Raw genomic sequence first — 255,801 nt, forward strand, 5'->3', positions numbered from 1 at the left:
GCTTTTGAGAATTTCCTGGTAAAGAGTAAGAGGCAAACAGAGCCGGATCAGGCCAAAAATGCTCAAGTACAGCTACAGGCTGTCCATTTACACTGTGTCTGTTTTGCCAGTGTATTGACCCAACAGGAACACCACCGGGGGTAGAACCGGTGTGTGTTTCAGCTCCCCATTCCCTTGGCCATCTCAGATGCTGTGGCTATAACTAATATAATCATACAATAAATGCTCATTGATAAGGAATCAACGAGTACTTAAATGCCTATTATGTACCAGGCCAGGCACTGTAGACACAAAGACAAAAAGGAAGCCATCCCCAACCTCGAGAAGATTGGACTGACTAATGATATGAACGTAACTAAGTATTTATTCAAAATAAATACAAGGTAAACGTTAGGGGAAAAGACACTAGTGGAGGAGGCGGAGAGGAGAATCAGGTGGAGCAGCAAGGAATACTAAGAGGTGGAGGTGAAGGAGTGTATTCCAGGCACAGGGAATAATGAGTGCAAAGACATGAAGACAGGGTGATAGAGTGTTTGTTGTACGTGAGGAACAAGGCTATACTGGCTGGACCATAGAATGCAGGAAGAATAATATCTAATTAGGTTGGAAAGATTTTTTCTTTTTTTTTTTAGGCAATTGGGGTTAAGTGACTTGCCCAGGGTCACACACCTAGTACGTGTCAAGTGTTTGGTCTGAGGCCAGATCTGAACTCAGGTCCTCCTGATTTCAGGGCCGGTGCTCTATCCACTGTGTCACCTAGCTGCCCCGGAAAGATATTTTGAAGAAGAGGAGTTTATCTTTGATCCTTGAGGCCAAAGGTAGCTGTTGGAGTATGGTGAAGAAAGAAGTAATACAATCAGAGCTGCATTTGAAGAAAATCACGTTAGCAGCCGTGAAGTGGATGGATTGGATTGGGGAGAGATGAGGCAGGAGGACCAGTGAAGAGGGTTTTCAATAGTCCAGGCAAGAGGCGATGAGGGCTTGAAGTTGGGTGGTTGTCTTTATTAGATGTGAGAGATAGGAATATTGAAATGGAAGATTTGACAACTGATTGGATATGCAGGGTGAGGGATGGTGAGGAGTCTAACATAAAGACAAGATTGCAAACTTAGGGGACTGGAAGGATGGTGCTGCTCTTGACAGAAATAGGGAAGTTATGAAGAGGAGTAGATTTTGAGGGAGAGGAGATTTATTTTAGAGATGTTGAGTTTGAGATGCCAATGGAACAAACAGTTGAAATATATAATAGGCAGTTATGGACATATGATGAGACATCAGGAGAATCCCGTAACACAGCAATATAGTTACACAAAATATTATAGTTGGGATAGTCAACATCTCAGGGCAAGTCTATGATGAGACTGTAATTTATAATGAAAAGCAAGGCATGGGGCATATCTAAATAACAGTTAGAATTCTTCCTCTCTCTTCTTTCAAAGTATATCTAAGAGGGCAGAACTAAATGTATTATATATATATATATATATATATATATATATATATATATATATATATATATATATATATACACACACACACACACACATACCACAACTAATAACAACTGGTTTCAAGAAAATGCAATCTTGCTGAAAATAACAAATGGGCAGTTCACTAAATAATGTTTTAGCAGAATCTCAGAACTGCAAGGGACCTTACAATCCAACCTACACACACCTACACAACAATGTCCTCTACAACATACCTAAGTGGTTATTCAGTGAACACGAAAAAATATGTTTGAATGAATAGGGATTAGAAGAAGTTACAATGGTAGTTCTTGATAAAGCTGCCACTGATATCAGTTTGCATGCTTATTACAAAGTTTTACAAAACTTTGTAATAAAATTACTATTACAAAAAATTACAAAAAAAATTTAAAGATAATTACATTTTAAGAAACACAAGACTGAAACCTGTTATTTTCCCTCTTCAGATAAATAACCAAGCCAATAATTTTAAATAGTATGAGTTTATGAATTTGATTCAATTTAGCAAGTATTTAAGTATTCCTCTGGAGGTATATGCACAAAGAGAAGCACAGTACAAAGTAAAATAAGGAAAGAGAGGATGCTAGCTACTGAAGGAATAGGGGAAGGCTTTGCAGAAGAAATGGCACCTGAGTGGACCCCAGAAGACAAGGATTCTGAGAGGCAAAGATGAGGACAGCACGCATTCCAGACGTGAAGGATAGTAGACAGACAGGGGAGGGAGGTAGAATGTCAGTTTCAAGGAACAACTGACTTAGTTTGGCTAGAACAGAGCTTATTGAATAGGATGAACATATATTTTAGTTTGTGATATTATTCAAGATAACAATGCTGATGGGGATGTCGGCTACAAGCACATCAAATAGTAAGATTTAAGGTATTTTTAAGAAAGGCTTTTGGCTTAAAATTTTAATATGTAATTCATGCTGAATGATCAAAAACTATGGGTCAGTAGTGGAGTGTGGTTGTCTTTAGGGTATGATGTTAATTCATCATATCAGACACTATTATAAAGCCATATACAATTTTTGGAAACTTTTCCTCTAGAAAATAACTATGTGACAAGAGGTCTTGCAAGAAATCACCATTTCAAAATAAGGAAAAATAATGATTGATGACTCAGCCCAAATAATATAATAGTCAATAAGGAGGGGAAGAAGCCCTATCTTACTTTCTTATTTTTAAATTTTTTTTGCATTTTTTTTTAGTGAGGCAATTAAGGTTAAGTGACTTGCCCAGGGTCACAGAGCTAGTTTTAAGTGTCAACAGTCCAGATTTGAACTCAGGTCCTCCTGATTCCAAGGCCAGATCTCTATTCACTGCACCATCTAGCTGCCCCCTTATTTTACTTTTTTGCGAGTAAGTAGAACATATGTGGCCTCAAGGCCACAACTAGCCCTCTAGGTCCTCAAGTGCAGCCCTTTTACTGAATCCAAACTTCACAGAACAAATCTCCTTAATAAAAGTATTTGTTCTGTAAAACCTGGACTCAGTCAAAGGCCGCACCCAATGAAGGCCACATGTGGCCCATTCCTGGGACTCTAGAACATCTTAATGCTGGAGGCAGCTAGGTGGCGCAGTGGATATAGCACTGGCCCTGGAGTCAGGAGGACCTGAGTTCAAGTCCGACCTCAGACACATAACACTTACTAGCTGTGTGACCCTGGGCAAGTCACTTAACCCCATTGCCTAGCCAAAAAAAAGGAAACCAGAATAAATAAATAAATAAATGAATGAATGAATAAATAAATAAATAAATAAATGGATAGATAAATAAATAAAATAGAACATCTTAATGCTGAAATTATCCAAATTATTTTGGAAAGGCAGCATAGCATTGTGGAAAGATACTGGACTGACCTGAATTCAAAGCATGCCTCCACCCCTAATTGGCCATGTGATTTTGGATAAGCCTCTCAGCTTTTCTGAAGCTGTTTCTTCATCTATTTCATTTATATACCCAGCACTTAGCAAAGTGCCTTATATATAACAGGTACTTAATAAATGTTGAATCTGTGAAATTGAGATAATACCTATCCTACCTCAAAAGTTGGTGTCAAGAATGAATTTGGTTAGGGCCGCTAGGTGGTGCAGTGCATACAGCACCAGCCCTGGAGTCAGAAGACCTGAGTTGAAATCTGGCCTCAGACACATAACACTCACTAGTAGTGTGACTATGGGCAAGTCACTTAGCCCCAGTTGCCTCACCAAAAAAAAAAACAATAATTTTGTCAATTATAAAGCACAACATAAATGTCAGAATTTTTTTTTCAATATTAACCCACGTATATGGTCGTATTGCTAGAAGAAAAGGTCTACCATGTCATCAGACTAAGAAATTGCTGAGGAACACAAGACAATGGGTCTAGAACTGTTAACAAAAATAGAAAAGCACAAGGCAGAGTTGACAAACACATTTTGGGTATGTGTATGGGGAAAGGGGAAGAGCTTCTTGGCCTGAAACCCATGAAAATACCAACTGTCCAAAACAGAATGTTAATTTCCAGAATGGATGCCAGACAAATAGCCAATAACTATTAGCTACTTGACCTCAATATTAGATTTAGGTCAAATTTGGCCAGTTTAGGGGCAGCTAGATAGAGCAGTAGATAGAGCACCGGCCCTGAAGTCAGCAGGACCTAAGTTCAAATCCAGCCTCAGACACATAACATTTACTAGCTGTGTGACCCTGGGCAAGTCACTTAACCCCAATTGTCTTTAAAAAACAATTTGGCCAGTTTACCTTATGTACTAACTTCATTTTTCATTACCATATTTCATTTAATCAAGGTATTATCTTTTTCATTTAGTTTTATTTCTTTTTTGCTTTTCAAGTACATTTTAATACAACAGATAAACATTATGCCAATGTATAACCCAAAGTCAAATTTTATTATTTTTTTTTACAATGCTATCATTCAAAATATACCCCCATAAGTAATTCATGCACACACTAGGTGCTCAATAAGTATCTTTTTTACCACATATTATTTTTAGAATGAATGAAAATCCTGATGTTAAATCCCAAATGGGATGTGCATAATCTTATAGTAGACAAAATATATAATTTTACAATAAATATTTTATAAGAATTCACCCAAAAGAGGGAGCACTTACAGTTTGGTAATTCCATTAAAAAAAAAAAAGGAAGAAACACATCATACCTAAAACCTCTATTTTATGATCCCTGGATCAATAATGCTTATGGACCTAGGGCTACCTGCACCCTATGGCCATAAGACTAGCTAGCATTCAAGTGAGAAGATTATGCTTAACTTCCACTTAACGGAAATCCTACCTTTCAATTCTATGGCAGGAGTACAACAGATTTTCAAAAAAATTTAATTACATTCCCTACAAAGCACGAAATAATCAAATATATTATACTCTTCAGCAAAAAACCCCTGAAAAACACTTTTCCATTGTAAGCAGGAAGAATCATATACAAATAAACACAACATACTTATAGAAGCTATGTTAAACTGTGTAAAATATTTTGATACTTAACACAATAAATCAAAGATAGTTTAAATGTAAAATAAACTTCTGCAATAAATATTGTTGGAAAACAAGATTCTCTTCAATGTTCACAGAAACAAAAGTTATACTGTAACCACAAAGAAAACCATTCTAAATTCTTATTTTTTGTTTTTGTTTTTAAAGTTCTAGGAGCTTTCCCCAGGTTAAAAGAAAAAGACCGTAATAACCCAAATAAAGTTGTATTCCTAAAAAATGAACACTAAACTCAGCTATATCATGCCAATTTTTTACATTCTTAAAACCAATTGTTCTACATTCCATATGTACCTCACACAGTAAAATCAATCCACATTTACTTTTAAGTATTTGATATAGCTTTTGAACAATAGATGTGGTCACAAATATTCCCCCCCAAAAAGATGAGAAAGTAAATAAAGCAAAAGGCTATAAAATTCTGTCTGCTAAACTGCTCCTACTAAAATCCATGTTCAGTGGATTTTTTAAACTATATACATATTTTATATAATGTACATAATTAACCCATAAGTCTTTAAAGAATGGCTTTGATGTTATTTCTACATTCCAACCCACACCTTAATAAATTTAGTTGCAAATGATGTAAATGTCCATGGCCTAGAAATAAGTTAATTTCTTGGATAAAACATAGCATATTTAGAAGTCCGAAAGCCAAGTAAGTCCCTTATTTCATTTCGGAATTTTGATAGATCTTGGCGTAGTTCATTGAGATTTTCTACCGTTGCCTGATCTGTGCTTTGCATCTTCTGTCTCATGGAAGTTAAATAACGGTGGACTAAGCAACACATCACTTTTTGGTAGTTTTCATCTCTCTTTTGTTTCAGGTTTCTCCATTCCTTCAAAATAAAGAATAATATATCTCTACTAGTGATGGTTATTTATATTGTGTAAACAAGACATATTTTAAAATTTTTTTGACAATACTCAAATATACAAATATATGATCCTATAAGTTTAAATACTTCTTTCTTGACCCATAATATTCCTGTAACTACACACAGTCACTTCATAGTTTTTCATATTTGTTTATTTCAAACTAATTTGTGGAAGTATGAAGCTATGGTAATTAATGTGACATCACTGCAACATGTACTAAATTATTTATTCAAAGAAAACAAATCCTTTCTTTTATGATATAATTTACTTGCAATGTTTATAATTTTTTTTTGCTTTAAAAGAAAAAAATTACGTACTCAGGAAACAGAAAAACTTTTAATCCCAATCTGAAATTTAAAATAGGTTTTAAGAAATTGAGATTGGCAATTATTTTGCCTTCATGGCATTTTATTAGCTGAGTCTAATTTTAAAATTTAAATGAAACTTTATAGGCTAATCCTAAATTTGCACCATTTCTTACCTTTAAGCTGTTCTGTCGTTTGACTTTGCCCTTTGATGTATGAGAGCAAATCCACTTACTGAGGCTACTTAGTAGATAGCAAATGGTCTTGGGAGAAGGAATGATATTGAAAGGTGGAGGTAGTGTACACTTGTCATCAAAGTAGCTAAGCCACAACTTAGCACGGGCAAATTTCCACTCTTTGTCCTCATGGTTCTGTAATGTAAGACATGTAAAAAATGAGGTTGAAAAACATATGTTAAAAATCTCCATGTGTAGCCTTAAACTATCAAGGTCTCCATATACATTAAAGAAAATGATTTATCTCATTACTACATACTAATGGTATAGAAATTCATAATAGACATTATTTATATTGTAAAAAATCTATATTAAATGCTAAAATGTACACTTTTCCAAAATTAATGAGTACAATCAAGGCTACAATGATACTATCCTTCATGTTTTCTAACTTTTTTTGTTTCCTGCCATATTTTCTAGATTTAATATTAACTGAGAAGTACAAAGACACTTTTTTAGAAAAATGGAACACTTACTGCTATCAGCTGAAAGCTTTTATGAAGCATGGCCACTAACAATTTGGTAAGAACAATAACAACCACGACATTGTATGTACCAACAATAACTGCTCCAACAAAAGACTGCAACTCTTCACCATAGCTAAATCTTGTGACAAAGATTGCCACATGTGCTAAAGAAAAAATATACCAGAACAAAGCAAAGCAAGTGCCAATGAACCTGAAAAGACAGTGAAAATTTTTTGTTAAACAAAACAGCAAAATAAGTAAATCACTTCTATCAAAATTATTTAAAGAAAATGTTGATATTCTAACAATAAGTACTTAATAAATGAAGTTTATACAAATTTTCTTATTCTGGTACTCAAACAGAGACATACTTTGTTTTAAAACCAAAACAAATACATGGAAATTTGCACTTATAATAAAAAAAATTATACCAATAAGTTGATTGTAGAATTTATAATACATTTTCAATAACAAAGTGCCTTGGATGGTTTAAAATTATTTTATTGGTAAAATTCAATTTTCAAAAATGTATCTATAATTTGAAATCTGGTATGTTACATAATAAGTTCACAAAAGCAGATCATAATTACCTTAAAAATTCTATACAATTCTGACTACAAGCCTAAATTGTCTCAAAACTTTATGAAACTTTGCATGATTCTGCCAAACTAAGTGATAAGCTCTTATTTAGATATTAATATTTAGAACTTAATTAAAAATAAGATTTTCTAATGGCTCTGGTCTAACACTTCAGTCCAGGAATTTTCTAAGACATCTATAACTATCATTCGCTCCACCTTTCCCCACCCTGCAAACCCCAAGTATATTAACTAATAAAAACTATATAGACCTGAATTAATTTCCCTTGTCCTTTCATTTAAAAAAAATTAAATATTAAGGGTTGATTTTAATCCATCTGAGAACTGAAAATGTTGAATTCCTTATTACATACACATAATTTTTATGACACTTAAGCAAAAAAGATGAAAAATGTAGTGCCTTGAATCCAGTGGTATTTGAATTCATATAATCTATGTTTAAAACATATTAATTTTTCTTAAAAAAATTTCAGTTCTGTTTCGTTCAAACCAAGCCCTAGGAGACCAGGAATAGACTGGTTTGCAAAGGATGATGGGAAAATACCCACAACCAATCTTCCAACCCCTAGTAAGGTCCTTGAGAGTAGGAGCTATTAATTTTAAATTAATATTATATTTTTCTAAGGCAGCTAAGTGGCACAGTGGATAGAGTGCTGGACCTGGAGTCAGGAAGACTCATTTTCCTAATTTCAAATCCAACCTCAGACATAGTGTAACCCTGGGCAAGCCACTTAACCCTGTTTGCCTCAGAGCTAGAGAAGGAAATGGCAAGCCACTTCAGTATCTTTGCCACGAAAATCCCAAATGGAGTCACAGAAAGTTGGATACAACCGAAAACAATGGAACAATAATTTTTCTGAAGTTATCAGTCATACAATAAGGATTCATCAAACTCCCACTTAAAGACTGAATTGTTTCCCAAGGACATTTTTAAGTTTCTCAAGGATATTTCTGTGATGGATTGACAAACAAATGTTACGTATAAATTCTTTTTCTTTCTGAGACTTTTCGATTTAATGGAAAAGGTATATAATTTTTAAAAATGTTCTAAGAATAATAAGTCATATGTTGGGTCTTTGAGGGACTTTATTATAGGAGATAAGTGAAGAAAACAATCCACCTTAACTCAGCTTTTTTGAGGGAAACGGGAAATGAGAAGATTCATATCATCAGTTTGAAAATAGAAGAATACCATTTACAGGATATATGGTCATCATTAAAGGTTATTTTGAGTTTTTTTTTCCAAAAGCCAATGGGGAAGGAGCCAGAATGACGGAGATAAGGCAGGGATTCACTTGAGCTCTCCCAAATTCCCCTCCAAACAACTTTAAATAATGCCTTAAAACACATTCTGGAGCAGCAAAATCCCCAAAAGGATAAGGTAAAACAATTTTCCATCCCAAGACAATTTAGGAGTTCATAAGAAAAGGTCTATCGCACTGGGGTGAGATAGGCGTATAGTCCAGAACAGGACACTCCACAGGAAACCAACAGGAGGCCTTGGGGGATGACTGAATATGTAGCAGCTGTTTCTGGACCTCTCAGCCCATAGACATTAAGGGGTGGGGGGAGAATCAGACAAGTAGTCAGAAGGAGTTTACAAGGGTCCTTTTGCTGGCAGTGAGCGCAGGACTCGGTTACATTACCCATTCTCAGATCTGGGTCACAGTCCTGGGTCTCAATCCTAGGCAAGAAGGAGCACCAGAGCTTGTGGTCACAGAGGAGTAGGGAGCTGGTCACAGACTCAGGGCAGAAAAGAGTACTTGTGGTTGCTCACAGACCAGAGCACAGACTAGGAGAGTAGTAAATATATCTCTGCTTAGATCATACTACCTTGGAAGAACTGAAAGCTTACAAACCCTTAGAATTAGCTCTGAAAACAGCAGCACAAAAACCCTGAAGCTTGGGATAGTACCCCCTCCATCCCAGGAGCAAAGCCCAACTTTAATATAAAGCTAAGAGTCAAGAAATAGGCTAGGAAAATGAGCAAGCAAACAAACAAACAAAAAGATTCTGACTATAGAAAGTTACTATGGTGACAGGGAAGCTCAAAACACAAACTCAGAAGAAGACAATAAAGTCAAAACTGCCATATCCAAAGCGCTTCAAAGAAAAATGTGAATTTGGTCTCAGGCCCAAAAAGAATTCCTAGAAGAGCTCAAAAAGGATTTTAAAACTCAAATAAGAGAGGCAGAGGAAAAATTGGGAATGGAAATGACAGTGATGCAAGAAAATCATGAAAAAAGAGTCAATAGCTTGGTAAAGGAGGCATAAAAAATAATGAAGAAAATAACACCTTAAAAAACAGAATAGGCCAAATGGTAAAGAGGCACAAAAATCTAATGAAGAGAAGAATGCCTTAAAAAGTAAAATTGGCCAAATGGAAAAGGAAGCTGTAAAGCTCAATAAAGAAAATAATTTCTTAAAAATTAGAATTGAACAAGTGGAAGCTAATGACTCCATGAGACATCAAAAAACAATAAAACAAAATCAAAAAACAAAAAAAGAAGAAAATGTGAAATATCTCATTTCTGATATGGTAAATAGATCAAGGAGAGATAATTTAAGAATCACTGGACTGCCCAAAAGCCATGATCAAAATAAGAATCTAAATATCTTTTAATAAATTATCAAGGAAAACTGCCCTGATATTCTAGAATCAGAGGGTAAAACAGAAATTCAAAAAATCCACCAATCACCTCCTGAAAGACATCCCAAGATGAAAACTCCCAGGAATATTATAGCTAATTCCAGAGCTCCCAGGTCAAGGACAAAATATTACAAGCATCCAGAAAGAAACAATTCAAATATCATAGAGCCACAGTGAGGATAACACAAGATTTAGCAGCTTCTATATTAAAAGAACTAGGAATATGATATTCCAGAGAGCAAAGGAGCTAGGATTATAACCAAGAGTCACCTACCCAGAAAAACTGAGTATAATGCTTCAAGGGAAAAAGCAGACATTTAATGAAACAGTGGACTTTCAAGCAGACCCAATGAAAAGACCAGAGCTGAATAGGAAATTTGACTTTCAAATTAAAGACTCAAGAAAAGCATAAAAAAGTAAGTAGGAAAGAGAAATGATAAGGAAGTCAATAAGGTTGAACTCTTCACATTCCTACATGAGAAGATGATATTTGTAATTCCTAAGAACTTTATCATTATTCGGGCAATTAGAAAGAGTACAGAACGGGGTACAGGTATGAGATTGAATATGATGGGATGATCTTTAAAAAAATTAAATTAAATTAAATGCTAAGAAAGAGAAATACACTAGGAGAAGGGGAAAGGGAAAGGGAGAATGGATAAATTATCTCACATAAAAGAGGCACAACAGAGCTTTACAGTAGAGAGAAAGGTGGGGGAGGTGGGAGGGAGTGCTTGAACCTTACTCTCATCAGAATTGGCTCAAAGAGAGAATAACATACACACTCAGTTGGGTATAGAAATGTATCTTATACTACAGGAAAGTAAGAAAGGAAGGGGATAAGAAAAGGGGAAGGGAAAATGATAGCAGGGAAGGCAGATTGGGGCAGGTGGTTGACAAAAGCAAAATAGGATGAAGGGAAATATAATTAGTAATCATAACTGTAAAAAAAATTTACAGCAAGTTTCTCTGATAAAGGCCTCCTTTCTCAAATATATAGAGAGCTAAGTCAAATTTATAAAAATAAGAGCCATTCCCTAATTGATAAATGGTCAATGGATATGAATAGGCAGTTTTCAGATGAAGTAATCAGAGTTATCTATAATCATATGAAAACTGCTCTAAATCACTACTGATTAAAGAATGCAAATTCAAACAACTCTAAGGTACTACCCCTCACCTATCAAATTGGCTAATACAACAAAAAAAGGAAAAAGACAAATGTCGGAGGGGATATGGGGAAACTGAGACACTAATATACTGTTGACAGAGTAGTAAACTGATTCAATCATTCTGTAGAACAATGTGGAACTATGCCCAAAGGGCTATAAAGCCATACATACCCTTTGACCTAGCAATACCACTATTATGTCTGTATTCTAAAGAGATAAAAAACAAAAAGTAAAACGACTTATATGTAAAAAAAAATACTTATAGCAGTTCTTTTGGTGGTGATAAAGAATTGGAAATTGACAAGATACCCATCAATTGAGGAATGGCTGACCAAGTTGTGGTATATGATTGTGATAGAATATTATTGTGCTATTATATGAAAGATAAGCAGGATGCTCTCAGAAAAACCTGGAAATACTAATAAGAACTGATACAAAGTGAAGTGAGCAGAACCAGGAGTACAGTGTACACAGTAACAGCAATGTTGTATGATGATCAGCTGTGAACAACTTAGCAATACGATGATCCAAGACAATTCCAAAGGACTTATGATGAAAAATACTATCCATCACCAGAGAAAGAACTGATGGAGTCTGAATACAGATATAAGTGTACTTTTTAAAAATTCTTCTTGGTCTGTGTTTCTTTTAAAGTCTTACTAATATGGAAATATGTTTTGCATGACTGCACATGTATAACCTCCATCAAATTACCTGCCATCTTAGGGAGTGGGAAGGGGAGAGAGGAAGAGAATTGGGAACTCAGAATTTTTAAAAACGAATGTTAAAAATTGTTTTTAAATGTAATTGGGGAGAAATAAAATGTTAAGTAAATGATTTTTTTTTTGGTTTGGCAATGGGGTTAAGTGACTTGCCCAGGGTCACACAACGAATGAGTGTTATGTATCTGAGGCCAGATTTGAACTCAGATCCTCCTGAATCCAGGGCTGGTGCTCTATCCACTGCACTACCTAGCTGCCCCTAGTAAATGATTAAGGAAAAGAAAAAAAAGCCAACAACTCACGAATGAAATGTGTCATTGCTTTGCTGTTCACAGAAGATTCCTGCACAGTCCTTCTGTTCTTGAGGAGCTGTATAGCCTTTGTCATATAGTTGGGTCAGTCCAATTGTGAAGGAAAACAAGACGAGAAGGAACATTCCAAGAAATTTTCCAAAGTCTTGCAACATTTGTCCCATTGATATCTATGGAATGTATAAAACATGTTTTCAAAAGAAAAGCTATTATAAATTATAAAATATTAAATGCTTAGATGCAGCCCACAAATGATGAGAAGAAATGGCATGACATACAGACTGCTCATCTCTTTCCACATGAATTGTGTGACATCCATCAGCCAAAAATCCATTCCAGTAAATTCCACTTTCGTTATATCAAATAGATTAAGGGCCAAGCAAATATTTGGTTTTTGTGATTACCTGCCCTACTTTCCTTGAAATAGAGTCAGTTCTGTAAAGGATAATATTGTCATAGGATTCCAGTTTTGCTCAGATCAAACTGAGCCCTAGGAGATCAAGAATAGGACTGGTTTGCAAAGGATGAAGGGAAAATACCCACAACCAATCTTCCAACCCCTAATAAGTTCCTTGAGGTAGAGGCTATCTTTTAGATTTGTATCCCTAGGACTTACTACAAAGATTGGCACATAGTAAGTGCTTAATAAATGCTACTTTATTTATTATTCATTCAAAATTTGTACATTTCCTTAAATATCAGAAAATTAAGAAAAAATGAAATACCCTTAAGATGAACCCACCCTCACAAACTGACTATTGTAGGTTAGATCCAGTTTGTTATCCTACACAAGAAACTACCAGCATAATAACATTTATACTGCTGACCCTAGATCTGATCTGATCATAATCTAGTCTAAGTAAAACTTTTTGATAAGATTAAATTGGATACCTGTTATTTGAGATGCATTAATTCTTTCAGGCTAATAAAGAGCCATTTACTAACACATAAGCTCTAATATGTTACATATCCTGCTGGCTCCTCAATTCAATAAGCATTGATTAAGTACCTACTATGTGTCAGATCCTATGGTAGGAAGTAGGAGTAAAAAGACAAAAAAAAAAATCAAAATAGCTCCTGCCTTAAGGAGCTTACATTTTCCCGGCCCTGGAAAAAAACATAAGTAAACACTAAAAAATGAGGGAGCAGGGATAAGGAGATCCCAATGAGTCAACTATGTGAAGCAGTGCTGGGCCTGGAATCAGTAAGACTCAAATTCAAATCCAGCCTCAGATACTTACTACCTGTGAGACCCTCGGCAAGTTACTTAATCTTTGTTTGCCTCAGTTTGCTCAATTGTAAAATGGAGATAATAAAAGCCTACCTTGACAGTAGGCTGTGATGAGGACCAAATAAGATAATATTTGTAAAGTGCTTAGCACAGCACCTGGCACATAGCAGGTGCTATATAATGCTTATTTCCTCCTTCCTTCCTTCCCACTAGTAACTGGTAGGATCAAGAAGGACCTTCTACACAACTTGAGGCTCACTTGATTATAAAACTAAGATAATCTCAGATAGCTAACTTTATCACAAATGGGCAGTCCCCATTTTATGAGTGGGTTATGTTACAAGAGTTATTAAAAATAAACTTTCCTATGAAATTAATTGCTATAAATGAGTTTTGGGGAGCTTAAGGAGGGAAGGGAGAGATGGTTTCTCTCCACTCACCAGCACATTTAGTTATGACAGGAAAAAAAAATTAAAATCAGATTAAGGCGGTAATAAGGTGTTAATATGTAAAATCAAGTACAAATACACATTATTCTATTCCCCTTTTATCCTTTTATGACATGCAAAGTTTCCCTGATTGAAATAGGAGGTAAGCTTGGCATTGGCTGGCTGAAGACTGGCCACCCACCTGACGTCCTTTAAAAAGCTATGCTCTGTAGACAGTGAGGAAGGGAACAGTTATAGGGAGTGTAATCCCTTAGTCTCTCATCCCATGTTACCTCTCATTCAGCCATGATGTCCTTGCAGAAAAGCTAGTTGCCCAATAGGATGGAGAATGGGATGGAGGAAGGGAGGGATGGAAAGAGAGAGAAAAGAGAGCCAGACAGACATACGGAGACAGAGAGAAACAGAAAGGGAATGAGGTAGTTAGGAAGACAAGAGAAGGAAAGAACAAAAGAGAGGGAGAAAGGAAGGGGAAGAGAGAGAGAGAGATGAGAGAAGGAGGGAGAAGAGGAGGAAGTGAGGGGAGAAAGAAAGATAACAGTTGAGGCAGAGAGGCCAGGCGTTAGAAGTAGTTTTAAGGAGTGTTGCAACCCTTGGCAACAAAGAAGAGAACTGAGTACGGATTCATGAGAGAACCAGCCCTGGCTCCAGGGAGGGGCAGATCCAGCGAAGCCAGCTAAGCAACTTGCCCAGCAGAGACACTGGAGATAAGAGCATGAGGACCCCACAGGCTGCTGTAGTACCAGAGGTGTGTGCTGCCTCAGACATATCTGTGATTTACTGCCAGTAGACTCTAAGCTTGTACCTACTCTTTTCACAGATTCCGTGTATATTGGGAGAGCATGTCCCAGCTTTATAGAGTTGATATTTTGTAGTTACTGTTTTTTCTGTTTTCTAAGTAAATGCCTTTGCTTTAAGCTAACTGACTACTGGCTGATTAGTGGTGGTAAGCTCATAACAGTGAAGGCTTGTGAACTACAATTTTAGGAGTGCTAGCCTACCTTTGAATATAAGAGCAATCATCCCACTGGGTACCCAATCTACAAACCTCTAAGTGCCCAACTGGGGAGGCAGTTCAGAGGGGTGCTATAAATGGTTTATGTACTATTACAATACTGGCAATTAAAACGGAAAAACAGCAAAATAAAAAACAATTTTTAATCTTAAATGTTGAAGCTTGAGAATATGTGGTATTGCTCCCTTTAGTCCAAAGCAGTCCATTGATCTACATTTGCTTTCTACTTATATGGACACCAATCCTAATCCTTTCCTTCCCTCAGCACTTAATACATAGAGCCTTTGGCCCACCAATTTTCATTCACTTGTTCATTTATTGAATACCTACTAAATGCTAGACAACTATACTAGATGCCATGAGAACGTAAAGAACATTAAGACAGTCTCTCTTTTCATGTGATACAGTGTTGGGCTTTGGCAATAATCTGAGTTAGTAAGTAATGGAGAAACTGCCCCCCGAAGAGAAAAGCATATCAATAAAATCTTTTTAAAGTACAAGAAAAAAAACGGGCACATAGAAAGGGTGATTTTGTTACTATCTTGTTAAATTTGATATGCAGTTTTTAGAGGAAAAACTGTTCATAATTTCAAATACAATCCTCTTTTTTATTCTTTGTATACTGAAATATTTGTGTTTGTTGGTCATTGTTAAGTTTATATTTAAAAATTAAATGAAAAGGGGTAAAATTAGTGCAAAGTCAGCCTAAAGAACAAAAACAAGAAAAAGACATGGCATACAATTAAAATAACTCCATCCTGACCTGTTTAAACAAATCAAGAAATAATGAAATATGGGATGTGGATGGAAGAAATAATGGATACCCAGTACAGTAATTTTATGCAAAAGTTCAAACTATGTAAATCAATGGTCATAGAGAGGAAACAAAACAGCTAGAAAATGCCTTACGATAAACATTTGACTTATTTGCTAGGCACAGACATAGGGTATAAATGAGTATAAAGTGATTTCTTAAGTCTTACAGAAAATGGAACAGAGAAAGGAGGAAAAGTAAAACCAGTTTACTTCTTTTTTTTGAGGGGGGGCTAGGCAATGAGGTTAAAGTGACTTGCCCAGGGTCACACAGCTGGTAAGTGTTATGTGTCTGAGGCCAGATTTAAACTCAGATCCTTCTGAATCCAGGGCCAGTGCTCTATCCTCTGCGCCACCTAGCTGCCCCAAACCAGTTTACTTTTACTGGAGAGTAAAACTTACGTTTAAAGAGAAGTTGACAAGGGATTTAGGCAAAATAATGCAAAGAACATTTAAGGATGAAAATGACTAGCCAATAAAGGAAAAATGGGAAAGATTCCAAAGATTTTTATAATAAAATCTTTTCACCATAAAGAACACTTGGGACTCTTAACATCAGTGCCAGAAGTGCTTATAGAGGAAGTAGAAAAGGCACTAAAGAGAACAAAAATGAGAAAAGCAGGTGCATTAGACCAAGTGTACATAGAAGACATCTGCTCTTCAGACAACAGAAGTAAAAGGTTTTAAGGGATTCACCCTCACAAGGTATCAACTTGCTTCACAAAGTATCTAAAAGTACCAAAGGCGTAGAAAAAATCTCAAGACCTTATCAATATACACCCCTCCCCCCCAAAAAAAAGGTGACTGAGAGATAATCAACTGACCTGTATGTCTATTTTCCCATCTATATAAAACTTTATGAGAACAATCTACACATGCATCAAAGGCATTGTTGATGAGAGTATTAGCAGGGAAGAAGCAGACTTCTGCAAGACACATGCTACAATTTACCTCAGCTTTACCACTGCACAATTGACTGAAAGATTCACAGGAACACAAGATCTCAACTGTGCTTACTACTTGTTGACTATAAAAAAGATTTTGTTTTGGTAGATCAAAAAACTACCTTAAACACTTCTAACAAGGTTTCTCCCATGTATGCCTCAAAATAATGCAGGATTGTTGAAAGACGTGAAAATACAAATAACCTACAACACCCAGTCATTTTAATATCTGATAGGAAATTAAGCATATGTTTGCAGAAGATATTCACCGTCATCATGAACACACACTGAATATGTACAACCAGCTGGATTCAGAATTAAATATGCGTTGGCTGCATTGACCATGGGAAATTAAAGAGCTCTTTTTAATTTGTCCAAACTTATCCCTAAAATTAAGGTCCATCTTGGTAACACCAGTATTCTATCGGTGGCTACTACAGTTACTAATCATGAAAACACTATAGTCTCTGGTCATCATGTGGAGAAAGCAAGGGTTTTCTTTCAAAAAAAAAAGTGAGGGAGGCCTCTAATATATTAGGTTGACACCCGGTGATAAACATATGAGAGAATATGGATAAAAATCAAATAAGCAGATATGGATGGGTTTCTAATCTGTACTGTTGGTGGGAACATCCACATAAACGAAATAATAAATTCATTAGAGTTTTTAAATGTTCTGAATTGTACCTTGGACTCTAAGGTCTAATCTACCTCTCCTAATGTCCTTGATAAATTTAAAGCAGAATATCATGTTAAATTCAGGGTGGAGAGAGAACTGGGCCTGAAGTCAGGAAGATGAATCTGGCCTCAGACACTTACCAGCTATGTGACCCTGGACAACTCACTTAACCCTGTTTGCCTCAGTTTCCTCATCTATAAAATGGACTGGAGAAGGAAATGGCAAATCACTCCAGCATCTTTGCTAAGAAAACCCCAAATGGAGTCATGAAGAGTCAGACACAATTGGAAATAACTCAACACATCATAACAAATAGCAGAAAGTCAGTGATCCACCATTTCAATTTGTACTATTTTCTAGGTCCATAGAATGTTTCTTAAACTGACCAATCTCTCCTACTCATTTTATTTCCTACATTTAGTAGCAAATGCCTCTCTAAATGAGTGTTGGGTTTTGTTGTGTGTGTGATAAATTATAGCCCGTGACAGGAAATAGAAAAAAAAAAAGAGCCCACACACAAAACATGTATCCAATAGAATTATTGGAAGATAATATTTCTTGCTAACTCATATGTGAAATGTTGCCAACTTCTTAGGTCCACATTTCAAGGTGGCCCTCAACTAGCTGCCTGGACAACTGTCTTCAGTATAAAAATACTATGTGAGGTGCAGAAACCAAGATGACTTCTTAACTTTCACTTTAATACAAGATGGTACCCTTCTCTGATACATGTTAAGGTTCTTTCCTCAATTTCTCAGTTTCCAAGATTCTGAGGCTATAAGTAGTATGGAAGGAAAGGTATTCTTTGTTACTTCTACTTCCAGATGTACATTTTGGATTTTCAAGTGTAACTGGTTAAGAAGGTAAAGGAAGGGGAGAAAAAAGGCTTACTCTATGGGTTATGTAAATGTATTGGAATTATACTGGAATTATTTTCATAAGTACAGAGGCCTGTTTTTATGGCTGAGGTTAGATTCTACAAAACATTCTCAGATTCCAGAGCCTCACTCCTCCACATAAGTGGATCTCATCAAGGGTTTCATGGCAAAAAAAAGAATAAAGCTGATATTAAGTTTGTTTATGGTCTGGATTTCTGATTTGACTTTCCTGAGCAAAGTCACCAGATTCAAAATCATGCTATAGTGGAAGGAAATAGCTTAACATTTACTCAAAGATTTTGTTCAGAACTTTACATATTGGGGTATCTTACATCCATGAGACAAATCAGCAGTCCTTCTGAAAGACTAGAACAGGTCCAAACAAATCACTGCAGAACATAGTACCATTTTCTACAACAAAACTAAGTACACATAGCCCTGCAAGAAGTCACAAACTCATTTAAAAATACCTTTTAGGCAGTAAAATCTGTATGGAAAATACTCCCAATCAAAAGCAAATAGCAGACCGAAAGATTATTCATTTCAATGAATAACCAGATAGAAATATTCAATTACTCTATTACCTTGCTTATTTCTAAAAGGGGAATAAGGGGAATAATGATGACAAGCATTCATTCAGACCTCTGAAACAACAAAAAAATATTTGCCAGGGATTCTGTAAGAATACTTCTTTGTCACACATGGGTTTTACTGTATGTACTCTGAGGATTCTTCAAATTCTAAGATCTTATGGCCATACCTAGCTATTTATCTAGATGATTATCAATTCTATTATTAATACCTTTTAGTTTGATGATCATAACCAAGAGAGTCAATTTTAAGTATAAGTAGATTTTGTATTTGTTAAATATAAAATATAACTTTTTATTAAAAATTTTTACACACTTTGGAACAAAAAATTTCTCCTGAATACAGACAACAATGATTAATGATAGCTGTCTTTTAAAATCAATGATTCTTATGAAATAAAATTTAGAATTTCTCAATATTTGAAAGTATTGTTTTCTCATCTTGTGGCTGATTTCTGAGACTATATCCACACATTTCTTCTTTTCCAAGTGTTTCTAAATTGTGATTTTTAAAATTCAGAGAGGAAAAGGCTAAAAGGTCATTATTTATAGGTAAACATAAAGGGAATGAAAATGTTTTGGTTCATTTACAATGTATTTTAAGACATTATAGACCACTCTACAGGCTGCACGAATTCACAAATAATTAAAGCTGAATTTAAATTGAGCTCCCAAATCCAACATGGGAAATGTGCGCTCTTATAAGGTTCGCTGATAGTATCACTTGGTTTTGACGTTAGAACTACCAGGGAGGTTATTATATTAATAAGTCACATTTGCTAGATGAGGGCTCTAGTGAGAGTCCAGTATATTTAGAGCACTCAACTAAAGCTAAGCTAACTTAATAAATATCAGCAAACAGAGGATCAGTTGAGATTGAAGACAGAACAGAGTCTGTTCTAAAAAAAAAAATTCTTATGGAATGAGAACTAGTCTTTAATCTGTAATTAAGTTACTGTGAATTGTGGTTCTACTGAGAAAAACATGTCTGCTCAAAACAACCCTGACAGTAATTGAAAAGTTTGGGTCATTTGGAATAATTTATTAACTTCATGTTTCTATCCATTCACTGAACAAATCTAAATAAATCATCTAAATAAGTCTAAATAAAGCTATTGGGAGTTCAATTATTGTAAGTAAGAAAAATAAACAGAATAGGATCATCATAGGATTATACTTTCTAAATAGATATCCTTTCCAGTAAATAGTGATGATGAATATCATGGATACCTTTTTAGAGATTTTATTCTGGATCACTCTCTATTTCTTGGTTCTGCATGTATATGATAACCTACATAATGTTGCTGATGATTTAAAGGTCTCAGCACATTAAGCACCAAGGAAAAGCAAATATTTATATTTTAAAACACAGGAAATAAATTAGTTTTGACATTTAGGCATTACTTGAAGTGACATTCAGAAATAATTTCTAAATCATTGTCCAGGCTGTCTCTTTTTATCTTTTGCCAAGATGTTTTTTTCTCTTTCCACAGTTATCACCCTTCCTGTCCTTCCTTTTTCCCTTCCCCAGGCCTCTTCTTTAGTTGCCCATAATAAGGAATTCTCTAAATATTTGTTAAATAAAGCTTTGTTTCTGTTATAAACTAAAATATCATTAAGTTAAATCTTCTTATTCAAAACAAAAACTTAAAACAAAACCAGCTTTATTTTACTTTCACTACCTTCTTGGCCCAGCTCCTAACCCTCTGGACTTCAAAACTTCTCTTCAGTCATCTCATCCTGGAACCTCCCTCAGTGAGCCTCATGGCCCTCAAATACTTACTTTATCACTCCCCCAGCCTACTCACCATGGAATATCCCTCCACAAGGTCCACCTTACCTTCTCTTCTCCCATTAGTAAGTTCCTCCTGGAGCCTACATTTTGTTAAGAAGGTAGGCCAGTCTGCCTTTATTCCCCACCTGGTTCCGCATTCTGGACTTCAAAACAATGACCCCAAGTTACCACTCCCTCCTTTTCAGCTCCCTTTTGTGTACTGTCTTCCCCCATTAGAATGTAAGCTCCTTGAGAACAGGGACTCTTCCTTCCTCCCTCCCATTCCTGCTTTCTCTCATTTTTCTGAGTCAGAGATTCTCAATACAAAAAATAGTTCTTAAAACACAGGCAGCCATCTAGCAACAATTTTCCAATCATATGCAGCTATCTCTCAACTATAATTTATCGAATACCTCCACATTACTTCCCAACACAGTCCTTGTACAAAGCTGATCTCCTTTCCATTAAGCTTTGTTTGTTCCCACATCTGTGTACTTTTGAAGCCCCCTGTGACTAGAATGCAAGTTCTTCCCCTCTGCCATTCTAAATCTTATACTTGCTTCAAAGGCCATTTTAAAATTCACTTCATTCTGACTGACACGGCCATATCCATTGAACCAGAGACTCCATTACTGGGCTTGTTTCCCCAAGGAAGCCATTGATAAGAAAAAAGTCTCCACAGACACCAAAATATTTAGAGCAGCATATTTTGTGACAGCAAAGAACTGGAAACAAAGTAAATGCCCATAAATTGTGGAATGGCTAAACAAACTGTGGTACATGAATGTAATGATTATTACTGTGCCATAAGACGTTATGTGCATAATGAATCAGAAAAGCATGGAAATGATGTATATGAATTGATACAGAGTGAAGTGAATAGAGCCAAGAAAGCAATAAACACAGTTAAACTTTAATAATGGAAATGGAAAGAATAACTACACACCAAAAAATTAATAGTGAATGTAACAAAATTATAAAAATCAAGCAGGATTTATGAAGAAATAGGAAAGGACACTCCAACCTACCCCTTCATGGAGGTGGGAGATCCACGGGTGTTTCAAATTGCACATATTTTCAGACTTTTTCAATGTATTGATCAGTTGCGTTGATTTTTTTCCTCTCTAAAAAAATATCATTTGTTATATGGGATGGCTCTCTGGGAGGGGGAGAGCAAGGAATACTTGGGATAACTATGATGATGTCATAGAAGTCATCAATAAAATAGAAATAATCAATAAAAACTTATTTTAGAAAAAGATTCACTTCATCCAAGAAGCCTTTCATGATTAAAAATAGACCTTTAGCAGCTATGAGTACAATCCCCACTATTTACCCTTGTGTGTATTACTACCTTGAAATTCTCCATTTCACATAGGTGTGCATTTTTAAAATCTCCAACTGAATGCTAACTCCCACAATTCAAGGTTCATTACTCTATTTTTGTAAATGCCATAATCATAGTCATAGTAATATGAACATATTAGGTACTTAATAAATGTTTGTTGAATAGAGGACTAAATGACAAGTGAATTCCACAGCCAGAAGAGAAAGTATCCTAGAGATCCCTAATAAAAAAATGAGCTTCTGAAAATATTTACACATGGTATAGTTCCTCTCTCGGAAAATCTAGAATAAACAGAATATGATGACTTTAAAATGCACAATTTCACTAACAAAGAGATGCAAAATAAAATAGCTTTGAAGAATCTGCTCACACCTATCAAATTAGGAGAAATAATGAAAAACATTGAAATCTGATATTAGAGGGGCTGTGAAGAAACTAGTATACTCATTGAATGGCACTGTAAATTTGTAGAAACCTTTTGGAGAACAGTATGACAGTATAAAGTAAAAATTACAAAAATAATCACACCCTTTGACCTAACTGTTCTATTGCTGGGAATATATCCTGAAAGTGTTATCAAAAACAAAAACATAAAAAGGTAGGTAGATAGAGATGCATCTATTAATATACAGATCTACAATTAGCTCTATATCTAATTATATATTGATAGATAAATCTAATAGCTTTAAGCTTTTTGGATAGCCTGAATTTTCAAAGATGTTCATAGCAAAATTATATGTAACCGCAAAAAAAAAACCCTAACACAACAACACAAAAACAACTGAAGTAACCTAAATATTCAACAAGAAGAGACAGATTAAATAAACTGTGATATATTAATGTTACGAAATATTATAACGAAATTAAAACATGGGTAGGAGAGAAAGAAAGAAATCTGGAAAGACCTTTACAAAATAATGCAAAGAGGAAAAAAACTGAACCAGAAGAATATATACTATACATACATAAAGTTGATATTTTAAAAAGTGAATGAATGGATAAAGATTCTTGATTGGGACTTAGGGGGAGCAACTAAAAAGTTATATTTTATGAAATGGAATTAATTTTAGTAGTTACAAAGCAAAATTAACTGTATGACATTCAATACTATCTTTAATATGTTAATTCCTAAAATTATATATGTACATATATATTTTAAATAAGATAACATATACAAAGTACTTAGCACAGTCCCTGACACACAGTAAAATGCTCAATAAATGCTTAATCCCATTCTTTTCACCTTAAAAGATAGGGAAAAAAAACAGGAATATTTCTAAGGATAAAAATTTGGGAAACCAATAGTGGCAGGAGAAAAGATGCATATAAACTGCAAGACATATAAACTGTCATAAATTGAATGCCCAAGAATGACTTTCTAAAAAGGAATCTAAAATGTGATTGTTACATGTAGGAATTTTCATACTTATTGGTAAACTGAGCAAAATCAAAAGTATACTTTGTAGATATCATTTTAGAAGATTTATCTAATGCCTAAACAGAACTAATTGAGTGTAAAATGGCTGTTTTCATGTGACAAATTAAAAATAGCTAAATAGATTATATAACACATGAAGTAAAAAGATAATTTTAACTTGTCTTATATAATAATAATTTGAAATTAATGTATAAAACATCTCTTGGATTAGATAAAAAATAAAATGTCATGATATGAAAAACTGTAATCTATAAACACACACAGGGATTATTTGGTAATTTTCTAACTTTCCAAACAATATAAATTTCTGAATATAAGGGGAAAACAGCAGAAAAGAGAAGTTTTCCACAGACTGAATGATGAATATAGGCATATGAGTATACACAGAAATATCTTGCTTTTTTCTGGGAAAGGACACAGAGGTCAGGAGAGTTAGACCAAATAGTAGAGAAAAAATAAACAGCGTACATTCCTATGAAGACCTTGAGCAACTCTGTTCTATAAGTTTGGTGGAAAAGGGGCTACTTTGTGCTTCTTAAAAATAAACTTTAAAAAACCCTGAGTCTTTTTGGCTGGCATGGGATAAACATTTCTGCTATTACTAACTCCCTATAAATATATACTTTTATCCACATGAAATTATCGAGGTTCTCTATTTATCTGTGTTCATGTCACTGTCTTTCAATAAAATATAAGCTCCTTGAGGGTACAGATTATTTCAGTTTTGTCTTTGTGTCCCCAGCAACTAGGACAGTCCCTGGCACATAATAGGCACTCAGTAAAGGCTTGTTGAATTAATGTTTTCCTACTCCTTATTTTCTCTGCATCTACAAAATTCCTTACCAAAAATTCAAACTAGCATTTCTGACATGACATCCAAAGAATAGCAAATTATAGCATCTTTAAGCTTCAAACAGAAAATTCTTTTATATTTTTCAATAATTAACAAGTATACAAATATGTATTGATCATCTGTCAATACATGACTATAAGAAAAAACAACACCTCCAGACACAGAAAACTAAGAAACACTCTATGGTGAAGAAGACCTGGCACTGAGTGGAAAAGCAAATCTGATTAGAGCAATAAGCAAATTGCTTTGTGGGAGTGGGTCATTTTATGAGGTACAAGTGTAACTGTTCTTAATATTATGTTAATAGAAGCTGAAGTTATGGATCTAATCCAAAAATGGGCCAATTGCAAACTCTTTGTTTCACGGTCACAGAAATGGACTTCCAATTTAGCCTGCATTCTTATTGATTCTAAAGGGAACAAGGTGAAAAATTGGTTGAGTAAACTCAAAGCCTTCATTCCTATTTAAAAAGCACTTGTCCTAGTGTTTAGTGGTGTCATCTTCACATTTAAAATAATACCGCTCAATATTCTAGAGACCATTTCCTACGTCTTTTTAAACTTTGCGAGCACTAGACTGCATCTGAGTTGTCTGTACTCTGTTTTCTAATTTAACATTTCATGAAACACATCCTTTATGACTTTATGACACTTCAACAACTCAACTAAAACACTTATTGTCTACTCTATGCAAAGTACTATGCTAAGTGCTGAGGATGCAAAGAAAAACAAAACAATTTCTGCCCTCAAGAAACTTACATTCTACTTAGGGGATACATAGATAACATATAGTATATGCTAAAGAATACAGAGCCATTTCAAGAGGGAAAGACCACAAACAATTAGGGAGATCAGAAAACATTTCATGTTAGAAATGGCATCTAAGCTATGGATTTCAAGGAGTGATGGTGGGGAAGAGAGGGAGCACATTTCAAACACGAGGAACCATACATGCAAAAGCATCTGCATGGAAGATGGAATGTTAAAGGGAATAAATAGTTAGCAAGTCAGTTTGACTAGGGGAGAAATTTGAAATAAGACTGGCTGAGGATTTTGCATTTTATCCTAGAGGTGAAAGGGAAATACTGACAATTTTTGAGCAGGGGAATGGTAAAATAGTTACCTTCCTGGGTTAACCCTAACTACCCATAAAAGAAAAATCAATTAGATGAAGAATGCCTATTGTCTAGGCTCAGTTGGAAAACCTCAAGAACTCATCCATGAGTATCTGTATCTTGGACAGACATTGCAAAGAGGCAATAAGTTGGACCCAAAATTGAACAGGAAGAAGGCAAAGTTCTTTTAATGACCCCAAGCATCTCACTGAAACTAATTCCCACCTTTTAAATATCATTATTTTAATAGTCATAGAACACTGTAAAGAAGAAAATCAATTATCTGAGACCAATGTGAATATTAGAGTATTGAGAAACTAGGCATTATGGGTCAGTAGTTATTGATGTTCTCTTGAACACCTTTTTCTCAGTAACAATATTTTTTAAACTTTCCCTGTTTCCCTTTAATATTCCCTGTTATCTTTCTAGCAGATAAGTGGCACAGAGGATAAAGTGCTGAGCCTGGAATCAGGAAGACTTGAGTTCAAATCTGGCCTCAGATACTTACTAACTGATTGACCCTAGTAAGTCACTTAAACGTTGCCTGCCTCAGTTTTCCCAATAGTAAAATGGGGATAATAATAGCACCTAACCCCAGGATGGCTGTGAGGATTCAATGAGATAATATTTGTAGTGGTTAGTATGGGCACATAGTAGGCACTTAATAAATCACTTCTTCCTTTTTTCCTTCCTTCTTTCCTCCCTTCTCCCCTATTATTGAACTAACTTATGAAATACTTAATCAATGTTTTCAAAACTGTGACATCTTCAGTACATACTTCTATATATACTTGATTTGTACCAATGGCTTTTCCCAATTTCAATTTCTTAAATGTTTGAGGCCAAACCACCAGGTTTCATTGTCATCATTTCAAACAAAATGATAAAATTATTTTGGAGGAGCTCAAAATGTGTTCAAATTTCTCCGCTGGCCTCACACCTAGAATTCTACTCTAGGTTTCAAAAGAGATAGCATCATCTCTTAAGATGATGTAGCGCACTAGCCAAAACTGAGCTACTCTTTCCCTCAGATCAGAAACACACCCAACTTCTTCATCCTTAAAAATCCCTCACTTGATCTGACTGACCTCACTATTATCCTATATCTCTCTTTCCTTTCTCAGGTAAACTCTCTAAGCCATCAATACAAGGTGTATCTACTTTTCTCTTTCTCACTCTCTTCTAAATCCTCTGCAACCTGGCTTTGGACCTTATCATTTAACTGAAACTGCTCTCTCCAAAATCCCCAAGGATCTCTTAACTGCCAAATCTAAAGATCGTTTCTCAATACTCATTCTGCTTTACATCTCTGCCACATTTGACACAGCTGATCACCACTTCCTGGATACTTACTCCTTTCTAGGTTTTTGTGACACTATTCTCTCCTGGTTCTCTTCCTATCCCCTACTTCTTAACCTCTTTTGCTGCATGTTAATTCATGCATACCCAAGAACCGTAAGTGTCCCTCAGATCTCTGGCCTCTGCCCATTTCTCTATGCCAGGGGTTCTTATGCTTTTTTGTGTCATTTGACCCCCTTTGGCAATCTGAGGAAGGCTATAGACCTCTTCACAGAATAATGTTTTGGGGGGGTTTTTTGGCCAGGCAATTGGGGTTAAGGGACTTGCCCAGGTCACACAGCTAGTGAGTATCATGTGTCTGAGGCCGTATTTGAATTCAGGTCCTCCTGACTCCACAGCTGGTGCTCTATCTACTGTGCTACCTGGCTGCTCCAGAATAACATTTTAAAATGCAAATTATGTCAAGATACTGTTATCAAAATATTTTTCAAAAACAAGTTCACAAACCCCAGATAAAGACTCTCTAAGCTATATACTCTCACCTAGCAATCTCATCACTTCAATTACCATTGCTATACAAATGATTCCTGGATCTATATGCTCAGCCCTAGCTGCTCTCCTGAGCTCCAGTTCTACATCTCCAACCGATTCTTGGACAACTTGAACTGGATATCCAACAGGCATCTCAAACTCAACATGTCTCAAATGAAATTCATTGTCTTTTCCCCAAGAACCTTTTGAACTTCCATATGACTATTCAGGGAGCCACCATTCTCCTGGTTACCCAGACCTACAACCTAGGTATCATCTTTTGACTTCTCACATTCAACTACATATCTAATCCACTGTCATATCTTGCTGTTTCTACTTCCTAAATATCCCTTGTGTATGTCCCCTTCTCTCCACTCACACAACCTTCACCCTAGGTCAAGCCCTCACCTTCTCATGCCTAGACTATTACAAAAGCCTTCTAGGGGTCTTTGCTTCATGTCTCTCTCCATTCCTCATACAGTCTCTACTTGGCTGTCAAAGTGATTTTCCTAACGTATAGGTCTGACCATGTCATTCCCAATTAATTCCAGTGGCTCCCTATTAATTCCAGCATCAAATATAAACTCCTCTTTGGCACTTAAAGCTCTTAATAATCAGGACCCTTCCTACCTTTCTAATCTTCTTACATTTTACTCTTTTCCCATCCTCCATCTTTAATACACTCTATATTTCACCTACATACTGGCCTACTCATTTCCTCATATATGACACTCAATCTCCAATTTCTATGTCTTTGTACCGACTGTTCCCACTCCAAAAATTGTTCTGTCTTCTTACCTCTGCCTACCTTCTGCAAAAGGCCTTTCCCAGGCAAAGACTTTCCTCTCTGAAATTACTTTCCATCTAATTCTGTATATATCTTTTATATGTACCTAGAAATTTTTGAATTTGTATCCATTATAATATGAATTCTTTGAGGGCAAAAGGAATGGTTTTTGCCTTTCTGTATATCCTCTGTGATTAACACAGTGCCTGACACACAGTGCTTAATTAATGCTTCTTTTGATTGACACTGTATTTGTTTCACACTAGAATGAGAGATCAGAGATGTACAGCCTAAACTGTATATTGGTAAACCAAAGATATTAAAAGAACAATGCATTGGATAAATTCTCCATGGGAGCTTTATAAGAAAACTTAAATAATAATCCCACAAGATGAGAAGTCATGGAGGAGTTATAATTGTTATCAAAGCAGCGAGTCCCAAGACAGATGCAACTGAAGATCTAGTATACTACCTCCGGTTTGATCATTACATGAATTGGGTTTTAAAAATAAATATAATAAATGGAGCTCAGTCACTTAAGAAAATTAAGTTAGTTCTTCCTAGTAAGTTCAAATAGTTGTGAATAATTCCCCATGCTTTTTACTAAAAATGCAAGCATTATATATCCAATATTTAATAAGGAAAAAATAGAAACCAGAATACTTTGAAATAACATTTCCTTTTTTAAAATTATTATGAAACATCATTTAAAATTTTAATCAGTTCTTAGCCTATAGTATTTAACATGTAGTATTTATTAAGAATGATTGTCACCAATTAACCTTTCCTAGACCAGCTGCCAGCTCTACTTACCTTCTGATATTCATGAACTGATTATTCATCCTCAGTTTTCTTCTTTTCCTTCCTTTAGGGAAATACACTTTTTCCTGATCTTAATATTCTAATACTTCAAGCATACAGTAGTAATAGAAAAAGAATTTCATGATAACTGCCAAATTAAAATTCAGAGAAGAGCTACATATAAATTTATTTAGGGATATATGAAAGGATGTTCTTAATAAAATTTAAATGACTTAAAAGAAAATAATTCCAAATTAACCAGAAATAAGGACAACAGTCACAGATTGTTCAAGGCCTTCATTTGTTAAGCAGCTTTCCCTTCATATGAAAAGTATGTAGAACATTATATCAAGTTTATTTAAATGTTCACTGTGGATTATAAATTATAAAATAACATCTCTCAAATTCTCTTGCAGAAATTTTAATCTTTTACCTGTAATGGCCCCAAGATGGAGCTTGTCGTATACATAAAAAAGAGGCGGAGATAACTCAGAACATTAGCAAAAGCAAAAAGACCTTCTGCCACTAACGTAGGATGAAATGCGTCCCAATCCTTTCGATCAGCTGAGTCATGAAACTGGAGTTAAGAAGAAAAAAAGTCAAAAGCAAAGCCCACTATTTTGTTAAACAAAAGTGAACACGCTGACTATTCAAAGCCAATCCAGAAAGTATATAATGTGCATGGGTATATACACAAACATTTATATGTATGGATCATTGCTCAGTCTCTCAAAACAGTTCCATATATTCATCAAGCATATTCTTTAACACTAGATAGATGAAGAAATAGAATTTTTAGTAAACTAAAAGGTTTTCTGAAGTGTATTTTATTCACTAAAATCCTGGAACACATTACAGAATCACAGATTTAGTTCTGGAAGGGACAACAAAGGTCATCTAGTATAATATCTCATTTTACAGATGAAGAAACTGAGGTGTCAAGAAGTTAAATGCTTTGCCCAAGATCACACAGGTAGAGCCAAGATTCAAACTTTGACATTTTGACATCATACTCACAACACTCTTTAATTCCCTGGTAAGTATGTCAAAAATGCCTACTAAATTTCACTTTTTAAAAAGTCACTTCAGTTCCAGTTCCTAGAATAAATAGCCTAGTTTAAAATTCTACCTGGGATAGGGAATATAGTTATAAATAAAAGACAGATTGGTGTCACAGAAAGATTACTGGAACTGAAGAGTCTTTTGATCTGAATTCCAGCTCTGTTGCTAGATTACCTGGGTAACCTTGGACAAGTAACTATACCTTAGCTTAATTCCTCTGTGAAATGGAAATGAGGCTATTCATACCACCTACCTTATAGGGTTGGGTGGAAAGTCAAATAAAATACCATAATAAAACACTTCGTAATTATAAAGTACTATACAAATATGAGCTATTTTTTAAATCAAATTTTTATCAACTCTAATGATTTGCCCAAGGTCAAACAGGTATTAAGTATCAGAGAAGTTTGAGCCCAGGTCCTTTGAAGCAGGGCTCTTTCCGTTATACTACACTGACAGTTAATCTCTTTTATAAAGCAAATAATCACTTCCAATGTCTCTATCCTGAGTATAAAATGAGACTAATAAGGAATGAATTTACTAGTTTAAACTTTTTTTAGGTCAAATGGTAGAATGTATATATATTGAATATGAGAGGTAACAGGGTTGATGTCTGCATTCTCTACTTTTACCAATCCTTTAAAATCACAGTTACACCTCTATTCCTGCTCTAGTTCACAAATCTTTCCAAAAGGGTAAGGAATAGATTGAGTTACAGGAAGAACAGTGAGTCAGTGCTGTCTATAGATCTGGTCAGCTTCTATTGATTTCTTTCTAGGCAGGCAGTGTGGTGTAATGAAAAAGGTGTTGGCTTTGGAGTCAAAGGAACAAGGTTCAAATGCTGGCTCTTCCACTAATCACCTGTGTGATTAGTCAGTCTATATATAAGGTCCTTTCCAGTTCTAAATCTGCAATCCATAATACTATATGCTACTATTATTAGACATTACTTGTGGTAGTAGCAATTTTGATGATGATATTCTCCATTTCCTCACTTGTAAAGGGAGGGGGTCAGATCAAATGACATTTGAGGTTACTTCCAAATCTAATATTCTATGAGTCTATATTGAAAATGACTACTATCACCTGAAGGAGACTGGGAAACCACAGGATAGATAGATCTTAAAATTCTAATGTAAAAAACATTAGAGTAATGGTTATCCCTCTCTAACAAGTATATTCCTTAATAATGAGGCTAGAATTTTATTAAACTAGAATTAAATCTACTAAAAGGAACCTTTCCCCTTCTATTTAGAGCACCATTAAACTACAAAAGAAAATCAGCATTACATATGTGACATGTGCAAAACACATTATGTAACATTATATTCAGATAAACGATTCCTGAGCTACTAAGTTTCTGAGACAACACAAATATTTAACTCTAACAATTCAGTTTTGAGTTACTTTGTACTCTCCTCATAAGCATGTTCAGCCCTATATGGGGAATGTGAAACCATTAACCCACACAGTTTTAAGCTAGTGGTCTACTTAACTTCCATAGATAAACATGATTATAAACAAATAAAAGATTTAATCTCCTGTTATTCTGGGGTTACAAATCTGGAGATTTTTTAATGTTTCCCAATAAACTTTATTGCATTTTTAACTGATATAGTGAATAGTCACCTTGTTATGAGCAACAACTTTGAGGGCAAAGGTTGCCAAATAAAGGGAATTCATGACAAAACTGAGTTGATTACGAGATTCTTCTAAAAAGTCTTCCAATCCATCATACCAGAGTCTTTTAACATCTGACCACACCATTCCTAAAAGGGGATGGGGGTGGTGGGGTGGGAAGAAACATCAAACAATGCATACTTAATTCTACTATATAAGAAGAAAAAATACTTAAAAGTAGAATAAACAACTGAAATAGTACACTTGGGTCACTGCAAGTCTTATAAAAATAAAAGATTTTTTTAGTAAAAAGAAAAGGTTACCACTATTAGAAAAATATAATCATAATCTATATTGGAGAATGAGACAATGGTAGAAAACAGAGAAAACTTGAAAGGATGGATTTTCATGCTTAAAAAGTCCAAATATTAATAACTGGAAATACTTCCATTAATGAGTTATAAACAAATATTTATTAGTACCAAAAGTGTTAATATAATTAAAGGAATTTCATGGCATATTCCTCTATTTGGATGCTTTTTAGGAGAACACAAAGTAACAAAAACCTGAGTTTTTAAATAAACACGAGAGTAAATCTATTCAAGCCAAGTAGATCAAACTCTGGCTTTTCTATGACCAAAATAATTTCAATAGAAAAGTACTTTAGAAAATTCCTGCTCAGGTGCATTTTAACTGTAAAATACCTTTGACACAGAAAGAAAAGTTTCAAAACATTTGCACTGACTATTTGCATTTCCTGACTATCAAACCTTTTTTTAAAATTAAAGGTTTACAGAAGTTGAGGTGTGATAATACCACTGAAACTAGGATGACCATTTAACATTTCTGAAAATGTTAAACCTAACTGTCCAAAAGAAGACATTTATTTTTGCTGCAGTAACTAAACTACTTTCCTTTAGACTTGTTTCAAACTTTTCAAGATGTGGAAGATATCTGTTTTATCTATCATTACTATCCCATGTCAGGATCCACATACAGGCTTCAGAGAAAAAAAATAAATCCTCCTTCCTTTCCCCCCCAAGAAATAACCCAAAACATATCTCTTGAGACAACAGACACTCAAGAGAATCTTCTTGGATTCTCATATCTGTCATGGAATCCTGAGGTTCTTGAAAACCATTGACTTGAAGATTATCAAAATAGGTAAACATTTTTTTCTCTGCATGTAGTTTTTTTTAAAAAAGAATTAAGATTTCACAAAATATAATCTCTATTTTCTGAAATAAATGATTCAGTTAGGAAAAACTTATTAGGACAAAAATGAACCTTGAGGAAAACTTTTTTGAGTAAAAAACTTGGAATACTTAATTGGTATAGACCTATGTGTTGACAAGGAGGGCAAAAAGTTGAAATAATGCTAACAACTATCTGCTAGCAGAAATAACATTCAGTGAGAAAATTCCTTCTACAAAATGAAAGTGGGCACCAGGCTCCGCAATCTAGTGTTAGTGAGTTGCCTGGGTCTCAAAGAGCTTAAGTGACTTGCCCTGGACATATAGATAACAGATATATTTCAGAAGAAAGGCTTGAACCCAAGTCTTCCTGACTCCACGGCCAGGTCTCTCTACCACTCTAGCACACTGCCATTCAGGTACCTTTCAGAGAGACATAGGTTATGTAATCTAGCATAGGATATGTAATCACAACATACCAAATTGCTACCTATTCAAACCTATTTTTTAAAAATTTAAGGATAACAAACTAGGTAGTAATAATGAAGCAATAATGGCTAAAGCCTTTATCTTTGATTTCTAATTAAATCATTGGATTTAAATTTGAGGGGCCTAACGATCATTATTTTCATTTCAATTTTGTTAACCACTCCAACTTAGTTTCTGGGATCTTAGGATACTCTGAGTAAGGAAACTTTCTACCAACACAGATCAGTAACTTCTAGAACTAACAGACCATTATAGAGTTTTCTGGAGCAATTAATAATTTAAATCACTTGCCCAGGGTCACAAAGACAGTATGTGTCAGAATTAGGTTTTGAATCCAAGTCATCTTAATTCTAAGGTCAGCCTTCTATCCACTACTCCATGCTTGCTCTCTTGATACTCCACAGACACAATTTTTTTAATGTTCAATTTGCTATTAACATATATTAACAAAAGTACATTCATCTTAACTTCTGCATACCTAGAAATCGGCATAGATATGGTGGCATTTGCAAAATGACAATCCTCTATTCAATAAAATTTGACAAATTAGTAGGTTTTCACATAGTAAGTCCTTGTTATTTTGAATTACATAATTGTACTTTCCAGATATTCTACTCGTCAAATCAAAGCTTTCTAAAGTGACACTTCATCTAGCAATTATTAATTCCCCTCATACATCCAGATTAACAAATAGTTCTTTCTGCATAGTGTAGAAGGAAAAAACTAGCAGGAAAAATGGCATAAATCCTCAACTGAATGAATGGAAAAAATTTAGGCTTTTTAATGTCAGCTATGATTTTAAAACTTTTTTGAAAATTACATTTCAATATACAATAAAATATGTAGGCTAATACATCTGCCAAAGTCACTCTCATCTCTTTGGCTTCAAAACAATTTCATATTTTAAAATATGTAAGAATTAAAAGCAATATGAAAAGTATATAAATAAAAAACATTATAAATAGCAAAATGAAAACATCATATTTAAAATCCAAAATGCCACTTTCAGTGCTAACTTGTTAATGCCTACAGAAAATGTATACATTGGTTACATTATGGCATGAAGAAACTTACTCTACCTCTTTATTCTCATTGTTGACAAAATACTAAAATGAAACATTATGCCATATTCATCTAGCCTTTTTTTCCTTTATCAAATGTATCCAAAATTTAACTATCTTATATAGATTATGTAGTTAGTGATGAATAGGTATTTCCTTCTGAGGGAGAGAGGGAAGATTAGGGGAAAGGTAAAAAAAAATTGTATCAGTGTAATCTGTAAATAAAATCTCATGATGTGCAATGAAAATAACTATATGAACTGATGGTGCATGTCAGATTTACGTAATTAAATAAAGTGCAAGTGATGTAATTTGCACATATGCTATCTCAGAAAAGCCATAAAAACTCAGGCATAGCTTACTGAAACAAAAGACTGCTCTGAGAAGACTGAATTTATCTTCAAGAATTTCTACTGGCTCAGTCAGTATTACCAACATTGAGTATTTATAAACTTTTTTTTTTTACTGAGAAGTCTTTTCATTAAAGCAGTATTATTGAGAGCATTATTAATACAATCAGCAAATAAACTGTTTAAGAGTCTGAAGAGCCATAGGGCCCTTTCACACAATAAACAATATTAAATACTGGGAGAAATGGTATAAATGACCTTCAACACTTAAGTTCCAGTGAGTCAGTAAGACCTGACAATTAAATGAAAATTAACCATGTGACATAAAGATGTCATATTTTAAGTTCAATTCAATAAGCACGTATTAAAACATATCATATGCAAAGTATTGTGCTAGGGAGACAATTTTCTAAAAAGACATAGCTGCTCTCAAGCAGCTTACTGTTCTACTATGGCTTACGTGGCTTTTGAGTTCGATTTCTACTAATCTCAAGTATTTTATTGGAAAATTAGCTGAATATAGACAATGACAAAAATGATATGCCTTGAAGCCAATATTTTTGGGGGATGTAATCTGGCTTCCGACCTCATCATTCAATTAAAACTGTCCTCTCAAAGTCACCAATGATCTCTATTAACTGCCAAACTCAATCCTCATCCTTCTGATCTCTCTACAGTGATCCTGATTCTCCAGGATTTCTTGACATTATTCTCTCCTGGTTCTCTCATCTATCTGGCTACTTCTAAGTCTTCTTTGGTGGTTCTCCATGCATGTCATATCCACTAATTGAGATATCCCCCAAGACTCTGGCCTGGGCCTACTTCTGTTCTCTCTTTACAGTATGCCAGTTGGTGGTATTATCAGTTCAGTTATCATCTCTATGTAGATAATTCGCAAAGCTATATATCTAGCCCTAGTCACTCTCCTACATCTCCAACTACTTCTTGCATAACTTGAAGTGGAAGTCCAACAGGCAAACTCAGTAAGTCCAGAATGAGACTCATTATCTTTTCCCTAAAAATACTCTGAACCTCCATGTGACTATTCAGGGAGTCACCATCCTCCTACTATTCAGAGCAAATGCTCAAGAACTTTATTGATTATGTGTCTTACAATGACTTGGAAAAGCCAAATCCTACTTCAAAACAAAAACATTTAACAAAAAAAAAATTTAAGCTATAATTACAACAGGAGAGAATTATATAAACTATATAGGAAAAAACCTTCTTCTTGGAGTTGTTAAATTCTAGGGTTACAAAAGGTTGATATGAAGGATTCTTCTATTAACATGATCATTATTAATAACATAATATTTTTGAAGAATATCTTAAAGAGAAGTATGATAGACTCAATTAATTACTCAAAGGTTTTCAGTTTCACATTTCTATGTTCAACCACATTGTTCATAAATGTCTCTTCCATTAAAATGTGAACTCCTTGCGAGTAGAAGTAACCTCTATTTTTCTATTTGTATTCCCAGGACTTAGTACAGTGCTTTACACATATCAAATGTGCATAACAATTTTTTTTCATCCATTTATTCATAAATGATCACCACCATAATAGTATTATATATGGTGAATAAATATATTTTCCCTTTGTTTTCAAAATTAAAAAATTATGCAAAAATATAGAAATAGAGGAAAACATTATATAGGAATATTTTACCTTTTCAACCAGATTATAACATTTTAACTTTTAAATTTAAAATACTCATTTTGTGTACTGCAAACTTTCCAGCTAAAAACAACATTAGGCTTAAGTAGAAAGATGCTTGATTGTTTTAAATTAATTTTAAAATCAATTTAAAACATAAATTAAGACAATGTTAATATTAAAATGAACCAAGCTTGGGCCCTAAAAAGAGGTATGCTGATGATTCTCAGATCTACTTATCTAGCCCTACCCTCTCTGCTGACCTCTAGCCTGCCATCTCCAACTGCCTATTAGTTACCTCAAACTGGATGTTTCAAACTCAATGCATCTAAATTGAATTTATTTGTTCTCCCCAGAGTCTCTCCTCCTCTAAACTCCCACATTATGATGGCACCACCATAATCCCATTCTCCCAGGCTCACAACCCAGATGGTCATCCTCTACTCCGCACTATCTCTAGCCCCCCATATCCAATCTGTTGCCAATGCTTATCAATGTCATCTTTGCAACATCTCTCAAATATGGCCCCTTCTGTCCTCTAACACTGACAACACTCTGGTGTAGGCCTTCGTTACCTCACGCATGGATTTTTGTAATAGCCCACTGGTGAGTCTGTCTGCCCCAGTCTAATCCATCCTCCATTCAGCCACCAAAATGATTTGCCCAAAATGTACATCTGATCATGTCACTCCTTACTCAATAATCTCCCATGGTTCCCTATTACCTCCAGGATCAAATAGAAAATCCTATGTTTTCAAAGCCCTTTATTACCTACCCCTCCCCCACCCTCCCCATCCACCTACCACTTTTCCAGTCTTCTCATACTTTATACTGAACACTCTCTGATTCAATGACACTGGCCTCCTTGTAGTTTCTCACATAAGACACTCCATCGTTTGCTCCACATGCCTGGAATGTTCTCCCTCCTCATCCCTACCTATGCTTAATAAATGTTGACTGGCTGAGATAGTAGAATATATTTCCCTCTCTTCTTTCAGAGATGGAAGACTACAGGTGTGGAATACCACATATAATGTTAGATTTCTTTATGTGCTAGTTAGTTTGTTCAATGTTTTTCCCTTCTTTTTAATTCTTAGTTAACAAAAGCTATCAATACAAATTAAAAATTTTAAACTGATTAAAATATGCTTTCATAAATAATGATGAACAAAAGGTAAATATATTAAATTGTATTTTCTCCAACTGTACTATAACTCCAGAGTCAATAAAGGATCAAGTGAGGTATAAGTTTTCAAAGTAAACCAATGTTTTATATTGAGGAAAAATAAAAACTTTCAAGAGTTCCTTCCCAACACCAGAACAAATACATGATAAATTAATGTTGAGTACCAGAAAGATGGTACTGTTTTGCTGAAGACAAAATATACCCCCAAAATGCCCCAAAACAAACACAATGAAGCATCATTAACAGACTGAAAAAGAGAATGTGACCCTCTAGATAATGAAAAAATCAAATTGATTCCCCCCCACACTAATCTGTTATGTTTATTATACGTTGTTTTATAAGCATGTTTTTAAAAATGCAATTTTATTTAGTTTTATACTTTTAAAAATCTGAAAATATTAAAGAGACTATATCTACCATTAGTAAAAACCGTAACAAAAAAATGAGCCAATAAAGCAGGGATTCTTAACCTTTTTTTGTGCCACAGACCCCTTTGGCAGTCTCACGAAGCCTATAAACCGCTTCTAGAAATAATGTTTCAAATGCATAAAACAAAATACATAATATTAACAAAGGTAACCAATTATACTGAAATTCAGTTATCAAAATATTTTAAAATAACTTTATGGACCTCAGGACACCTACACTAAAAGTCTATGTAATTCTAAGTTTAAATGTTATTACTATAAATTAAATTACTATGACAGGAGAGACAGTAAAGGAAGACGTGGCTGAAGTGATTCATCAAAAATGTTCAGGTTCTTTAAAGCTTAAGTTTCATAGGAAACAAAATAATATTTCAAGGAACCTATTATGTTACCAATTAAGAAATTCCTTCCATTGGTGTAGACAGAAATCCTTTCACTGGATTTTATCATCCCATACCTCAAATAGTTAACTTTCAAATGGTATATGAGCATAAAACTCATAAAATTTTAACAATGATAAAGCTCTAACTAGGGTTATAATTTTTTCCTAGGAAAAAAAGTACAACATCTACTTTTAACATGAATATAAGTTCAAAGTTTTGGAGGAAGATCCTGTAATTCACATGTAATACTTTATTCAAGATAAAAGAAAAATTCTACCTCCTCATTTGTCAAATATGAAGACAGATTAGTTATTGGTCCTTTCTGAAGTCATCATCAATAGTTCCAGAAGAATCTACCTCATTCTGTCTTGGAGTTAGAACTCAGATAGTTTATGAACAGCACAGAGCAAAACAGGACTAATGAGTTTGAGCTAAATCAAGACAGAAATTTTAAAATCAACTGGATACTTACCAATCAGCCATATAATAAGAAGATAGTCTATCCTTTCAAGCGCTGGCCCCATGGTATTTTTCTTATCCTCATTGTAGACCAGGGAGTATAAGTTAAGCAATAACAAGAATGTAAAATATGAAGCTCCATGAATAATAAACTTCATAAAAGGTGTGTGGATTATTCGACCAACTTGAGATTTGGGAGCAATCAAATAACAGAGTGACAGAATTGGCCAAAAGATGCCAACTGTCAGAACCGTCAATATCTTCTTACAGGTGTGTTTACGCCGGTAACCCGCCATCTGTCCAAACCAAACCGTGTTGAGGAACTGCTGACAGTTAGATTGAGAGACAAACTGAAAAGAAGGCACAAAAAATTAAAATAAAGGATCTGAACACTGACTGATGAACCTATTATTCAAGTTGCTATTCAAGGTTTTAAGAAGATTAAAAATGAGTATTACAAAAATTCTTCAAAAAGAAAAGTAAGATTTTTTTTACCTGAGCAAAGAAAAAATTATAATACATGTCTTCTCAAATAATTTCATTGCACTTATTTGGTATGCAAAATGTAGTTGTCTTGAATTGTTTTATAAAATATAAAATGTGGTTTTCTGAGAAAAACAGTAAATATTTATTACCTTCCAAATACAGTAATAAGTATATTAGTTTCATGAATTAATACCACTTATAAGAAATTCAAATTCAAATCCTAAATCTTATATCTAAAAGGTACACAAGGCATTAACTTTTTTAAAATTTTAAGCTAATATATGCACATTTAAATAAAGTCAAACCCAGATGTAATGTAACATGAAAAAGAAAAGCACCAAAAAAACATTCTCCCTAACTGGATATAACAAATACAGACTAATTTTCTTTATGAATTGCTTCACAATTTAGAATAGACAAGCTTTTCCAATGTGTTAAGCCTTTAGAGTGTAACATAACTTAAGCAGCTTGATAACTCTAGGTTCATTAACATGAGACCAAGTCTAAATACACAAAGTAAAATGGAGTGCTTTGAAATTATTCAGACAACCAGAAAACTGGCAGCACAGTGAACAGCACACTGTCTCTGGAGTCAGGAGTAACAGTTCTGTGACCTGGGTAAGTCACTTAACCCCAACTGCTTCCAAAACAAAACAAAATTAAACAAATTATTCAGACAACTTTATATAGAAAGCAGATTGTTCTGACAAAAAAATAATTTAGAGATCATTCTCCATGTCCTATTTTTCTACTGAAGGATCTTACACTGTAGAAAAACAAATTTATTGTTTAAGAAAGAAGTAAACTAGTCAATGTGACTGCTATGCAGTTATGCAAAGGACACTGTATAAACAAAACATCTTATCATTCAACGCAAGTGCTAGTTAGGCATTTGGTTCTATCATTCTTAATGGCTAAAATGAATTATTTTCTTTCCTTAACAAAGAAGTACCTGAGAGACATGTTCTCTCTCTCTCTGTCTCCCAACAAATTTTTCAGTTTAAAGAATTAGAAGAATAGTTTCTCCTTCCCCCAGAAGGAACTGCAAGTTTGGATATTCTCCTATTCCCCTCTGCTACATCCAGTCCATAACTGCAAAAATTAAGCATTTTAAACAGAAAAACTAAAATTAAAAAAAAGACTGCTACAACATATTTTTCCTTTTTATTTGACTAGATTTTTTTCAAGTTTCAAAAGAACTAGATCACTTATTCTTATTCTGAATCATATCGTTGTTAACTACTAAGCATTTAACTTCATCTCAAGGCAGAATCCACAACCAAATCTTTCTAAGTGTATTAAAATCTATACTATTTTAAAGGAAGAAATTCCACAACTCTTTCTCTATAACCTTTTAAAACAATTCTTTCCTTTTAGGAAAATCTACTTTTTATCTAGTCTAAATCATTCCTGTTTCCTCTTGTTTTTCTTCAATGGAAACATCTCATTCAAAAACCAAGAAATTCAAAAGATAATGTATATTGCCTCCTAACCTCCTCTTCTTTAGGAAGAACTATTTCCTGAGTCCAATTTTCAAACTCAGCCTTTGAATGAATCTTTGCATTTCACATACACCGTGGGTTGTGGAACACATAGGGATCAAAGTTTGTAATGTAATGCAAAGAGTGTATAAACATTCCTACATTCTATATTTCTGTCAACATACTCCAATATTGTCTTTGCTTTTAAAACTACTTCTGAATATTGCTGTCATATTATTAGCTTACTGCACACTGAATCCTCACAGTATAATTGCTCATAACTAGTAATTCTCATCTTATATTCAGTTTTTTCACCACAGAGGTGATATCTTAAATTTAGACTGTCTGAAATTACTTTATTCTTTGTTTTTGACTTGGTGTTTCAGGTAATGAATGACACTGGTAACCATGCATGAAATGCAAACTGATGCATGAAATAGTAAAACCACAAAAAGACACACAATGGCGGCAAAAAAGGGTGCTGAAGAAGACACACAGTTAAACTTTTTACAATTTAACTTTCACTACTATCAATATTTTACCTTCATCCAACACCTAGAGAGCTAAACTTGTTTCCACTGCCAAAGGAAATGAACCACACCTAATTATAAATGATATTCTCACTATAAATGAAATTAGACCAAGTGAAGAAGTATTTACAGTCACATATCTGATAGCTGTAGAAAATATAAGATCTCATTTTATTCACTAAGTCAATTGGAACACATTTATTAACTCAGTAGAAAAAAAGGAGACTTTAATGCTCTTTAAAGACAAGGTGTCTCCCAAACTTACATCAAAACTATATAAGACTCTTTGACAGATGAGACTAGAGAGATAATATATGAAATCAGAGGGAGATATCAAACAGAGAAAGCTATGTTTTCAGGATTTTCACCAAAGGTACCCCCCAGGGCCATGGATGAGATGTTCAACAAATGCTTCTATATTGAGACACAAAACTAACTGAATCAAGCCCTGGAACACTACAAAACTCCCTTGCTGAAAAGCATGGTAACCTAAAAAAAATTGGTCTAACCACCGGAAAAATTTTTTGCCTGAGTTGATTAGATTACAAAATAGAGGGTGCTGAAAAGTTCAAAGGCATTTTCTACACCACTAAAAATCTATGCAGAGCCAGATTCAATTCAGCTATGCTGTAGTCTTATCTTCATTTTTGGAACAAATAGTAGATAAGATTTATAAACAAAGAAGGTGATACTTTTTTTTTCTTTTTTAAATAAAACATTTCAGTAAACAAGGCATAATGTTACCAGATCAAGACTGCATTACTGTAACAATCAACCTGGACATTAAAAGTTTAATACACAGATCTTTTCAATATGACATCATAGGATTTAACTCTAAAGTCAGTTAACAGGTAAATCCTATGCAGCACAGAATTATCACATACCTCCTTTTGGTTATATTTGATAGCAAGTTTCAAACGACTTAAATTCATTCTTTCTTCCAACAATCCCCTTTTATCCAAAGGCTCATCATTAGATGTGTGGTTTAGGATGACTTCCAGTTCCCGTGAATTCCGTGCCTGTGCAAGCAAATCTTTGGCAAACATTTTACATTGCTGAGCTAGTTCTTCATAATCATTCCTACAAAACACAATAGTATATAATAACCACTTTAAAATGATTATGTTACCTTCAATCATACCTCAAAAATTAAAATAGAAACTTGGTAACATTAATGTTCAAGTCAAATGTGCTTCACTATACTGAGCCAAAGAAGATATCAGGAAATACCTTCAACATATATTCTCATTCTGAACCTCTCCATAGGATCTAATGAAGTTGAAGGCTTAGCCAAACAACCATATTAGAACCCTGCTTCTATGAGGCATAGGAAAAACCATTTTTCACATTTATAGACCAATCTTCACATCTTCCCTCATTACAAACTGATTTTCCTAGTTAGCTTGCTTAATTCATGTGGCACAGGATTTATTCTAACGACAGTTCCCTAAATATTAATATTAATGAGTTCAAGCTCTCTGGTGCAGTGAACAATCCTCTGGCTCTGAAGTCAGCAGACTGGGCTCACATCCTTCCTCTAATGCTTATTACCTCTGTAACCTCACTTAACTCATCTGGGGCTCATTTTTGTCACCTGTAAACTCAGACAGCTGGACTGGATGGCCTCTGCAGTCCCTTTTACCTCTAGATCTATGATCCTATAACCTTAAATAATAAAACGTTCTACTTAATTTTTAGCTAGATATTTTCAGGTAATTTACTTATTATTTCTGTTGTTTCTAATATTTTCAAATAGTATTTTAAGTGATTATTTGGGGAGGGGAAAACCACTTGGCATTGACCAATAGATACCCGTCCTCAGATTCCCATTATTTTAGTCTTGGGATTCATCTAGGCAAAATGTATAGAACAAGTATAGCGCTATGTATATTGTAGACAATAAACGTGTCCATGAAAAATTAGCTACGAAAAAATATGTAGTTCTAGTGAATACACTGTAAAAATCTTTGGTTTAATTCAATTTACATTTATATCTAATTTAGGACAAATTTCATAAGCAACTTTATAAATATGACAAAATTAATCTGCATCTTTAAAATATTAAGAATTAGGTTTAAAAAGAAATAAATACCAATTCTAAAATTGAAGTCAAACTTCATAGTAGCATTTTTTTCTGCACTTCGTCTAATGTTTTTAGCCAGACACAAAAGTCACCTCCACTTAAGTCTCTTTTTGGAGGGTAAGGTGAAAGGAAAAGGAAGGAAGAACAGAAAGTCCTTCAAATTTATATTCTTGTGCCTTCTAGGAGCTAGCCTCAAAAACCAGAAGCTGGGAGAAACTTTCTTTTCCTTGAAAGCTATCAGTTTTTCCCATTACTACTCATTTGATCCCACACAAAAACAAGAGAGATACAACTTTTAGGCACAAGCTATATAGCAGACTAATGCTCAGAGACTTAACTTGTTCCTCTGGGGATAAACAGGATTAACAGTACCAGCAGAAAGCCAAGCCACTTGAAAAGGAGAAAAAAAAATGTAGCTTGGGGAAAGTAAGCGCATTGGGAAAAGGCACGTAGTCCCTGCATAATGCCAAGTCCAAGAATCAAAGAAGTGAGAGGACTCCAGCATAAGAGCATGAAGTCCAAAACTCAGGCAAAGAAAGGGAAATCCCTGAGGTAGGTGTAAAGAGGCAGGCACGTGAACTCTTCAAGCTCCTTCATATCTCAGGTCAGGCAAGACCTCAGCTCACAATATAAAATGTATTACTGAAATCACTGCAATGGCTTGTGCAGATTATGCTGCTACTAATTAGCTTTCTTTTAGGGCACATTTGAATTGAAGAGTTGAGTAACATGGGTAGTCATATGTTCCTGTTTGCCAAAAGTATGTTTGACCATAAAGCTGTCATGCATATACACATCTGGGCTGGTGTGTATCTTTATATTCATGATACATAACTGGGTAAAAATGTTACAAGTTAGAATATCAGGTTCAAAAGAATAAACTTTATTCTATCAATCATAGGTCATTTAATTATTTAATAATCACTTTTGGGGTTGCAGAGTATTACTGTGGAAACAGCATTGGAGGAGGAATCCAGAGACCTAACTTCCATCCCAACTGTACATTAACTAGCTGTCTGGGAAATCATTTGACCACTCTAGGCCCCCAGTGCCTCACTTCAGGCCTCAAGGATCTCTGCGGTCCCTTGCAGCTCTGTCTATGATGCAAATATTAAATAGTATCCACAGAACAAAAATAATCAAGTTGCTACAAAAGTTGTTTGTCTTTCTCCTCAAATGGTCTTTGTTCATTATTACTAATACTATTAAGATAACAGTTGATACAAAATGTAATTTCTGATTTTTTTATGTCAAACCACTTGACAGTATCAAGGACTTTGGTACTAAGAACTTCTTTTTTTGAGGCAATGGGGGTTAAGAGACTTGCCCACAGCCACACAGCTAGTAAATGTCAAGTGTCTGAGGCCACATTTGAAATCAGGTCCTCCTGACTCCAAGGCCAGAGATCTATCCACTGCGCAACCTAGCTGCCCCAAGATTTTTTTTTTAAACAGCAATTTATCCAAAGTGATACAACATGCAAGAATAAATATTCATTGTGGAGGTACTAACATTTAAACCATAAAAAGAATATATGCTGTCAGATAGGACAAGGCATTAAACAATTTAAAGGGGTTTTTTTTCAGTGTTACCTGAATTCCACCTCCACAAGACTGAGCTCTTTTAAGTCTGCACTAAGTTCAAATGCTCTTAGAATTGGATCTTCTTCTGTTAACATGATTAGAGCTGGACTGGCTAAGCAACGATAGATATCAAGTCGAAACCTGTGGTTAAAGATATTATTTGAAATTGTAAATTCTTATTATAAATATGTCTCACCTGATTAGTAATTTTAACATGATTTTTTTCTAAAATTATACTTAATGATAATAAAGCATTTACTTTTTTTAAGGCATGTGGAAAATTTGACCAGCTATCATAATACATTTGTTAAGAGTTTGATATACTTGAATCTGTCCCAAGGAGGTAAAGAAACAAAAAAAACAACTGATGTGCCTTTAATATTTAAGCCTTAGTTTTCCCTCCAGGTGCAAAACTGTTTTATGAAATCAAGTTTGATCCCAAAGATATTTACATCCCTTTCTTATTAAAAAATGAATCATGTCATCTAATTGATAGCTCAAGTTTAACACAGAATTATTGTGTCAAGTTATATAGCCTGTGTAAATTAAAAAGGTGAAATAAGATAATGTATTTACCACACTTATAATGACACAGGTATAGCATAACTAAAGAGTGGGCATTGGAGCCAGGAAGATCTCTTGCCTTTGAGACACAGTGGCTGTGCATCCCTGGGAAAGTTTCTTAAATCTTGGTGCTCTAGATAATGCTCTAAGATTATGGCCTAGAGAAGGTGCCAATCTGCCCTAGTAAAGGTAGTTTCCTCTCCCAGAAGTTTTCTGTGTCAATGAAAGCATTGGTCCATTTCCTATCCCTTATACCTAGTCTTTATAGGTTAAAAAAAAAGTTCCAATTTTGATAAGCTGAAAAACTAGCATACAGAATATTGACACTTAGAAAAAAATCACGTTTTGAATTTTGAAAAAAATCTGGAATAGAAAATAAAAGATCACAAAAGCCAAATATGATGAAGTTAGCTTGAACGCCCACCCAAATTAACAATGTCTTAAATTTGAATTAGTAAAGTATTAAGTCCTTTCAAACTTCAAATCTGATAAGATTCTAAGCTTCTCTACCAAGTGATTACTTAAAAAAACCTCCAAAGCATATGTATCATAACACATAAATTCTCTCGTGTATAAAATGTGAAGCATTAAACAGTAACTTTTAGTGTTACCAGCCATTTACCTAAAAGACAACAAGAACTAAAATTACAAGATACAGTGACAATACACATGGTGGAAAAGACACAAAATATTCACAAGGCAAGGATAAGTTGTTCTTTTTTTTCTGGAAAATTAATAGAAAAAAATCAAAATGTACTACACAAGTCTGAATAGAACGTTAATCATCTTCATACTGCAGGTAAACCTTGCTGGTCTCCACAAGCACAGGTGGCAGTAGCAAAAGTTTCCTCACCAACTACTTTACATTGAAATATCTTAAGTCCCATGACCCTGCTGTCCTGAAAGATATGGAAGCCAGAACTTTCTTGTTCTAATGCCTATATCCTGGAACTGTACCTTTAGGGGACCTCATTATTAAGCTCATCAACTCTCCCTTTCTCACATCACGAAAGGTAGAGATAACTTCATGAAACTGAGAAGAGGAGATCTGTTTGTACTTTGTTCAATTAATAGGGCTCCATTTACTATTCCATCAACCCATCAAAAAGAACATAAAGACTGTGCTAGAAGCTGGAGACAGACAAAAATCAAATAATCCCCGCCATAAAGAAGCTTACTTACTATTGAAGGAGAGAGGACAACATGAACATATGTCAGTGTATATTAACAAGTATATACAAAATGTATGTGAGGGAAATATAAAGCCACTTTTGGACATGTAGACAATGTCAGATCAGAGAAGCCTTCCTGTAGAAAGTGTGGTTTGAGCTGTGCTCTGGAGGCCAAGTATATACCATGTGTCAAGGACAGCTTGCACAGAGGCTGGTGATGGTAGATGAGGAATAGTATCAACGTCATTTTGGCTGGATTGGGTGTGAAGGGGAATATGTCCTGTCCTACTTGCCTCTGTTTTATAAAGGAGCTTGTTTGCCAAACTCATGCTACCTTTTGGCAAGTTTTTGACTGAGACACTTCCTCAGTTCTTTCAGTCTTCTTACTATGGCAACTCTTTTACATTAAATGTCTCTAAGTGTTAATCATAATTAATGTCTTTATTTTTTCTGTTTCCCAGTCTTTGGAAATGACATCTTGTCCAAGTAGGGTTGGATTGGAGCTAATATAATTATTCATACTGCACTGGTTGTACTTTTATTCATATCTCTTGACACATCATAGTGGAAAGTCAGAATATTCCTGGCTCTCTATTGCCATTTCCAGATTCTCCCTATTCCACCATCAGTCAGTAACCTCTCCTCCTTCGAGGTTCATTCAGTTATATTTATCATCCAATCAAGATTCTAGTAGCTTTTTCTATTGACCTTCAGAACAATCTCTTTCCTTCTTCAATGGGTTGAGGCCCTGGCTTATCATTTTCTTCCACAACTTCTGCCTTCATACTAACAGACTCCAACATACTTGCTGATGTGCCCTCAAACACTGTAACTTTTCAATTCCTCAATTTACTCATTTTCTATGATGTACTTCTCCATTCTACCTCAGCTGCTGTTCAGTCATATCCACCTCTTTGTGACCCCATGGACCATAGCAGGCTGGGCCCTTCTACTCTCCACTATTTCCCAAAGTCTGCACAAGGACATATTCACTGTTTCCATGACATTGTCTATCCATCTCATTCTCTGACATCCTCTTTTCCTATTGCTTTCAGTCCTTCCCAACATCAGGGTCTTTTCCAATGAGTCCCATCTTCTCATTATATGGCCAAAATATTTAAGCTTCAGCTTCATTATTTGACCTTCCAATGAATAGCCTGAATTAATTTCTTTAAGTATTCACTTATTTAATCTCCTTCCTGTCCAAGGGACTCTCAAAAGTCTTCTCCAGCACCACAATTTGAAAGCATTGATTCTTTGGTGCTTAGCTTTCCTTATAGTCTAACTCTCACAGCCATACATTGCTACTGGAAAAACCATATCTTTGACTATGCCTTTGTCAGGAAGGTGATATCTTTGCTTTTCAGTATGCTATCCAAATTTGTCATAGTTTTCTTTCCAAGGAGCAAGTGTCTTTTAATTTCATGGCTGCAGTGCCATCTGCAGCAATCTTAGAGACCAGAAATATAAAATCTGACACCATTTCTTCTCCTTCTATTTGCCAGAAAGTGATGGGACCAGTTGCCAAGATCTTAGTTTTTTTGATGTTAAGCTTCAAGCCAACTTTTACACTCTCCTCTTTCACCCTCATCAACAGACAGTTGTATTATCTACAGTGCTATCATCTACATATCTAAGATTGTTGATATTTCTCCTGGCAATCTTAATTCTGGCTTTTGATTCATCCAGCTTGGCATTTTACATGATGTGCTTTGCATATAAGTTAAATAAATAAAGTGACAATATACAGCCTTGTCATACGCCTTTTCCAATCTTAAACCAATCAGTTGTTTCATTTTTTGGTTCTAATTATTGCTTGTTGGCCTGCATACAGGTTCCTCAGGAGACAAGTTAAGATGATTTGGTACTCCCATCTCTTTGAGGACTTGCTACACTTTGTTGTATTTAGTGTAGTTAATTAATCAGAAGCAGATGTTTTTCTGGAACTCCTTTGTTTTCTCCATAATCCAGCAAATGTTGGCAATTTGGCCTCTAGTTCCTCTCCCTCTTCGAAAACAGTCTGATCTTCTGGCAATTCTCAGTTCCCAAATTGCGGAAGCCTAGCTTGCAGAATCTTAAGGATAACCTTGCTAACATGTGAAATGAGAGTAATTGTTCAGTAATTTGAACATTTCTTGGCATTGCCCTTCTTTAGGGTTGGGATATAAACTGATCTTTTTCCAATCCAGTGGCCTCTGTTGTATTTTCCAAATTTGTTGGCATACTGAGTGCAGAATTTTGATGGCATCATGTTTTGGAGTTTTTAGCAGCTCAGCTGGAATTCTTTCACCTCCACCTCCTTATTGTTAGCAATGCTTCCTAAGTCCTACTTGACTTTGTTTTGGACTGTAGGTCAGTAACCCCACAATTGTGATTATCCTTGATATTAAGATCCGACTTTTATAGTCCTTTTGTATATTCTTGCCAGCTCTTCTTAATTTCTTCTGCTTCTGTTAAATTCCTAGCATTTTTGTGATTTATCATGCCTATTTTCAAATGAAACCTTCCCCTGATATCTCTAATTTTCTTGAAGAAATCTCTTGTCTTTCTCATTTTATTGTTTTCCTCTATTTCTTTGCATTGCTCATTTAAGAAAACCTTCTTATCTCTTGCTATCCTCTGGAATTCTGCATTCAGTTGGGTATATATCTCTCTCTTTCTACTTTAGCTTTCATTTTCCTTCTTTCCTCAGTTATTTGTAAATCCTCATCAGACAGCCATTTTGTTCTTCTTTTTCTTTTGGAATTTTTTGTTGTTGTTGTTGCAGCCTCCTGTATAACATTGCAAACCATTGCCCACAATTCTTCAGGCACTCTATCTATCAGACCTAATAATCCCTTAAATCCATTTATTACTTCCACTTCATATTCAGCTACCTTAGCTACACAAAGAGTTGGTCATACTCTTGATCTTAACTACGATCCACAAATGTTTCACTTCCATATTCATAAAACTCCCTTATCTGATAATCATCTTTTATGATTCCATCTTTTCCTCTGCATTATTGCCCTTAACCCTATTCTTCATAGTCACTATGACCTCCAAACCCTCTATCCTTCAGTTTTTTCACGGGCAATAATCCCTATAATGGCTACACACTTCTTTTCCCATCCTGACCTCTTAGTGAACCACTTCAAATCTAAACTATCCTCTATTAAACTATCCTTGAACCCCTTGCCTCTTTATTCTATCACCAATATTGTCCTACCAAGGCCCAGTCTTGGATTACTCCAATCATCCACTGCCTTTGCTCCAATTCACATGCTGCTGAACAAAGGTAGAGACAATTGTGAAACTGTGCCAACTAGGCCCACACAAGTGGACTGGCACATAGTATGCACTTGAAAATGTTTATTGGTTGACTGATTGATGTTACATAATCTCAATTGGGCCCTCACTGCAGCAACATAATCCCTTCATACACTCCTAATCAATTCACTACCACACTTACCAGAGGGGCTTTTCCAAAGCTTTTCAGCCCTTTTCAAAGCTCGTATGGCTCTCCCTTCTTCCATTCTCTCAGCTGAGAACTTTGCCTCATATTTCACTGAAACAGTTGAGGTCATTCCCCAAAAGCTCCCTCTTCTCCCCTCCATCTCATATTGCAACATTCAAGTTTCTTCCCAAACTAACTCTTCCTTCACCTCTGCCTCAGATAAAGAAGTGGCCCTTTGGCTTGCCAAGAATAATCCCTCTCCACTCCATACACAAGTGATTCCCATTCCATCCTGTCTTCTCCAGCTGACTGTCCCTCTCTATCAACCGCCCTCTCTCACAAATCTTCAATTTCTCCTTATCTACTGGCTTCTTCCTCGTTACCTACAAATATGCCCATATCTCTCCCATATTCAAAAAAATCCCTCCTTTGATCCATTCATCTCTACTAATTATTTCCCATCTATCTCCATTCTTTTTTGGCTGAACTCCTTGAGAAGACCATCTTGCCTTGAAAGTCTCTATTTCCTTTCTTCTCACTTTCTTCTTCTTAACTCTTCAATCTGGCTTCCAACTTCATCATTCAACTGAAAATATTGTCTCCAAAGTTAACAGTGATCTTCTAATTGCCAAATCCAATAGCCTTTTCTCAGTCCTTATCCTTCTTGACCTCTCAGAAGTCTTTGATATTACTGTTTAACACTACTAGGGCAATTAGAGGGTGTCGTGGCACACAATAAGCACTGAATAAATGCTTGTGCATTGATACACAGTATACTCTCATCTTTATTTTCTCCTCTAGTTTGGTATTTACCCTGTCCTTTGCTCTGAACAACTGATGATCTGACTACACACAACTGATATGATTATATATGAAACTAGCAATATCTTGTTTATAAAAATACAATTTCATTTTAAATATCATCATTAGGTGCTTATCATGTTGAATGCCATATAATTTTTTTCTTAAAGTATTCATGATGTAAAAGTATGATGCTTATGAATAGTACACAAGCTTTAGCCACTTTCATATCTTGATCTCAACTGAACCATATTTTCCAACAGAGCTTCTATTGTTCTTCCTGTGCCTATTTTTGCACACCAGTCATTGAATATCAAAATAAAGGCTTTGGAGAAATATTTAGAGAATTTTGTCAAGTTCTTCACAGTATCACTCTATTTCTTCATCAAAGATCTTTTAATTGCCAAATCCTATGGAATTTTTCTCAATCTTCATTCTTCTCAACCCCTCTGTAGCATTTGACAATATTGACTATATTTGCCTCTGAAATACTCCTTTCTCTTTGGATTTTTTTGACAATGCCCTCTCTGGGTTCTCTTCATGCCTCCCTGTCTTTGCATCATTCATATCACACTCCAACTGTGGGTATTCCCTAAAGCTCTGATCTAGCCCCTTTTCTATTTTCTCTCTGTATTCTATCACCTAGTTCCCATAGATTTAATTATCATCTCTATGCCAATGACTCCCAAATTCATATATCTAGCACTAGTCTCTCTCCTGAGCTCCAGTAAAGCCTTTCTAAAAGCTTACTGGATATTTCAAACTGGATGTCCCATAGATATCTCAAACTCAACATATGCAAAAGTGAACTCATTTTTCCTCCAAAACCTACTCCTCTTCTGAACTTCCCTATTTCTATCAAGGGTATCATCATCCTTCTCATCACCAAAATTTCAATTCTGGTCTTATGCTTGACTCTTCACTTTCACACATCCCATTCCTTGACATATCCACATATCCATTGTCAACTCTTGCAATTTCTACCTCCATAACATCTCATATAACCATCCCCCCTCCTCTCTACTCATGAGGGCATTATACTAATTCAGGCACTTATCATCTCTTGCTTGGACTATTGAAATAGTTTAACTGATGTCCCTACCTCAAGTCTCTCCTCTCTAATTCATCCTACATACAGCTGCCAAAGTGATTTTCCTAAAGTACAAATATGACCATGTCACTCCCTTACTCAATCAATTTCAACTCCAATGGCTTTATATTCCTCAAGGATCAATTATAAACTCCTCTGTTTGCCTTTTAAAACTTCCTCAGCCTGACTGGCCTCAACCTGCCTTCCTCATATTATTATACATTTCTGCCTTTATCACACTGTATGGTCCAGCCAAACTGGTCTTTCACACATGACAACCCATCTCCCATCTCCACTCCTTTATACCATGTCCCACATCCTTGGAAAGGACTCCATCTTCACCTCCACCTCTTAACATGCTTGGTTTCCTTCAAAACTTTTCTCAAGCACCACTTTCTGCTTGAAGACTTTCCTGCCCCCTGCTAGCTGATAGTGCCCTACCCCACCAAAAACATTTACTCTGCATTTACCTTGAATATACTGTGCATATACTTAATGACATATATATTGTCTTTCCAGATAGAACATATATTCCTTGAGAGCAAAGATTGTTTCATTTTTGTCTTTGTATGCCCAGTATTTAGAAGTACCTGGCACATGGTAACTTTATGAATGTTTGCTGACTTATTCATTCATTTAATGTGACACTATCATTAGGGAGATATGGCACATTAAGAATACCGACAACTAAAATCACATTCAATGATAGACTAAGAACTCTGACACTGTTAGCAGTCCTTGCCTCCTGTTCTGCCACTAGTTCCCTGTGGAAGTAAAAGTTGCTGTGCAAGAGTAACTTTTCCAATAAAATAGGAAGAACCACAAAAAGAAACAATCAAGTAACTGATTTACTAATACACAATACTATATCACAGCTATCAGGTACCTCATTAGTTAATTAGCAGCTTAATTTTCTGACCTGGAATGTCTTAGACTGTCCTTCTTGTTTTTTGCAGAGCACAGTGTACATTCACAACCCACTGCATGAGGTTTGGGTAAAGACACATCCTGTTTTAAAAGCATTGTAAGAATTTCATAGTTGTTACGATGAGCAGCTAAAATGACTGGAGCAACATCCATAGTTGTTGAATACTCTGGGTTCTGAATTCGCTCCATTAGTTTCTGAAAGATATTTATATCCATATTCAGAGGTTATAACTTACATCTTACAGAAAAAGCTTTTCCAAGAGATTCAAGTCAGAAATATCTAGAGAAGAACAATATCTAGAAACCTAAAGGATATTATACAGAGAGTGAAAAATAACATCAGCATCTCCTGCAGCCATATAATTTTTGTGAAATTCATAGTTAGTTGCTCATTATCATATAACTGAAGCCAAAAGCTTAACTTCAACCTGAATGAAACATAATTATGCCAGCAAAAAATTTTCAAAATAGCAAAGCATTTCATAATTAGGTTTTTCAGGCAAAAGAAAAAGGATATTTCTCAAAAAATACTACAAAAAATAACTTTTAACACTTCCTATGATCTCATAGGAAAATACACTGCAGTACAGGGATCCTAATATAATAAAGCACATTCACAGAATCAAATAACATAAGAGCTGAAAGAACTCATGACAACCAAATTAATCATTTAGGATTCAATCTCTTCATCTATAAAATGAGAGGATTGGACTCGATGACCTTTAATATAACGTTAGGTTCTTAGGTGTTAAGATTTTTATTTTATTTTATTATTTATTAGCATATATACTAGTATTACAATATATTTTTTATATGTAATGTATATTAGATACGTTTAAATATTATATGTTAGCATATATACAAGTATTATGATAAATTTTTCATGAAATAATGAGAACTTCCCACATAATACTGCCCTAACATCATTTTTAACGACATTATCAATACATTATAACCAAACACCAAAATAATTTTATCCTATCACTCATTTATAACAACATTATTCTGAACCAACTATCATCCATAACATCTTTTTTGCTTGTTTTTTTTTTCTTTAAATAAATTAACAGCAGGCAAGATATATTCATATTAAAAATCCTCTCCCACAAATTCTTTTTTCCTAGGAAAACGCTCTTTACAATTTTAGTGATATCAAAGCAAACTTAGAAAAAAATAAATTGCATGAACAAATGAAATAACAAAAACGTATAACATAAATGAATGGGGAAAATGACATACTTCTCCAACTCTCTACTCCAATCCTAGACATGGTGAAAACCCGGATGGTGGGGTGGGAGAGGGGAGGGTTAGCACCACTTTTCACTTCACAGTTCTCTACACATATGCCCTGTAGTCATCATTTCACTATATTCCTGTCATGGTTACAAAAAAAGCATGAATGCTAGTAGTGCCCAGGTGTCTGGTGATAGGAAGAGGAAGTAAAGATTATAGGAGTGTAAGAGTTTAACAAAAGACGTACATATTCATGCAATAGTAGAATTCTGACAAAGCTCCCTTGGGAACTTTCCATTCTGTTATTTAAAGTAATCCAGTTAGTGTCCATTACGAAATTAAAAAGTTACATGACAGAAGGTTATCTCTCTGTTATCTATACTGGTTTGGTTTTCATATCTTTACTGATGACAACAGAAAGAGCAGCACACTGTAACACATCACAAAGCAACAGTTCTTATTTAGTTTTAGAAATATGCTGTAAAACTGTCCTGGAGAATACTTTCATATACACACCACACACACACACACACACACACACACACACACACACACAAAAGTCCATCTATCTAAAAGCTCAAGTTTCTTACTTCATATTTTAAAATATGAACTATGAGGGCAGTTAGGTAGCACAGCAGATAGAGCACCAGCCCTGGAATCAGGAGGACCTGAGTTCAAATCCGGCCTTAGACACATAATACTAACTAGCTGTGTGACCTTGGGCAAGTCATTTAACCCCAACTGCTTCACCAATTTATATATATAGTATATATATACATACATATGTATGTGTGTATATAGATATATAGTATATATATATACATATATCTATATATATACATACATATGTATGTGTGTATATAGATATATAGTATATATATACATATATATGTGTGTGTATATATATAGTATATATACATATATGTGTGTGTGTATATATATAGTATATATATACATATATATGTATGTGTGTATACATATATATGTGTATATATATATATACATATGTGAGAAATGATCTCTCAGAAGTGAAGCCTCCTCAAAGGGTCATTAGCTCTTGTTAATGGTTCTGGTATTGCTGCTTTTGAGTGGTACATGTGTACCAACACTAAGCGAAGACCTCTCAGAATACAAGACCCCCTCCCCTAGCCTTCTCCCTCCCCTACTCTTAGATAGTGTTAGCAGAAATTCCTGAGCCATAAGAGCATCCTGTCTATCTCATCCTCTAGCTAGTTATATGACCTTGGGTAAAAGGCTGCTGAAACTGTGAGGCCCTGAAAGGGGGAACATGCTAACATAATTTCTACACCTCTTTGTTCTCTCTGTTACTGGGGTAGTTTTTACACGAATAGATTGTATACCTGAGGCTCAGTCAATGAGCCAACGGGAAGGGGGTTAGGGTGGGCTGCTGCGTTAGGGTCTATATAATCTTGCCTTAAACAAAGAGCACGGGCACTCTCGGGGCAGCTTAGGCAGCACGGGGGTGCCCTCTCTGGAGAAAGTCAATGAAGAGATCTCTCCTTTTTGCAAACTTTTATCAAGACTCTGATTTTTAACTGAGAGAAACAATGTAAACAATGTGAGATCTCTCAGATGGGCTGAGTGTAACAATTTCTTAGACTGTTGCAAACTCGAGGTTGGTTACACTAACCTGAATAGGCCTAAGTTTCAGGTTCCTAGAAATCACATGATTTGTATTGTTACATCAGCATTAAGTAATGGTTAATTACTAAATAAGGATAAATAGCTGGGATTGGTAGTATTATAACACGGTTTCTTGTTTCTGGGGTAGATTTTCGCGTTTTAGAGTGTAAGGCTGAAATTCCTGTCCAATGGGAATTCAAAGCCAGTGGTGGGTGGGTATCTCTGTGTTGGGGCTATATAACCTTTGTCCTGGCCTTCATGCCTTGCCTCGCTTCGCTCAGACTGCCCGACAAAGCAGACGCCCGCTTCTCGCAAGAACATAATAAATCTTTCACTTTATACCTGAGTATTATTTTGGGGTAGCAGTACCACACACAGACACACACACGTGTGTGTGTGTGTTTGTGTGTGTTAACTACGTATAACTTGCATCTGTACTTGAAAGCCACTGCTCAAAAGCACCACTTTCACTAGAAAAATGGAAAATCAACAAGTTTCAAGAAACTTAAAAAAGAAAGTACATAAAAATAGTAGTTGTTTCCTATCTAGGAGAAACAGAGGCTAGCAGATAAACAAGCAAAAGGACAAAATATCTTTGTACTAATTCATACACAAGCAGACTGGAACACATTATGCTGAAACTGCAATATCTCATCAGTATTTTTGCCTTTTACTATAACTCAAAGTTGAAAAACAATTTTTAAATATAAGCTACATGGAAAGCTTTAATCATCAACTATAATAAGGAATAACAGAATGGGGTGCCTTGAAAGTAATGAGTTTTATATCATGAGAAGTTTTTGAAAAGATATCGGATGAGTAATTTTCACAAATGTTGCAGAAAGGATTCCTTCCAAATCTAAAATTCTATGATTCTGCTGGAAATAATGGTGACAGTAGAATAATACCTCCACTGTTTCACAGTCAATAAGCAGATCCCTGCAAGGAACAAGCATGGAGTGTAACTTGTGGAGAGAAGAGTAGGGTCTGGAACCCAGGACTAAGAATACAGAACAGACTACCAAATTAGACTAGGAGTTAGGATACAGATATCATAAAAAAGGAAAAATATTAGGAGGAAGTGAGTAGTATAGGTATTTCTGAGCCTATAGTAGGAGCTATCTTCCTACATCTTTCTAAGCCCCATCACTTATAATTGCCACTTAAGCTAGAGATAGAGCCTGTGGCAAGATTCAATATTCACTACTTTTTTGAACTATCCTAATTGTGAATAGAGATATTTCAGATATCAGGGATAAAGGATCAGAGTTCTCAGGTCATACATGAAAAACAATCTGTAGATAAGCTACATGTTTAAGGTTGTTGTTTTTTTTCCACTGCAGACTGATACCACGAAACCAATAATTTTGGTTTCCACAAATCTGAGGGCATCCATCTCGGTTGAAAGGTCATCTCAGTTACTAAAAGGCCTAACCCTAGATGCCTCAAAGCACTAATGAACACCCTTGAAAGTATTTAACTTACAAGAGTTAACTGGCATGGTAAAAGAATCCATTTAAATATGATTCTTCAAGTCAAAAAAAGTTTTGAGGAAGGATAATAAAGAGGTGCACATGGGCATGGGAGCTATTCTACTGATTCAGTTCTGATTTTAAAAATCTAAATTAAAAAATATTTAAGAGTACTAACTACTATACTTGGTCTTGATGATCGTTTTGGTCGATGATTAAGTAGTATATCAACAGCTCCCACTACTTCAGAGTCGATAGCCACCAAAAGTGCATCTGTGGACTTTAAAAAAAAAAGGTTAAAATGAAATTAGAAAATATAAAAAAGGTAAACTATTCCTTAGTTTCAGAACTACAACTAGTTTAACTCCACTAATTTTTAAAGACTATTACATACAGCAATAAGGAATATAAAAAATTTAAGCCCTTATCAATTTTACATTTGCTTGCCTTAGCTTCTTTCTATGGACCACAACTTGTTACTACGTCTGTCTGCTTCAGTTCATGAGCTGATTAAGTAATTGATACTTGACTAATGGAGGGTATTCATTGTGAAATTGTGCTGACCCACAAAGTACTGAAAGTTGAAATTTTTTCAAGATCTTTACTTTTGACCTGGGGACCAAAAGAATCTTAAAAGTCCAATTCTATTATAAAATAAATTGCCAGGAACTATTACTGAACATTAAATACTCTCTACTTAGTTTAATAAAAACAATCATTGATGCAGCCACGAGATGGAAAAAAAGGAAAATATATTCTCACCAAGGCAAAAACTCTCTATTCTTATTGATAAAATGTATATGCCTAAGCAAAGGGCTACTAGTCTTGCAACACAAAGCATAAATTACAAAGATTAGACTACTGGGACCATTAAAGATGGAAAGAGAAATAGGAGAACTTGAAAATTGTTGTTTTCCAGCTTACTCCCTAAAATGCCATTTAGTCTCACCTAGAACAAAAAGTGAGTAAGAAGCTAGTAAAGTCTAGGGCCTTCCAATCACCAGATGTCCATAGCCTATGGGCCACGCCAATACAATGGTAGGTAAATGAAAAGAACAGAAGTGATAGGTTCAAGAGGAAAAACTTAAGCACAATAGTAGATTAACCTAACAAAATATCCTACTAATATATAATATCTTTATATTTATTTTGAAAACGTAATTTTTAAAAAGTTGTTCACCAGAATGGACAATTTAAACCCAATTACAGTTCCTTCTCTTGAAACTAAGAAGGGAATACATCTTTTATATACTTATAATCACTCCACAAGCTTAGGAAACACCCACTAAATAAAATGAAGCTTTCCTCCATTTTGCGTTATGATTCAAAAGCAAATAACACCTGGGCTAATTGAGGCCTGGACTAACTGATCATTTCTTACCCTACAGAAAGAGTCAAAGCTGATCCCCAGAGTAAAATGAACTTGCTTAGATCCTTCCTATATCCTACACCACTATAAAAATCCCTGCTTGATACATCTGGCCTACTGCTGACAATTCTCAACGTTTCCCTCTCCCTCCCCTTGTCCAAAAACAAAACAAGACAAAAAACTTTATAAAGCAGAGATGCCATATTCAAGAAAGGAGCAAGAAGGCACTTTGTTGCTTTTATTTCTGAGCCTATGTTGCACAAGGCAAACTATTTTCACACTATCATTCTGATGCTTTGCAAACACTGCTTCCTTTTCAACTTCAGCAATTACTACTTTAACAACTACCCAATGTATTTGTATCCAAATACAAGTAAGGAAAATGAACAACTAAAATGACATCCTACTTAAATGGCAATCATACAACCATATATCTATTAACCTCAACCATTTGGAAGACAGTCATAAATAGAGGGGGGAAAAATCAGTTTGTTGTTTTTTTTAACAAAAAAGAAAATGGCAGTAAAAAAATAAAATCTATGCATTTTATTCTCCAAAAAATGTGGATTCATATTCATTATTGATTGGAAATTGCGTGGAAAATTAAGTTCTGATTAAAATCAAGTCCTGACTGCTGCAGACAGATGGATAATGGACCAGAAGCAAACATGGGAAGGAAGGCTGCTAGATGTTGACACACTGAGAAATGATACTTAAGAGTAAGAAAGGATACATCAGAATGACAGCAGACTGAGGCCACTAAATGAAGGGAATAACATCTCAGTAACCCCAAATGGATATCATTATATTAAAACACAATAGAGTAAGCCACACAATAGAAATTACTGCATTTAATACAGCACAATAAATTATTGTATTTCATAGTTCATAATTATGAACCTGATTCATCAAGGTTGTTTCAAATTAGCTTTAAAATAAGCTAAGTTCTATAAAAATGGAAATACAGGCCTAATCAACAAGATATATTTTGTTTAAGAGAGACAAGCACGTAATACATTTAAGAATAATTTCCATAAGATAGCTAAATGTAAAAAGTTTAGATACCTAAGGGAGTAAGCTTAATTTCTATAGAAAACACTCTAGTATCAAATGTCAGATAAATGAAGCATTACTTTCTTAATCACTTAGTAACAAGAGATATCTTCCTTCATATAGTTATATCCCAAAAGGCTATATAAAGATTTAAATATGTAGATATATGACATTTTCCCACTAACTTTGTCTCCCACATTTCCCCATGTAGCAATCTTCTCATATCTGCTTTTATATGTACATTCTATTGAAACAACCAAAGCCATTCTCTCCAACTCAAACTATCTCTATGCTCATTTTTGCATTCTTTCCCCCACAAATATTCTTACTTCAAAGTTCACCTCACTCTTCACCTCTGCTACTAATCCCATTTCTCTCTTCCTTCTCCCTAAAAGTTGCTCTTTTTTTTCCAGAATTGTCTTAATTCTCAAGTTTCTTCTTCATTGGTTCATTTCTTCTACCCACCAACATGCCCAGGTTTCCTCTGTCTTGAAAAAAGACTTTCCTTAAGCCTCCTACTTTCTCTATCTTACTTCCTAATTATTTCTCTTTTTTACTGTCAAATTTCTCAAAGGAGTGATCTACACCTGCTACCTCCTTGTCCTCACTGTCTATACATTCCTTAATAATAATTGGCATTTCTATAGCACTTTAAAGACTACAAAGTACTTTACATACTCCTTAATATAATATTAATTTCCCTCTTTTATACAGTAACTATACTCTTGAAGATCACCAATGACCTTACTATCAAATCCAGTAGCCATTTCTCAGTTCTCATTCTCCTTGTCTTCTCTACAACACTTGACAGTGTGAACCGTTTTTTATTTCATAAAACTCTCTCCTTGGCATGGATGCTTGAGTCTCTCCCTACCTCTTGGTAATGTCTTTTCTGCATTTTTTTTTGCTATTTTGTCTTCTTTGTTTGGCCTCCCAAACATGGATGTTCTCTCCCAAATGGAGTCCTTAGCCCTGAGCTCCCTACAATCTCTCCAATGAAGATCTCATTCACTTATTCCAGTTCCAAACATCACTTCTATGCATATGACCCTCACATTTCTTATCTCTGTCTCTGACCTTTTCCCCAGATCTAGCTCTGCAATCTCTGAATGCCTTGGATATCTCTACTTTGATATCTCTCTGTTGTCTGAAACTCAAAATACCTAAAACCAAAGTAACATTCCCCTTTAAAACTGGCCCCCTTCTCCTGACTTTTGATTTATATTAACAGTCTCATCACTGTCAAAGTCACCCAAGTTCAAAAGCTCCAAGCCATCTTTGACTTCTCCTATTCCCTCGTTATCTCTTCCCTTCCTCCCCCTGCCCCATATATTCACCAAATCCTAGTGATTCTTGCTTCATAAAATCTATCACATCTTTTCTTTCCTTTAAATTCATAATACCAACATTATAGTTCAAGCGCTTATTACCTCATACTTCAATTAGTAATCCATCCTACACAAATCCATCAGATTAATCTTCCTGACATATCATTATTTATCACATTCTCCTGCTCATAAAGCATCAATAGCTCTCAGTACCTGAAGGATAAAATTTCAAACTCCTTGGGTTGGTATTTAAGATCTTCTAGAATTTGGCCCCAAATCATCTTTAAAGTATTATTTCCCACTACTCTCTAGTTCTAAACAAGTGGGTCTGCATACTGTCTTAAAAGCATAATTCTCTTCACACATTTGTTCACCTCACACCTGTCAACTTATCTTCAAGGTGCAATTTGATTTCCATTTCCTTCATGAATCCCTTCTTAACTATCCCAAACCATAATAGTTTCTTCATTATTTGAATTCCTATTCATTTAACATTCACCAAATGTGCTCTTATATCTATATGCCTTCCATCCCAAATCATGTCCCTTATTGTAAGTTCCTTTAAGGCAGGAACTATGTCTTTTATTTCTTTTTAACATCCACTTATAATAGTGCCTTGAATATCTATCAACTGATTGGATGAGTATGTAAGTTTAGTATAAACACACACATATACAAATACATGTGTAATATATACACAGATAAATGCAGTAAAACATCATTTTTTCTTTCCAGGAAATGTCCCACATAACTAGACTTTCCATAAAACTGAATCTTATCCTTCAAAATTTTCTTTTATCTTAAATCATTTTTCATGTAAACCTTTTCTAAAATCTATTCTATATTTGTCATCTTAAATTTGTTATTGTTGCTCAGTGTGACTCTGAGGTGACATATAATTTGCCCACAATCATGCAGCTAATGTGTCAAAGGCAAGACTTGAACCCAAGTCCTCCTGAGTCTGAAGTTAGTCTTTCATGCACTATGCCAAGCTGCCTCTCATGTATGTATGTATGTATGTATGTATGTATGTATGTATGTATGTGCATATGCATGCACACATACCATGTTACATCGTGTGTATACATATGCAGACATACTTATGTGGGTGTATAGTAGCTAACTTACTCACATTTATATATGCTATATAGACAGATACACATAGGTTATATATGTATAATTCCTAGTCTTCAACTATTTTCTAATAAAATATTTTGTACCATTATACATAAAGCTAAGAGATGTAATTACAATAAAATACTAAGATTGTTTTCATAAATGATAGGTGTAAAACAATTACTTTATCATCATGCACACACTTGCAGACAAATAATTCATCTGTAGCGCTAAGTCTCATTTAAACCTAACTGAAACAGAGAAAACCAATAGATATTAATGTTATTCTGGACCACTAACTAAGTTCTTCCAGGACTTGGTAAATATACATTGTCATGTCTGTCCTCCTACCTGAGCTGATCTGAAGACAAACGGAAAAGATCAAATTTTCTAGGAAAAGATCATTCACCTTGATCTGTGACCAAACAGATAAGATTTCAGGCAAAAAAAAAAAGAAAAAAGAAAAGAAAAGAAAGTTTTATAAAAGTTAACATGAGAAAAATGGTCAAAATGAAAACAGTTTCATAAGACAGCGATAACATTTGCTATTACAACACTAAAATTGTTTTGGGATACAGAAAACTTTGTTCTCCTAATTCTTGAGAAATGTTTATACCATTCTTGGGAAGAAATATACTATACTACTAAGTACCCTGGTAAAAACACAAAAATAAGTTGCAGTCCTTTAGCATATCAATCACCACATCATATGTAATACAACTGAGAGAAATTAAAATGAAACTGGGAGAAGAGAAATCAAGCATAATATATACAGTTCTTATAAGGAAAGGCATTTTGTTTTAAGACTTATAAAAATGAATCAGAAACCAAAAGAAAGGAAAACTAGAAAACCTAGAATATCTGAGTTATCTCAGTTATTAAATAAAGTCATTTAGCCTTGTACCTGACAACCGTAGTCCAAAAGAAGCTGTAGAATATCCAAGTTTTCGTTTTCAATTGTTATGGTAACGGCATTCCTCCCAAGTACATCTACGCAATTTATGTTCATGTCACCTGCACTGTTTTCCTCCAAGAGCTTTTTAACCATATAATAGTCACCTAAACAACCAATATACAAGCAAGCTTTAATATCCATGGTACATTAAATAGTGAATGGCTATGAAAATAAATATAGTTAATTATTTTACTGATTTAATACACTAAAAAGGTAAATTCATTTTATTTTCATTATAGAAAACCTATTAGAAATGCACAAAGAAAAATCTGAGTATTTTCTTGCTCAGAATAAATTACCATCTTATTAAAAAAAAACCCTATTGATGCAAACTATATGAAGCATAAAAACCAAGAAACTGAAAAGGCCAATTTCGTAAGTACAATATATTCATGTACAGGTGGGAATTTAAAATTACTTTGGAAAATTGGACTGCATTATTAATGTTATTAATACAGTATGACCATAAGCACATATATACAAATATGAAAAGTAAGATGGGGGTCCATAAGAAGAGAAGTGAAGAAAGCAAGAAAATTAATATAAAATATTAAGAGGAAAATGTAGTTTTGAAAAACAAGGGGAAAGGGTTAAAAAGCCCAAGGTAAAGAGGTCATCTTTCAAAACTGTTATCATATGTAGAAAAAAGCTCAGAAAGCGTTCAATGGCATAAATCTAGTTAGTGGCTGTGCTAGAACCCAGTTTTTAAACTAACCAAATGCTACTAATGACTAAAGGAAATATATAGTGGCTAGGATATGGGATGATGAGTGTTAATATCTCAGAAGGTCACCTAAGCCAGCAAAGAGACAAATCTGACATAATCTGTCCAGAAAAATACAAACTCAGGATTCAAAAAAACCCTTTTAACTCTTGTTATTATATACTTAACATTAACAAAAACTATCAAATGAACATGTTAAACCAAGGGATGACAGTTTAACCAATCCACTATTAACCTTTAATGAGGCAGAATTAGATAAATTTAAAAATAAGCATTGAAAATAATTTTGCTGTGTATCTTCTTCCCAAGTTTGTCTTGGAATTCCATCATCTTTGGTCTTTTTATACTTATCTCTTTTACCATATATACATATATACACATATATATATATATATATATATCTAGATATATATATATCTAGATATATATATATATATATATCTAGATATATATATATATATATATATATATCTAGATATATATATATATATATATATATATAAGAGAGAGAGAGAGAGAAGAGAGAGAGAGAGAGAGAGAGAGAGAACAGTGTGTATATAATTCTGGTGTTGCTAATTTCACTCTAAAATACCTCAAAGTTTTTTTCATATTTCCTTGACATGTTTCATATTTATCTATAGCACAAAAATATTCCATTATATTAACATGACATAATTTATTCAACCAGTGGTGTGCTGGTAAATGTTTAACAACTAGGTCTCCAAAAAGGCACAAAACATTTTAAAGTTTAATCTGCATCGTTAACATTTTCTTTATCACTGTATTAAGCTTAGGCAATCAACAAACCAGTAAATCAAGCCTTGTTTTATAGCTTGCTGATTTCCAAAGTATAAATGCTCACACTTGAAAATTTAAAAACTGGCTCTTGAAAACTCATAAGAGCCAGCTCCATTAGCTATTCTCTATTTTGAATAGCTTCCAGTTTTTTTTATTATAAATAAAACAGGTATAAATATGCTTTTAGAGATAACATATGGAGATCAAATTTTTTCCTAATATTCTTGGGATAGAATCCTAGCAATACAGTTGATGGGCAGAAAGGCAAATCAGTTTTTTTGTTTATAACTACCTATTGCCATCTCTTAACATCCACCAAAAATACACGATAATGCCCATTTCTCACAACTCCACTAACACTGGATTTTATATTTTAAAATATATTTTTGTCATTCTATAGAATAAAGTAGTATCTTAAGATTATCAATTTGCATTTCTATGATTAGTGAATTTTGGGCATCCTTTCAATTTTTATTTCTTCTTTTATAAACTGCCAAGTCCTTTGAACACTGTTCCGTTGGGAAATATATTTTTATATGTAGTTTCATAGAGGTCAGCTCCTTTTAGATTTTGGGTGATGTGTGACATGTTTACTGCAAATATTTTTCTTCAATCTTTCTTTTCTTTTAAAGAAATTTCTTTTTTTTAAAAAAAAAGCATAACTGTCTTTATATCACTTACTGCTAGGGGGAAAATTCTTCTCTTCCTCCAGGTCAAATTCTTCCCAGTGACAAATAAAATTAATTATACAAAAACATCCAATAAAATGTAAATGTATAGCATATTTTGTCCAAGTAATGACCAAACTATCACTGCCTTAAAAATGGAGGTATGATTCATTATCTACATTATCTCTTCTCTCTCTATTCATTGGTTTTTTCAATTACACAGAGTTAACTACCTTTTAGTGACATTTTCATTTCCATTGTTGTAGCTATTGTGTATATTTACTTTATTTCGCTTTTCATCAAGTCATATAAATCTTCATGTTACTCTGAATTCCTCATTTTCATCATTTCATGGCCTACAATAATATTCTATTACATGTGGTTATGGAATAAACACCAACCTTCCACGGCAAATCAGATTGTACAGAGTTTTAAATTACATAACAAGCCTGTTAAGAGATAGTTTCTGCAAAACTGGTAGGCAAAAACATTAAACATATATTCCTTTGCTTCAAGTCTAATGGTGGGCAATTTTTTTAAATGGAAGCACTTAAGACAATTTGGCTTCTGTAATTCATTTACCATAGCTTTTTCAGTCATTCCCATTCCATTAAGAAATTGCTTTTCCTTTAGCAAAATCCTTTAATCTTTATATAATCAAACCCATTTATTATTATCTGCTGATTTCTTCTCTTTGAAGACTAAAAATATTCTATAATTAAGACAAATATATTACTTCTTTTTCTTCAGTATTTTATGAATTTTTTCATATTTAAATTGCTGATTTGGTTACAATTTTATTGTAGATGATGCAAAGTATGCCTCCAAATACCTTTTTCCCAAAGAGCTATCCAATTTTCCCATTTTTAATTGAACAATAATTCTAATCCCCAATGGAAAATTTTTTCCTTGGTGCTGTTTCTTTACCATTTCTCCTTGTTCTTAACAAATAACTTTCTCTCCTGTGTATAATACTTTCATGTGCTAGATACCTGGAGCCCTCAACCAAAATCTGCCATACCCAACAGTGTTCTATGCTGTATGCCTCTTTCTCCATGTCCCACTCTCCATCTCTAATCAACATGTTCTCCTATAACTAGGAAAGCTTGGAAAAATCAAGTTATACTTAGGTGCCAATAATAGCAGCTTAGTGTGTTAGCATCCAAGGAGTTATCTGAATTTTAACAAGGAACCAAGTTTTATTTCAATCCAAATTAATTAAACTCCAATGGAAATTCTTAAAGCATCAATGATAGGCTGAAATGAAAAGATTAGAGTCCTCAAACCCTGTAAATCACATTACAAAGGTGGCTTGCTTACTCTACTTATATCTAATATTGTTGCTGAGCCCAGTAATTTAATATATTCATTCCCCAGCAAACAGTTAAGAAAATTACAAAATAAAACAAATTTCTGACCTCCCTAAAACTCAGAGCTTACTTTCCAGGTATTTTCTCTTTAGAGAGAAAAAAAGTGTCTGGTCTTTTTTTTCCCCCCTCACATTTACTTACTAGCCAGCTTAATGCCTTTTAAACATAAATTAGGAGGCTTAGAAAGCCTTAAAGACAGAATCTGGTTTCCCAAGAGTACAGTGAGGTCTTTACTAATTATACTTGGCTGAAATGCCTCCTAAATAAAAATACTAACTTTACACAAGCTTATAACAGATTTGTAAGGCATTTATAAAGGCATTTGTAAGGCATTTAATAATTCATCAAACATTTATTAAGCACCTATAATGTGTAATCTCCACTACTCCAAAGTTTTTCCTGGTCTGGAAGTGACCCTAGGTTCTCTAGGTTATGAAGGTAGATCGAAAGGTCTAATGAGCCCTGCTATGCTAAAAAGGTTTCAAAAGTATAGGACTAGAAATTAATTTTGTGTCTGTTACCTGGAAAATAGACTTCTAAATTCTGAAAAGCTCATCTTCAGAAAGTTAATCATCAGATTTGGGAACAGAAAACTTGGGCCCGAATTCCAACTCAGCTATTTACTACTACCTGCATAATCTTGGCCACATCAACCTCTTCCTTAAAATCAAGGAATTTAAAGACTATCTTATCTCTAAAGTCCCTTCTAGCTCTAAAAACCTAGTACCCTAAATATTTGTGCATACCACAGTACTAGGCACCAAGCAAACTATTTCAATGAATAAATAATCTCATACTTTGGTTACTTAATTCCTACATACCTTCTCATCCTGCATGACCCTGATATTTATATAAATCCCCCAAAAGGGGCTATCCAATGTATGGAAGGCTTCTGGTTTTTGTTTGTTTTTAAATATTTAATGCATAGCAATGCAACATTTGGGCTGTCTCATTTATTAATGCTAACTTTTACTACATGACCAGCCCCTCCCTTTCCTGCCACACAAAGAATTTCAAAGCTATAAACTACCTCAGAGGTCATTTAGTCCAAAACGTAGGTAACACTTCATACAAGGATTCATTATACAACCTTCCCAAGGATTTTTGTAGCAGCAAGCCAACTGAGATTGTTAAAAGCACAATTTCCAAATTCGATCCATCCTGGTCTCCCCCTCCTATTCAGATATGGAGCCAGCCTGCCACCAATTAGATATCCTTTTATTTGATACTGACATGGCAAACCTGGGTTTTTATACTTCACCTAATGTTGGTACTCGGCAGATAATTCATCAAAGTAATTTCAATGAATAAAGATGGAAATATGTTCATAACATATAATCTTGCATACAGGATTTTTACCTTTTGTGAAAAAGACAGTTTGAGGCAAAGTCTTTATGGTTGCATTTTATTCTACCAAGTCAAATCCTTTTTTTTAAAAAAACTCAAACAACAGACTCAGCATGATCTTCTATTCACCACACTGCATCAGTTATATGATTGTGGAGATGACACATTTTAGGAAACTATATGCAAAAGCCAGTCTGTTCCTTTTTCATGTTTTCATCAAGAATACCCTTGATATGTACATACGGCATTTTATAAGTTTATAGAAATAGAAAGCAGTGACATGGGCTGTTAGTCGCTGTCATTTTGTTCATAGGATCATACATTTAAAAATGAAAGGGACCTTAGAGGAGGCCGGGTGAAGTTAAAATGATTTGCCAGAAATGATAGAATATCTGTGGGATGATTCAAAGCAGGTCCTTCTTGACTCTTAAGTTCAGTACTCTTATCCACTATATTGTTTCCTTGCCTCTCAACCCTATCTGTCCTTATTGATAAAGTACCATCTGTAATTTTTTCCATTATTTTATGTAATCTTTTAGTATCTATTTAGAAAAATCTATTATGTGCTCCATTTTGGTGGTTTTCATTATTTCCTTCCAATTTATTTTTAATATCTTTTAATTTTTGCTTTTGTTTCTCCAATGATTCCTTTTTCTAAAGTTTTTTTTTATTTGCTCTTATAACTTTCTTAACAATGTTATTTCTTCCTTAATGCCTTTTTGTTAGGCATCCCTTTCTAGGGTAACTCTTAAGATAGCCAGCAGTTGCTTTTTCCATCTGTTTTGCTGTTATATTAGCTGCTTCTCTACTGCATAATATTAAATTGTATTGGTTCTTTATTTTACTCATTTTCTATTTTACTTTTTTTTAAGGGTGGTGATTTTATGTAGAGGTTTAAGAGTTATTTTTAGTGTTTTCCATTGTTGTTTACTTAGGGGTGGTAACCTGGCACCTTGATCAAAAGCTGCTATCTTCAAAAATCTTCCCCTAATAGCGTCACCATTTAAAACAAATTTCTTACGGACTCGGGTCTGATCTTCCCAAATTCATCCTCTTAAATGCCACAGCCACTTTTTCATACTGGGTTCTGAGTCAGCAGAGTCCAAATGTGATGATTTTATTGTTGTTGCCAGTGGGAACAGATTATGATTTTAAATGTTGGTTAGATTCATTCCATGCCCTATTTCTTACACCCCTTTCTAGTTTCATCTACAAACCTGCCTGAGTTTCATGCCAAGCTCTCTGCAAGTCTGTTTCTCCTCATCACCTGCTTTTTAACATTTTGGTGATACTGTTTACAATCTTCCATACTGAACTTAATATTCTAAAGCAATGCTGCCTTGGTCTGTCTTGTCTGTCTCCATCTAATGAGATGAAGTATTTCACGGCTAAGACAATTTCTGCGCTCTCAATTTCATCATTATGGTGATTATTTTCCATCAGTTAAATTTCTCTGATAAAGAATTTGAATCAGTACCTTTAATTTTGTCTGTTTCTTATTTTTCAGCTGCCAGTTTTAAAAGGTTGAATTAGATCTATTGTAATAACAGCACATAGTACATGCTTCTCAAGTTTGTGCTTTTCTCCCAATGTAGCACTGATTTTAACTTTTTCTCTAACCAGTTGATGATCAGTATATATACTGACAGCTGATTCCAAAATAACTTGTGTTGGTAACTGTGCTGACAGTTAAAAGGCAGGATAGGGATAAGGACTTGTCCTTTCATTGATATAAAAATTTATATCTTTTCTGAAATCTAAGAGTCTTAGAGAATTGCCTAGAGCACTGAGAGGTTGGGAGGGAGCCCAAGGTTCCTGGCATGAAGGCCTGCTCTCTCTCTCTTCAACACTACTAAAAGACAGTCAAGTAAAAAGTTTTTACACAAAAACCAATTCTGCTAAAATTAGATCAGAAGCAGGATACTAAGTTAAAAAAAATCTTTACAGTAAGTTTCTCTGATATAGGTCTCATTTCTAAATTTCAAAGGAAACTGAGTAAAATGTATGTGTCATCCTCTAATTGATAAATGTCCAAAGGATATAAATAGGCAATTTTCAGAGGAAGAAATCCAAGCTCTTAATATAGACATATGAAAAAATGCTCAAATCACAAATAATTAGAGAACTGCAAACTAAAATAACTCTAAGGTACCACCTCACACCCATCAGATTCGCTAAGCTGACAAAAAAAAAGGAAAATGATAAATGCTAGAGGGGCTATGGGAAAACAAATACTTTAATGCACTATGGGTAGAGATGTAAACTGTTCCAGTTATTTTGGAAAGAAATTTGGAATTATGCCCCAAAAAACTTAAACTGTGCATATTCTTTGAACCAGCAATACCTCTACGAGGTCTATATCTCAAAAAGAATTTAAAAAGAAGAAAAGGATGCTAATGTATAAAAATATTTATGGTAGCAAAGAACTGGAAACTGAGGGGCTGCTCATCAAATGGAGAATGGCTGAACAAATTATGTTATATGAATGTGATGGAATATTAGTGGAGGCATAAAAAATGATGAAAGACAGTTTCAAAAAAACCTAAGAAGGCTTATACAAACTGATGCAAAGTGAAATGAGCAATACCAGAACAATTTATAGGATAACAACAACATTGTAAAGATAACCAACTCCAAGACTTAGTAACTCTGATCAACACAATAATCAACCACAATTCCAAAAGATGTATAATGAAACATGCTATCTACCTCCAGATAGAGAGCCAGGGGACTCACAGTACACACTGAAGCATGTTTTCTTTTCTCATTTTTTTAAAAGACATAGCTAATGTAAGAATTTGTTTTGTATGACTATATACATTTGTAATGGATTTTGTTTTTCTTGCCTTCTCAATGGATGGTGGAGGGAAAGAGAATTCAGAATTGAAAATTAAATTGAAATGAATTTTTTAAAAAGATAGTCAAGTAGATTTCATGAAAGTATTCGTTCATACTTTAGACTTGTAGGTAATCAAGCCTTTGGCCTCTTTCGTTTCTCGAATATGAATCATATTTTTGAAGTTTATTTCTGATGTGTTCCCCTTTGTTTGCCTTCACAGTGAACTCACAAAGTTGACACTTAGTTTGGATCTTGTCAAATTCTGCGTGAAAGCCAAGTGAGGTACTTGTCAGGCAAATAAGAGTCCAAATCTTGCCTCAGACCCTTATTTGCTCCATGACTCTGGGCAAGTCACTTAACCTCTCTCTGTCTTAGTTTCTCAATTTATAAAATGGAGATAACAATAGTACCTATATCACAGAGTTGTTGTGAAGATTAAATGAGATAACATATTTAAAATGTTTTGCAAACCTTAAATATGTATGTATACGTATGTACGTGTGTGTGTGTGTGTGTGTGTGTGTGTGTGTGTGTGTGTGTGTGTGTGTGTGTATGGTGTTACCAGTATGATTTTTACTTCTTCATCTGTAATAATCATTGAATTTGAAAGCTGGAAGGGACCTTAGGAACCATCTAATCTAATCCACATACAACAGTCCCTACTATAACATACTTGACGTGTTCATTGACCCTCTGCTTGAACATCTCCAAGGAGGGAGAAACTCACTCTCACATACACATCATTTGAGGTAGGCCATTTCACTCTGGGGCAGCTCTAATTGTTGGTGAAGTTTTTCTTAATGTCATCTAAATTGGCTTCTTTGAAATACCCAACTATTGTTCCGAGCCCAGTTCTCTGGGGCCAAACAGAATAAATCCAATCTCTCTTCCATCAGAAAGTCCTTCAAATACTTAAACACAGCTATCATAAATAACTCCCTTCCCTCCCCAATCTTCTCTTGTATGAGCTAAGTCTCCTCAGTTCAATCAATCATTATGTAATATGGATGGAAGGTCCTTCACCGTCATGGCTGCCTTCCTCTGGACATTCTCCAGCTAAGCACAGTACTATGGATGAGATTTAACAAGAGCAGAATACAATGGGACCATCACATCTCCCTCTTCCTGGAAGTTCTGTTCCTCTTAAAGTTCCAGATGACTTTGTGTGTTGCTACTTCACACTACTGACTCATATTGAGCTTGCAGGCCACTAAAACCCCCAGCCCTTTCATGAGAACAACTGTTAGTGATGTTCCATCATCTTGAACTTGAGTTAATTATTTTGCACCCAAAAGTAATTTATTAAATTTCATCTTACATTCAGGCCAATGCTCTAGCCCATCAAGATTCTTACTCTGTTATCCACTGTGTTAACTATACTTCTCTTGCTTTTTGTCATCAGCAAATTCCATGAGCTTGTCATCTGTGCTCTTATCCAAGTCAAACAAAGATCCCTAGAGTACTATACTGGAGACCTCTGGCCACAATGACACTGAATCTTTAATAAATTGCTCTTTGAAGAATGGGGGGAGTTGGGAAGATGGATATAGGGACAATCTACACAGTGTAAGAACAGAAGAAATCGATACAAATCTATTTTTTAAAAAGTCAATTACTCTGATCCAACCACCTAATCAGTTTTCAATCTGTCTCTTCACCTTATCTATAAGAATAGCATGAGATGCTACCAAAAGCTTGGTTAAAATATAGGTAAGTATATTCAACAGCATTTTCCTCATCTACTAGCTTAATAATCTTGTCAAAAAGAGAAAAGTTTGTCTAACATGACCTATTCTTGATGAAGCCAAGTTATTTCTTTGTAATCACTGCTTCCCTATCTAGATGTTCAACAACCATGTCTTTAGTGATTCATTGTGGAATTTTCCCAGGAATCAGTCAAGTTTACTGGTCTATATTTTTATAAACTAATCTTTTTTGAAAAGTGGGATATTTTCCAATTCTCCAAATTTGTGGCAACTCTCCCATTTTCTACAATCATTCAACTATCACTGACAGTAGGTCAGCAATGATATAGTTCCTTTAGGACCAATGGATGTAGTGTTTAGGCCAAATAAGTTTAATGCATGGGCAGCTAAGCACCCTCTTAATATCTCTTTACTTGTCTTGAGTATCAATTCCCAGGTAGTCATTTCTGTTCTGTCATTTCCGGGGTAAAATTCCTAGTGTTCAGTGTTTCTAGTACAAAGTAACAATTTCAGTTTATGCATCAATATGTCTTTATGGTCTGCTTATGATCATTTTGAGTACTGCAAGGTAAGATGAACAAATGTTTCATAAAATGTTGATTTTTTGCACTTGAAATGCCATGAAACCATTCTCTTTATGGGCCCCTGGGAGTACCTAGGAGCTATCTTTCCATTTATTTCTAATTTCTTTTTGCTTTTTGATTTCACTAAAAACAAGACTGTTGATATAGATGTGGCTCAGTTTCTCAAGCAGAGTTCATGGTTCAGTGGCTCCCTGCTCACTAAACAAAGATGATATGCCAGGATTACCAATGATTAAATTAATGTTTGCAGACATTTTGCATCATTTTGCAATTCTCAGCACCCTACAATTACTTTATTCTACTCTATGAAAGTATCAGGGGGGTAGTACAACACTGAGGATTGTTTTATATTTTAATCTGTTTCATTAGGTCAATGTCGGAAAATGTGTTACCTGATGTCTCACTTTCTTAGTAATGAGTCCTTACACATTTAGTTGGGCTGATCTTTGAAAAGCAGTTTGGTCACTAGGTCCAAAGCCTTTTTCAGCTTGGTAGAATTTATTAGAGCTTGTACTCTATTAGCATACCCTTTAAAGAATGGGAGGGGGAGGTCACCTCTTATGCCACAATAAGGCACTATACATTACTGATTGCACCAAATCAGAGAAATAATTATGCAGTAATGGCCACTGTTAGGGGCCACTCTCTAGAGGGACCCAGTCATATCTGTCAAACACTAGCCAAGGGTCATTAAATGAACAATCAACAAGAGTTTATTAAGTTCCAGGCACTGTGCTAGGCACTAAGAATACAAAGACAAAAATGAATCTGGTTCTGCCTGCAAGGAGCTTACATTCTATTTAGAAGGCAGGCACATTAATAAGCATATGTAAAATATGCACAAAATAAGTAAAGAGTGATTTTGAAAGCTAGAGAGATCAGGAATGGCTTTATGTAGAATTTATTTACATAAAACACACACTTGTCACCAACTATTTAGAAAACAGCATTCTTTTACAGAAGCAGAGGATTTTTAAGCTACAAGAGAGCGTAGAGATTATCTAGCCCAGTCCACTCATTTATCTTTTCTCCTGCTTGATGTTTTTTGAACTGCTGCAGATACAGTCATTAAATCAAGATTCACTGTGTTCAACCCTATATTACCATATTGCCCTCCTAAAATTCTGAAGTTGTTTATTTTTCTACCACATCTTACCCTTCCACTAAAATAAAATAATTCTGATCCTCAAACTCGTTCCATACTTTTACTCAAGAAGCTCTAAAATCAACTCTGTGGGCTCTCCATCTCTGTCTCAATTTGGAACAAAACTACTATTTAAAGCCGTGCTCCTTGGCAGATCATATTCAGGTGTCCCTATATAAGACATACCCACATTCTTATAGTATTCTACTGATCAAAGTTTAGATCCCTGACCTACATCTTCTGTGAGGTAGCAGCGTGGGTTTGAATCCTGATGCTGCCACTTATTGCATGCCCATTAGCTTCTATGGACCTCGATTCTCCAATCTATAAAATGAGAGGGTACCTTTCAATAATAAAGCTCTTCTCACTCTTCTCCCTTTTTAAAAAGTTTATGGTTGCATTCTTGTTCTTCATTAACTTAATCAAGTATATTCAAAGTTCTACTCCTCCACTGCCATCATATAACCATAACCACTATAGGAGGATAAACAGGAATAAAGAGGAATTTACCACCCACTGCAGTGAAGCAATTTTATTCCAAGAGTTCTCACCAACAGGGAAAATTTATACAAGGAGGATTTATTATAGAATGAAAAGATTTTTTTAAAAAGGAAAAAAAAAACTAGCTGTGTGACCCTGGGCAAGTCGCTTAACCTGGATTGCCTCATTAAAAAAAAAAAACAAGAAAAAAAACCACTGCCCTGGAATATATTTGCTTTGATACTATGGATATCTTGCTTGTTTCTTTATCTTTACTGTTTAAATTTAATACAAAGAAACCAAAGCTCATTTTTTTTTCAGAAAAATATAGAAAACAAGTTAAACTCCCCCTGAATGTGATGGTATTGGTTTTCCCTAAACAAATGTTTTATATATGCTCTTTTCCTGCAAAGAAGTTTGTGGTTCATGCTGATGAGAAAATTTAGTCTAGAAATGTTCACCTTTGCACAGGAAACAGTACTGTTTTATTTGGTGCAGCCATTCAAATTATAGATATTTTGAATAGATTTTCACAATTTTTATTTAGTGAGGGTCATAATGAAAAAGTTTAACAATACTGCTTTAGTACATACAAAGTTCAAAAGGAAAAATTGTACGGCTATTTTTCAGTCACATTTTAATGAAAATTTAGATATTAATAATTGTACAAGATATACCATTTCTCCAAACTAATCCCAAGGACAACTTCAGGGGTTTTTTTAAATGCCTGAAATATAGAAAATCATCTCTGTTATTTCACCTTTTCAAATTTTGATTTTTAAGTTAATATTTAAGAAGTCATATGTATTTGTATATTTTCTTCTAAAAGGTAAATAATCTTTACAATGAGTTCATCAAAATGAAAAATTTAGGAAAAATACTTAATCACCACTGTCTACATAAGTATGTAAACTACAAAATTGTAACTTCTACACATCACTACTTTTCTTCAGTAAAGTGAAGTGCCAGATCCTGAGGCAAATTATATATTTAAATCCAATTCAAAATGCATGTGTTAAAATTCATGGTATTTCACTCTACCAATGTTAAGGGAAAAAATTATTAAAAATAAATTTTCTGCTGCTAGAGGATATCCCTACATGAAAGGCCTTTTTTGTTCTTCTAGGACAAACAAAACAATATAATAAAAGCAGGCTGCTTACTATCACCCGAGATGAGTAAAAATATGGCCAATCCTTCCTCCATCTCTGTCCAACCTGCTTCTCATCTTCCTTGCTTTCCTTAGCTTGATAATACAAGAGCTAAATGCAGAAGATGCCTCGTTCTTTCCTGAACCAAAGTGCTTTAGGCCTCAAAGTAAAACCTAAAAAGAAAAGTCTAATAAAAAATATAACCCTCCTAGACCCTTCATCATAAAACACAGGTGTCCTTCAACTAAAGTTTTTATACTAAACAACAATGAAAGTGGTTGAAAGACGAAATGTTAGGAGATTAAAATTACAATAACTTTTGCCACTTAACTTAGATTACTGGATTGACTTTTTTTTTTTGGTAAACAGAAATAGAGGCATTTGAAAACTTTAAAAAAAAATAGGAGTGCCTGAGTCCTAGAACATGACTGAAACTGAAAAGCCCAAATAATTTTTCTCCACTCCAGAATGAAAAGTTAATTTGGGAAAAGTTATGGGGATAAATCTATTGTATGCATATATCCAACTGCATGTGTATGAAAAAACATTAACTGGAAAAGAAAAAAAGAAAAAAAAAGAAAAAACAACTGATGTGAATAAGTGTGGCTACAGGGGCAGCTTTCCACTCCCCTTGCCTATACTGAATAATCCAGTAGATGTCCTGAAAAAGCAAAGTCTTTTAAAGTTTTAGCAGCTGTTGTATCTTCTTAGTTTCAACTTTTTTTTTCTTTCTCTCTAGTGTGACTCTTTGAACCATCCTTATTACCTCAAAGTAGGGAAAGCCTTAACAAAAAACTCACTGACCTTCATCCTGTCAGTATCTCAAGGAGCAAATCCAACCACAGAGCTTAGCAAGTAAGGTGAAAATCAAGAGGACTCCAGGTAGTGGCATCTACATCCAAGAACACACACAGAGGAAGCCAAGGAAAGTGCCACCCAATAGCAGTTGCTAAATTTGCAGCTGCAACCTCTCAGAACTGTGATTCAGACAACTTTATTTCCATAGGAAGAAAAACACAATACCACTTACTACGATCAGATTTTCACAGGTATTGCAACCTCTATAACTAAAGTTTTGGTTGTAATACTTACCTAAGGCCTGTTTCAGAACTTAAAACCTAGGATAATTTTAAGGAACTGACTAGAGTGAGGGAAATACACGCTGTGAAAAACACAGTACTAGGGGCAGCTAGGTGGCGCAGTGGATAAAGCTCCATCCTTTAAGTCAGGAGGACCTGAGTTCAAATCCAGTCTCAGACAAATGAGGCATACTAGCTGTGTGACCCTGGGCAAGTCACTTAACCCTGATTGCCTCCATTCCCATATACCTCCAAAAAGAGATTCTCCTAAAAAAAATAATAAAAATACAGTACTCAAATTGAGAACAGAAAACCCTACACACCAGAGCTAATTCAACAATGTAAAGTAATATCTCATAGCTCAAATATCATAATCTTTGAGGGAAAAACGTATTTGTTTGTTCTTTGAGTTTTTTCAGCCTAATCAAAGGCTCTGCCCACAATAGATACTGAACAAAGGATATAAATAACAAAACGTATTTACCTTTCTGTTAGTGTATGCTCACAAAAAATATCCTACTAATGAAGATGCAATTATGCTTCAATATAGTTATGAATATATACCTATAGTTGTTTATATAGTTCTAATATCTCATGTAAATCAAATCATATTTTACACTAAGTGGGAATGACTGCTATTAAAGATCATTCAATCTTTGCAAAGCAAAGAATTCTTTCATAATGAAATAATACCTAATGATACATATTAAGATAGCTTACGTATCAGTGTTCAAAGTTTGGATGTTTCTTTGCCAGATTTCTTAAAGTGTATCATGAGTCTAGAAGAATTTAAGCTTCTATATATTTTCTCTAATACATAAACAAAAAAACCCACCCCACTTTGCAAATATTAAATAACTTCCCACTCTTTTGATGACTTCCATCATAGAAAATAATGTTATAACACTTAAATCAACTTTCCAGAAAAAAAATTACAAAGATGTAAACAATTATGAAATATACTTTCCCTCCAAAAAAATAAAAATCAATTCACTAAGTTTACAGAATGATTCTTTTTTAAGTAGGAGATTATCCAGGCCAACCTTCTCGTTATAGTTGAAAATCTAAGAGGCAGGGAAGTGGAGTCACTTGTCCAAGATCAACCAGACGGGACTCGAACCTGCCTTTCCACTGAATTAAATTCACATTCTTATATTTTTGTTCTATACTTATTTTAGACACTCTATCTTCCTGAACCCTTGAGTAAGAAGCCCTCCTTAGGAGAGCTGTCTCAAAAACTAGATTAAGAAATTAGTATGAAAGAAAGGCTCCATTCATGAACTTCAGTTAGTTGGGTACCCCGCTGAGAGAAATCACTGCCCCAATAACTCGTCCCTTCGTTACCCCTGACGCTAGTAAGTGCTCGGCTGCAGAAGCTGCTTTGGAAGGGGGAACAAGGAATCTAATTTAATAGTACCGGGCAGCGTAGCTCAGTGGAAAGAAATGAGGCTTTACAGAGGAGCTGGATGTGAATTCGAGTTCTGCCACTTAATTCCGCGACATCGGGCAAATCAGTAAGGTATCCCTGTTCAACGCTTTCTCCTCTGGAAAGCGAGTGTGGGCTTGCTCCCCAGTACACCCCCCCTTCCAGCAGCGGGCCCTCGCTAAGTGAATGGCGGGACGGAGGGCTCCACGTGGGTCCCACACTAGCGGAAGGGCTCCACTTTGGGGGACCGCGGCGTTCACCCGCCCGGAGCAGCACCCCCCTCCCCCGAGTCCGCGGGCCGGGCCGGACCGGGGGCGGGGTCCCCGGCAGGTGGGGAGCGCTCACAGCCCCGCCTGCCCCCCGGCCGGCCCGGGTTCGAGGCAGGGGCGGGGGCGGGGCCGGCTCTCACCTTTGTCGCAGGCCAGCAGGAAGAGCTTCTCGTCCAGCGTGGTGTCCTCCTTCACGTCCCGCACGTCCTTCAGCGCCAGGAGCTTGGTGGGGGACGAGGACGCGGAGGAGCCCGACAGGTCCGAGCTCTGGTAGAGAGCCGCCATGATGGCGGCCCATGAAGGGGGGGATCCAGGGGGTGGGGAAGGGGACGAGGAGCGGGACGGGGACAGGGACGGGGAGGGGGACGGGGACGGAGGGGGGGCTTCCTCCGGCCCCGGCCCCGGCCCCCACTCCGCCCCGTGGCTGGAGAGAAGCTGGGAAGCTTCCACGGTCCCCTCGTGGCGCGGCTGCTCCGGAGCCACCGGCGTCAGCGCGCGAGCCGCTAGAGCTCCACTGACAGGCGACCGTCCCCCACAGCCGCCAGCCGGGGATGGGAAGGCGCATGCGCGGGCGGGGGCCGGGCGCCCCTCCCTCCCCATCCCCATCTCCAGCCCCATCCCCACCCTCTGGGACGGGCCGGAGGGAGAGCAGCTCGAGGGACTCGGCGGGGGGCGGCACGCGACACGGCACTCCGGCGGGGGCTGGAGAGCGCGGTGCTAGGCTCTGGGAAAGAGGGCAGGGAGGCTGGGAGGCAGGGAAGAGAGCACCGGGATGGATGCGGAGAAGGGAGCACGAGCGCGCGGAGCCCGGGATGCAGGAAGGGAGCACGAGTGCGCAGAGCCCGGGATGCGGGGAAGGGAGCACGAGCGCGCGGAGTCTGGGATGCGGGGAGAAACGCACGCGGAGCCAGGAGAGCGGTCCGGGGGGGAGGAGGCGGGAGAGGGGCTCGCGGAGCGGGTTTGGGGGGCAGTAGGGAGAGCGAGGATCAGGGAAGCGGAGGGAAGAGAGCTAGCTCGAAGAGAGGGGCGCGGGGGTCAGCGGAGAGGGGCAGGCGGAGCAGTGGGGTGAGGAGCTCAGTAAGGAAGGAGGAGTAGGGAGAAGAGCGAGCCGACCACGGGGAGGGGGTGGGAAAGGAGCTTAATGGGAAAAGGGGGGACAAGGGCTGCAGGAAAGGGGGGCAGAGGGATGAGCGCGAGGAGCTGGGGGAGGGATGGGAAAGGAGGACAAGGGGAAAAGGGGGGCAAGGGGATCAGCGAGCAGGACAGAGAGGCGCTAGCGGGGGCAACGCGGATCGGGGAGCGGGCAGGGAGAGATGAGAGCTGGGAGGGCAGGGGGATCAGTGCGGAGCAGGGGGGAGGGGGACAAGGAGAGACAAGAGATGGGGGGCAGGGAGGATCAGTGCGGAGCTTGGGAAGAGAAGTAGGAGAACCGGGGAGGGGGCAGGGAGAGGCGCGGGGCGGGGAGGAAAGACAAAAACTGGGGCGGCAGAAGGATCAATGCAGAGCAAGGGGGGCAGGGAGAGCCGAGATCTGGGGGGAGGGGGGTCAGCGATTGGGAGGGATGCCTGGGGTAGTGGCGAGGCCAGCGGAGCTGGAGCAGGAGCTGGAGCCGATGCTGTAGGGCCTCGGGTGCTGCTCTCCGACTCGCTCTTCACGTCATCCTCGGTCTCTCGGGAGCGGCCGGACCCGACTTGCAGCTATGGTGGCCGAGGAGGGCACCTCTTATCTTCTCTATACACGTTTAGGATGAGAAGGCAGCCTCACGGAGGGGCTGGGGGGAGGTGGGAGTCAGGAAGCTTGAATCTGCCCCATTACATGGCTGGGTGACCCTTAACCTCCCTGGTGCTCTAGGCTCTAGTCTCAGATCTAAGCTGCTGACCTGCAGGTTGTCCTAGCTGAGAGTGTCCCAAATCTCTGAAATCCTCGATCCATACAGAAAAAAGAAAAGGACATTTAGACCCAAAAGGGACCTTAGGAGATCGTAGGCTAAAAGTTTAAGCACAGGAAAGGGCCTTGGAAGCCATTAGATCCACCTTCCACATTTGAGGCCCAGAGTGTTTAAGTGACTTGCCCAAGTATCCCACAGCTACTGTCTGAGACCCTATAGGAACTCGGATCTTTGAGATTCCATTGCTTTCCATAAACATTTTCAAGATGACCTTGCACAAGATTGTGGTAATAGTGATGGAACTGAGACCAAAATGAATTTAAAAGCATCTTTCAAATGCTTCCTATGTGCAGAGGACTCTTAGGAACTGGGGATCTAATTAGAAAAGTAAGGCAGACTCTGCTCTGAAGCTCACACTCTGATGAGGGAGATGAAACATACAGAGCCCAACCTGGTACTTACTCTTGGCCAGATTTTTCCCCCACTATCACTTCCCAACAACCCTCCTTCAATAACTACTAACAGAATTCTCCTAAGAAGAGTTAAACAAAAACAAAGAATAACCACATCTGGCCCCTATAATTCACTGTCTGCCTCTTTAGGGAAAGGAAGGAGGGCTTCCTGTTGGAGATAGAGTCTGAATGGATTCCATGAAGCATAAGTGAGGGAAAAATATATTCTACAAGCGGGATTTAGGGGTTGATGGGAAGGGGAGCCTTGCAAAGGCAGAGAGTTAAAAAGAGATGGGAATGTAGTACACAGAGAGGGTTTTGTTTAATAAGCTTGGAAAGGCGAGTTGGAACAGGATTATGGCAGTACTTTTTAAGGCAAATGGTTGATATTTTATCCTAGAGGCAAGGAGATGTCACTGAATATTTTTGAATATTTAGGGGAGTGATATGGTCAAATTTCTCCAAATTTGGAGAACTAGTGGAAAAAACAATAACAAAATTCTAATAGTCCAGGCAAGAGAGGGTGAGGACTTGAACCTAATTGATGGCAGGTCAAGGGGAGAAAAAGGAACAGATGGGAGATGTATTGTGGAGGTAAAATGAAGGAGATTTGGCAGCTGATTAATTACATGTGGGGTAAAAAAAGGGGAAGAGTGGAGGGTGACTCCAAGGCTTTGAATCTGGATGACTAAAAGAATCTTGGTGTTATTCAACAGAAGGAATAAAGACAGGAAGAAGGGACAGTTTGTTGGGAAAGATAATGAATTCTGTTTTGGGCATGTACAGTTTGGGATCTCTATGGGACATTTATTAGGAGCTATCTAGTAAATAGACAGTTGGTGACATGAGTCTGAAGCTTTTAGACATCTGTTGGAGCATGCTTTCTGCCAAAAGCAGAGCAGTTGGTAAGTTCTTGACTAGTCCTAATGTTTATTTTATTCTTTGTAAATTGGAGAAAGGGAGGTGGGGTGCTGTTATGCTGATTCTGATGAATATGGAGGAACTTACACTAAAGTAGAAATAGAAAAATAGAATTTGCACATGCTTGAAGGTTTGTAAAGCGCTTCACATTTGCTCCTCACCACCACTTTTTGAGGTAGATGCCAATAAATCTATTTTACATATGAGGAAAATGAGGCTTACAGAGGTAAATGATTTGCCCATGACAGCTTGTGTCAGGTAGAATTTGAACTCAGGTCTTCATGTCCAAGTCCAGTAATCTACTAAAGAAACAAGTGACCAATCTATATTATGTGGTGGAGGACATACACACACACTAACACATGTCTTCAATCTGGTGAAGCTAAATTTTAAAGAGTTCAAATAATAGTTCCACAGCAGTGCCCGAGGTGCCAGGATGATAGATTTAGAGCTAGTAGGACCTGTCTATTTCATCCATTTCATTTTACAGGTAAGAAATCTGAGGTCCACACATCCTTTTTTTTTCTCAGTGAGGCAATTGGGGTTAAGTGACTTGCCCAGAGTCACACAAAGCTAGTGAGTGTTATGTGTCTGATGCCAGATTTGAACTCAGGTCCTCCTGACTCCAAGGCCAGTGTGCTATCCACTGCACCACCTAGCTGCCCCCTTGAGGGCCATACATCTTAAGTGACTTCTCTGGGGTCACACAAATAATGACCAAGCTTGGATTTAAATCCACAATCTCTAGCACTAAGTCCATACACTTGCTATCATGCCTCTCAGGTACAAAGGAATGGTTAGGGGAAACTGCCTGGATAAAGTAGATTTAGGATTTAGTCTGATTAGGGCTGGGTAGATAGGATTGTGCTGGGGAACGGGTAGGATGTTATAGATAGAGGAGACAGTCCTGGTAAATGATCAGAGGCTAGAAGTGAGAGGATTGTTGTGAATCAGGGCTGGCAAAGGTGGGAGTAGAAGGGGAAGGCTAGGAAAGCAGGTTTGCTTGCCTGGACTAAGGTTGTAAAAACTCACAGGTTAAGTAGCAGAAATGAGGATGAAATGTTTGAAGGCCTAGGACTGAAGTCTTATGATGGCCTAATCCAGATCCTTTAGGAGTGGTGTCACTAGAGGTATTTTTGGGCAGGTAAAATGAAGCTTAATTAAGAGCGATTCTCTATAAACATGTAAACTAGATTAAAGGAGAGGAGAGCCTGGAAATGCTGAGATTTCAATGTAATAGGAAATTAACTGGTTGAAACTACAACTGTAGTGATAAAGTGGAAAAACTTTACTTGAGAGATGTTAGGACTAAAAATATGGCAAAGATGTGGATCTTTGAAGTACTAATGAAGTGTCAAACATTATCCCCAAATCAGTTGATCAATATAAATTTAAGTGCCTGCTATGTGGCAGACATTGTGCTGGGCAACAGGGATACAAACAGAGAATGATATAATCCCTACTTTCAGGTGTGTTACATTATAACTGGGGAGAAAAATAAGTGCAATTGTAAATATTTACACAATAAATACAAAGAAAATACAAAGCAGTTAACTAGGAGGTGAGGAAAGACTAGCAGTTAGGGATTAAGGAAGGTTTGATGTAGAAAATCCTGCTTGAATTAAGTGTTGAAGGGATTCTAGGAGGAAGAGTGAGGTGGGAGTGAACTCCAGGCATGAGGGACCATGCCAAGTCATAGGGGGACAGGCAGTAGACAGAGAGAAAGCCAGTTTGGCTGGAGAGAGAGGCTAGAAAGAGATGGAGGCTAATTGGGAGGGGCTTTAAAAGCTAAAGAAACAAATTTATATTTTATCTTCAAAGCAACAGGGAGCCACAGCAGTTTATTGAGTAGAGGAGTGACATGGTCAGATGTTCATCTAGGCAGCTATTTGAAAGTTAAGGGGGAAAAAAAGCAGTTACACCTCTCTCTCTCCCTCTCTCTCCCTGCTTTTAACTCAGGTCCTCCTAATTTCAGGGATGGTGCTGTATCCACTGAGCCGCACCTAGCTTCCCCCTCATGCAGTATTCTATTTAGTTTTGGGGCTTTTTTTGTTTGGTTGGGGGTTTTTTTTAGGCAATTGGGGTGACTTGCTCAGGATCACACAGCTACTAAGTGTCAAGTGTTTGGTCTGAGGCTCGATTTGAACTCCAGTCCTCCTGACTTCAGGGCTGGTGCTCTATCCACTGTACCACCTAGCTGCCCCCTGATGCAATATTCTAAGGGAGAGGTGATAAGGACTTTCAGCTAAGGTGCTAACTCTGCAACTAGAAGGAAGGGGTTGGATGAAAGTCATATTGTAGAAGGAGACAATTATAAGGGGCTTGGGGAGTGGAGCAAAATGGTAGTGGAGCATCCTAAATTGTAAATGGTATTTTCTTGCCTGGACAGGGAAAAATAAGACAGGAGAATAAAAGAGTTCATATTAACAAAAGCAGTTATTGAGTTCAATCCCTTAATATAATGCATTTTTCTTTGTATATAAATGATTATTTGGACTTTCAGGTTTTTCTCTACTTATGTTGATGGAATTCTGTTTATTTACTGTTGTTGTTCAATCATGTCACACTTTTCTTGACCCTATGAACTATACTGTTCATGGGGTTTCCTTGGCAAAGATACTGAAGTGGTTTGCCATTTCCTTCTTCAGTGCATTAAGGCAAACAGAGGTTAAGTGACTTGCCCAGGGTCACACAGCTAGTATGTATCTGAGGATAGATTTGAACTCAGGTTTGCTGACGCTAGGCCCACTGCTCTACCACTGAGCCACTTATCTGCCTTATCTACTACCCATACCCTATTGAACAGTCCCCAACGGGATCAGCAACATACCTTGGCTTAATAGGTCTATATTATGTAGCTAAAGAACAGAATTACACTGACTGGTTTATTTGAAAAGTAAATTCATGAACTTGGCCTCACAAGAGTCATGGTTGAATCAACTCAACCAGATATTTAAAATAAAAACGTGCATTTAGTAAAAATACCAAAGCACAATTATATGCCAGAATTCTGTGAAAGCAGTAAATGATTGAAAAGAATACAAATCATCATATCCCTCAACTGAGTGACACGCTGGTAAGAGCTACTACTTTTTAGGAAGTTTATAGTCAGATCATCAAAAAAAAAGTTTTTTAATCTGAGTATTCAGTACAAAAAAAAGTAATTCTACTTATTCTGCTAGATGTAGTAATCTGAAAAATATAAGAAAATCCAAAATATGTAGATCAAAGGATAGGGTTGGCAAATTATATAGAAAAGAAATCACATAAATTTCTAATTAAAATTATTCACAAATAGAAATACCAGTTGAACTTTATTTGGAGAATATTGCTTTTAAGATTTCATGAATATGGGAAGTTCTCATGAAACATCCTGAAGATAACAGGCAAATGATTCTAAGGAAGAAAAAAGAGGAACCGTCTAAAGAGATTTACATGCATGTATAGGGAACTAATCCACCAATTTAATTTAAAAAACAAAAAATATGTAAAAGAAGGTAGAAACAAGGGCATTTAACTGTGGATGACTACAAATGAGTGGCACAGTCCCGAAAAAATAGCTAAATCTCATAATAAGTTGAAGCGGTGAAGGGTGGCTTTAGCCCCTCCCCTGTGAAGGGGAGGGGCTTTAACTAGATTGAGAGAAAAAGAAAGATAAGTATGATTTAGAGTAGATTGCTTTCAGAGTAGGTGGTAGGATTTTAACAAATGGAGGAGAAAAGAGAAAGACTCAGTTTTTGTTTTGCATTCTCTCCTGTCAAGGAGAATGATCTTCAGACTAGGAAGGAATGAACAAAAGTAGTTAATGGGAAAGTGAAAGTGATGAATGAGGGGATGGCAAGAGGATCAAGGTACTGAAAGAAATAGTGGCTTTGATTGCTAGTTTGCAGTCAGTAATTTTTTTTTTAATGGTAGAGAAATGGGAAAGTGCCACAGGACAAAAAAAAAAAAGCAAACATATTCATATCATGAGGTGGTAGAGAGTAGAATCTTCAAATTAAGCCATAATTTCACTTTCTTCAGCATTCTAGGGCATATTACTAAAGGGGTGGTTTAAAATCATTTAGAAAGAGAAATGGCAATTACTGAGATCACATGGGTTCATCAACAATATGTCATGCCAGAATAAATTAATTTACTTTTTTTGGATGTAGACCCCATTCCCATTCCAGAGACAACCCTTTCTAGAATATAACACTCTGATGCTTTCTCTAATGCAGTGATTCTCAAAGTGTGGTCCTTGGACTCCTAGAGATCTTCAAGACCCTTCCAGAGGGTCCAAGAGATCAAAACTATTTTCATCATAATACTAAGACATTATTTGCTTATTAAAATAATCCTCCCTTTTCTAAATACATATCTGGGTAACGTTAGATTTTCTTCATATCCTTCAGTTAGAACAGTGTACCACAATAAATGCATGAACAGATAGAAAAATCCAGCTATCTTCTAAAAAACTTTAGTACAGATTCAATGATGAACTATGTGTCTGTTCTAGTATTAGCCTAGCTAAACTCAGGGAGGCTCATCACTGAGCTAGGGGATGATTCATTTTTCAGCTATAGTAATTTCTGGGTTTTTTTGAGGGTTTTTTTGTTTGTTTGGTTAGGCCATGGGGTTAAGGGACTTGCCCAGGGTCACACAGCTAGTAAGTGTTATGTATCTGAGGCCAGATTTGAACTCAGGTCCTCCTGAATCCACGGTCAGTGCTCTATCCACTGCGCCACCTAGCTGCTCCCTATAATAATTCTTCATGACTATCTAGTGGTAGGTACACCAGTGAAATTATGGTATGTGTATATGTAATGTACATGTGTACGTTAAAATATATGTAATAGATCACTGGATATGTTTTCAAAAGACCTGAGTTCAATCCTAACCCTGCTTCTTACTTGCTGTGAGACACTAGGCAAGTCATCTGACTTTCCTTAGCCTTATTTTTTTTTCATCTGTAAGCTGAGGGAGTTGGATGGAGCGAAATAGTGGATAAGATTGCTTCCAGCTCTAACTTTCCAAAATTCAGTGATCTCTCAGATGAAGCCATCATTTATGTATGATTAAAGTGCCCTAAGTGCAGATTCATGAATAATGTATTGTTCCCATCTAATTGTTATGTCTTTTTATTCAAAGTAACTACCAATTATGGTACAGTACAGTGCTATTATCTAGATGACTTTAAAGCTGCAAATAAACACTGCATCATGTGAATAGCTTTGCTGTGGCCCTGCCTGCTCCCGTCTGCTACAATGAGAACCATTTGTTTACTGTCTTTGCATATGCTCTTAGATCATCCCCGTTGTTTCTTATTGTCACCCACTTCTTGCTTCATCAGCCAACATGTATCTTTTCCCATCATTCAAAGGCCTTTCCAAGTCAACATTAGGTATGATCTTCTAGAATTGGAAGACTTCAGAAATCATTCTGTCCATTTTATAGATTAAAAAGGGTACACCAGGAGTTAGTGGCAAAACCAGGACAAGAACCCAGTTTTCATTTCCAGTCCAATTGCTCATTAGTGTATTAGATTTTTTTAACAGCTTTCCAACCACTTACATATGTTTTTTTCAATATTTTACATATTTTAAAATCATTTTCTTATCTATATTAAATTAAAACCACTCTGAAATCAAGAACCATGTAATCTATCTCCAGTTCTGTCATGTTATTGGGTATTTTGTAAAATGCCATGCCTATGGGCTTGGAAGTTTGATAAAGTTAATCTCTATAGGCATTAAAACCAACCCCACTCTTACCTGAAGCATTTATGACAACTGATAATAATGGTCTATTTCTCATACTTTATGTGAGCCCAACATGAATTTTCATTGTGTGATGGGGGCTCAAGCCTGGCATTTGCATAAAACTCCTAATTGGAAGAGAGAGTGATCCCTTAATGCTCTTGACCTCTGTGAAGGGTGGAGTTGAGAGCTTGGAAAAGGAGAGATTCTGGGCTTCTGACTTTTGGCTTTTAAAGAAGACATGAGGTTCCAGGCTTTCTCCAGGGAGAGATTCCTTGAGGGAGAGAAATACTGGGAAGAGGCCAACATGAAGAGGATTCTATTACCAGTTTGCCACACTAAAGACCTTAGGGAATTTCCCCTTGGCTGAGATTAAGGACTTTCTCTTGGCTGTTCTCACCGCCAGTTGGAGAGTCCATTTGTTCTGTGTGTTGTCCATTACATTCTAATCTGTACAGACTCTCTAATTTCTATTTGCTTTCAGCTTGGATAAATGGACTTATTTGCTATGCATTATGTGTGATGGTCTATGTGGAACTGGCATTTGGTGGGAAAGAATCAGTTAAACTTTCAGATAGAGCATCTCTGTTAAGGGATGGTGCCTAGAAGAGTGGCTTGACCTGAAAATTCATTTCCCTAGACTTTCAATAATTAGGGGGGATGGGACAGATAGATATAATTCCAACCTAGTATCCTGTGTCTGAGAAGAGGACAGTGACCAGCTGCAATCTCCTGAAGGCTTTCCCTGCAGAAATCAAAATCTTCCTTGGAGAGGGGTGGAGGAGTATCCAGAGGTTGCTATCTGTTCACTCGTCCCTATGAGCCACCTTAAGATAGACTCGTGTAGACCCATATAACCTACAACTGGAGTCAAGGATGGGCAGAGCAGCTGTAGCACAGAATGACCTCAGCCCCTGGGCAGCTCCGCATTCTCTAAGGAAAATAAGTGCAGGTGGATCCAAACCAAAGAACCTCATCTTCAAATCAGAGTTTGAGAGCTCTTTCTGCAGTGTAGGATGTCCCAAAAGTCTTAGTGAAGTTTTAAATGTATGCTTAAAACTGTACTAAGGTTTTTGGGACACTGTACTATGCTCTCTCATAGTTCAGTGACCTTCTAGTTCAGTCCATATCCCTCCCTCCAAATAGGCATGTGAGAGCTAGTCAATCCAACAACAGACTTTTATTTAATTAAAACAAGGCCAGCTAAAACAGTCAAGTCACTCAAGTATTCACTGGGATTATTCTATCTCAAATCAGATAATCTTAGATGTCAAATCTCCTATCTTTTAAGTGAATTGATTTCCTGGTACAAGAATACTTCCACAAAGCACTAATCTATAAAACACATATAATGAAACAATGTTACTTCAGACAGTTAGCTACATCAGAGCATTTAATGAACAAGCATTATTATGTCTTTACTATATGCCAACCACTGGAGATAACAAAACCAAAAGTGAGTTTACCTTGAATTTATGATCTAACCAAGGAACACAACAAGTATATATATTTGTTCAGTCATTTTGGTCATGTCTGACTCTTTGTGCCCCTATTTAAGGTTTTCTTGACAGAGATACCAGAGCGGTTTGCAATCTCCTTCTTCAGTTCATTTTATAAATGAGGAAACTGAAGGTTAAGTGACTTGCCCAGGGTAACACAGCAACTAAATGTAGAAAGTGGTACTTGGAATAAAGGTAGAGATTCTAATAGGGGAAATTGAAGAGGGACTATTATAAATGGGAAATACCATTAGGCTAGGACAGCCAAAATCCAGGCAATAAAAAGCTTAAAATCAGCCTGAGGTTCCTAAAATAATCATAGGAAAATATGGGGAGTGTGCTGCACTGGGCAGAATTGTACTGGACATACTGAGACCTGAGATGTGGAGCTTCAGGGAAACTCCTAAAATTTACAGGTGGTAATCTGCCAGCAAAGGAGAATTGATGGCTGCAATTGTTTGATGGAGCCGAGAAAGATAGAGTGGACACACTAAAAGAAAGGTTAGCACATGATCAGATCTGGGGCAGCTTCCTAAAGGAGGAGATCCAAATGTGAATACGGTTTCTCCAGGCACTAGGGATGGGTTTGATGAGACTGAGCATCAAGAAAGAATCCAGGACACCCTGGAAAGTACAGAAGAGGGAAATCATTTAAGATCAGCAATGGCTCTCAGACGAGTTAGGACATTATCTATCTATCTGTAGAAGTATATATACATACATATGTACCTATATCTATATGTATATTTGAGGCAGCATAGCCTAGTCAGTTAACAAGCATTTCTTAAGTGCTTTCTATGTGCCAGGCCCTATGCATAGGAGAGTTGGCCCAAGAGTCAGAAAGATGTGTGGTCCAAGTGCCACCTCTGACACATACTGATTGTGTGTCTCTGGGTAAATCACTTAATCTCTTTGTATCTCGGTCAACTCTTTAAGATAAGTTTTCTTAACTTGTTTTTAAAATATTTTGATAACTTTCTATTGGTTTTCTTTGTTATCCAAAAATCTTATTTTATGCATTTGAAAACCTTTTTCTCTTTATTTCACATATATAGATTACATATACATATCTTCATATGTAGAGTTTATATTCATATATACATGTACACTATCCACAGCTTGCAATGTACAATCTATCTCCTTGAGGAACAGAGATAGAAATGTTCAAATCACTACTATAGCCCAGAGGGGAGAGCAGTTGGGTTAGTGAAACCTGGAGCCTGAGCCTGGGGGTTTAAGAGTCAAATCTCCCTTTCCTCTCATACCCACCTTGAAGAAACTGGCAGAGTACAGCAATAAAAGTAACACAAGTCAATGAAAACCCCTCTTTGGATACTCTGATCCAGTTAATTGTGCACCTGCCTAGTAGTTGTAACTATAGGTCAGACATCACATTGATATAGTTTATGTTGATGCCAGTGAGTCAAAGTCAGGTCACTGAGAATGCTAGAACATATGTCAACTCTAGCAGCAACTTGGTGTCTAGAGTAGTTCCCTCTTCTCCATCCTAACCCAGAAACTACCAAAAAGTTACTGCAGGAACTCTAAATCCATGGCAACAAAAAGGGTTTAATAATTGTGACTTTAGGTATAAATCATCTCTTTCTGAAGATAGATTCATGAGACTGACTTTATGCTAAATTTAGATCACTTGTCTACTAGGTCTTTTTTCTCTTAAATAATGCCTATGAAAGTATCAAAGAACTTCAAAAAAAATAGCACCTCTTCTTCTGGAGCTGCACTTCCTCCTTGCTTCAAGGAGCAGTGGGGACTTTGGGCTGTGGATCAAGATAGAAGGGGTCACTGGAAGTGATAGAATCTGTGGTCGAAGGGTCAGCATTCAAGGGAAGAGAGGTTAAGATGCTGGAATGCACATTGTTTGGGGCGAATTTCTTGCTGCTGAGTTCCCCCATTGTTCTATGATGGCACAGTTGTGGCCATTGAAGGTTAGTGATCCCTGCCAGGACAAGATAGCTAGGGCCAAGAATATCATCTGCTAAGTATTCTGCCTTGCCCTGAGTCTGTCTCCTGTGGCATGAACCCGAGTGTCAGACCTAGGGAAGGTTCCAGCTCCTCATCAGAAGACCACTCTACTAGACGTGTATGAACAATAAATGGGTTGTGGAGTACTAAAACAATTCCAACTGTGCCTTTCCTGGGATTCATAGTTTTAAGGCAGCTCCTATGATGAGGAGAGGGGAAGGGAGCTCCTGAGGACTAGAAGGGCTTCAGATTCTTTGACGTTCTATTGCATTAAGCATGGTATATTAATTATTATGTGTCACTTGTTTGTTTTTGGTATCCAAAACATTTGTCATCCTCTATGGAGAACTAATTCCATTATGCCAAGGTCACATAACTAGGCTTCAAAGAAATAAAGCACATCCAAGAAGTCTGGCCAGTTGAGTTGGGAGCTCAGACACAAATTCTAATTGGGTTAGAATTCCCAATTCCACTGATTTCACATGCTCCTTGCCGAAAAGTTAGCTCTGCCCTGCAAGAGGTGAAGCGGAGAAATAGAAGGTCACTAACATGAAAATCATAGAGAGTACGGCATTTATGCCATGCATCGGCATAGGCAAATTCTCAGGATAACTATGAGACTCCCCAGGGCCCATATCCTTTTTGGGAAGCAAGATTGTGTTGAGCAGCTACCAACACCACCTGGTGGTGGCTAAAATAACAGTATGAAAAGCATTTTATTTAAAAACAAATTTGCTACTTTAAAATTATTTTCTTTCATTTTCTGGAATGTAGGTTTATCATTTTAAAGGTTACATATTTTCTTTAAATGGAAGAAAAATGGACACATTTCTACATATATAACATCTTTATTAAATACATTTTGTCAGGGGGAATGTCCTCAAGTCACAGTTTATATAAATTTATTAACAATATCAGAGAGGAAAATTTTAAATGTGATTTAAATGATCTCACTGAAGGATGAGAACACCTTTTAATCTACACATTGGAATGACCTAGCCACAATAGAAAATAAAGGCAAAATGTCTTTTTTGCAAAGGAAAGTTACATTAAGATTCCACTTGCAAATTATTTTATTGCAAAAATTCCTTTCCAAAGAAATGGATGTTCTTCTTTTTCCCTGACACCTATCCATACTTGAAGCAGTGGTAAATTCAGAAGAGGAAATCCAGTTTAGTTATTCCCTATGAAATATAAGGGATAGAGCTTTTGTTACATGGCACAGCATCAGAGGTTGGAGGAGGAAACGTTGGAATTTTAAGTGGTAGCAACCAACCATGAGAATGGATTGGCTTAAAACATATCTACTCCCTATTCATAGCATCTCAAGAGTTGTAGGGGACCTCAGAGGTAATCTAATCCAACTGGCACCTGAGAGAGATACCAGCACTATTCCCAATCTGAAGAAAACTTAGGATCATAGATCTAGAGAGCATGAGAAGGGGTCTCAGAGGTCACCTTGTTCAATGTCCTCATCTCATTCTCAAGATGAGAAAACTGAGGTCCATATTTGTCAAGCAATTTAGCCAAGGTCACAGAAGTGAGCAGCAGAGCTGGGATTTGAACCCAGGCTCTCAATCCAGCTCTTTTGTCCCTGCACCATGTTGCCTCTCCAACTATACAAGAACATGAAAAGGTAAATATCCTCCTTATTTAGAATATCATCTATTGGTTCCTAAGTGAGCTGTGACCAGTGCAAGATGAGGTCAATATGTCTAGCTGTATGCTAGCTGAAGTCTGAACACAAAGAGAGCTCAGGAAGAAAGGGGCAGGAGGTTACCAAGTGTGAGTTTAAATGAATAGAATTCCTTAAAACATTCATAGATCAGAGGTAAAAAAATTTGAACGTTGCCAGACACAAAGTAAATACTTGTTAATTGGACAAATTCTCACATATTTGTAGAACTCTAGATATTTCAAATGTTTTTGTACAATATACACTCTATTAATGATATTTTGCTAAGTTTAATATGCCATATATTTAATGCCACATTATCAAACTACTAAATGTGAAAGTAATAGCACTACAGTTTTGGTTAAGTTTTCAGTAAAAAGCTGTAGCTGTTTAAACAAGAGAGCAAAATATTGGGTTTATTCAAGAACTGGTTCTCATATAAAAAGTTTAATATTAATGAACAATATTTGTCACTTTCAATTTTAGATACTATAGAAATTTACAGGACAAGGCTAGTTTGCTGATCATATTGCATATTTGAAAGAAAAAATGAAAAGGCTGAATTCTAGAGCGTGACTTTAAATATATTTGTGATTAAAGTTAAATAACACAAAAATCAAAGCTTGTTTTCCCCAGCAGGACCTGAAATAATGTATTGAGTTGGTTGATCTTTTTTACACTATGAAAGAAAACAAACCAGTCATGATTTAATGGTATTTTAGAAAAAAGAAAATAATTCAATGACAAAAATCTGAGGTTGGTAATGAACACTTTCTACTATCAGAATTAATTACTAAATTAATCATATTATCTAAAAAGGCTGACAAATTCTAACTAGTATAAAGAAGATACTAAATATCATTAATGAATATATAACCATTGTGCATACAAATAATCTCTGGTTTTATACCCACTAAACTTCAGAATTCTGTAAACTGTGAGGCATTCAATATGTTTAACATGGCAGGATATTAATTACACATCTCATTATTTTATTTTGTTCAGTCCTTTCCCCATTAAACATGCAAACACTGTCATAACCATCTTTGGCTTCACTTCTACCAGGTCGTCCGGTAGGGCATATATCCGGGCACCAATCTTTCGAGCAACCGAAATGGCATATCTTGAAAAGACAAGAAAGACATCTCATTTCTGGTCCTTATTGTCTACTGCAATTCCACTGAATATATTTTAAGTAAGTAATGAAATATGTTGGTAAATAAAAATAATTTTCTGGAAGTCTCTGGATCACAAACTCTATTACAACAATTTCCCCCACACTCTGTTACAATAATATCAGTTTTATGAATAAAGTCTGTTTTTCTACTAGAATGCCCCAAAATTCAAAGGATACCTTATTTGCAAATAGACCATCAGCACTTACTTAGCATTATTCAGCTTGTCTTCATCGGACAGGTTTTCTCTCTTGACCATTTCTTTGCGAATTGCATTTGGTGCGATGGCATCTATTAAATCTAATACAGGTAAACTCGTGCTAATAGATTTATCCTAAAAAACAAGCAGTGAAGATTCATAAATTTATTACTACTAACCTCTTTAACCATCAGAAATGCCTCTTTTGACTACATAAATGAAGGCATTTACACACTTCTCTTAATCTAACTTTACATCTCTAGCCAACCCCCCAGTATACATCATTTTAGCAGATCATTCCAAAATCTCCCTTTGGTAGCACATTAATACCATAGTCTTTTATGCTAATTATAATGCCACTACCTGTACTAGGAAGTACTATTAGGGAGCTTTATAAAGCACTAGCTAAAATTATTATGTAGCATATGAACAATGTCTCAATAGGCCAGCTGATATTATATAATAACTGTTCATGTTTAGATGCCACTTCAAGGTTTACAGAAGGCTTTCCTCACAACAACTGGGAAGTGTAGGGAGTTCAAGTATTAATATGCCCACTTTACAGATAAGGAAACTAAAAGTCAGAGAGGAGTCCCTAGCCCAGGGTCCCACAGCTAAGTATCAAACCAAGACTCTGAATTCTGGCCTCAAGGCTGATGTTCTTTCCATTAGAGTATGCTGTGCAATGCATAGATTATAATCCTGATAGGGGCATCAAACTGTCTGAAACTCCAGAAGGTTCTATAAATCAATGCATTTCATCCTTCAGATTGTTGATTCCTAAGTCTATGCTTAACGTTTCTCTGGGAAAGATAAAACATAAGATCAGCCAAACAAGGGAGATGAAGGATGGACTACAGGCAGAAGCCAAATACGTGTCAGTCAGTCAACAAACACTTATTAAGCACCTACTATGTGCCGGCTACCATAGGAAGCCCTGGGGATACAAACAAAGGTATTCTCTATCTGGGGTGCAGAGGAGAGGGAGATAATATGCAAACAGCTATGTAAAAACAGGATATCTACAGGGTAAATTAGAGATGATCTCAGAGAAAAGGCACTAAGATTAGGGAGGCCAGGAAAAGGTTTTTGTAAGGGGTGGGATTTTAGGTGAGACTTGAAGTTAGGCAGCAAAGATGTGGAAGGAGAGCATTCCAGGCATGGAAGGCAGCCTGTAAAAATTCCTAGAGTTGGGAGATGGCATGCAGGGTGTGAGGAATAGTAAGGAGGCCAAGTGTCCAGAATCCATGGTGGTGAGTAAGGTGAAGGAGGTTGGAAAGGAAGGAAGGGACCACGTTGTAAAGTGCTTTGAAAGCTAAACAGAATTTTAGGTTGGATCATGGAGGCAGTAGAGAGCTACTGGAGTTGATTGAATGGGGGGTGGATTTGACATGGTAACACTTGCGCTTTAGGAACATCAACTTGATATTTGAAGGGAGGAGGATGGAGCAGAGTGAGGAGAGACTTAAGACAGAGACCAGTAGGTTACTGCAGTAGTCCAGGCAAGAAGTGTTAAGAACTTGCAGCGGGGTGGTGGCTGCTTCAGAGGGGCATGTATAGGAGGTGTTATGGAGGTAGAAATGACAGGGCTTGGAAACTGATGGGAAAAAGATGGAAGAGTTGAGGACGACAGGCTGCAAGCCTGGGTGACGGGGAGGAGGATGGTACCTGCACTAGTAATAGGGAAGTTAGGGAAAGGGAGATTTGGGGGTTGAAGGATAATGAGCTCAGTTTTGAACATGTTGAGTTGAGGATGTCTATCAGCCATCCAGTTTGAGATGTCTGAATATCAGCTGGCTATATGAAACTAGAGGTCAGGGAGAAGTTACAGCTAGACAGAGAGATCTGAGAGTCATCTGCATAGAAATGCTAGTTGAATCCATGGGAACTAATTAGGTTATCAAGTGAAATTATATAGAGGGAGAACAGGACCCAGGAAAGAGCCTTGGGGCACCTCCGTGGTTATTAGGTGTGATCTGGATGAAGATCCTACAAAGGAGGAGACTGAGAGGTGGTCAGACAGGTAGGAGAGAGAAGAGAGAAGAGAGCAGTGTCACAAAACCTAGAGAAAACAAGTGGCAAGGAGAAGGCACTAATCAACAGCATCAAATGCTGCCGAAAGGTCGAGAGAGATGAGAATTGTGAAAACGCCATTCGATTTGAGCAGGAAGAGATCACTGGCAACTTTGGAGAGAACAGTTTCAGTTGAATAAGGGTAGAAGTCAGACTGCAGGGAGTTAAGGAAGAGAGTGGGAGGAAAGGAAGTGGAAGCATCAATTACAGACAGCTTGCTTAAGGAGTTGAGCTACAAAAGGAAGAAGAAATAGAGGGAAACAGTGAGCAGGGACAGATGAATCAAGTGAAGGCTTTTTGAGGGTGGAGGAGATTTGGGTGTGTTTGTGGGCAGTAGATAAGGAGAGAGTAAAGATTAGAGAAAAATGGGGATGAAAGAGGGGATAATTTCCTTAGAAAACCTGCTAGAGATGTACCCCAAACCAAGTAGTTCAGCACCAGGCAATTAGGAGGAAAGGTAAAATTGCAGTCACAAAAACAGGGACCTGGGGGTTGAGGGTACATGCAAGGTACTAAAGTGAAAGGAGATGACTCCTAAGGTGTCAGAGAGAAGTGGCATATGGAGGCACCCAAGTAAGTGACTAGGTTCAGAAACAGATGGAACACTGTTTTTGCCACGTTCAAGGAACTAGTGGTCTAGTGCCTCTTTTCTCATGTGCACTGACCCTGTCACCACCTGGTTTCTAAAGGAACATAGGACAACTATTCCACATTCTCCATTCCAGGCCTGCTTCTTTCTTTGTGTCACTTTGTCTTGGAATTCCCCTCATCCCCTTGGCTTTAATTCTGAGCTTTATGCACGTAGCTTCTAAATCTAAATCTCCAGTCCTAATCTCTCTCTAGGTAGGCAGTCCTGTGTTTCCAGTGGCCTTCCAGACATTTCATCAAGATACCCCAATATCACCTCCAATGCGATGAGCTTAAAACTGACCGTAGTACTTTCCCTTCAAGCTAGCTTTACCTCCTGACGTTCCTATTAGAAGCAGGATATCAAATATGATGGTATCATCAATAAGTCTTCCATGCTAGAAACCCTGAGGCAAAGAATCATATTTTCCTTTTATACATATGACAGACATCTTACAGCCTTTAAAAATTCTTGTTACTGCTTTCTCGCCAATATGGCAAGAGGTCTCCAATGGAGTATGCCAAGGATCTGTACTTGGCCCTCTGCTGTACAACATTTTTATCAATGACTTGGATAAAGGCATCAATGGTATGAACATCATATTTGAAGAGGACACAAGGCTGGAGAGATGGCCAACAGAGCAGATGACAGAGTCAGAATCTTAAATCCAGGACCCAGGCTAGAGCACTGTGCTAAATCTAATAAAATAAATTCAATAGAGATAAATAAAAAGCCTTATGCTTAGGTAGAAAATGATCAACTTCAAAGGTCAAGGAAGCATGGTTACAGACAACAGTCTGAAAAAAAAATCTGGGGTTTTAGTGTACTGGAAGCTCAGTGAGTCAAGAGTGAATGTTGCAGCAGCATCTTGGGCTACTTTAAGAAAGGCATCGCTTTCAGGAATAAGGAGGTAATAATCCCACTGTTTTCTGCACTCATCAGACCCCACCTAGAGTATTGTGTTCACTTCTGAGCACCGAAGTTTAAGTGGCATATTTGACTAGCTGAAGTATAACCAGCATGACCTTCAGTTCATCTCATAAGAGGACTGGCTAAAGGCACTGGAGATGTTTAGACTACAGAACAGAAAACTTGCAGAAGAAGGGGGAGGGGATCATGAAAGCTGTTTTCAAGTATTTGCAGGGCTGTCAAGTGATTATGTTAGGCCCCAGAGGGCTAAGCCAAGAGCAGTGGGTAGAAGTTTCAAGGAGGCCACTTTAGGCTTGAAAAATTTAACAATTAGAGCCCTCTCCAAGTGGTATGGGCTGCCTCAAGAGGTGGTTCTGCCTCCTTGGATGACCACTTGTTGGGTATATCAGAGTGGGGATTCCTTTCATGTATGGCTTAGACTAGATGGTACCTAGGGTCTCTTCCAACCATTTGCCCAAAGCTCCCCAGTGACTACAGGATAAAATCCAAATTCCTTAGTCTGGCATTCAAGACCATCTGTCATGAATTAACCAGTTCAGCCAAGCTATTCTATTCAGTGTCCCCCAAAGAAAACTGGGCAGAATCCACAATTCTGCAATCATTGTTCCCACAACCTTGGAATGCTATGCATCTCTCATCTTTTCTACCTGCCAAAATCATGCCCAACCAACCTTCAAAGACAAGCTTAGATCTTACCTCTTCCTTTCTGACCACCCTAACTGGAAGAGATCTCTTGATCCTCTGAACTCCTAAAATCATGTGTGACTCATACAATTGATTTTTTACTTACCTTTTACAGACCAGTTCTGTCAAATTTACCTTTTCACGTGTCTATATCTTTTCTCTACCACTGAACTATAAGAAGCTGGAGAACAAGGGCCATGTCTTATATTTCTTTGTACCCCCTCATTCCGGGTTTAGAGAAAAGGGACTTCCACATAGTAGGCACTCCATAAATATTTACTGACATCAGGCCATTTCATTACTTCCTGTTTTTGTATCTGAAGTAATTATGTAAATCTAGCTATGCTATGATGCTGGGTGACCTCAGGCAAGTTACTAACTTCTATATGGCTTCAGTTTCTTCACATTAAAAAAAAAAGGTCAGAAAAGGTAATCTCAGGCATCTTCCTGCACTAAAATTTTATGATGTGTATTCATGTCTTTACAACTTTTAATGTCCTGAATTCATTATTACTTTTCAAAGATGAGGGCAATAAAAAAAAAGTTAGATACTCGGGGAAATCTAGGGGGTTTTGTTTACTTCTTTTTGCAAATTATTTCCCCCCCCTTATAACAACCCAGTCCCTGGCTCATTGTTCTGCTTCTGACCATCATATTTTTTAACCTTCCCTTGCCCAGACCAGAGAAGAGTGGGTTTCAGAAGATCCCTTCTCCTTTTCCCAACCTCTATATTTGAATTACTTTCGCTTCTGATGCCCTGATTTTAAGAAATAGCAAATCTTCCTCCCCCTCCTCTCTCCCTTAAAGTACTTTTTTTATTATGATGTTTTCCCCCAAAATACAATTTGACTGAAGGTTTTCCATATATTATAATGACAAACACAATGAAGATGAAATAACAAAGTAGGGTAGATGACTCACTGTATGTGTGCAAGCAAACATGCTTAGGTTTCTGACTTGAGCATGCATGCAAAAACAACAAAAAACTGGAAATGCACTAAAATTAGTGAGGATGTATATGAATGTATATATACAGTGTGAATGCTTTATGATTCACTGATTAAAAGTGAATATAAGTGAATGCTAAGGGCCATTATAAATTAGATGACAAGATTTTTTTCCTGCCCGTTTTCTCAATCCCACTTGTATCTGGCTGGTTCTGTTATGCCTTGGAACTGATGTCAGTATAGTTCTATAACTGCTGTCAGGGAGCACAAAGCATTATATGTCCTACATAGCAATAATTATTATTTTTTTATTTTCTGTTTTATTTCTTAAAGGACAAAGTTATGTTTGGCTTTTTACTTGTTTTCCTTTCTCATAAAATAGACTTGCCTATTCTGACACCCTTCAGCTGTCAATATAGATGCTGAGATAACCAGCAAAAAAGTTAAAAATTGAAATATTTGGATTTTTTTCTCTACACAACACCAAATAATAGCTTTGTTATTATCATTTTTGTTGTTGTTTCTGTTATTGTAACTAAACTTGTTTTGGTGCTGCCAATATACAGCCCTACACTAAATCTATAAGCTATATGACATATTGTCCATACTTCTCATTTGATGTTAAATTTAATTTCTTTGAAATGTTCTTATATTAGTCTTTTATTTACCTTGAAGCTGGAAATTGAAGTTTTTTTATTTGCCTCTTTAAGAGTTTGATTCACCCATTTAATAATAATTTCATCAGTTACTTTTTCACCTTCTCCAAGATCTGATAATACATTCAGTGTGTACCTGCAATGGAAAAAATGCTGAAATATAATATACACCTTCAGACCACTGATATAAACATTTAAGTGCATGTTATAGAATAATCCAGTTCTAAAGAAATCTATACCTATTCATCATCACTTTGCTAATTACATTTAATAAAGTTCACTAACAAGAATCCAGAGACTTGTGTATTTTTTTTCAAAAGGTTAACAATTTGCATTGTGAAATGTTTTGTAAAATTAATCATTGAATTTTGTTTCTATTTCATAAATAGAACAAGTCTATTTTTCAGATACATTGTGGTTTACCTTAAATGGTGCTTATCAAGAATAAATCAAATTTTAGAATGAACATTTTCTGTTTTGAATTTCCTTTATTCTCTATACAATATGAAAACAACTATAAAATTTAGTTTAAGTGACTGGATGAAAGAACAATTTGTGGTTATTATATTTAGCTCTTACTTATCCTTACCTTCTCATCAGCTGCCATAGCAATGCCAGGGTAAGAGTAGGATTTCCTTCATGTAAGTCCTGCCCACCAATCCCAACCAAGGAGAATTTGGCCTTATTCTTTCCAAGTTCCACTGCATAGTTACAATTTTCAAGCTACAAATATAAGTATAAGCCTTACCATAAAGATAAAAGACAAGTATCCATCAAAATTCTGCTAGACTAATATGGTTAATGATCTAAGCATCTTTTAGAATCTTATGTAATTAGTACTAGTTCTGCTTATACCCCAAATTGAGAACTTGAAAGCATCTGTGCTTTTAAGAATTAAACATCATTCTTATGAAAAAATGCTATAAATCACTACTGATCAGAGAAATGCAAATTAAAACAACTCTAAGGTACCATCTCACCCCTACCAGATGGACTATTGTGACAGAAAAGGAAAACAATGAATCTTGGAGGGGGTATGGAAAAATTGGGATGCTAATGCACTATTAGTGGAGTCATGAACTGATCCAACCATTCTGTAGGGCTATCAAACTGTACATACCCTTTGACCCTGCAATACCACTACTAGGTCTGTATCCCAAAGGGATCAAAATAAAAGGGAAAGAATCCATTTGCACAAAAATATTTATAGCAGCTCTTGTAGTGGTGGCAAAGAATTGGAAACTGAAGGGATGTCCATCAATTGGGGAATGGCTGAATGAGTTATGGTATACGATTGTGATGTAATACTATTGTGCTACAAGAAATCATGATGAGCAAGATGATTTCAGAAAAACCTGGAAAGACTACATGAACTGATGAAAAGTGAAGTGAGCGGAACCAGGAGAATAGTGTACACAGTAACAGCAATATTGTATGATGATCAGCTGTTAATGATTCTTAGCAATATAATGATCCAAGATAGTTCCAAAGGACTTATGATGAAAAATGCTATCCACCTCCAGAGAAAACTGATGGAGTTGAATGCAGATGAAGCAGACTCTTTTTCATTTGTGCGTGTGTGTGTGTGTGTGTAGTTTTTTTAGTTGTTGTTCTGTTTTCTTTCACAGCATGACTAATATGGAAATATATTGTGCATGACTACACATGTATAACCTATATCAAATTGGTTAGGGAGGAGGCAGGGGAGGCAGAGAATTTAGAACTCAATTTTTTTAAATGAATGTTAAAAATTATTTTTACATGCATTTGGGAAAAATAAAATATTTTTAAAAATTAAAAATCATTAAGTGATTGAAATTCTATAAATACAAGGCTATAATATTATTAATTCTCTCTTATTTCCAGTAGTCTTTATAGATAAATATACTCTGTTTAAAAGACATTTATACTCCAAATGTACAGAATTTTAAAAGTAAGGGAACAGATGCCCAATGTTTAGAGCTTCATAGTGTGCTGGCTGTAGTACTTCCTCTTTAGTGGGAGGATAGGCACTGGATACAGTTTAATTTTACAATTTAAAATGGGAGATGCTTTCGGAAAGCCTACAGAAATCTACTAATTTAAAATGGAAATTAATACATGGGAATATGCTACATAGCCAAATTAGCTGCAACATGTGTGGGGAGTAAAACAGAAGAGTTTGAGGGGGGGACCTACTGCAAGGTTGCAAGCTTGGGGCTTAGGAAGATGGTGGTATCACTGACAATTACAGCCAAATTGGGAAAGAATGTTAGTTTGAAGAAAAAGGTTAATTCCTTTTTTGAAATGTTTGGTTTTAATAAAAATAGCCAACTAAACACATCCTAAAGGTACCTAGAAATACCAACCAGAAAATGGATTAAGTTTGGAATTGTGCCATGTTTATAAGTAGTAACCAAGGTCAGGAAAGTGGATGAATTCCCTTCTAATACTGTTCCCTGCTGTCCTTAGAGAACAGCCACACTTACTGGACATAAATAAGAAAAACCTTCAGAGGACAAATAAAACAAGCAGTTAAAAAGGTAGCATAGCATCCTGGAATTAGGGAGGGAACAATAGCCAAGAGTTTCGAGAAAACCACTATCTCCAATGGTTTGAATAGAAGTAAAAATTATTATCTTTTGGAAGAGTGGGAAAAGTGACAGATTTTCAAAATCAGCAAATTTAAAAGTGGTGAAGAATGAATGGATAAGCATGTTAAAGTTTATAAAGTCTATAATTTTCACTTTCCTAATTTTCAATTTCCTTTTAATCCTCTTCCAATAGGAATAAAGTATCGTTGCAAATACAGCAGTTCTTTGTTTACAAGTTCCAGGAAAAAATTCCCGTAGTACCCATATATGCATAATACCATTTATTTTTATTGTTGCCCCATGAGTTGCCACTGTTGTTTTATATTTTATAACTTTTCATCTGTTTATTTATTTGTTAGTTTCATCTTCTTGTTCTATTCAAAGGGGTTTTCCTACCATTCCTCAAATTTGCCTTTGACTTTCCTTTTGCTCATACAATTCTCTCTGCCTACAATATCCTCCTCGTTGCCCTGTCATTCCTAGCTAATGGAAACACATATATTCTTCAAGGCCTAGCTCAAATCCCACTTCTTCCCATGACTATCTATGCTAGAAATTATCTTTTCTTCTTCTGATATCTTTTAGCCCATTATTCATAAGACATAGGATATACTGCTTTATATTATAGTTATTTGAGTGCCTGTCTTATTTTCACAAATAAATTATAAACTCCTTAAAGGCAAGGACTATAACTTAATATTATTTGGATTACCCATAACATCTGTCACAGTGTTTCACATATTGTACAAGCACTCAAAAATACTTATTGAATGAATGAACATCACCTAAAAAGGCTAGGTGAGTAGATACAGAATTTGAGGGACGGATTAGTAAGGGAAGAAATATATTAAAGTTTTAGATTTATGTGTTATAAAGTACCACAGGTTGGAGACAGCATAAAGTGGCTACTTTATTATGCTTGCTTCGAGATACTAATCCCAAACTACTAAAAACATATACGGAACAAAGCCAATCAATCACCTCAAGAAACGTTTGTTTGAATCAGACCCCCTTGTGAATCCCTGAATTCTTTGGGAGAGATCAGTACAGTAACAACTAGTCTATGGAATGACAGACACAAAAGTACTTCATTTACCTTTTTCATGTTACCCCCAAGTGCAGGATAAGGAGGTTTGTTGACACGGCCCCATTCTACTGGGACTCGGGTCATTTCATACAGCTGAAAGATCACTAAACCATCAGCAAGGTCACTAGGAACAATATGAATAAACAGGAAATGTTCATATTCAAGGTTAAAATTCATTCCAAGTAAGCTTCACCTATAACCAAAAATTACTATAACCCAGTTTCCTAATGCTCAGAATACTGTAGGAATATCACACTAACTCGACAGATGTTAGCTATTCACGATGAGTTATGAGGAGAACATGGAACACGTTTCACGAACCAAAAACTTTTAAGGTACAAATAGTACTTTAATGGTTCTGTGATCTTATTAGTATGAGTATGCCCTCCAAGGGTTCAGACGGTAATCCAGCCCCAACTCAAGCTGTACAATATTTTCTCATGTCCCCCATTAAATCCTCAAAGAAGACTGATTCAACGTCTTGGAGACCTCCTTCTTGTATTTAACATTTCATGGGTGATTTTAAAAGGACTTTACTGATGAGCTCAGAGAATGTTCTTCAATGTAGTCAATTCTCAATTTTCTATTCTAAGAGAATGAAGCAATAGCAATTGATCTAAAACAAATATTTGAGGATATATCATTTTCCCCAGTATTTACCTCTTTAATTATATTTGCTTAGACTAATATTAATTTAAAGGATATTAATATTAATTAAATAGTTAATTTAAGGGATTAATTTGTATCAACAAGAGGATGTTCTGGCATATTTGTGCATAGTCTCACATTCTGAATAGACCTCTCAGTGAATGCAGGTCTAAATTCCCTGCATGACATTACATGCACATGTCACAATAGTACATATATATCTATACAAGTAAATATGCATAAAAAGGAATTCAATAAATAACATCAATAAATTTACATAATAGCAGAACATCCATATATAGCAGCATATGTGCAGACAAACCAAAAAATTATGCATAGCTAACAGGCAAATATATTTGAGGCACATAAATAAGCAATAATCACCACATATATCAATGAACATAAGTAATCAGGCTGTGTCTGTAACCACTTCTGCAGTTTTTACTGTAATAACCTAAATAAGTCTGGTCACTGGCCAAATAAACCTATGTGTCTTGAGACCAGCTAACCCAGCTGTTCTATACCTAAGGTAGTTGACAGTATGGGCTGATCATAGGCCTTTTTAAAAACTGTAATCCTACCTCCTTAAGCCTGCATTTGTGGAGGGTCCAGGCTGGCTAGCAATGTTACAGTACTCTGTGGAGATTCTTGGTGCCCTAGGAGTTTCTACAGCTGAAGTTCTAGACAGGAAAAATATTGCCTCTGAGTTCAATCTCTACCTTCCCCCTCACTTAAACTGGCTGTCAGGTTTACAGTATACCAAATCTTCCCTTGAAATTTCTATTTCTGAACCATTGTCTGGTTCAGTCTCTAAAAAATTAGTAGATGGTCTCTGTTGCACTGAAGTAAATGCCCATGAATTTTTTTCCGTTTTATTATGGAGTCCAAGTAATTCTTTATTAGGCAATAAGTGGTAGTGATGAATTATTTTTAGAGAGGATCTGAGGCTATGTTATAAATGAAATAGTTTTCCAGTCTCTCTACAACTAGGTATGGAGTAGTTTTCTGCCAACTGATGTGTCACATGAAGCCCAAGATTTCTTAGTAAAACTGTCTCCTTGATTAAGGTCTTGACAATAAACTCAGGCATTACACCATGGATTGCTTCTGTCAGCACTCTTCTAAACTGAAGGTGCTAAGTGGTAAGCTCTTTTCACTTTTCCTCTAAGATTACATCTATAGTTTTTCCAGCTTGAGATGCTCCAAAACACAAGTCAATGTGTAGGCATGATTGTCACCCAAACCTTAGCAAGTATAGTATAAAATTGGCAGTATCATCCTGGTAGAATTGGCATTCCCGTACCAGAAAATGCCGGTGCTGTATGTTGTCTCTGCAGAGATTTCTGTTCTGATCTCGGTGTCCCCAACATGTTTAGGAATGTGCAATCATATCAGTTACACCATGGATCCCCTTGAGGGTGGAAAAGTATAGTTCTAGACTTTGATCTAGCCAAAGCTAGCATCTCTTTTGAGACAAAAGGCAAGAGGGGTACAGAAGCAGACAGTGTGGGAATGGGGGAGTATGATAGTGAAGGGAGATAGGCACCATGAGGAAGAGGATGGGGAAGATGAATCACTTACATATCCGTGGACTAGAGTTGTGAGCATTCGAGCAAGAGGAAACCTTAGGAATTGGAATAGTGTTGGTGGGGAGGGAAAGGGCAAGAGCTTGAAGATCTCTTTTTGATATGTCCCTTTTTGGAGGAACAGACCAACTCTTATCTGTGCCACCTTGGGATTAGTTCTCTAACATATCCAAATCAACTCAAAGTTATTGGTAAAACTTTAAAGTTAACATGTCCGTGTCATGTAAAAGTTATCAGCACCATTTTGATATTCTGCTGGTCTGGAACTATAGAGGTCTGGAATTTGTCTGGAATTTATGTATCATAGCACCAGAACCCTGACAGCAGTACCTACATGGCTTCTTCTGATTCAGCACATATTATTACCAGGATGTGAATTTTGGTTACTATATGATACAGTTTGTAAATTATTCTTCTTTGATCTTTGGGATGGTTTGTATGTCAGGTTCCCCTTTGTAATCTTATTTCCTGCTATTGCCCCTTTATACTGACTACTTATAAATTTACTTACTCTACTGACTAGCAAAGAGGGATGGAACAAGATACAATTTGAACACATGATGCATAGGGGCTGCTGTGCTGTGACAACACTGACCAGTAGGTATTTAAGATGATTTCTAAGATCAACCATCATAGATAAAGGTATCTTCCTAGATAACCCCTAGGTTGATTGGGAATTGGATTTTATCCTATGGGTTCATTCATGAGCACATCTCATTCATGTAGTGAGAACATACCTGTCCTTTGCCGAGATTTTTGACTCAATCCATTCTTCCAAGACTGGAGAATCAACAACTGCTTCAGGGGCTGCTTACAAGGTGCCTTCATGATGTTCATGGTTACCATTTGCCTCTAGTATCCTGTATTCCTCTGCACAGGTTGCATGGATAGTCAAAGTATGCAGTGATTGGGTTCAAGCTTGCTGTTTTCAGTACCTTGCTAGTATCTTGAACAGACTGGAATTGGTTCCAATCAGAGCTAACATACAGATGCTCTAAGGGTCCAGCCATGGTGTCTTCTTTCCCACTGACACCAATAACTTCATTAGCAAATTCCAATCTTACTCTGATTTAGCTCAGATATGGGTAGCATTTGTCACCCATTCCTCCAAGTTGTTCCAAAGCACGCAATGAAATTTGTGAAATACCTCTTATAAATGACTGAATAACAATGGCCACTTTTCCATGTTTGTCTACTTGCTATACAAGAGAACAGGGCTTTCTGCATCCTTAGTCTTCACTGTTCCAGCACATCCTCTACTTGCGTGGCTATCAAAATGGTCTTCCCAAAGAACATATCCCCCTCTCATTCAGTAAGCTCCACTAGTTCCCTATTGCTACCTCCAAGGTCAAATATAAAATCTGGTTTGGTTTTTAAAGCTTTTCATAACCTGACCCCTTCCTACTTTCCTAATACTCTTTCCTCCTCCCCATATATTCTACAATCCTGTGACTCATTACTGTTCCTCACACAAGACATTTCATCTCCTGACTTGGTTCATTTTTTATTGACTATGGAATGCTGTCCCTTCTCCCCTCTGTCTCTTGAATTCCCCAGCCTCCTTCAAATCTCACCTAAAATCCCATCTTATTCAGAACTCTTTCCCAATCTCCCTTAATGCCACTGCCTTCCCTCTGAGATGTCCTCCAATTTATCTTGTATATATCTTATTGGTACATAGTTGTTTGCAGGCTGTCTCCCCCACTGGAATGTGAGCTCCTTGAGGGCAGGGATAATTTTTGCCTTTCTTTGAATCCCCAGTACTTAGCATAGTGTCTGGCATGTAGCAAGTGCTTAATAATGCTTGTTGACATCACCATCACTGCTTTTGGAATCTTGTGAATCCAGGTGGAATAGACCCATGTGCAATTAATGAAGAAGTCAAATACACTTTTAGGGGGACCAGGGTGTGTTCTTTTCCTGGCACTGTCTTCCTTCCCCAGTGGTGGTCATATTGTACCAAAGCTGCATTCTCTTCCCATGTGGATCCAACTTGCATGTGTCCATCTTCTCAGCAGTTTATCTGCCTTGCCCATCCTTCTTTTGTGATTAGGTTCTGGGCTTTCAAGAACCACTCTCTTACAACTACTTCAATAACCCTAGATAATTTAGTGTAGCTAATCCTTTCAGGAAGCAATAATTGTGTCTGAGAATTAAGATTTCCATTAATACTTACAAAAGGTTTTGAACCAATTAGTTATTGATGAATTCAGGTAATTAAGTCCTGATTGTTTCAAAGATAATAGCTGACAAAGTTCAAATGAAATAGCTGTATTTTTAAAAAGACAAGTTGGTAGAATCTATAATAAAAGAAAGTAGAGGATTTTTTTTATCCACCCACCTCTGGGAGGAGATATTGGAGAAAGTCTTTTACAGACACAAGGGGAAGAATTTAGAACAATGTTTTTGAGTTCTGTCAATATTAATGCATCATTATAATTTTCAATACAAATTATAAAATAAATCACTCAAGTTATTTGGGGAAAAAACTGAAATCATGCCCAGAAGCATTATGAGTTGGCATTTCAGAAGATCCCCGATTTCACTGGTATGCTCTGTCCCTTCACTGGTGAAGATCATGACATAGTTAGCAATTTCATGATTTGTCATGTCCAAAATCTTCACCACCAGGCAGTCACTCTTGGCAATAAGCCTCTCTGAACCTTACCAGGTTGACCCTCAGATGAGAGACACAGAGCCTGTCTTTAGGCATGATATAAATATATATATTAATATATGTATGTACGAGTGTATATATTCTTGACTCTCCAAAGACCCAAGGGAGAAGTTACATGTTAGAAAAAAGTCAACAGGGATTACAGTATAAATACACTATACATAGAAGTGCAGGAATGATTTTGGGGGGAAATATCTCTTCTCCCCCTCCCAAAAAAACCCTTTTATAACACTATAACTTGGCAGATTTTGGAATATTGATAAGCATTTGTAAAATATAACTACATTCTTTTAATCAGTACAATTGAAAGTCAAAATCAATTGCTTATTTCTTGGTGAGCAATTCAAATAAGGCAGAAAGATTACTTTTACTAAAATGCTTGTTTATGTGAGCATTTGAAATCAAATTTTAACTAGCTAATTCTACAATTTCATTTTAATTTCCCTCTTAAATCTGTTGCATTGCTGGGCATCATTCATTCCTTAATTCCATGTGCTGGCAAAATTCCTGATTTTAAAAAAATATTTATTTAAAAATTCAGGATTAGTCTTTAAAGTGTTTATCCTTAACAATAAAGATGGAAAGCAATCAAATATTTACCTGTACAAGTGATTAATATATGGAGTGACACCCAAAGAATTCATCCAGTTCCGGAATGTTCTCTCTTCTTTGCTTTCTCCTATAGTAGACATGAGTTTGTATTAATGATTTGGGGGTTGGGGGAGAGGCAAGAAAGACATACTATTCTTACACTTAAGCCAACTATATGTGATTAGTTGTGGTTCCTGTGCTGTATTTCCTTTAGAAAACAATTCCCATTTTGCAAATGGCAATCATTGCTGCGGAAGTCTTTATTTGCTTTCAGCACTGCTGAGCAGAAAGTGGGGCTCCTTTGAGGCTACACTATGGGTGACAGTTGATATTTTTAGACCTGTAGTTGGAATTCAGTTTGAGGGAGGGATTCTAAATATTAATAAGAATTTTTTCCATATTAAGTAGAAATAGAAAAGCTGTCATTTGCCCCCAAAAAATCAGTTTTTCAAAAGTGGCTTCTAAATGTATGTTCTTTAGTTTTGCACAGAGAAACTACTGTAGTATGTAAACTTATACCTTGTCTATGGCAAAAGAGGGAAGGGGAAGGAGAGTGAGAGCTAAGAGAAAATGCAAAATACAGTAAAAATGCACTGTTAAGCCAGGTGTTAAGAGACATAGCTGACATTTTGATACTTAGAGGCCACCTGTGTTCTGCCGGTAGTTCCTACTATAAATGTATCAGAGCTACAGCCTTCTCAAATGCTGCTTAATCATCTCCTGTAGCTAAGATTTACTTTCTACCACATTAAGCCTACAGCGTTGGAAATCACTTTAGATAAACACCCCTAAGTACCACTATCTGGCCTGTGGCTACCATGGCCTCCTTCAGGATTCCCACCATGGCAGTATTTATATCAGTCTAAGGAAGGTAACTCATAAGATCATATAAGTATGAAGGAATAATTAAATCTCTTAAGAAATGTAGTGGGATGCATCATGGGATTTCACTGTAGTGTTCTTTCTTTCTGTGCTTTCTAGATTATAACTAGACCTATGTACTTTAATTTAACTCACAATTGACTCTCTAGATTTATTTCTTGGTGACAGTATTCTATCATCCTAGTTTGAGTCAGTGAGTACTGGAATATCCTCGAATATCATTAATCACTTGAGTCAAATTGGCAATTGACAAGGAGGGAATTTGTATCATTCAGTACTCATAACCCACAGGCTAGCCCAGCTACACACTCTGTAAGGCCTCAGACAATCATGATTCTTTCAAGACTCTCAGGGGAACAAGTCCATAATAACAGGGCCAGTTTTTCCATTCCTTTTCATCACATAACCCCAGGGTACTTTCAGACCAAGTTCCCTCATCTCAGAATCAAAAGGGCCAATCAATCTAACTCACACATGACTGAACACTTCCTCAATTATATCCCCACTCAGTGGTTGTCCTTAGTTTGAAGACCTTGATTAAAGGTGAGTATTCTACCAAACAAGGCAACCTATGCTATTTTCAAATAGATCTAATTATTAGGAAATTTCTTCTTGCATTAAGCCTAAATCTATCTCTTTTCAATTTCTAGCCATTGTTTCTTGTTCTGTCCTCTGAGGCCAACAGGGCAAATCTAATCTCTCTTCCACATGACAGCCCTTGAAATATTTGATGACAGCTAATATATGTCCTCTGAGTCTTCTTTTCTCCAGGCCAAGCATGACTAGCTCTTTCAACCAATCCTTACTGACATGTTTTCAAGGATCTAACCCTTTACCATACTGGTAACCCTCCTTTGGATGCTTTTGGATGTCCTTCCTAAAATGTGGTACCCAAACTGAACATAATACTCCACATTTTGGCTCTCCAAAGTAGAGTACAGTGGGATCATAACTTCCGTTATCCTTGACACTCTGCTTCTCTTAATGTAACCTAAAATAAAATTAGGGTTTTTGGTTGCTATATCACATTGTTGATGTATATTGAACTTGTTTTCTACTAAAATCCATAGATTTCCTCAAATGAACTGCTATCTAGTCATCTCTACTCTTTTGTGAAATTGATATGTTGAAGCTAAATTTAAACTTCACTTTAATCCCTATTAAATCATATTCAGCTCAAAGTTCTTGCCTAGTTTGGATTCTGACTGTATCACCCAATGTGCTAATTATCCTTTCCAGTTTTGTGTCATCTGCAAATCCTAACTGACTTTATTCAAATTTTTGATAAAAATACTAAATGGTACCTGGTTAAGTACTAATCCCTGTGACACTCCACTAAGGACCTTTCTCCAAATTGACATTGAGTCATTACTTGAGTATTCTGAATATAGGATGCTCTCTAGGCAGCTCTAAAATGAAATACCAAGAGTAATCTCTAGAGCCATGTTGGTTCTGAGAGTCAGGGTAGGAATGAGAAAGAGGAAGGGAGGATTTGGAGACTAGCAGGCTCGATGGCTATTTCTGCTAATGAGAGGGAAAAGGCAAATAATACAGTGGGTTTTCAATGTTTTCAACATTAATTATATCCTTTCTTAGATTATTTTGCTTTTATTTCTACTACACTACACATGGCATCTATTAGGAAGATTATTCTTTTTTTTAAATTACTTCTCTGCTTCTCAATAGACATTTATAAAACATCAATTTTTTAAAAACTGAAATGCCTAAAATCCATACTTTCCTTTTTCCTAGCAACCATTTAACAATTCTAATTATAGATATGAAATGTTTTCAAAATAATAGTCATCAACAAATATAAATACCGAAATTAAAGCTCAGTGTGTGTGACTTGGACTTGCCTTTTTTCCCCAAAAAAATAACAGAATTAGAATCAGCAAATATAGCTGGAAGGGGCCTTAGAGATCATCTAATCTAATGCCCTCATTTTATCAATGAGGAAACTGAGACATAGTGAGCCCAAGGTCACATTTATATTAAAGTTTGGAGCCAAGATTCAAACCCAGGTCTCAATTCCAAGTTCTGATCCAATCTCTTGGACTTAAAAACTATTTAGGGAATAACTCTGAAGGTCAAAATATGAATTACACATTTTCATAATGTCATGGTTCCATTTTGATTTAAAATAATAATTACCAATAAACACCAAGCAGTCATGATGTCATAAACAATGGAAAATGTCCTCAGGTTGCTCTGACACTTTTATCAGCTTCAGATTTATCAGCTTCAGATTTCTTACTGATTTTTAAATCTGAGTGTTAGCAAGAACAGCATCAATTTAAAAATAAGTGATAGCTAGAAAGTAGATAAGTTCCATAATGGAGCATTTATTTATCAAACTCTTAGTTTTACCTGTAAATAAATGCTCAAAACTTGAGACATCATACAACGTATAAGAGTGACTGGTAAGCAAAATAAAAACATGTATTCTAGACTGGGAAGAATTTTCTAGATTGGAAGTAGAAATAAAGGACACTGTAGAAACTTTAGTGGTAGAAGGCAAAATATTCTTTTAATTTATTGTCCATCCCCTTTGATAGAACTCCTAGAATGCTAAATAGGCTTGTTACATTCTTATAGAGCCACAAAATAATGCAATATTATGGACATCTATCCAGAGATAATGAATGATGTAACTCATGTGAAGAGTAGCAATTCTTCAATAATTTTGTTATTCCCAACAAAGTTTCTCTCTGAACTTGGCCAATAAACAATTTTGCTTTGTTTAATAAGAAGGATCTAGGGCTTAATTGTACTTTGAAAGATTTCTTTGGGTTTTATTAAGATACTTTCCACTAAGATTATTAGGTGGTGATTATGTCTGAATTTGTGGGGAAAATACTGTTACCTGAACTCTACTTATTATATGGCAATGATAATATGGCAAAATTTTCATTTTAATAAATAGTACATAAAAACATAAATATCCAGAAAAAAGTCATCTAAGGTTCCTCTCTGTTCTAGATTCATGGTCCTAAATATAATGATTATAGAGTCAAATGATTATTTTTAAAGGAGTATATCAGGAGATATGTTCTAAGGCAACTGATAAATACTTCCAGCAGTATCATCTTACAATTGTACATGGCAAATACTAAAGGAAATATTCAGCAATACCATTCACACTGAAAAAAATCTACCAAATGCATGCTGAATACTATAGCAAAGGAATCCAAACAAGACAAAAGGAGATAAGAGCCAGCAAGTTCAAGAATGCACCTCTAACTAGCAAGAATTCAGGGGCTAAAAATAGCAGACCATTTTTAATATGCCATTCTAAACAAATGTCTTTTATTGTAAAACACAGGAATTGTGAAATTTGCCAGAGTTGTGAAAACCTAGCCTTCCTTAAAATTTTTTTCCCAATACTTCAGTTTAAATTTCCATTTTTTATGGAAACATCTTATGGAAATATGACATTGCTGCCATTTACATATGTATAATAAGGAAACATATTCTTTAACTTTGAAGCTATTTAAATATAAAAGAAATTACTGTGGTTGTCAATTGGCACAGCAGGTATAGTGGTAGAAATGAAAATTATTTATGGTAGTGATGGAGTGATGGAGGTTATAAAAGATAATAGAAGAGGGTGTATATTCTTGACTCTTGTCCTCATTACCAAAGTCAAGGGAGGAGTATATGTGAAAGGGAGAAGTCTGGGAACTTCAGTTTTCACTTTTCAGGAATGGAAGAGGCTGCCATTCTCTGACATAAACAAAAAGAAGGGTCATCATTAACAATGGTGACTTTTTCCAGAAACCCCATTGTAGCTGTCATATTTTTTTCTTTTAGATTCTTAAACTAATATGAATAGATCTATAAAGCATGAGAAAATAGGAGGGTAGACAGGACAGGAAAAATAGAGAGAGAATTTTTGTCTTTGTTGATTTTTATATTGCATGTTGCAAAATAGGGTACTGGCCTTTTCCTATATTGTATACAGTAAGATCCTTCAATAAGTAAGGGATAATTATATATTAAAAAATACAGTTTTGTAGAAGGATCAAAGTCAACTCTTCCAAAAAATAAGAAGCAGGAGAGGTTTGTGGATCTGTAGCACAAGTAAGTCAAAAAAGACTTAAAAACAAACTGTGAGGTCAAATTGTCAAAATAAGTATGTTTTAAATTGTAATATCCTACTACCCTAAAAAGAAAATCAGATGGTTAGTTTATATTATCAAAGATTAGCTTCAGGGACATAATTTAAACTACACTTTTGCTTCTCCATCATAAGTCATTCTTTCGGCATATTAAGACAAGGATAACACAGCATAAACAATGCAAAGAAGAAACACCAACCCAGAAGAAAAGAATAAATGGTAATAATAGAAAAAATTCAGAATAAATAAGTTTATGGATAGAAAAGTACTAAATACAGTACCTACATTAGGAGGGGTCAAATCTGCATTTCATGAAGCAAAACAGGAAAGTTATAAATTATGAGATAGATAATGACAGCTTATATATGATAAGACAATAAAGTAATGTGTTTCATTCCCTCCCACACACACCTAATTAAGACCACTGTAAAGAGAACTAATCTGGAGAAAAATGAAATTGCTCCTTAGTTTTAAAATTAAAAAAAAAATTCCATTCATGTCTTCTAATTGAAAACATATTACCCATATTAGCATGATTATATGTTATTATTTAATGGATTTTTTTTTTAGCATATAGGGGTTTTCACCAAGCTAATAACAGCTGGGGAAATTCTAGGGTTTGGTTTTGTTTTTTTTTTTACCCCAGTGTTTTCCTTTATCCAACACTCGCTGAATTCTAATCCATTAACATATACATATGCATAAACACATGTGTACACATACACAAATACACACATACACAAAATGATTTCTTGGATTATCCTCTCACTCTTGCTATCCTTGATTGTTGCAGTGAGCCAGCACAGTGTTCTGAACAGAGCACGACAATTTAAGATTGAAAGAACTCACCTTCTAACAAATTTATATCAATGTCGTTATTCTCAGGCTTGTGCAGACATGGGTACGTATTAAACAGATTTGCTACGAAAGCTAAATTAAGTTTAGGATTTCCAGAAACCACATCTGCAGGAGAAACAAATTGCCTACAGCCCAGTTTGTCAGCTTCTTGAAGCATCAGGTCAGCTCTCTTCAGATCATTTTTCTCCTGTGAAGGAATGAATGAATGAATGTGAAAAAAAAACATTTATTGAGCATTTTCTATATACTTGTGAATGATGCTGAGTGTCAGCAACAACAGCATGATTTTTTTAAAAAATAATATCTGGGAAGTAAAACAGGTTTATCTAATAGTATTCTCTAAAGTATACATTGAAACCAAAAAACTCTCAAAAGCTAATTCCAAAATTTTTTTAGCTTATTCATACTGTACATAAACATTCTTCTGCAAATATATCTGATGACAGCTTGACTTAACAAAAGCATAGAGTCTCCAGGAATTTCTAACTCTGGCTGTAATTATTCTAAGTCTGTAAGAAGCAGGGATTAAATGTGACTTATTCAATGTACTATATTAGAACAAAAATAACACCTTACATTTGTGCAACACCTTACAAATGTTTTAATATTTATTACGTCTTTTGATTCTCACAACAAGCCAAAGTGTTTAGGCAAAGCAAGCATTTTTCTCATTTTGCAGATTAGGAAACAGGGTCTGAGAGGTTAAATGTGTAAGGTAGCTTCTTAAGTGAACACACACAATCAGACCTAGATCTCAGATCTGACTCCTGGTCCAATGTTCACTCCAATGAGCCATGTTGACAATAGACAAGAGAATTGTCAGATAATTACTGCCTATATAAGAGACATCTATAGATGGACTGGCTCATGAGCTAGCATTCAACCTAGTCTAGATTTAGTTCAAACTGTAGAAATTGTCCTAAAAGGATGAAATAGTCATTAAAATAGTATGTTGTCATAAGAAATTTATGAAAATGAGGCTAGTGTCAGAATTAAATTATTTATTATGTCTTAATATATGAAATAACTTCAGGAAATAAAGTCTTAAGTTTCCATATTTTATCTCCAACTAGATAGTGTGTATAAAAGAAACCTTAAAATATCGCATAAATATCAGATAGTTCTTATTAATTTTACTCATTCATCATTGTTCATCTTAGGCTCAGAAATTAATTCCTTCTTCTCTTATCTAAAAACTAACCTATTGCATTAAAAGTATCACCATCTTTTCATACAGAAAGGTGATACCACTCACTCCATGCATAGCTAACAATATACTTTGGCTTTTTCTCCAAATAATAGCCACTCAATAAATAACTATTTGTCTTAATCACACTTCTCAACCCCCTGACCCCTTCTAGGTTTCCTGTCTCAAGAAAAAACAATGTTTGGGATGAGAATAAAAAATAGGGACTACATGAAGGGACTGCATCAGGGCCAATTAAACATACTAGCAAAGAGCCAAGGCTTTCAACAACATAATTTCCAAATTATTTTACATAAATTTAATACTATGTTCTCAAACTGTTCATTACAACCATTCAAGATAAAATCAATAAAAGTAATAAAATGATTAGCACTGGCTTTCTTCAAGTCTCAATTAAAATTCTACCTTCTGCAAGAAGCCTGTCTTACCCCAACCCAACAACTTCAGCAAAGTTGTAGCATATAAAATAAACTCACATAAATCATCAGCATTTCTATATGTTACCAACAAAGTCCAGCAGGAAGAGATAGAGAAATTCTACTTAAAATAACTGCAGACAATATAAAATACTTGGGAGTCTACCTACCAAGACAAACCCAAAGCCTATATGAACACAATTACAAAACACTTTTCACACAAAGAAAGACAGATCTAAACAACTAGAGAAATACTAATTGCTCATGGGTAGGCTGAGACAAAATAATAAAAATGGCAATTCTACCTAAGTTAATTTGCTTACTCAGTGTCATGCCAATCAAATTACCAAAGAATTATTTTATAAAACTAGAAAAATAATAATATTCATCTGGGAGAACAATAGGGCAAGAATGTCAAAGGAATCCAAAAAAAAAACTGAAGGAAGGCAGCCCAACAGTACCAGATTTCAAATGAAATCAAAAATTGGTAAGCATCAAAACAATCTGGTACTAGCTAAGAAATATAATGGTAGATTAATGGAATAAATTAGGTACACAATACATAGCAGTAAATGACCCCAGTAATCTAGTATTTGATAAACCCAAAGATCCAGGCTGATGGGATATGAACTCAACATTTGACAATTGCCAGAAAAACTATAAAGCAGTTTGGCAAAACTAAGCATTGACAATATCTCATACCATATATACCAAATCAGGTCAAAACAGATAAAGGATTTTGACACAAAGGGTGATATCATCAGTAAATTAGGGAAGCATGGAAAAATGTACCTGTCAGATCTATGGACAAAGGAAGAGGTTATGACCAAACAAGAGGTAGAGAGGATCACAGGAAATAAAATGGATAATTTTGATTACATGAAATTAAAAAGGGTTTGCACAAACAGAACTAATGCAGCCAAAATTAGAAAGAGAGCAAGAAACTTGGAAAAAAATACATCAAGTTTTTCAGATAAAGGCCTCCTTGTTCAAATAGATAGGGAACTGAGCCAAACATTCTCCAGTTGATAAGTGGTCAAAGGGATATTAACAGGCAGTTTCAGAAGAAGAAATCAAAGCTATCAACAGTCAGGTGAAAAAATGCTCTAAATCACTGTTGATTAGAGAAATTAAAACACTCTGAGATAACTACCTCACACCTATCAGATTGGCTAACATGAGAGAAAAGGAAAATGACAAATGTTGTAGGGGGTATGGAAAAATTGGGATACTAATGCATTCTTGATGGAGTTGTGAATGATTCAACCATTCTGGAGAACAATATCGAACTATGCCCAAAATGGTATAAAACTGTCCATACCCTTTGCCCAGAAGTACCACTACTAGGTCTGTATCCCAAAGAGGTCAAGGAAAAGAGAAAAGGACCTATTTGTATAAAAAAAAATTATAGCATATCTTTTTTTGTGGTGTCAAAGAATCAGAAATTAAGGGGATGCCCATCAATTGGAGGATGGCTGAACAAACTGTGTTATATGACTATGATTGAATACTCTTCTGCTATAAGAAATGATGAGTGATGGTTCCAGAAATACCTGGAAATACTTAATGAATTGATGCAAAACGATGTGAGCAGAACCAGGAGAACGCTGTACACAGTAACAGCAACATTGTAATAGTGTTCAACTCTGAAACATTTAGCTACTCCCATCAAGACCACGACCCAAGACAATTCCAAAGGTCCAATGATGAAAAATGTCAGCCACCTTCAGAGAGAACTGATGAACTCTGAGTGCAGACTGAAGCATCCTTTTCTTTACTTTCTTTATTTTTCTTGTTTTATTTTTTATCTGTTTTCTTTTGCAGCATGGCTAACATGGAAATGTTCTGCATGACTTCACAAGAGATATCAAATTGCTTGCCTTTTCAAGGAAAGGGGGGTGGGATGGGAGGGAGAGAATTTGGAACTCAAAATTAAAAAAAAATAAAAACTTGAAAAAATTTTACATGTAATTGGAAAATATTTAATAAAAAAGTTTTAAAAAATCTTAATACCTTCTCTCTGAGATTATCTCCAATTTATCTTGTATATATCTTGCTTGTACATAGTTCTTTATATGTTTTCTCTCCCATTAAATCTTGAGTTCCTTGAAAACATGGATTGCTTTTGACTTTCTTTTCATCCCCAGCACTTAGCATAGTTCCTTGCACATAGTGTGTACTTAATAGCCTAGGAAATGTCTTGTTTGCAGCCCCAGCCCTAAAAGCTATTTAAAAGTTTATAAAATGCTTCATAAACATATCATTTTATCCTTACAACAACTCTGGGAGGTAGTTGCTATTATTATCCTCATTTTATAGATGAGGAAATGGAGACAGATAGAGGTTAAGTGGGTTGCCCAGGGTCACACAGCTTATATGTATCTAAAGCTGTACTTTAACTCAGTTCTTCCTGACTCCAGGTCTAGCACTCTGTCCACTAGACCACCTCATTTCCTACAGCTAATAAAGCTGCTTCTCAAGTGAGAGAGTGAAGAAGGATGTTGCTGGATTCTGCCTACCCTCACTTAAAGCCCAGAGTGATATGTATGATGATGCTTCATACAATATGCTATGTTGGAGGCTTGGAGCAAGGAGCATGTGTCTGTCCTCTGTCCTCCCTAAACAAGACAAAACACGAGATATTTGTTCCTGTTTCTTAAAATTTCAGTATATAAAACAGCATACAAATTCACAAAGTAATGTGCAAGGGCAGGACAGCTGGTGAACAACTAGATGCCTTTCCTCTAACACAGCATTAGAGAAGAAAGACCCCTCTTTAACTCCTAGTTTATTTTTTTAAATTATTATTTTTAGGCAGTTGGGGTTAAGTGACTTGCCCAGGGTCACACAGCTAGTAAGTGTCAAGTGTTTGGTCTGAGGCCAGATTTGAACTCAGGTCCTCCCGACTCCAGGGCCAGTGCTCTATCCACTGCCCCACCTAGCTGCCCCTCCTACTTACTTTTCATCAGAGAAATATTGATGGGTATAGATTCCAGATTCTATCATGGCCAAGATTCCTCTCTGACCCTTCCTCAATCACAACAGCCACAGGGTCTAGATATGGTAGATGACTTGATCTGAGCACATTCTAGGCTCCTAAAGACACAAGCACATCTTAATTCGATTTAATAAATATTTATTAAGCACCACACCTCCTGCATGCAAGGCACTCTTAAGTACACCGTAAGAGAATTTTTTTCTTAGCTCTCACTAAGTTATATAAGAGCTCAGTTGTTCTATCATAGCCGGAAAAAGGATCGAAAAGTACCCTGTTCTTGATGGAACACTGAGAAAAGAGTCTGTTGGGCACAAACAAGGACTTTTTGCTCATCATCCTTCAAGTCATTAATTTTAATCTATTTTTTTCAAATCTCTGGAAATTTCTACAGTTACTTAGCTGACCAGAAATAGGTCAACCACCAAGATGAATCTATAGATAAGAGTGAATCTATAAATGAGGAAGAATTCATGCCACTGTTTCCTCCTTGGTAAAATCTATTTCCTTTTGTGATTCTGATTTTCATTTCTGTGATGCAAATGGGCAGGAAATCTGGCTCAGCAGCAGCCTTACCAACAAGTGAATTTGTCCCTTATGTAGCGATAGCTACGACTGAACTTCTGAACCCCAATCTATATGTCAAGGCTCTGGGATTTTGTCAGACTGAGAACTTCTTTTGGCAAGGGAGATCATAACCAGCCTATAACTTATTAGGTTGGCTGAGTTTCAGAGAGTTTCTGAGGTTCAGAGAGGTTTGACAAAGGTTTCAGAGGCTTTCTAGAAAGTGTGAGAGGAAGGATTTGAACCCAGGTTAGGGCTTCCTGATGTTAAATTTGAAATCCTGTAATATTTCCAACATCCAGCAAAAGGTCCTTGAAGGCATCAGATTTACTAAAGGATTGAGGTTCACTCCTTCACTGCTCCCAGCCTCAGCTACCCATATATCACCATACTCATGCTACCTGGCCATAAATGGCTCTAGAATACTATACTTACATTAAATCCTGAAAGATCAATGGTAATAGAAAGTTTGTCATCTCTGTCTCCTTTGGGGGCAATCTGATTAAGCAGATGAAAGTAGGCCCTGGAATCCTATAAGGAAAAAAATCAAATCAATTTGTAAGATTCAGTTTTTTACAAAAGTGTTAAAATTGTAGACATAATTCCCTTCTAAAAGGACAACATAACTGATCAAACCTCATAGGGTTGTTGAGAGGTTCAAATGACATACATGTAAAGTGTTTAGCACAATGCCTGGCACATAGCAGGTGCCATACAAACGATATTGTTGTTCTTGTTGTTATTGCTGGAAGTGACCTACAAAAGCCCAATTCAAGTTTAGGACCTTTGGGAATAACTGAATTAAAGATTGGTTTAATGAAAAAAAAAAAGAAAATTCAATTCAATTCCACAAATATAATAATGGACATTTATAAGCATTTTAAATACAGTCCTTTACAGATAATCTCATTTAATACTCCCAGCAACTCTATAACGTAGGTTGTTCTAGTTGGATCTCTATTTTTGCAGACAAAGAAACTAAAGCTCAGAGAGAGGTTAGATGTCTTGCCTAAATTCCCATAGCTAGTAGGCAACAGAAGCAGAATTTGAACCCAGGTCTTCCCAACTCCAAGACAATTAAGCCATGTTATCTCTTTTGAAGCACCTACTTCATACAAGGTTTTGTGTTAGATGCTAGGGATACAGATTTACTTCCACTTGACCCACCAGGCACAGGTATGAAGGAGACAAAGACTTCCTGACCCCAAGGAGCTTCCTGAGGGAAAATACCAGGTTTGCAGAAAAACAGACACAAACCAGAGAGACTTAACTAAACATCAGGAAAGGCCCCTTGAAGGAGGCAATATGACCTCTACACAAACAGAGGCAGGGATCCTATGTGTTAGAGGTGAGAGAACATTCCAGGCCGGGGGAACAGTCTGTGAAGAGGTGAAGAAGGAACACTGTGTGTGAGAGACAGCAAGAGATCACTTCAGCTGTACTGAAGGGAACATGAAGGTGAGTGATGGATAATCTACCTAGAAAGGAAAGTTGGGCCAGATTGTCAAGGCTTCAAACAGAGAAGTTTGCATTTATCCTAGGGGAAACAGAATCACTGAGGCTTTTTGAGCAGAAGGAGGTGGTCAGATGTGTGCTTTAGGAATATCAATTTGGCAGCTAGTGGAGGGCAGAGACTGAGTGCAGAGAGACTGATTAGGAGGCTATTCCAATAATCCAGGTGAGAGGTACTAAGAGCCCAAACTGGGTTGCCATATAAGTGGAGAAAAAGAGTGACTTTAACAGATGCTTTGGAGATAATATCAACAGAATTTAGTAACAGGCTGAACATAGCGGGAGCGAGTAAAAATGAAGAGTCAGAAATAACTCTGAGGTTGAAAACTTTGGTGATTTCAAGGCTGGTGGCACCCTCAACCGAAACAGGGAAGTTTGGAGGAGCTTCATGGCACAGAGGGGTGGACAGGTAACGAATTCTGTTTTGGACATATTAAGATTAAGATGGCTATGGATCCAGGTAGAAGTGCCACCTGGATGTGCAGTTAGTGGTGTGGGATTAGAGCTTAGGAGTTGTCTGTGTGGAGATGATAACCGAACCTATAGGAGCTGAAAAGACTACAGAAAGACTGTGAAAAGAGAGAAAGAGCCTGAGACAGAGTCAGGGGCCCCAGAGATTAAAAATCAGCACAGATACTGTCCTCAAGGACCTTACAAACAAATACAAGAATAACAGGCAACCAAATAACAATGATTACAAGTGAAAGTGCTGTTGTCCAGTCATTTCAGTGGTGTTTGACTCTACATAACCCCATTTTGGGATTTTCCTGACAGAGATACTAGAGTGGTGGTTTGCTATCTACTTCTCCAACTCAATTCAGGGATGAGGAACGGAGGCAAACAGGATTAAGTGACTTGCCCAGCGTTACACAGCTAGGAAGTGTCTGAGGCCAGATTTGAACTCATTAAGACGAGTCTTCCCGTTTCTAAGCCAGGTGCTCTACCCACTGCGCCTCCTAGCTACCCATACAAGCAAAAGTGAGACACATGCAAATGAGAGGTCCAGGGAAAATGCTATTTAAAAAAAAAACAGAGGAGAAAGGTCACTTTAAATAGGGGGAGAAGGAAGGAGAGGGAAAAAAAAAAAGGAAACTTGTCATGAAAATCTTCATTGACTCTAGAGCACCTAATTTGGGCCTTAAAGGGGGTGAGAGTACTAAAAGGAGGCAGGGGGGTAAAATTCACCTGAGACACAGAAGAAAATAGTTTGATCAAAGGCAGTGAGAAATGAGAGAGATAGAATGAGAATTGTAGATGGAGAGAGGCCTGGGATGTTAAGGGAATGAGAAAAAGGTGGAAAGGGTAAATTGAGTCAAGGTTATGGAGGGTCTTCATTTTGAAGAGTAGGAGTTTATACTTCATTCAGAAGACATTGACTGGAAAGGTCCTGGAGGTTTTTTGAGTAAAGGAATGGAATAAACAGATGAGTGCATCAGGATGACTATTTAAGACAACCTGTGAAGGATGGAATCCTAGACTCAGACTCAAATCAGGGGAAAATCATATCTTTTATCTTCAAGCACATACAAACCTCAGCCAACGAATCTTAAAGTAACATTGGAGTCATTCTGAATTAGGTGAGATCCTTTATGTTAGATAAAACTTGCAATGTATTTTCTTATCTGAAAGCCAAAATAGTTTCCTGCAGGAAAATGGTTGCCATCTTTGTATAGAAAGATGAAACTACTGACCCCATGTGGGATTACACATGAACTTTAAATGACATGAGATGTACAAACGATAAATTGCTATAGTATTTCAAAGCACATCTCCAGCTGGGATGATCAAGGAAAGCTCTCCAGAGGAGATGGGATTTGAGCTGTGTGTAGAACAACAAAGACGATTTAGATAAGCAGAGAGAAGAAACATGGGGAGCTGACTTTATCCTGAGTCTTCTAAAAGAGGTTCCGAGTTAGGCCCAGCATAAATATAACACAAGGGCCCCTCGTTTTCTTTTTGCTGCCCTTTATAATGTCAATTTGTGAAATAAGATATTTGAAGAAAAAGGCAAACCTTAATATCCTGACTGAAGTTGCTGATTTTTTGCCATCCTGCATTAGTCAGATGAAAGTTCACCCATCGGAGCAAGAGTTCTTCTGGAGAAAGTTTCATGAGTTCTTCTAGTTCTTCTCGCTCATTTAGTAAGGCAATCAGGGCTAAAAAGGGAAAAAATGATAACTTATTGCTATTTTAGGGCCAAAAGTATGCTTTAAGGGAAAATAATATCTTTTTTTTACCTTCATTCCTGGAAATCTCAATATCAGCAAAAAGACCAACTTTAATGATCTGCCATAGAAGTCCCAAAACCAAGTGAGGTTTTCCTTCCTTCAGATCTTGGGCTCCAATATTGACTACAGTACAGCCGATGGCTGATGCTGAATTCAATGCAAGATTTAAGTTTTCCTAATTTTAAAAGAGAAATATTACCAGTCAGTTCCTTCAAAAGTCTTTCTACACATTTTTAAAAATTAATAAAAAGAATATGTTACAGAAGTATCAAATATCTTTTATATTTCACTTCAATGATCTATGTTTTCACTGGTGTGGATACTCTATCCGATAATACATGCTGCAAACCCATTTAGAACTTAGTAAATTGTTCAGCAGTCACCTTAGGAATGAGTCTCTCTAAACTTAGCTGGACAGAAAACATTCAGTCTATTAATGATACCAAATTCAAAACCTCTCCAGGTTGGTAAAACTTGCAGGAACATAGGCTCTACTGCCCCAGCCTTTGAAAATCAGGGTCACCGCCACACCATAGCAAAATTTTAGTGGAGGTATGTATTTCACAATTAACCAAAATTCAATATCACCAAATCTCTACTATTTAGAATTAAGAAAAATGATAAGGCAATTAAGTTTAAATAACAATAAAACTTAAATAATCCTTTAGACAATGAATCAGGAATTCTTGACTTTTTTTAAGTCCCAAACTCCTTTGGTAGTCTGGTGAAGCCTATGGATTTCTTTTCAGAACAATGTGTTTAAGTGCACAAAATAAAATATGTGGTATTTCAAAAGAAACCAGCTATGTTGAAAAAGGGGTATCTACCAATTGAATTACCAAAGAATTATTTTACAAAGCTAGAAATAAATAACAAAATTCATCTGGAATAGCAAAATGTCAAAAATATCAAAGGAATCAGTGGGGAAAAAATATGAAGAAAGATGGCCTAGTAGTATCAGATTCTAAACTATGTTACAAATCAGTAATCATCAAAACAATCTGGTACTGGCTAAGAAACAGAGTGGCGGATCAGTGGAATGGATTAGGTACACAAGACACAGTAGTAAATGACCACAGTAATGTGGTATTTGATAAACCCAAAGGTCCAAGCTGATGGGGCAAGAATTTGACAAAGTTGCCAGAAAAACTGTAAAGCAGTTTGGCAAAACTAAGCATTGACCAACATCTCACACCATATACCAAAATAAGGTCAAAATGGATAAATGATTTAGACATAAAGGGTAATGTTATAAGGAAATTAGGAGAGCATGGAAAAATGTACCTGTCAGATCTATGGATAAGGGAAGAGTTTATGACCAAACAGGAGATAGAAAGGATGACAGGAAGTAAAATAGATGATTTTGGTTACATGAAATTAAGTTTTTGTATAAACAAAACCAATGAAAACATGATTAGAAGGAAAGCAGAAAGCGGGGGGGGGGGATTTTACAGCAAATTTCTCTGACAAACTCCTCATTGCTCATATATATAGGAAACTGAGCCAAATTTGTAAAAATGAGAGCCATTCTCCAGTTGATAAGTGGTCGAAAGATATGAACAAGCAGTTTCAGAACAACAAGCCAAAGCTATCAATAGCCAGATGAAAAAATGTTCTAAATCACTACTGATTAGAGGAAGGCAAATTAAAATAACTCTAAGATACCACTTCACAACTATTAGTTTGGCTAATATGACAGAAAAGGAAAATGATAGATGCTGGAGGAGGTTTGGAAAAATAGGGACACTAATGCATTCTTGGCGGAGTTGTGAAGTGGTCCAACCATTTTGGAGAACAATTTAGAATGACATTGAAAGGGCTTTAAAACAGTAATACCACTACTAAGTCTCTACCCCAAAGAGATCAGAGAAAAGGGGAAAGAACCTATTTGTACAAACATATTGATACCAGCTCTTTTTGTAGTGGCAAAGAATTGAAAATCAAAGACATGTCTATCAATTGAGGAATGGTTGAACAAGTTGTGGTGTATGATTGTGATGGAATACTATTGTGCTATAAGAAATTATGAGAAGAATAGAAGACTTCCTATGAAGTGATGCAAAGTAAATTGAGCAGAACCAGGAAAACATTGTTCATAGTAACAGCAACATCATAACAGTGATTAACGGTAAAAGACTTAGCTACTCTGATCAAGGCCATGATCCAAGACAATTCCAAAAGACCCTTGATGGAAAACTGCTCTGCACCTCCAGAGAAGGAATTAATGAATTCTGAGTACAATTGAAGCATTTTCTTTATTTTTCTTGTTTATGTGTGTTTTTTTCTTTCACAACATGGCTAATATGAAAATATGTTTTGCATGACTTCACATGTATAATCAATACCTATCACTTGCCTTCTCAAGTGGTAGGTAAAGTCCTGGAAGGAAAGAATTTGGCACTCAAATTTTTTAAAGATGAAAGTTAAAATTTTTTTTCAATGTAATCAGGAAATATTTAATGAAAAGTAAAAGTATTTTAAAAAAACACAGGTATCAAAATATGTTTAAAAACAAGTTCATAGACCCCAGATTAAGAACCTCCGATATGGATCAATTAAACTTAATCCAGTGTAGAGATAAGCAAACTTTTGTGTTGGTCTCAAAATGGCACAAAAAACAATGGTTTTGTGTTGGCAGATCTGAATAACAAAAGAAAGAATATAAATGGGAGAGGGCTCAGTGAGATGGAGGGCAATAACCACCTTTTGCTTTAATTCTTAGCTTCATTTAAGGATCTTGAGGGAGATGAGGGGCAAGACTAGGTGACCCAGGCTCCACAAAACTTTTGTGGATTTTTTCCAGAAAGGAGGAAGGAGGGGAAAGCCCGTGAAATGGGTTTTGGGGACACAGGCTCATAATCAGGGATATAATCAGAATTAAAAAGACTTTCTTATCTCCAAGTCATATAGTTGTCAGGGACCAACAGTTATAAGTCTACTAGGAGAAAAACAATCAAAAGAATGGAGAACCTTATTCTGGGACATTCTTCTAATTACTACTGGCAGCCTAAAAATGTGTGGTAGCTAATAGCCCCAACTATGAACTAAAAGAGCAATGGCTTGCCCTTATCAGGAGGAGACTGTCTAGTTACTACACTTCAGAGAAGTTTAATGTGAGGAAGACCAGATGGCTCCAAAGAGCTTCCGCCTAGTGGATGATAGATCATCAGGAGAGACACCCAGTAGAGAGAATCTAGGGGCAGAGATAAGGGAAAGCTCAGTAGAGAGAGGTGATGTCCTATACAGTAGCCATACAATAGCATCACCAGAGAACTTTTGTTAAGTCTATTACATGCAAGATAACACACAAAGATAAAAAAAAAACATCCCCTGCCTTTAAGGAGTTCACATTCTACCTGGAGGAGAAAGCATGTCAATTTTAGTGAGGCCGGTTTGGCTAGAATAAAGAGTACATGGAAAATAGCAATGTGAATAATTCTGGAAAGTCAACATGGAGCCATTCTGGATGATAGGCTGAGGAGTTTGTGTTTTTCCACAAAGGTAGCAGATTGACATGGTCATAAGCAACTAGGTCACTGGACTTGGAGTTACAAGTGAATTCAAATCCTGCCTCAGACACTAATTAGCTGTGTAACCCTGAGAAAGTCATTTAACCTCTCTCAGTTTCAGTTTCCTCATCTGTAAAATGGCAAAAATAATAGCACCTGTCTCACACTGTTGTTGTGAGGGTTAAATATGATAATATGCATAAATCACTTTACAAACCTTAAAGCTCAACATAATGCAAGCTATTATTGCTCGTGCCTTGTAAGATTATTTGGCAACTGTGTGAAAGATTGGATTGGAGAAAGGAGAGGAAAAGAGAAGAGGTGAGAAGAGCAGAGAGAGAAGAGAAGAGAAAAGGTGAGAAGGGAAGGGGAGGAGGGAAAGCTAGGAGGCTATTACACAGTTTAGGAAAGAAGTGATGAAGGCCTGAACTGGGGGTTGCTTCATGAAAATGGATATAAGAAAATAGCTGCTAGTAAAATTTTTGGTGTAGAAATCACCAGGACAAATGCCTAATTTGCTATCATATTATTATCTCTTACATGCAAACTGCATGGAATTCGTTCCTATTATCGCATCCTAACTTTAAGGAAAATACAAATCCATATGTTCGCCCCTCATATACCGAAGTATAGACTTTTTCAATCAGCAACAAAATCCTGGTGGATCAGAATGTAGAGATGATCTCAAACCATCAAAAAACCTAGTTTTTAGCCTTGCCTTTATTACTTATTAGATCCATGGACTTGAAGAAATTATTGGCTTCTATAAGCTTTAATCTCTTTATCTGCTCATTTTAAGAATGAAAATCTGTACTACTTACCCCACACAGTTGCTGTGAGGATCAAATATAAAGCTCTTTGTAACCTTAAAGGGCTATTTAGAGTTATTAAGATGCCCATGTATTTTCTGAAAATAACAATTAATTTTTTCATCCCAGAAAAATATGGAATAACTCTTTTTTTCTCTTTAAAGTATGCTATCCTCTTTTTTTTTCCTCTTTAAAGTAGCTATCTCCAAAAGAAAAAAAAATCTGCTTTAAGAATGCCATAAAGTTACATACTGAAATCTACCTGCAAAGAATAACATTGATTTAACATATCTTTGCTCATGCCTTTTGCTTTTCCCCTCATTGGGGCTTCTAATATCATGGCTTATATTTCAATGATGACAAAAAGGAAAGTGAAGAACAAAAACTTCAGTCTGGGGGAGGTGATAAGGAAATAAAGATATTAAATTTGAAAAACCTGGACTTGAGCTGACTCATGACTGTTTTCCTCAATTATCCCCAGGAAATGCTGAAATCAAACTGTATACTGAAAATCTTTTCCAAAGACAGAATGTCCTATATTTACATGAATCATCTGTATGCAGATGGGGCCTTCTTTCAGTTGCCATTTGGTATTGATTAGTAATCTAGATAATCAGAACTGAATGCAGAAAATGCTAACAAGATATGGCTTGAAGGGTTTAGCTTTTTATATATATATAAAAGTTAGAGGTTTTTTTTTCTTCCCTCCCCCCCAAATTTCAGTTAAAAAACTATTCTGCTTAGAGAAATGTCCAACCTGGCACAGTCCTCTCGTGATCTGAGATATGTCTCTCCCTATAATATATTTTGAGTTAACATTTATAGGATTTTTAAATAGAGAAAATTTTGCCATATTAGAAAACAGTTACAAGATTTAGGGTAAGGCAAAAGTTAATATTTTGCTTCATCAGTCCAGAACAATAGTCACTTAATCTTGGAAAATCCTAAAACTACTCAAACCCTCTGACCACTCCCATCAAGGACTTTCCACTCCCTCCCGTTAGTCACCAGTAACCTGAAATCACCAAGAGATCTCCTCAGTAGGCCTAATCACTTTAGGAGAAGGGAGAAAGCAATCATCTTAATTAGACATGAAGTACTTCTTTCCCTAGGCCTGGTTCCCACCCCTAATCCATTTTCTGGGCCTTAGCTTTTGTTCTTGGACTTTCCTAAGCTTTCCTAAAAGAAAGGCTTAAGAGGAAGGGAGAAAAGGATATTAGTGGAGGGCACTGTTTCCTGAGAAGTTTACTTAAGTACTAATAAACTTTCTTTCCTTCTAGCAAGCCTGGAAAATATTTTAGACTGGAGAAATATTTATTTCTTAATATTTCTATTGAACTAATGAAAAAGCTTTCATGTGCTTCCACAAAGGTCAAACTACAGTAAATTGAGAAAGGGCCTCTGTTGGTTTATATTGATATCATTTTATAGTCATTTTTTTCCTACCCTAGGAACGTTAGAAAGTCAACTGCTTCTTATGAATCTTAAAGAGTTTCAATGTTTCCCCAAGGCCATGTTTCAATTCCTAGAATTGACTTCTCAGGGAGGAATTAAAACTTCAGGTACCTGGACACCATTTCTCCAGTAAACATCCATCCCACATGCAATTCTCCCTATTCCCTTCTATTCCAGTTTCCTGAATCAATTCTGCTGAGATGAGCTGGAAGGAAAGAAGGAAGGAAGGAAGGAAGGAAGGAAGGAAGGAAGGAAGGAAGGAAGGAAGGAGGAGGAAGGAAGGAAGGAAGGAAGGAAGGAGGGAAGGAAGGAGGGAAGGAAGGAGGGAAGGAAGGAGGGAAGGGAGGAAATGGCACAAAAGATGGAAGGAAATGGAAAAGAAGGAAAGAGGAAAGGATGGAAGGAAGAATGGAAAGAAGGAAGAAAGTAAGGAAGGAAGAAGGAAGAGATTTATTAAGTGCCGCTTATGTTCCAGGCTGTGCTAAGCACTTTACAAATATCTCATTTGATCCTCACAACAACAATCTCTATTATCTCTATTTTACAGATGGGGAAACTAAGGTAGACAGAAGTTAAAGGATTTTAATAATTTGAAACTGCACTAAGACTTTTGGGACACTGTGTGTGTGTGTGTGTGTGTGTGTGTGTGTGTGTGTGTGTGTGTGTAGATATATACACATACAGATATATAGATATATATGCTTCACATGTCATGAAACCATGATACAAAGAAACTCATATAGTCTATTGCTATCCAATAGAAAAGGTCTACTTCACTGGAAAAGTCTGACTACTTACAGAAATAGTGAAAGGTGTGAGTTTCTTCTTATTAATGGCTCTTTCATCAATTGTATCTGGTTCAGATAAGTTGATCATTTTGCTAAAAGGATGGAGGAGAGAGTAAACAAAAATTATTGCTTCAATTGCTTCATTTACTGCCACAAATGTTTATATTTAATTCTTCTAAACAACCTTTAAGACAGACATACTAATGAGCTCCTTTTAAGAATTTCTTCATCGTAAAGGAAGTCAAAAGCTAAATCCAACATGTTTTCCACCTAAAGAAAATTTTATTCTTCACTTCAACAATAGTTTTAGCATTTTAGAGACAGCTAGGTAGCACAGTCTATAGAGTACTGAAACTACAGTCCAGAAGACCTGAGTTGAAACCTAGCCTCAGTTAATTACTATCTGTGTGACTTTGGGCAAGTCACTTAACCTCTATCTGCTTCTGTTTCTTCATCTGTAGAATGGGAATCATAAAAGCACCTACCTGCCAAGGCCTCCCAGGCTTGTTGTGAGAATCAAATGAGATAAAATTTGTAAAGTGCTTTGCAAACCTTAATTGTTTTGGTTCAATTGTTTCAGTTGTGTTTGACTCTTTGTGACCCCATTTGGGGTTTTCTCAGCAAAGATACCAGAGTGGTTTGCGATTTCCTTCTCCAGCTCATTTTACAGATGAGAAAACTGAGGCAAAGAGGGTTAAGTGACTTGCCCAGGGTCACACAGCTAGTAAGTGTCAAATTTGAACTCGGGTCTTCCTAACTCCAGACCCAATGCACCACATAGCTGCCCTGCAAACCTTAAAGTACTTTATAAAAGCTAGTTACTGTTATTTACTTTTAGTCTGTGTGAACAAAGCCCTACATTCTCCTCGTGAGAGTTTAGCTTTTATTTCAAAAATTAACAGTAGCATATATTGACAAGAAGTAATTTCCATGGGAGTAAAATTCACAAAATCTGTTTGCTAAATGTTCTGTGTTACCATATCTACCTCAGAAATTGGAAAACGCTACAAATCAGGACTTGATTCATTGTTTTATTGATTTTTAGGCTTAAGAAAGTGATGGGAAAAACATTAATAATGAAGTTAAACTTAAAAGTGCGTTGTGTGGATAATGTTTTCTTCTAGAAAGCTGTCAAAAAATTTACCTGTACACCTCTAGATACATGCGTACACACATATATGCATACGTACATGTACATAATATATACATATATACACACATTTATATGTATATATATATATATATATACACATACATATGTATGTCTGTATCTAGGGGTATCGTAAATGTTTAACGTGTGTGTGTGTGTGTGTGTGTGTGTATGTATGTGTGAGACACATGCTCACAATGATTCATGAAAGGATCTATAATGAAATATAATGACATAGAAGTATTTGCTCTGGATTGGTGAAAAAAATACCTATCACTCAGGAAACGAGATTTTTTAAATACTTAAGTAATCATAGTAGTTAAAAATCCTTCTTGTGGCAGGAAAAAAGAAAGGGAAAGGACTATAAAATCATTGCAGGACCACAAGACTATGTCCTTAATTTCCCATCAATTTTTAATTTTCTGTTCTTTCTAGCAGCCTCTTGGCTTGTCTTTTATAATCTGCCCTGCCTACAGTCACATCTCTGGCAGATAAGTGTAAAATTGGGCCAGGATTCTTTTCACAAAGATTTCTAGTTTTTCCTTTGTGAGCTGCCGGGTTGATAAAGACAGTTGTCACCTTCACTTTGGCATCAAAAGGAATGAATTCCATGAGGGTTCCAGAAGACCCTATCCCCAGTAGACAGGAAGATGAAGTCTTGATATTCATTCTCCTAATAAAAAACCCTCCACTTGAAGTTTTTCAGAACACCTGGAGAACACTGACATCATTGACAGCATTGCTTTGGAAATATGTGAAAAGAGCAGCATTAAAAATAAAGGAACAAATTAACTTGCTGGAAACTAAAGTACTCAGTTGGGCCGCTAGGTGGTGCAATGGATAGAGTGTGTGGCCTGGAGTCAGGAAGACTCATCTCCCTGAGTTCAAATCCAACCTAGGACACTTACTAGCTGTGTGACCCTGGGCAAGTCGCTTCACTGTTTGCCTCAGTTTCCTCATCTGTAAAATGATCTGGAGAAAGAATTGGCAAACCACTCTAGTATCTTTTCCAAGAAAACTCCAAAGGGGTCACAAAGAGTCAGACACAACCAAAAACCGACTGAACAACAAAATGTACTTAATTAGCAAACCAAGAGGTTTCTATCCATGTGATTATTTTAGATAATTCATTTGCTAACTTATAATTTTCAAGAAAAATTCTTCAACAGTGTTGTAGAATATTATTATACACAATTACCTTATTATATTATCATATTATTATTCATTATTAGGCAGCTAGGTGGCACAGTGGATAGAGCCCTGGGCCTAGAGTCAGGAAGACAAGTTCAGAACTGGACTCAAACACTTACCGGGCAAGTTAACTTCTGTTTCCTCAGTTTCCACATTTTTCAAAGTGGAGATAATAATAGCACCTACCTCCTAGGGTTGCTGCGGGGGTCAAATGAGATAATAATTGTAAAGTACTTAGTACAGTGCTAGGCACATAGTAAGTACTATACAAATGTTACTGATATATCATTACAATCATATGTTGTTATACATTGCATATATTATTATGGCAGGTAGCCTTTATATGGCACTTTAAGGTTCCAAAGCACTTTACAATTATTTTACAATTATTTACAATTATTATCTCATTTGATCCTCACAACATCCCCATTTCACAGATGAGAAAATGGAGGCAGAGACCTGGTTAGTGACTTTCCCTGGGTCACGTAGCTGGTGAGTATCTGAAGTAGGATTTGAATTCAGGTCTTCTTGACTCTAAGTCCAACACTCCATCATGCACTATGCTACCTAGTTATGATAAAGAACCATCCTCTTAAAGTCAGGAAGACCTGGGTTCAAGTCTCACCTCTGACCCATACTGGCTATGAAACCCTGGGCAAGACGTTTAATGCCACAGTGTTCCATGCAGTTTTCATAGGATCATACTTTTAGAGCAACAAACAACCTCAGAAGCCAAGTCCAAACTCTCCATTTTACAGATGAGAAAACTGAGGCCAAGAGAAGTTAAGCAAGGTGTACGGGGTTACACAGCCAGTTATGTCAGAAGTGCAATCTGAACCTAGGTCTTCCTGACTCCAAGTATAGCTCTCGCTCTACCACACTATAACACCTTTTTTCTAGCACTATAAGCTACAGATCTGAATTAGCAGGTGGTGAAATACACTGTGCACAGGAATTAAGATCCAGAAGACCTGAGTTCAAATTTAACCTCAGATATTTACTAGTTGTGTGACCCTGGGCAAGTCATTTAACCTCTGTCTCCCTCAGGTTCCTCATCTGTAAAATGAGGATAACAGCACCTACCTCCCAGGGAATTTGTAAGGCTAAAATGAGACAATATTTGTAAAGTGCTTTGTAAACCTTTAAGCACTATAAAAATATTAGCTATTACAAAAGTTGCCCATACTGATGAAATCAAAAGGTTAGAATAAATAACAATAAAAAAACTTGTAATTCAAGAGAGATTTAAAACCCATAAACATTTGACCTCATCTTAAGAGTTTTGCTAAATAAATATTCACACACTAATGCCCTTAAACCCAACCACGTTCAACTTACCAAAGAAGGATGCCATCTGCAAGTGATTTAAAAAGACTGTTATCCGTGGGATCCATAGGGATTAGATGCTTGCAGTCAGGGTCATTCTCCAGGGCTTTGTTTATCCAGTTAACAAAAGCCACTTTTTCTTCCTCTGGAAAACAGTAAGTTACAAGCATAGTTATTCAGAAGTCACCTGCTCATGTAACCCTCTTCCACCATGAGCTATGGATGAGTTGCTGATATGCAGCCATGAAGGGAGTTTTTGCCCTAGAATTCCCAACATGAATGATAAAGTCACGCATCCAGAACCACAGTAACAAAGGATGACCACGAACAACAGAGAAACATATTTCAACATTTTCACACCTGTTTAAAAATGTACTAAAGCTTTGAAGAGTCTCTATGAATACTTCCATATTCTAGGGGAAAGTAAGGCACATTTCTTTAATGAGAATAATTTAAATTAATTTAATTTAGGCAGGGTTACTACTTTTCCTAATATGTGACATTTGACAAAGAATTAGAAGTAGGATTTCAACAATGATCAAAGACAATCCCAAAGGACTAATGATGAAGCATGCTATCCACCTCCAGAGAAAGAATTGATATTGTTTGCATACAGACTGAAGCATGCTATTTTTATTTTCTTTCTTTCATTTTTTTCTTTTATTTGAGTCTTTTTGTACAAAATGACAAAAATGGAAATGGTTTACATAATTGCAAAAAAGAAGAAATTTAGAGAGCAAACCTGTATCCTCCACCAAAAAATCAAGAGATCAAAAAACCTTATCTGTAGCCATCAATAAACTCCATGATTTATAAATAAAATTCAAAGATCTGCAATTGTGAGGTCAAAGAGAAATAAATCATCAAATAAAGAATCATTTTCTTGTTTGTTTGTTTTTCGTTTTTTGGTGAGGCAATTGGAGTTAAGTGACTTGTCCACAGTCATACAGCTAGTAAGTGTCAAGGGTCTGAGTCTGGATTTGAACTCAGGTCCTCCTGCCTCCAAGGCCAGAGCTCTATCCATTGCACTACCTAGCTGCCCCATAAAGGATCATTTTTAATAATTATTAGCCAGAATGTTACAGTTTTAGAATTCAGAGTATATAGAAAATAATACAGCTCTAAACTACCATACTGCTATCAATACTCAGAATTACCTGCTCAGGCTTTCTGCACGTTGTAAACCAAATTTTGCTTCTATTTTAGATTTAGACCCCAGATTTTTTATTCAGGGAAAAAAAAATGTTGCTGGGTTATCTTGTGAGCTATGTACTAATGAAAACAGGAAATTCAGGAGCTTTTGAGTACTACCAATATGTAAATCATTTAGCAACAGACCCCAGCACTGGATCTATACTATAGGATGACTGGTTTTCCTCTAATTCTAGTGTCTGGAGTTAATTACATTTTTAGAGCACATACTGAGCAGATAGCTGGAAAAAAAAATGGGATATTACCCCTCATCAAAAGAAGCCCAGTATGGATATTATCCTTGGGGTGGGGGAAATAACTTGGCTATATACATATATATATACACACACACACATACATATATATATACATACATGTATGTATGTATGTATATACACACATATACATATATACATATATATATATATATACATATATACTTACATATAGTTGTAAGCTCTTTGATCCTTTAGAGACAGGTTGCACAGGGTTTTAAATCGACTTATCTGATGGGCTGATGTGCCCATGGATTTGCTATAGGAGGGGACTGAAAAAGCTAATTCTGTGAGACAGACAATATTCTCCTCATAGCCGTTTTGTCATTTGTCATGCAGCCTCCAGCTGCACCTGAAAAGTGCTTAGCTTTATCCTTTCTACCTTTCTCTGAATAGGCCTGAAAGAAAAGTTCGTTAACTAGACAGGCAGACCAGGCCTCCATTCATTACTGTACATAGCTCTAATTATTACAAGGTACACAGTCAATGCATTGCTACTGGCGCAGCTTCTTGGATGATCACCCCCTAGTTTTTACCTGCATAAGAATGTTGTGTCCCCTCACTGGAGATGGCGGAGGTTCCTCCGATGGCAGTAATTCCTTCTCTCTTGTTGATGATTTTTCTGAATGTTTTGCTGATGTCTTTGCTTTTTAACTCCTGCATTAACTAGAATAGGTCATAAAAGAAGTTTCATTGAGAGTGAATCATGAGAAAATTTTCTGCAGAAAACAAGAGTAACTTGACTTGATTCTTTAAAGTAGAAAGTCACGTGACAGTCCATCAAATATTGATTCAAGGAAGGAAATATAAGTATGGAACACACATCTTAAAAACGTAGCTTACTATATCAGGTTGCTTGCCATCTTGGGAAGGAGAGAGGAGAGGGAGGGAGGGAGAAAAAAATTGGAACTGAAAATCTTATAAAACTGATTGTTGAAAACTACCTACGTGTAATTGGGAAAAAGAATACAATTAAGTGGCGCGGGGGGGGGGATGTAGCTTAATGTCTTGCCAAAAAATAACAATTCAGTGACACAGGTTTCCAAGCAAGCACTAAAATATTTTGTCACAAACAGAAGTTTAGGAAAGGCAATATACTTTTTAAAAAATTATTTTTATGGATACCTTCACTTTTGAGTATCACATTCATTTATGAATGACTCTGCGTACTTTACCCAACAAGCCATCCCTTGTAACAAAGACTTTAAAAGAAAAAGAGCAGTCTTGCAAAACTACATAATATGTCAACTGTATCTAGAAGCACATGCAATATTCCCCCAACTCTATAACGAAGAGGAAGGAGGTGCCATATATTTCAAATATCGTTCAGAGCTAAGCTTGATCTTTATCATTAGATATTGTTCAATTTTGGTTTTTATATTATAGACTTTATATTGATTGTTCAGTTCTTACTTCACACTGTATCAGTTCACACAACTCTTACCATGCTTATCTGAATTTTCCCAATTTATTTCTTATATTATAATAACATTCCATGATACTCAAATACACCAGCTTGTCTAGTCATTCTCTACTTGATTAGCATCTACTTTGTTTCCAATTCTTTGCTACCACTACGAAAAACTGTTGCTATGAATATTTTGGTCTTTAGCCTGCTTAAGTACAAGCATAGCAGTGGGACCTTTCCATCAAAGAATACGGACATTTTTCTTCATATTTTCCAATTATTTTTTAGCCTAATTCCAAATGGCTTTGCAGAATGGTTGAATCAATTTAATACAAAGTTCCACCAGCCAAATACTAATGTTCCTATCTTCCTGCAGCCCCTCCAATATAAACTTTTTCCATCTTTTGTCGTCTTTACCAATTTGCTGGCTATAAAGTGAAATCTCGTAGTAGTTGTTTTGATTTGCATTTCTTTTTTTGTTAGTGATCTGGAGAAATATTTTTTTTATGTGGCTGTTAGTAGTTTACAATTCTTTTGAAATGTTTGTTAAAAAAAAGAAAAAGAAAAGAAAACAGTTTATACATATCTTCTAACTACTTATCCATTAGAGAATAACTATTGGTCTTATGTATTTGTGTTAATTCTCTAAATATATTGGATGTCAGTCTCTTATAAGAAGTATCTGATGCAAACACATTGGCTAACTCTCTCAACTTTGTGTCAGTATATTTAATAAACATGATATTTATGTCTTCATTCGAGTTACTGACTAAAAAAAATTAAACAACTGAACACTAAGCACAGGTCCTTGAATACTCTGCTTAGAGACTGTCCTCCAATCTGACAATCCATTAATGACTAGTCTCTTTGGGTCTTGTCATTTAACCATTTCTAAATGAATCTCACTTTAGTATCACCTATCCCACATTTCTCCATTTTGTCCACAAAGATAGCAAGGAAGACTTTGTCAAATATTTGGCTGAAATCTGAGGTTACTGCATATGCAGCATTCCCTTGATTTAGAACTGTTGGTAAACCTGTCAAAAAAAGAAATGAAATTAGTAGGCATGACCTCTTCTTACAGAAGTCATGCTGGCTCTTAATGATTACCACTTCCCTTTCTAAACCAGTCTTTTAATGATACACTGTAAAATTGTGCCAAGAATCAAAGTCAAAACCATTTGCCTACGGCTTGTTATATTGAAAATGAGCACTGGATCTGGGATCAGAAGACATAGATTCAAATAAAATCTCTGCCACCTGGCCACCTACTGGCTTTGTGACCTTGGGCAAGTCATTTAATCTCAGTGAGCCTCACTGTCTTCATCTCAAAAAATGAAGATGTAGAATAGAAAATTCTATTTAATTAAACACTTATTAAATGTCTATGTGCAAGTCACTGTGCTGATCACCATTGATACAAAGGCAAAAACCAGTTCTTGCATTCAAGGAGTTTAAATCGTCCTTGTAAAACAAGAAAGTTCACCCCGTTCTCCTCTAGGTCATTCTTCACTCAAATGACAAAGTGATTTTCTTTATGCTTTTACATCTGACTGTGTCACTCTTCTCAACAAACTCCAGTGGCTCACTATTACCCCTAGACACAAATAGAGACTCCTCTATTTGGCATTTAAAGCCCTTCACAGCCTAGCCCCAACCTGCTTCACCACTTTGTTATACATTACTTTCTTTCATATAAAATACAGTTAAACTGGATTTTTAACTCTTCCTCATATAGATGGTACCAGATTTCCCATCTCTATGTCTTTGTACTACTTGTCTACCATGCCTGGCATATACTACCTCTTCCCATCTTTCTCTTAGAATTCCTAGTTTCCTTCAACACTCAGGTCAAGTGTCATTTTCTATATCAGTAATTATCAAAATGTCATCTAGGGAATCCTAGGGGTCACTGGGACCCTTTCAGGGGGTGTGCAAGGGCAAAACCTATTTCATAATAGAACTAAAATTTAATTTCTAATGTGGTGAATAAATTGGTGTGTATATGCTGTATTCTACATAAACAAAATCTCTTTGTGCAAAGGAGGTGGGGGTGTTCTTAATAAATTTTGAGTGTGAAGTCCTGAGATAGCAAAATATGAGAATCACTTCAAAGTTTCTCCTAATTCTCCAGCTGCTGGTACCTTTCTCCTGAAAAAATCCTTGGGGATCTATTTTGTATGTACCTGTGTATGAATACATGTTGTCTCACCCAATGGAATTATGGCTCTTGAAGTCAGCAACTATTTCACTTTTGTCTCTGTATCTTTAGTGTACATAACACAGTGACTGGCATAGAGGGGTGAGAAAAGGAAGGAAGGAAAGAAGGAGGGAGAAGAGGAAGGAAGGAGAGAAGAAAGGAAAGGAGGGAGGAAGGAAGGAAGGAAAGAAGAAAGAAATGAAGGAAGGAGAGAAGAAAGGGGGAAAGAAAAAAGGGAAGAGAGACACAAGGAAGGAAGGAAAGAGAGAAGGAAGGAGGGAAAGAAAAAAGGGAAGAGAGAGAAAAGGAAGGAAGGAAGGAAGGAGAGAAGGAAGGAAGGAAAGAAGAAAGAAATGAAGGAAGGAGAGAAGGAAGGAGGGAAAGGAGGGAGGAAGGAAACAAGCATTTATTAAGCACTTGCTATGTGCTAGGCACTATCCTAAGTGTTCGACAAATATTTCATCGAATTTTCTTATTAACCCTGGAAGAGAATTGCTACTATTATCCCCATTTTACAGTTGAGGAAACTAAAGAAAACAGAGGTTAAATGACTTGCCCAAAGCCACAAAACCAGCATGTGTCTAAGGTCAAATTTGAACCCAGGTCTGCCTGACTCCAGGTTCAGTGCTCTATCCACTGTACTACCCAGCTGCTTAATAAATATTTGATAATCGACTGACCGAGATTTAAATAGTACTTTCAGGCTTGACTTGCATCTCATTTAATCCTTGTAACAGCCCTAAGGAGTAAGCAATAGTTAGGGTCACTCTCTATCCCAGAGATAGGGAAGCTGAGCCTCAGAGGTTTTAAGTGATTTGCCCAAGGTCACATAGCTAGCAAATATCAGGTGGGATTTAAACCCAGATCTTTTCCAGACTTCCAGGTCCAGAATACCTTCCAGCATCCCACAGACCCACCTTTTCTGGGAATATAGATTGCATGCACAATACTTGTCAGTGATATCTCCTGGGAAAGTCTACATTCTGCCATGTGATTTATCAATGACAAGCATGTTACATCCCATGAAACTGCTCAAAGCAAACTCCTCAGTCCCTAGGAGAAGCTCCTATTACTTACTGATACAAACTCTTCAAAGTTTATTTTGCCATCTTTGTTGTGGTCAGCCACTGCTAGAATCTTCTCCACAATCTCTCGCACCTTGTAGCCAGGAAGGGGAAGCCTGGCTTCCTTAAAGAGGTCCTGAAGCTCATAGTCACTAACATAGCCACTGTTGTCAATATCTATAAAGGAAAATGTCAGCCATTAGATCTCAATCATTTACAGCTTTTGTTCACACATGTACCATTTCATAAAAATAATTAATTGCACTTATGTTACATACTTATAGCTACCAAACATATACAGTGTCCCAAAAGTCTTGTTTAAAACTGCCCTAAGACTTTTGGGACACCCTGCCTTTTAAGTACTCAGCCTAAGTGAGAATTGAGAACTGGAAAATGGGTTTAGCATGGGATGAAGTTTCAAATAACCGTGGGTGGAAATAGTTCAGGTGGCTGAAATAACGTCAGGAAGTAGGGGAAAGTGACAGCCATTTGGGCCAATTCTGATCTTAACCATCCCTTCTGGTAACCGACAATTGTGATGGCCTGGGATCCCAAGAGGAAAAGGCTGCATACATTAGTCACACTTGCACAGGGTCCCTTTCCTGCATATTTCTATTTCATTCATTAGTTACTTAGTGCATCATAACAGTGTTATGGTGCACTTGTATAAATTCAATCCTGTTTGAATCAGTGAGATTAGGAGTATGAAGAACAGAACAATCCTATACCAGGAGTCTGAATTTCCTGAAATAGCTACTAGAGCACAGTAAAAGGAAGGAAAGAGAGATTAACAGAAGGAGCTAACCCTATCTACTTCCTGGGTGTGAGAGGGGCTGGGCTTTATTTACTGTGCCAATCAAGGGCCCCTCCTTGGGGTTTCCTAGGGATAGGTTGTCATTTATTGACATAAGAAAGTCTCTGCACAGTATTATGCCTCTGAGTGTTTTGTTAGTGACAGAGTCACCAGAGAGAGCAACTTTGTTACCCCACATACACATTTAACCAGAAGATACTGCTACTGTAGACAATAGGTGTTTTCATCGTGACCTGCATCAGTAATAATATATTTTTTTTAAAAATGTAACTTTTTTTTAACTTTTTAGGCATTTGGGGTTAAGTGACTTGCCCAGGGTCACACAGCTAGTATGTGTCAAGTGTTTGGTCTGAGGCTGGATTTGAACTCAGGTCCTCCTAACTTCAGGGCCAGTGCTCTATGCACTGCACCATCTAGCTGCCCCTAAAAATGTAACTTTTCCACAGCAAGGCAGCTAGGTGGCACAGTGGATAGCATCCTGGACCTGGAGTCAGGAAGACCTGAGTTCAAATCCTTCCTCAGTTGCTTACTAGTGTCTGTCCTGGGGCAAGTCACTGTTTGAGGCACTGTTTGCCTTAGTTTCCTATACTGTAAAATGAGGATAATAACACCACCTACATTGCAAGGTTGTGAGGATCAAATGAGATCATATTTGGAAAACATTTAGCAAAGTGTCTGGCACATAGCAGGTGTTATATAAATGCTTATTCTCTTCCCCCTTTCTTCCCTTTTGCAATTGGCATATGTGGGAACATATAACTTGACTCATAACCTATAATGCACCAGCAAACAATCATGGCTGTGACTGAACTACCTAACAAGTCCATTGTGATATTGTCTCCTTTAGCATCGTAATACCACTTTATGAATTCAGCTTTCACTGAGACAAGATCATTAATCATCATTCCAAATACAGCATACAATGGAATTCAGTTTTATTCCAGCCAACATTTATTGAGCCCCCACTATGTGCAAGGCATTGCACTACCCTATGTGGCTACAAAGAAGTATGGTTTAAAACAGAAGGTGTGGCTTTGTTGGACAAAAAAAATTCTTTCTCTTTAAAGCTCTGTAAATTATCACATCAGTAAATACACACACTGGTAGTATTCACATTTTTGTAACACTGAACAAGTCATTTTGCTGTCAGACATTGTTCCTACAATGAATTATTTATTCAAAATATCATCAAATAAATATGCCAAGATTACACATACATGACTCATAAAGATAAGCATTCAATTGCTAAATACAGTGAAAAGAATGCTAATTCATTCCTTACATTGAGAACTCTCTAACATTTAAAAAAAATAAAATTAACAAATTGCTCCTATAAAATTAACAGGATGTTCTCTTTAATAGTATCAAACCAGAAACTGTATTTTAAAATTTTTCCTCTTCATTACTTATGATAAGAGGAGACTTTTGATGACTGTCCAGTTTTTGTCTTGAAAAGCTAAGTCTTCAGGAAATGATATACATGAACACTTAGCACAATGCTCTATAAAAAAGTATTATTAACAATAATACTGTGAAAAACCATTATACCATTTTGGTGTAAAAGTTTGTTGTAATAGTGTAATAGTTTAATTACAAAATTATACATAATAGCCCAAAGCAAAAAATACTGGAATTGAGATTCTCTCAGTAATATTAACTCAACCACAATGCAAATTATATTCTGAGGTCTAGGGAGCAAAAGGGGATATACAGGTGTGTATAAGTGTGTGTATATGTATATATACACATATATGTATATATAAATCATTTTTGTTTATTGCATGTGAGCAAAAAGCAAACATTTCCATGAAACCTCAGGTTTTAGATCATTTAAATTCCTTCTCTGGCTCTTCTTCCTCTTCCCATACCATACAGTGCTCTGCCCAAAGAAATATGAATTTTGATTGCTGAAACCTCACAAGATATTTTGAGGTTTAAAAGCTAGAATTCTTTTTTAAGGACCATGGCTTAAAACCAAATCATTCCGGCTCTCATTGAGTGGTCAACCATAGGTCCCAGACCAAGCCTCACTTGGTCATTGTTTGGGGTCTGATGGCTCAGAATGAGTATAAATAGCAATTGTTTCTGTTTTGGCCAGAAACCTTAAGGGTGTTCCCCTCCCAGATTGATTTATTTTTCTTGACTAGGAAAAAGAGGCCATTTTTTGCCTCATTTCTTATCTAGCCTTAATCACTGAATGGGTGTTGCCTCAGACAAACTGAGACCTGAGAAAGACCTTAGCTTAAAAAGGCCAAGGTTTCCCACTGCTTCCAGGGCCATCTCCAGTCATCCTGATCTATATCTTGCCACTGGGCCCAGATGGCTCCAGAGGAGAAAGTGAAGCTGGTGGCTTTGCATAGCTCTCCCTCACTTAAATCCAGTTCACTTGTAAGTCATGGCATCACCTTCCTGATTTCATGGTCCTCTTTGAGAAGGAAGGACAAACAACAACAACAATGGTGTGTGTGTGTGTGTGTGTGTGTGTGTGTGTGTGTGTGTGTGTGTGTTCTTCAAGACCGTGTTTCTATTCTCAGCTCTCTTCTTCTCTCTACATTATATCTTAGAGATCCCATTAACTCCCATGACTTCAAATGTCTCCTCTATATAGATGACCCTCAAATCTGTATCTCTGGCCTTTGTTTTCAAACTGCTTACTGAAAATCTCCATTTGGGTGGCCCCTGAGGTCTCAGACTCATTCTGTCCAAAACTAAATTCATCATCTTCACTTATAAACCACATTCTCCTCTGGAATTCTTTAGGTCTACTAATGAGTCACATTTTCTAAGTGACTCAGGTTGAAAAACTTCTAAGTCATCCTCAACTCTGCCCTCTTTCTTTCCTCTAATATCCAATAAGTCACCTGGACATAAAGGCCCTATCTTTTGCACCCATCCTCTCTTTTCTTTTCTTTTTTTTTATCTTTAGGCAATTGGGGTTAAGTGACTTGCCCAGGGTCACACAGCTAGTAAGTGTCAAGTGTTTGGTCTAAAGCCAGATTTGAACTCAGGTCCTCCTGACTTCAGGGCTGGTATTCTATCCACTGCACCACCTAGCTGTCCCCATCCTCTCTTTTCAGTTCCTATTGCCACCACCCTTACTTAGTTCTTGTGTCTCCTCCTTACTTCTTGGATTCTTACTACTGTAATAGCCTCCTAACTGGCTTCTTCCCTTCTCCAGTCCATCCTGCACACTTGGGCCAACTCTGATCATAACTCACTTCTCTCATTAAAACAAAACAAAACAAAAACAACCTTCACTGCTCAGAGAATAAAGTCTAATCAAACTGGCATTCAAGGCTTACCATAGTTTCACCCCAGCCTGTCTTTTCAGTTGTACCACATACTGTTCCTTTTCACATACTTTATGCTAGAGCCAGATTGGATTATTCACTATTATCCCCACCTGCCCTTTTTTCTCCCCAAACCCAACAACTCCTGAATTTTCTCCCCTTTGGCTTTTTCTTCTATTGTTCTCTATGCCCTCCCACTGCATTTCTATCTCTTAAAATCCTACCCACTCTTCAAAATACTGTTCAAATAGTATATGGTGATCAATTGAAGAAGCTGGGGATGTTTAGCCCAGGGAACAGAAGATTTACGGTAGCCATATTAGCTGTCTCTCAGTATTTGGATGGCTGACCTATGGAAGGGGGTTAGATTAGTTCTGCTGTGGCAGAACTGAGAGCAATGAGTTGTGTAGGGATGGATTTACATTTGTTTATCCATTATGGCCAAATGACTGCAGTCTATCCTTAAACTGTTAAGGTGTCTTCCTATGTAGAAGAAAAAGCAAGGGGTCTGGGGTAATGTATCTCTACAGATTATCAAGAAGAATGAAGGGTTCCTTAAGAAGGAAGAAAGGGTTTCAATGTCAAAGCACAGAAGGAAAAGGATGTGAAGAGGCTGAAGGGAATTCTGACTTCTATGAAGAGACTGAAGGGTGGAAGAAGGTAACAAAAGGAAAACAGAAGGACCACTGAGTATTCTGAGCTAAGCAAGAATATGAGGCTCTTTCCAAAGAGCTGGAAGTTAAACTCTCTGAGAAAAAAGTCAGGCAGTCAACCAACATTTTCTAAGTGCCTCATATGTGCCTAGCACTGTGCTAAACGCTGGGGATACAAAGAAAGGCAAAAAAAAAAAAATCCAGTCCTTGCTCCCAAGGAGCTCACAGCCTGAGGTGGAGACAATATGTAAACAAGATCAAGAGATTAGTAGATATAATAATAATATAATCAGAAAGAGGCAATAATCAAAAGAGGAAAGAGTTAGCAAAAAGGAAGATAGGAAAAGACTTCTGGTAGAAGGTGGGATTTTAGCTGAGACTTGAAGAAAGGCAGGAAAACTAGAATGATGAGAAGGGAGAGAGGAAAAAAGGGAGTACCAGGCACAAGGGATAAGCCAGTGAAAATTCTTGGAATCTGGAGGTGGAGCATTATGTGCAAGGAATAGCAAACAGACCCACATCAGGGATCATGGAATATATGGGATGGAAGTGGATATAAGGTGTAAGAACAATGGAAAGCTTTATAATCCAAACATTTTATATTTGATCCTGGAGGGAATTAGCAGCCATTGGAATTTCTCAAATGGGGCATAGTGTGACAAGGTTAGACTTGTTATTTAGGAAGACCACTTTGATAGCTGGGTGGAGGATGGACTGGAGTGGGGAGATACTAGAGTTAGGGAGACCATCCAGAAGCTATTTGCCCTCCAAAGAATGATTATATAAATTCAAGGTAGTTATCAAGTAGGAGCTCAACCAATAAGAGATAAGTGAAGAAGAGATAATGTTACTGGTGACTCCTTGCCAAGGGACAAAGATTGCCTGCATACATCCACCATGATGGATGTCATAGCCAGTAGCTACAATATTAAGAACAGCAGTAGACATACTCTAAAATTTACAGGAGATAAAAATCTAAGAAAGGAGCCAGCAATAAAAAGCATAGCTTAGATGCCACTACACAAATGCATAAAGTATGGGCAATGAGTAAAGTAAACTCAAGATCTTAATGAAAAGAATCAAATTTGGCCTTATGGGCATCACTGAGATGTGGTAGGCAGAGCCCATGACTATACTATGGTTCTGGAAGAATCTATGGTATGATGATACGCGATGGAGGACAGACGTGCCTGTTTATTTTGCTTCTGCTTTCTCTCCCAACAAGAGTGATATTTGTACTAAAAAAAGGATAAAACAAAAATGTCCAATTGTAAGTTGATACTCAAGATAAGTAGAGAGATAGTATGAGAACCCCTAGCTGCCTTCAATGAGTTCAAGTCACCAGGCCCACACAAGCAATATCTTTGGGTACTGAAAGAAGCGGTGAGTGTGATTACTGAGCCACTGTCACTGATCTTTGAAAACTCCCACCCATCAGGATGACCCACAGAGTCTACCCAATGCAGATATCAGGCCCTCTGCCCTGCCACTGGCCCTCTTTTCTCCTTCAAAAATAGAGATCTTCTTGCTCAGTCATGTCTTATTCTTCATGACCCCATTTGGGGTTTTCCTGGCAAAGATGCTGAAGTGCTTTACCATTTCCTTCTCTAGCTCATTTTACACATGAGGAAACTGAGGCAAACAGGATGAAGTGGTTTGCCCAGGGTCATACTTGGTAAGTGTCTGAGGTCAGATTTGAACTTGGGAAGAAGAGTCTTCCCAACTCCAGGCCTGGCTCTCTGTCTTCTCTATACACTATCTAACTAGCTGCCCCTAGAGACCTTCTCCTCTGGACTTATTGAGACCAAGCCCCCTTCCTTTGTTCTCCTCTCCATCCCCTGGGGGTATTAATCCACTCAGTTTTAGTGCTACAATTTGGCTTTGAATTATTCTGACAAGTGAGTTAAAAATCAGCTACATCTAGCTGGCCCAAGACCATGCAATCCTCTCTCAGTAAAGCAGGGTACTCAGTATCCCAGCAGAGGCACCTTGCCATTTGCCTGCTACTATGAACATCACATATTCCACCTCCTGCCTCCAAAGGATATTGACATAGCCTTTATATACATTGAATTTGCAGGTGACACAAAGCTGGAAGGGATAGTTAACACATTTGATTATGGAAACAGGATTCAAAAAAAAAAATCCAGACAAGCTAGAACACTGAGGTATAATGAAATTTGATAAGGATAAATGCAAATTCTTACATTTGCATTCAAAAGAACAAATTCACTAATAAGAAGACACTGGTTTCAGTAAAAAAAAAAAAGCTCAAAGAGTCAACAAGTTGATGCTATGGCTAAATTGCCAAAGCAGTCTTAGGCTGCATCAAGAGAGGAATAGTGCCTGGCACTGCCCATATCACTGGGAGGTGGTACTGCACTCTGACCTGGTCAGACCACAATTGTGTTCAGTCTCTGAGGCAAGCAGGGCAGGGCAGGTCAACATGAACTTACTAAGAGCTTACTATGCCCAGGCACTGTGACAAGCCCTGGAAATACAGATGTGAGGAAAAATAAAGACAGCACCTGCTCTCTAAGAGCTTTCATTCTAACGGGGGCTGAAAAGGGTGAGAAGGGTGAAGGTACATAAGAGGGGAGGAGGGGGAGCATTACAGAGAAAGACCTGGGACAGTCGGGGAAAGGGCAATCCGAACAAGAATAAAGACGAAGCTGGCTTGAGGCTCCACCCTAAAATGGAGGAGGAACCAATCAATCAGAAGGAAAGGCTGCAGGGACAGAAAGTACTTTCCATGGGTGAGAAGCCCAGGGATGGAGTTAGTTTTCTGGGTGCAGAGGCTGCTAGGTGGCAGAATGAATAATGTTGAGCTTGGAGTAAGGAAGACGAGTTCAAATTGTGCCTCTTCTTGTTGAGTCATTTTTCAGTCCTGTCTGATTCTTTGTGCCCACTTTTGGGGTTTTCTCTGCAAAGATTCTGGAGTGGTTGGTCACTTCCTTCTGACTATCTTACAGATGAAGAAACTAAGGAAAACAGGGTTGAGTGACTTGCCCCAAGGTCACAAAGTTAGTATCTGAGGCTGGATTTGAACTCAGGAAGAGGAGTCTTCCTGACTCCAGACCCAGAACTCTATCCACTGAGCCACTCTGGGGCAAGTCTCAGTTTCCTCACTTGTAAAATGGGAATATAATAATAACACCACCCAACTCACAGGGTCATTGTGAGGATTAAATGAGATAATATACACAAAGTGCATTGTAAACTCTAAGGCACTATACAAATGCTAGTTATTATTTTTATTATCATTATTCTCTGTGCCAGTTTTAGGAAGGATATTGCTAAGCTGGGGAGGGTCTAGGAGAAGACAGTGGTCAAAGGTAAAGGATCTCAAGATCATGCTATATGAGGACTGGCTGAAGAAAGCAGGGATGTTTATCCTAGAAAAGAGAACATTTGGTAAATGGGTGGAGAAGGGGGAGCAAGGTAAGGAGAGACGTGGTAATTGTCTTTAAGAATTTTGCAGAGCTGTCACTTGGAAGAAGGATTAAACCTATTCTGCTGGACCCCAAAGGGCAGAACCAGAAGCACTGTCCAACAATTTAAGGGAAAATGAGTTATCTCTAAGATTCTCTTTTGCTGGAGGTCTGCGTGCAAACTTTGTATAACTACTTATTATATATGTTATACAGTGGATCCTTGTCTAAGTGGGCCATCGCCACTCATCTTGACTTTCATCTTGCCACTTGACTCCAATGACTCTAGAGCAGAGACAAAGGCTGGTGACTTTGTGAAGCTCTGTCTCACTTAAATCCAATTCATATGCAAGTGAAGACTCACCTTCCTGATGTCACTGATCCTTTTCCAGAGCAAGGTTGTTCCAGAAAAACAAGCAAGGTTTTGGGTAGATGACCTCAGTGATGTCTTCCACCTCTGAGATCCTGTGTTCCTTATTCTGACCCTCCCTTCACCAAACTAACATGATTCTTCCTATTATGGATCTCCAGTGAAGACTATTTAAATATATTCTCCTCACGATCGAGTAATGATGGAGACTTCAGTTATCCAGACATCTACTGATGCTTGCTCTCTCGCTTGCGCTCTCGCTCTCTCTCTCTCTCTCTCTCTCTCTCTCTCTCTCTCTCTCTCTCTCTCTCTCTGCCAAGTGCTGAGAAGTAGATAAAGTCTAACAGTTGGATTAAAAAAAATCCCAGTCACAAGGACAGAGTGGAGCAGCATGGTTAGACAGCAGTTTGTCTGAGAGGGAGCTGAAGGTTTTAGTGACTTACAACTTGCACATAAGTTAGCATTGTGACAGGGCAGCAAAAAACTTAAATGTGATTTTGGAATATATTAAGAAAAGCATAACTTCCAGGAACAGGGAGGCAGTCCCACTGTACTGAGCTGTCAGTTCATTTCTGGGTGCTACAGTTTAAGAAGGATGTTAATAAGCTAGAAAGGGTCCAGAGGAAGGCAACGAAGATGGCAAAGAGCCTTAAGTCCATGTCATATGAAGACTAACTAAAGTAACGAGGGATGATTAGCCTGGAGAAGTGATAGCTCAGGGGCAATGTGATGACTGTTTTAAGGGGGGGGGGTGTCACATGGAAGATGAATTAGATGTGTTTTCCTTCCAGTGAGCAAAATCAAGAGCAGTGGGTTACATGATGCGAAGAGGTGAAATTAGTCTGGATGTCAGGGAAAACTTGGTAGCAATTAGATCTGTTCAAGAGTAGAATGGGCTCCAACAGGAGGTAGTCATTGTAAGTCTTCAATCTGAGGCTAGATAATTACTAGGCTGGTACTGTCTCTTGTAGTGAGGATTCCTTTTCTGATTGTTATCGGTCCTTCGTTTTCAAAGAGGACCAATGACAACATAATGGAGATGTCTTGTCTTTCCCCCAAGAACTGGATTTAAGGGAGGCAGAGTTGCATGAAGTCCTCAGCCTCACTCTCTCTTCCAGATTCATCAAAGTCCAGCGGTGAAACAAAAGTCAATACTGACAATGGCCTGGGATGCAGTGGATGATCTTGCTGTCTTCAATGTGTGACCAAGCTCAAAGCCTCTACAGCGCCTACTTCAGCCACTTTTATGGCCTTTGGGGGCTTTTGTTTGTTTGTTTGTTTTAGGCAATTCGGGTTAAGTGACTTGCCCAGGGTCACACAGCTAGTAAGTAAAGTGTTTGGTCTGAGGCTGGATTTGAACTCAGGTCCTCCTGACTTTAGGGCCAGTGCTCTATCCACTGTTCTACCTAGCTGACCCTTTTTGTTTTTGTTTTTTTTTTCAACAAGGGCAGTCTTCACATGCTTAGGCAGACATCCCCCTAACTCACCGAAGGGTCTGATGCCTGTCAGTTACCCTCAACCTCAATTAGCCCATTTGCTCAGATGGTTTTACTGGGGTGTGGCCATTGTGCATACTACAGTTTCTTGGAGCCACAGGTGAGAGTTGAGTGACAGGTGGACACCAAAAGTGGATGAGCAGCCCTGAAAAGTGCTCAGCAAACCTTCATGCTAAAGGCTAGTCCTCTCTGAACACCTCAATACACCCCTTTTCAGATAGAGATGGACTGAATAACTACAGGCAGTTAGGTGGCCCAGCAGAGTACAGATATGGAGTAAGGAAGACTTCAGTTAAAAATCTTTCCTCAAACACTAACTGTATGGTCCTGGGCAAGTCACTTAACATCTCTTCAACCTCAGTTACCTCATGTGTAAAATGGGAATAATAATAATAGAACCTGTCTCACAGGGTTGTTGTGAAGATCAAGTGAGCTAACATTCATAAGGGTACTTTGCAGACCTTAAAGCACTATATAAACGTCAGCTATAATTTTTATTATGCCAAATGAAGCCCTTTCTAACTCATAAATTCTGATTATTTTATGACGCTAATTATATTTTATCCTACAGCAAGAATCATTTGTTTATATGCCTTGTTTTTTATTTAACAGAATATGAGCTCCTTTCAGTAATGAACTATGTCTTACTCAAGTCACTGGGAAAAACATATGTGTGTATGTGTGTATACATATGTATATGTGTATGTATAGATATAGATATGGATATATCACAATTGCCCAGCCCAGTTCTTTGTCTGTTATAGATACTCAATAAATATTTGCTAAATTTTCAACCCCAGTATTGACCTTAGATGACATTTTATATTACAACTAAATAGTTTAGGATTTTGTATTGAATTTATGTAAATTCTAGGATCCCAACTAAACTATAATGTTATATCTTTTCATTTCCATCTTCTGCTACTGTTACTTTTATAATCCTAGTTTTCAGTGTAGTTGGAAATTAACTTTTGAGGATAGTTTAAGGGAAGAATTTGTGTGTGGGATCCCTATATGTGACCATGTCATCTCAAAGCTCAGCCTTTTACTTTCCTTACATTTCCAGTATAAACACAGGGAGTCATACCCATTTTCTTTGTCTACAACTCCACAGATGTTTTGTGAGCAGGCTGGAGATTTTTAACCAAAAATGAATCATAAAAAAAATATTTAAAGGGCTATCCAGATAAAGATGTGACAAAACAAAGACCTTGCTTGTTTGTAAATCATGAATATAGAGAAGAATATAGACAATAATCTTGAAAAATAACTCTTCATGGAGCCAGTAAATGGTGGTGCCACAAACAGCGATTCAGAGATCAGAGTTCAGTTTATGCACAAGGAAGTGGTTCTATATTACTCTGCAGGTGAGGACACCCTGTTAAGTGTATTCAGTTACATTGTCACTCATTAACCCGGATTATTCTCCACCAAGAAATGATCAAAGATTGCAAAGTTCAGTTCACTGAGAAATTTAAGGCAGTCTTAACTTATCTCCAAGAGAAAAGAAAGAATTCAGTAAAAGCTACTATGAGAATAAAAGGAATAATATTTCCCCAAAAAGGTGGGGTGGGGAGAAAGGGGCAGGAGATGGGGACTGACAGGGAGACAATGAAGGAAGGAAATGCTATCCTTTTTTAGATATTTTAATGTTAAACATGATACGTTTAAAAAATATTTCCCCAAAACATACCTATTTTATTGAATGCTTCTTGAAGTTCTTCCAACTCTTCCCGCGAAATGGTAGTTGTATTATTTTCCATCTTTGAACAACAGAAGTTGTTGCTTTCTATGCTTTAGATCTAGAATAAACAAAGTCGTTAAAAAGAAAATCAGGCCCTTTGGAATCTTTTAAGACACAGGCAAAGGTAAGCCCTTCAAAAAAAACCAAAACATACAGGATTACCCAAATAAGCAATACACATAAATTAGTCCTTGAGTGCACTATACTGTCCCAATAAGGTCCACTGAAATAACAACTTCATCTGAAAACTACCTTACCATTTATCAACTCTGACCATTCTCTGACCATTTATCCAATAGGGAATTACTTGGAGTCTTATAAATTTGATTCAGGTCTCTATAAATTTGAGAAATCAAGCTTTTATCAGAGAAACTTGGTGTAAATATTTTTCCTCCATTTTCTGCTTTCCTTCTAATCTTGGCTGCATTGGTTTTGTTTGTGCAAAATCTTTTTAATTTAATGTAATCAAAATTATCCATTTTAAATTCCATAATGCTCTCTATCACGTTTGGTCACAAATTCTGCCCTTAACCATAGATCTGACAGATAAACTATTCCATGCTCCCCTAATTCGCTTATGCTATCATCTTTTTTGTCTAAGTCATGTGATCTTATCTTGGTATGTAAACATGCATTTTTAAGTTTCAGTAAACTAAAGCATAGCATTTACAAATGCAACAGACAAGGTCAGAAATGAAAACTTGATATATTTTCTCATTTAAATTTAAAATAAGACTTTCCAAACATCAGCAAGTTAAAAGATGTGCTAGTTCTGCATCACTTCACAGTACATTGGATTCTATGTTGTTTTAATCTCCAGATTTTCAAAATATTGCCACATTCCAATGATCTCCAATAGCTTTTAGTTCATTAATGGTCTCCATCATTTTCCCTCAATTGTCTTTGGCTCTGTATTTCCCCTGCCTTTGTTAGAATTTTCTAGTATAAGCTATCTGATTCAATGACAACAAGCAGTATGATAACAAAGAAGACATGTGTGAGTAGGTAGAAGCAATGCCACGGTAGTTTTAAAATTATACAGGAATAGTATAACTGTCCAGTCATTATAAGGATTTGCCATCTATTGAGTTTGTCTCTTGTGAGTCCATAGATACTTACATGTTGCCTTCCCCATTAGACTGTGAGGATCCTTGAGAAAAAGGACTGTTTTAGACTTTCTTCCTAATCCCAGTGACACATAGTAGGTGCTTAATAAATGCTTGTTGACTAACTTGCAATAAATCATACACACTTCTTCACATGGCCTTTCCCAGCATTTAACACAGTGCCTGGCACATAGTAGATGCTTAGTAAATGTTTACCAATTGATTTCTCCTACTACCCACCTCAGGAAAAAGAAGAAAACTGAAATTAAGTGGAAAGGCCTCTTTACTGGAGTCTGCCTCTTGCCCCTAAATATTTTAAATTCTTCAGTGAAACATATCAACGTTCCATTTTATTAGTCAATGAAATTTAGAAAGGAACATCTTGTAAAATTTAATAAGTCATTGTTTTTCCTCTCAAATACATCCTAGGGCATGTTTCTAATTAATTGCACATTAACTGTCTCTCAGTTCTGAAATACTGTATGCAGCCCATTGGTTGCTCCTATTTGTTTAAGTAACACCTTAATTCAAATACAACCTCAGAAATCATCCCAAGTATTTCAGGTCAACAGAACAGGAGAAAAGGTGGGAAGAACTGAGGAGGAGAGGGGTAAATGGAGCTTTCTTTATTCCACAGATATACATTATTTTGTTTTACGGAGAAAAAAATGCCTCTCTCCCTTGGATAGAAGCCTCATCCCATTTAGTAAGTTCTTCCCACCTTTGAAAGCATTGTAGTGATGTTACTGCTGTGCTGCAAACTGTTAGTGCCAACCTCTTGGATTTTCCCTGGGTCTTGAAAATGCTAATTCTGTTCCTGTCAGCTTTGAATCTTTGTGGTTTGGGCCTTCCTGAATATACTTTACTACCTTCAAAATAGTTCTGATTGCTCGGAATTTCTTTACAAGTTTTAAAAATAGCCGTTCAACGTTAGTGTGTGCATACCACAGAAAGGCTATAAATGAACTGCCCTTCTCTCGTCCTTGCATTTTAAATCAACCTGGGACCTTTATTCTTTGCTCTTCGCACTATGTGTCATATTTAAATGGATGCCATTTGTTATTGCCTAAAATAGCTTTAGCTTGCCCATAATCTTGGAAAAAGCAGACAAGATGATTAAGCAAGTGATTCACAGAGGAAATAACATGCTTCTCGTTGAGAGACCCTTTTTTATGCACAGAGTACTTAACATATGGAAAGCATGGCTTAAATTTGAAAAAAAATGCATTTAGGGAGTTTGAAAATACACAAACCTTTCTGAGTTCATAGAGGGTATCTTATGAGCCATACTGATAAATTACATACATGTGAGGCACTTCTTGTCATTATATAGGCTCTGAAATGGCTTTAATTTTGGTTAATTTGCTTACGTAGTATCCCAGGTTCAAACACAACTTCACAATTAATCTAGAGCATTGAAGTAAATAGAACAGGCAGCTGGAGTAATTAGATCTCACCTTACTCCGTGGATGTAATTTATTATAATATCAATAATATTTTATAATTGAATTGAGGTGTTATTTAAATAACATAATAAATATTGAACAACATTATTAATATCAGTCAAAAATGTTTCATAAAAATCTCTATAGACACCATGACAGAGAAAAATAGCTAGAAAACCATTGAATAATTTGGAGTATTCTTCATTGGCACTGGGGTTGAATTACAGAGTAGATTCTGGCAAATAAGATTGGTAATTTTTTTTTAATTTTTAGTTTTCACTTTCACAAGATTTTGAGTTCCAAATTTTCTCCCCATCTCATCCCTCCCCCCACCCCAAGATGGCATGCATTCTGTATACCCCTTCCCCTAATCTTCCCTCCCTTCTATCTTTACCCCACTTCTCTTATCCCCTTCCCTTTCTATTTTCCTGTAGGGCAGAATAGATTTCTATACCCCATTTCCTGTATTTCTTATTTCCCAGCTGCCTGTGAAAACAATTTTTTTAACATGTCTTTTTAAAACTTTGAGTTACAAATTTTCTCCTTTCCTTCTTCCCCACCCACTCTCATTGAAAAGGCAAGCAACTCACAGGTTATACATGTGTAGTCATGCAAAACACTTCCACAGTATTCAAGTTGTGAAAAACTAAATATATTTCCCTTCATCTTATCCCGACCCCCCCCCATTTATTTTATTCTCCCTTTTGACCCTGGCCATCCTCAGAAAGGTTTGCTTCTAATTACTTCCTCCCCCAATCTGCCCTCCCCTCTAGCATTCCCCTGCTCTCTTGTCCCCTTCTCCCCTCTATTTTCCTGTTGGGTAAGTTAGATTTCCATACCCAATTGAGTGTGTATGTTATTCCCTCCTTAAGCCAAATCTGATGAGAATAAGATTCACTCATTCCCTCTCACCTTCCCCTATATCCCCTCCACTGTAAAAGCCTTTTCTTGTCTGTTTCACACGAGATAATTTACCCCATTCTACCTCTCCCTTTCTCCTTCACCCGGTATAATCCTCTCTCACCCCTTAATTTTGTTTTCCAGAAAGACTGGTAATTTTTTACTGTGCCTGTCTAGAAAGTATCACATTCTTATGAATTTTTATAAAATACAATAAGATAAGGGCTGTTGGAAATGGTAGGTTTATAAGGTTGATTACTATGGCTTTGTACATATCTTAAAATTTTTGCTAGGTATGTATGTGTGGCAAAACAGCCAAGTGGATGAGCAGCTGTAACTGTGACTTGATGTACTCTAAGTTTAAAATGTCTGCTCTCCTAATGTGTCCTCAAAGTATTATAAACTATGGTTTGATTGTTATACTCATTTAAAAGAAGAAAAAAAAAGGATCCTCTCGAAGAATATTACACCAACTTCTTGAATTTCATGGAGAGAAAATAAACACATAAAAGTGGCGTACCAATTTTCAGGAAGGAGGGCAGAGTGCCATGGATGCTTCACAAAACAGATGCAAACTAGGGACTCTGAATTTGACTGGGCTGACGTTCAAAAATCCCCCTGGACCACCAGCAGTGGTGACGATCCAGACAGGACAGGCTTGGATCTGATAGGAAACTGCGCAGAAAAGCACAGCAGGCACTGTTTGAGTGCTGGCATAATTAGTGCCTTACCAAAATAAAATGGTTTCTTAAAAATAAACGTGTTAACTTACTTTTAGAACAAATCCCTGTTAGAGAAATGAATCAAATATTTATTGAATACCTAGAATGTGGAAGGCTCCATGCTAGGCTTTAAGGCAGTTTGGGATGTAGTAAAATTAGTCAAGTCAGTCAATAAGCATTTATTAAGAGCCTGCTGTATGCCAGGCACTGTGCTAAGCACTGGAGGTACAAAGAAAGATTAAAAACAAACAAACAAACAAACAGTCCTGGCTCTCAAGGAGCAAAAAGCCTAATGGAAGAGACAAAGAACTATACACAGGCAAGCTACATACAAGATAAATTGGAGATATTCAGCAGTAGGAAGACACTAGAATTAACGGAGGATTAGGAAAAGCTTTCTGTAGAAGGTGGGATGTTTGCCACTATAAAAATACCTAGCATCTAAGCAGCTGAGACCCCAAGAAGAACCTATGAATCAAGTGCAACTTGAGCATCAAGTCAACCTACTGCAAAGACCTGAAGAGACAAAGAAGAGAGAGCTGCTGTCCAATGGTTGGATGACTGACTAATTACCCCTTCTCAACTATTCTGGTTACATGAGATCATATCACTTTTGTACATACCAATTTTTCCTCCAATTTCTGTTGTTTGACGTTGACAACGTGTTCATTTGTCCCCAGTAATTTCATTTTAGCAAATGTGTTTTTATTTGGGTTTAACACTAGGAGGACCAGGCATGCAAATTTTGTTGTTGTTGTTGCTTTTTGGTGAGGCAATCGGGGTTAAGTGACTTGCCCAGGGTCACACAGCTAGTAAGTGTTGAGTATCTGAGGCTGGATTTGAACTCAGGTCCTCCTGACTCCAATGCCAGAGCTCTATCCACTGCGCCAGCTAGCTGCCCCAATTTTTTTTTATAATTTTACTTTGAAACAAAAATTTTTATCATACTATCTCTATTTTCTTTGCCTTATGGCTTAAAAAATAATTCACTGCATCAACTGATGTGGCCTGGACTTTTGAGATGTTCTTCAATTTTTGTCTGTCTAGCACTAAGTTCCAACTTAGCTAATAAGAAAATGTCCTCTTTTCTCAATAATCATCCTGATCCTCAAAACAGGTCTCCTAACATAGCAAAACACACATCTAAAGGCTTCATCAGGCCCTTGCTAAAAATGAATCTACCAGTCTAGATAAAATAAGACCTGGTCTTGTTGTCTACACCTCAAATCTCTAGCTTCCTTGAATTTTGTGAAGTGTTACCCAAATTCATCGTTGCAGAATTTTAGGATGGGCAAGCTATAATCAGCATTCTTTTTTTAAACAGAGTTAGGGAGGCACGACTGGGACATGAATCTACATTTGGTATGTGGCTGAAGGGGTCACAAAACCTTTTTCCTCCACGTTAAAGGGGAAAGGAATGAGCATTTATGTAACACTTGCTATGCGCCAGGGCAGCTAGGTGGCACGATGAATGGAGCAGTGGGCTTGGAACCTGCAAGTCTCATCTTCATAAGTTCAAATCTGGCCTCAGACATTACCTGAGTGACCCTGGGCAAATCATTTAACCCTGTTTGCCTCAGTTTCTCACCTATAAAATGAGCTGGAGAAAGACATGGAAAACCGCTCCAGTATCTTTGCCAAGAGAACCCCAAAATGTCATCACAAAGAGTCGGATGTGCCTAAAACAACTCAACCAGAACAAATACTATGCTCCAGGTGCCGTGCAAATATTATCTCATTTGATCCAACATTAAAGTTCCAAATCAATGTTAAATATTATGTTATGAAATGTAGAGGGTCAGGGCTCACCCTAGCTAAAAATTATGAAGTAGGCAAAATTTGTCTCTGTCACTCATCTCTTGATGACTTCTCCCATTCTGTACCCATCTCTCCACCCCTGCAGTACCCCCATGACCTCATGCATACCCCAGTCCCCCCAAATGGCACCCCTCCAAGATCTGTCTGTATTCTTATTGTAGCACCCCATGCTCCAAAATTACCCTTTCCTGCCAAAATCATAAAGCAATCAATCAACAAACATTAAGTGCCTACTGCATGCTAGGAATGCAAAGAAAAAAATGAAACAACCCTATAACTAACAAGCAAAACATAAATTATTTGCACTAACATACAAATGACTAATCATCCTTAATAGGTTGCCCTCCCAAGAATATTTGTATACTGAAATGTGCAAATCGGCATACTGAAACCCAAAGAATAAATTAAATCCCTTAATAAAGGAATTTAAGGTAGCCAAGCAAGCCGGTAAGAACTATGGTTTTGGTGACCTCCTTGATGCCCCTCAAAATGTACAACAAAGGTATGATTTCATATCTACAGGTAATACCAGCCACATACAATAAACCTGTCCGTAACTGAGACAGCTTCCCTGAACCCAGCAGTGCCAAAGACTAACAATGATACCACCACAATGAGAGAGCCGTTAAGTGTACAACGCTGACTCAAATCCGACACAAGCACATACATCTATTTGTGGAAGGGATGTGCCTTGAAAGTGTGTGTTTCAATGTCATTTTAAAAATTAAGCTATGAACTCTGCATCAGACCCTTTTGTAGGCAAAAACTACCTCTATAAAATGGATAATCATCTCCTAATTTATCTGTTTTATAAATCCTGGTCTTCTTAACAAGTTTCTTTTATTCAGCAGGTCATTCAAGAGCTCAGCTATTTCTGTTGGGTAAAATAATATTCTATAATCCTAAAATTATTCCCTTGATGTTTTATATATGTCATTTCCCCCCTTACTGTTTGGATTCCTTTTTCCAATACAACATTTGAGGGCTTTTATAGAACATCTTTTATAAAACATCAGCTAGGTGGCACAGTGGATAGAAAATTGGCTCTGGAGTCAGGAGCACCTGAGTTCAAATCCAGCCTCAGATACTCAACACTTACTAGCTGTGTGACCCTGGGCAAGTCACTTAACCCCATTGCCTAGTCAAAACAAAATCTTTAAGTTATTCTTTCTCCTCAAAGCACTTCAAACTTTGTACTAGCAAAACAGTCAAGATACTACCTTTCATTTTGATCTTTTCTGTATAGTCCATTATTGTTATTCTTCAAATGTACAGAGTTGAGGAGAACCCACTACAGTATATGGTAGGGACGTTTCCTCTTCTGTTGGCTTTTATGCTATAACTGGGTTGGTACAGTGGATGGAGCATGGAACTGGAGACAGGAAGACTTGAGTTCAAATCCTGCCATTGACACTTAGTTGTGAAGCCATTTTACAGATGAGGAAACTGAGGTGGAGAGAGGTTAATTAAGTGACTTGCCCAAGGACACACAGCTGATATCTGAGGCAAGATTCAAACTTAGATATTTCTAATTCCAAGTTTAGTCTCATTTCTACTGTACCACCTGGCTGCCTCTGACAAATCTCTCTCTCCATGTATGTATATGCATGTATGTATCACAAAACTGTCATAAAGCTCAAATGAGATAATGTATGTAAAGTCCTTTGATGACCTTCAGGTACTATATCAATTCCGTTATTATTCCAAACCTCTTCCTCCTCCCCCTCTTCTGGTTCTTCCCATTTCAAATTTCATGCAAAATTGTACAAGTTTAGAGACACTGCAGTCACTGGAAGAAATCTCCTATATGAAACTAGGATAGCTAACCACTAAATATAACTTCATCATTGTCTTTCAAGCCAAAAATAAACCTGAAAATTTCTGAACTTACCTAATTTTACTTGCAGTATTGTAGGTCAATGGGACTAGTTTTCTGTAGGTTTCCTTACATAACATATAACTACAATAATTTATCTTGGTCAACTTGCATTGTTGACTTTGAAAGACACATTCATTTCCCCAAATCTGCAATTCATCTGCTTTCTTTTTTTTTTTACTAGTTTTTTTTATATTTTTTTTGTTTGTGTTTCCAATTTCTAGACCCTCTGATATAAGAAGCCTTGGCTTTATTTGCTTTATTAAACTCAGATGTTTCATATTCCATGCTGGTATGAATGAGATTTTAGACAGATGCCTACCTGCTAACCACAATTTTGATTTCTGTTCATTTATTTTTTCAATTGAAATAATAGATCTCATCTTTTTCATTTAGGTGGTAAGAAGGCAATTTAGACTTTATAGGGTTCCTTCTCTTTATAACCATTTTCCATTGTACACAGTCTCGGTGAATAGCAGTTGTTAAACCTGAGCCTGTTTAAAATTAACTACTATAGAGTTAATTTTATTCTCCAGCAATAAAAGTAATAATTTGGAGAGAAATTCTAACTCTATTCCTTTTTTAACCTATACAGTTCTAGGACCTTGAGAACACCAGCTGAGCATCAATATAAAGGATTTAGTTGAGAATGTCCAATTATCAATGATATAAAATAACAACACTTTCCCAACTAACTGTATTTCTGATCTTTTGAAAGATGGTAATTTCCTACAAAAAGGGAACTGAATGATAAAAATCTCTAAGCATCAAGGCTATTAATTGCTGAGTTCAAATCCTGCCTCAGATACTTAGCTTTGTGACCCTAGGAAAGTCACTTAACCCTGTTTGCCTCAGTTTCCTCATCTGTAAAAATGAGCTGGAGAAAGAAATGGCAAACCACTCCAACTATTTTGCTAAGAAAATCCCAAATATGGTCACAAAGAGTCAGATACAACTGAAATGACTGTAAAACAACATTCTGTCCTTTTTCCTTACTTCCCATCATGGACCTTTGAATTCAACCAAGATAGTCAATTTGCTAGGCAATTAGGGCCTGGAGTCAGGAAGGTGAATCCAAATCTGGTCTCAGACATTCATTAGCCGTGTGTCCCTGGGCAAGTCATTTAAGCTCTGCTTGCCTGTTTCCTTGACTATAAAATGGGGTAATACTAACACCTACCTCTAAGGGGTCACATAGTAGGTGTTTAATATATGTATGTTTCTTTCCTATATCCAATGCAAAACTTTTTTCCTTTTTATATACCACTCTCTAGTTCCCTCTTAGTCAATCCCTTACTTCCTTCAAAACCTAACTCAAATTCACCCTCTCTAGGAAGGCCCTTATGATTGATCACACCTGACTTCTCAATCTTCTTATTTCTTGTGTATTAAAATTGTGCTATATTAATTTTCACTTATTATATATAACTTTACAGCAATATTCATGAGCTATTTCATGGCTGTTTGTTCTACCTCCCCAAATAGATTTTGAGTTCCCTGAGGGCAAGGAAAGTATGTTTCCTTCCTATCACAATGCCATGTAATAACAACACATTTATAACAGTACTTCACTCTAGACACAGTATTTTCCTCATATACAGCAGTGCACATAGATACTTAAAAATCATTCCTACTCATATTTCAATTTGAATTAGGTTGGATGGTTGAAGTTACAAAGGACCAACAAAGCAGTGGCCAATTTGAAATGAGCCATTAGGAAGAGGAAGAAATAATCCAAGGTCAGGGTTTCTGTATCTCAGTGTATTTCTGTGGCTTTTCTTTTGATGATAACATATGAGGCTATGTAGCTCTAGCAATATGGTCTTTCTCTCCCCTTCTCCTCCCCTTTTTGGGTGGACTAACATGATTCTCTCCTAAGAAAAAACTTCTGGGTTACTAACTTGTACCTGTAGAGAAATGTCTTGGTATGGTGAGGGTAGGTGACTTCCTTCCTCAATGTCAAACTAATAAATTTCAGAGGTTGGGCTTGAACTTAGATCTTCCGGATTCTGAAGCCCACTTCTCTGTTGGCTTCCTAAATTATCCAAGGTTTTGGCTTACTTTTTCCTAATGCTTTTACTGCAAAATCTTATCATACAACTGCAACTGACCTTCCCAAAGTCACCAAAGGTCTCTTAATTGCCCAATCTAATGGCTTTCTCTCAGCCATCATCCTTGTTGACCTTTCTATAGCATTTGACACTGTTGACCATCTCTCCTAGATACTTTCTTCTCTCTGCATTTTTATGACACTGTTCTTTGCCTTGGCTTTCCTACTTGTCTGACTGTTCATTGTCAGTCTCCTTTGCTGGATTAATACTCACAACGTGGCACCTAACTGTGGGCGTGCCCTTCAAAGTCCTTCCCTGGGTCCTCTTCTCTTTTCTCCCTACACTCTCTCTCTCTCTGTCTCTGTCTCTGTCTCTCTCTCTCTCTCTCTGTCTCTCTCTCTCTGTCTCTCTCTGTCTCTCTCTCTCTCTCTGTCTCTCTCTCTCTCTCTCTCTCTCTGTCTCTCTCTCTCTCTCTCTCTGTCTCTCTGTCTCTGTCTCTCTCTCTCTCTCTGTCTCTCTCTCTCTCTTTCAATAACCTCATCACCTCCTATAGGTTTATCACCTCTATGTTGTTGATTTCAAGATCTACATTTTCAGTACCAGCTTTTCTCCTGAGTTCCACTCCCAGCACCTACTGTACATTTCTAACTGGGCATCTTGTCAAACTCAATATATCTCAAACTAAACTCATTCACTTTCTGTTCAAATCTGTCCATCTTCTGAGCTTTCTCATTTCTGCTGATGACATCACCATTCTGCTAATCATTCAGGTTGGTGACCTTGGCGTCTCCCTTGACTTCTCACTCTCAACTCAGCTGCCACATCTTGTCATTTCTATCTTCATAACATCCCTCCTCTGTATCCATTTCTCTCCACTCACACAACCACAACCACAACCCTTGTTCAGGCCGTTATCACCTCTCACCTGGGCTGTTTGCATTAGCCTCTTAATTGGTTTCCTTGCCTCAAGTCTCTCCTGTCTCCAACCCACCCTTCAGCCAGCCACCAAACTTATTTTCCTAAAGCACAGATCTGACCATGTGACCCCCTTACTCAATAAACTCCAATGGTTCCTTCCCTATTGCCTCTAAGATCAAATATAAACTTCTTTCTTTGGAATTTAAATTCTTTTACAACATGGCCCCAATCTACCTTTCCAGCCCTTCTACACATTATTTCCTTCCATACACATTGTAGTTTGGCTAAACTGGACTTCTTGTTGTTGTTCATACATGGTACTCCAATGTATGGCACAAGCTATACTCTAATCTGGAATATGCTCCTCATCTTCATCTCTTAGAATCCCTGGTTTCCTTCAAGGCTTATCTTTAGCACCACCTTCTACATGAGACCTTTGGTGATCCACCTAGCTACTAGTGCCTCCCCACCAAAATCACAGCATATCTAGTCTATATTATAATATATGCATGTGTTGCCTCCCTTGTCTAGACTGTAAGCATCTTGAGGAGAGGAACCCTTTTGACTTTTGTCTTTAGAACACCAGTGCCTTTCGTGATGCTTGGCATACAGTAGTCACCTAAAAAATGATTGTTGATTGTGCAATGACTAACTTTGATAGACTTAGCTCTTCTCAGCAATGTGATGATCTAAGACAATTCCAAAAGACTCGTGATGGAAAATGCTATCCACATCCAGAGAAAGAACTATGGAGTCTGAATGCAGATTGAAGCATACTGTTTTCTCTTTTTTTTCTTTCTTGTGGTTTTTCCCTTTTGTTCTGATTCTTCTTTCACAATGTGACTAATGTGTAAATATGTTTAATATGATTGTACGTGTATAGCCTACATTAGATTGCATGCCATCTTGGGGAGGGGAAGAAGGGGAAAAATTTAGAATTCACAATCTTACAAAAGTGAATGTCAAAAACTAAACATTGATTAGTTAATTAAGATAAAAATGACTGACATAAAAAAAAAGAAATGATTGTTGATTGACTGACCAAAAAACCATAGCAGTATCTCTTTTGTGGTCAGACCACTTTAAGCTGATAGTATTGTATATGAGGCAAAGGTAAAAAGTCTATACAACAAGAAGATGGCAAAGTTCATGAGATGAGAGGTCGTTTCAGTTCCTTTTGCTACTTTGGAATTCACATGCCACCCATAAATGATTACTTCCTGTTCATATTTGTGGCTTCTCTTGGATCTCTACATATGGGAACTAACCTGTCAAGACCTGTAATAGCCTCCATTACTATACATTCAGTTTGACAGTCTGGAAAATCTGGATTTCAAAAAGGATTTCCTGATCCCCAGGAAGATGTTTGATTTCCAAGCTGTTGCAGATTAATATTAGTTCTTCTGTATATCTAATGTCTAAAGGTGGTAGGAAAAGAAGAAAGAGGCTTCGGTCCTTTTCCTACAGAGTCCATTGAATATGCCCCAGCAGTGCCAGCTTCCTAGAGCCTGTCTGGCACATTGCCATTGCTGTACCTACTAAGTATCACCGATCCTTCAGAACTGCACCAGCTAAAGAATGAGAGAAAAAAATCCCTTAACCAAGAAAAGTTTGAAGTTTTTCATAAAGAACTTTTACTAGGAAACTAAGAGGAAGCGATAACAACAAAAACCCACAGCCCCCAAACCACATAATCAGAGATTTTAAAATGTCAGTCAGTCATGTAGCATTTATTAAGTGCCTACTGTGTGCCACGGATTGTGCTAAGTGCTGGGCATACAAAGGAAGGCAAAACTAGGATAACGATACATAGAAATACATGCATATGTATGGTGAAATTTATGGAATACAGTTTATTTAACCATGTTTTACAAAAACCTAATCTCAGCTACAACTGCAGTAGATGGTAACCAGAGAGTTAAGAGTGGTATAGAAGAAAGTGGTATAGAATCAGAGCACGTGGATTTAAATTCCCTCCTCCACCATCCCTAATCTGTTAGACTGTGAGCTCCTTGAGGGCAGGGATTATCTATTGCCTTTCTTTGTACACTTAATACAGTGCCTGGTACATATTACTGCACTTCATGAAGACTAGTTTGTTACCTGACTTGTGAGTTTTAGCATACCAATAAACTTCTTTAGGTGGAGAAGTGGATAGAGCACTGAGCTTCGAATCAGGAAGACACATCTTCCTGAGTTCAAATCTAGCCTCAGATACTTACTAGCTGTATAACCCTGGGCAAGTCACTTAACCCTGCTCACCTCAGTTTCCTCATCTATAAAATGAACTGGAGAAGAAAATGACAAGCCACTCCAGTAGCTATGCCAAGAAAACCCCAAATGGGTTCATGAAGAGTCAGACACGGCTAAAAACGACTAAATAACGAGAAACTTCTTTGGGCTTCAGTTGCAAAATACACAGGATGGATTATATGGTCTCTGTGATTCCTTCCTGCTCTAAATTTATGACCTTATGATACTTAAGCTCCCAACCCAAAGCAAATTTGAGTTGGCATGGCATCTCGGTCTGATGGAAGCAGTCCCTAGTTTTCCGCAGTATTTTCTCTGAGTTCTCAGCCATAGCCTATCTACTATATTTGTCCCTGGCCACCCTGGATCCCATGCCCCAAGACGAGGAAACCACTTCCGCATGTGGACTGGAAGAGCCCTCTGTTGATTTGTCCAGCAGTGACTTGACAGGCACTTCCTTCACCCAGCTTTTCGAACCTTAAGGTGCCAGTCAACTCAGTTAGAAGGTCACCAACGCTATAATTTCCTCTTCCTTCCTGTTCCTTTGGTTCTCTCAGGTAAACTTTCCCCAAGTCCCAACTGAGGGAGTTTGCCCAGGATCACATCATTAAGTGTCTTCTGATTCTATGTCTAGGGATATTTTGTTTTCTGTAATATGCTACCTGTCCAGTACACATCAAATCAATGAAAGTTCTTCTAGAGATTGTGATGCTCCAAAGTCTTCAGTCATAGAGCATCACTGGAAAAACATTTGTGTTTAAAAAAAAAATAGGTTTGAACGCTGAGAAATTTTAAGTAACAACCTTGGCCCCAGAAACCACCTCTCTCTTCTCAGTGGGACCATGGGTGTGGAATCCTGTATAACTGGCAGATGAAGTCTATGGTGGTTTGTTTTGCTTAACTGTTTTCTTCTTTGCAGGAAAGGCTCATTTAGTGGGAGTGGTGGCATATCTGGAAATGACTGTGATGAAGCCATCAATAAAATTTATTTTTTTACTATAAAAACAAAATGATAGACTTAAAAAAAAGACTCAGAGTTGGCCTTATTTCAAAAGAAGTATATATTCTTTACATTGGCCTTAAAAGAAGTGGAAGATTCTAATCTTAATTCTGTCACTTAATAGCACAAGTAACTTCATTTCCCTGGACCTCCTTTTCCTCACCTGTAAAATGAAAGTTAAGTCCTTCATGACGCCTGGGGTCCCTTTCAATTCTAAACTTATAGTTCATTTAAACTATGGCTTTCTATACCTTGAGGCTTCTGAGGTACAAAATTCAAGTGACTTGCCAGAAGTACCTCAGGCTTACAAAACAAAACTCTCAGTCCATTTTCATAACCACCTTTAAATAGATAATCAGATAGCTAAGTGATATGGTCACAGATTTATCTATGAGATAAGCCAGGAACATTAGAAATAAACTGTCTCCTCTGTAACATCCATTTGCTGTTGGATTTTGTGTGTTTTAACTAACTCCTTCTACTTTATAATTATTTCATACAAATATTTATAACAATATAAACTAACATAGGACTTGAATCAATCATGTTTGGTTCTTTTCTACTTAAAAAAAATCTAGAGGAGGAAAGTTTCCACCAATGTGATGTTTCCCCACGGCTCTATCTATCTCACAATCCACATATAATCCAAAGCAATTTTTTTTCAGTAGGCCCAAGGTAGTAACAGCTTTAATCAGATTTTTCAATTTAGCTAATGGGACTTCTTTATACTTTCTTTTGCTAAATTTTCTTTTTTTTTTTAGTTATGACCTTAACAAACATGAACATTTCAATAAACAAAGAAGAAAAAAGTGTATTATACATAAAACTATGCACTTTTATTGTGTATAGTTTAGCTTTTTTAAAGTATGTATTAAATTAAACAAAGCAGTAACAAAATTTCCCTACTTGTCTGTGATCCTTGCCTTTTGCTTTCTTTGGTGTATATTTTTAATGTTTTATTGACACTACGTTCTCTCTTCTTTTTATCTGCATCTCCATTGCTACCAATAACCGCTCCCCTCCCCTAAAAAAAGCCCTCCCTTATAACAGGTAGTCTAGTAAAACTTAGGGGCCCCTTAAGGGCTTTGTTCTGTGAGGTTTGGATTCAGTCAAAGGGCTGCACTTGAGGACCTAGAGGGCCCCATAGGCCATAGGTTCCCCACCCCTGGTCTATCTTATCTTCCTTTTATCTTTGACCAAATGACTATAATGGTATGAATTCAACAATATAGCTGTTAAGGTACCTTTCAACTCTCAAATCCTGTGATTCAGTCCTCTTTTCTATCTTACCTATTCCTCAAGGACCAGCTGAAGTCCCATCTCCCCTATGAAGCCCTTCTTGACCCTCTTTATGGCTCTCCCATTTCTCTAAATAATTACATACCACTACTATCTGGATCAAACAATTTAGCACTTAATCATACATTATCTGGTATTACTTTTTCCCATGTTAATCTTGTTTCCTCAACTAAAATGTAAACCCTTGAGAGTAAGGACTATAGTGAAATTAAAATGCCTCTTCTATATTCCCAATAGTTCCTAACTAGTAAATCCTCAAATATTATTGATTTATTGCTTCCTTAACCAAGTTATTTAAAGGGAATTATTAAATCAATTCTCAGCTTGCTTCTATGACATCCACAGAATGATACTAAAATATGAAAAATCTGCACAGGGATCTGAATTAAAACTTTTACTGCCTAAACCCATAGACTTATAAGATTTACTTCAGGTATCCCTTATTATAATTCACTTTGGTATAAAAACTGAAGAAAAACTGAAACATCACTCAAAGGAGCACTTATTTTGTATTGGCACTAAGTGAGTCACTGGAGCTACGCAGCTAATATGGCTTAGCAACCAGATGGATCTCAAAATCCACAGCCAAGTTACTGCAGGTATGAGCAGTCCATGGCATCTTCAAGTCCTTAATCACTTATAGTATCTCTTTTATGCAGGAACAGGCTCTGCCTGGTCACTGCATCCTCCCAGCTCTTCCTACATTCTATTCTAAGGGTATAATTTAATCCAATCATAATTAGTTGCCTCCACTCCCAAAGGATTATAATATCCTTCCAGCTTCCTGTGACCTAAAAGGATTATGCATTCATATATTGATTTACTGAAGAAAACTGAAAGTAAAAAATATGATAACAAAACTCTTCCTTGTTTGAGTAAACCACAGGTACCTTTGCTAATCTAAATTTTCTAATTTCTACCCTTATCTTCTGCTCTTCTCTGGCTGTGAGCCCTGAGACAAGTTCACCCCAAGGCCTTTTGTCAAGCATGGCTTAGTCTTTTTTTTTTTCTGCTCTTATTTTTTTTTCTTCTGTTTTGTTTTTTGGGGTTTTTTTTAATATAAATTTATTTATTTTTAGTTTTCAACATTCACGTCCACAAGTTTTTGAGTTCCAAATTTTCACCCCATCCCCCCTCTCCCCACCCCAAGATGTCATACATTCTGAATATCTCTTCCCCTAGTCTGTCCTCTTCTATCTCATTCCCCTTCTCTTATCCCCTTCCCCTTCTATTTTCCTGTAGGGCGGGACAGACTTCTGTACCCCTATATTTCCTATATTTCTTATTTCCCAGTAGCACGTGAAAACATTTTTTAAAAACATGTTTTTAAAACTTTAGGTTTCAAATTTTTTCTCTTCCTCCCTCCCCACCCACCCTCATTGAAAAGGCAAGCAACTCAATATAGGTTATACATGGGCAGTTATGCAAAACACTTCCATAGTAGACATGTTGTGAAAAACTAACTCTATTTCCCTTAATCCTATCCTGCCCTCCCATTTATTCTATTCTTTCTTTTGACCCTGTCCCTCCTCAGAAGTATTTGCTTCTGATTACCCCTTTCCCAATCTGCCCTCCTCTCTATCATCCCCTGCTCTCTTGTCCCCTTCTCCCCCTATTTTCCTGTAGGGTAAGACAGATTTCCATACCCAATTGAATGTGTATGTTATTCCTCCTTAAGCCAAATCCTATGAGAATAAGATTCACTCATTCCCTCTCACCTTCCCCGTTTCCCCTCCACTGTAGAGACTTTTCTTTTCTTTTTTTTTGTGAGATAATTTACCCCATTCTACCTCTCCCTTTCTTCTTCTCCGAGTATAATCCTCTCTCATCCCTTAATTTTATTCTCCAGATATGACCCCTTAATCTTCAACTCACCCTGTGCCCTCTATCTATCTATCTACATATACATACATATAATTTTTTTCCTCAACTACCCTAATACTGACAAAGTCTCATGAGTTATAAATATCATCTTTCCATGCAGGAATGTAAACAGTTCAATCTTAATAAGTCTCTTATGATTTCTCTTTCCTGTTTACCTCTTCATGTTCCACTTGAGTCCTGTATTTGAAAGTCAAATTTTCTATTCAGCTCTGGTCTTTTCATCAAAATGCTTGAAAGTCCTCTATTTCACTGAATGACCATTTTTTCCCCTGAAGGATTATACTCAGTTTTGCTGGGTAGGTGATTCTTGGTTGTAATCCTATCTCCTTTGCCCTCCAGAATATTATATTCCATGCCCTGCAGTCCTTTAATGTAGAAGCTGCTAAATCTTGTGTTATCCTGATTGTGTTTCCACAGTACTTGAACTGTTTCCTTCTGGCAGCTTGTAATATTTCTCTTGACCTGGGAACTCCGGAATTTGGTTATAGTATTCCTAGAGTTTTCCTTTGGGGATCTCTTTCAGGAGGAGATCTGTGGATTCTTTCAATTTCTATTTTGCCCTCTGGTTCTATATATCAGGGCAGTTTTCCTTGATAATTTCTTGAAAGATGATGTCTAGGCTCTTTTTTTGATCATGGCTTTCAGATAATTTTTTAAATTCTCTCTCCTGGATCTATTTTCCAGGTCAGTTGTTTTTCCAATGAGATATTTCACATTGTTTTCTAATTTTTCATTCTTTTGGATTTGTTTTACTGTGTCTGATTTCTCATAAAGTCACTATCTTCCAATTGCTTGATTCTAATTTTTAAGGAAGTAGTTTCTTCAGTAAGCTTTTGGACTTCCTTTTTCATTTGGCCAATTTTTTTTTTAGGGCATTCTCCTCATTGGCTTTTTGGACCTCTTTTGCCATTTGGGTTAGGCTATTTTTTAAGGTGTTATTTTCTTCAGTATTTTTTTGGGTCTCCTTTAGCAAGCTGTTGACTTGTTTTTCATGATTTTCTTGCATCACTCTCATTTCTCTTCCCAGTTTTTCCTCTACTTCCCTTACTTGCTTCTCAAAATCCCTTTTGAGCTCTTCCAAGGCCTGGGACTGATTCATATTTTTCTTGGAGGCTTTGGATGTAGGAGCTTTGACTTTGTTGTCTTCTTCTGGTTGTATATTTTGATCTTCTTTTTCACCAAAGTAAGATTATATGTCTGACTCTTTTTGCTGCTTGCTCATGATCCCGCCAATTACTTGAGTTTTAAACTCTTTGTTAAGGTAAGAGTCTGCTTCCAATGTGGAGAATGTACTGTCCCAAGCTTAGGGGGTTTGTACAGCTGTTTTCAGAGATATTTGTAGGGACCTGTAAATTTTCAGTTCTTCCAAGGTGGTATGATAAGGGCGAGGTGTTTACTCCTTTCCTGGCCTGTGACCACAAATATTCCTTTCTGTCCTGTAACTGTGAGGAAGGGTTCCTCTCCACAGCCACTCCAAGCTCCACCATGCCAGCATTCCTCCTCACCCCAACACTGCCACCTAGAACTGTGACCCAGATCCAAACATGGGCAAAGCAAGAGATTCCTGCCTCAGCACTGGCAAAGAGATCCCTGCAGTCCCTCTCTGATCAGCCACTGGATTCCCCCTCAGTCTGTGGGCCAGAAGCTTGGGAAGCAGCTGCCCCCCCCCACGCACACACACCCCCGCCCCCGCCCATGCTCTTGGGGAATGGAGCTGAGACCCCGCCTTCCTTTCTCAGCACCGACAGAAACAGATTTTTCCCCCTGACCTTCTAAGTTGTCTTTGGCATTGGTGGATTGAGGAGTCTGGAAATCTCCACAGCTGCCCGAGATTCAGTACTCTGAGGCCTGCTCCAGGTTCCCTGCGGCCTGTGCGCCCATGCCGCACTTCACTGTGCTCCCAGCCCGGCGCGATACACCTTTCTGATCAATCATCCAGGTTATCTTGGGCTGGAAATTTGTTTCACTCTGTCTTTTTGTGGGTTCTGCTGCTTCAGAATTTGTTTAGAGCCATTTTTTATGAGTATTTGGAGGGGTTTGGAGGAGAGCTCAAGCAAGTCACTGCTTTCACTCTGCCATCTTGGCTCCACCCCAAGCACGACTTAGTCTTATAATCTAAAGAAAGAATGAAGGAAAGAACTTACTACATTGCAACTTCCCTGTTAGCAAAGGAGCCTCATGGTGAAAGATCGTCGTCATTCTCTGACTAGCAACACCTATGGTTTAATGCCTTCTTTGGCTGGTTGTAGGAGAGCACGGGGTTAGGCAACTTCTCTCTGGTATCCCTACCAGAGTTAGGGCTCTGTTCTGTCAAGCCAGGCTCTGAAGTGCCTGGAGACACAGTTTCAGAAATACTTTCCTTCAAATTTTAATTCGAAAAAAAATCTAAGTTAGGCTCATAAACCATACTCAATTGAAATAAAAAATGTCAGTCATTTGCCATTAAAAACTAAAGAAAAATTTGCCAAGTTATCAAGCGACAGTTTAAAACTCAAGTTTCCAAAAAAATTGTTAAATGAATTTTGGCTTGGGATTAGGACAGAACTTCAACAATTTCTGAAATGGCCCTAACACTTCTGCCATTTTGTAATATGTATTTACGCAAAGCAGCATTCTCAGCATTAACAATTATAAAATCAAAATATCAACTCTGAAAAATGTTGAAGATGCTTTACATCCTGCAGTATCAAATATTCTGCCAAGATTTAATTCTTTATGTAAAAATAAATGAGCATATCCATCTCATTAGTATGCAAATTTGCTTTCATCTTTAATAAATGGCAAAATTATATATATACCAAAGAATTGTTTTAAAATAAATTTCTTTATGATTTATTATCAGTAAATGTTTGATTTGTATACCTATTTTATATACCTACAATACTCAGAGTTGTGTAAAAATTTCTCAGGCAGAGCAAGTTGTAGTATATGAATGTAATGGAATACCATTGTGCTATAAGAAATGATGAACAGGCTGACTTCAGGAAAACCTGGAAAGACTTATATGGTCTGATGCTGAATGAAGTGAGCAGAACCAAGAGGACTTTGTACACAATAACAGCTACCTTATGCGATGACTAATATTGTTAAACTGAACCCTTCTCAGCATTACAAGGATCTAAGCCATCTCCAGAGGCCTCGGGATGGAAAATGCTGTCCACATCCAAAGCAAGAACTATGGAAGTCGAATTGCTATCACTTATTTTTACCTTATGTTGAGTTTTGTTTCCTCTTTCTGATGGTTCCTCCTATTGGTTTTAATTTTTACTTACAATTTCACGAATGTGAAAATATGTTTAATAGGAATGTAAATGTAAAGCCTATATCAGATTGCGCGCCGTCTTGGGGAGGGTGGTGGGGAGGAAGGGGGAGAAAAATTTTCAACTCAAAAGCATATGGAAGTGATTGTTGATAAATCAAAACAAATTAATAAAAGAAATTTCTCTGGCAGAAAGGGATCACAAGTAGAAAAAGTTTTAAGAAGCCCTGAACTAGACAATAGTATAACAGGTGAATTCAGACCCAAAGAGTAATCATTGATGGTTTGATGTCAACTGGGAAGGTCTCAATAAAGTTCCCAAGGATTTGTGCTTAGCCCAGTGTTCTTTAACCTTTTTATCAATGATTTTGATAAAAGGCATAGATAGCATGCTTATTAAATTCTGGGCAAATAGGAGGAAAGGGATTAAGCATTTATACAGCACCTACTTTGTGCCAGACACTGTGCTAAGTGCTTTTCTTTTTTTTTTAATGAAATATTAGCTCACTTGCTTCTCTCCACTCATTACTCACCTGTGAGTTAGGTGCTGTTATTATCCCCATTTTATAGTTGGGGAAACTGAGGCAAACAGAAGCCCAGGGTCACAGAGTAGTAAATGTCTGAGGCCATATTTGAGCTCAGGTCTTCCTGACTCCAGATCACCAGCTGCCTCACCAGCTGGGATACATGTTGACAGTCAATATCCAAAATTATCCAACAGGCTAAAAGAACCTAACAAGATGATATTTAATGGAGTTCAAGTAGGAATTTTTACAAGTACAAGATGGTGAAGGCATAATTAGGCAGAAAAGATCTTGAGGATGGCTCTTAGTAGCTACAAACTCAACCAGTCCCAAGTGTTGCTTGGCAGGCAAGAAAGCCAGTCTAAACTTGGGTTGTATTAAGAGAACCAATTGTGTCTAGGACTAGGAAGGTAACAGTCTTGCTGTCCTTTGTTCTTATCACATTGGTCATACCACCTGTGGCCATACCACCTGTGGCCATACCACATTGGAAATATTTAATTCAGTCCTCAGGACCACATTTTAGGAAGGCCAACATTAAGTTGTGGAGTATCTGGAGGTCATCCAGATGAAGGACCTCAAGATTTCCCTAGGAGGATACATTGAAGGACCTGTGACTGTTTGGCTTAGAGAAGCAAAGATGGGCAGAGGTGATAGATATCTTCAAGTATTTAAAGGGATTATCACCTGGAAGAGGGCCTAGGCTTGATCTGCTTGGCTCCAATGGGCTAAACTGAATGGGGGATATTGGGGCCAAATCATGAAAACACAAATTTAGACCTGATGCAAGGAAATCACAGATCCCTTTGAATATTTTAGTATTAAAGTAAGGAAACACTTCCTAAAATCAAAAGCTATCCATTAAGTGAAATGGGCTGCCTCTGAAAATAGAGGGTTTCCCCTTCAAGGAGAGCTTCAAGCTAAAGACAACCACTTAGCAGGTATATTCGAGGAGATTCTTGGCCAGGGATGAGTCGGATTCAGTGATAACTGAGGTCCCTTCCAACTCCCAGATTATGTGGTTCTAGTCTTGATTTATCCTAGGCCTAACACCCTTTTAGGGATAAATTAAAATTATAGGTGAGGTAGGAGAGTTAACAACTCAATACAGTTAGTGGAAGTTAAGGAGAGAATTGTCGGAGTATTGGAATTATCTATAACACCAAATCACTTGTTTAAAATTCACAACTAACCACCAACAAAAAAGGACTGTCGGGATTCGCTTTGACACTATGTCATGGCCAAGCAGCAGATGAAATTTATGGTCCTTCTCCTTTACTACTAGTTAAGTTCCTATAATTCATATACTGATTTACAGGAATAAAATTAAGATTGGCTTTAGTTCCCATACAACTCACTTAGGATAAGGTCTCATTTGAACTGCTTCATTGCTGGAATTTAAACTCTGAACTTGAAACCAAAGGATAAAGTACGCCACTGGATGAAAAAAAAAAAAGAAGTTAATTTGCCCAAAGCTCAGACAGTTTGGTGTGTTTTAGATATTGAAACTGTGGGATACTTAACATAATTTTAAAAGCTGCAAGGCCCAATCCTGCTCCACACCCCTCTATGAAGTATACTGATGTTCAAGACTTGGAGGGAAATAGGATCAGGAGAAATGAAACTGAGTTTGTCAATTATTATGGTTTTATTCAGGATCCAAGAGATGCCCAATGAATCATCAAAATATCAATCAGTCAACAGAAATTTATCAAGCCCATCTTGTGTTCCAAGCACCATGCTAAGCTAAGCAAAACCAACAGCCTTGCTCTTAAGGAGCTCACCATCTAAGGGAGAGATAACAGGCAAACATTGTGCAAACAAGATATCAGGACAAAGTGGAGATAACCAAGAGGGAAGACACAGAGATGAAAGGGACGCCAGAAAACATTGAGTCCGAACCCTCCGTTTTACACATAGAAAATTAAGGAGCAAAAGAGTTTAAATGACTTAAAGTCACTTAGGGAATCAACAGCATAGTTGGGACCAAAGCCTGGGCTTTCTGCCCTTATGCGTCCTGTTAGTCAATCAGGATAAATCCTGCAGGGGTCAGCTAGGTAGCACAATGGATAGAGCACCCGCTCTGGAGTCAAGAGGACCTGAGATCAAATCCGGACTCAGACACTTAGTAACTGTGTGACTCTGGGCAAGTCACTTAACCCCAAAGGCTTCCACACACAAAAAAAAGTAAATTGTGCCTTTATCAATTATGAAAGCAGCATTAACATACACACACACACACACACACACACATCTATCTGAGAGCCCCAAGACTTATATACATTGACAACTCAAATCTAATAAATCACAGTGGTAATGAAAAGAGGTAGGACTAACTCACTAACTAATTAACTAGAAATCATGAGACCTGGGCTCTGGTTCCAACTGATCACTATGTGCTCTGGAGCAAGGAAGAGGAAAAAGAACAGTGCAGAAGGAGAAGACAGAAGATAAGAAGACAAAGGAAAAAACCTCATATTTATAGAGCACTTGAGTATTTACAAACCATTCTGGGCTCCCTCAGAGGCTAGCTAGATTGCACAGTGGTTAGAGCACTGGATCTGGAGTCAGGAAGACCTGAGTTCAAATCCGGCTTCAGATACTTACTAGCTATATGACCTTGGGCAAGTCACTTAACCTGTCTGCTTTTATCCACTGGAGAAGGAAATGGCAAACCATTAGAGTACCTTTGCTAAGAAAACCCTCCAGACAGTATAGTCCACGGGGACACAGAGTCATGACTGAACACCAACAGCTAGGGAAGAGCTTGGACTAGGTGGCTCCCTGCCCTAACATTCTCTTACTGAGCTCATTGAGACTTAAATTCTCTAACAATTTGGCATTTTTTCTTCCACTCCTGCTCTCATTCGTTCACATCTCTTGGCAAAACACTGATGGATAAAAACGTCAGGCTTTGTTTAGTTATTTTCTGCTTTGACATACCGTCCTCTTTTCCCCCTCCACCTAAGAGAGGTTAAAAACAAAACCTCAGGGTGATGCAAGGGAATCTTTTGAATTGTATTAAGCTTCTAAGAACCTTGCTCCTCAGAGCCAGCTTTCTAACTTGGCCTCGGGCTACGCTTTAAAATTCACCCGCCCATTATTAGTAAGGCTTTAAACAGCCACCAGTCTGTACAGGTAAGTCCTTTGCTTTCAGTTGCTTTCAGGTTGCAACCACTCCTACTCAGGGCCAAGTCCAAACAGATGTAGCATAGCCCATTTTCCCTCTCTCTATTTATAAAATCCGCAAATCCATATATAAGCCAATTCCTTAAAACATCCAGATTAATGAAATCTAGAGAAGAGCTATCATTTTCTTAGGCTTCTTGGAGTACTGAAAATCCAGTTGTCCTTAGTTAATGAAAATGAATTTCAATTAAATTCATTAAATCATTAACTATCACAGGCAGTTCAGCTACTTGTTTATTCCATCTAAACATTCTTTTCCTCTCTCCTACTCTAGCAGAAGAGGGCTAGGGTTGGAGCAAAGTGAGGAAAGGTATAATGTGGGATGGCACTCAGAGGTGTGGGCCCACAAGCCACTGCAGTCTAACATACTCGCCTAATTTTTTAGAAAGTGGAACACACACAGTCAAAAAAAAATCCTATTTTTATAGGAAATTATATGTGGCCACTCCTATAGGCTGAGTGTTGAAGGGCTAACCTTTGCATTAGGTGTGGAGCGAAGATGAGGGAAGAGCCTTTGGAATAAATGTGTCAGAGTTTATTCTTGGGGTGAAGGCTAGGAATCTAGGGTGAGAGCCTGAATATAGTAAGAGTTTACAGAAACACAAGGGCCTCCTCTCCTTCACAAACCTGCCCAGGCTCACCTTCTCCCCGCTTTCTAATTTCTATTGATAGGACAACTATCCTCATAGTTGCCCAAAATCAAAACACCTCAGACCTTACTTTGAGTCTTCCTTCTTCTTCACTTCCAGACTCAAATCTCAACAACCTGTCTCCTAATTAGGTGAGTAGGTAGATAAATATAGCATTTAGCCTGGGCATACAAATACAAGAAAGCAAGAGAGTTCCTGCTCTCAAGGAGTTTAACTTTCTGAGGAAGACAAAGCACAAAGGGAAGCTGGAATGAGGAGGCAGCTCAGGGAGAAGGCTGTCAAGCGTGTAGATGACCTAGAAGGGGCATGGATCCCTGTTTCTCCGCAAGATGACACAAAAAGGGTCCAAGATCTCAGAGGAAGATCCAAGGTTCCAATCAGGGATGATGACTTCCTTCAAGACTCAGCTCAAATCTAACCTGAAGGAGGCCTTTCCTGGTTCCCATCCCACTTCTGGGGGCAGCTAGGTGTACAGTAGATTGAGTTCCCAGCCTGAAATCAGGAAGACTCATCTTACCAAGTTCAAATCTGACCTCAGACACTTACTAGCTGTGTGACCCTGGACAAGTCACTTAACCCTGTTTGCCTCGGTCTCCTCATCTGTAAAATGAACTGGAGAAGGAAATAGCAAACCACTGTAGTATCTTTGCCAAGATAACCCCAAATGAGGTCACGAAAAGTCAGATGCTACTGAACAACAACCATTGCATTCTGATACTACCTTCCATTTTACACTGTTCATATCTTGTATGTGCAATTTTTTTTTCTCTCCCATTAGAATGTGAGCTCTTTGAGGACAGAAACTGTTTTCGCCTTTGTGTCCCCAGCACTTAGTAAATCCTTATATTGTAAGGACTTAATAATTATGTTTGTTAACTGATTGATAGCCAGAGTAGAGGCATATCGGTGAGCAGATTGCCAGGAAGAACTGTTCATCCATTCCTCCTGCAAGGGGTTATATCACTTTTTCATCTTTGTATCCCCAGGGAATTTAATTGATTATAGGAATCAGTCAAGAAGCAATTCCAAAACTAGGATTGGATTAAATCCAGCTCCTCTCTGGGAGTTCTATACTCAGGCTTGGTCTTCAAGGACTTTGACCAACTAAATTGAGAGACAGTATGAAGCTACATGATTGTCTCATTATTAGAAAATTTTATTTTACTTTAGGCAATTTAAAATAAAAATCCATCAGCTAAGCATATCCTCTATCCCCCTTCTTTTTCTGTTATTTTTATTTCATTTAGTATGAGTCTAACTGCATGCTCAGGATAGATGCAGTAAAGGTTTTATATTCTTCCTTAAAGATGATAATTATTCCAGGTCAGGGTGGAGATAATTATAAGGAGATAATTACAATTACAATTAGTGTGCATTTCACATTAAATTATAAGACACTTAATGAGTGACCTTAAATCTGAAAAGAAAAAAAATGAGGGAACTAGACATTAATTATTCATGTTGGTAAAGAACAAAAGGATCAGAAAGAAAAGCTACCAAGATAGAGCTAGAATACACAGGTCCTCATTGAGATTCTATGGCAAAGTAGGATGAACTTTATATCCTCAAGCAATAATGTCACCAAGCAAGTTGCCAGGGTAGCCAAGGAATCACATTCCCAGAAGATATTCAAGGTTGAGATTTGAGCCCCATCTATGAGGGGATCAAGAAATCCAATCCCTCATAATGTTTGAGAACACTAAATTAGATGATTCAATATGCAAGTTTACAAGTAACCCACAGCGAAGAATTCTTTTCAGATTCCAAGGTAAGCAAAATGTCCCAATCTGTATTAAGGAAACGGTTTGTTACATTGAAGAAAAATTGGGCAATGAGTTCTTAAAGATATAGTTACTCACAAACACCATTTTAGCATGAGTAACTAAAAGTTAAGACTAAAACTGGAAGAATCCAGTAAATATTAATCAAAGATTCAGAAGTAAGTTTTACAAGACTGGTAAGGACAGTAATAAGGATAACAAGATACGAAACATCTCAAATAATTGAAAACATATCGGAAGTGTAGGCAACAGGTTGGCAGAAGAACTTAAATGTGGTTAGAAAAGTTTACATTTGCATAACTAAAAGTAGCTTTATTTTTTCTATGCAATCTGGCTCAGAAAAAATGTCACTCAAGAACATTTCTTGGAAAATAACTTGCTAGTAACCAAGATGAAAGCAGCAAACAGAATTCTTCAATATTTTAATTAAAGAATGTATCCATTAGATTGCCGGCATCAATTGAATATACACTGTGTACAGTGCCCTAGGCAGATCAGGCCCCTAGGCAGCTAGTGCTTAGAGCAAGGACTCTGAGTCACAAAGACTGCCCTCAGATACTCCCCATCTGTGTGACCCTGGGCAAATCACTTAACCCTTCTAGGGTTCAGTTTCCTCAGCTGTAAAATAGGGATGATAACAGCATCTACCCCACAGGGTAATTGTAAGAATTATCATAAAGCACTCTGTGAATATTAAAACATGTATAAATGCTATTATTAGCTATTATTATTATATGAGGTAGACAATAATGTCTAATCTATGTTAGCACATATCACCATTGACTCGCAGATATAGTCTATTAAATGCCTCAGGGAAAAAAAATCGTTTCCATTATTTCAAAGACACATTTTTTTTAACTATTAAAACTGGTATTACCCGACTTGATGACCATCTTATTGACTAGACTTGGTTTTGAATGATTTTGTACTGACACAAGTTCTGTGCCTTTCATTCTTCCCTGGCCACGTTTTCAGCGCCCCAGGAGACTTTGTAAGACCTTGTAAGACCATAACGGTAGTTGCTCCTATGCATAGGCAGAAGGAGCATCCTTGAGCTTCCTTCCTCAATGGCATCACAAGTCCAGACCAAAAAGGAAAGGGCAAAAAAGGATATTTGAAAAGACTGCGCTACAAGGTATGCAAGCATGGATCTTCTGTTTAGGGTAAAAGGGAGCTTTAAAAATCATGAAGGCCAATGCCCTCACTTTACAGATGCGAAAACAGGGGCCCAGAGAGGCTCAGTACACTGGTCCTTGGTCACAAAGCCAATATATAGGAGAGGCACAAGACTCAAAGCCATGCCACTCGAGATGGCACAGTTGATAGATGGTGAGCCAATGGTCCCCTGACTCTAAAGAGCAGATTTCTCCTGCAGCCTGTCCCCCAAAGAAGAGTTCCAAAACTGTTTTAAGTAATGGCAACCTCTCTAGAATGAGTGCATAACCTCCCTAGGGGACTACTTTGAAAGGGCAGGCATTCATTCACATTCATACATTTGACTAGGTTACTTTTTAAGAAAATCATTCCCACTATGTGGCTTAGCCACTAGATAACTGGAAACTTGGACAACTCTTTGTGTGTAATGGCCTCTGTCTACTCATCTGTGAAATGAGGGAGCTAAGCTCAAGGACCACTTGTTAGATGCCTGCCATATAACATTCTTCTATAATTCTGCAACTTTATGTGTTCTGATACCTCATTAAAAACACAGACAAATTCAAAAACTGTTGTTATTAATGCAGGCTGAAATAAAATATGAATAATTATGCTCTACTGAGCTCTGGCATAGCCATTTCAAGAATACTAAATCAGACAGAAATGGTGCAACATTTCAAATTTCAATGGAAACTGCAGCTATATGTGTGCGTGTGTGTGTGTCTATATATGTGCGTGTGTGTCTATGTATATATATATATATATATGAAAAGGTATTTAGTGTCATGACACAATTCATTAACAAATTCTATACTATGCATAACCTCAGGCAAGCCACTTACCTTTTTTTTTTAATCCTGAGCTGTAAAATGATGGGGCTGGACTAGAAGACTAGAAGTCTTCTTCCAGGTCTAAATCTATGATCTTATGATTCTAAGTACAAAAATAAAAATGAATTACCTTCCCCCCAGGCTGTTCATAGATCATATAATCATAGGTTTTCAAGATGGAAGAAACCTTAAATATCATCTAGTCCTGGGGCTCAGAGAGATTAAGGGATTCATGGAGGATCACCAGGATAAATAAATTATGGAGCTGGGACTTGACCCCATACCCTCTGACTCCAAATCAGCACTATTTCTACCATATTACTCTCCCTTAGCGTCCGAGCAGAAGGACGCCATCTAGAGGGAAAGTGAACAATCATTATTATTGTCTTCATTATTGTTTGTCCTTCCTTCTCGAAGAGAACCATGACTTCAAGGAGTTGATGCCGTGACATGCAAACGAATCGGATTTATGTGAGGGAGGGCTGTGCAAAGTCACCAGCCTCACTTTCTCCTCTGGAGCCATCTGGATCCAGTAGCCAGACAGTGGGAGACCTTAGCCTTTTTAAGCTAAGGTCTTTCCTGGGTCTCAGTTTGCCTAAGGCAACACCCAATCAGTGATTAAGGCTAGGTAAGAAATGAGGCAGAGAATGGCCTCTTTACCTAGTCAAAATGGAAAGACAGATGAATTTGGAGATCTGGCCTCACTTCCTGGCTCTGTTCTGGAATCTCAGGATCTCAGGGCTAGAAGGGACCTCAGCAGCCATTTCCTCCAACTCCTGCCTGAACAAGAATTTTCTCTACAACACAGCCAGCAAGCAGATATCCAGAAATGGAATGGCTGCCTTGGGATGTGACAGACTCCCACTACTTCCTGATGGAGTCCATTCCCTTGGTGTATACCTCTAATTATGTGGAGGCTTTTCCTCACCGCAAGCCTAAATCTGCCCCTTTGGTAACCTCCACCCATTGCTGCTAATTGTGTCTTCTGGGGCCAGACATCATGTCCAGCAAGGCTCCCAAGAAAAACATTCTGGTTATAAATGTACATAGAAGATCTGAGTCTAAAATAAAACCGTTGGTCAAAAAGACTCTGGGGGGAGGAAGACAACAGTAATCTGGGCATTCCCATAAGCATCATTTTTACAGGATCCCATTTGCAATCACTATTAATATCGGCCAAGCATCTGCTCTCTCCCATCTTTGGAAGCCTTTTAAGAAACTAAAGTGAAGTTTTATCCTTGCCTTGATGTCTTCAAATTCCCAGAGACTAGCTTCCATAGGAGCTCACTTAGGAAGCATGTAACTGCTATTACTACTCTCTACGGATCCCACAGTGTAGTGCTAGACTTACCTCTACTCTAAGAGAACATAATTTGGGGTTATCTAATGACAAAAAAAGGGAAGCTGAGTGGCACAGTAGATAGAGTACTGGGCCTATAGTCAGAAAGACCTGAATTCAAATCCAGCCTCAGACACTTAGTAGCTGTGTGACACTGGGCAAGTCACTTAACCCTGTTTGCCTCAGTTTCTTCAAATGAGCTAGAGAAGAAAATGGTAAACCACTCCAATATCTCTGCCAAGAAAACCCCAAATGAGTTCATGAAGAGTTGAACATGACTGAACAACAATAAAAGAACAATAAAAAGACCCCAGATTTAAATCCTCTGATAAAGTAGCGAGCAATATGGCATACTGGACAGAGTTGGCCTTAGTGTCAGGAAGAACTGGGTTCAAATATCACAGTTAAATCTAGTTTAATTTTTAAGGAATTATTTTTCTCAGTGACTTTTTAGACCTCTTTTTCTTCCTCATTGGCTTTTTGGACCTCTTTTACCATTTGGTCTAGTCAATTTTTTAAGATGTTATTTTCTTCAGCATTTTTTCGGGTCTCCTTTAGCAAGCTGTTGACTCATTATTCATGATTTTCTTGCATCACTATCATTTCTCTTCCCAATGTTTCCTCTACTTCTCTTACTTGATTTTCAAAATCCTTTTTGAGTTCTTCCATGGCATGAGACCAATTCATATTTTTCTTGTGGGCTTTGGGTATAGGAGCTTTGACTTTATTGTCTTCTTCTGATTGTATATTTTGATCTTCCTTGTCACCAAGGTAAGAGTCTATAGTCTGAGTTTTTTTCCTCTGTTTGCTCATCTTCCCAGCTAGTTACTTCGCTTTTAAACCCTTTGTTAAGGTAGGGCTCTGCGTCCAGCGTGGAGAATGTACTGTCCCAAGCTTCAGGGGTTTTGTGCAGCTGTTTTCAGAGATACTTCTAGGGACCTGTACATTTTCAGTTCTTCCAAGATGGTATGATCCAAGGAGAAGTGTTTACTCCTCTCCTGGCCTGCGCTCTGGTCTGAGAGTGATCACAAGCACTCTTTTCTGCCCTGGAACTGTGAGGAGGGTTCCCTTCTGCACTGCTGCCATGAGCTCTACCACACCAGCACTCCTCCTCGCCCCAGATCCAAGCACAGGCAAAGCAATCCTACCTCAGAGCCAGCAGAGAAATCCCTGCAATCCCCCTCTGATCAGCTGCTCATCCCCCCCCCCACATCTGTGGGCTGAGAGTTCCAGAAGCAGCTGCTGCCACTGCACCACAGCCTCAGGGGCCAGGGCTGGGCTGCATTCCTCTCTCACCCATGTCCAACAGAGCTTTCCCATTGACCTTCTAAGTTGTCTTTGGGGTTGAGAAGTCTGGAAACTGCTACAGCTCCCCTTGATTCAGTCTCCTGAGGCCTGCTCTGGGTTTGCTGGGCCCTATCTTTGACTGCACGGCCCATGCTCCTCTCCCAGCCCAGAGCAATAGACCTTTCTCATCAACCGTCCAGGTTGTCTTGGGCTGGAAATTTGTTTTACTCTGTCTTTTTGTGGGTTCTGCTGCTTCAGAATTTATTTAGTCATTTTTTTACAAGTATTTGGATGGGTTTGGGGGAGAGCTCAAGCGAGTCCCTGCTTTTACTCTGCCATCTTCTCTTCTCCCCCAAATGTACCTCAAAATCTAGTTTAAAAAATTTAAATCCTCTTTCATTTTAGAATTTCCCCTTACTGGTACACCAAAGAGCAACTGTATCCTTTTCACCTATGTAAACTGAGGCAACTCAATTTACCACTCTTGGCCCTCTGTCTCATTTATCAAATGAGAGTGTTAGAACTCTGAGATTCCTTCCTGAGACATAATCCCATAATCTGTTTCTTTTCATCTAACCCAATACCTAATGGGCTTAAATTTTTTTTAAATTTGAAATGACTGAATCAACTGGTAGTTTTAATTATCATGTAAGAAACAAAGAAAGATGCTAAAGTAGATATGACTGATAGGAAAAGCATTTTATATATTTTTAAAAAATCTCTGATTCTCTATTTCTTTATATGCTAAGTCATACAGTACAACTTATGCCATAATATCCAGGATGGTAGCGTTATAGCTGGAAGGGTTAGACAGGTCTTCGAATTGAATTCTTTTGCAGATAAGGAAACTGAGGTAAAGGTCTTACCCCAGGTTATACAGGTAGTAAGTGGCAGAGCTGGGATTTGAAACCAGGTTCTTTAACACCAAATCCAGGGGCATGGACATATGTACAGTCCATTTCCTTAACAAGTATTTTATAAGCTTTAGAGCTGAAAGAGATGGACCCTATTGATTACAAGCTCCAACTTCTTCATTTTATAGATAAGGAAATTTAGAAACAGAAAGCAAAAGTTACTTTTCCCAAGGTCACAAAGGTAATATCAAAATTTGGATTCAAAGCCAGAGCCTCTGACCTCAGTTCTGGGGAGGGATAAGGAGAGGGAATAAGTATTTACATAGCACCTACTATGTGCCAGGCACCATGTTAAGCACTTTACAAATATTATGTCATTTGATCCAGGTCAGTGCCTTTTCCTCTAGTCCAAAATTCCTAAATAGAATGACTGGCTAAGGAAACAATATTCTCCTCTGTGGACCACAAACAAATCAGTTATTCACAGACCAAAGAGAGCAGGTGAAGAGGGAATAGACAATTTAATATTCCAAAGAAAAAATACTGCAATCATTCTGCTTATTCCCACAGGATACAACATTTTGTCTATTGGATGTAGAGGGGGAAAAAAAGTCTACGTCTACAACTCTTTCAGTAGGTAGAAGGGGGAAAAAATTCTTCCAATGCCATATAAATGGATTTGGCTCAATGCATTTCTGACCGCTTGATTTCCTGCAGGTTAAAAAACTGGGTATGAGGCAGTGGGGGGCAGGGATGAGTGGAGAGAGTAAAGAAAACTAAAAACTCACACTTTCCTAACCTAGAAACAAATTAAGGTGCACACCACACTTAATACATTTTGCTAAAGGTCCTGAATGAAGATGCCCAAAGTGGCTAACAGTGCTAGAGCCAGCAGACTCCATAGGGAAAAGGGATCTCTAAGGTAACCAGGTCCTCCATCACCATACAGCGTTCTGGAGATTAAAATCAACACCCTAAAGTACCCTTAGAAGAAAATAGGCAGTCAGAAATGTGGGAGAGAACTGCTTTGGAGTATTTGTGAACTACATCCTTCAGTAGCTCAGTTTCACATTCTCCACCATCTTAAATTACTGGGTGGTCCTTCAGAGTTAGCCCTTTTCCAGTATTGACTGGAGGTCAGAGTGGAAGTAGATTTTTTAAATGGCTCTATAACTCTCTCTGGCCATTAGTAACATTTGTAGCTACACAAAGTAACATAATAAGGGTAATCGAATGTCATGCTTTGGGTAGTAAGCTGATCTAAACTGGGGAACATAAAGGAATGCTATCCCCCTCCTCTCAAAGAACACAATTGAGCAGTTGGCTGGTTCATTATAAAAACAACTGGCTGAAAGAAATGGAGCTGGTGCACTAAAAGTCTAACATAGGAAAGGAGATTCTGCTTTCTAAAAAAGCTACAGTGAAGTGTGTGTGTGTGTGTGTGTGTGTGTGTGTGTGTGTGTGTGTGTTTAAATGCTGCAAGACAGTTTTTTTTTCCTTGGCACTCCCAGTCCAGAGGTAATTAGTTCTGAATTGTGCTTTCATTTAAGTACAGTCAAACTCAGGTTCACTCACGAAATCATTTTCATTTCTCTAATGTTTTAAAAACAAAACAACTCATACACAAGCAGTTGGACAGTTCTCCAAGTTGAGCAGACAATGTACTTGTGAATGTTGCTGCAAAAAGGAGATATGTTTAACTTTGTCGAAGCTACCTCTGCTTTAAGAAAACTCAAGTCAGTTTTTGTACTTTGGCCCGTTAAGTGCTATGCAAATTCATCAGTGGTATCAGTATCAAAGTTTCCTTAACATGCATCATTCAAGAGCTTCTCAGTCTTACATGCACAGCAAACTGCCCATTTTCAGCTTTAGTTTTAAAAGCACTGGAATGAACCTGCCTCTTCTAAGAACTATGCAAGGTAATAATCAACCAGCAAGTATGACCCCATAAAAGAAGGTACTTAACAGGAAATTAATCTTGGAAAGGCCCTCACCACTTCCAAAATTTATTGGTGATAGGGAGTTAAAAACCTTCTGAGCAGGGAGATAACTGCTTTAACTCATTTTTAGAATGCGGAAAAATTGGAATGGCACGGGTAACCAGAAAGGATAGATGGTGCACTGAGTCTAAGTACCCCTTCCTGAGGATGCTCCACCATGGTTATACAGCATCCTCGGCCTGGTTTGCACTGTTTCTGCTATCAGCTGCTATGTTTTTAACCACAGGACCATTTGGTGGCCCCCACCTCCGGCCCCCTGGATCAAAGGACTCGTAGCCAGTCAAGGTAAAGTCTTAAGTATGGATTAACTGCTTTCCCCCCACAGGAAATGTCAAGATTTAAAAAGCAGTAGCACCAGTGCCTGGTAGAGAAGGCATATTCTGTTTATTGCTTTCACAGTTGCCTATCAATACTCTTTCAGAGAGAAAAAGTTGAAACCCAGCCACGTACACTTGTGGCTGCATAAGCCTGAACAAAGCCTTCTCTCATCATAATTACAGTTCAATTAAGAGAAGGTGAAAAGACATTTAAGGATAGGAAAAGGGAAGGAGATTTGTAAATTCTGTACCCCCACCCAACAAAATCGCTACTTAATTCTGCTTAATTCTACTTAATTCAGCACACCGAGAGCACCTTGGAAAGCAAACATGCCCTGAATGGCACAAGTGGTCAGTAACAGCCACAGTGACCAAGGTTACTTCTGTGCTCAAAATAAAAGTAAATTCTGCATACCTGGTTACGCTGGTCCTGTCACCTGAGAGTAGATACTAGTCCAGGAGATTTCAAGTTCAATATGGCCAAACTTCTCAAAAATCCCGTGCCAAAGTCTGGACTACAAGGAAGCAGCAAGTCCGCACTGAGTAGTATTCTGCCTACTACTGTAGATTTTATCACCAAAGAACTTGGTCTCTGTAAAAAGGCCAAGCTTCAGAATGGGTGTGGTTTCAAAACTATAAAAACATTCAAGAGGCTAAAATGTAAATGACATACAGCCATAATGGCAGTATCTCAGGGTGCCACGGACTTTTTGTCCCTGGAATGTCATTCAAGGAAGACGTCACAATCATGCCTGCACGATCATAGGACTACACCGTGCTGTTCCATCTTGTCTTTATAGCTGTGTCGCATGTAATTCAGTCTCTTTAATTTCATTTTGAAAAAGTGCAAGGTTGTTTCCACCCTGCTAAAGCACAGACTGAGCTTCTAGAGTGGGTAAGTGAGAAATAAGCAAAAGCAAAAAGAATACCCAGGACTGTATATGTTGGGCCCAGCAGACAGTTCAGACCTGATGGGCTCTCTCAAGGGATGGCCAATCCTCCTTGCCAGGAAAGGGGCTTGATCTCAACATACAGAGGCTTTCAGGACCCCAGAATGACCTCCCCAGCTGTCCCAGGACAGCTCTTTCAGTTCCTCCCAGCCTGATCCTAGGAGAACAAACTAGGGGTGTTTAGCCCCTAAAACAGAAGATTTAGGAGGGCCATGCTCCAAGGGGCTGAACAGTTCTCACTTGGAAGAGGGATTAGCATTATTCTACTTGGCCCCAAGAGGCAGAAAAAGAAGCAATAGGTAGAAGCTGCAAAAGGAAGTATAATATAAAGTTAAATTTCCCATTGATTCAATCTGTCCAAAAGTGAAATGAGCTAAGGAGGGAGTGGGTTCCTCCTCACTAGAGGGCTTCAAAAAGTTGTCAGATGGCCACTTATCATCTACTGTAGAGGAAATTTTTTTTTTTGAGACAGTCAGCGTTAAGTGACCTGCCCAGTGTCACACAGCTAGTAAGTGTCTAAGAACAGATTTTGAACTCAGGTATTCCTGACTCCAGGGCTGGTGCACTGTGCCACCTACCTGCCCCTGTAGAGAGAATCCTTCAGGTCTGGGTTGGACTAGCTAGCCAATGAGGTCTCTTCCAACTCCAAGATTTTGCAATTTTTTTGAACGAAAGAAGCAATTTTGAATGGCTAGTGAAAATATACAGAGTCATAGAATGTCAGAACCCAAAAGGACTTCAGAAATCATCTAGTTCAGTTCTTCCTTTTACAGGAGGGGAAACTGAGATATAAAGAAGTTCATTTGTCAAAAATGAGCCTGTTTTCATCTAACAGATAATTTTCTAGGGAAGAAAGAAATTTGCAGGTGTTTCCTAATGGTATTAAAAAGTAGAGCATGAATACTAATAAAATTGTCTTACCTGGTTAAAAAAATATAGATAGATTTTTATCTTAAGAGTGAATAGTAAATGGGCAAAAAGTGACACTATTTCTCAGTTTATTAATTATATGAACAAGCTATACCAATGTCATATTTATCTTCCTGGTTTATCAAAGTTTCCATGATTGTTTTAAAAAGTAAAATTTTCTCCTCTCCAAACCCATCTCCAGTGATTCCTGATTCTCTTTGGGATGATGACCCACCATGAGCTAGACCCCGATGACTCTATGCATTTTTAATCATCACCCCCCATTTGCCAATTTCCTCCCTCTACCAACACTCTCACAAAAGTGAACAAATTCGAATTTCAACAATACAAAAAGGAGAATGAAGGAAAGTCAAAAAGTCTGAACATTATTGAGAACTGATACTTAGGAAGGAGAGGGCAAAAGAAAAAAAAACACAAGTCAGTGAAAAAGTTAAAATACTCAAACATAAACACAAACACACACACATATAACCCTTGTTTATAAAAAATGCTAACCTAATTACAAATCCAGAACAACAAAGCAAATCACTAAGAGGTAATGAGATTTGCAGAAAACAAAATGGTACAGGCCAAGGTTACTATAAGAGTATAACAAATGTTAAGATAACCTGAGGATTAGAGTTTGGTTTGTTCCTTAACGCTGCATTGTACTTTCTTTATATTTCTCCTCTATATTTAATGATTATTTAGTATTAATGTCTTATGTCTCAACAAGTAATTTAAATTGGGCAGAGATCCCATATTATTTATCTTTATATCTCTTTTAGCACCTTACATGGTGGCTTTCATGTAATAGTTACCGAATAAGTACTTGTTATTTAGAGTAATATATTTCTATAGTGGGCACGATCTTAAGAATTCATTTCTCATACTGCTTTAAGCCAAAAGAGCATTTCTAATTAGGGGAAATTTACTGAACTGCATCTTCCACATTCTTAGGCTGGCTGAAGCTGGTGACATAATTAGATAAGGACTGATTGGTGAGTTCTGGAGAAGGTGGGAGATTTAAGGAGCTGGATGGCTACAGGTGGTTACACAGGGGTGGTGCAGGCTAATGTGAAAATGGAAAACAGTAGGGCTACTCCTAGAAAGGGAGCATGAAGAGGATCACAGGAAGTGAGATGGTCATGACTGTTGTCAAACTCAGGAGTTGCAGCTGGATTGTGATGACTCTGGAGCCAAGGTGAGAGGTTTTAGCCAAGTTTCAGCCTGCGCTAAGAGATGCCTCAGAAAGAAACTCCAGTGCACAAACAAAGCCAGTGCAACCAAGATTAGAAGGGAAGCAGAAAGCTGGGAAATGATTTTTACAGTCAATGTCTCTGATAAAGGCCTCGTTTCTAAAATATAGAGAGAACTGATTCAAATTTATAAGAATACAAGTCATTCCCCAATTGATAAATGATCAAAGGATATGAAACAGGCAGCTTTCAGATGAAGAAATTAAAGCTATCTATAATCATATGAAAAAATGCCCTTGGACCAGCTAGGTGGCACAATGGATAGAGCACCAACCCTGGATTCAGGAGGACCTGAGTTCAAATCTGGCCTCAGACACATAACACTTACTAGCTGTGTGACCCTGGGCAAGTCACTTAACCCCACTGCCTAGCCAAAAAAAAAATGCCCTAAATCACTATTGATTAGAAAAATTCAAATTAAAACAACTCTGAGGTACCACCTCACACCTATCAGATTGGCTAACATGACAAAACGGGAAAATGATAAAGGTTGGAAAACTTATGGGAAAATTGGAACACCTAATGCATTGTTTGTGGAGCTGCAAACTGATCCAGACATTCTGGAGAACAATTTGTAACTATGCCCAAAGGGCAATCAAACTGTGTATACCTTTTGATCCAGCAATACCACTACTAAATCCATATCATAAAAATGGGAAAAGGACCCACATGTACAAAAATATTTATAGCACCTCTTTTTGTGGTGGCAAAGAACTAGAAATTGAAGGGATGTCCATCAATTGGGGAACAGCTAACCAAGTTATGGTATATGAATGCAATGGAATACTATTATTCCATAAGAAATGATGAGCAGGTGGATTTCAGAAAAACCTGAAAGATTTCCATGAACTGATGCTGAGTGAAGTGAGAAGAACCAGGAGAATACTGTACACAATAACAGCATCATTGTGTAATGACCAACTTTGACAGACTTAGCTCCTCTCAGTAATGCAATGCTCCAAGACAATTCTAAAAGACTCATGATGGAAAAAAGCTATCCACATCCAGAGAAAGAACTATGGAGTCTGAATGCAGATTGAAGCATAGTATTTTCTCTTTTTTTTGTTGGGTTTTTTTTTTGTTTTTTCTTTCTCATGATTTTTCCCTTTTGTTCTGAATCTTCTTTCACAACATGACTAATGTGTAAATATGGTTTGTTGTTGCGGTTTTTGTTGTTGTTGTTTTTTAGTGAGGCAATTGGGGTTAAGTGACTTGCCCAAAGTCACACAGCTATTGAGTATTATGTGTCTGAGGTCAGATTTGAACTCAGGTCCTCCTGACTTCAGGGCCAGTGCTCTATCCACTGCGCCACCTAGCTGCTCCTTGTATAAATATGTTTAAAATGATTGTACGTGTATAGCCTATATCAGATTGGATGCCATTATGGGAAGGGGAGAGGGAAGAGGAGGGAATTTAAATCTTATAAAAGTGAATGTTGAAAACAAGAAAGAAAGAAAGAAAGAAAGAAAGAAAGAAAGAAAGAAAGAAAGAAAGAAAGAAAGAAAGAAAGAAAGAAAGAAAGAAAGAAAAGGAAGGAAGGAAGGAAGGAAGAAAGAAAGAAAGAAAGAAAGAAAGAAAGAAAGAAAGAAGAAAGAAAGAAAGAAAGAAAGAAAGAAAGAAAGAAAGAAAGAAAGAAAGAAAGAAAGAAAGAAAGAAAGAAAGAAAGAAAGAAAGAAAGAAATTCAAAGAAACTGAAGACACTGTATCCTAAGCACTTACTACGCAAGATGTCATTGGTCCTCTTCAAAACGGAAGGAAGAACAATAAAACTGGGGTCATGAGTCTCCCATGAAGTTACAACTGGATTTGTCTTCCCACTATGCTAGGGGATTAGAGAGATTGAGGGGTAATTATATGCTAACTTCCTTATAAATACAGGAGATTGTTCCCATTTGTGCATGGGTGCAGAGAATGGTTTTACTAAAACATGTTTCCTTCTTTTATGTTGTAATTCAGTGTTTTTACTGTTGGATTTATTGCCTCTTGTATAGTTGGTAGACCATAGAGATTGGATAGGTGTTCAGGCTATAAAGTATAGATTGCTGCTAAGCCAAAACATACTACATGGGGAGGGAGAAAAGGAAGAGGAATAAGGGGTGAAGCATTTGAATCATAGCCAATAAAGAAAGCCTCAAATGTGTAAGGGTCAAGTAATAACTACTGACAGGTACAATTCAAACTGCTAGTAAACACCATATGATTTGGAACTATAGGTATTTAAAGACCAAATTAATGGCCTCCTATTCTTACTGCCTTCAAACTCTTTTAATTTAGTTTTTTGGGTTTTTTTAAATTATTTTTTGCTAGGCAATGGGGTTAAGTGACTTGCCCAGGGTCACACAGCTAGTAGGTGTTATGTGTCTGAGGCCGGATTTGAACTCAGGCCCTCCTGACTTCAGGGCCAGTGCTCTGTCCACTACGCTATCTAGCTGCTCCCCTTCAAACTCTTTTGACAAAAATCCATCTTATACAAAGTAACCACTCCAGTCTACCTCTGACATTATTTTCAACGCATCACATCATTGCTCAAACACCTACAGAGGCTTCCCTTGCCTAGAGATTAAACACAGTTTCCTCCACCATTCAAAGTTCGCTACCCATAGACCTCCTTGATCTTTCTAAACTCATCTCCCGTGGACACCTTAATACCTTTTGCCCACCTTAGAATCACTGCCTCTTTTCTCTCCATCACTTCATGTCCACCTCCCTCTATGATTTCAACCCCTCCCCCCTGCAATCACTCATTCCTCCAAATTCTGAAAAAAATTATATATTTATTTTTTAATGGAGGCTAGTCTTTCCCAAATTATGAAGCCAGTACCTACCTCTTTTCCCATTTCCATTGGCACCTCAGGGCCCAGTATCTTCAGACTCTCTCTTCCCTTCCTACCCCACCCCCATTCAGGAAAGGATTCTATGATTATTTAGGGCTTAATGTTACCTCTTCCTTGGGTAGAGGGTGTGGGATTTTTAACAGTGTTCTTAAGCAAAAAAGATGAATCTCTCACTGCAAAATTTGGAATCATCCAATGAGCAAGCAGGGGAGATATTACAGGGGGAGGGGGTTTTCTCAACACTTCTGAAATCACTATTTATGGCCATGCTAGTCAGCCTGTATATAAGGCTGATCCTGTCTATCCTTTTGAACTTATTCTACATTAGCCTTTTGTCTTTTTAACTAGACTTTTAACTGCCTGGGACACGCACTATGTCTTCTTTCTCATTACTTCTAGGGCCTGGTGCACAGCAAATGTTTTTAGAATGAATGGTATTTTTTATTTTTGGTTGTCATGCAACTCTGTCACCACTTTTTGAAATCCTGTTCTCACAATGCAGAAACTGGTGATGAAAGAGGTGCTGACATTCAGACTTTGGAATGAATTAGAAAGTGGAAAGAAATGTTACAAGCCCATTAAGGGAAAGTGGAAAAGATTATACACACACCAATCTCCCCCTTTTCTTGCTCCAAATTCCCACGTGATTAGGCTGGTATAGTGAGTAATCTGTAATTGAGGCAGGTTCATTTTTTTTTGGAGGTGGAATAACTGACCTCTTCGAGATTACAGGTAATTACTCCTTTTTGGCCAGAGTTCAGTTATACTTTCCTCCTCCTTCTCCCCTGCGGGTATTCAAACAACGCACAATTTCTCGGTAGAGAATGACTGTTATGGGATCAGTGATCAGAGAACACATTATTGCTCTGAAGAAAATTATTCACTTAGCTCAACAAAACACTGCTTCTTTGGGCCAGTTACTGGGATACAGCTTTGTTCTATAGACTTCTACTTTGTAAAGGTATTCACCCTAATGGGCTCTTTTATCTGTTAAGTATTCACACTTTAAGAAACAGAAGAAAGTTCTATTTGCCCTATAGAAAATAAGGGTAAGAGGATACTGAAATCGAAGGCAGCAAATTTAACATGCAATTACCAGAAAGCTCCAAATAATACGATTGAAGTCCCTGATACATATCAAAGAGTCTAGGACTTAGCACTTAAAGCACACTGAGGCCCTCTGATCCAACCCCCTCATTTTAAAGATAAGGAAACTAAGCCCCACAAATTTAATTCAATTCAATAAACTTTTACTAAGTGCTTCCTATGTGAAAGGTTGACCTGTCCAAGGTCATGCTGGTGACAGGCAAGACTTGAACCCAGATCCTCTGACTTCCAAGGCCAGTATTCATATTGCCTCCCCTACTGCTTGACTTCTGGTCAAGGTAGAAGTGGGAGGTGGGGGAAGGGATAGAGTGGCTCTACGGCAGGAAGACAAAACTAAGTAAATCATTTATAGACATTCAATGTCTTGTGAAGTGTTTTTGGATTGCCTGATAAACTCTAATCTTGGGAGGAAAGTGAATGCAAATCTACCTAGGATTATACTAGACCACCAGGAAGAAGATAATCTGCTTAATGGATAGTTTTAATGAGTAAAGTTTTGACAGTTGAAGACTTATGGTCTAACTTTTAATGATAATGCCTGAATATATCTCTAACAGCTTCCAGTTCTATCTTAGAGCACAGCTGTAATTGTAAAAACACAGGATGAAATGAAAATACATGACATCACATGTAGTATTTATATAGATAGATTATATCCTCTGTCAAAGAGATTGATCTTTGTACTTAGGACCAAAGAAAAATGGCTAACAAGGAGTCAAAATCAAAGATAAGTAAGAAGATAGTAAGAAAGCACCTTGCTGTCTTGTTTGCATTCAAGTCAATGGATCCAGATGAACTATATCCCAGGGTACTGAAAGAAATGAACAATATGGTTGCTGAGCCATGGTTAGTAATCTCTGAAAGACAATAAAGAAGGGGAAAGTATCCCAGAATTAGAGGACAGATATCCAATGTTTTCTTTTCTTCTTTTAATGGCCAAGAATGGAACCTACAAATTACAAACTTGAATGGGCAAAAAAAAAAAAAACAAAGAGATGGCTAATGAAAATTTTCACAGAATCCAAGAGTGCTGTTTAATATCTTACTTGGATGAAGCCATAGAAAGCATGCTTGCCAAACACGAAGCTGACACAAATCTAGGTAGCATAGTAATTATCACAAAGAACCAGTCTGGCTTAATAAACACAGGTTATACCATACTAACTTCATTTCCTTTTTTTTTTTTAATGAGACTACTTGGCTGGTAGATCAGAGGAAGGCTGTAAGTGTAGTTTACCCAGATTTTAGCAGAGTATTTGACACATTTCTCTTGCTATTCTGACAGACAAGATGGAGAGATATGATTTAGATGAAAGTAAGGTTAGACATTATTCAGAGCTGGTTGAATGCCTGGACTGGAAGGGTAATAGTAATAAAAGCTAGCATTCATATAGCACCTACTGTGTGCCAGACATTGTGCCAGGTGCTTTACAAATAGACATTACTCCAACAAATGTCATATTGGGATAATATCTTATAGAGTGAGCCAGGTAACTCAGTTTGGCTCTGTACTGTTTAATATTTCTATCAGTAGTTTGGATGAAGACACAGAAGGCATGCTCATCAAACACAGAGATGACACAATGTTATGTAGAGTGGCAAACACACTGGATGACAGAATCAGTACCCAAAAATATCTTTGCATTGGGCAAATCTAATTAGGTAACATTTATTAAGGAAAAATAAATCCTTGGATCTAAAAAAAAAACAATGATAAAAGTTATAAGATGGGTAGGTAGGTCTGGAAAAGAGACCATGTAAAAAGACCTCAGGGAGCTGCCAACACAGTAATGATTGGTAGTAAGACCTGGTAATCAAAAAAAGTGAATGTATTATCTACATTAAGGGAAGCAGTGACCAAGTTTAGAGTGAGGATAATCCTGTGATAGCTTGCTCCACCGTGGTCAGGTCACAACTGGAGTATTATGTTCACTTCTGGGCGCCATATTTTAAGAAGGGCATGAATAAAGTGAATAATGTCCAGAGGACCATGATCAGGATAGATAAGTGCTTCTCAAGACCAAATCACATGAAAACTGGTTGAACTGGGAATATTAAGCAAAATTGATAACCTTTTACTAGGGATATTATTATAAAGGGTATTTTTGTTCAGGTATGATTTGGACTTAAATAGCCTCTATCATCCCTGCCCACTGTAAGCTCCTGTGATTCTCTGATATCAGTGCTGGATATCAACAGTAGAATATTATTTAGGAAAGTTGTTTAGATAAGCTTTTTTAAAAGATATGCCTTTGTAGCAACAGGAATATTAGCAGCTACACTTTGGAACTTCAAGACAAAAGTCAGTCGCCATCTGGAAATCCAAATGCAGCACAGATCAGATTGGCAAAGGTGACCAAAGATGGAAATGGCAAATCTGGGAAGAGATATGGAAAGGAAGGGACCCTATGACACTGAAGGTGGAGTTGTGAATTGGTCTAAAAGTCCGTTAAGACAATTTGCAATCATACTAAAGTCACCAAACTATACAAAAGCTTTAACTCAGTGAAACTGAAACCCCACTGGGATTAATCCCAGGAAGTCAAAATCAGTTGAAAATCTCATATATTAAAAATATATATAATAGAGTAGCACTTTTTGTAGAAGCAAAGAATTAAGAGGAATACAGGTGTCAACTGACCAGGGAAGGGCTAAACAAATCTCTGCTATATGAAAGTAATAGAATAACATTATGTCAGAAGAAAGGATAAATATGAAAAATTCAAAGCAACTTAGGAAGTCTTATATGAATTAATGCTGAGTTAAGTGGAATTTAGAGGGCAATGTACATAAAATTATCGTAATAATTTAAAGGAAAGTAATATTGAAAGACATCAAAAGTTGATGGCTATAAAAAAAAGTTGATGACTAGATGCCAAAGTACAAAGAACACTGGCTCAGTAGTCCGAAAACATGGGTTCAAATCCTACCTCTGCCTTGGACACTTACTGCCTGAATAACTGCGTAAGTCCCTCAAACTTCCTGGGCCTCAGTTTCCTCAGCTGTAAAAGGAGAGGGTTAGACTAAATGATTTTTTTGTGGTCCCTTCCAGCTCCAGATCTAGAATCCTGTGGGGAGGGGGGGTTAATATAGTACCTATTGATGACTTCTGTTGGCTAATGATGAAATACCGGAGAGCTAGTAGAATGCAGGTGTGAGAAATGCATATGTTTTATGGCACATCCAGTGGGATGATTTGTTTTGTTACATAGGAAGGGAGAGGAGAAAGGAAGGAGAAGAGAAGGGAAGGAAAGGAGTCATTTATCAAAAACAGTAATTTTTTAAAAGAAAAAAATCAATAAAACATTGACTTTTTAAAAATTTGATCAAATCTGCTATTTAAAATGGAAAATGGAATCATGAAGAAAAGACAAGGCCTTCCTTAATTACCTTCCTACATGAATCTATTACTATTTAATCTTGGAGGCAGCACAATTAGGCCCAAATCAAAGCCATTACATTCAAAAAGTGCCATAGCTACTTGGCTAATTTGATCATTAGAAATCTCCATAAAATTCTTCCATCGATAATAATGCATTGCAGTCTGTGCTTGGGTTGCCATAGCTTATAAGCAAACCAGTAAGGAGCACTGTTTGCTCAGAAGTGCTCAGGACATTGCATGCATGCAAGAAATATTTTAAAAGAATAACCTGACCTGGAGTTAGGCACCACCAAGCATTCCTAAACTTAAACCTAGGTGATATGCATGCTTCAAGATACACTTGAGCATATTTAGAGAAAGCTACCTTGTAGTGGGATGGCATGCATCTTGAGAGCAAGTAATACATTCTTTTCATCTTCGTAAACCTTTCCAAAGCCTACTTAATGTGAATTAATGATGACATTTTCTTCTGATATAAAAAGGCATCTATCACAATTTTTTTTGAAATCTCAGAAACAATTCAAACATCCAATTTGCCATCTAACCACAACTACTTCACTTAAATCGTTCTTCCCCCTCCCCCTAACTCCCACAGATTCCAAGAATTGGAAGACACCACTGAGGCCATCAAATAGAAGTTACACCTAAAACAATTTTCCTCTATAATGTCACAAATAAGAGATCATCATATCTCTACTTGAAAACCAACAGAGTGTTTATGTTGGGGGAAGAGGAGCCCACTACCTCCTGAGTCAGTCTATTCCACTTTTACAAAGCTCCATTGGCTCATTTTTCTTTGCATCCAGCTGAAATCCGACTCATAATCCCCACACATTGTCCCTAGTTCTATCTATCCTTCAGGGTAGAGTAGAACTTATCTAAACCTCTTCCCCATCATAGACTTCCAAATAATAGAAGACAATTATTCTATCTTCCCTGAGTTTCTCTCTTCTCTAGGCTAAGCACTCTCTGTTCAATCCTTCTCTGGCATGTTGCCCAGTCTCCTCACCAGTCCATTCATCCTCTGCCTTGCCTATGCCCTTCTGAAAATGTGGAGGCCAGGAGTAGACACAGCACTCCTAAAGCAGTCTAATGAGGGAAGAATATGTCTCAATTATTACTTCCCTCATTCTAGACACAGGGGCTCTCTTTTTGTTTTTTTTTTCAACTTTTCAACATTTTTATTTAAAGTTTTGAGTCCCCAATTTTTTTTTGGGGGGGGGGAGCTACGCAAGGGGTTAAGTGACTTGCCCAGGGTCACACAGCTAGTAAATGTTACGTTTCTGATGCCTCATTTGAACTCACGTCCTCCTGAATCCAGAGCTGGTACTCTATCTACTGCGCACCTAGATGCCCCTTGAGTTCCAAATTCTATCCCTTCCTCCCTCCCTCCCCTTGCCCCTCCTTGAGACAATAAACAATCAGATATAGGTTATATGTGTGTAATTATGTAAAACATTTCCATATTAGTCATTTTGTACAAGAAGACTCGAATAAAAGAAACAATGAAATAAAGTGGAAAATAGCATGCTTCAGTCTGTATTCAAACAATATCAGTTCTTTCTCTGGAGGTGGATAGTATGCTTCATCATTAGTCCTTTGGGATTGTCTTGGATCACTGTTTTGCTAAGAAGAGGTAAGTCATAGTTAGGCATTACACAATGTGGCTGTTACTGTGTACAACATTCTCCTCATTCTGTTCACTTCACTCAGCATCAGTTCATGTAAGTCTTTACGGGTTTTTCTGAAATCATCCTGCTTGTCATTTCTTATAGCAAAATAATATTCCATTACAATCATATACCACAACTTGTTTAGCCAGTCCCCAACTGATGGGCATCCCTTTTATTTCCAATTCTTAGCCACCACAAAAAGAGCCGTTCCAAATATTTTTGTACAAATAGGCCCTTTTCCCTTTTTCTTGATATCTCTGGGATATAGACCTAGCAAACGGTATGCACAATTTTATGGCCCTTTGGGCATATTTCCAAATTATTCACTAGAATAATTGGATCAGTTCACAACTCTACCAACAGTGCATAAGTGTCCCAGTTTTCCTATATCCCCTCTGACTTCCAAAGTTTTCCTTTTTTGTCATATTACAGTGGCTCTCTTAATGAAGCCTTAGATTAATGTTAAATTGAAGACTACCATTTAATACTATTGTCATACAGTTTACTAAAACTGCCCAGTCTTTTTTCTGATCACAACACCACAGATGAACTGTTATCTGCCCAGACCTCACTGAGCCTGTGCTTATGAAGCTAAGTTCTGGGAGCCTGAGAATTCTCAGGTGCCTCTATTAAGTTTAACCTTATTGGATCCAGTCTATCATTCCAGCTGTTCTCATCTTTTTGGATCATGAATCTGGCACCTAATGTTAGCTATCCTGCCCAGTTGGGCTTTCTGTCATCTACCAATGAGACAAGCAGGCCTTTGTGGAATAATGGCCTCTGAGATTTTACCCACATGCAAACTTGTGTGAGATTATGAATGATGAGATTGTGAGGCCAGGTTGTCAGGAATATTGAGTGTGTAAAGGTGAGTAATATGAAACAAGTCTGTAAAGGTAGGTTGGCACCTATGCCAAAGTGAAGGATGGGTATTTTGTCCTAAAGGGAGGAGTCACTGAAGATTTTCAAGCTGTGAAGTTAGAATCATTCCTTACTTTGGCAGCTGGGTGGAAGACAGACTGGAGGAGAAACTGGAAGCAGAAAGGCCAGTTAATTAGGAGGTTATTACAGTAGCCCAGGTGAGAGGTAATAAGGGCCTGAACCAGAGGAGTGTTGGTGTGGTTGGAGAGAATGGAACAAAGGGAGGTGGATGGACTGGGAAGTTGTGAATGTCAGGACAAGAGGATGATGAAATCAAAGTTGGAAGACAGTACATAACTATTAGGTCAAAAAGATGAAGAGAGAAAAGTATGACTAGATCAGGGGGATGGGCTGGGAAAACAAGGAGAAAGCGTGGGTAATGATAAATAGGTTTGGGGGAATGAGATGAAGACAATGATGAAAAGGTGAACATAATGAAAGGGAAACTTTAGATTTCCAAGTCACAGAAAGGGAGCAGTTTGGGGTAATGAGGTCGACAGCGTGGCTGGCTGAGGTAAAGTAGACATATAGTCTAGGAAGATGATGAACTGAGAGTCCAGAGTGAGAGACTGATGATGCAAAGAAATCTTAACACAGGTTAGAATGATGGGCTGAATCTAAGAGCATAGAATTCAATAGAGAATAATGTAAATATTTGGTTTTTTTAAAAACATCAAGTCCACAAATACAGGATAGGGAAGGCATGGCTACATGATAGTTCATGAGAAATAGATCTGGGTGTTCTCATAGACTACTGGATCAAAATGAGTCAACAGTGTGGCCTGGCAACCACAATGCTAATGTAATCCTAGGTTGCACTGAGACCCAGCAGCAACCCGAGCCATACCACATTTCTAGTGCTATACACATTTCTGGTACCACATTTTAGGAAGAACATTGATAAGTTAGACAACATCCAGAGAAGGAAAACCGGGATAGTAGTGACACTATACCACTCATTCAAGGATGAACTGAAACAACTCAGAGGGGATATGATAGCTGATATTAAATATGTGAAGGACTATCATATCTAGAAGGTGGCACAGTAGCTATAGTGCCAGGCCTGGAGTGAGAAAGACTAATTTTCCTAATTTTGAATCTGGCCTCATACTTAGTAGCTGTGTGACCCTGAGCAAGTCACTTAACTATTTGCCTCAGTTTCCTCATCTGTAAAATGAGCTGGAGAAGGAAATGGCCAACTACTCCAGTATATTTGCCAAGAAAACCCCAAATGGGGTCAGAAGAGTTGGACACCACTAAAAAACAACTGAACAAAATCATATCTAGAAGGATTAGAATTTTTTCTATTTAGCTCCATATGGAAGAAGGGGGAGCAGTAAGTGGAAATTAGAGATAGGAGATTTCTGTTCTATGTCAGGAAAACCGTTCCTCATCTTTAAGGCTACTCAAGAGCAGAATGGACCAAAGCTTTCAAAGCAGAGGTTTGATGACTGTGGTCAGCCTACAGTAGAACAGCTGCTTGGCCAGGCAGAGGCTGGCCTCTGAGGTCCCTTCCAGTTCTCCTATTTTGTGATTCTGTTTTTTTATATTGGGTGTCCTTCAAACATGCCACCTCCTTTCTTTGTGGCATAGTAGACAGAGAATAGGCGTCAGTCAGAAAAACCTGGGTTCAATTGCCGTCTCTGGAAGGAAGGAAAGAGGGAGAAAGGGAGATGGGGAGAAAAGGACAGAGGAGCAAGGACAGAAATAAGCATTTATTAAGTACCAGCTGTGTGCCAGGGACTGTGCTACACTCTTTACAAATATTATCTCACAACACCCTGAGAGGGAGGTGCTATTAATGTTCCCATTTTACAGATGAGGCACCTGAGGGAGACAGAGGACTTGCCTAGGGTCACATAGCTAGTAAGTATCTAAGGCTGAATCTGAACTCAGGTCTTTCTGACTCCAGGGCCAGTAAGCCACCTAGCTGCTTAGTAACACATACCGATTGTGTAACCCAGGCACTTTGTTTAACTTCTCTGTGTCCCAGCCAGCTCTTTAAAACCATATACTCTTCAAAGCAGGCACAGAAATGAATTGGTAGAGAAAGTTCCCTCCTCAAGAGTTGCCTATGACAATGAAATATCAAGTCAGGTTCTCTCTACACATATATGTACATATGTGTACAATCACACACATACATACATGTACACTCACACATATACAAATACACTCACATATACACTCCTGCACACACCAAACACATGCACATACGAATGCACACATACACACCTGCACACAATCATGCCCCACATACCTGCACCACACACCTGCACATACACATACACATGTATACACACATACACACATTCACGCACTCACACACAAATCTTGAGGTCCGGCAATTTTAAAAATGTACTTTCGTTTAAATGTACCTGTCCAGATTTTAGAGATACCCGGGAAGAATTGCATGAACTGATACAGAGTGAAGTGAACTGAACCTGGAGAACAATTTATATAATAACAACATTATTAAAAAAAAAAACTTTATAGAGCACCGGCCCTGAAGTCAGAAGGACCTGAGTTCAAATCCGGCCTCAGACCAACCACTTGACATTTACTAGCTGTGTGACCCTGGGCAAGTCACTTAACCCCAATTGCCTAAAAGCAAAAAAATAAAATAAAATAAAATAAAAACTTTGAAAGACTTGAGAACATTGGTCAATACAATGACAAACTATGACTCCAGAAAACCAAAGGTAAGGCATGCTACCCACCTCCTGACAAAGATGGACTCAAGATGCAAAATAAGGCATACATTTTTTGGAACATGGCCAATGTGGGAATTTGTTTTGCATATATGTGTGTGTGTGTTCATATATATGTGTGTGTATATGTGTATATGCGTGTGTGTGCGTATGAAAGAGTTGGGGTTTTTTTTTCTTTTTGCAGTAGGATGGGAGGGTAAGGAGTAATAGGGATAGGGTAACAAAAAGAAAAAAAAATAAAGAAAATCATCGAGCCATATATATACTTTTTTTAATGTAAAGACAAGAACAGAAGAAAGCCCAGAACAAAGCAGAGACAAGCAGGAGAGCTTTGAAAGCTGCAGGTTGAACTTATATGCTTAAAGGCAAATTGCATTTAATGGATCTAGAGATCTGCAGTTCATGTACAATCCTCTCTTTCTATTCTACTCTATATATGGAAATATCCATTTTATTTTTTGTCTCCTATATTCAGACTTCTAAAAAAAAAGTACCTATCTACTTGTGGCTTTCTTAATCAAACAAGAAACTGACCAAGGCACCCAGAACCCACAGTGATATGCTTTGGAAGTAATAATCAGATAATAATTTGAACAAGGTTTTAATGCTTTCACGTCCACTTTGAAGAAAATAAATAAAAGATTAGGACTTCCTCAGGTCCCGCAATAGTAAGTTTTGTTTTTCAGGGAAAATTATTTCAAATACTTTCAAAATTATTATTTCTGTGCATTCACATTCCTGTAGAAACATACCTTTGCTACAGAAAATAGATAGAAGAACTTCAAGGTGCCCATCCATAATAAAGTACTGAAATTACTCCTCTCCTAAACTACTTGTATCCATATCTGGCCCTGAAAACATTTCATTTTACAAAAATATCATTTCCTATCACATTTTCTTGGGTTAATCAGGATCAGTGCTTAAATCCCTATTGGTGATGGTGATAAGGTTACTTTGCAAAGCCCAAGTTTTTATAGAACAGCATGTTCCCATCACCTTGGCCTTGAATGCCCACAAGAGAATTGCTACCAATTTGGGCTGGCACACTTGCCTTAGAATTCTATTCAAGTAATTTTTTTTTCTGCCTAAAATCATTTTCTCACATCCTGGAACTCAATGATGTGTTTAAAATGGATCAAGTTGCTAAAAGTGGATGGAAAGGAGAAGGCTGGAGTAATATAAAAATATATAAAACAGTATTAGGATTTTGCCCAAAATGATCAATATTAGCAGAGGTGCTTCTTTCTTTTTTGCAATATTTTTAATGTGTCCCCCATTTTTATTGATAACTTTTGTTTTTATGTTACCTTAATTTCTAAATATATCCCTCCCCCACCACCATTGAGCCAGACATCCTAAACCCCTCCCCCCAAAAAATTAAAGTTAAAAAAAAGCAGGTTAGCAAAACTCACCACATCAAATCAAGTCTGACAGTGTATGAAATGTTCCATTGCTAAGAGTCCCCCCTCACTTCAAAGAACAGAACAAGGTGTACTTTCTCCTCTCTTCTCTTGGGCCAAATTTGGTCATTATAATTACACGGCCACTTCTTTCTTTGAAAGATATTTAGTAGTTTTGTGTTGAGGTCACTCCTGTAGTGACCAAGTGTTGTTACCTACCAGTCAGAGAGCAGGATCAGGATAAAGAATTCCTAGGTTCTACCTCCACATTATTACTGACTGTGACTTTGGGGAAATCCCTTAGCATCTCTGGATTTTAGTTTATCTCACTGTGGAGTGGGAATAAAGCTGCAGTCTGGCAGAGAAGTGAATCTCATCACACGTTCTACTCTTAATTAAGGATGTTCAGGTTTGGCTTATCCTCAAAGATGTTTATCCATATTTAGCCAGTAAGGAACGGGATAGGGGAGAGGGAGCCTGCTCTAGACCAGAACTGCATTGGGATAACTGGCCCAGTCCAAAAAACCTTAGGATGCTCCAAGCCTACCATCATTCTATGGGGTCCTCTCCACCCCCATTAGACTGTAATCTCCTTCGGGGCAGGGACTGTTGTCTTTATACCCCAGTGCTTAACTCAAAGTCTGGTACATAGAAAGTGCTTTTAAAATGCTTGTTGATCCATAGGTTGAGGACATTGTATGTCCTCAGGGTTTCTGAACAAAGATGATCCCTCCTCCCCTGACTCAATATACCCAAAGTGGATGACCTCTAGAATTGCATCATCAGAAGCATTTCTTGAGACTGTTCCATACTAGAACAGAACTGTTCATCCTATTCTAAATCAGAGCTATGACATCTCAACTCCCCATTCCCTACAACTTCCACATACATTTTTACCTCCAGCCTTGGTCAGATCCATACTGAAAGCAGATGGGTAGAATGGCTAAGTACTTTGTTACATGTTCTTCCTCATTGTCCCATGGGATACTTGATTGTATCAAACTTTGAAGTGTTTGAATAATACCGGTATAAAACTGTGGCAATTAATTTTTTTTCATTTCTACTTTTTGGGAACAATGTCTAGGAACGTTAAGTATTTAGGAAGAATAAAGGTCATTCCGTATGAACATATTGTGTTGTGTTTAATGGGAGGGATCATTGGAAAGAAAGAAAGCAATTGGGCTACATCTCCTTGGAATTGTTGAGTTTTGATGCTGAATATAATTTAGTGAATTATTCATCCAAAAGATTCTAAGGAAAGTTAACACAATTTAGATAGACACTGCCTGAAGAACTAAAATCCCTTAAAACCACACCCTGTACTGTTCCTGTTTTAGAAAGTAAATTGCTGGCTATACAGAGGTTTTGTTGTTGGTGGGGTTTTTTTATTTGCTTCTGTGCGTTGTATTGGGGAGGGAAGGGAATGGAGAGAGTGTCCATCTGTCAGTGTATTTACCATATAGATGGTGCCTATCCCGAATACCTAAGCAGAGTACAAAGCCGACCAAACTATCCCACTATCTTTATTTTAAGAGTAACAAAACTGAATTGAGGTGGCCTATTCAAAATCAACAAACAAGTTACATCATGTTATGAGCCATACACATCTGTGATAAAGAATCATAAGATGATTGTCCTAGAACAGAAGGGGACCTTAGAGATTTTCAAGTTCAATTTCCTCATTTTTGAAAATGAGAAAACTAAAGCCTAGAAAAGTTAGGTGTCTTGCTCAAGTCCATGCAGATGGGATTCAAAGCCAGGAATTCTGAGTCCAAATACATCACTTCCTACTGTTTGCTATATTTATTCCATAATTCAGTGACATGCTGGGTACTGAAGTCCCTAAGAGCTAAGCCTTTACCCTTGCCATCCACCAGGATATTAGGTCATGCCATTACCAGACAATACAAAATAGTTCACATTCGTTGAAAGCAACATAATAAAGAATGAGGCTGGAAAAAGACACCAAATGCTCCTTTCAGTATATCCTCCCTGCTCCCTCTCCCCTCTTCTGTCTATGTCTCTGCCCCTTCCTTTGTGTCTCCTTTATCCTTTATGTTTCCCCTTAAGTATCTTTTTATTTTGAATCTTCAAATGTGAGAAAAGAACAGTGAGGTGAAAGAGGGATATTTGGCTAAAATCTTCATGTTTAAATTTGCCCTGAGGCTCTGAGAATCAGCCACATGTACCACGAGCCCAGACATTGTGTCTTTATATATTTAACTATGGTGTCTACCATATAGGAATCCTTTTTACTTCATACACTCAGTTGCTGTGGTCACCATCCTGGTACAAAAACAGCTGATCTCCCTTGTGCAAGCAGCAGAGATATCACAGAACAATCATTAATTAATAATTATCCAATCCCTAAGGTTCAGGGGATGGAATTAGGTATTGTGACATGAAGAAAGAGAATCTACAGCCTTTAGCAGCTTGTACCTTACTTCTGATAAGGTTCTTTTAGTAACATCATAGATCAGCCAAAGGTGATGGGTTTTTTCTTCCCTGCCATCCTGGGTCATCCTCCTTAAAAACAACACTGGAGCTAAAATCCAGAGATGCTCAATGGCAGGGTCTTGAGGGGAGATGAAGCCTATGTTTATTTCAGTTTTCTATGTTCAGTACACCCTGCTCCAGGGTCCTTGGGTCCTCTTACTTCTTGGACTATGAGATTTCTCCCTCACCAGATTTTTTTAAAAGCAGATCTATACGTTCACATATTGATATCAACATAACAGAAAGGGCTCTGTTATAGATTCTCTGTCACTGGAGAAAACACAAAGGGCCTTCACCTAAAATGTCACAGGGTCTAGAGTTAAAGGGCACATTTTGCAGATAAGGAAATCCAAGCCTTGAAGGCACAGTGAACCAATATTACCCAAAATATAAGTAGCCATCTTTGGATTTGAACCCAGGTCCTCTGACTCAAGACCTAGCAATATCCCTGTGCCACACACAGCCTGACTGCCCATAGTAGTCCTCCCTACTGGGAACATCCCTCAAACCTCCTCAAAGCTCACCTTGTACTTATACTACTTATCCCTAGTGCACTTAGGTTAATGATGAGAAGCACCATGTTGTAATGGGCAGCATGCTGGACAGGAATACCTAGGTTCATATCCTACTTCAGATACTTCCTGCTGCATTATCATTGGAAGGTCACTTAACCTCTCAGGGCCTCAGTTTCACCTTAAGGAATATAGCAATAATAACACATGTACTACTCATAGAGTTGTGAGGAAAGTGCTTTGTTAGCCTTAACACAATATAGCAATGTGAGTTTTATTCTACATTGTAGGGAAGGTAGGTGGCACAGTGGATAGAGTGTTAGGCCAGGAGTCAGAAAGACCTGAGTTCAAATACAGCCTCAGACACCTACTGGCTGTTTGACCCTGGACAATTCTCTTAACCCAGTTTGCCTCAGTTTTCTCATCTGTAAAATGACCTGGAGAAGGAAATGGCAAACCACTCTAGTATCTTTGCCAAGAAAATCCCCCATAAAGGGGTCATGAAGAGTTGGACACAACTGAAAAACAAATTAACAACATGAACAAAATTATATTTGTTTGGCTTATTGCTCCTATTAACTTACGGCCTGTTTCTGATTCACCTTTGTATTCATTCATTCCTTCAAAAAGTATGTAAGTGCCTACTAAGTGCCATACACTGTACTACCTTCTGGGGAACCCAAAGTAATCTCTGCCCTCAAAAAGCTTATATTCTATTGTGGGAAAGGAAAAAGAAAACAAACATGTGCACTGGTAAGTACATTTTCAAATGTAAATAAATTAATCATTTCAGAAGGAAGACTTTGAGAGTCTTCCCACACAGATCTAGATAGAACATTAGCTGTGTTACCTCAGGCAAATGATTTCATTTCTCTGAGTCCCACAAGCCTGGGATATCCAAGAGAATGCGGTGACACCCAATCAGTCTGGAACACCATACATGAGAAACTGAAGTAAGTCCTTTCCCCTCTCTGAGCCTCAGTTTCCCCATCTGTAAACAGAGGGTTTAGATGAGCTGATCCCTAACACAAATACTAGCTGTGTGATTATGGATAAATCATTTCATCTCTCTAAGCCCCAGTTTCTTTGTATCCTGTCATGTACCACTCTAGAATTAGTATTTCCAACATGCAGCACATGGGTCCCACTGAAGAGTCCACAGTGCCCAGCATAGTGGCTGGCACAGGACTTCCTTGATGCCTGGTGTCACATTCAAACAGAAACAGGACATTGAACTGTATACGAGGATCTCTGCATGTGCATGTTGACTTAGAAAATCACATATTAACATTCTCTATGTTGTATTGTATTTTATCTATTGTTAAATATTTCCCAATTATATTTTAATCTGGATATGTTTGACACCTCTGGCATAGGGTATGAGATTTAGAGTCAAGAAGGTACTTGGCCCTGTACAAGGTATTTAATTCTCTGAGGCTCAGTTTCCTCAGTCTTTAAAAGGAAGACAATAACCCCACAGGGTTATTGTGAAGATCAAATAAGACAATATATGAAAGCCCTTTGCAAAATGGAGACTATAATTATTATTATATTATAGATACTTAATGTTTATTGAACATGAGTGACATTAATTTGATGTTAGAAAAAACCTGTATTATTGAAGTTCTTTCCAGCTGATCTGCCATTCTTTATTTTAGGATTGTAATGGTAAGAAACATGTAAAAATTTCAAGAGTTTGTACCAAATGGTCCTATACAAGGCCTGGTTCACCATCTAAATTCAAAACTGAAATAAAATTTCTCCCACTTCCCCTAATTGCTTCTAACAACACAGAAATCTAGCAACTATGCAAAAAACTGGAGATACAACATATGTTTCTAACCCAGCAGTGCCTTACTAAGCATAGTCAATTTTTCATTCATGTTTATTGCTGCATCTGAAGTAAATATAAATTCTGGAAAGACTTTGGTACCTGAAGGATTTTCCTTTAGCAATCAGCAAGTCTCTAAGTCTAAAAACTATGATAGCCTATGAAATGAACTATGTGAGAAGCTCTGTCTAACAAGGGAAACCGAAGGGAAACTAAATGCGTTAATTACTTAATAATCAATCCCTGAGTATAGTAATAAAAATGTCCAAAGGTCTTACTCTATCAAATCATCTGCCATCCACATGTACAATAAACTTGTTAAAACCATTGCCATGTGACCTACAGATAACTTCATTAACACATCAAGGAACTTTTATAAAATTCAGCTGCTGTTATATTTTCAGAAATAGTAGTGTTTCAGCTATCTTGCAAATTCTTGCTCTTTGGCCAGAAGATTAGATTGAGACGTCATTTAGTATTGTCATTTTCATTTTGGAACATCATCTCTGCCTTCCAAATTTCTCTCTTCCACCCCTCCCCAAGGCTGAATGATCTCAGTCGTAAATTGAAATGTTCCCAACCTTATATTCCTTTCTCTCCTGTGTCTTATGAGATATTTGCTATGATAAATTAGCAAAGATGACAAAAGATAGAAATAGTCAATGTTGGAGGGGTGGCAGAAAGACAGATAGACTAATACACAATTGGTTGATTTGAGATTTGATCTAACCATTCTTTGCCCACATAATGAGAAGATGAAATTCATTGAAAAAAACACCCAGATGTTGGGAAAGACTGAAGGCAAAAGGAAAAGGAAATGGCAGAGGATGAGATGGATGGACAGTGTCGTGGAAACAATAAACATGAACTTGGACAGATATAGTGGAGGGGTAGAAGGGCCTGAAATGTTATGATCCATGGAGTCACGAAGAGTCAGACATGACTGAATGATTGAACAACTAACCATTCTGGAAAATGATCTGGAATTCAAAGACAAAAAGGAAGGTCCCACATATGCCCACATAATTTTAACAGCACCCTTTGTGGTAGCAAAGAATTAGACACAAAGAGGGTCCCCACTGATTAGGGAATGGCAAAGCAAATTGTGGTACATGAATGCAATGGAAAATTACTATCCCATAAAGAATGATAAATATGAAGAATTTAAAGGAACATATGCAGACTAATATGAACCAATGCAAAAGTAAGTAGGCAGGACCAGGAAAGCAACATGTTCAATGATAAACAGAAATGACAATGAAGGAGCAGCTAGGTGGCACAGTGGATAGAGTGCTAGCCCTGAAGTCAGGAGGACCTGAGTTCAAATTCGGCCTCAGACCAAACACTTAACACTTACTAGCTGTGTGACCCTGGGCAAGTCACTTAACCCCAGTTGCCTAAAAATAAAATAAAAGAAATGACAATGAAATGAAACTGAATGCTCTATAACTCTAATAACCAAGGGAAAAGATAAGAAAATGTTATCTTGCTGTGGGTGGGGGACAAAGGATGTGGGATGCTAAATATGCTGTTAAATTTGGTAGTTTGTTTGCTAAAAAAAAAAATCCCTTGTTATAAGGGTAATCTCTTTATGGGTAGTGGATGTATCCGGAAAAGAATACGATGTAAAATGGCATCAATAAAACTTCTTTTTATAAAGATACTGGCCAGTGATAGATTTTTTCTAGACTTTTTCCCCTAGGCCTAATCTGAAATTTTAAAAAAAAACTTACTTGGAATTTTATTCAAGTAATAATCTGTTGAGAACTTCCCTTATTGTGATCTGAATGAGCTAATACTGAAAGTAAAATTGTATTTGCAATGTCATGACTTTCCAAATCAAGCAGTCTGGAATTAAGCAAGCTTTCATATGCAACTGCTGAGGGCATTAACACAAGATGTGGACCCAAATCCTGGGTCAGCATCTTTATTACCTGCTAGACCTTAGACAGCTTGTTTATGTTCTTCACACGTCCTTTTTCTCATTTGTAAAATGAAGAGGTTGGAATGGATAACTTCTAAAGTGCTAGCCGGTTCTAAGTCTATGATTCTGGGATTCTAAGAACCATATGATTGGCTATCAATATCAATTCACTTTTCACAACCCAAAACTTAAATTTTTTACTCTGGGCTTAAGGTACACTTCATGAACCACCATTTTATCTGATGGGAGGGGAAGGTTAGTATTCATTTTTTAAATTTTGAGTTCCAAATTCTTTCCCTCCCTCTAACCTCTCCTCCACCAATTGAGAAGGCAAGCAATGTAAACTACCCTTTTAAAGAGTTCTCTAAAACATTAATCTGTGGAAAACAGACTTTCCTACATACTTCACAGAGAAATGATGGACTAACAGTATAGAATAAGGCATATATTTTCTAATACGGCCAATTTATTTTATTTGTCTAATTTGTTGCAAGACAGATTTGTTATATGAAGGACTTGGGAAAAGAGGAGAGGTAGAGTTACTGGGTAGTGATATAGTTTTTTGACAGAAAGAAATAACACCAACAAAACATCAAAATACACAGAAGAAAGCAAAAAGAAGTTCAGAAGGGGACACCAGTAGAACAAATTTGTTTCTACCAAGTCAAATTTAATATATACTTTTAGAAGTATATATAATAAAATATTATATAGACTATACCAGGAGTGGTACCACCCCTGGACTATACTATGTATATAACAGCAAAGTATATACTATGAATAACAAATATAACATATATTATATAGAATATATGACAAACATAGAATAACAATATATAGACTATACAGAATAACAAAGAATATACTATGCATATAACATACTATATATGTATAACATAGTACATAAAATATATAGAATAACAAAGTATATAGAATAACATAACAGAAATTCAAGGTTTCATATACAGTTCTCTTTTTTCTTCTCATTTATATAATGAAATGTTCCTGTTTATTTATTATAAAATGTATAATAAAAATTTTACAGAGTTAAAAATCTTTTTAACTGCCATTAATTTTTTATAATATATTAATTTCCAAATATATGTCACTCCACCCCTATCTAATGAACCCTTCCTTATACCAAAGACTAGAGAAAAGGAAATTTAGCAAAACCACCTATTACACTGACCTGGTCTGACAAATACACAATACTTTATTTATAATAGTGGCTCTTAAACTTTTTTGGCTCAGGACCCCTTTATACTCTTAAAATGTTTGAGGACCCCCAAGAGTTTTTGTTTTTATGGGATATATCTGTTGATTTTTACCACATTGGAAATTAAAATGTTTTACTCTTATTATGAAAATCACCTTGGCCTAAGGGTCTCCAAAAGGGTCTCAGAGACCTCAGGGGTCCCTTGCCTACATTTCGAGAACCATTGCCCTACACCAATAACTCTCCAACTCTTCAATGAAGGAAGGGGTGAATAAAAATAGACTTTTAAAAATTTTTTTTAATTTTTTAAAAAGGAGAATAATTATGATTAAAGTTAGGAAAGTTACACCGAGGAATAATGCTACATAAGAATTATTTAGTCTGGACAAAAAAAAAGTTGAATGAAAATTGTTATAACTAGACAAGGAATTCTCCTGGACTGGCAGCACATGGTAGGTGTTTAATATTTACTGATTGAGCCATTGATTTATATGGTTAAACGAACCTACAACCCTTCAGTAGATGTGTGATCTTGCTGATACAGCCACTCCTTAATCCAAGACTAACTAACCCATCCTAAACCCCAAGTAATCCATGATTTCTCATCCCATGCGGTTTTTCCTTTGTTCTCCCTCAGATCCACTGCAGAAAAACCTTTCAAGGTCATCAAGGAGTTCCCCGACAGCTTTTAAAATTTAATGAGTTGACACAATGCAGCCTTCAAACTGTCAGCTTGTCATCTGCTTCAGCCCAACTGCACTAATAAATGAAGTCCTTAAAAAGAGAGGTGCAAAGAAAAAAGAAAGGCAAGAAGCCAGACAACTGGACTTAGAATCAGAAGACACATGGATACAAATCCTGCCTCCAACACGTGTAAGCTGTGTGACCACAGATAAGTCGTTTAAACAGGCTTAATTTTTTTCATGTGTAAAACAGAGATAATAATGCCTGCAATTGTTACCTCACTGAGTTTTGAGGTTCAACCAATCCATTAACAAAAAGTATTTATTAAGCAAGTCAAGTCAACAAGCATTTATTAAGAACCTACTATGCACCAAGACAAGTGGTAAGGCTACAAAGAAAGGCCAAAAAACAAAATCCCTGGTCTCAAGGGATTCAGTCTAATGGGGGAGAAAACATGCAAACCATTTAGTACAAATAAGAAATATTCAGAATAAATTATAGATGATCAACAGATGGAGGGCATTGGCATCAAGGGGGATCAGGAAAAACTTCTTGTAGAAAACCCCTCCAAACACTTATAAAAAATGGCTCTAAACAAATTCTGAAGCAGCAGAATCCACAAAAAGACATAGTGAAACAAATTCCAGCCCAAGACAACCTGGATGATTGATCAGAAAGGTGTATCACTACAGGCTGGGAGCGCAGCGCGGCGTGGACACGCAGGCCACAGCAAACCTGGAGCAGGCCTCAGAGGACTGAATCTCGGGCAGCTGTGGAGGTTTCCAGACTCCTCAATTCACCAATGCCAAAGACAACTTAGAAGGTCAGTGGGAAAAGTCTGTTTCTGTCAGTGCTGAGACAGGAAGGTGGGGTTTCAGCTCCATTCCCCAAGAGTGCGGCCCTGGGCGGGGCAGCTACTTCCCGAGCTTCTGGCCCACAGACTGAGGGGGAATCCAGTGGCTGATCAGAGAAGGACTGCAGGGATCTCTTTGCCAGTGCTGAGGCAGGAATCTCTTGCTTTGCCCGTGTTTGGATCTGGGTCACAGTTCTAGGTGGCAGTGTTGGGGTGAGGAGGAACGCTGGCATGGTGGAGCTTGGAGTGGCTGTGGAGAGGAACCCTTCCTCACAGTTACAGGACAGAAAGGAATATTTGTGGTCACAGGCCAGGAAAGGAGTAAACACCTCGCCCTTTATCATACCACCTTGGAAGAACTGAAAATTTACAGGTCCCTACAAGTATCTCTGAAAACAGCTGTACAAACCCCCCTAAGATTGGGACAGTACATTCTCCACACTGGAAGCAGACTCTTACCTTAACAAAGAGTTTAAAACTCAAGTAATTGGCCGGGATCATGAGCAAGCAGCATGGAAAGAGTCAGACCACAGAATCTTACTTTGGTGAAAAAGATCAAAATATACAACCAGAAGAAGACAACAAAGTCAAAGCTCCCACATCCAAAGCCTCCAAGAAAAATATGAATCAGTCCCAGGCCTTGGAAGAGCTCAAAAGGGATTTTGAGAAGTAAGTAAGGGAAGTAGAGGAAAAACTGGAAAGAGAAATGAGAGTGATGTAAGAAAATCACGAAAAACAAGTCAACAGCTTGCTGAAGGAGACCCAAAAAAATACTGAAGAAAATAACGCCTTAAAAAATAGCCATACTCAAATGGCAAAAGAGGTCCAAAAAGCCAATGAGGAGAAGAATGCCCTAAAAAGCAAAATTGGCCAAATGGAAAAGGAAGTCCAAAAGCTTATTGAAGAAAATACTTCTTTAAAAATTAGAATAGAGCAATTGGAAGATAGTGACTTTATGAGAAATCACGACACAGTAGAACAAATCCAAAAGAATGAAAAATTAGAAAACAATGTGAAATATCTCATTGGAAAAACAACTGACCTGGAAAATAGATCCAGGAGAAAGAATTTAAAAATTATTGGAAAGCCATGATCAAAAAAAGAACCTAGACATCATCTTTCAAGAAATTATCAAGGAAAATTGCCCTGATATATGAGAACCAGAGGGCAAAATAGAAATTGAAAGAATCCACAGATCTCCTCCTGAAAGAGATCCCCAAAGGAAAACTCCTAGGAATACTATAACCAAATTCCAGAGTTCCCAGGTCAAGGAGAAAATATTACAAGCTGCCAGAAGGAAACAGTTCAAGTACTGTGGAAACACAATCAGGATAACACAAGATTTAGCAGCTTCTACATTAAAGGACTGCAGGGCATGGAATATAATATTCTGGAGGGCAAGGGAGATAGGATTACAACCAAGAATTACCTACCCAGCAAAACTGAGTACAATCCTTCAGGGGAAAAAATGGTCATGCAGTGAAATAGAGGACTTTCAAGCATTCTTGATGAAAAGACCAGAGCTGAATAGAAAATTTGACTTTCAAATACAGGACTCAAGTGGAACATGAAGAGGTGAACAGGAAAGAGAAATCATAAGAGACTTATTAAGACTGAACTGTTTACATTCCTGCATGGAAAGATGATATTTATAACTCATGAGACCTTTGTCAGTATTAGGGTAGTTGAAGGAAAAAAATTGTATGTATGTATATGTAGATAGATAGGGGGCACAGGGTGAGTTGAAGATTAAGGGGTCATGTCTGGAGAATAAAATTAAGGGATGAGAGAGGATTATACTTGGAGAAGAAGAAAGCGAGAGGTAGAATGGAGTAAATAACACAATTTGGGGAAAATCCAAGATTTTCAACTAAATGATCTCTAAATACCATGAATCTTATGCATTTAACTCATGCTAGTGTTCAATGATAAGATTTTTAATGTTAATTTTTTTTTAAATGTCCCACTATTTTCTCATTAGAAGTAAACTCCTTAAGAGTAGAGTATAAGAAAATGAGTCTCCTTTTACCATTGGTAAAAATTGTTTTTGTCACTATAATTCAATACTTCAAGGATTCATTCATTTTGTTGGTATGGATTCTGTCCCCACCAGTACAGATCACTCCTCCTCTAAAACTCAAATCTTTGAAAGTTTCTATAGGAAAAATCATTAGTCTACAGCCAATCTTGTCCTGAGTTTAGCTAGGTGGGTCCTTGGATGACAACCTCAGAGTTAATACATCACTGGAACTGAACTCTAAGCCAGTGATGGAGTATAATATCATCCCTCTGAGGGCCCAGCTAGTGAAGCTCAAAAGGTTGGCTATAGGCTGATGATCTTGATAGATGTTACCAAGCTTCACTAGCATAACCTTCAAGAACCAAGGATCATGGGGAAGGCATGGGGAAGACTTTAGCAGAGGGCTCTTATTATACATGCAAATAATCTATTACAAAGAGACTTCTACAGTAGTAACCGGTCATTTTCTGTCTATTAGAATATAATCAATTTCATTTTTTAAATGTCATTTGGTGCTCAGCCAATAGTAAAAAACCTATAAGTATTTATTTTGTTCCACCATGTCCAGTGCATCCAGATACTTCTTCTGGTAATCATAATTTGGTATATAGGCTTAAGAGCTCTGTATAGTCTAAAGCCCTTGGTTTCTTACTGCTCAACCATGTTTTCTGCCATGCTTTTATCATTTCTCTTTGTGCCTGCCTTTGCATTGAAGTCATCAACCACTCAAATTTTTGTTAATTAATTTTGAAGGTTCTCATCGAGGTCTTGGTAGAATTTTTATTTTTTACCTCCTCATCCTTTGCACCAGATGTTGACACATGAGTTGTAATTATCTTCATTGTGATCTTTTTTGCAAATGCTTATCATGAAGTCTGTAAAGATCAAGTTTCTCATGAAATGATGTATCTTGGTGCCCTTGGATATAATCAGTTCTGCTATAAAGATTGTTTTGAACAGTTTGAGTATAACAATATTCACAATTTCATCTCAGGCAGCATGCGGTGAGATCTGTATGAAGAGGAGATATCTGACTCCAACTGGGGGAAAAGCTGCTATGGTCATCTTCTACAACTCAGGATGCAGTGGGAAAGGGTGAGAATAACACTCAGGGGAGTAAGAGGTGGGGAACTGGAGAAGCAGGCACAGAATCGAAGGGGAGAAAGGAAAAGCCCCTCCCAAAAAACGCCCCCTATCTCAACCCCCAGAATAGATAGAATAGACCTAGCCCTTTTGATTCACACCACCCCTGAGCTTTCTGCCCTGCGAAAAGCTCAGCTGGACATGGTCCTGGTAGACTGTCACTGTGGAAATGGGTCTGGCACTGTTGGAATGGGGTAGTGCCCCAGGGCACCTCACAGAAAAGGCTGTACCAAAGGTCTCCCATTCACCGTATGGAGATCCTATGCCCTTCATGGGGCAGCAACTGGCATTGTTGGTGACCCAGATGACGTGGTAGAGATTCCTTATGTTACTTGTGGTAGCTTTCCCTGTGACCCAGGAGTGGTGATCTGCCTTGGTGAAGACAGCATTCATACTAATGAAATCAATGAATCCTTGAAGAATTATAGTGACAATTTTTACCAAAAGTAAAAGGAGACTCATTTTCTTATACTTTCCCTTATAGTATTCCCTTAAGGAATATCCCTAACTCCATTTTCCCCATAAACCCTACAATTTTGCATGATTTGCATAGAATGGTGATTTTTAGGAACATGTGTCTTATTATAGCATAACTTCCTGTACAATAAAACCAATTCCATTACTCCATCACCACCACTGCAGAAACAGAAGGGAATCATATGCTGCTGAGGACCATTTTGCACTTGTCTTTGTTTAATGTGTTGTATTTGCATCAGTCTATGTCTCATGGGTTGCCATTGGCAAAGGGTCTATCACCAAATGGCCATTACACTGCTGAAGTCATCATTATGAATATCAATTATTCACTCAACCATAATATGGTGACTGCACAAGAAACTATTGAGATATATAAGACTTTCTCCCACACACTAAATGTTCACAAGGATGACATGGTATAATAAGGTATGTGAAAGTCTCATACTTAGCCATCTCACTCATCACTTCATCTCACTCATGCCTTCCCTCAGTTCTTCCATTATCCCCTTTCCACAGTTCCCACTGTAACTCCTGCTAAAATTTTATATTTGAATGGATTTGTGGATTCATCATTCTGGGCATCCCCTCTAAAAGTACAGGTCGCCTCTCATCCACACATTCCCATCCAGTATCACTTTGGTCTTTGGCTTCCTATAAATCTTCTATAGAGATGTCTCACAAATGTGCTAGGGGGCTTTGTTGATACCAATGAAGCATGTAGGCTTTTGCTCTTGCTACACCATCATCATAGCTAGCATTTATATAGCACTTTAAAATTTGTAAAAATATTTTGCACATATTTTATCTCATATCCATGACTGTCCTATCTCCTTTTCCAGTCACACATATTTCAAATGATATATTTAATACTTCCTCTGGCATGCAATTATTCACTGGTAAAGTGATACTGCTTATTTATACCCACCACAATACTTTCCATTGCTATTTGGGAGACCTGCAATTGAATTCTTCCCATTGTGACATCCCGTGATTTGTCCACAGCTTCTCCTTAAATCTATTGCTCACTTTTTAAAAACCATAGTATGATGCAAACTAAAACAACCAACTCAGTAGGCTCAGTGGGAGAAGATGCTGCATCTCCAATATACAAAACCTCTTGGGCTTAAATTAAACAAAACTTTCTGTTCTCACCAAGTTAGTTTTTTAGGTAACACACTCATTAACCTCCAAACAACTTTCTCCACTCACAACAAAAGATCAGAAGACTACAATTTTGTCCATTATTCTGAACTTCTTTTATAGCAGGAATCTTCAACATTTACTTCATTTAAAAAAAAAATTCAGTAGCTATATCTATTAATTATCAGTATGGTTTATGGCAATAATAATTCATATTCAGATATAGCTTACTCCAAAGTTCTAATAAGAAGTTCAGCTCATTTTTGTCCACTTTTTCTTTCAAATTTAGTTTTAGCAACAACTATACTTAAGTACTTGCTTTATATACTGTCTTTTTTTTTTAAGAAAAAAAGAGTATGCTCTTTGAAAGCCAAGCATTTTCACCAACTCTTCCAGCACCAGGCAAGGATTAAGGCTTAAGAGAAAATCAAGCTTGTATATATCAGAGAGGGATTAGTCTAACCCCCAATGTGGAATACATGACAAGGACGGGTAAAGCAGATTCAATTGCCATCCAGATTTTCCAAAGATAGGTCTGATTTTGTTTGGAATCAAATTCCCCATTATCTGGCATACCTGTGTTCAAAGGTAAGAATCAGGATACATTCAAATAAAATAGTTTTTAAATTACTCATCATTTTGAATTACTTATGCTTCTGTACTTGACATTTACTAGCTGTGTGACCCTGTGCAATCACTTAACCCTGATTGCCTCTCCAAAAAAAAAAAAAAGAATTACTTATGCCTCAGTACTACCTTTCAGGTTTGCAAACGATTGGAAATCAGTTAATAAATTTGCTGAGCATTATATAAAGTATAGATAAAAGGCCCTTCTATGTGAAGGGCAGAGAACTTTGTGATAGGGCAGATATGATATTTTCTATAGCACTATCTCCAGCAATAGCAGTTACCTAGGAAGCCTACACAGCAAGAGAATTATCAAGTTACTATGCTGATGAGGTGATAGGGATGATGGCATAGTGCCCTTGACAGAGTTGGCTCAGTCCTTCTTTGTCAAAGGTCAACAATTCTGCCGTTAATTGGGTAGGCTAATTTAGGTGGGTCTTTGAACATAGAGATCCTATCTCTTTTGACTGGCAGTAAAAATATCCAGTAAGATAAGCATCTACAACTGTGCCCTTTGAGATATTCCTGATTGGAAATCATAGGAACCTTTGGAGCTTGGCTCTCTCTTATCACATTGTTAAGTAGGCTTTGAAGTTATTTATATTTGATTTTATTGTATCAATTTACTATAAAAACCTTTTTCTATGCAATACCACTGGTACAATACCAAAAAGAAATGACTTTGGCTCCATCCTTCCCTGCTGTTATTTCTCTTCACTGCATTGGTTGTGATGGTCTATTAATCACCCCAATGACACCTGGGAAGAGAAATTCTAATATTTATTACAATCAGCCTCAATTATGATCAAGTACTTCCTATGGAAATAACTCCTGATCTAGATTTTTGTACATCTAGAGTCACTGAAACAGGTAATTGCAAAATAAATAGCTTCTTCCTAATTATTCTCCACCCCTTCCCCTAATTTTCAGGAAGAAACGTGCTTTTTTAAGGGGGGGACAGAAATGACTGAAAAAAATTCAAGTACACAAAATTTTACTGAATCTGACACACAATTAAGTCAGCTTCTGATCAGATGAGGTTATGGAGAGATAGGACTTTTAAAGTTCTGTTTATGCTCAATTTTACATTTCCCACATGGCCAATGTGGGAATTTGTTTTTCTCAACTCTACTCATTCGTAACAAGGGTTTTGTTTCCTTGCTTTCTCAATGGCGAGGGAGGAAGAGGGGAGAGGAAGTGGAGGGAGGGAAGTAGGAGAGAGAAGAGGCTTTTATTGATTGAAAAAAAATCTAATTTTAAGAAATTTACATTTCCCAAGCAAGTTTTGACACACCTCTGTATTTCCTTTTATGCCTGGTATCTTTCTTAGCTTATGTGACCAACATTTGTAACATAAGCTTTGCTAGTGTCTACACTAAATGTGAAAGGAGATGCTGAAGAATCTTCTCACAAATATTTAATAATAAATTAGCTTACAAGAAAGAGTAGCTTCTTTTGTACCCTTTTTGTGGCAGCCAAGAATGTGGCGGTCTACTCTAGGACAATGGAAAAACACAATGCTTTGACTTCTACACCACCTTGTCCTGGTCTTCTGATGGCTATAATACTAATCTCAAGATGTATAGCTGCTGGGAAATAGACCCAACAATATAAAATTCTAAAAGCACATGAGTAACAGCAAAGATGTGTAGACAATCATCTCACGATGCCACGCTTGGGATTTTGTATGTATTTTTTCCCCCAGCACCTTCTAGCCCTTTATACAAATAGATAAGACACACATTTTTAATAAAATAACTACTTTTTACAAAATAACTGAGTTGAGAGTAACAGGTTAATTTGTCTACAATTGCATAAAACAACTGAATTGGCAAAAGAGAAAATTGATACCCTATATTTTCTAGGGTGGAACAGTTGTCACTGTTCTGTTTCATACACGTAGGGGAAAAAGAGATTGTCTTAAGGAACTGGATAGTGCAGCGGGTAGAATGCTGGGCCCAGAATCAGGAAGACTTGAGTTCAAATCTGACTTCAAGACACTGTGTGACCCTGGACAAATCATGTAACCTCTGTTTGCCTCAGTTCCATCAACTAAAAAATAGAAATCATAATAGCATTTACCTTACAGAGTTGTTGCGAGGATCAAATGAGATAATATTTGGAAAGTGCTTAGTGAAGTACCTGGCACACAGCAAGGAGTATATAAAAGCTAGCTATTATTAGCAGTCATATTTACATGAGGCCATGGAAAGGAGAATCACAGAATGTGAAGGCGTGGGTGGGCTTCAATCTGTTCCGCAGAGGGAGCATTAACATCACGATGCATTTAAATGTGGAAGTAAGGGATACCTGCACAGAAGGTATCATCTCAATATCATACTATTTCAGGAACTAGTTATTCCTTGTGTTCTTATCATCTACACCTCCTCCAATAAACCTTCAAGAGGAATGCAACTACTAAAGGACTAAAGTCAGTTTATCACGTGTAAGTACTCTAAAAAGCATGAGGCATCCTACAAAGGTGAACTGTCAGGATTTGTCTTTCTATGTGATTTCATCAGTGCAGGGCATGCTCCTGGAGCACCTTCTTCTACAAATGCAGATTAGAATCTTCTCTGCAGTTTAGCCTCTTAGAGATATCCGGAGTCCTGAGAGTGACTTGCCCAAGGTCAAAGTCATTATGTGCCACACTTGAACCCAGGTCTTCCTGATTCTAAGTGGAACTCTCTAATCCCTTCCTCACATTGCCTCTTGCCTGATCACAATTATTATGGTATTCATTTTCTCCTGGAATTGTTCAATTCTTCATATTAGTACATCAAGTCTGAGCTAATTCTTAAGTCAGATGAAAACATGGTAGTATTGATGGTTCCAGTGACAGAGGTGATTCATGGGAAGGCTAGAAAGAAGGTCCTCAAGGGCCAGTAAACTAGAAGTGATAAATAATCAGGGATGCAAATTCCTGCTATCAAGATCTCTATCAGTGTCAGAATGCTCTCTACAACCAACCTGATGATGGATGGTCATCCAGCCTTTGCTTTGTGACATTCAGGGACAGGATATCCACACCATTCAGAGATGGCCCATTCCATTTTTGAATCAAGTCCAGATTTGCCTTTTTCACTCAGTACTATGAGTACCATCTTCTCTGGCCAACTATTGTGTTCCTAGCTGCAAAAGCTTCCCCAAAAAGTGGAATGCAAGCCTCAGAGATAAGCTTCCCCAGGGCATGAGCTTTAGCATCCAACTAAGACAATTCTCTAGGAATGCCAGAAAGGGGATTCACTGCCACCTCTCTTCCAAGAGATGATATACCCCTTGGGGTCAGCTAAGCACAACTAATTGTATTAGCACCCCACATTTAATTAATCAGCTTTGATGTTAGAATTGTCTTTTTTTCTTGGTGGAATTGAGATCAAGTACTTCTTATGGCCGTGACATATATAATCATATAATTTTAATTGGTCCTTTCCTGGAATGTAACAACAACAACAGCTAACATTTATAAAGCACTTACTATGTGCTTTTGATCCCCATTTGACCCTTACAACAACCCTGGGAAGTAGGTACTCTTGTTAGCTCCATTTTAGAGTTGAAGAAACTGAGCAAATAGATGAAATGACTTGCCCAAGGCTACACAGTTAGTAAGTACCTGAGGCAGGATTTGAAATCGGGTCTTCCTGACTCCAAGCCCAGTATTCTATCCATTGCACTTCCTAGGGACCAAGGAACAAGAGTCACCTGGGTCATTCAGTAGATAGAGGACTAGAATCAAGAAGACCTGAGTTTGAATCCTGCCTCAAACTCTAAATAGCTGTGTGACTGGGCAAGTCACTCAACCTCTCTCAGCTTTTCATCTACAAAATGAGGAGGTTGAACTCAAGAATTCTAAGTTCTTTTCCAGCTCTAAATCTATGATACTATGACAATTCTGATAGTCGAGAAAGGAAGAAAAACAATCTATTCCTAATTTTTTATGTTTCTTATTTTTTTTGTCAAAAAGGCTCTGAGTTCTTATGTAACAGGTAAATTTTTATAAAGTTATAGTCCAGTTGTTTTAATTGTACAACATAATTAATTGTATTCAAATATTAGAGGAAAAACATTCCTACTTGACTTCTACAAAAAGTTTATAAGTCAATGGCCTTTCAGAAATTGGCAAAGTCCCATTATTTAGGGCCTGGCTGAACAAATCATGGTCTATGAATGTAATGGAACATCACTGCATCATAAGAAGTAATGAGACACTTTCAGTGAACTCTGGGAAGACTTGAATGAACTCATCCAGAGTGAAGTGAGCAGAACCGGAAGAACCATTTATACAGTAACAACATTATAAAAAAATAAACAATTGTAACATCTATTAGGGATTCTGATCAAAGTCCAGCCATCATTCCAGAGGACCAATGATGAGGCATGCTACCTAGTGAGGTAGGTGATAGACTTACTGCAGAATGAGACCTATGGTTTGTTTGTTTTTGGACTTGAGCCACAGTAATTTGTTTGACTATGCATAATTATTACAGAAAATGTTTTGCTTTATTTTGTTTTGTTTAATTATGCATATTTGTAAAAAAAAAGGCTCTTTTCCCATTGGGGGATGAGAGAGAAAATTTTATTTTTGTTCATTAAAAAATAAGATTTAGTTGAAAAACATTTTAAAAGAAACAGGTAAGGAGACAAATTGCTGAATCCTATTCTGGTTAAAATTAAGTGACAGCAAAGGGATCAAGGGGGAGAAAAGGGTAGTGTCGATGGCTATGGCTGCTGCTTTGGGAGATGTACCTCTGCTTAATTTTCCCCCCATATGACCTTTGTGATTCATGGCTCCCGATAAAGTCCTAGCTCTCCAACCTTGTAATCCAGCTCTCCACAAACCACCCTCAGTTTATTTAATAAGAGCCTTATTCTCTACTGCCAATGGGAGTATGGAAAGAGCCCTGAATTTAGGGTCAAAAGAGCAGGATTCAAATCCCACTCTGTCGCTTACTCCTTATGTGACCTTAGACAACTCACTTTGCCTTGCCTCAGTTTCCTCATCTGCAAAATGACAGGGTTGAACTCTATGACCCTTCCTATGATAATTCACTACTCCCTAAATTAAGGGTGTCAAATTAAAATAAAAACAGGGGCCACTAATCTATAATTAGCATCGCTGAAGGTAGCATATTGACTTAATTTTAAAATGTAATATTATCTATGTTTTATTGTGTTTTTATTTATGTTAAGTATCTCCCAATTACACTTAAATCTATGAGGTTTTTAAAAAGCAAAATTATAAACTTTACATGTAAATCATTTACTTTGGTGAAAAAGAAACAAAATAAAACTATAACTACTAATTTGGCAGTAAAACAAAAAAAATACAATCATGGGGAGAGATTTCTAAGCATACTCCCAAATATAACCTTTAAAACTCCCACCACCAAAAATAGTCAACTGGAAAAATGAATGGTCATCTGCATGATCAGCATAAATGTTTCCTATTCTCAGATACCTCTTTGATAAAGGAAGTAGACAGTGCTCCACAGAAATAACCTGGTGTTTCCAGTGAGGCATGACATCAGGCTTTTATTGAGTTCTTTATCTCTTATGATTGTTTTTAACTCGGAGAGAATTATTCTAATATTAACAATTAATTCCTATGCCACTAGATAAGTGAACAGATTTGCAGGATCAGAATTAGAGGAATTCCCTTCAAATTCTGACCTCTACCTACAAGTGGCTCTACTCTTCATTTTCCTCACCTAAAAGAAAAAAAGGATTAGACTAGATGATTTCTAAGGTTTGTTCCAGCCCTAAATCTACCACCCCTAGTTACACTGTCATATAGAAGTGCCTACTATATGCAAGGTTATCATGCTAAAGGCTAGGAATGCAAATATAAAGTTTAAAAAAAAAAGGAATAGTCCATGGCCTCAAGAAGCTTGCATTCTAATGCTGAAAATTATTGGGATAATAGTGAAATGAGAGGAACCAAAGTATTCTAAATGATGTTATCTATTTTTTAGGAGTCAGAGGCACAAAGTATGTACTTAAAAAACAGGTAATGCTTCAGGAAAAATTTATTACCCAGTGTTTATAACTTTAAACCAAATGCTGCCCCAGGTAGTGGTGGAGGTGGTAGTGATGGTTGTGGTGGTAGTAGTGGTAGTAGTGGTAGTAGTAGTGGTGGTGGTGGTGGTGGTAGAGGTGGTGGTAGTAGTGGTAGTGGTAGTGGTGGTAGTAGTAGTAGTAGTAGTAGTAGTAGTAGTAATGAGATAGCAATAACAGCTAGACTACAAGACTACAGAGGGCAGCTAGGTTGTGCAGTGGATAGAGCACCAGGCCTGGAGTCAGGAAGATTCATCTTCATGAGTTCAAATCTGACCTCAGATACTTACTAGCTATGCGATAATCAGGCAATGGAAGTCTAAAATGAATTCGGCCACCAATTCTCTTACATAACAACTTTCACAGAAAACATCACTGGTGTTTTTTATTAGAAATGCTTTCTGGCTGGCACCTCACTGGCCTGATAACACTCCAAGACTACAGGTATCACTGCGATTCCTGGGATCATCTAAATAGAAGCAAAAGTGAGTGAGTCTAAGCTTTAAGAGGAGAGCCAGAGAGAAAGAAAATGTATTAGGACAGAATTTTACTTGGATGTAATTTGGAGGTTTCCTGACATGAAAGAATGCTTAATTATTTCAGGATTTGTATGTTGTACCAATGGTCATTTGCACTGACTTAATATGGAATTAAAGGTCCAACTGGATATGACTTTGATGCTGACTTACCACTTTATTATGTATTGATGAATACTATTAAATTATTATGGCAATGATAATTTCTAAGACTTCCAAATGTTATGATTTATTGATTGTTCTATCTAGATTCTACATACAGGTATATGTTGATCATCAAGGAAAGAAAATGCAGATCATTGTCAAATGACTGTCAAACAGTCAGCATTAAAGATAGAAACATGAACTGAGACAATGAATCTACTTTCATAGATCGAATTTTTTTTTCCTCTGAGTCAGCTTGGTGCTAGCTATAAAATAATTTTATTCATTTTATGAATTTAATCCAGATTCAAAGCACTGGATATGGTAACAACTTGGTACTATTATCCTTAGGATCAATGGTCCTTTTTGTTCAAGGACCTCAAAGTACTTAATTTTAGATTGTAAACTGCCAAGCATGCTACCTATGTGTCTCTCACTGTAATCAGTAATTAAAATCTTTTTTTTCATCATGAAGCTTTGTATTGCTTTTGAGCTTTGTTCTAACAAGCTGATTAAGAAATTACTCCTATATTAGTAACCAGATTTTTGTTTTAATTTCATTGGTATGTATGTGATGCTTGCTATATCTAGGGCCTCCTCACTCTGCCCTTTAAAAAATATTCATGAATGCACCTCCCTCCTCTTTGGAGAGGTTGGGAATTATGGGTACAGAATGTAATATAAGCTACCAGATGCAGCCACTGTGTTAGTTGGTTTTGCTTGTTTTTCTTTGTTACAAGGAAAGGTTCACTGATTGAGTATTGTGGGGCAATGGTATAGCCAGAAATGATGATGACATAAAACATTTATTGACTAAATCAAAAGTCACTAATAAATTTTAAAAAAAGAAAGCATAAGTGATATAAACACATGATATTTCTGTATAGCCTACAAAGTATTGGTCTATCTCATTTTTCACTCCTACTCCGTATTTTCCAACTTTTTTTGCCATCCTCCCCAATGCCCATCTTTTTATTGAAGTCACAAAGTATACATTGACTTAATTTGGGGAATCTTTTCAAATTCTTCATGGAATTTCTCTACTTAATCTGTGGCATAGAGGATGCTGAAAGATGTATGATCAAAAAAGAGGCATGTTGGTCATGTAGCAAAAGTAAGGGATGGCGACAATCCATGTGCTCCACTGATATACACACAATTTCAAGAGATTTAAAGAAAGACTCTTCATCTTATTGGGAGGATCCCCTGTGAAGGACTTACGGGAGAATAGAGATAAGAGTTGCAAAGAATGTGAAAGCAATGGAAAGTAAGAATGGTAATCCCTACAGTTGGAAGGGGCACCCACATTGATGAGATCCTAGATCTGTTATAGAAGCATCATAGGGTAACTAATATTACTGAATTCTCTCTCCCACATATACTACCTCTTCTATTTTTCAACCTGAATTTAAATGAGAGCTCTAGTTTTAGGGACTAAATATGTTTTCTGAATCTCCAGCAGGCTACAGTGGCCTCAAGATTTCTTTTCCTTTCCTCTCTGCCTGCTTATTTCTTTCTACATTTCATACTTTTAGCTCATTTTCTTTCTCAGTTACAAAACAAATCTGATTAGCCCTAATAATTGCTTCTTCATTTCTGAAGTCAACCAAATCTAAATTTTTGACTTGTACTCTGAGAAAACAAGTCAGTGCTGGAAGTGTTGAAAGATTCCTGGACTGGGTGTTAAAAAAAAAAAAAAAACAGCTTGGGTTTGAATTCTGCCTCTAATACTTTCTAGTCGTGTAACCTTAGGCAAGCCTTTCTCTCCCTCGGTTTCCCTACTTGCATCATGGAACTAATAATACTTGAAATCTCCAGCTCCCAGATCGTTGTAAAGAAAGACTTGTGTAACATAAGTTGATATTGACTAGGAATATGGCAGTGGGTTAAGAATATTTTGTCTGTGGCATCTTTTAATCTTGGGATAGGTTACAGAGTCTTTTTTCTGTATGTGATGTATTCATTGTGTATATCTGTGGAATATTTTGTTATTGTTAAATCATTTTTCAGTTCTGCCTGACTCTTTATGACCCCATTTTGTGGTTTTCTTGGCAAAGATACCACAGTGGTTTGTCATTTCCTTCTCCAGTTCATTTTACAGATGATAAAACTGAGGCAATCAGGGTTAAGTGTCTTGCCCAGGGTCACACAGCTAGTGTCTGAGGCCAGTTTTGAACTCAGGAAGACGAGTCTTTCTGACTCCAGGCCTGGTACTTAATCCACTGCACCACCTAGATGTCTCATGGAGTATTTAAACAAACTAAATTGGAAAATGGCTTAAGTAGGATATTTGTCTTACTATAATGTCTCTCTGAAATTCACAAAGCAACTATAACAGTCCTGGAAGGAGAATTCTTTCTGAAGGGGTACAAACAGAAGTTTTAAACCAACAAAGTATGGAGTTTTTCATAATCAACCCTTTAACATCAAGTCTTGTAACTTATATATGTTCATCTTCATGCATGCATGGAGAAATACTAAAAGGAAGTGCACTTTTAGAGAAGCCACAGTAATTAATGTGCTTCAGGTCAAAAATGCTGAATGGTAACTTATGGTACAGTGGGACTGGAGGTAAAATGGCAATACGATCAAAGTTGACTACACAGTGTCTCAAGATGCCTCATGTGGTTTTAGCATCAAAATCTCAGAGCTGAAAGAAAACTTAAAGATCATGTGGTCTAACTCCATAATTCTGCAGATAAAAAAAATGAGGCCCAATGAGGTCAGCTGACCTACTCAAAGTCTCACAGAGGCAGAGGTAGGAATCAAGATCCTTTGACTCCTAAACCTGGTGTTCTTTCTACTGTACCGTTACAGCCAAAACTGTTGTCAAGCCTTCCAGTGATTAAAACTATAATCAATATGCTCATAAAATCCATGGAAATAATAACCCAGGACATAACCCAGTTGATTCTACTTTTCCTCCCACGTTCACCGCAGATTCAGACATTTGTTCAGAGCATAAGATGTGGTATGGCCAAGTCCTTCTCTGAAAGGTCATCTAATCTAATCCTCTCATTTTACAATTGAGAAAACTAAGACTCAGGAAAGTTAAGTAACTTTCCCAAGGTCCTACAGTCTATGATGAGCCATTTACATCTAGATCCGCTGATTCCTAAGCTAATATTCTTTCCTTTATATCCTTCTAGGGCTCATTTCTTAGGATTAAATGAAAACAGAATTGAAAAGAGACGTTAAAAAAAGTGGAACATAGTCCTTGCATTTGCTTCAGTTTGCATGAAAACAGCAGGCTTAGGATATGTGCAGTAGGCTAACAAGAGAAGTGTGATGAAGGGGTGGGGGAGGGAAGAAAGGGAAGGAAGGCACCCAGGATCTACAAAAGAAGGGTGCAAGAAGGGGAGGCCACTTTCTTCAGCACAGCAAATCAAATTACCGCTTCGACCAGAGTGAGGCCAAACCAGCTCTTCATGAATCTGTGCATTTAGGTTGCCGTCTCTCTACCCTTGGCCTTCCCTTAAGGACTCACTCTCAATTTTAGCCCCACCCCCAGGAGATAATATGTCCTCCTCCCTCTAAAAATCTCTGTTCCTTAAGAATCTCAGTGAGCTAGGCCACCTTTGGGTGCCTCTTGGTGGGTGGGATAGGACCACTGTTCAGCGGGTTTGGATCAACCCACAATTCATACAGATTCCAAGTCCCAAAAGTGATGGAAACGCTGAGTTGTGAAGCAAGGAAGAAAGGAAACAAACATTCATTAAGCTCCTACTGCAAGCTAGGCACTGTGCTAAGCACATTACATACTATTATCTCATTTCATCCTCACAACAACCCTGTGAGGTGGGTGCTATCATTATTCCCATTTTACAGTTGAGGTAACTGAGGCAGACAGAGTTTTAGTGATTCGTCCAGAGTCACAATGTCACTAAGCATCTAAGACTAAATATGAACTTCAGCCTTTCTGAATCCAGGGCCTGGTCTCTATCCACCCTCACCACCTAGCTGCCTAGAGGCATAATCAGTCTCCTGGGGATTCTTCAGCCCAAGCATACATAGACTAATTCCCCTCTTTCAACCTAGTTTGATACCACTGCCTAGAAGCATGGCCCTCCGTGGACCTTTGGTTGAATCAATACCAAGCCAAACTCGAGCAACTAGAGACAGATCCAAGTGATAATAAAGACTGCCAACAAAGAGGCAGCTATCTGGTTCAGTCACTAATAGGAAAAACTGGCCAAGGGAAAGTAGGTGGGGAAGAAGAAAAAGACAATGTCGTTTTTCCTTTTTCCAGTAAAAACCTTGCCCTAAGGAAGCTGGAAAGTTTAATTAGATGACGTCGGCAATGCACTTTGAACATCTTAGAGAGGTGTGATAAAAATGTGATAGAGAGGTTGCATTATATAATGGGAAGAATCCTGGGCTTGGCCCAGCTCTGCCTCTAACTAGCAATGAGCCCTTAGCAAGTGAATTCACCTTTCCAGGCCTCTTTTTCCTTTTTTTATAAAATTAGGGGAGGAGTTGGATTTGGATTTGTAAATAGCTAAAATTCAATTATGCTAATTAAGTAAATGTGAACCAAGGGACAATAGATACACTGTGCCACCTAGCTGCCCCAATGTGAGAATTTTGAGAAAGTCATTTAATATCTTAGATAAGATTCTTAGTTCTATAACACGACTGCATTTAATATTTTAGGAATTGTTTTTGTTTGTTTTTTTAAAAAAGGGAAAGACCAGATATGTCTCCCCAACATGTCAAATGAAGATGCATCTGTCTGTCTTACTCACCCCATTGATGTCGTAGGCCATAGTCATCCATAAGCACACAATTTACAATTCTGTGCAGAAACAAATGCCATTTCCTCCCATTTACTAAAGTCCCTAGCTTTCTTCCTATGTTCTTTCTACCCATCAACTACTTAGTCTCCACTTACTGTCTTTTACTTGGGAATAGGACAAGAAAGCAGAATCATCATTGACTAAGGAGTCACAAGTCCTAGGTTTCAACGTTGGTTCTGCCCCTTACAAGCTGTGTGATTTTGGGTAAGTCACTTAATCTCTCTAATTCAGTTTATCTGTAAAATGGGGACAATTCAACCTACATGACCTACCTCACAAGGTTATGAAGACTGAATTAGATAACATATGTAAATTCACCTGAAAACTATAAATAAAGTGTTCTATAAACATGAGTTTTTGCTATTTATAGATAAACTTGCATTACTGTCTTGTATATTTAGAGTTGATGCTATTGGTGAATATAGTCCATGGTCCCTTTTGTAAGGTTCATATGTAAAGACTGCACACTTTGATTTGCAAAGTTGGTATTTGCAATGTCCATCCCAGGTAAACAAATTTCCCAGGTCACTTCTTTAGATAGAACTTTTGGTTTATAAATACTACCAGGCATTTGGCTTATATGGTGATTTTCAGAAGCTAAATACTGGACTTGCATATTTTCCAACTATTATCAATCCTCTTTCCTGTCATTCTTAACCAAGTTACTGAATCATGAACTAGGTTCAAAAGGTTCTGATTGTCCTCTCAACTAACTGTCTTCTCAACCCTTTCCAATATGACTTCTACCTACTTTGCTCCTCTTCCTTCTCATCAATTCTCTTGCATAGACTTGTAATCCTGTGAGTCATTCCTGAATATACACCAACTGGAGATGCTGGTCTATCTTGCTTTGAACATCTTTGAGCATCCTACAATGACTTTTTTCAGAAGCCTCTTGTTAACCCTCTGAGTTTGGAGATTCCCTGAGAGCCCATCAAATTAATTCAAGTCAACAAATATTTAAGTGACTACTCCATGTGCAAAGAACTGGGCTATCTGCTAGAAATACAAAGATGAGAAAGTATGTAATCCCTGTCTTCATGAAGGCTGCAGTTAAATAAGGGGAACACGACATGAACAAGCATGCCACAACATCGAATGTGATAATGGCAAAGGGAGAGATCCTGTCAATGTGTACTAAGATGATTTAAAGACAAAGGGATCTCATTTGGTTGGAGTGACAAGGGAAGGCTTCATGGAAGGAGGTGGCACCTAAGCTGAATACCAAAAGAAGAAAAGGATTTGAAAACACAGAAATGCATAAGAAGTACATTCTAGTTATACAGACAGCCTGGACCAGTATATGGATGTAGAAAATGGCAAGATAAAATCAGGGAATAGCCAAATAATAATAATGACGATGATAACAACTAACATTTAATTAGCGCTTATTATGTGCCAAGCACTATTCTAAGTGCTTAACAATTATTATCTCTTTTGATCCTCATAATACCCTGCAAAGTAGGTGCTATTATTAATCTCATTTTACAGATGAAGAAATTGAGGCAAACAAGGTTAAGTGACTTGCCCAGTGTCGCACAACTAGTAAGTATTTAAGGCCAGATTTGCAGTCTTCCTGACTGCTGGCTTGGTGATCAGGCAGCCAGTAGACTAGTTTGGCCAGAAAATAGACTATTTAAAGGGAAGTTCTATGAAATAAGGTTGGAAAGAAAAGCTGGAGCCAGACTATAAAGGGCTAAATGATAGGCTAAAGAGTTTGCATTTTCTTCTGTCAGCTATATAAATAAGCAATGGTGGTTTTTGAGCAGGGATATGACATGGTTATTCCTCTATTTTGTTGTTGCTTTTCAGTCATTTCAGTTGTGTCAAACTCTTTGATACTTCATTTGGGGGTTTTCTTGGCAAAGCTACTGGAGTGGTTTGCCATTTCTTTCTCCAGCTCATGTACAGATGAAGAAACTGAGGCAATCAAGATTAAATGACTTGCCCCAGAATCACACAACTTGTAAGTGTCTGAACTCAGGAAGATGAGTCTTCCTGATTCCAGGCCTCACACTCTATCCACTGTGCCACCTAGCTGCCTTGTCTCTATTTTAAGAAGGTAATTTTGGCAGCTGTGGGAAAGATGAAGTTTTTACATGAGGGACAGGGAGAGTACTCATTTCAACAGCCCAGAACCTAAATGGATCTGATGGCAATATAAGGCAAGAGGAAGATATGGATATGAGAGGCAACCTGGAAGAAAAATTGATCAGTGTTGACACCCTCTTGGATGTAAAGGATGATGGAAAGGAAAGAACCAAGGATAACTCTAGAATTTGAACATGGATGTCTAGGGGAATGGTGTGCTATCATCAGAAACACGAAGCTTGGAAGGATCAGCAGATTTTGGAGAGATGATGGGATTTATTTTTAAGCACCAGAGGGTACATCCAGACCCTACTTTTCTCTCCAAATCAAGACCCTGAGGGATCTCATCAACTACTATACATACACAATGATGTATAGCTACTGGTCTACTAGTCAATTTTCCCCTTTAGTCCAGTTCCAGATACATTCAACTTAGAAGACATATTAAACAACCCAAAATGGTGAAAATGGAGCTACTCAACTTCCTTCCAAAACCAATATGTTGTATTAAAAGGGACAGGCTCCCCAACTCTGCTACCCTACAGTTTTACCTTGGACAAGTGTTTACATGTTCTGATGCCTGAGGGTTGTTTTTTATTTGTAATATGGAGGAGGTAGACTAGATGTCCTTTCCAGTCAAGGATTCTAAGCATTAACCTTCCCCACAATACTATCAAATCACCAACTTCCTAATCATTCATTCATTCATGTGCTAAATGTTACTGAGTGCTTCCTTGGTTCAGAGCACTGTTCTAGGCTCTATGGGAACTGAAAGTTTATGACACAGTTAGATGGTTCAGTGGATAGATCACTGGGCCTGCAGTAAGAGAAAACTGAGTTCAAATCTGGCCTTAGACACTTCTAGGTATGTGATCCCAGGCAAGTCACTTAACCTCTGCTTGCCTCAGTTTTCTCAACTGTAAAATAAGGATAATAACAGATAAAATAAGATAATATTTGTAAAGTGCTTAGCACAGTGCCTAGAACAGAGCAGGTATTATATAAATGTGTATTCTCTTCTCTTCCCTTCTCTTCAAAAACATACTTTTTGACCTTATGGGCTCATAGCCTAATAGGAAAAAAAGACAAGGACACAAATAACTATAAAACACAATATTCTATAAAAATGAATTAGAGAAACATAAAACAAAGTAGTTTGTCATTCTAACTTTCCCCTACCCACTCAGTTAGGGTTGCCACAAGCATGGTGAGGGGGTAACAGCATAATTAACAAGGATATAACAAGGGCTTCACAGAAGAGGTGACATCTTAATTGAGTTTTAAAGGGAGGATAAGAATTCTATAAATAAAGAGAAAGTAAGAAGGCCATTCTAGGTGAAGGGATCAGTATAAGCAAATGTATGGATAGAGAAAGAATGGAGGGTGTTGATGGGCTTCAGCACAGAGCATGTGAGGACAGTATGATAAGGTAAAGCTGAAAAGATAGGATGGTTCTAAAGGGTGCCTTGGCTATTAGATAAAATAGTTTAAAATTCACTTCATTGGCAATAGGGAGATACCTGAAGATCTTTGTGCAGAGGAGGGAATGGACCACATCTAGGTACAAAAAAATTTATTCTGACTGGAGGGAAGAAGAAGAACTTATTGCAATAGTCTAGGGGAATGAGACCGGAGGCTTCTGGTGGAGTAATAGCATTGGGAATAGAGAACCAATGACTGATTCAGGAAATGTTGTACAGCTTGAATTGACACAAGTTAGTAAATAAGTAAAAAGGCACAGAAGGAAGAGCGAAAGACAACCACAAGGTCAGGAGAGATTATATGAATAGTGAGGTAAATGAAGCAGAAAAAATGAAGTTTGTGGGTAAGAGGGAAAAGATTTTAAGTTCAATTTTAGGCATGTCATGCTTTATTGTTGTTTGTCCTATTGTTCTTGAAGTAGACAATAACATCAGGGAAGTGATGCCGTGACATGCAAGTGAATTGGATTCAAGTGAAGGAGGGCTGTGCAAAATCACCAGCTTTGAGATATAGATCAGGATGACTGGAGATGACCCTGAATGCAGTGGCTAAGGTCTTTAACATGTCTCAGTTTGACCGAGGCAATGCCCATTCATTGAAAAAGGCTAGGTAAGACATGTCAAGTTTTAGGTTCTGGTAGGACAACCAATCTGTGATATCCTATGTGCAACTGGAAATTCAAGTCAACAGATCACAAGTGAGGCAGATATAAGTTTGAGATAATAGTTGAAGCCATTGGACTGAATCAGATTGTCAAGAGAGGAAAAAAGGGGAGGGCCAATAAGAGATCCTCAGGGACTCCTATTTTAAGGGATCAAGAAAATGATGAGGAGTCAGTAGAGACAGAGAAGGAATACTTTGAGTGATTGGGAGCAGGAGAAGGTGATGTCTCTGAACCCAAGGGAAGAAATAATATACAGAGGAAATGGATAGACAACAATGTCAAATGCTGCCATGAGTTCAAAAAAAGAGGGTAATGGAAAGAAATTGGATTTAGCAATTAGGAAGTCACTAGCAACTTTTGAGAGAAGAGGTTTACTAGAGTAGTGAGTGGTCAGATTTCAAAGGGTTTGGAAAGAGTAAGGAAGTAGCAGAAAGAAGTACAAATTTTTCAAGAAGATTAGAAATGGAAATGAGAAGAGATCAGATGGCAAGTAGCTGAGATAGAAGATTTAATGGAAGAATTATTTTTTAAGGATTTAGGAAACCTAAGAATGTTTGTAGGCAGATAAGAAGCCAGTAGAAACACAGAGACTGAAGATGCATAAGAAAGAAAGGGGCTGATAGCTAAAGTAAGATTCTGCAAAAGACAGGAAGGAACATGATTAACTTTAGTGGGGATAAGGTATGGCTCTGAAACCAGAGGGGAAGGAAGTGAGAGAAGGTAATAATACTGAGATTTTTTTTTAAGAATAGAAAGGAATGAAGCAGAGGCTATGACAACTGCTATTAAGTGCAAGATTTGGAGTAAGAGGAGAAAGGAAAAGCTTTAGACTATTTGCTGTGATGAACGAGATAAAGATTTTGACAAAGGTCATGTAAAAGAGTTGTTGAGTCTCACTAAGGATCTTGTTGAGGTCACAGAGTGCTTAAATTTCTACTGCGTGAAAGCAGTTCCACAGCTGGCCTTTTCCCATTGACGCTCAGCAACAGGAGCAAAAGCCGAAAACTTGGATGGTGATGGTCCTCCAGGAAGAATACGGACAAGCACCTCCACACATCTCTGTCCTTGGCTCTGCACATCTACTCTTTCGCAAGGTTTTGTGCCTTTCTCCTTTAGAACACTTCTTAAGTCTGTCCTATTTACCCTACATCTATTCATGTCGTTAGTTGTGAACTCTTGCTCAATGCAATCCTGAATTTCTTGCCTTCCATATGATCAGTATGGTACATACATGGTACCATATGGTGCAATGGAAAGAGCACTGCTTCTGAAGTCAGAAGAACTAGGTTCAAAATCTGACTTACTACCTACGTAGACCTCAGCTTTGTCACTTGCCTTTCTTGGGACTCAGCTTTCTCAACTGTGTAACAAGGATGTTGGAATAGATGGACTCTGTGGTTCTTTCCCTATGACTGCCAAAGCTATCTTCCCGATGCATCAATGTTTTTGCCACCACCCAAGGGCAGGTCCACGGTGATTTTCCATTACAGTAAAACTTGGGATCAATATTCTCACCTTCTCTTTCAAAACACTTTACCAGGCTTTCTGCACTGAACCACTATCTTTGGTTCCTCCTTCTCTCCTTCCTTCAACGAATAATTATCGAGCATCTAAAGAAGGTAAAAATGCATAAGACATGTCCCCGACCTTCAAAAAGGTTACAATTTAGTAGAAAAGATATATACAAACAACAAGATGTAGTAAAGGATGATAGGCGCAATATAAACAGTAGAGAAAGTTGGTGTTATAGAAATCTGGAGGAAGAAGAAAGTGCTTCTAGTTAGGAAAATATGACAAGACTCCATGGAGGAAATGACATTCAAGCTTGGTCCTAAAGGCAGGGGATGGCTATTGTAGAAGGAAATGGGAGGAGGAAGTAAAGACATAAAGGGAAGGAAGCACAAAATATTTTCTGTTTCAAATTTGGAGGACAGGGAAAGTGGGCTATCGGAAAAATTATCAGAGAAAGAGGGATGGGTTGGTTTGTGGATGAATGAGAGGAGTGTGGTTTTAAGAACTCTGGAGTTTGATTTGACAGCAAGTCATCCAGGTGAAATTCAACAACAGACATTTCTTAAGTACCTATTATCATGTAAGATATTTTTTCTAGGTCTGAGAATACAAAGCCTTAAGAGCTGGAGTCAAGAACACCTGGATTTCAATCCAGCCTCTGACACTTATTAAATGTCTGACCTTGGGCAACTTACTTAACTTCTGTGACCTTTGTTTTCACCTAAGAAAAATGAGGGTAATAAAACCTTTAGGACTTATCTCACAGGGTTGCTACTTTAAAGCACTATATGTCAACTATCATTACAAATAAATAATAATCATAATAAAGATCAGATGAAACAGTTCTTACCTTCAAGGAGCTCACACTTCACAGGGAGATGATACAGTGTGTATGTAAAGAAATAATATCCTTTGACCATTTATCAGTTGAACTCCCTAATTGATAAATGGTCAAAAGATATGAACAGGCAGTTTTCAGATGAAGAAATTAAATCTATCTACAATTACATGAAAAAATCCTCTAAATCACTATTGATTAGAGAAGTACAAATTAAAATAACTCTGAGGTACCACCTCACACCTATCAGATTGGCTAACATGACAAAAAAGGAAAATGATGCATGTTGGAGAAGATGTGGGAAAATTGGAACACTAGTGCATTGTTGGTGGAGTTATAAACTGATTCACCCATTTTGGAGAGCAATTTGGAACCATAGCCAAAGGGCTATAAGACTGTACATACCCTTTGACCCAACAATATCACTTCTAGGTCTGTATCCCAAAGAGATCATACAAGCAGGAAAAGCATCCACATGTACTAAAATATTTATAGCAGCTCTTTTGTAGTGGCCAAGAATTGGACATTAAGGGGATGCCCACCAATTGGGGAATGGCTGAACAAGTTGTGGTATGTGAATGTAATGGAATACTATTGTGCTATAAGAAACGATGAGGAGGATTTCAGAAAAACCTGGAAAGACTTACACGAACTGATGCTAAGTGAAGACAGTAGAACCAGGAAAACATACACAGTAACAACAACATTGTGAGATGACCTTTGATAGACTTAGCTCCTCTCAGCAATGCAATGATCCAGGACAATTCCAAAAGACTCATGATGGAAAATGCAGATAGAAGCACACTATTTTCTCTTTTTTTTCTTTCTCATTTTTTTTCCCTTTTGTTCTGATCCTTCTTTCACAACATGACTAATGTGGAAATACATTTAACATGATTATACATGTATAGCCTATATTAGATTTCTTGCCATCTTGGGGAAGAGGATGGGGAGGGAGAGAAGGAGAAAAAAAATTGGAACTCAAGATCTTATAAAAGCATATATTGAAAACTATCTTTACATGTAATCAGAAAAAAAAACCATACTATTGGGGGGGGAGAATGTAAGTTTGTTGAGGGCAAGGACTGCTTTGTTTTTGTCTTTGGATATCTATGCTTAGAAGAGTACTTTAGACATAATAAGTCTTAAAAGAAAGAAAGAAATATACAGTAATTTGAGGAGGAAGAGGACACTAAAAATAGGGGAATTAGGAAAGGGTTCAAAGTGGAAGAAGAAATGTTCACAACATAATAAGAGATGTGGGACAGTCACTCAACACCAAGATGAAGGCTGAAGATTTAACTTTGATAATCCTCCACCTTGAGGATAGAGTTGGAGTTGTGGGAAAGAATGAAATCTCTAAAGAACACAGAAAAAAAACAAGGGACCAAAGATAGAACCTTAGTAAATGCCACCATTTTGGAGAGAAAGAAAAACGAGTAAAGAAGACAGAAAGAATAGAGTCACAATAGCTCTGTTCTGCAGAAACCTTTCCAGGCTTGCCAGACCCATTTGTTATGCCCCTTTACTGCCCTCATCTACCCTCCTCCCATTACTTCACATAATTATCACCTTGCTATTTGAACTTCCTCTTATGCTTAGGATAACCTAACCCCCATCTTCTCTCACTAAGCCTTCTCTTTTTTCCTTCACTCAAACAGCTCTTGAAACCTAACCTTGTTCAGAAAGCCTTCCCTAACTGATTATTTTTTTACCCTATCCAGCCATCCAGTTCACCTATCTCCCCTTCACTCATCACTTAGAGAATAGAGGAGGCTTTGCATTTAATCAATGTAAGAACTTCATATATTTCCTTAATGTTTGCTCAGTTGCTTATATGTTCTTTTTAAGTTCATCATTAGCATTCTCCGTTTGAGGTCACAGACTTCTAGAGAGCACCTGATATGTTTAACTTGCTTGATAACTACCTAGGATTAAAAAAAAATACCTAGGATAAAAAAAAATAGAGGTACCTAATAAAGGACAATAATATTGCAATTCACTTTTCAACTCAACAAACATTAGATTTCACTGAACACAAAACTGAGATGAAGATGAAGATGTTCAGCTCAGCTCAATTGCTACCACCTACCTATAAGAGTTTTCTTATTCAACCTCTCCTCTACTCAACTCCCCAAAATCAATTTGTATTTACCTTGTGCATATTTCATGCTTAATTATCTGAGCAAATTTTGTTTCCCTTAGTAGAATGTCTGCTGTAAGCTCCTTGAGGGCAAGGACTATTTCCTCCTCATTTTTTATATCCCCAACCCTTGTTGTTCAGTCATTTCAATCATGTCTGACTCTCCATTTGGGGTTTTCTTGGCAAAGATGCTGACACTATTTGTCATTTCCTTCTCCAGCTCATTTTACAGATGAGGAAACTGAGGCAAATAGAGTTAAATGACTTGCCTAGGGTAATACAGCCAGTATGCGTCTGCAGCTGCATTTGAACTCAGGTCTTCCTGACTCTAGGCCTGGTGCTCTATCCAGTGTATCGCCACCTCGCTGTCCAGAACATAGCAGACACTTAATAATAAATAATAATAACATTCCTAATAAATCATATTATATTAATGATAGTATTAATAACAAATGTTTGCTCAATTGATCATGATGATGATACACTAATGATAAGCCTAGTGATAAGAGAAGTCTTCCCTCCTGTTCTTTCAGACTACAGGGCCTTAAGTCTTGATTCCCATTTATCCTTAGACTAAGCAGTTCACAAAGACTTCTTGGGGCAGAACTAAGAGATTTTAACGAAGAGGTGGAGAAAAAATAGTCCCTTTCAAATGAAGGTACCTTGTAATACTGTTAGAGACCTGAAATTAGTTTTGTTTTGTTAGAGAAAACTTTCTAGGGAAGAAAAGGTTTACTAAAGGATTTGGAGGATGAGGATAACGACCAATGATGAACAGACTGCTTCTGAACCTAGGAATTTGTAAGGAAGACACCGATAGGACTATATGACTTAGTCACTGGAAAAGTAGTTTATACATAAAGGACTTCCTGGCATCTTTGTTCTGTGTTTAAACCACTCTATAAAAATATTTCCTACAGGTGAAAAAAGGAAGCTAAATAATCCTATTGCCTAAGAGGGGGCAGACCTGTGATCTCATCCTAAGGCAGCCAATAAGTAGCTTTGTCACTCAGGTAAGTTAGTTAACATCTCTGAGACTCAAGTCTCTCTAGCAATAAAATAAGGGGGGGGGGGTGGACTAGAAGATCTCAGTGGGTCCCTTAGAACTTGGATATTTTTAGGATTCTACCTATATTTAGTGGGGGGAGGGGGAGAAGGGAAAAAACCAAACTTGCATATACGAAGAAAGTGCTTTATAAACCCTAAAACACTATAGAAATATGAGCTAATGTTGTTTCAAAACCTGAAATGTAAATTTTGTATTCTGGAATTTGTTAACTATTTCCATAGGTGTAGTGTGTGTGTATATATATGCATACATCAAAAATTCAACATGACCATAAGAGGCACAATGGATGGAATGAACCAGGCCTGGTTTTGAATTCCAGTTCTGATTCTTATTAGCTCTGTGACCCTACATGTCACTTAACCTCTCTGCAAATCTCAATTTTTCTCATTTGTAAAATGGGAATAATTACTTTGTACCACCTACCTCACAAAGCTGTCACAAGGATTAAATGTGATAATACTGGTAAAAATGCTTTGTAACTTACATAACATAAATTCAGCTATTATTATTTACATCTGTGATGCCTTAATATTCAGGGCCCAACACCTGGAGGATTTCAATGGGTCATAGGATGCAAAGGAAATAACACAGTCCTGCTTACCACCACACCTACCCATCTAACGTAACATTCTCAGGGTTAAATATATTGTTTAACCTGTAACACAGGACAAGTGAAATGGGGGCAGGAGAAATGGGAGGAAGAAAGTAGGGGCAGCTTTATGTTTCATTCATCTGAAACTCTTTTAATGCTCCAGTTCTTTCTAATGACATCAAATGGGGCATTTCTCCTGTCTGGGGGGAAAAAAGGCATGTACCAGGGCTATTATTATGCAGAGGCGTAGCCAAATGTTCCTTTTGAAACTCTGATAATGACCACAAACTCCAAATTCAATGTCTTTTCTTGAAAATAGACCTGAATCTTGATTCTTTTCTTGGCAGTGAAACTCAAGAGAAACCAAACATTTTCTTACCCAGCATCCAATGTCCCTGTCCCAGAAAGGGAAACTACTGATGGGATTTCATTTCAGCCTATTGATCATCTGCAGCAAAGCCCAAAGGCAAACAAACAGGTCACACTATTCAAAGAAAACAGACGAGCCCCAAAGCAGCTGCAGCAGCAGCAATTGAAAGTTTTGAGGGTGTTTGGGGGTTTTTTAAACGAAAACTTTTTGGATGTATAGCTTCATGCAGATAAAAACAAGGTAGATCTTAAACTTGTTTTTTAAATAATGTGTAAAGCCTCATCTGAAAATAAGTATTTGTATGTAGCCACAACCCTGTGGGCGTACACATTGAAAGACATTTCCATGACTGCTACTGTAAACTAGGACGAAAGGCTAAAAATGTCAAGTTGAGACACCCTAACTGTAATTTTTTCCCCCGGTACCTTCAGTAACAACTAGAGAAAACACACTTTGTTCGTACAGGAAACAAAATATCAACTCCTCTTGAAGCTAACAAACGCACCCAAGTGAGAGAAATGCAGCCTTTCCGTGTCTTTGGCACTTTGGGCATCATCCGGGGGCTCTGGGTCCAACTTTATTCCCCTCCCCACTTACAGGCTCAGGCTCGGGCTGCGGGTCCCAGGCTTTGGGGCTGCTGCGGCTCCGCCGGCCAGCGACTGCTCTCTCCTCTTACTTCTCCTCTTCTTCCTCCTCCTCCTCCTCCTCTTCCTCCTCCTCCACCTCCTCCTCAGCTCCAGCTCTCTCTGCTGCAGGGCAGAAGCTTCCTTCTCGCAACCAACACCTTCTCTCACTACTGAGCATGCCCAGCGCTGGAGTCACCCAGGAGTTTAAATGGACAGATTCCACCTTTCCGGGTTTTCGAGGCCACTCCAGCTTGAGAGGACCGAGAGGACACCTCGTGCGCCCTGAGGGCAGGAGAAGAAGACAGCGGTGGAGCGAGTGGAAGGATAAAGGGACTCGGGGCAAAAATATGATTTAGGTTGAGGAGACCAACTTAATAGGTTTCCCCCAAAGTAAAGGCACTCTCTGCAGGAAGAAATTTGGATTTGCTAAGTCTGATTAACGTCGGAAAGGTACATTCCTACCATCACCTTGGTGCAGGTCAGATGCTGCTGCAAAGCGTCCCTGGTACATTCTTTTGCATAATCTGGCCTCCTTGAGCCGAGCTGGAACCATTAAGGGGCTTTTAGGAAGGCTTTTTTCCCCCTTGGGCAAAGGGAGATGTTGGACAGACTGAGAGCAGGAAGGCGTGTCAGAAGTTAGCCAAGCCAGCTCCTTTATTTCCCAGACGAGGAAACCAAAGGCCAGAAAAGTGAAAGGAGCCCAAAGTCACACAGCGAGCAAGCTGATGTGTTAGGATTTGAACCCAGATTCTCTGACTCTAAATCCTCTACTTTTTGCACCACCATATTTCATGTATGGCTTTCTCTCCAACTTTGTAGAAGAAAGAAAGAAAGGGAGAGAGAGAGAGAGAGAGAGAGAGAGAGAGAGAGAGAGAGAGAGAGAGAGAGAGAGAGAGAGAGAGATGTGAAAAGAACAGAAGTGTAATACTGTCTGACATGAGCCAAGTCAATGGAATGCAGCCTAATGCCTTTTCTAGGAATTTTACCTTAAGCCTAACTAAACAGTGATCCTATCACTCAATTACTTGTCTGGAGCTAGAACTTACCTCGTTAATTCAGCCTTCTCTGAAATAGGAAACAAATACATTTATAATCTGCACCACACCACGTAGCTGTAAATTCTACTATTATTGTCTGTGAAAAAAGTCTCTGAGGTTTATTCTCTGAGGGGCACATATATGCCCGTCTTGTTTATACAGTAGATTTTAAGTTCCTTAAGGACTGAGACCATGTTTTGTAGGGTTTTTTTAAACAATTTTTTTTTAGTTTTCAACATTCACTTCCATAAGATTTTAAGTTTCAAATTTTCTGCCCAAGATGGCATGCAGTCTGATATAGACTCTACTTATACACTCACATTAAGCATATTTTCTCATTAGTCATGATGTAAAGACGAATTAGAACCAATGGGAGCAACTACGAGAAAGAAGAATCAAAACAAAACAACAAAAGAAAAGGAAAGCAAATAATATGCTTCCATCTGCATTGAGATTCCATAGTTCTTTCTCTGGATGTGGATAGCTTTTTCCATCATGAGTCTTTTGGAATTGTATTAGATCTTTGCATTGCTGAGAAGAGCTAAGTCTATCAAAGTCAGTTATCACACAGTGTGGCTGTTACTGTGTACAACGTTCTCATTCTGCTCACTTCATTCAGCATCAGTTCATATAAGTCTTTCCAGGTTTTTCTGCAGTCTGCCTGCTCTTCATTCCTTATAGAACGATAGTATTCCATTACATTCATATATCACAGCTTGTTCAGCCATCCCCAATTGATGGGCATCCCCTCAATTTCCAATTCTTGGCCACCACAAAAAGGATTGTTACAAATATTTTTCTACATGTGGGTCCTTTTCCTGTTTTTATGACCTTTTTGGGATATAGACCTAGAAATGATATTGCTGGGTCAAAGGTATGCACAGTTTTATAGCCCTTTGGGCATGGTTCTAAATTGCTCTCCAAAATGGTCGGATCAGTTCACAATTCCACCAACAATGCATTAGTGTTCCAATTTTCCCACATCTTCTCTAACATTTATCATTTTCCTGTTTTGTCATGTTAGCCGGTCTGATAGGTATGATGTGATACCTCAGAGTCATTTTAATTTGCATTTCTCTAATCAATAGTGATTTAGAGCATTTTTTTCATATGACTATAGATAGCTTTAATTTCTTCCTCTGACAGCTGAAAATGGTCATATCCTTTGACCATTTATCAATTGGGGAATGACTTGTATTCTTATAAATTCCACTCAGTTCTGTATATATTTTAGATATGAAGCCTTTATCAAAGGCACTAGTTGTAAAAATTGTTTCCCAGCTTTCTGCTTCCCACCTAATCTTGTTTGCATTGGCTTTGTCTGTACAAAAGCTTTTTAATTTAATGTAATCAAAGTCATCCATTTTGCATTTCATAATGTTCTCTATCTCTTGTTTGGCCATAAATTCTTCCCTTCTCCATAGATCTGATAGGTAAATTATTCCTTGCTCTCCTAGTTTGCTTATAATATCTATCTTTATATCTAAATCATGTACCCATTTTGATTTTATCTTGGAATAGGTTATAAGATGTTGATCTATGCCTAGTTTCTGCCATACTATTTCCCAGTTTTCCTGAAAGTTTTTGTTAAATAGTGAGTTCTTATCCCAGAAGCTAGAGTCTTTGAATTTATCAAATAGTTGGTTATTGTAGTCATTGACTGTTGTGTCTTGCATATTTAGCCTGTTCCACTGATCCACCACTCTATTTCTTAGCCAGTACCAAGTAGTTTTGATGATTGCTGCTTTATAATACAACTTAAGATTTGGTACAGCTAGACCACCCTTCCCTTGCATTTCTTTTCATTATTTCCCTGATATTCTGGACCTTTTGTTCTTTCAGATGAATTTTGCTATTATTTTTTTTCTAGCTCTATAAAATAATGTTTGGTAGTTTGATTGGTATGGCACTGAATAAGTATATTAATTTAGGCAGAATTGTCATTTTTATTATATTAGCTTGGCCTACCCATGAGCAACTGATATTTTTCCAATTATTTAGATTTGACTTTATTTGTGTGAAAAATGTTTTGTAATTGTGTTCATATAGTTCCTGAGTTTGTTTTGGCAGGTAGACTCCCAAATATTTTATAATGTCCACTGTAACTTTAAATGGAATTTCTCTTTCTATCATTTGCTGTTGGGCTTTGTTAGTAATATATAGAAATGCCGATGATTTATGTGAGTTTATTTTATATCCTGCTACTTTTCTAAATTTGTTTATTGCAAGTAATTTTTACTTGATTCTCTAGAATTCTCTACGTAGACCATTATATCATCTGCAAAAAGTGATAGCTTTGTTTTTTCTTCACCTATTCTAATTCCTTCAATGTCTTTTTCTTCTCTTATTGCTTTTTTTTGCTTTTATAGTTTTTTTCAATAGCTAGCATTTATATTTACAGATGAGGAAACTGAATCTGAGAGGCTGTGACTTTTCAAGGGTTACATGCCAGCAAACATTTGAAGTAGTATTTGAACTTGGGTCTTCCTCACTCCCAGTTCAGTACTCCACTGTGCTACCTACCTGTCTCCCCCAAAGCATGTAACAATACTGAGCACCTAGTAGTAGCAGTAGTAGTAGTAATAATAGAATAATAATAGATAGAATATATGCATACATATATGTGTATGTGTGTATATATATGTATATATGTGTGTGTGTATATATATATATATATATATACACACACATACACACATATACACACATATAATATTTTAAGGTTTGCAAAGTACTTTACACATACTTTCCGACTTGGTCCTCAACAACCCTGTGAGGTAGATGCTGTTATTGTCCTCACTTTACCAATTAGGAAACTTGTCCAGGGTCATACAGCTAGTTAGGAACTGCAAGAAGATTCTATCATAGGTCTTTCTGACTACAAGTCCTGTGCTCCATTTATTACTCCATCTAGTGCTTAATAAGTATTTGATTACTATAATAATAATAACAACAACTAACACATAGTGTTTTAAAGTATGTAAAGTGCTTTACAAATGATCTCATTTAAACTGCACAATGACCTTGTCAAATGGGTACTACAGTTATTATTGTCTCTCATTTACAGGCGAGCAAACTGAGGCCCAGTGACTTGGCCATAGTGTCACACGGCTCATAATGGTCAAGGTGGAATTCCAACCCTCATAAAATTGAGGCTCTGTCTGATCTCTAGGTTGATGTTGGTAAGAGTCATAGTTGGTGCCTGCATTCATTTATCCAATTATCATTTATTAAGTGCCTACTGTGTTCTAGGCATTGTACTTCATGTATACGGAATACAAAGAAGAAAATGAAACAGTTGCTACTTTCTAGAAACTCCCCTTCTGTTGAGAGGAGGGAATACAAAGTACAAAGAAAAGTAGTATACATGCATACAAAGTAATTGGGGGCAAGTGGGAGTGGAGGACAGAAGATGGATAATCAGAAAAGTCTTCCTATAGCAAGCGGCACTTGATTTGTGAGCATTAAGGGAAGCTAGGAATTCTGTAAGACAGAGGTGAAGAGGAAATGCATTTTAGGCAGAGGCAACAGCCTATACCAAGGTACAGATATAAGACATACATATAGCAACATAAGGAATGTTGGTTTAACATTCTGGTTACATTCTGAGAAGGGAAACTATATCCTGTTTGCTTCATTGCTTTGTTTTAGCCCCACTTCAGCTTGTTAGTTACTACATAATTTTGCCATTAAAACAGGGACAATATTTCAGTGTAGCTGTTGCCAACCTGTGGTCTGAGGCCCCCTGGGGGACTCTTGGAGTTATTGCAAGGGGCCTTAGCCTCCATTTTTGAACCAAAGCATCCTGAACTTTATTTAGTTCCTATTAAATATACATTCTGACTTGGTGCAACAAATAAACAAAATATTTTCTTTTGGTTGAATGAGTACGTATCAGACATAAATATATGCCGTTTTCAAGTGTGTGGAACACCTATTATTAAAAAATTAAAATTAGGTGTAATACTAAATAATGCTCCAAATCACTAAAAGCAGGAGATATGTAAGTTAAAACAACTGAGCTTCCATTTTACATCCATCAGATTGACCAAGATGACAAAATGGGGGGTAATGGTCGTTGTTGGAGGGCTTTGGGAGACAAAACAAATTCGCTGCGGACTGAGCTGAATTGGTCCAATCATTCTGGAAAGCAATTTGGAATCACATCCAAAAGGTCACTAAACTGTCAATAACCCCTGATCCAACAATACTGTTACTAAGCATAAATCCTAGAACAAGTCAAAGATTGAAATAAAGGACCCATAAGAATCAAAATGTTTGTAGCAGCACTTTTTGTTGAAGAAAAAGAGAAATGAAAAAAAAAGAGCACAATGACCACAACAGTGTAAAAGAAAATGACTGAAATATTACATACAGAATTCTGATCAATTCGGTGATCAATCATGGCTTCAGAAGCCTGATAACAAAATACTACTCACTTCTTAGTAGAGAGGTGATGGACCAAACATCTGGAATGAGATATATTTTTGGACATGGCCAATGTCTTGAAATATTTGCTTCACTATACTTATTTTTGTGAGAGTGTGTGAGGAAAGATACCAAACATACGGAGAGAAATCTCAAATCTTTTCAATATGGAAGAAAAGCAACTAATAGAATATCAAATCAACTTAAAATCCCTCTTAATTCCTGTGCCTTCTGTCTGTTAATTATTCCTTATTTATTTATTTATTTAATGTTTTTTTGGCTAGGCAATGGGGTTAAGTGACTTTCCCAGGTTCACACAGCTAGTAAGTGTTATGTGTCTAAGGCCAGATTGAACTCAGGTCCTCCTGAATCCAGGGCTGGTGCTCTATCCACTGTGCCACCTCGCTGCCCCTAGTTATTCCTTATTTATCCTGTATACAGCTTGCTTTGTATCTATTTGTTAGCATCTTGTCTTCCCCATCGGACTGTAAGTTCCTTGAGAGCAGGGATTATCTAGGTTCTCAAGGGCAGCCCTTTGACTGAAACCAAACTTCATAGAACAAATCCCCTTAATAAAAGGATTTGTTCTGTAAAACTTGGACTCAGTCAAAAGGCTGCACCCAAGGACCTAGAAGGCCACATGTGGCCTTGAGGCCACAGGCTCCCTACCCTTGGTTTAGGGGGAAAAGAAGAGTTCGATTTTGGGCATATCGAGTTTAAGATGTCTACTGAGCATCTAGTTTGAAATGTTTGAAACTCATTGGAGATGTAACATTAGAGGTCATCAGAGAGTTTGAGTCAGAAAAGGTAGATTTGAGAATCATCAGTGCCCAAGATGGTCATTAAATCCATGGGAGCTGATGAGATCACTAAGTAAAGTACCATGGACTTTCACAAGTGATACTCAACAGTGGAAAGCAACTTTTACATTTCAATCAATCAACAAGTATTTATGTGTGCATACCCTTTGACCCTGCTATAGCACTTCTAGGGCTGTATCCCAAACAGATCATACAAATGGGAAAAGGACCCACATGTACAAAAATATTCATAGCAGCTCTTTTTCTGGTGGCAAAGAATTGGAAATTGAGAGGATGCCCATCAATTGGGGAATGGCTGAGCAAGTTGTGGTATGTGAATGTAATGGAATACTATTGTGCTATAAGAAATGATGAACAGGCTGACTTCAGAAAAACCTGGAAAGACTTGTGTGGTTTGATGCTGAGTGAAGTGAGCAGAACCAAGAGAATGATGTACACAATAACAGCCACATTGTGTGATGATTAATATTGATAAAATTAACCCTTCCCAGCAATACAAGGATCTAAGACATCTCCAGAGGCCTCGTGATGGAAAATGCCATCCACATCCAAAGAAAGAACAATGGAAGTTAAATTGCTATCTTTTTTTTCTCTTCTGTTGAATTTTGCTTCTTCTTTCTGATAGTTCCTCTTATTGGTTTTAATTTTTACTTATAACACCACTAATGTGAAAATATGTTTAATAGGAATGTAAATGTATAGCCTATATCAGATTGTATGCCGTCTTGGGGAGGCTGAGAAAAATTTTGAACTCAAAAGCATATGTAAGTGATTATTGATAACTCAAAATAAATTAATAAAAAATTTTTAAAAAAACAAGTATTTATGAAACATCCTCTATATGGCAGACTTTGTGTTAGAAGCTGGGGGTACAAATGCAAAGAATGAAACATTCCTGTCCACAATGAGTTTACATTCTAATGGTAGAGATACTAAGTGCTCATAAAATACACAGCATAAATAGAAAGATAATAAATACATAAATACAAATATAAGGTAGTTTGAGAGGAAGGCGCTAGCAGTTGTAAAGATTAGACAAGGTTTCATGGAGAAGACAATATCTGAGCTGCATATTAAAGGAAGAGATGGATTCTCTGAGGCAAAAGTCAGGAGGGAGAACATTCTAGGCATGAGGGACAATCAGTGCACAGAGATAGGGGATGAAGTGTGGTGAACAAGGAAAAGAAAGAAAGGCAGTTTGGCTGTATCACAGTGCACAGGAGAGAGAGTAATGTTCAGGAAAGCTGAAAAGATAGATTGGGACCAGAACATGAAGGGCTTTAACAGCTAAACAAATGAGTTTATATTTTATTCTACAGGCAATAGGGACTGGAACAGGAGTTGGCTGAGTAGGGGAGTTTCTTGGTCAGATCCGCATTTGAGGAAAATGACTTTGGCAGCAATGTATAGGATGGCCTGGAATAAGGAGAGACCTGAATCAGGAAGACAGATTAGTGGGGCTATTGGAATAATGTGGTTGAGAGGGAATAAGGGCCTGAACTAAAGCATTAGTTACACAAGTAGAGAGAAGGGCTGAATATGAGAGATCTTGTGAAACTGTAAGTGTCAAGAGTTGGCAACTGATTCTATATGTGGAGTGAAAGAGAGTTAGGAATCAAGGATAATATCGAGGTTACAAACCTAGGAGTTGGGAAGGATGGTGGTTCCTTTGAAAGAAATAGGTAAGTTTCAAAAAGGGGAAGGTTTAAGGGGAAAGAGAGTAACATAAGTTTGTTTATGAGTTTAAGATATCTCTAGGACATCCTTCTTGAAATGCCCAGTAGACAACTGGTGATGTGGGACTGAGGCTCAGGGAGAGATAATAGGTCTGGTTATATCAATCTGGGAGTCATATGCTTAAGGATGAGTATTAAATCCATGGTAGCTGATGAAGCTACCAAGAGAGGGAGGGTAGAGGGAGAAGAGAAGATCCAGAACAAAACCTTTGGGAATACATATGGAAGGTATGATGTGGCTAATGAGCCAGCAAAGGGGACTGAGAAGGAGTGTTCAGATAGATAGGAGGCAAACTAGGAAGAAGGAGGGAGAGAATTTGGAATTCAATTTTTTTAAATGAATGTTAAGAAAAAAAGGAAATGTTCAGGGCAGTATGAGTGAAGTGGCTTGCCAGATGGTCAGTAAAGGTCAAAGGCAGGACTCGAATATGGTCTTCCACATTCTAAGGCCAGCTCTCTATTCACTATGCCAGGCTGTCTCTAAGTAGTAGTAATAGAAGATGCAAAAATAAAAGAAAGAAAATAACATTTATAAAGTATTTTACACCCAGGACAACATTGTCATTCCTATTTTAAATTTAATATACACTTAAAAAAAAGAAACTATATAATAAGTTCATGGTTTCATATATCACCTCTTTTGTCCTTTGCATACTGGAATGTTTATGCTCATTGATTAAGTTTACAATAAAAAAGTTAAATTAAAAAAGAATAAAAATAAAAGTGTTATTGAATTCTCAAGACCTTTTTTTCACATATTTTCTCAATTACTGGATACAAATAGAATACTTAACTGTCATGTGAGAGTTTGGAAGCTTTACAGTATTGAAGAAGAGGTTGGGAGCCATAGTTTTCATGTCTATAATGGTATCTATAGAAGAATTAACTTATTTTGGACCCAAAAGCCCTAGCATAGAAGCTACCAACTTTATTATCCTTGGACAAATCCCTTCATTTCTCTAGTCCTCATTTTCCTCATCTGTAAAATGAAGGTGTTAAACAGATAGCCTTTAAAGAGGCTATGTTCTAATTACAAAGCTATCATGATTTTATAACCAATGAAGTGGTGGAGATCCTAAGGTATGTCAAATCTGCTACAGAGGGGGAGAGAGAGAGAAAGAGCAGAATTTGTCAGACACATAACTGGAAAAAAATTGTCCTGACTCAAGGACAGGGAAAGGACCAGAGAGGTTCTCTTCCCCTAAACTTAGAGTAGAAAGTGTTGAGACGGGAAAAAAGGGACTAGAGTCATACATTAAGACATCCTTTTCCTGAATCCTTTTCTCCTTCTTCTGTAACTTCAGAGAAAGAAGAAAAAGTGGAGTGGTTCCTGTTACTGGAGACCAGATGAAGAAATGACCTGACCAGAACTTGTCAGAAGATGAAGCAGTGCTACAAGCAGAGATTCCCGACCTAAAACAGAGATGGTGACTTGGGGGTGAAATATCAATGAAAAAAGTCCTAGAGTTGCTAAAATGGGGGGGGTCCCAATTTGACTAGTGAGCTAGGCAATAGAATCATCCCCACTTTCCTTTTTCAGTTACTTATATTTAGACTGAGAGTATAAAACCTCTTTCATTAATTACTTTCCAAGTGTTGTGGGTATGGGTAATTTGGATTCCTCTATCTCTGCAGCTAAAGACCTGGAAGGGAAGTGGGAGGAGGAATAGGAGATGGTTAGTGGAAAATGCCTCTTGAAGAAATATTTAGTTTAATTCCCTTATTACTTCATTCTTTGTACCGTAAACTATTTGAACACAGTAAAAGTCTTTAAATCAATGAATGCATTGAGAAGTAAACTGAGAGGGTGAGCTAGATATAGATAGCAGGTTGCATTTTAATATATTGAGCAGCATTCAATTCCATCCAGTAGATCAAGTTTGGACCAGCAAGGGTTAATCAAAGCTATGTTACCACCCAGGAGAGCAACCCCTGTTGTTTGCAGGTTGAGAACCCTCTATAAGCCTTAGCCACGTCAAAATAAATTAAATAAATCAAGTAATTGCAAACTTTCCCTTGAGGGATTGGGGTGGGGGGGGCAAAAAGGGGGCATCCCTTTCTTTCTCCTTCTATATTCCCTATATGAGACCACTCAGCATTCATTTTCTTTATGTTTTCTGATGAAGAAAATATTGCTTAAATGAAAAGAATAGAACTAAAATGATCTGAAAGGCAGGTGAAATTCAAAACACATAGAATAATTAACTACCACACATTACCTGCCCATGTATGCATGCTTTCAGGGTTTTAGTTTCCTCACCTGCAAATTAGGGAAAGGAAACCTCAAATGGCATCACAGAGAATCAGACACCACTGAGCAAGGGCAAACAAAATTATTATTATCATTCAGCACGTTGAAGAATTTTTCTTTCAGAGAGTGAGTTCCTCTAGAATAGAGGTGTCACACATATGAAGCCCATAACACTCCCAGGTGTGGCCTGAATCAAATTAAAATATAACTGAGAAATATTTAACAAGGTAGATAAAAATACAATAAAATATAGAAAATATTAATATTTCTAAGTCAACATGTGGCCCACTGGAATCCTTATATATGGTTTAGTGGTCCCTGTTTCTATTTGAATTGGATACCACTGCTCTAGATGCATATATTTGCTGATGGCATGAAGCTCTAGAATAAAGCAGAGTTTCCTTGAAAAGATCTGAAACCATTCAGAAGAGTTTGGCTTGACCATTCACTCAAGAAGGACCAACAGAATGATGAATATCTATTGCCCAGATTATAGCATGTATTCTGAGCTTCATCAACACAAATGTCTTGGACAGGCAGTATAGATATACAATGAGTTGGGTCCAGACTTGAAAAACAAAATGAAAGTGGGCTGGACTGCTGAAATTGCAAAGCTCCTTTAATGATCTTGGGCTGCAAAGGCCCATCTTTTTAATGCCAACATTCTATTGGTGTTGCAATATGTCATTGGGACCAGGAATACAACTTCCTCCAAAAAAAGTAAAAGTTAATCACACAGAAGGCAATGGAGAGGCATATAATAGGTGTGAGCAGGCTGTAACATACAAGAAATGAATAATTCCAAGAAAAGAACATTAGATATTAACATGGAATTATAAGAAGAGAAAATGGGCTATCCATCTATGGTACAGATTATGACAGGGAGACAGTCAGACAGTACTACATTGATATTCTTGCAATGTCAGCAGAAAAAGCAATGAACCTCAGGCATGTTGGGTGAATCTCTGTGCCAAACTTATGGGAGGACCTGAACAAAAGTTGACAATGGATACAGAGACAGATGGGTTTCATCTTCAACAACGGTGGAAACTTTTGAATCAATTTGATCACAGATCCTTTTGCATATTTGAATGTGTACTCTAATAAACATGGAACAGCTATTTAAATGAGCAGGAGGTCCCCTGGTGAAAGAGATTTAAGAAAGGAGACAGGAAATGTCCATGTTACCCATAGGTAGCATAGTCTCTATAATTTGAGGTGTAACGCCATTCAATCTTTCCAGATTTAATATTTAAGATATTTTAATGACACCTGTTTAGGTGGTTACTTTACCTAGAGCAGAAAGCATCTTAGATAAAGAATATTGAAATACTATCCAGCAGTAAGCATAAGCATAAGGCATTAGAAATAGCACCAATGGTTAATAAAATTGAATTGAATTGTTATGCAAATTAGAAATTTCTCATATTTTGGTCATTTTTATATCAGTGGTGGGGTGGGATGGTAAGCAGGGTTGTTCACGCACTCCATTTACTCTCTCACCCTACTGCTGATTCATTGTCTAGATGAATTTTTTAGTATAAATGATCCTTCATTGTTCTGAGAAGTTGCATCAAAGAATCTGTATTTCTAGGGTTTTTTGCTCTGAGTGTACAACCAAAGAGATCAGAGATTAGCCAAAACAACATCTCTCTCTCTCTCTCTCTCTCTCTCTCTCTCTCTCTCTCTCTCTCTCTCTCTCTCTCTCTCTCTCCCCACCCCCTCCTCTTTCTTTCTCTATGATTTGAAATACACATGATTTTTATAGTGTGTAGTAGGCGTTTTTGGTCTAATTTTGGAGTGTATTGTAAGAGAGATTCTAATCCCAGTTCTATTCACTTATTGTGTAACTTTGAGCAAATTATTTCGCCTCTTGCATGTCAGTTTTCTAACATTTCTTCTGAAATGGAACTTTAGACTGGGTGACTTCTAAGGTCTCTTCCAATTCTAACATTCTATAGTTTTATTTCTGTTGTTGTTTGTCCTTCATTTTCAAAGAGTTCCAGTGACATCACAAGGTGATGTCTTGACTCATGAGTGAATTGGATTTAAATGAGACAGGGTTGTGCAGAGTCATCAGCCTCACTCTCTCTTCCAGTGGCAAGACAAAAATCAGGACAACAGCTGATGGCCTGGGATGTAGTGGATGACCTTGGCATCTAAGCATTCCACAGCATCTGCTTCATCTGCCTTCATGGCAATTAGAACAAATCATTCTCATCTGCCCATTTTGTCAGGAGAAGCCTTCACACGCTTGGTATAGACATCTTCCTAACTCACTGACATGTATGGAGTGCATTGGCTATCCTTAATGTGGTTTTACTGGGCTGAGACTGCTGTGAATGCTACAGCTTCTTGGAGCCACAGGTGAAAGTTGGGTGAAAGGTGGACATCAAAAATAGGTGAGCAGCCCTCATGCCAGAGGCGCCAGTCCTCCCTAAACACCCCATACACCCCTGTAATAAACATTTATCTGTAATAAATGGAAGTAGAGCCAAATGAACATGTGGTATTTGTGTCTTAATTCCGTAGGGCTGAACAATGAGTGACTTTCAAGATACTTAAATTTAGCTTCCTTCAAAGCACCATCCAGGCTGAATGTGCCAGTTGTTACTGTTCTGTTCCTCTGTAAATTATTTTGCATGTTTGAATTGATTTAACTGTGTACACCCCCTCAGCAGAATGTAAAGTCTTTGAGGACAAGGACTGTTCTGGTTTAGTCTTTGTATTACCAGGACCTTGCACAGTTTAGGCACAAATTAGGCACTTACTAACTGCTTATTGAATTGAAGAGGTCACTAACATAGTCATTTCTGAATCAGCTGCCAGCATACAATCAGTTAACTGACTTATTAGAACAAAGATAAAAATCAATACCAAATTAGAAGAAAGGCTAAAAATGATAAGAAGATGTAATTTGAAAGGGAGAATAACCTTATGGAAAAATTGTGAGAGACTCAACTAAGCCAAATTATCCCCAGAGAATTTGAGGATGAAAGTGAAGGAAAATGATAGCTAATGATAGAAAAGATATCAATATTTCTATAGCAAACCATAACTCCCCACCAGTAACAGTGATGCTATCCCACATAGACTCTCTAGCATCATGGTTCCCTATAAGTTGCATGAGAAAGTGAAAATGATATTAAAGAGAACAAAGATGACAAGAGCATCTCTTTTAGCCATTGAGGGATCAATTCTCAAAATATCTGAAAAAAGGGAAGATATTAAATACTTTGAAAAAATCACAGACTGAGAAAACATTAATAACTACCCACCAATATGCATATTTTCCCACATCTATAAAATCTATATAATACTTATATTGATCTATCTGTATCTCTATCTATCTACTGAGAATATCTTTGATGAAGATATTGGAAGGGAATAAAAAAGTTTTGCAAATGATATTCCATAGAAGACCACATCTTTATATTACACAGTGCATTGGAAAAGTGTAGACAATACAAGACTTCATTGTGCTTATTTTTTGTTAAGTATAAAAAAGCATTTGATTTGATAGAGCAAAGCACTAGATGAAAGGCTCCTTTTGAACTGTCTCCCATGCACATGTCAAAATTATACAAGATTCTTTGAAAGATGAAAAAACTAAGACAGGTTTGTTTGACGACCATCAGTGTATTTCTATCAAGGTGTTGGCCACTACCATGGAGCATATCCAGAGCATGGTTGGCATCCAAGGTAGAATCCCTACAGATATTGAGGTCAAAGGATCAGAATTTTAGGGCTGGCGGGGACCTTAGCAGCAGCAGATGATGAGTCATCACTCAGCTTCTCCTTGAAGACCTCAAATGAGGAAGGAACAGGTTGGATGGTTAGGACGTTTTCC

The 255,801-nt window shown here is 37.3% G+C and overlaps 2 protein-coding genes across 5 annotated transcripts; both read right to left on the bottom strand.

Moving 5' to 3' along the window:
* Nucleotides 1-4,361: 4,361 nt before the first annotated feature.
* Nucleotides 4,362-80,323, bottom strand: TRPC1 (transient receptor potential cation channel subfamily C member 1). 3 transcript variants are annotated; one of them, XM_078147229.1, is made up of 13 exons: nt 78,822-80,323; nt 63,046-63,200; nt 52,919-53,121; nt 44,946-45,077; nt 42,155-42,350; nt 38,787-39,123; nt 31,577-31,716; nt 29,319-29,462; nt 21,743-21,838; nt 12,336-12,514; nt 6,900-7,101; nt 6,364-6,558; nt 4,362-5,842 (listed from the first exon to the last, which is right to left on the bottom strand). In XM_078147229.1, the coding sequence occupies exons 1-13, from the start codon at nt 79,297-79,299 to the stop codon at nt 5,615-5,617; spliced, it is 2,685 nt and encodes an 894-aa protein (XP_078003355.1). In that variant the 5' UTR covers nt 79,300-80,323; the 3' UTR covers nt 4,362-5,614. The 3 variants fall into 3 exon arrangements, with proteins under 3 accessions (XP_078003355.1, XP_020826639.1, XP_020826641.1); XM_020970980.2 differs by lacking the exon at nt 21,743-21,838 and adding an exon at nt 57,454-57,555; XM_020970982.2 differs by lacking the exon at nt 21,743-21,838.
* An 11,667-nt stretch (nt 80,324-91,990) lies between these two features.
* PLS1 (plastin 1) lies at nt 91,991-241,747 on the bottom strand. 2 transcript variants are annotated; one of them, XM_020970958.2, is made up of 16 exons: nt 241,650-241,747; nt 152,188-152,296; nt 140,454-140,617; nt 136,305-136,434; nt 134,315-134,447; nt 130,646-130,727; nt 124,084-124,249; nt 123,860-124,002; nt 120,770-120,865; nt 115,144-115,339; nt 109,301-109,379; nt 103,799-103,913; nt 100,719-100,852; nt 100,142-100,265; nt 94,222-94,346; nt 91,991-93,960 (listed from the first exon to the last, which is right to left on the bottom strand). In XM_020970958.2, the coding sequence occupies exons 2-16, from the start codon at nt 152,255-152,257 to the stop codon at nt 93,825-93,827; spliced, it is 1,893 nt and encodes a 630-aa protein (XP_020826617.1). In that variant the 5' UTR covers nt 152,258-152,296; nt 241,650-241,747; the 3' UTR covers nt 91,991-93,824. The 2 variants fall into 2 exon arrangements, with proteins under 2 accessions (XP_020826617.1, XP_020826618.1); XM_020970959.2 differs by lacking the exon at nt 241,650-241,747 and adding an exon at nt 187,108-187,310.
* Nucleotides 241,748-255,801: the final 14,054 nt, after the last annotated feature.

Source organism: Phascolarctos cinereus, unplaced genomic scaffold, assembly GCF_003287225.1.
Source record: "Phascolarctos cinereus isolate Bilbo 61053 unplaced genomic scaffold, phaCin_HiC Scaffold_7;HRSCAF=346, whole genome shotgun sequence".
NCBI classification, from domain to species: Eukaryota; Metazoa; Chordata; class Mammalia; order Diprotodontia; family Phascolarctidae; genus Phascolarctos; species Phascolarctos cinereus.

Coding starts and splice junctions, on each gene's coding strand:
- TRPC1 (XM_020970980.2), bottom strand. CDS start 79,299: ATGGGGCTGGAGATGGGGATGGGGAGGGAGGGGCGCCCGGCCCCCGCC. Junction 42,351..44,945: donor CTTGTGGAGGTGGAATTCAG/GTAACACTGAAA, acceptor TGTGTTTTGTAG/GAATGATTATGAAGAACTAG. Junction 39,124..42,154: donor TCAAATATAACCAAAAGGAG/GTATGTGATAAT, acceptor CCTTCTTTTCAG/TTTGTCTCTCAATCTAACTG.
- PLS1 (XM_020970958.2), bottom strand. CDS start 152,257: ATGGAAAATAATACAACTACCATTTCGCGGGAAGAGTTGGAAGAACTT. Junction 130,728..134,314: donor GCAGATGGCATCCTTCTTTG/GTAAGTTGAACG, acceptor CCATCCTTTTAG/CAAAATGATCAACTTATCTG. Junction 124,250..130,645: donor TCACACCTTTCACTATTTCT/GTAAGTAGTCAG, acceptor TTTTAAAATTAG/GAAAACTTAAATCTTGCATT.